General features: G+C 42.3%; 1 protein-coding gene across 1 annotated transcript; it reads right to left on the bottom strand.

The window, feature by feature from the left end:
* Positions 1-23028: 23028 nt before the first annotated feature.
* Positions 23029-235911, bottom strand: phf21b (PHD finger protein 21B). The gene is made up of 16 exons (XM_060839457.1): positions 235717-235911; positions 235401-235587; positions 234945-234977; positions 234654-234719; positions 145960-146217; positions 79756-79848; positions 60156-60500; positions 56673-56795; positions 53026-53077; positions 48964-49040; positions 45455-45509; positions 36233-36255; positions 34425-34580; positions 30657-30732; positions 27584-27687; positions 23029-23659 (listed from the first exon to the last, which is right to left on the bottom strand). Exons 2-16 carry the CDS (start codon positions 235452-235454, stop codon positions 23420-23422), a joined length of 1755 nt encoding a protein of 584 aa, XP_060695440.1. The 5' UTR covers positions 235455-235587; positions 235717-235911; the 3' UTR covers positions 23029-23419.
* Positions 235912-241490: the final 5579 nt, after the last annotated feature.

The raw sequence follows: 241490 nt of genomic DNA, 5'->3' as shown, positions 1-241490 counted from the left end.
ACTACTCGGTCTCCTGCTGCTCAACCAGTTCTTTATCCATTGGGCTAGAACACCCTGCACGCCATGTGACTTCACTTTCTCCATTAGTCTACAATGGGGAACACGGTGGCACAGTGGTTAGCACTGCTGCCTCACAGCACCTGAGACCCAGGTTCAATTCCCGACTCAGGCGACTGACTGTGTGGAGTTTGCACATTCTCCCCGAGTCTGCGTGGGTTTCCTCCGGGTGCTCCGGTTTCCTCCCACAGTTCAAAGATGTGCGGGTCAGGTGAATTGGCCATGCTAAATTGCCTGTAGTGTTAGGTAAGGGGTAAATGTAGGGGTATGGGTGGGTTGTGCTTCGGCGGGTTGGTGTGGACTTGTTGGGCCAAAGGGCCTGTTTCCACACTGTAAGTAATCTAATCTTATCAAACACCTTACTAAAGTCCATGTATATGACATCAACAGCTCTTCCTTCATCTAACAACTTGGTCACTTCCTCGAAGAATTCTCTTAAGTTGGTAAGGCACGATCTCCTCACACAACACTGTGCTGCCTATCACTGATAAGCTCATTCTTTTCTAAGTATCCCTCAGTACCCTCTCCAGCAACGTCCCCACCACCGACGTCAGGCTCACTGGTCTGTAGTTACCTGGAATATCCCTACTACCCTTCTTGTACAGGGGTCAACATGAGCAACCTTCTAGTCCTCCAGCACCTCACCTGTATTTAAGGATGCCACAAAGATATCTGTCAGGGCCCCAGCTATTTCCTATCTCGCCTCCCTCAGCAATCTGGGATAGATCCCATCCAGTCCTGGGGATTTGTCCACCTTAATAACCTCTAGCATACCCAACATATCTTCCCTACTTATGCCAACATGATCCAGACTAATCAAACTTCTATCTCTAATCTCAAGGTTCATCATGTTCTTCTCCGTGAACACTGAAGCAAAGTAATCATTCAGAATCTCACCCATTCTCTCAGATTCAGCACACAGCCTTCCTTCATTATCTTTTAGTAGACCAATCCTTTCTCTAGTTACCCACTTGCTTCTTACATATGAATAAAATGCTTTGGGATTTTCCTTAATTCTGCTTGCTAAAGCTATTTCACGACCCCTTTTTAGCCCACTTGATTCCTTGTTTAAGACTTGTCCTACTCTTCTGATATTCCTCCATGGCCCATTCTGTTCTCAGCTGCCTAGACCTTATGTACACTTCCCTTTTTCTCTTGGCTAGTTGTACAATTTCTCCTGTCATCCACAGGTCACAAATCTTGCCCTTCCTATCCTTTGCCTTCAACGGGACATGCCTATCATACACTGCCGTTAACCTATCTTTGAAAGCCTCCCACATCTCAAATGCGGACTTCCCTTCAAATAGCTGTGTCCAATCCACATTTCACACTTCCTGCCTAATTTTGATATAATGGCTTTGGCCCAGTTTAGTACTCTTCCCTGAGGACCACTCTCCTCTTTATCTATAAGTTTTAGAATACTCAGAGTTGTGGTCACTGTTCCCAAAGAAATCCCCCACCTCTAGCACCTGGCCTGGCTCATTCCCCAGTACCAGGTCCAATATGGCCCCTTCCCTCGTCGGTCTATTCCCATTTGCCAACACTTGGCGCATATCTCTCTATTCATATACCCATCCAGATGCCTTTTAAATGCTATAATTGTACCAGCCTCCACCACTTCTTCTGGCAGCTCATTCCATACATGCACCACACTCTGTATGAAAAAGATGTCTTGTAGGTCCCTTTTAAATTTTTCCCCCTCTCAGTTTAAACCTATGCCCTCTAATTCTCTACTCCCCAACCCCAGGGAAAAGACCTTGCTTATTTACCCTATCCAGACCCCTCGTGATTTTATAAACCTCTGACGTCACCCCTCAGCCTCCGACATTCCAGAGAAAATAGCCCCAACCTATTCAGCCCATTATAGCTCAAATCCTCCTATCCTAGCAACAGCCTTGTGAATGTTTCCTGAACTGTTTCAAGTTTCACAACATCCTTCCAACAGGCAGGAGACCAGAATTGCATGCAATATTCCAAAAGTGGCCTAACCAATGTCCTGTATAGTTGCAACGTGACCTCCCAACTCCTGTACTCACTACTCTGACCAAAAAAGGCAATCATACCAAACATCTCCTTCACTATCCTATCTACCAGTGACTACTTTCAAGAAACTATTGTGACAAAATTGATCTTTTATTGAATTTATGCAATCCTTGGCTTTTTTTCAGCGAGGTCATAAATGTCACAGACTCCGAAAAGCCTGGAGGTTAAAGGGTTTTAAGGTCAATTGATTAATAGCTAACAGATACTGCCTCAGGCAGAAGGCTTTCCAGTTTTAAATAAAACACTTGTACAATGACAGAGGAGTGGCCAGTTCTGTCGGCTCAGCTTTTCTCTGGTTTGGTTTGAGTAGGTAGTGTGAAGAAAGGCAGCTGGACAAACAGAAGCAAGTCCATGCTGGTACTCTCTCTCTGACTTCTATCCTGTCAGAGCTTGTGTTTGATTTTACCTTTTTGTGCCAAGGGGTGTTTATGGGGATTGTTGCAAGTATTTGGATCAGTATCATTAAGTTGGGATAGTCTGTTGGGTTTTCAGATTGGATAAGTTATTCAGTATTCTGTTTTCTGTTGTTAGTGTTTCATTCAGTAATCTTGTAAATAAATTGTTTTTTTTCCCACTAACTGGGTTGACCAGCTGATTCTCTCCTGGAATATCCACTGTATACCTGCTTAAAACAACGAGCAGGGACTGGGTTACCTCCTTGAAATGTTTTGAGGGAATCTGGCCTATGAACCTGCACTCCACTTTGTTCAGCAACATTCCCCACGACCTTACCATTAAGTGTATAAGTCCTGCCCTGATTTGCCTTTCCAAAATGGAACACCTCACATTTATCTAAATTGAACTCCATCTGATGCTCCTCAGCCCATTGGCCCATCTGGTCCAGATCCTGTTGTACTCTGAGGACCTTCGTCGCTGTCCATGACACCTCCAATTTTGGTGTCATCTGCAAACTTACTCACCATACCTCCTACGTTCATATCCAAATCATTTACATACATGACAAAGTAGTGGGCCCAGCACCATTCCTTGTGGCACTCCACTGGTCACAGGCCTCCAGTCTGAAAAACAACCCTCTACCACCACCTTTTGTCTTCTACCTTTGAGCCAGTTCTGTATCCAAATGGCTAGTTCTCCCTGTGTTCCATGAGATCTAACCTTGCTAACCAGTCTCCCATGGGGAACCTTGTCAAACATCTTACTGAAGTTCATTTGATCACATCTACTGCTCTGCCCTCCTCAATCATCTTTGTTACTTCAAAAAACTCTAATCAAATTTATGAGACATGATTTCCCACGCACAAAGCCATGTTGACTATCCCTAATCAGCCCATGCCTTTCCAAACACATGCACATCCTGTCCCTCAGGATTCCCTCCAACAACTTGCCCACCGCCTACGTCAGACTCATCGGTCTATAGTTCGCTGGCTTTTCCTTACCATCTTTCTTAAATAGTGGCACCACGTTAGCCAACTTCCAGTCTTCCAGCACCTCACCTGTGACTAATGATGATACAAATATCTCTGCAGAGGGCCCAGCAATCACTTCTATAGCTTTTGATGCAAAAGAACAAGATTAGGAGAGAAGCAAAAAAAAATTGGTAAGATAAGCTGTGAGATTAAATAATGGAATATGTAATAAAACAGTAAAGATTCCTATAGGCATATCAATATTAAAGCAACAGTTGTGATGGGGATAGGAATATTAATACAGACTGCATAATATACCACATTGAGAAATGGCAGAAATAGTAAATAATTATTACACATTTTGGTAGTGACCAACGCAGGTAGACATATTGAATAATGATATGAATAACGCGGTAACACATTTAAGATAAGCAGGATGTTTTAAACAAATAAAATAAATTCAAGTACGACAAAGTCCCTGCTCTGGATAGATGTCATCCATAAAGTTTCAAAGGATTTAAGAGAAGAGGTAATAGAAACATTGACTCCTATTCAATCATTTGTTAGAAAAATGCGTAGTGCCAGTGAACTTGTAGATAGTAATGTAATTCCCACATTTAAAAAGGGGGACCGAATATCCCTAGGAAATTATTGATCAGTCAGATTTACTATCAGTGATAGATTAGATTAGACTTACAGTGTGGAAACAGGCCCTTCGGCCCAACAAGTCCACACCGACCCGCAACCCACCCATACCCCTACATTTACCCCTTACCTAACACTACGGGCAATTTAGCATGGCCAATTCACCTGACCCGCACATCTTTGGACTGTGGGAGGAAACCCACGCAGACACGGGGAGAATGTGCAAACTCCACACAGTCTGTCGCCTGAGTCGGGAATTGAACCCGGGTCTCAGGTGCTGTGAGGCAGCAGTGCTAACCACTGTGCGACAACTGAATCATTAGCAAAGGAGTAAACAGAAAGTCAACACAGATTTCAGAGGGAAATTTTGCTTGACTAAATATTTAATCTTTTGAGGGGGTAACGAAGAATGCTGACAATTAATACAAATGATTTGGATTTTAAAGAGACTTTTGATAAAATTCCCTGTAATAAATGTGTATAATACCGCAGAATGTGAAGTTGAGCCAAATGACAATGGACTGTTAATTGGCTTCAAGGCAGAAAACAGAGTGCTGTAGCCATTGCTGGTCACAATTTATAATAAGGATTTGAATTTTAAAAATACAACACTCCTTAAAAGTAGTCATTGTGTGTATGCATGATAGTTCACATTCAGGACTACATGTGCTGTGTGTATACAATATTGTCAATTTTCCCAGCAGTGTGGCTTTTTTTGGATTTGCAACAAATCCGCTTGCTTGCTGCACAATCTACTTCATAATTTATAATGAGTTCTACCCACAGTGAATCAATCTGTTACAACAACAAGGGTGACATCAAATTTTGGGTGGGGGAGAACATAGTCAATACTAAGGAGGTCTCCAATCCATTAATTGCAGATTCTGGAAGTTTATTAGTTCACAATTGAAGTTCACAGGTAAGTGGGAGGCATATATTTTCTTTGGATAAAGCAGGAGATTAATTATTACTTGGAAGATGTGAAGCTAAGATAGAGGAATGAAGAGATCTGGGAATGTCAATAGATCAATAATTGAAAGTTGTGTCATAGGTTCTCAAGGCAATAAACAAAGCAAATCAAGTCCAGAGTTTTATTTCTAGAGCAATGTGCTTAACAAAAATTCGAAATTTCAGATAAACCAGTATTGAACCTCAGTTAGAGCACAATTATTGTTGCTTTGTTTAGATAAGCAGACAGAAGCACTTGAGAAGATAAAAGATTTACAAAGATGAGACTGGAAAGTTTGGGTCTGTTGCAAACGTCACTTCTTGGTGAGAGCAAGGGCATGTAGCACAGTAAGGACCTGACAGAGGGAAAACAGCAGCTGCTTTGAAAAATGGCACCGCTTCGAGTCTGCAAACTGAAGGAAAAGGAATCCAGCATTGGGACGCCTGAATCATCAGAGGGGTGGAGGGGAGTAGCTGCAGCAGCAGCAGCCTCGTCTCCCAGCTGCAGAAGGATTGCTCTCTCCCTGGGCAAGTTGACAGAAGTAGCTGGAAAAGGTGGAATGATTACAGCCCTCAAACACTTCCTGTGGCCTGAACTAGCAGCTGACAGCACGGGCTGCATGGAAATACTTCCCAGGACAGGGCTGTTAGGCTGCCTTCCTTTTCACTTAAAAAGGCTGAGGCTGAACTAATAGAAGTCTTTAAATTTATGAAGTTCTGATGGACACAACAGGGAGTATGTTGTGGAGTGGGTCACAACCTTAGAGACCATCAATCAAGAAATCCAAAATGAATTTCAAAGGACCTTCAGCCAAAAGATGGCGATAGGAGTCATTGACATGGCCTGATGCCTTCATGACGTTAGACAGGTTTTTGAGGAGAATGTTTACAACACGAATTTAGATAAAATATGAGAAGCAGCTTCAGTGAAGAATAAATTCCAGCAATGGGGCAAACGGACTTTCTGCTGTATATCCCATGTAATATTAAAAGCCAAAAACCTTTGAAAATTGGTGGCTTAAATCTAAGTTGCATAAGTATAAAGAAATACAATAGTTCACCCACACAAGCTACCTATGTTCAGAGTTTTGCTTTCTTTTTCTATACCATTTACATCTATCACTAATCATTAACTTCTATTTGATGAAACACATCGACACTATGATCCTACGTTTGTATCTGGGTTTGCTCTCACCTGTTCACATATGGCCCTGCCTTCAAAAACAAAAGCTAAATTCAACTTTGTCTCAGGACTTGCATCTTGCAGCACACATTGCATGTAATGATAAAGTGCCATATTGATGGAGGAACTGTAAAAGGGTGTAAGAGAAGAAGCAGAGGTGCGGGTAGACTATCTGACGTTAGGGCTACATCGTGGCTCAGTGGTTGGCACCACTGCCTCACAGCGCCAGGGGCCAAGATTTGATTCCAGCCTCAGGCAGCTGTCTGTGTGGAGTTTGCATGTTCTCCCCATGTCTGCATGGGTTTCCTCTGGATGCTCCAACTTCCTCCCACACTCAAAAGATATGTAGGTCCTGTGAACTGGCTATGCTAAATTGCCTGCTGTGTTCAGGGATGTGTTGGTTAGGTGTATTAGTCAGGGGTAAATGTTGAGTCATGGGGAATGGGTCTGAGTGGATTACTCTTTGGAGGGTTGGTGTGGACATGTTGGGTCAAATGGCCTCTTTCTACACTGTAGGGATTCAACAATTCTATCCACCAACTTAGCAAGCGGGACAGTGTGTGACTCTGAGCGGACTGAACATGTCAGAAACACCAGTGGAAAGTCAGTTAACATTTGATGTGTGAACTCTATCAGAACTGGTGGATATTACTAGTTGAACAGCATTTACAAATGAACAAAACAAAAAGGACACATTGCTGTAAAGTGATTAGTTAAACATGGATTGGTTAAATGGCTTAAATAACATTAATTAGAAAAAAACTGTGGCACGGAAGATGTAAATATCGGATAGAAAATGAAGGAAGAAACTTGTAAAAATAACCACAGTAGAGCAGATAGTAAGCATAATTAAAACAAAAAATGATGGAAACCAACTTAACAGGTTAAGCAGAATCAGTGGAGACAGAAACAGAGCTCACGTTTCATGTTGATGCCTTTAATCTTATATTCTTTCTATTCTGATAAAAGGGCATTGACTGGCCACATTAATCTGTTTCTCTCCACATATGCTGCCTAACCTGCAGAGTATTTTCAGCACTTTACTGTTTTTATGTCACATTTCAAGTAACTGCCATATTTTGCATTTTTAAATTACATTTCCAGTGACCAAGGGACCTAGGAACAAAATGCAAGTCAGCATCAATGATGCGCAGTTACCTCACAAGCAGCTATATTGATGCAGGTATCCACTCCAAACTGCCAATCAGAACTTGCGCATGAACAAGTGGGAACTAAAGTTATTAAAACTAATATTAACGTCAGAGGGTCATGAACTGCCTCTTTGATGATGTAGCTGTGTGAACTTCCAATAAGCTTCATTGGAACAGTGCCAAGTTCAAATCGAGGCTAGAATGAGATAGGGAATGAAATAACAGGGAGGAATTGACTGAAACATGTTCCACTGAAAAACTATGTAAACTCTCTTTGAGCTCTGATGAAAGGTTTACACATTAAACAGTAACTTGTCATTATACACATGATTTTCCATTCAAAGATTCATTCCTTTTCTCAACCACAAGACCTTCATTATATCACTGTGTAATTTCTTATGACCATGAAAACAAGATTGCAAAAGGGATAATAACACAACTTCGATAAAGCCCTAAATGAACTAGACAGGTGACACTATAGTTGCAAGCTCTGGTGTGACACTGACCTTGTTGATATGATCTTGATAGAAAATTAGAACTTTCTTAGAAAAAAAACTCAAAGTTTTAGTAGTGCACTGAATGAATGAAGCCATGAAATTCCACAGTTTAAAACAAAAGAATTTTGAACTTTTCAAGAGTCAAATCAAACACCTATCTTGACCTGAAGTAACTTCCTGAACTGTGGACCCAACTCCATAGCTAGAAAACTGCATTACAGCTACCCTGAGGAAACTACACAAAGCAGCGAAGTTCACAAGACAGACCTCCAAAGAATGTACCACACCCTGTCTCACTTCCCAGTCCATTTACAAACGGTGGCTACAAGCGCAGGCCAAAGGCTGGGAGTATTACAATGAGAAACTCACCTTCTGCCTTCCCAAAACCTGTTCAGCATCTATAAGGCACAAGTCGGGAGTGTGATGAAGTACTCCCCACTTTCCTGAATGGGTGCAGCTCCAACAACACTGAATAAGCGTGACACCATTCAAAAGAAAGCAGGCTATTTGACTGGTACCACATCCTCAAGCAACCACCCTCTTCACCACTGATGCTCAGTAGCAGCAGTATGTACCATCTACAATATGCATGGCAGAAATTTAAACCAGGGCCCTAAGACAGCACTTTCCAAATCCATGGCCATTTCAACAGGGACAAGCAATAAACACTGAATCAGCCAATGATGTCTAATCCCACGAGTTAATAAAAAGAAACTTAGTGCTGTAAAAGACAACCTAGTTTCTAAATTGATCCTCTTTCCTGTTGGTCATGAATATCGAATATTCTTTATTGTCACATGCATTTTATATAAAATACAGTGACAAGTGTGTGTTGTCATTCATACATAACTGCCATTCACAGAACAAAAAAGATGACTTAAAGACAGTCCAATACTTCCCTTCTCTGTTGCTACAACATACCCCTGACTGTCCCGCTCCAGGCTTAGGCCATGCTGCAGAGAGTATCCCACTCTGAACTTCCCAGCCTAGGCCATGTCACGGAGAGTATCCCACTCTGAACTTCCCACCTTAGGCCATGCTACAGAGAGTATCCCACTTCGATCTTCCCAGTTTAATCCAAGCCGCAGAGAATATCCCTCTCTGAACTTTCCACCAGCCCATGTTTAGATTCTTGGATGGGGAGACTCCTGTCTAGGGGTTTCCAATGGGGAATTCATCTAAATGTATATTTTCATTTTCTGCATAATCAGGGTTGGAAATATAGAGCAGAGTGTTTTCCTCCCTGATGTGGTGTGAGCAAATGTCGAGAAAAAAGGAGACAGTGAGAAAATTAGAAACATTAACCTTGAGAAAACTTTGTGTTTCTTCCTTCAAGCCTTAAAGGTGACTTCAGAATCTTACCAATGGGCTACAATACCTTATCTCCATGAAATTCATCTCATTAAACTCACCTTTAACCCCAATTCAAACTCTCCTCCCTTCTCCAAGAACTTTGACATGTAAATCAGAGTGTGTTCATTGAATACACTCCTCTGGTCATCAAAGGTATGTCTCAAACCTGCATGCTTCTGCCAGGTTAACTTGGGCATTAGGACACACAGACCTGTCATGTATCTGCATAAGATGCATCTTATGGCTCTTAGCTTGTCTTCTTAGCACTCACACTTTGTGTTCACTTGAATACTACCACCCTCTGTGTGGGTCACATTGCCTTCTTAACACATTGGCTCATTAGTGCTCAGTTACAGTTACAGTAACAAGCACAGAGGGAGAGACAGGGTGAGCAGCCTATATCACATGCCAAAATGAGCACGTGCCGGCAGTTTATAGAGCAATCACACTCCACATGCTTCAAGCAAGTGGCCACATATGCAATTCAAAAGGGAGTAATGCTTAGTAGGATGAAGAGGGACTTGGGGCTATCCTAACTCAGTACAGGGAGTTAGTCATGGAGATGTGCAGCATGGAAACAGACCCTTCAGTCCAACCCATCCATGCCGACCAGATATCCCAACACAATCAAGTCCCACCTGCCAGCACCCGGCCCATATTCCTGCAAACCCTTCCTATTCATATCCCATCCAAATGCCTCTTAAATATTGCAATTGTACCAGCCTCCACCACGTCCTCTGGCAGATCATTCCATACATGTACCACCCTCTGTGTGAAAAAGTTGCCCCTTAGGTCTCTTTTATATCTTTCCCCTCTCACCCTAAACCTATGCCCTCTAGTTCTGGACTCACCGATCCCAGGGAAAAGACTTTGCCTATTTACCCTATCCATGCCCCTCATAATTTTGTAAACCTCTATAAGGTCACTCCTCAGCCTCCAAAGCTCCATGGAAAACAGCCCCAGCCTGTTCAGATTCTCCCTATAGCTCAAATCCTCCAACCCTGGCAACATCCTTGTAAATCTTTTCTGAACCCCTTCAAGTTTCGCAACATCTTTCTGATAAGGAGACCAGAATTGCACACAATATTTCAACAGTGGCCTAACCAATGTCCTGTACAGCTGCAACATGACCTCCCAACTCCTGTACTCAATACTCTGACCAACAAAGAAAAGCATACCAAACGCCTTCTTCACTATCCTATCTACCTGTGACTCCACTTTCAAGGATCTATGAACCTGCACTCCAAGGTCTCTTTGTGCAGCAACACTCCCTAGGACCTTACTATTCAGTGTATAAGTCCTGCTAAGATTTGCTTTCCCAAAATGCAGCACCTCGCATTTATCTGAATTAAACTCCATCTGCCACTTCTCAGCCCATTGGCCCATCTGGTCAAGATCCTGTTGTAATCTGAGGTAACCCTCTTCGCTGTCCACTACACCTCCAATTTTGGTGTCATCTGCAAACTTACTAACTGTACCTCTTTTGCTCACATCCAAATCATTTATGTAAATGATAAGTACAGGACCCAGCACTGATCCTTGTGGCACTTCACTGGTCACAGGCCTCCAATCTGAAAAACAACCCTCCATCATCACACTCTGTCTTCTACCTTTGAGCCAGTTCTATATCCAAATAGCTGGTTCACCCTGCAGTCCGAGACTTGCTAATCAGTCTCCCATGGGGAACTTTGTCGAAGGCCTTACTGAAGTCCATATAGATCACATCTACTGCTCTGCCCTCATCAATCCTCTTTGTTACTTATTCAAAAATCTCAAGTTTGTGAGACAAGATTTCCCACGCGCAAAGCCATGTTGACTATCCCTAATCAGTCCTTGCCTTTCCAAATACATGTACATTCTGTCCCACAGGATTCCCTCCAAACAGCTTGCCCACCACTGACATCAGGCTCACTGGTCTATAGTTCCCTGGCTTGTCCTTACCACCCTTCTTAAACAGTGGCAACATTAGCCAACCTCCAGTCTTCCGGCACCTCACCTGTGACTATGGATGATACAAATATCTCAGCAAGAGGCCTAGCAATCTCTTCTCTAACTTCCCACAGAGTTCTTGCATGCACCTGATCAGGTCCTGGGGATTTATCTACCTTTACCCATTTCAAGACATCCAGCATTTCCTTCTCTGTAATCTGGACATTTTTCAAGATGTCACCATCTATATCTTCCATATCCTTTTCCACAGTAAATACTGATGCAAAATATTCATTTAGTTTCTCCCCCATTTTCTGCGGCTCCACACAAAGACCGCCTTGCTGATCTTTGAGGGGCCCCTCTTCTCTGCCTAGTTACCCTTTTGTCCTTAATGTATTTGTAAAAACTTTTTGGATTCTCCTTAATTCTATTTGCCAAAGCTATCTCATGTCCCCTTTTTGCCCTCCTGATGTCCCTCTTAAGTATACTCCTATTTCCTTTATACTCTTGTAAGGATTCACTCGATCTATCCTGTCTATACCTTTCATATGCTTCTTTCTTTTTCTTAACCAATTGGCCATGGTCAATCAGGCCATGACCCTGTGTTTGGGATTGAGCCAGTCAGCCCTTCAGATCAAGTGAAACTAATCCAGGTTACAGGGAGATCAGCTGGGATACTGTGGAGGCATCAATCAGTGGGGTAGGCCAATTTCTCCTACAATGAAACAAACAGAAGGTCTGAATTATGATGGAAGTGGATGTAAGAGTAGTTAGCAGTGTGGTATGAGCAGAAGAGGTGGTGAGGTGTCCCATAGTGAGTGCAGAGATAGGGAAGATGTGCAGTTTGGGAGGATATGGTGGGTAAGAGCTTATGAGTGGACATGATACATGAAATAGTGTAAGTTGAAATCTATAAGGCTTAGTGATAACTATGCAGTGGTAGAGTGATAGCTCCATGAGTGAGTTAGCTTGTAGAGGGCAGAAGCCATTGACATTCTTGCCAAATATTGTCTTATTTCATCTAGGACACAGCACTAAACCAGGATTCAATTACTGTTCAAGGTGTTTTGGTCTGGTGGTGTGGTTTCCTAGGTTATTCCCCAGTACACTCGTGCAGATAAGCTAATGGTATTGGGAGTGTTAGCCTCTGGAGCAAATTGAGTATCAAAGATGCCACAAATTTTATAGAATTGCCTATTTTCTACACTATTCAAGAAAATTTGGAATAAAATACATTTGAAGAGGTATGTACTCAATATTTGTTATCATGCTGCATTCCCATGTTGGTAGATTCATAACCTGAAGCAGCAGATAATTGACAAGGTTGGATTACTGCCAAAGCTAAAAATCACACAACACCAGGTTATAGTCCAATAGGTTTATTTGGAAGCACTAGCTTTTGGAGTACTGCTCCTTCATCTAGTGCTTCCAATTAAACCTGTTGGACTATAACCTGGTGTTGTGTGATTTTTAACTTTGTACACCCCAGTCCAACACCAGCACCTCCAAATCAGAATTACTGCCAGTTTACACCACATCTGATTCAATCTTCAATTCACCATGGGTAGGTTAATTTAAAACTTAACCCTTACACTTTGCATGTTATGAGACCTAACTCAGTGCTCAAATCCTCCCTTGGGGATAGCTAGTTACTGCATATCATAAGCCTCAAATAATTTATAGTTTTAGCTTGTCAACAGCCTCATTTACATCAATTGCATCCATGGATAATCATGTATGATTCTGCATAATGCATCTTTACTTCTGGTAAGCTGAAGCTAACAAGACAACTTCAATTAGAACAAACATAAGATTAATAAGGCTGCAGCTTGAGCATTCATGATGTGTTTAAAATCTTGATGACCAGGAACTGGGCTATTGAACATTTCTTGAGTTACTATACATTTCATGGACTGTAGTTCCATTTGTGGTTAGTGGATGCCTTCAACTACTTGGCATAAACTTCAACAAGAAATATCCAGTTCAAACATGAATCTGCTTTAAATGCAAGCCATGTGAGGATCAGATCCTTGAGCCTCCCAGTGGTGGTAAAATATAAGCTGTCTAACTGATCAGCAGTATCTTGTTCCTGTCAACAGCATCTCACCAATTGTTCTTGCTCACGAGCACTATAGTTCTCCTGGTGCACCCACTTCCTATTGTCCACATACAATATGTAAAGTAGATCTAAGCTGGTGTTTTCTCTATATTGTGTAACAAAGAGTGAAGTGCTACAGGATTTAGAGTTGTGATGACTATGCTTCTCCTTGAGGCTACTTATAGAAATAGAAAAAATGTTAGAATGGTGTCAGAAAGTATTTTACAGAACTTGTCATAGCATATTGTGCAAAGTAAGAAATAACAAGGTCTGGGGATACTCATCAGGTCCCAATACAGTCATGAACCTTAAAGCTCAGCATGGCCAGCTCATCATTACTGAGGAGGAAATGCAACAGTGCCCTATCTGATTAGTTATTCTCAAAAATCAAGTGTTCAATTGGAAGCTTGTAATGAACATGAGAGCCAAGTGGTATTCATTATACTTGTTTGTAAGCACATTCATTTGTAGACATGCTTCACGTATTCATTTATTTTTCAAATGGTTCTATCACAGTCAAGTGTTAAATGGGAGTCATGTTTATGGAAAAAAAAGGGCAAATTATTTTCAAAATATTTTGCAAATTGCCTCAGGGTGTATGATAAGGTAAGTTTATTAGTCAGCACTTGCTCTCCAGATGGTTCATAATTGTGTGGCCTGACCTTGGCTGTCTTGTCAAAGCTATGAGCTTTTAGTTATTTGGATTCAATCTAGTTACTATACTTTAAGATATAGTCTTGATGATTCTTCCAAAACAGGATGTCATGGGTTGCCAACAAGGCTGATATTCTTTTTATTCCCTGCTCAGTTTGAAAATGCAGGTGCTCTTGCTTAGTTGTGATTCTTTGCTCAGTGACAATGAAAGCACCTTCTTAAACAACAGCTTGCCACTGTGCATATTGTCACACTTAAAACCATGTTTTGTACTAGATCTTCTAAATCAGATCACAATTGCTAATTTCACAAAAAAAACTGCAAGTGTAAACTCACTACTCTGTGGTCTTGATATAAATTCCAACATTCATTTGCTGGAGTTTGCATGTAACTGTGGCAGATTGTCTGACTTCTTAACTTTTTAGAGAGAGTAGTCATTCCAGGTGGAAATTTCTGTTCCCTGAGGTAACAGGATTGGAGGTGGGAAGGACACTTAATTAGGGGCCTCTGGCAGAAGTAAGCTCTGGGTGGGAATGCTCAGAGCAACTTTTCTGCCCTGCTGCCAATTAATGAACATGTACAGCCCTCTTGTTCCACTGCTGGGATGAACTCAGGTGGACCTGTCACTATGCTGCAACCAGCAAGTAAACTTGCCATTGTGAGGCTGGTAAAGAGAACCCTTGGTCAAAAGCACCAAATGTTTGATTGGGTGACTGGAAATATTGAGTTTTTTTTTGGGGGGGGGAGGGAGGTGGTAGAAAGGTGCAGGAAATTTGCTGCCATTCTCTCTGGTTATCACCTCTTGCTCAACTGTACTTCTGCCCCAGGGTCTTAACATCAGGGAAAGACCCACTGCTTGATTGGCTTGGGATTCAGTTGGCTTTCCCCAGCAGAGTTGTCATCAGCTCTCCAACTTGCAGATGAGATACCATCACCTCAACAAGAGTCCACCCCTGGTTTGACACTCTAGACCATATTATTACTACTGCATCATGTTGGGAAGGAGACAGCCTCTGTTGTGTTAGATTCAAGACAATTCTAATTAAATTTGATTGAGCATTTCATTGTTGATTTACATGTTTGGGATAAGCCAAAAAGTGATGAGATCTAAAAAGTGACACAGAGCCAACAGGATCATTCTCACTGTCAGGATTAACTCAGGCAGGTGCGCAGGCAAATAGGGAACACGCATGGAGCTGTTCAGGAGTCATTAAATTAGGCCAAGAATTCAGGAATGAAACTAACATTCTGGTTTCATTGAAAGAGGCCTTCAGACAGTGATACAAAACTTACAACCTGGCTTAGGTGAAGGCTGCTATTCACAGCTCTTCTTCTGACAATATGCTATTATACTTCAAGCTGTGATCACTTGCTTTCTTCTAAGTTATGCAGTTCACCTGTTTTGGACATTACTCACATTTAACTGCACTTCCCTGCCATCAGTCTTCATTGTGACATTGGACTGCTGGCACAAACCAGGAATATGTATAATACTCTCCATCCCCTGAACAAGTAAAGTTCCAACAAGATTTAAGAAGCTTAACACCAACCAGTATGAGCATTAAATCCACAAAGTCGAGAATGTGGTGCTGGAAAAACACAGCAGGTCAGGCAGCATCCAAGGTTTCCTGATGAAGGGTTTATGCTCCTGCTCCTCAGATGCTGCCTGACCTGCTGTGCCACACTCTCGAATCTGACCTCCAGTACTACAGTCCTCACTTTCTCTTACTAAATCCTCAAATTTAGACACTCCTTCCAGTACTGACACTATCTCAGGAATGTGTACAATCCTTAAGATGCTGTTCAAAACACCAAGGCTCATTTGATAGCATCTCCCAAATTCATGAACTTTACCACTTACATGGACTTAAATCTTTGTTCTTTTGTCGCTGGGTCGCTGGAACTCCCTCTCCTACAACATAACAGCTTGCTGACCAAAATGAGGGTGCGAGGCTTTGATTTGCCCTGGTCAGAGGACATGGATAGAGAGCTTCAAGGTAACTACTGACATTTCACCACCTTGCCTTCATCTCCCAAGCTCTTGATCCCCCTTTCCCCAATCAAGGATCTATCTTATGAAATCACTTACCTTTTTGCTGATCCTGGTCCTCAGTACAGCTGTGCAACCAATGGCCTGAGGTGAGAAAGAACATTACTGTCCTGGGACCAGGGTGACGTCGATGCTTACTAAGTCATCAGTTAAGTACCTGATTGCCAGTTGAAGGCCTGGTGGCCTTTCTTGCTGGTGGTGACAGAGTAGAGAGTCTTGCTCTAAAAAATGCCTGTCCTCCCATAGTTAGAAGCTAAAAGGGAAATCAGAGGCAGTATTCTTGGATCTTCTTTCCTTTCTTATGGTTACAAAATTAGACACAGGAATAAGCCATTTGGTACCTTAAGCCTTCTCTGCTATTATAACATTTGGAGACAAAAAAACCCTGCAACTTCTGGAATCCAAAGTAGAAGGCAGGAGGCTGGAAGAAGACAGCAAGCCAGGCAGCATCAGTAAGTGGAGAAGTCAATGTTTTGAGTATAACCCTTCTTCATGAGTGGAGGTGGGGTAAGGTAGAGCTGCACAGAAAGAGAGGGAGGGAGGGTGGGTTATGGTTGAGGAAAGGGGCAGAATGGTGCAGTAGTGATAGGTGAACGCAGGTGGTGGGTACAACCTGGTTAGTTGATGGGAGGGATGAATCCATTTGATAGCAGGAAGGAGGAGTCGGTCAGAGGTATGGAAGGGGAGTTAGCTGGGCTGAAAAGGGAGTCAGGGAATGGGTGGGAAGGTTATTTGAAATTCGAGAGTTCAACGTTGAGTCCTCCAGGCTATAGGCTGCCTAGTCAGAAGATAAGGTGTTGTTCCTCCAATTTGCAGTCTGATTTTATGTTTCCTCAAACACTTCCATCAACTCCAACTAGACCCCACCACCAAGAACATCTTTCCCTCCCCACTCTTCTCTGCCTTCTGCAAGGACCGTTCCCTCCATCATTCCTTGGTTCGTGCCACCCTCCCTACCAACATACCCCCCACCCTGTACCTTCCCTTCTATCCATTAAAGATACAAAACCTGCCAGCACACCACCTCTCTCACCTCCAGACCAGGACCTCAAACAGTCCTTCCAGGTTAGACAGATATCCACCTGCATCTCCTCCAACCTAATTTACTTATGGTGCTCCGATGTGGTCTTCTCTACATCAGGGAGACCAAATGTAAATGAAGGGAATGTTTTGCCGAGCATCTCAGCCAGGTATGTAAGGGCCAGTCACCGTCCATTTTAATTCCCCTTCTAACTCCCTCTCCGACATGTCCATTCTCGGCCTCCTCCATTACCACAGTGAAACAGACTGCAAGTTGAAGGAACAGCACCCTATCTTCTGCCTGGGCAGCCTCCAGCTCGGAGGACTCAATATTGAGTTCTCCAATTTCAAATAACTTTCCCACCCATCCCCTGACCACCCCACCCCCCCCTTCCAGACCACCTCCTCCCTTCCATTCCACCTACCGACCCCTTCTTTCCAGCCAGATTCATCCCTCCCATCGAACAACCAGGTCATACCCATCACCTTTCACTACCCCTCCCCATGCAAAACTCTCCGCTCCCTCTTTATCTGCAGCTCTTCCATTCCCACCTCCATTCCTGAAGAAAGGTTATACATGGAATGCTGACTTCCCCATCTCCTGAAGCTACCTGACTTGCTATATTCTTCCAGCCTCTTTACATCAGAGTCATTGATACAGGTTGTGAACAGCTCAAGACCAAGCACCAATCCTTATGATAACTCACTTGTCACAGTCTGGCAACTTATGAATGGTCTATTTAATCCTACTGCTTTCTTTCCCTTAACTAGTCCAGTTGATGAAACCAGGGATTACTGCACAAATTCAGCAATTCTGTGGCCTGCCAGGGTTTCTATCACCAGATATTGTTACTTTGACAGATTTGGTGCATCATCCTGGCCACCCTCTCTGGTCAGGAAGATCAAAACCAGAGATACTAATGCCATGTGAAGAGGCAAGGCCAAGGTTCCAATAGCTCAGCTCTACTTTGATAAAATTCTGCCCTCATCTTTGATAAGTGATATATATATAAAACATCTATGTTAATTTCCCTTACCCAGGTGATTCCTTTGAGTTAGTTTGAAATATTGATTCAATAGAGGCACTCTTACTTAGGAAAGCAAAATCTTAGTAATTGTCAGTAACTGTCATCTCAGTACTCTTAATTGATTAACACACTGATAATAGTCATACCTGTACAAGTTAGAAAATAGCTGACAGTAAATAAACTATAATGAGTGAATAAATCATGCAAGCAGGGCCAAGGGGAGAATAAAAAACAATGTAAAAATGTGGAGGCTGTATTCTCTGGTACAGTGAGTTTGATCTTCAGCTACCAGAATCCACCTCTCAGTATTCTAATCTGAGATGGATCAGGTATGTAACAAACAAAATAACATTTTGGTGGGTGTATGTCTAAAACAAAACAGGAGGGGGAAAAAATACAATAAGCACCAAATGTCAACAAACAGCTTGATTTTCATTCAGAATATTTTTGCCATTACATGAAGAATCTGTAAATACATGGATTTTTTTTAAGAAAAATGTAACTCATTTACAAATCTGTCATCTGAACACTTTCTGCATCTTGTGGTAAGCTTTTTTTTAAAATGCTTTTTATGTTTTTTTTATTGCTACACTACCACACCTTAAAACAAATGCTCACAAATCCACTCAACATATCATTTGTACTTTGATCTTCCACATTCCATGGGCAGAGCCACACAGATATCAACAAAGTAGTAGAACAGTATAATACTGATGTGTTTTCTTACAAATGTGTAACAAAGAATATTCATTCAATAGTGATTACTTAGAATTATATATTTTAAACTTTTTGCTTTAAGTAGAGCACCCATCCAGTGGTTAGTGTGCATCTTTATCATATTTTAAGGAAAAAGGAAAGCACTAATGCCCATCTAAATATTTTGTTCCATGCACACAAGCAACAAGCAATGTCAGCAAAAACTTCAGATACAGCTGGACTTCTATTTTAGGTAAAGAATCAGAACAAATCAAATCTAATAACCAGGAACAGCATGCAATACTACAGAAAGGTGGCACAGATTGCATCTCTCTATTTATTGAATTTCTGAACTCAGATGTGACTTTAATAAAATAAATAAATGGAAGGTACTAGGAAGCAGTGGAAAGAAATACTGGCAATTCTCAACACAGGCTATTTGTACAAATGGAGGTTTGACAGCAGTTGTAATTTAGAAATTATCACATAAAACTAAGATGCAATGTGTAATCTGTATTTGAAAGTTCACGATACTAGAAGTAGACAATCATGGTAAACACATTTAACAGTGTGACAAAACTCAAAGTGAAAACAGAAAAAAAGACCATTTGTGTAATGATACAATGTTAATTTTTAATTTTTTTTCTCTTTTCTCTTTGTCCCAGTTTATTTAAGACATTTCTTTTACATAATAAACAACTGTGACAATGTTTCTTAGTTCCATTAATCTGCTTAGCACTGCTCCGCCAAGTGAACCTCTTTAAACTAGAAGAGCAGGCATCCTACTCTCTACTGTATTTTCTGTACATCGATTAACCTAGTAACCCAATCAATTGTAACGTGATCACAAGCACTACCATGTTTTCTCCCGCCTAACTGTATTTACAATGTTCTATGAGGTGGTGTGGCTGTGCTTTCCCGCCCTTCTTAAATTTCTGCCTTTAAAGGCACTGCATGCTTGTTGGCTTAGGGATTCTAAAAAAAGGCCCATCAGAAGAAAAAAAAAATCAAATATATCTACAGCACAAATTAAATACAATTTGTTATTTTGCATCTTTTAAAATTAATCTGCCGTCCATATATAGCAGTTTCTGCATCAGTTGTGAATTACTTATTCAGATAAATAAATAAAAACAAATTATATTCACTGAAATAATATTTTGTAGGTTTCTTGGAAGAAGCATGAAATCAGAATAAACAGATGATCAATACAAAATATTTCTTCTGGTGAAGTGGAATAATCTATAAAGTCTTTTCATTTTGCAACATAATAGAAGGCATGAATATAACAATGCTTCAGTGATATCCTTGACCATCATTCAGTTATACATGAATATGTAGTGGGATATTAAAATAATTGCAACAGAAATTTGTTACTTAAGGCTCTTACATGTATGGCACCTAAGGATAGTTAGTGCAAGATTATTCTGCTACTGTGGTAACAGATCACGCATTCAATACACTACTACACATTTGGAATGCTGTCAAAATCTTTGCACTGAACGCAGTGTGCTTTTGAGAAGCCTGAGTGTGTTTATGCATGCTTGCAGCATGTTGAAAATACTATGTAACTGATTTCTTTCAGATTCTTTCTAATTTATATTTGTAGCTGACTTTTGTTAGCAAATATTAAGGAACATTCCAGCAAAAAAGTAAAGGTTTTCAAACCTAAAACTACAATACTACTTTTAAATATTTCAATAAAGATTTACTCAACCACCCTGTAATAATGTAGAATCTGATATTACTTGTGTAACAAACTTTAGCACACAATTAAATCACATAATTCTCCTTTTCCCACCTAACTCCTCAATATTAGACTACCTACTCTTAAAAGTAAAAATTATGCATTAAAACTTTAGTAAAATTAAATAGTGGCACTTGCTAGAGAGCTACTATCAAATTACAAGAATTCTTTAGAGTACGATAAATGATTGCTCCTTTAAAGTTTAAAATGAGTTGTAATAAAAAGGAGTAAATAGTTTTTTTTTTAGAAAAGTACTACTCCACTTTAGCTATTGGGCCTAAAAATACCATGCACTCCAATCATCTATTTTGGTTCGTCTCTACCTGAGAAATGCTTCTGATTGGAAAATAGGAGTAAAAGGACAAGGCCTAACACAAAGAAGAAATCCAGACTTTTAGAATTGAGCGAGTTAATTTTTTTGGCTTCCTACTTTTGGAATTCCTTTCTTTTCACAAATTCCAACTTATAGTCAAGTATCCCAGGAGCAGTAGAGCATTAAAAAAAACTCACCCATAGCATGGGCACTGTATAACTCTTCAATGTATCTACAAACAGGAGCCCCACTATACTAGTACAATATATTGTATTTCACCCTGAAAACTATGAAGTGCAGATTTATTATCTATATTTTAAAATTATGTCTTTTCTTCTTCAGTAGAGCTTGAAAGAACCCTGTACAAGTAAAATACTAAAATTATTTCCCATTAGATAAATTAAAAACCACCAAAAATTTATACACATCACTTGCATGCACTGAACTTGGTACATTGTCAGAATGTAAAATTGAGAGATTTTTGAGGTGGTTAACATCAGAAATAAACAGTACACTTCTGTGACTGAAATTATCAATTTGTGGGTGGGCCTAAGCAAAAGAGAACTGCAGGGGACAACTTTCTCCAGCCATATGTATTTGCTTTTTATTTCATAAAGGAAGTGGGGTTGGGGGGGGGGGGGGGGGGGGGATGACTTTGCTGTGAATAGAGATGCCACATTGTATGTTTGATTTCAACAATCAAATTGAGGGGTCTAAGGAGCCAGCAGGACAAACATAATTTTTAGACTCTTTTATCAATATATATAGAGATAAAGAGAGAGGCTTGATAGTTGATATTATTTATACTCTTCTATGTTTTTTTGTAATGAAAATATGTAATGTAATGAAAATATTAGTTCAAATTGAATTCAGCAACTGGGGCACTCAAAAGGGAATGTTAAGTGGTTTGATTGTTCAAATATGCTAAAAAAAGTCAATGCATTTCTTTCATTGGAATATGGGATGAAGTTACCTGACAGTAGATGGTTTCATAAAAGCATGTACAAGCAGATTTCACAAATCAGTTTTAATTTTTTTTAAAAAAAAGAACTACATTGGCAGAATTAGGATGAATTCAGTTTCAATGCACACTATCCACTGGACAGCTCCTTTGAACATCTACGCTAACAGGGCAAGACTTCTCTTTTCGCCCTTCCCTCCCCAAAAACTCTCAACTGTTTAATATCTTATAACTGAACAAATTTGTTTTCTCTTTAGTCATCAAAAAACATTTAACCTGAAACATTTACATTGCAATCACATCAGAATGCATATTGGTATTAAACCAGTAGCATCTTATGGTTCTCTTTATTTTTGTTCACCAGTAAAAGAATATAAAATCTTGTTCATTGAAGTGTTGACTGTAATAAAATAGATTTGCATTGCACTGCACAGTTTTTCCCGGAATTGTGAAAATGGTTGAAGGGACAATGCACTGCCAGAGCAGACCTAAAGCTTCCCATGCCAAATAGCTGTGGCCTCCCAAGGTGCTGACCCTTTATTGTCAGGAAGACTAGCTAGTGGATCAAGTAGCAGTCCTAAATTAATCAAAGCCTACTAGAGTATAATTTATGAAATATGAAAGGAAAAAAGGTCCACAGAAAGCTGCAAACCCTTTACAAATTTGTGTCCCTTGACTCCAGCATTGACATTTTAAATGCCAATTATTTGTAATGATTCTGAGGCAGTTTCATGTACCATGTAGCAACATCCCCTCATCCTTGCACCCCTGCCCCCAACTCCCCAAATGTTATCACCATCCCAGGGTTTGCTAAACTGTCACGTTTACAAATACAGTGCTGGAGGAGGAAGAAACACATTTTTGGCATTTTTAAATATAAATCTGGCAAACCAACAAAATACTAAAAAAAAATGGCTTCCCTAAGATACCTACTATATAGATCTGCACAAAAAAATGTCAACAATAAGGAGTTGCAAAAAATGCTTTGCATTTGTATCCTTTAAATACTTGATAAAACATGTTCCATAGGCATCAGCAGGAAAATACTGTACTAAGTATCCCACCTTAAATACTAACCTCATACTTCATTTTAAATATGTTTCTTACCTATATTAATACTGAAAAATTAAACTTTGTTTGAATGCTCTGAAGACCCATACATACACAATAAAACAATTTTTTGCGCTTCACCTGAATAAATATGTCAGACATTGTCTTGCATGTTTGAACTTAGTTACAGTAATGTACAGTCCTAAAAAAAATTCCCATTTCAAAGGAAAATGCTTTATATATTACAGTTTTGTTGAGTTAATTGTCAATCTACTGCAGTATGTTCCATTGTTTTCTTCTCTCTCCCATGAGGCAAACTGATGTTCAAAACACCTGTTTGGGGGGATGTCAAAAACTCCTTTTCAGTGGCCATTTTCTGGTTCCAGAATCAGGAGATTAAGGCCAACATAAAAACAAAATTAAAAAAATTAAAATCTCTTCAGCTCTCAAAGTGGGAGCTTAAAGAATTGCAGTCACAGTACAAACTACCTATATGGTGCATTTCTTTGCTCCAACAGTCTCTGCATACTGTACTGCATCGATAAGTTATGAAACCCCACTTTTCCACACAAAAAATTGTGTAAATATTCCCAAACGATAGCAATTAAATATGGATTTGTCCAGTTTCTTTAGTTCTTTCCTTGTGATTGCTGCTTCAAGGTGGCTGGAGTGGTCCCTACGGCAGCGGAAGGCTTGATCCATGGGAGGGAAACCAACGGAGATGCTCGAGAGGTGGCTGTGGTTGTCATCATTGTAACCTGGATCACTTGCTCACTCTGCATCAGTCTAATCAAGGTTTTCACACGCTCCAGAGAGGCCTGAGTTCCTTTCTGTTTAGCTATGAGATTTGTTTTCAATTCTAAACATTTCTGTTAAGTAAATAAAAGTTAGACAACAGTTCTTCAGTTGGCATATTTCATTAATTAGGAAGTTACTCAACAAATCACTCTTCTAGCCTACATATAGACAATACAATTTGATTACATAACAGACTATACAGCCCATTAGCCCAGTAAGACTTTCAGCGAAGAGCACTGCTCAAATTCGTTTTGCCTTTACCTTCTTTTATTCTAAAAAAATCATTCATAGTTTCCTTTTAAATTACTGTATATGGTAACCTCTGTCTCAACAGCTACTTATTTCATGCTCTAATAGCCTTTGGTATAAATACAATTTTTGAAACTCACCTTTACTTTGTTTAATCTTGAGTTTATTTCCTCTCGTTACCAATTCTCAAAACAGTGGAAACAATTTTTAAGATTCATTTTTTTCACATCCTTGAAATATCATTTTTCAAACCTGCTTTGTTAAATATAACTTCTTATCACGGGTTATATACTAATGAATATTTGCTCTTTCTTTACTATGATAAACATCAAGAATGTGTTCCCATAGTGTTAGTTCACCCCTCGTAAACAAAAACATTAAAATCACGTTCTCCCTTGATGTTCCTTGCATTACCATCCCAGTGTTAAAATGCAGAATTCTGTTTGTATTAGGAAGACGACAAACATTGGGATGAAAATTTGTGCTGATACGGTAGCATGATTACTAGCTGCATCCAACACAATTAATTGTTTGAAGCTTGGTGTATAATAGAATTTGTATGGCCAACTGTAAGACTAATAGTGAAAATTAGACTTCCATTAGAATGGAAAACAGATCAGAAATAGTGAAATTAGGCATTTACAAATGACATGGTTGACAAATAAAGAATGATCAATATGACAGTCAGCTGTTAGATTTGTAAACAGCATTGTATACAGACACGACATTTCATATAACAACATTTATACAGTATTCATAAAATGAAAGCAAACAAACTTCTTGATACTCAATTCTTTTCTTTGTTCTTCACTAATGTCACTCAAACATTCTTCCAATTACTTCTTTAACACTCAAATCAATGCTGCTATTGTCATATTCTTCTATTACAATCTATCTTGGAATGTAGGCTGCACTCTTGATATGTGATTTCATCTTTGACATTTTATTGCAATTTTATGATCTAAAACAGCACAAATTAATGTTATTTAGAAAAAGAGCAATTGCTTTACTATTCACTGTGAGCATAACCACAGCATTTTTTAAAAATCAGTTGCTCCTCACCTACTTTTGATAACACCTCATTCCTTTGGAAAGCAAAGTATTGTGTCGTGTTTGATATCTGAAATCGTCATAGCGATGTACAGCACGGAAACAGACCCTTTGGTCCAATACGTCCAAGCTGTCCAGATATCCCAACCCAATCTAGTCCCACCTGCCAGCACCTGGCCTAGATCCCTCCAAACCCTTCCTATTCATATACCCATCCAGACGCCTCTTAAATGTTGCAATTGTATTAGCCACCACCACTTCCTCTGGCAGCCCATTCCATACATGCACCACCCTCTGCATGAAAAGGTTGCCCCTTAGGTCTCTTTTATATCTTTCCCCTCTCACTCTATACCTATGCCCTCTAGTTCTGGACTCCCCCGCCGAAGGGAAAAAGACTTTGTCTATTTACCTTATCCATGCTCATCATGATTTTGTAAACGTCCATAAGGTCACTCCGACGCTCCAGGGAAAACAGCCCAGCCTATTCAACCTCTCCCAATAGCTTAAATCCTCCAACCATGGCAACATCCTTGTAAATCTTTCCTGAACCCATTCAAGATTCGCAACATCATTCCAATAGGAAGGAGACCAGAATTGCATGCAATATTCCAAAAGTGGCCTAACCAATGTTCTGTACAGCCACACAATGACCTCCCAACTTATGTACTCAATACTCTGACCAATTAAGGAAAGCATACCAAACACCTTCTTCACTAACTTATCTACTGGTGACTCTCAAGGAGCTGTGAACCTGCACTCCAAGGTCTCTTTGTTCAGCAACACTCTCCAGAACCTTACTATTAAGTGTATAAGTCCTGCTAAGGTTTGCTTTCCCAAAATGCAGAATCTCACATTTATCTAAATTAAACTCTCATCTGCCACACCTCAGCCCATGGCTCATCTGATCAAGATCCTGTTGTAATCTGAGGTAACTTGCTTCGCTATCCACTACACCTCCAATTTTAGTGTCATCTGCAAACTTACTAACTGTACCTCTTAAGCTTGCATCCAAATCATTTATATAAATGACAAAAAGTAGAGGGCCAGCACTGATCCTTGTGGCACTCCACTGGTCACGGGCCTCCAGTCTGAAAAACAACCCTCCACCACCCTCTGTCTTCTATCTTTGAGCCAGTCCTGTACCCAAATAGCTAGTTCTCCATGTATTCCATAAGGTCTAACCTTGCTAACCAGCCTCCCATGGGGAACCTTATCGAACACCTTACTGATCACGTTCACCACTCTGTCCTCGTCAATCCTCTTTGTTACTTATTCAAAAAACTCAATCAAGTTTGTGAGACATGATTTCCCTTGCACAAAGCCATGTTGACTATCCCTAATCGGTCCTTGCCTTCCCAAATAAGTGTACATCCTGTTCCTCAGGATTTCCTCCAACAACTTGCCCAACACCGATGTCAGGCTCACTGGTCTATAGTTCCCCGGCTGGTCTTCACCACCTTTCTTTAATAGTGTTACCACGTTAGCCAACCTCCAGTGTTCCGGCACCTCACCTGTGACTATCGATGATACAAATATCTCAGCAAGAGGCCCAGCAATCACTTCGCTAGCTTCCCACAGACTTCTTGGGTACACCTGATCAGGTCCTGGGGACTTACTCACTTATATGCGTTTCAAGACATCTAGCACTTCCTATTCTGTAATACGGACATTTTGCAGGATGTCACCATGTATTTCCCTACATTCTATATCTTCCATGTCCTTTTCCACTGTAAATACTAATACAAAATACTCATTTAGTATCTCCCCTGTCTCCTGTGGCTCCACACAAAGGCCACCTTGCTGATCTTTGAGGGGTCCTATTCTCTCCCTTGTTTCCGTTTTGTCCTTGATCTATTTGCAAAGACCCTTCAGATTCGTCTTAACTATTTGCCAAAGCTATCTCATGTCCCCTCTTTGCCCTCCTAATTTCCCTCTTAAGTATACTCCTATTGCCTTTATACTCTATCTTTGCAAGTGGAACATAATCTTACAGAATTACTTGATTGTAGTTTTTAAATACTTAAATAATTAAACTACAATAAATTTCTTTTCAAATATGATTTTATCTCGTCTCTAGCTGTATGCATGAGATGTGTTGTGTCTTCAAGGAAGCCATATTTGCAAGAGGAGGGAGAATGTGATTTTTGTCCTATTACATTAACTGCTCAAAGATTGCCAGTCATAAATGAAAAAAAACTTTTAAGGTGAATACTACAATAAAATAAATTCAAGTGAATCAGTAAGTCTATTTTGAACGTCCAATTACATGGTTGCAAGCTTGATGAACTGTAATCATGGTGGTACTGGAACCTGTCTTCATTACCAAAGTTTAATTACTTTTTCAACAGACATATGAAGGGAAATGTTTCACAGGAACAGAGGTTTGTGGGAGGATAAGGTTGGGCAATGGAGAATAAATGAAAGATGTAATTAATAGGACTGATCTCGTTGTGCAAATGTATACATTCTGCTTTGTTACTCCAGGTTACAGTTAGAGAAGAGCTTGCGGCTTCACCTGTACTGCTTTATTAACTGTAATAGTAAATATGCAATACCATCCCTTATCACTAGATAGAAGGGAAGAGAAAAAAAAACAGGAAAGAGAAAGGAAAGGGATGGAACAAATACATAATGGATTCTTTGAACATTTCATTACAACCAGTACATAGGGGAGAGAAGTAGTGATGTAATCTCACCGTAACAGCATTATTGAGCAGCCTATCCTTCATCTCCAGTTGTTCATGTTCACTCTTTAATTCGCTCCCTCGTTTTAACAGCTTCCTCTTCTCCTCCTCTTTCACTGAGAATGCAACATTAAAATAAAACATACTCATTTTTCTAAACATAATCATTTAAATTTTAAAAAAGCTATTAGAACTATATATAAAATTACAAACATCTTTTATTTTACAGACAATTATAGAACAATCAGATAGGCACATATTCCATCTCCGTCATGTTTATATTTTTGATCTGCTGGCTATGAGGAGGATGGAATAGTGGGTGATATCACTGAACCAGTAATGTAGAGGCCCAGGCTAAAAGCTGTGGGGGCAGGGACTCAAATTTAAGCATGGCAACTAGTAGAATTTTAATTCAATTAAAAACCTGGATTATTAAGCTAGTCTGATCAATGAGAACAATGACAACCATCATCAATTATTTGTAGAAACCTATCTGGCTTACCAATGTCCTTTAGAGAAATACATCTATCATTCTTATATGTTCTGGACTCCAAGCGACTCATGTATCTGTCCTCTGATTCACCAAACAAACTACTCAGTTCAACTAGGGTAGGCAACAAATGTAGCTCGCATTGCTCACAGCTTTTTTAGAATAGATTAGATTCCCTACAGTGTGGAAACAGGCTCTTTGGCCCAACAAGTCCACAGTGACCCTCTGAAGGGTAACCCACCCAGATTCATTTCCCTCTGACCAATACACCTAACACAATGGGCAATTTAGCATAGCCAATTCACCTGACCTGCACATCTTTGGACTGTGGGAGGAAACTGGAGCACCCAGAGGAAACCCATGCAGTCACAGGGAGCATGTGCAAATTCCACACAGACAATTGCCTCAGGCTGGAATTGCACCCAGGTCCCTGGTGCTGAGAGGCAGCATTGCTAACCATTGAGCCATCATGCTGCCCTGCTGATGAGACAACTAAAATATCTCAATTATTTCATCATCACCAAGTGGTTAGCATTGCTGCCTCACAGTGCCAGGGACTTGGGTGCAATTCCAGCCTCAGGCAATTGTCTGTGTGGAATTTGCATGTTCCCCCCGTGACTGTGTGGGTTTCCTCCAGGGTGCTCAGGTTTCCTCCCACAGTCCAAAGATGTGCAGGTCAGGTGAATTGGCTATGCTAAATTTCCCATTGTGTTAGGTGTATTGGTCAGAGGGAAATGACGAGGACATGCCATGACCTAACTCACTTGCCATGCTACCTTACATAAAAACACCTCAGAACTGACAGCCAGACGTCTCTGATCACTGGGATTCATGACAGCCCATGAACCGACAGCCACACTCAGACAGCAACTCACCAGCACAAAAGACCTGATACTCATCATGTGCAAGATAAACATAATTTACAAGATTCCATGCAAAGACTGCACGAACACTATATAGGGTCAACAGGCAGACAACTAGCAATCCGCATCCACGAACACCAACTAGCTACCAAACGCCACAACTAAGTGCCTCTAGTAGGCACACACAGACGTCAAGGACCACAAATTCGACTGTGCCAACACAACAATCATTGGACAAGCCCAAACAGAGGACAGCCAGAGAATTTCTAGAAGCATGGCACTTATCTACAGACTCCATTAACAAGCACACAGACCGAGACCTAATAGACCAGCCACAACGAACAACCTGAACAGACAATCGGAAAAAGCAGGAACGGAATCAAATAAATTACAAGCGACACAGTACAGCAGCACTTCACAGGAGGCTCCAAAGCACTGAAGATGTCACTTAGTCAGAGGACGAAACATCTGCAAATCAACTTCTCAGCTTGATGACCATACTCACAACTACGACTGGTTCTGAACAAATATAGAACTTTTTTTTAAAATAAGAAAGTCACAAGAAATTTTTCATAATGATTGCATTGTAATTTAATTTATTTATGTTTATGTTTGGAGATATTTGCCCAAAATGTATTAATTACATTATTGAAGCATTGGCCTCAGTAATTTATTCATTCTTTACTGTTGAAGGGAATTATATCAATAAACACTAAGTTATTAAGCCAATTCTGTCTTGGTTTCAGCTGTGCATGCTAATTAAGCTCTCTTACACTTGCAGTCTTAGTAGCCATTCCAAGTTGGTACTGCTATCCAAATTCATCAGCCTTCTAATTATAAATTCAGCTTTCACATGTCATTCAAACATTTTTCTCTTTATTTGTTGGGCATATTTATTTTCTGAAAGAGAATATCATGGGGCAGTAACTTTTCAATTGTAATGTGGGACAATTGGAAAGAACTGTTGCCCTCCCTGCACACATCACTTTGATTAGTTCAAAATGAAATAACAGAGGCTAGGAAGGTAGATGTGGTCTAAATTGTTCAGCTTCTAGATTTTAAAAAATCATCCTGGTGACAGAAGGCAATAGTCGGAGATGTAAGAAGAATGAAGAATGCCCTGCTCACAGACCTAATGCCATTTTATCAGTAGTAACAATAATAAATTCAGCTCTTGTCTATCAAAGTGCTAATCCAAGGTATCGCAGATTTCATGCATTTCTTTTCTATTCCACACTCTCCAGATCAACAATGTGCCTCTGGGCATTAGGATGTTCAGCTTAGAGACATTTTGATGGCATAGCCAAACTACTAGATCGTTCAATTTGCTAAACATGATGGAATTCTGCACACTAGTTTTCCTCTATTGCAGTAGAGTGCCCTCTCATGAGTAGTAGAAACTCACAGGAGTAGACATTCAACTTACTGCCAGAACATAAAACTAACATTGAAGGTCAGTAATAGACAACGCCCAACCTTTTTGGTTAAATTTACTTCAATGGAAATGAAACTGGGCAATTTCTATAAAACGCAGCTGATCGAAAGTGCAAGCTTTACATTTTGGTGGTGAGTTTAAAATGTGGCTAGTTTTTCTGGAAAGATGGAAGTCAAATGTCATTCAGGTCTGGGATTTGAACACTGGTCACATTAGCAGTTTTCCAGTGCTCTAGTGTTATATCAGTCTGTAACTAACAAGCCATTCCTGGTATCAAACATGCACTCCATTTCATACCCGCTTTATGTGCAAGATAGGAATGGACGATAGCGAGGGTTCCAGGCCATGATACGTTATCTTCCTTCTTTAATACCTGTATGAGCAAGAGACACATATTTTCTGGACAGAAGTAAAACGATTTACTCTTAAAACTACCATAGACTGGCCTTGGGATTACTGATTATAAAAGGTAAAGTGGTCCAAAAATACAGCTCTCCATTCTGATTTGCCCCAAAACAAGGTTTCTATACATATGTTTCTTTTTTTAATAAAGATCTTTCAGGTATATGTCATAAACAATTATTTAATTCCAAGTAGTTATGGAAGAAACTACTTTAGCCATTTCAATGAAAATGAGAAGCTTCTTTGCCTTTTGGTATTAGTTGAAAGGTAAACATGGTATTCTCACCATGACACGATACCTTTCTCTTCTTTACTTCTTGAAATGAATCATTTGTAATGGGGACTTGGTTCTCTGATGCAATGTGCACGAGATGTGGGAAGTGTTTCATGCATATTGACAAGCAGCTGGTAGTTTATCAGGAAAAAACAGAATCACATTCAAAGACTTGTTCCTGATTCAACACACCATTTGGATTCTATTCCACTGTTCAACTTTCACTGACTAAGACAGAGAAGGGAGGTTGTTATTCCAGCTGATAACTGAGACAGTAAGTAATGATAGACTATTGCACAGAAAACATAGCAACATAGCTATAACAACATTTTGGGAAGAGAGCTCAGGAAACTTTGTGCCAGATCTTAAATTATTTGTATTTCCTATTACAACTTTTGATAATTAGGCTTCATCTTCTGACACAACCAGAAATTATGAAGCAGTAAATGCTGGAAATCAGACAGCACCTAAGAATAAAACAAATACGTTAATGCTTTAAATGCAATCCTTCATCAGAAACAAACAACAACATAGTATTATTTAAACAGAACCATTATTTAAACAGAATAAAGGCAACATGAGAATAAAATGCATTGATCAGTGAATAAACCTGTGATGTATTGAAAGGTATTTTAGATGGTTGAGATAATTTTTCCATTAGACTATGAGAAGAACTGTGGGACTGATGTGTTACAAATCACTCAAAATCTGAGTTACTTGTTGCAGATTGGAGTCATGGATAGTAGAGGTTCCAACTTTCTATTACAAGGATGGCCAATCCACTTCATACTCTTTCTCTCTGTTCCACATCTACACATTTGGTTTATGTATAAACCAGGCACAGCCAGAGGGCAGCAAATGCTACAGAGTCACTGACCGATTGCAGGGAAAACCAGCTGATCAAGCAGCTGAGTCAGGAGAACGTGTATTGGTCTCACATTTTGCTGTGTTTCTGCTCCTGTCTATCTATAGTACAGGCTCCCATATCTTAGGCTTGAAACCCAACTTCACAGGCACTAACAACTGCACCAGGTGTTGAGAGAAGGTGAGATGGGTTAGTGAGAACATGTGCAAGTACATGATGTCAGAGAAGAAAGTTGGAAAGGGGGTCTTCTGAGTGAGTGGTGGCGGCAGTGCGGGGGGGGGGAGAGAGGTTGGCTTAAGAAGGGCCACTGAGTGAAAGGCTGCGTGCATGTGTTATAGGAAAAGGAACTGGACTATGAGTGTGGATTAGGATGGATCGGAAAAGAAAAATTATGAAATACTTTAAAAACTTAGATTCCCAAATCTGTTTGATATTTTAGTTCATCGTTCAGAAACTTCAATATCTAGTGAATATTAGTATCTGTTTTTCTGCTTGTAGTCGGGGTCAACAGGATAGTACTGGAAACTTTTATGGGATGCACTGCACTAATCTGTTTGACTACTTCCATTGGAGAGACCATATAAACTTAAGTGACTGCCTCATTGAACAGTCTATCCCCATCACTTGCTATGACCCACAATCATAATGACATTTCTGATACCGTACTTGTACAACATACCAATGAAATTTCACTCAGCTTCAAGAACAACAGTGTATCTTTTTACCTTAAGGCCTTAATTAAGCTTCCAATTTCTTTACAATAGGGACTGGTGATGTGAAATTGATTAGTCTGCATTGAAAAGACAGGTTGGATGATATAGTAGAGAACCTGCTGCCAGAACACAAGGTGGGAATGAACCTGTTCTCTCGGTGACACATCTTGTTTTCTTATACACAAGTTTTTGATCTCTCTCTCACCCGCAAGTTTCCAAACTTATTTGTCTTCTGCTGTCTCAAATGGTCACATATTCAATACTCTTAATAACATTATATTCATCTAATCAACATTTAATTCAACTGATCTCAAGCCATTGTTTTGAATTTGTTTTAATATGAGTCATTTTTCTATTCTTGTTGAAGGATTACATTGGAAGCATGAAGTTACTTGTTCTCCAAAATGCTGACTGTCATACTCTCTGTTCTTAATGTACTCTGCTTTATTTTTTGACTTTTCATTATCTTCTGTGCCATTAATTTATTGATTTGGAATGATCCAGTGAATTGGAAACAAAATCCAAAAAATGTCATCAAACAGGGTGTGCTCCAAGTCTGTATGCTCTTGCAATAAGAATCTGAGAGTGATAAAGATGTTGTGAAGTGGTTGAAGTGGGCTTTTAACACATCAACTTGCATTTATAGAACACCATAAAATGTATAAAGCCCAGAAGCATAACAAAAGTTCAAAGATATAATAAAAGAAAATTCAATGCCAAAAATTAGGAGGGGTGACCAAAAGCCAAAGAAGCATTTTAAAGGTAAGTCTTAAAACCAAAAGGAGGTGGAAAGCTGAAGGATTTAATGGTGTAACCACAAGGAAATTTAAATGTAAGAATAGGATTTTAACTTTGAGGTATTAAAGGACTGCATGGAAAAAGTGAGGACTGCAGATGCTGGAGATCAGAGTTGAAAATTGTCCTGAAGAAGAGCTCATGCCCGAAACGTCGATTCTCCTGCTCCTTGGATGCTGCCTGACCTGCTCCGTTTTTCCAGCAACACACTAAAGGACTGCATGCCAATGTAGATTAACAAAGATAAATAGATAATTGTGGGCTAGGATAGAATAATGCCAATAGAATATGAAACAAGTCATATGTTTTCAAAAGGGATTATAAAATTACCTAAAGGGAAAAGATTGACAATGTCAGAAATAAAACAGCTAAGATAGGGCAGTCAGTATTGTCTGAAGCATCAGAAAGTTCACCCATTCTTTGTGTGCGAGCCTATGTCAGGCTATTCAACGATGTAGAACATTATGGATGAGCCCAATCCTATCCACATCTGACATGCACGAATAATTCCAGCAAGAGCAACTGAATTGCAATTGAAAGCAGAACTGTGGCGATTTTCCCCTCCTAAAGTACAAGTAATGTTGGTCACCATAGTGAAGGAAGGATGGAATTGCATTGGAGACAGTTCAAAGGTTTACTCAACTAATACTTGAAATAGATGGTTTGTCTTGTGAGGAAAAGTTGCACAGGCTAGGCTTGTACCTGTTGAGAGTTTTGAAGGGTAAGAGCCAGTGAATTGATTGAAACATAACATTAATATTTTTAAGGCAGGAGTAGACAGGCTCCTGTTAAGCTAGGGGTTAAAAGATTAACCAGGGGAGAAAGTTTGAGGTTACAATCAGATCTTTCTGAATGGTGGAGCAGATTCGAGGGGTTGACTGGCCTATTCTTTCCCCGATTCAAATGTTGCGGCGATGCTGAAACTTTCTAATCCATTTAGCTGAGAAATTCACTTTATTAACTAGCTTAAACATGATAAGCAAAATTATTTTAATGAACAGAAGTTGAGTCTGTACCTTTTCCTGGCACCTGGGGCAGACCCACACCCCCTTGGGAATGGTCTTGAGAGGAGGCTCTAAACATTCCAGATGATATACACGAGAGCAAGTGTCACACAGAAGAAGTTGACCACTACGTTTGCACACTGTACAGTAATCCTCATGAATATCATCCTGTAAAAAATGAAAAAGAAATGACTATATTAATTGAAATAAATTTCAGCATACTGCAGAATAGTATGCTGAATCAAGCTTGGAAATTTTGATTGAAGACTTAAATTTGAACACAACTCCACATCAACTTGCATCCAACATCATGATGCTATCATCAAAAGACATCTTCATCCCTTGCTCTCCTCTTGGCCTGCCCATTCAAGTACAAGCGAGGGAACAGTTGCCATTTTACTACTACTTCTTTTTAATTGAACAGTGAATTGTTCACATGCTATACACGCATCACCCTCTGTGTGAAAAAGTTGCTCCTTGGGTCCCTTTTATATCTTTCCCCTCTCACCCTAAACCTATGCCCTCTAGTTCTGGACTCCCCCATTCCAGGGAAAAGAGCTTAGTCTACTTATCATATCCATACCCCTCATGATATTATAAACCTCTATAAGATCATCCTTCAGCCTCTGACACTCCAGGGAAAACAGCCCCAGCTTATTCAACCTCTCTTTATAGCTCAATCCTCCAACCCTGGCAACATCCTTGTAAATCTTTTCTGAACTCTTTCAAGTTTCACAATATCCTTCATATCGGAAGGAGACTGGAATTGTATGCAATATTCAAAAAGTGGCCTAACCAAATGAAAAACTTGGAACTGCTCCCACTCTGCAGGAACTACCTTACATAACTATGCCAGTTACTTGCCTCTACTGAATATTCCAGCCATAACGTCTTTACCAACTAAGCCTCTGGAGAACTTCACTTAATCAAAACAGTAAACAAAATCAATTGTCATAACTTGTCACATTTGGCAACTAACCACCAGCTTCCCAAAGGTAATTGGGGACAGACAATAAATGGTGGCCTAGCTAATGACACACATACACATTCATGAGAGAAATAATGAAATGTTGGTAATTTTAACTGCAAGTCCCTTTAAGCCTCATTTATTTGTTTTTTTTTAAGATAATGACAAAATTATTTTGTTTTATGCTCAAACCAAAATTAGTAAATCTTGTTTGCCATATACAGTTCTATATATACTTGAAAAGCACATAATGAAAAATTACAAAAATTCATATGAATAAACAGAGCAGTTGCAGATGAGCTGAAGTGGATGTGCAAGAATAAAATAAGACGGAGCAGAGTGGCATACCATGACAGCAAATCTGGCAGTAGGTACAAACAGCAGCAGCAAATATTTGTTATAAGGATGGCATGGAAAATGAAAGCTTAGAGATCATGCCTTTTTATGTAATACAGCACCATAGACAGCAGATCTAGAAAGACAACTCATCATTTATATCTTGGTATCAAACCATGCTGATGCTAAATAAATACCTATTATAACCAACTATTGCACGATTTGCATGTCCAAACCGGTCTTCGAAATTCTGCTTTTCATAAATGTAATGCTTTCCTAATAATCCTTACTGATTCATTCAGTATAGCTGCAAATCTCTCCAATATGCTGCCCTAATGGATTGCCCTATTAATAAATGTGACATTTTAAAAGCAACAATACATTTTTCAAATACATCACAAACATGCTTCAACATAAAGCTAGAACTTGTACTGTACTGCTCATGTCTTGCAGTAATAAAAAATTTTGATTGCCAAGAGATTTACACAGTAAAAGTCACTGAGTGGATGAGACATACCTTCCAACAAAGATCCTCATTGGCTTGCGTGTTAAGGAGAAAGGTAGAAACATGTTAGTAAGAGCTGATTTGTAGAGCAGGCTGGGAATTAGGATAATATGGATTCCGCAAGTGGACCAAATACAAGTAATGATTGGAGCTACGTGGATCATCCAGATGATATCATACTATGAGGACACTGATAATTAGACAGTACACAGAACTGCCTTCAATAGGAATTCAGGAGAAGTTGTTGGGGACAGGTGTTTGTGGGAGATGTATCCTGCCCTATCATGTATTGTTTCTTCCATTTATACACCAGTTTCAAAGTAGATAAAAATTTGATAATTCTTGGTTTAAAAGTTATCTTTGGCTAAATATCTCAGTAAATATCTGAATTCAAAATATTCATGTCAGAAATGAAGTTCGCTCGTTTCCTTAGAAAGATAACATTTACACTGATACTTAATACTTGCACAAAAAATAGTTCACCTTGTAGCTTCTCAGTTACTTCTTTGCCCCTGTGCTTGTAAGCATTGTTCTGTGATGTCAAACAATTTAAAAAGAATTCAGTCACTGTAAGGTATTTATGGTTGCAATTACCCAAGTACATTGTCCAGGTTGCCAAGGAACTATTGCATGAGTTATCATCTTGACAAGATAGAATCTAACCAACTACCCTTGAAATTCAATTGCATTACCCATCACCGATTCCTTCACTACTGACAGAATATCTCATGAAAACTGAACGTTTCTGAAAACAGACATTCCTTTTGCCTGCACTCCAAGTGGTTTAGCTAACTTTCACCTCATCCAATCCAATCTGGAAAGGTTTGGGGAAGATGCTGCAAAACCTTTAAATCCCATGCACGCTGGTTGCCTTCTTGCAGCTTGTCCAACTCAGTTCAAAGAGATTGACTAAGAGTACTGTATAATCTTAGACTAATTAATAAAATGTTTTTTTAGGTACTACTACAACATGGTATTTTTAATATTATTTCAGCTTGATTGATCTTTTCTCAAAATAAGCAGGGTGTACTGATGTTAGGAAATGGGAGAGGCATGAGAGTTATGAAATCCAATATGAGAGAAGTGAATTAATATCAGCAACACATGAACATTTAATTAAAAGTGCTTTGCAATTATATCATTTGGTTTTTCTGTATGTCCTAATTATTGAGTTTGTAGGGGTACCAATATTTTTTCTGAAAACTGGCATATTGAAAATGACAAAACAGGTATGATCCCAAAGTTGCTAGATTTCAGGTACCTATGTCAACTTTTTCAGAAACTAACAGGACCAGTCACACAAATGCTATGGTTACAAGACCAGGTCAGAGGATGGAAATTCTGCTGCAAGTGATCTACCTTCTGATTCCTCAAAACCAGTCCACCAAGGCATGAGCTAGGAGCATTACAGAAGCTTAATATCACCCAGGAGAAAGCTGTCTGTTTGATGGGTATCTTATTCATAACCTTAACATGCAATCCCTCTACTACCAGTGCACAAGGACAGTATTTACCATCTAAAAAAATGTACTGCAGCAATTTGTCAAGCTTCCTTCAACATCAACTGCGAAAACCTGCAACTTCTATCACCGAGATCTGGCCTAGGCAAATGAAAGTGCAACCCATATTTGGTGCACAGCAACCTCTAATCCAGCCTCGAGGTAACCACTGGGAAAGCGCACACAGTGCACTGGTAAACTTCAGTGCATGCCAACAACTGCTCCTGGTGCGTGATAGGTGTGAGAAGCTGAAAGGATCTAAAATGCAGATTGGGGAGAGCTTCAAGGGAAGCACTTCATGGGAAGAAAAGTATTTGCAGGTAATTTGGAGATGACCAGTTATGGGAGTCTGGAGGTGGGTTTTTCTTGGATACTGCACCATCATGTTAAATCAGGAAGTACATGTGGGGCAGCAGAAGAACACAATGCATACTCACTTAAAATTATTACTCTTTGATTTACTTTCTGGATTTTATACACAATTTCAAAACTTCAATAAAGTATGAAGTGTATGAAAACTAAAGTCAATTCTTAAATACAAAGGAGGTCCATTCTAATGGGTTTCAATATACCATGAATTTGCTTATCGCTTGAGGTTTTATGGCAGCCAAAAGAAGCAAATGACTATTTAAATCTTCATTTTGTTAGTTAAAAAGGAGAAAGTAAAGAGGTTTCTTAATACGGTCCATACATTATTATGTTTTGGACCTCAACATTCACATTAAAATGGACTTCCACCATAGTTTTGATGTTCTATTTTTCTAATTTCCTCATTTCAAAGCGCTGATTCTTCACGTCCATTTTGGGATAGTAATACACAGGAGAGCTCCTTTATTCATTCAAAAGGGCGTAAGAACTGTAATCTAGTCAAAACATTTGCACCTGTATGCCTGTGAATGGCTTAATTTATAAATTCCCACAGACAGTTACAGTAGTGAGAGGGATGTAGAACTTTAGGTAAGTGGGCAGTTAAGAAAATATAGAATTGTTCTCCTTATAGCAGAATAAAATAAGGTCAGGTTTAACGGAAATGTTTAAAATTACGAAGCAGAAATAAGGAGAAATTGTTTCTAGTGCAGAAGGGTCAGTAAACAATATAGAGGTCACAGATTTATGCATAATAACAACAGAACCAGTGGGTAGTGAAACTGTAGACCTTGCAAAACCTTGATTTCCAATTCTGCTAGTGAACAAAGTATTGAAATATCAAAGCATAAACACTAACTGCAATGAATCACAACATATGCATGACTGAAGATCTCCAAAAGCATTCTTAGTTTAATATGGGCATCTCAATGATTAGTTGTTTATGCACATCCAAAAATTAAAGCTGTAAACATACTTTTTATTCTTGAAGAAGTGCAACTCATATTTATATTTTTACAAAAAAGATGGTAAGTGAAGAATGTTTAGTCTTAGCTAAGTTTTTCTGTATTTTGAGAAATTTGAAAATGAGGAACATGCGCCCTAATTGGTCTGGGACAGGTTACTGATGCTATTGGTAGCACACCTTCTAAAATGTGCTGAAAAGTTATTAATTCACAGTTCTGAACACGAGAAGTTGAGAGAGAGGTTGCAAATTATTGTACTCCCTACATGATGTGGTGGGTACTTCTGAAGTGCCTTTTGGCCCACCCACATTTTCCTTTTTTTTCTTAATTGTTGATTGCTTCTAACACTATATCATCAATTATAGCAAAGCAGTACTTGTATTGGTAAGTCTAAAAGGAAACATTGCAGTTAATGGAAATCTGAAATGAAAACAAAATACTGCAAGTACTCAGCAGATCAGATGGCATTTGTAAAAAAAATGAGTGGAATTTGATGCCACTCAGAAAAAAAAGGTGACAAATTGCATTGTTAACATTACGCCAGAAAGCGTGTAAAAGGAGAGTATGTTTGATTTCATTATTATACGTGATGCACTATTTAGTGGTAATAGTGCTCATCATAAATTGGAACCTCCTACTCAACACCTCTCCCTGGCTTCCTGTCCTTGCAAAGATCACTCCCCCACACATCCACAGTCTGACAAAAACTCAAGCTGGTTAAAACCATCTGTGCTGCACCTTACTTACCACTCCATAACGACACATTCAATACTGTCTGCCTTCCATCTCGGCTCCCTATATGGAGCAATCTTCCTAAGCAAGATCTACCAAGACACCCCTTAGATCAAGAAGTGGTGTGAATGCCTTATGCACTTGTGGACAGACATACACAAGGCTGCACCTTATCAAGGAGTGCCCCTTCTATAAATTAACTAGCAGACTAATCATCTTAAACTCAACAAATGAGGCTTGGCTCTGAGGATTTCCATTCATTAAATAAATAATCAGAAAAATGAAATCTTCCTTATAACTTCATTTTTTGAGGATTTATGGTCCGCTCTCTTGCATCTTCCCTCATCCAACTTCCATACCCAGATGTGGCCCACCAAATGTGAGGTAGGCCTGCTTAGAAGGAAAAGGGTGGCTGATGTTTGGGGGCACAATGTCCTGCAAGTTCACCTCCAAACTATTCTAGGAGTGCAATCATCTGTGTCGAGTGTGTCTGAAGGCAAAACAGTCTGAAAATTGTTGTGACAAGTAAATATAGCACAATACATCAAACTTGTTGCAGGATTAATGGTTGAAAAATTATAGCAATTTCTTATCAATTCTGGTGAAATGCAAATACTTCTGGGCAAATCCAGCCATGGTTGTATTGGTGAGGTAGACAAGTAGTCATCACATCCTCAAGGGAGGTAACGTCATGGAATCTGTGGACCAAATTTTCCACTCCCTTGAGCAGCCTGGGCAATGATGGAACAATTAAGAAAATAGAATGAAAATAGCAAAATCAGATTCTTAATGTTGAGAAAAAAAGTTCTGACTTTCTCCTTGGATTTAAATAACAGATTCTGAATCTCACTAATGAGTGATGATTACCTTATTTCCATGTATTTACACTCATTATTAGTTAAACATACCTCAGTTCTATGCAATTCTATTTTTCTTTACTTCCCAGAGAAACTACACAGTGCCAATTCCCAGCATGAAAGTCAAAGTGGTTACCTGGCAACAGAAACTCACCACTTGCACCTCCAGGCAAATAATTCTATCTTCACCAGAATAATCCTGCATACTTCATGAACATATTCTTTCTCTACCTCTCATCCACACAAGTAGACAGTGCCAAATCACCAACCTTACCACATCATCATGGCTGCTTCCATCTCTGTATGATTTTATTTTGGAGCTCAGGGATACTTATATGCCTTATAGGTCACTTTGGCCACGGAGGCATGCATGCAACCACACAGACTGCATTTTCGGAATCTTAGCTTACTTTCTTAGCAGTCACTCACTTTGTGCTCATTCGGAAGCTGCCAGCCTTCTCTTTAGTGATGAGATTAGATACCCTACAGTGTGGAAACAGGCCTTTCAGCCCAACAAGTCCACATCAACTCTCTGAAGAGCAACCCACCCAAACCCATTTCCCTCTGATTAATACACTAACACTATGGGCAATTTTAGCATGGCCAATTCCCCTGACGTGCACATCTTTGGACTGTGGGAGGAAACTGCAGCACCCAGAGGAAACCCAGAGAGACACAGGGAGAATGTGCAAACTCCACACAGACAGTTGCCCGAGGCTGGAATTGAACCCAGGTTCCTGACGCTGTGAGGCAGCCGTGCTAACCACTGAGCCACTATGCCACCCCAGTGTGCAGCTACAGGCTGTCAACCTCTTTGCACTTCTTTTCAGTACAGAAAGGAGATACAGGCAGCTGGTCATCGCTTTGAACAGTGAACAGTCAAAGGGATGGACATTTGCTGTAGAGCATGACTCTATGTCAATATCACACCAACAGTATGTATGAGCAATTTATGCAGCAAATGCACTGCATGTAATTCAAGCAAATGCCATGTCTAAAAGTCAAAGGGCCAGTCCTTAGTGGGCGGATAGCTATAAACTATTATCACACAGTGGCCTATAGCTAATGGGAAAGAAATATTTCACCAAGAGGTAGCTTTCGATCAAACCAACTTTTGAGGATGATATGGAAGACTCAGAAGGTGTACAAATCATACACCTTACTTTGCGAAAGGTTGGGAGATCCTTCTTATTTGGCATGGTTTACAATCTGGTGAGTACTTCATTGACACATTCCAGCAGCTGATAGAGACTGTAACAAGTAAAAGTTTCTGACAGTTGAAAAACTGAAAACTATTCTCCTGTTGAGCCCATGACAGTGACATGCCCATGTAAACAGCCATAAGAAATTTGACTGACGTGAATAATGAAGGCAGGAAAACATTTAGTATAGATGCCCAAGGCTATGAACCGACTTAGCTAAAAGGTGGAGACTCCTGTCCAAGTTCTGAGGGCTGTCATGGCTTAAGCATGCTAGTACTTTGCTCCCAATGGAAAAACTGGCAATGTCCATGGAAAGCCAGATGTAGCTGAACTATTGGATCTCCACTTAGACTTGCATTCCATCATTCCAGTTGAAGGATCAATGTACCAGTGATTAGATGAGAGGGGATGAGACACATATATCTCCTTTCAGATGCCCTTTCCCCTGAAGGACTCAGGAAGTGCTGAAACGAAGAAGGAGTGCATGCCAGCAATCCTGTGGGCCTTCTTCTCAGGACACACTTGGGTTGGTGAGCATGCACAACCCCTCCAGTACTGACTCTAGCAAGTGAAAATAAGGGGACTGCTCCTGTACACATTCATAATGAGCAAAATGCCTTAGGCTCAACTGCTGATCTTCCATCAATTCCAACTTAATTAGTTAACGCTAGTTCATTTCCATAAATTCATTCTGTTTATAAGAAACTGACTTTTGGCCATTTATACAATTAAGTTACTTCATCTACCTTACTACCAGCTTCGGGGAGCATCATAAGGTTCTGCCCTATTTTCCCCAAATGCCTTCCACTAGAACGCAGGAACATTAATTGGTTTGTAATGAAAGTCAATTCACTCAATAAATACAGATTAATAATTATAGCCCTATGTAGCTAAAACTTTTTGCACTTTTTAAAAATTACAATATACTAATTATACACGGATGAACAGTAACAAATATTCTGGATTTTAATTAAAGACTTAATACTATATGCAAGTTACAAGCGAGCTATATATCTAATAGGAAATCAACACAGCTCTTGCTTGAGACGTCACATGCCATATGACATCACTGACTGCAAAGATGTTGTACACTCATTCTTTACATTATTCATTCAAGTAATATCATAATCATGAGTGCATTACAAAAAAGGAAAATCCAAAAGGAATATTATTCTTTTTCAAAAGACACTGCTGAGAACTAATGATTATGGTACGTACTAAACTAAATTAACAAACTGTAGGTCAAGACCAAATTCTGATGAATAAAACCTTGAACCTGAGTTTTAAAATCCGATAATTTGCCACCAAAATCCAACTATACAATCATAGCCACCAAAATCCAACAATACAAATGGTGCCTATTTGGCCCATTGATTTAGTGCTGGTTTTAGATTAAATTAGATTAGATTACTTACAGTGTGGAAACAGGCCCTTCAGCCCAACAAGTCCACACCGACTCGCCGAAGCGCAACCCACCCATTTCCTCCTTACCTAACACTACGGGCAATTTAGCATGGCCAATTCACCTGACCCGCACATCTTTGGACTGTGGGAGGAAACTGGAGCACCCGGAGGAAACCCATGCAGACACGGGAAGAACGTGCAAACTCCACACAGTCAGTCGCCTGAGTTTTCCACAACAGCAATTTAGTTAGTCCCATGTCTGCCCTGTCCCCGTAGTCCAGAACATTTTCTCTCTTTAGATGCCTATCCAATTTCATTTTGAAAGTCAGAACTGACCATGCCTCCATCACCTTCTTGGGCACTGCATTCCAATTCCTAATCATTCGTTTTTTATGTTGCCTTTGATTCTTTTGCCATTCACCTTGAATCACATCCTATAGTTCCAATTTTCCAAGTCTTTCAAGATTGGGTAGGGTAAAAAGAAGCTTTAAAATATTTACATTTACAGAGGAAATGCTTCAATGACATGCTCACAATCTCAGTGAAAAAGTACAACTCCTCTAATGACTCAGAGAACACTAACCAGGACCACTGAAGTGGAGGGAAGCAATCCGGGATGGATTTGTGCACTTCAACTCACATTGTTGTTGCTAGCTGAAGTCAAGCATCAGCAAAGAAAGGAATGTGTGATAATATAGGTATACCATCCTGTCATTCCTCCAACTGTGCCCAACCAGTGATAGGTGCCGAAGGTTATGCACTAGATTCTGCCTAAGAGACTGTCTAAGAAAAGCATTTTTCTTTTCAAGACATATAAACTCCATAATTGCTCATTTAGACCAATTATGAATGCTGTGTCTACTTCAAACTGGTAGTTGACACATCTTGTCCCTGTGCAAAGTCTGCAATTTTGCTTCTCCTCCTATCCATATTTGGATGAAATATATATGTGGTGTGGTTTAATAACGTGATACAAAAGCAAACAAAGCACAGGGACTCTTTTCCATAGAATTGAAGAACCAGAAGCTGTATTAATTTTGTACAGAACCTTATTAGACCACACTTGTGAGTAATGTACACAGATCTGTTCTCCACAATATAAAAAGGATACAGAGGTAAAGTGAAATGCTAAACCTATCACGAAAAATTCAAGAGGCTGGGGGTCTTTCTTTCTAGAAGTGACTTGGAGGTATTTAAAATTGGGCTAAAGGTGGGCTAAAACTAGAAATGTTTTTGACTTTTGGGGGAGTCAAAAACCCAAGAGACATGAAGTTTGGTGGTAATTAGCAAATCCAATATGAAACTGTGAGAAACTTCTTTACCAAGAGAATCAACAGACTGCCTAGCCATCACAGTGGTGGTGACTAGCACAGATGCTTATATAAGTGGAATTTATATAAATACATATAGGAAAAAGGAAAATAGATGGAAAGTGTTGGGAGGATGCTCATATTGACTATTAGAAGCCAACATGGATATGGTGGGCATATGATCTGTTGCCATGCTGTATATAATGTGTAAGCATAAGTATTCTAAACTCTTGTGCTTTGGTACTCACTTATTAAGCTCCTACTCCTAACTTTATTACATCATAGTAGATCCAGAATTAATACTCAATTACTCTGCTAACAATTGGTCTTAAGCTGAATCTAAGAAGATCTCTGCTACTTAATTATACATTCTGCTAATAATATTCTTATATATGAACTTAAAAGGATAAGCTATATCAATTGCAGGAACAGCTAGAGTATGAATGAGTTAGGACAACACCACTCATCAAGTCTCTTGTTTTGGAACCTCCTACTGTCACAGTCATTCTCTTTCTGTAAAGGCATAATATCATACCATGCTGTATGACTAGTTTGATTTGTAGTAAGCAAGGTAGGTATTCCAGATTCAGATTTTAAAATAGAGTGACCTTCTCTTCCCAACAAACTGAGCAACTATAGTGAAAGAGAACAATTAAATTTGAATCCTGCCTTAATGCTTAAGAATACTACAATTCTGCGGCCATGCATTTCATAAAACTAATACTTAAGAATACTAGTTAATTGTATGAAATACATGGCCGCAGAATTGCCATATAATTCAAACCCACCAAATAAAATACAGACTTCATCGACCTAAAATTTAAATCTTGCCTGAGGATACCTTTTATGCTGTAGATGTACTTTTACATGCATTTTTAGAATGAAGGAATTGTACATACCTCTTGTTGAAACATATAAAGAACCATTCAGGTAGCTCGTTGCGATTCGCTTACGCTGGGAAAATTAAAATAAAGTCAATAAAAGCATTTTAAAATAGGCGCCAGAATATATTTTATAAACAATGTATTTATATGACAATTTGCCGATCAAAGTATTTCAAAGTGATGTGGTGTAACCAAAGGAAAAAATGCATTTTGGGATAAGAGTATCCTGGAGTTTTAAGGTCTGTTTTTAAAAGAAGTATAGCCTGCTGGGAAGAATGGTGGTCAAACACTGGGATTTCCACTGCTCACTGAAAAGTGCCATGGGAACTGACGGGGGTTCCTTGAAAGCTTTCTTGTTGGTAACCTCTCAGTAAGGTAATAGAACACCATCCTGCATTATCTGCTGAAACATTGGTATGGGGCATGAAATAAAGAGCAAGAATGAAAACTAATTGAACAAAGATGACACTTTCACTCATATGTCCCAATTTTAAACAATTGTGAAGTGCTTAAGAGGATTGCAAAAAGGAAATATGACTTATCCTTATATAGCACCTTTGACTACCAAACATCTCAAAGTTCTTTATAGTCAATAAAACACTTTTGAAGGTAATCACCATTCTAACGTAGGATATGCAGCCATTAAATTGTACACAGCAATTGTCACACTGTTGTCTGCAGGCAGTGGCCAGATCATTTGTTTTTGTAATGCTGATTGAATGAGAAATATTGGCCAGGATATACAAGATAATTCTCCTAATTTTATTCAGAATGGTGCCATAGAATCTTTAAGGTCACCCATTTAAATCCCTTCTGAAAGATTCTGAAAAGGTGGTCAACGGCAAATTTCACTTCCATTTATTGGGTATGGAAAGAGTAGGAATACTCCTCCAAGCTGCAAAAGCTCAATTCACTTTCACTCTTCAGGCATTTGAGATTTATCCAGCCCATGGTCTTACCTTCTCCAGCTTACAGCATGACTGGATTGCATGTTAGGACATCCTAAAACAGGTGAGCTAGCCCCAGGGCACTCAAGTTCTGGCTGAGCCTGCTATTTCTATGTAAATGAGGCACAGCCTTCAAAATGGACCATCCCTCCAGCCATAACAATACTTATCCAATCAAAGCATGTCACCTATATCCATTTGGAACAATGAAGATGGTTAAGAATTCAATACACTAATTTTATCCTTTGGAATGTTGGCAGCTGCACCTCATTAAGTCAAGGAGGTTGCTTAATGTGCTTAAGATTCATATGGAATTAAAAAAAATATGATACTTACTGGGAACTTGAATTATCACTGTGCCTTTAATGTCGAAATAAAAATCAGAAGCATTCTAGCAGTGCTGGAAATGGAAACCAAGCCAAATGAGGCAGAGATCAGATGAGACAAAAAATCTCTGCATTTGGCCTTTGATCTTTTTTTATATAAATGGTTGAGGGCTGAATAGACCAAAAGAGTGATTTTCCATATAGCATGAGTGAGGCAGATGAAGGTGCTGCCATCAGTGAACAGCTTCAGTGAAATGTGTATACAGAAGGCAGGGTTTCCCGATGTTGAGTTGGAAGATCTCATAAATTGCCCAGGATTAAAGAGCAAGTAAAAGGGTTTAATGATTATTTGGGTAAAAGAGAACAAATTTCTTGAGGAACATGTAATTATTATCCAAATATATCTTATAAACTACCTCCATTTCAAACTAACTGAATTTTAAAAAAATTAACTAGTTAGTCTCTATCAGCATTGCTCCCAGTCAAAATTAAATCTAAATTGCATTATGTTAAGGCAACTGCCTCTGTATTTGCAATGATGTTATATGTTTGAGTTTCTCTGCTTTTCTGTTTGTTTTCTATGGGCTCTCTCTTTATGTGCCTGTTTCAGCAAAATTTAATGTCTGTGTATGAGGGAAAGATCAGACACTGGTTTCTAATATCACCAAGTCCATGTGATATACATTAAAAAAATAAAAACGATAGGAGAAAGTTCTTTGTGTTTAGGGTTATCTGAATATGGAAGGCTTTTCTCTCAACAATTAGTGAATAAGAATGTAAAGGGAATGAGCAGCATAGTAAGATTACTTGTGAATTGTTCTAACAAAGAGCTAATTACATCCTTCAGTAAAATAAAGTTACTTGGGATACAGCAGAGTATGTGAAGAGACAAAATAGATACTGAAAGGACTATTTTTTAAATTCAGCTCTATTAAGAGCTCCTTTGTGTACATTACTTATTTTTCTTTATTTTCTCTCTGGAGATAATGGTCTGGCATTAAACAGGAGTTGAGGCTTGGGGCAGATCAGTCATGAGCTTGTTGAATGGCAGGGCAAGCTTGAGGGGCCTACTCCTTTTTATACTTCTTATGTTATTATAGAATTACTGAAAACGTTTTATTATGCACACACATATTACTGGCTCTAAACTACTTATATAATCACAAATGATTGGATGGATTATATAAGACAATAATTTTCACAATTAAATATCAAGATATCAGCATCCTGTTCACTGAGTCAAACAGCTGTTCTGGTGCTCTCACAGATTAATGTGTGCAACACTGAAGTATTGCATATATTTTCCCTACTTCCAAGGTTCAGTAATTAATATTTCATGATATAACCAAAGATACAAAGAACTACAGATGCTGGAAATGAGAAACAATCAGATGTTGCTGGAAAAAAATTCAGCATGGCTGGCAACGTAGTTCTGAGGAAGGATCACTCAATCCAAAAAGTTAACTCTGGTTTCTCTCCACAGATGCTGCTAGACCTGTTGAACTTTTCCAGTAATTTCTGTTCTGTCCCCAAGGTGATAATAATGAAAGAAATCTGAGGTTAAGACTCAATATTCACTTGCAATTACTGATAAACATTTAGGAAAAGAAAGAAAGCAGCAGATAATGTCTTGCCGGTGTAAATATTACATTTGCTGTTACTAGACTGATGTGATTATGACAACAACTTGGGAGAACACAAACGCAAATTTAATGAATGTTTGATCTAGTAATGCCTTACTTTATGATTGAATTCTATAACCAGGAATTAACATTATTAGTACTGGATCTGTAGTAGCAAAGACTATATTGAAAAAAAACCAATAGTTCATATTGAAATTGTCTTTGATAGTTTTCATATATAACGTGTTAAACTTACATGTAGACAAAAGCACAAAAGTTAACCTAATGATGAACAGTTTTCAACCAGTTAAAGCTGCAAAGATTTTTTTAACATGCACCTTGCTAACACCCAAATATAGCTAGAACATTTGTGAAATTCTTAGACATTTTACTTCATTTCAATTAATGGTACATAGTAAAGAATCAAAGTAGATGTTTTATCGAAAATGGCAATAGCTCATCATTTATGTGTATTTATACTATTTAATGTTTGTTAAGACTGTAGAAATGAATAACTTACTCAAGTCAATATTGACAATATGGAAGACTGGGTCATTGCTTGGCAAATGGAATTTAACTAACTCAGAAAAGTTTCACAATATCTAAACATACAGAGTAATGTCACTTACCTCTGGCTCAAACAATCCGCTGTATGTTGGATTGGCTGTGCTTCTTCTCTTTCTTTCCTGGCGTCTGCTTTGGATTTCTACAACCATCAAAATATTATTATTATAATCAAATAAATTCCAAATATTTTGAATAAACAAAAAGAGTTGAACTAAAATAAAATTGTTTTAAAACCGATATGTTCTCACATGATGCTAATTAATATTAGGACCAATACTGTGATAACTCAGATTTGTGGTAACCATACTTTGCATTCCAAAGCATAAAAAGCAAGAAACTATTTGATTATTCTCAAAAGTTAGTAATATGACCCAAAATATTGGCTCCTGTAACATACACAGAGAGCATTTCAAAAAAGAACTTTAACTCGTTCCATTTATAATCCTTCCACAATTTTCACAAAAAGAATTAAAGTAACACTGTTGAGATAAAAAACAAAGAAAAATACATCTGCATGAGAAAAATGCAAAAATACAGTAAATTGTCCAACTCACATTTTCAACACAACTGTAATGGTTTTTGATATAATACAGTCCACAGAAAGCTAAGCTTTTGGTTTAAATTATATGTTGCAACCATTATGTTACTTACTACTCACTGGAGTTTAAAAGACTGAGAAGTGATCTCATTGAAACATACAAGCTTCTTCAGAAAGCTTCGAGGAGAAAGTGAGGACTGCAGATGCTGGAGATCAGAGCTGAAAATGTGTTACTGGAAAAGCACAGCAGGTCAGGCAGCATCCAAGGAACAGGAGAATCGACGTTTCGGGCATAAGCCCTTCTTCAGGAATGAGGAAAGTGTGTCCAGCAGGCTAAGATAAAAGGTAGGGAGGAAGGACTTGGGGGCGGGGAAGGAGGTCAAGGTGAGGGTGATAGGCCGGAGTGGGGTGGGGGCGGAGAGGTCAGGAAGAAGACTGCAGGTTAGGAAGGCGGTGCTGAGTTTGAGGGATTTGACTGAGACAAGGTGGAGGGAAGGGAAATGAGGAAACTGGAGAAATCTGAGTTCATCCCTTGTGGTTGGAGGGTTCCTAGGCGGAAGATGAGGCGCTCTTCCTCCAACCGTCGTGTTGCTATGGTCTGGTGATGGAGGAGTCCAAGGATCTGCATGTCCTTGGTGGAGTGGGAGGGGGAGTTGAAGTGTTGAGCCACGGGGTGGTTGGGTGGTTGGTCCGGGTGTCCCAGTGGTGTTCTCTGAAACGTTCCGCAAGTAGGCGGCCTGTCTCCCCAATATAGAGGAGGCCACATCGGGTGCAGCGGATGCAATAGATGATGTGTGTGGAGGTGCAGGTGAATTTGTGGCGGATATGGAAGGATCCCTTGGGGACTTGGAGAGAAGTAAGGGAGGAGGTGTGGGTGCAAGTTTTGCATTTCTTGCGGTTGCAGGGTAAGGTGCAGGGAGTGGAGGTTGGGTTGGTGGGGAGTGTGGACTTTTCGAGGGAGTCACGGAGGGAGTGGTCTTTTCGGATCGCTGATAGGGGAGGGGAGGGAAATATATCCGTGTGGTGGGGTCCGTTTGGAGATGGCGGAAATGACGACGGATGATACGTTGTATATGGAGGTTGATGGGGTGGTAGGTGAGAACCAGTGGGGTTCTGTCCTGGTGGCGGTTGGAGGGGCGGGGCTCAAGAGCGGAGGAGCGGAAAGTGGATGCCCTCCACCACATCTCCTCCACTTCCCGTTCCTCCGCCCTTGAGCCGTGCCCCTCCAACCGTCACCAGGACAGAACCCCACAAACCTCCATATACAGCGTATCATCCGCCATCACTTCCACCACCTCCAAACAGACCCCACCACCAGGGATATATTTCCCTCCCCTCTCCTATCAACGTTCCGAAAAGACCACTCCCTCCGTGACTCCCTCGTCAGGTTCACACCCCCCCACCAACCCAACCTCCACTCCCGGCACCTTACCCCGCAACCGCAAGAAATGCAAAACTTGCGCCCACACCTCCTCCCTTACTTCTCTCCAAAGCCCCAAGGGATCCTTCCATATCCGCCACAAATTCACCTGCACCTCCACACACATCATCTATTGCATCCGCTGCACCCGATGTGGCCTCCTCTATTTTGGGGAGACGGGCCGCCCACTTGCGGAACGTTTCAGAGAACACCTCTGGGACACCCGGACCAACCAACCCAACCACCCCGTGGCTCAACACTTCAACTCCCCCTCCCACTTCACCAAGGACATGCAGGTCCTTGGACTCCTCCATCGCCAGACCATAGCAACACGACAGTTGGAGGAAGAGTGCCTCATCTTCCGCCTAGGAACCCTCCAACCACAAGGGATGAACTCGGATTTCTCCAGTTTCCTCATTTCCTCTCCCCCCACCTTGTCTCAGTCGAATCCCTTGAACTCAGCACCGCCTTCCTAACCTGCAATCTTCTTCCTGACCTCTCCGCCCCCACCCCACTCCGGCCTTTCACTCACCTTGACCTCCTTCTACCTATCGCATCTCCAACACCCCTCCCCCCTACCTTTTATCTTAGCCTGCTGGACACACTTTCCTCATTCCTGAAGAAGGGCTTATGCCCGAAACGTCGATTCTCCTGTTCCTTGGATGCTGCCTGACCTGCTGCGCTTTTCCAGCAACACATTTTCAGTTTCATCATAAGGCTGACAAGGTAAATGCTGAGAGGATGCTTCCCCTCATCGGAGACTGTAGGACCAGGAGGCTCAATTTCAGGATAAAGGGGTGCCAATGTAAGACTGAGATCAGGAAGAATTTCTTGCCACAGAGAACTGAGGGAAACAATCCTTGCATACATGTAAGGCTGGAATAGACAAATTTTTGACCAGTGGGGAAATCAAGGGCTATGGGAAAATGCAGGAAAGTGGATGTGAGGAATGTCAGGTCAGTCATATTGAATGGTATTGCAAGCTCAAGGGGCCAAAGTAGCCTTCTCCAGTTCCTCCTACTTATGGTTTTACTGATCATTCTCAAGACCCCTTCCCATCTATCTTCCACATATACATCACCTTTACCTAATTGCTATCAGTTCTGAAGAAGGGTCACTAGACCCAAAACATTAACACTGTTTACTCTCCATGGATGCTGTCAGACCTGCTAAATTTCGTTTTTATTTCAGACTCCTGGGGAAACTTCTCTCCAGCCAGAAAAACACCCATTCACTAAACTTTGCCTCCCATCCTTCCAGCATTTATACATCCAAATGATGTGTCCCCTGAAAATCACATAATTCTGCTTTCTGAATAATTCGGACATGATACTTTATTTAACATCTTTTGAAAGTCAATTTATGTATATTGAACCACTTTGATCAAATCTCCCTTCATCAAAAGGCCCAAATCAGGCTAGTCAGACATTTTAATATAATAAAGCTGTAATGGCGTTCCCTCATTAGTTCATTCTTTTTCAAATGAGAATGATTTATATTAGATTAGATTCCCTAGAGTGTGGAAACAGGCTCTTCGGCTCACCAAGTTCACACAGACCTTCCGAAGAGTTACTCACCTGGACCCATTTCCCTCTGATTAATGCACCTAACCTTATGGGCAATTTAGCATGGCTAATTCACTTGACCTGCACATCTTTGGACTGTGGGAGGAAACCGGAGTACCCGGAGGAAACCCACGCAGACACAGAGAGAATGTGCAAACTCCACACAGACAGTAGCCCGAGGCTGGAATCGAACCTGGGACCCTAGTGCTGTGATGCAGCAGTGCTAACCACTGAGCCACCCTTCAGAAATTAGCTTCAGCAGTCTCCTCAATTACGGGTGTTAGGCTGATTGGCCTGTAGTCGCCAGGTTTTATTTGTCCCTGATAAACTAAACCATTCTTTAATGATTTTTTCTCACATGTACATGTATAAACATTTGTAGGCTTCTTTCTGCTGGAAAAATTGGAACAGTGTATCCAAACTAGTCTTGCAGAACTACTTCCAGCTGCTATAGGAAAAACAGCAAACACTTATGAAAGCAAATGAATAATTAACTAACATTTCAGAGATGAAAGATGGCACCTATTGCAGAAATTAAACCAAGATACAGAGATTTCTTTTAAAACATTAACATTGCACTTGATGAAACAATTGGACATACCTTCCAGGTGTTCTGTTGTAACCAGGCCTAGTGAGACCATAAAGGCAAGTTTCTGCAAAATTAGAATGTATGCATGTTTATATAAGTAAAATGCATATGTATATATAGGGAGTCTCTATGAATCCAATCCTACAAAGGGTCAATGATCCTCAACAGCTTGCATTTATACAGCATTATTATACTTGTGAAACATTCCAAAGTATTTCCACAGGTATGTCGCCAAATACTATTTGACATCAAGCCATGTTAGGAGATATCAAACCAAACACTAAGGTTTACAGAAGTGCCTTAAATGAGTGGTAGAGAGGCCTAACAAGAAAATTCCACAGGAACCAGGAAACTGAAGGTAAGGCCAAACTGGTACTGTGATTATTAGTTTAGTTCATAAGGCCAGATTTGAAAGAATAAAGTGAATCCTAAAGTTTGTGGAGTTGGAAAAGATTAAGAGACAGACTGATTTAAGAATGAGGATATCTGCAAGGTTACTTCATTCTTCACTAGTCATAAGGCTCATTTTCAGAACACAGGGATAGGTAATTATACACCAAAACTTTACATTTTGATTCAGTCATCCTCTGCTGTTGCTGCTTATATACTAGAAGATAAATGTTTTTCAACTTTTCCTGAGTGTTATTTCAGTTAACCACACTCCATAAAATGTACACACTTTGGCTTCCCATATTGCATCCAATTAACCCTTAATTAATACATACATAACCTGTTCCCTCAATCCATTAGGTCAACCTTTCAGACCATACTAGATGATAACATCATTAATCAGAAACGGAACTGGACCAGCCATATAAATAGAAAGGATAAAGTGAGGATTGCAGATACTGGAGATCAGTCAAAAAATGCAGCGCTGGAAAAGCACAGTCAGTCAGGCAGCGTCTGAGGGGTAAGAGAGTCAGGAATGTGGGGTTGCCCAAAAAGACTGAGAGATAAATGGGTTGGGACTGGGGGGAAGGTAGCTAGGAATGTGATATGTGGATGATGGTGGTGTGGTGGGGATAGATTAGATTAGATTAGATTCCCTACAGTGTGGAAACAGGCTCTTCAGCCCAACAAGTCCACACTGACCCTCCGAAGAGTAACCCATCCAGATCCATTTCCCTCTGACTAATGCACCTCACACTATGGACAATTTAGCGTGGCCAATTCACCTGCCCACACATCTTTGGACTATGGGAGGAAACCAGAGGAAACCCACGCAGCCACAGGGAGAATGTGCAAACTCCACACAGACAGTCACCTGAGGCTGTAATTGAACCTGGGAACCATGGTGCTGTGAGGCAGCAGTGCTAACCACTGAGCCACCATGTCACCTATAGATGGGAATGAAATTGGACAAGTAGGACAGTGCTGACTTAGAGGGTTGGTTCTGGGATAAGACGGTTGTGGAGGGTGGGGGCGGAAAAGGGAAACTGGTGAATCTAAATAGAAAGAAGTGGTTAAAGGCTGGAAATTTAGTTAGCAGAATTCAATGATAGAGACAGAGACAGATGACAGTCTCTATTTTCCACTTCTTACCCAACAATAATTGTGTATGTGAACATATGAATTAGGAACAGGGTATAGGCCATTCATTACATTGAGCTCTATCAATGATAGAGACGTGCTGGGACATGAATTTTAAAAAAGGTTAGTATGCAATTCAGCAAGGATTATGGAGGTAAATGGAATGTTGTCAGTTATTATAATGGGAATGAACAGTAAACATAGGAGAGTTTTGCTACAATTATACAGAGCATTGGTGAGACCTCGTCTGGGGTACTGTGCACAGCTTTGGTCTCCTTATTTAAGAAAATGTATAATTGCACCAAAAGCAGTACAGAAAACATCCACTCAATTAATTTCTGGGATGATGGGATTGTCTTTTGAGAAAATGTTTGATCGGTTGGGCCTTATTCATTTAAGTTTAGAAGAATGAGGTGATCTTATTGAAAGATATAGGATCCTGAGGTAACTTTACAGTGCAATACTGAAAACATATTTCCTTGAATAGGAAAGACTAGAATAAAGGATATTCTATTTAAGCTGGGTTTTTTTTTTCTTTTTACTGTTTCCTCAGAAGATCATTCATCTATGGAATTCTCTTCTCCAAAAAGCAGTGGGGCAAGAGGCAGCATCATCGTACAATTTCAAGGCCAAGTTAAATGGAATCTTGATTGACAAGGAAATTAAATGGTAGGAGATGGAGTTGAGGCAACAATCAGATCAGCCATATATCATCAAATGGTAAAGTGAGCTCAATGTAATGAATGGCCTATACCCTGTTCCTAATTCATATGTTCACATACACAATTATTGTTGGGTAAGAAGTGGAAAATAGAAAGGACCTCATCTTGCATTATCCTGAAGCTGATTAAAAAAAAGTGAACAATATTGTAGTGAAACCAGTGAAAAGAATCATCAGGCCAACTGGATAGTGACGAAAGGTGTTGTAGGTTACAGAGAGACATAGATAAGCTGCAGAGCTGGGCTGAGAGGTGGCAAATGGAGTTTAATGCGGACAAGGGTGAGATGATTCACTTTGGTTGGAGTAACCGGAATGCAAAGTACTGGGCTAATGGTAAGATTCTTGGTAGTGTAGATGCGAGATCTCGGTGTCCAGGTACACAGATCCTTGAAAGTCGCCACCCAGGTTGACAGGGTTGTTAAGAAGGCACACAATGTTTTAGCTTTTATTAGTAGAGGGATCAAGTTCCGGAACCATGAGGTTATGCTACAGCTATACAAAACTCTAGTGCGGCCACACTTGGGAGTATTGTGTACAGTTCTGGTCACTGCATTATAAGAAGGATGTGGAAGCTTTGGAAAGGGTGCAGAGGAGATTTACTAGAATTTTGCCTGGTATGGAGGGAAGGTCTTACGAGGAAAGGCTGAAGGACTTGAGGTTGTTTTCGTTAGAAAGAAGATGGTTGAGAGGTGAATTAATAGAGACATATAAGATAATCAGAGGGTTAGATAGGGTGGACAGGGAGAGCCTTTTTCCAAGAATGGTGACGGTGAGCACGAGGGAGCATAGCTTTAAATTGAGGGGTGATAGATATAGGACATGTGTCAGATGTAGTTTCGTTACTCAGAGAGTAGGAAGGGTATGGAATGCTTTGCCTGCAACGGTAGTAGATTCGCCAATTTTAAGTACATTTAAGTCATCATTGGACAAGCATACAGACGTACATGGAATAGTGTAGGTTAGATGTGCTTCAGAATGGTATGACAGGTCGGCGCAACATCGAGGGCTGAAGGGCCTGTACTGCATTGTAATGTTCTATGTTCTATGAATTGAAACAGCTTCTTTGTCAGGTTAGGAAATGCAGCAGATCCACTGTGGGGTGAGGAGTTGGAGTTGCAACAGGCCTCACATTAAGTTCAGTGCAAAAACTAGAGAGTACCTCTTTAGGGTTCTAGACAGGGAACTGGTATGGGCACGTTTCATAGAAAGTTAAGGACTAAATTACTCAGTTAAAAGTTAACTGACATCTAAGGTCAACTTAACTATGGAAGATAATCGTGGAAAAATGAAAGTCCTTTGCTATTAAACCTTGCCCCTTTAAAATGCAGAAATGCTTTTAGAAGTTGTGCTAGTGCAAATTTGAAGGAAGGAAATGTAACCACTTCCAGTTAAATTAAGAAAAGTTTACCTCGGGATTTTCTTCTCTCTTTGATTTTGTGGAAAGATGACCCTGAGACTGTTCTCCTGAAGTTTTCCTTTTCTCAGTCAGATGCTCTGTTTGAGTCTGACTTTGTGGCTGAATGATTAATACCTACAAAAAAAAACAAATCAGTAACCATGCATCCATAAGATTCTATGACATAGGATTTAGGAGCACAAGTAGGCCATTTAGCACTTCCATATTTGATGTGATTATGGCCAATCTGATTGTGCTTTCAAGTCCTCTTTTCTGTCCAAACCCTTACATGCAACCCTTACTCACCCAAGCCCTACAGTCTTTCACTCTCGTAGTTTAAAGAGGATCAAACTCAAAACTAGGAATCGTTAAGTTACTGCTTTGTTAAAGAAATAAACAAGATAAACTAATTCCCAACTTGAACTAAGATATCAAGCAAACTAATAATGTCAACATTTTGATAAGTGTGCTGCAAAATGAGTGTGTTTCTGGGCAATATTATATTATCTGCAACTCAAGAAATTTTGTCTCAGAGTTGCTGAGCTACAATCTGTGCAGGCAAAGTTGTGAGGCAACAGAGACTGGAGTAGTTACCTGGACACTGTTTGAGAAGAAGCCACATTTTTAGTAATGCAGTACATTAAAGATGATCATTGGCCAAGGGTAGGAGGGTATGATTGAGAATCAGGCAGGTATGGAAATCGAGGATGTAGTCATTTAGGTGACTTGGTTTTTGTCCAATTGACATGTTGAACTTGCTGACTTTGTGAATGATAACCAGGTATGTAGGAAGATTGGTCAAACTGATCATGTTGCAGGAAGTCATTCTGTACAGACGGAGCCACAGGAGCAAAAAAGAACATAGAACTGATAGCAGATACAATAGTGAATGAAGTAGAAACTGTTCTCTACAGCTGAGGCTTAAAGTTCCAAAGGTCGTTTTGCTCACTTGATGCCAGGGTTCAGGATATCTCCTCACAGTAAGTCCAGAAACCGGACTGGAAAGGTAGGGCTTGCACAATTAATGGTAGGGCCTTGGGTAGTGTTATAGAACAGAGGGACCTGGGGGTGCAAGTACATAATTCTTTGAAGTTTGTATCACATATAGATAGGTAGTTAAAGATTCTCTTCATTGCTCAGTCCTTTGAGTATAGGAGTTGGGAAATCATGTTGAGTTTGTACAGGATATTGGTGAGGCCTCTTCTGGAATACTGTGTCCGGTTCTCTCACCCAGTTATAGGAAGGATATTATCAAGCTGGAGAGGGTTCAGAAGAAATTTGCCAGGAAGGTTTGAGTTATAACGAAAGGCTGGATGGGCTGGGACATTTTTCACTGGAGCTTTGAGAGATGATCTGAAAGGAGATTAGAACATAGAACATAGAAAAGTACAGCACAGAACAGGCCCTCTGGCCCACGATTATAAAATAATGAGAGGTATAGACAGAGTTAATGGTGGTTGTCTTTTCCCTTGGATGATGGCTTTCAAGACAACATGCACATTAAGGTGAGAGGAGAGAAATTTAAAAAAGACATGAGGGCTAAATCTTTTATACAAAGGGTAGTTTGCTTGTGCAATGAACTTCCTGCGGAAGTGGTGGATGTAGGTACAGTTACAGCATTTAAAAGCCATTTGGATAAGTACATGAATAGGAAAGGTTTGGAGGAATATGGACCAGGAGCAGGCAAGTGGGACTAGTTTAGTTTGTATTATGTTCAGCATGGACTGGTTGGACTGAAGGGTCTCTTTCTATGCTGTATGACTTTATGACTCTATGTTATGTTTCACTGAAATCTAAGATTAAGGTTCAGCTGAGGAGTTTGAGGAACTGGGTTTTAAATTAATAAGCAGAATCGCAAATATAATAATTTCTAAATTACTTCTTCAATTTGACATACCAATTGACACAGGGTCAAGTGCATTAGGAAATAATCATGTGATTCAGAGTGGTATTGGAAGAAGGGGTTTTGATTTTTAAGACACTAACACCAGCATTGGGGAAATGGGGAGTTATTCTGTTAGGATGGGCTACAATTCAACAGGTCTGGAATCAGTGCTCTGGCAAATTAAATGACTCAGTCTGTCAACATGGATTTAAACAAATTGGAAGGTGATAAGTTCCATGGCGAGTAATTTAGACTTCTAAAGAGAAATGAGTAGTGCAGCAATTCAGGCAAAGGCAAACAGGCAGGGATAGGAAGGGATAAAGAGATTAATAGTAACAGCATATCACCAAGTAAAGACCATGCAACAGAGAAAAGAAACAGAGAAATAGGGATTAAAAGCTGACAAATCCCAGGATGTGATACAAACATCAAACAAATCTAAAAGGGATACTTGCAGAGATTGTGGCTGCAATGCTTATGTTTTTCCAAAATTTACTACAATTCTATAATGGACTGTTTGAGCGAATTCTAAGTTAGAAAGCAACACTCTTTGAGAAATGACAGATGGAAATGAGGGAACGATAGGCAAGTCCATCTGTCATCAATTGTTGGGAAAAGGCTGGAAGCTATAATGGGCATCTTAACAATGCATTTAGAAAAATACAGCATGGTTGCTCAGTGTCAACATTGTTTTACAAAAGAGAAAGCATAGATGGCAAATTTTCAATGTACTTGAGTTTTTGAGAGGAACGTAACTGGTAGGGTTGGTAAGGTGGAGCCAGAGATGCCTCATTCATCTGATCTACACTCAAACTAAAATGTGCCATAAAAGTATCAGATAATTGCCACCTCCAACAACGGAGAATCTAACCATCTCCCCTTGACATTCCATGGCATTGCTATTGCTGAGTCTCCAACAGCAATATCCTGACAGGGTTATTAACTATAAATGAATTGGATTGGACCAACCATATAAATAATGTGGCTCCAAGAGCTAGTCAGAGGCTGGGAATCACAAAAGTAATGGAAAGGGTTATTCTTAGTGCTATCATGCAGCATTTTCAAAGGAATAACCGACTGACTAACATTCAGTTTCTGTTCCGTCAGAGCCATTCAGCTCCTGACTCCATGACTGTCTTCGTCCAATCATGAACAAAAGAACTAAGAGGTTGTGGCAAACTTATTTTGCCTGAATTCCACTCTACTCCTCATACTGGGGTATAATCAACATGCTGCCAAGTTAAACAAGAAGTTGGAATACTTTTTTCAATATATTCCCTTATTGCAAAATAAAAAATATACACCATAATTTCCATTCGAAATGTGAATTTTACTGCATCCACAGAAAGTCTCTTTTACAGTTCACACCAATGACATTACTGATAAGCACCATGAAGTTGCATTTGACATTGTTTCATGATTTATAACTGATCAAAGAGCCACTTGGGAAACAATGCTATTAACTAGGGATGCAGCAAGGAGAATATAATGAAGGAGAATAAACTAGTCTAATTTGTCTCTGCATTACATACAAATATCTTATAAAGCAGCCTGATGGTGTCAAAATAGCTTCCTCTTGTCAAATATTTTCTTCAAAAGTTGGTCCTTACCTTGTCTGTGCTGAGTAGAAGAGGTTGGACACTGATAGTGTCACTGGTCAGAGAGACTGTACTGCTGCTCACAGAACTGCCATTGTTTGGAGAAGCAGAAATGATTGCAAAAGCCACACCAGCACTGCTGATTGGTGTGGACACCAATGGTGAATCTGCAAAATGCTGTGTTTGGCCAGTTGGTGTCTGTACATGGTTGACAGTGTTGTTGGCAGTAGGAAGAGCAGGACTAGGGTTCTTGATGCTAACTACAGTGGCCTTCTGAAGAGACTGAGGCTGACTGGAGGTCTGGTCACGGCACAGGGTGACTGAGAGGCTGTCCGGAATCAGGGTCTTTGGCCTAACCTGTAAAAACAAGTAATCATAAAATCACATGTTTAAAAATAAATTCCTTAAATATTTGTCTACTCTCAATAACTAATACCATAAATATTTTTCTGGATCTGGGGCTGCCAAAAATAATGCTGAAAATGTGTTGCTAGAAAAGCGTAGCAGGTCAGGCAGCATCCAAGGAGCAGGAGAATTGGCGTTTCAGGCATGAGCCCTTCTTCAGGAATCCTAAAACGTGCAGTTGTTGAACTCGAAAACTAAAAATGCCTGAAGAGCAAGTGCAGAGTCTTCCATTTCCAGTTTCAGAATGTGAATGAGCTTTCACTAGAAATCCTAATAAGCAAGCTACCATAGAGAAATCATAATTGAAGATAATCATGTCACATTCACAGAATATATTCCAGTGAGAGAATGTGCACCCTAGAAAAGACATTCTAGTTTCACTGCAGCAATTTAACATAGGAGTCAGCAGTTATGAATGCTAAACCAACCTCAATGCCACAGAGAACAGGCACTTTGACCTTGGGAAGAACCACTGGTTAGCCAACTCTTACCTTAGGTCGGACAACCCTTGACTAGTATGTGCAGACCTTCCACAAACCACCTCATTCACTGAGTGCTTGGTGCTTTGAGTATCTACTCAACAAGTGTCCCAAATTCATTGCATCAGGCATATAAATAAAACAAATCAGAACAAAGAAACATAAATAAATTGCTCGAGAAACTCAACATGTCTGGCAGCTAGGGAACTCCGGGAAGTAAACACTGTGTCAAGAAAACAGCCCACGTTATAGAGGTGGTGGTGCTAGCGGTCTTAAAAAGCATAAAGGTAGATTAATCTCCTGGACCTGAACGACTGTATTCCAGGATATTGTGGCATGCTAGGTAAGAAATTATGGGGCCTTTACCAGATATTATTTGTATCACTTATAGCAATGGGTGAGGTGCTGGAAGATGGGAGGGTGGCTATTATTCTGCCTTTATTAAGAAAGGCTGCAAGGAGAAACCAATGAGTCTGACGTCAGAGTTTGGATGAGATTCTGAAAGATAGGATATACATGCATTTGGAGAGGCAAGGATTGATTAGGGATAGTCAGCATGGGTTTGTGCTTGGGAAATAGTGTCTCACAAACTTGATTGAGTTTTTTGAGAATATGACCAAGGAGAAAGGTGAGGGCAGAGTGTTAGATGTTGTCCACGTGGACTTTAGTAAGGCCTTTGACAAAGGTTCCACATAAGAGACTGATTAGTAAAGTTAGATCACATGGGATTCTTGGAGAGCTTGACAGTTGAATACAGAATTGGCTTGATGGTAGGAGACAGACAGTGGTTGTGGAGGGTTAGTTTTTGGACTGGCGGCCTGTGACCAGCGGTGTTCCGCAGGGATCCATGCTGGGTCCACTGCTGTTTATCATTTATATAAACGATTTGGAACAGAACATAGGAAGTATGGTAAGTAAGTTTGCAGATGACACCAAAATTGGTGGTATAGTAGAGTGTGAAGAAGGTAATCTAAGATTACAAAGGGATCTGGATCAATTGGGCCAATGGGTCAACGGGTGGCAGATGAAGTTTAATTTAGATAAATGGGAAGTGTTGCATTTTGGAAAAACAAACAAGGACAGGATATACACAAATAATGGTAGGGCCCTGGGGAATGTTGTCGAACAGAGACACCCTGGATTCAGGTACAAGTCCTTGGAAATGGTGTCACAGGGAGACAAGGTGGTAAAGGAGACATTTGGCACACTTGCCTTCATTGCTCAGACCACTGAGTGTAGGAGTTGGTACATCATGTTGAGGTTGGACAGGACATTGTTGAGGCCACGTTTGGAGTACTGTGTGCATTTCTGGTCACCTTGCTATAGGAAAGATATTACATTGGAAAAGGTTCAGAAAAACATTTACAAGGATGTTACCGGGACTGGAGGGTTTGAATTAAAAGGAGAGGCTGGATAGGCTGGGACTCTTTTCTCACTGGAACATAGGATGTTGAGGGGTGATGTTCAAAATGCTTATAAAATCTTGAGAGGCAAATGCCTTTTCGTTAAGTTAGGGGGGTCAAAACTAGAGAGCATAATTTTAAGATGAGAGGAGAAACATTTAAAAGGGACCTGAGTTATAACATTTTATACAAAGGGTAGTTTGTATGTGGTAGAATGAACTTCTAGAGGAGGTGGCAGATGTGGGTACACTTAGAACATTTAAAGGACATTTGGACAGGTACATGAATAGGAAATATTTAGAGAGATCTGGGCCATACAGAGACATGTAGGACTGGTTTAGTTTGGGAAACTTGATCAGCATGAACAAGGTGGATGAAAGAGTCAGTTTCTGTGCTTTATACTGAATCCAGAGAGCATATTTACTTACGTAACAGAGCTATCAGAAGGGTATTCACCATAACTACCAGATGTCCAAGACAAATCCATGTCAATCAGATCATTGCTGTATGCCAAGGACGTCAGACAAAAATCCCATTCTTGGCAACACTTCAGCAGCAAATAGATAAACTCTCATGCATCTAAATAGGTGGGCTGACCATAAGCGCCAGTGTGGTGCTGGAAAAGCACAACCGGTCAGGAGGCATCCGAGGAGCAGGAGAGTTGACATTTCCAGCATACGCTCTTCATTAGGAATGTAGGAGAATTCTTCAAGGTGGCATCCTCAGAAGAGGCTTCACGGTAAGTTTATTCCCTCCTGACCATAAGCACCCAGAAGGCAAATGAATCTAGAATTCTGCTAATCTATCATCAAGCTGCATTAACAATTTGATGGTCGTTGATAACTCCACCTATCTAGGCTCCAGAAATACAAGCAATCTGTCACTTGATGCTAAAATCAACTCATAGATCACAAACGTTGCAGCTATTATACCCAACCTGAGTAAGAAGATGTAGGAGAAAAGCAAATTGAGTTCAAGTTAAGGTTTCAAGTTTGCTTTCCCAAACACATCCTCAGCATTTCTTAGCAAGATAAAGTTGCCCATTCAATAGTTCTGCAGTATTATAATTACATCAGCATGCACTCGTTGGGACGCTTTGCATTTCTTTGGCCATGTTCAATGATGGCTCTACACCCAAAACATCATCTACATGGTGACCTGATCATTGATTCAGGATCCATTGAATGTCCACCATTCGGTTGCAAGGAAACCTACAAGTGATGGTGAAAACGGCAGACATTGACAGAGACAATTGGAAATCAGACACAAATGCCTGTCACATCTCAAAGTTGATTGTTTGGAAGGATAAAGGAAGAGATGAGGAGAAACTCAAAGTCAGCTTATTGGGAAGAAGATCCAAAGAAAACAGAGTGCAGGAAATCCTGCACCTTTCAGCAGACTGCCTTTACCAGCAGCAAATGTGGCAGAGACTACTATTCCAGAGTGGGGCACCAAAGCCACAGCAGGCTGTGTTTGACACAACAGCACAAATCATTTTCTTATGTGACAGATGGCTACCAAAGAACTTGTGAAGCATACATTCCATTGCAAGAACGAAAATCATCTTTTAATTACTTCATTCATCCATTATAATGGTTATGAAGATGCATTACTTGAAATGTTACATTTAGAATATCATTTATTGGACAAAAATACAAATCTTAGATTTTCTTTTACAAAAAACACACTGCAAATCAGAAGAGACTGGCATCAGCAAGGAAAATGTTGCATTTGCAAAGAACACAAGCTGATTGACAGAAAACACTAAGTCTGCAACACTTACAGAGAGAGTTCACATAACCCCATTTGTGGTCATAGTAAAGCTATTGGGTTCATTCATAGAATTAGAACTTGCCTGGACCATTTGCCACCTCTCTCTTTCCATCAACATTTGAGAGTTGAAAACACAATGAAAGACCGCATCATTCTAAGTGGAGGATTGCTAAAAGAAGAACTCTTCATTGCTGCAACTTGAGAGTTAAAGGGGCATCTAAATCTATCACACTGTCTCTAGATAGACAAATACAGCCAGCTATCACTGTACGAGGAACATGGACAATGCTGACTGCTTGTGTGCAAACTCACCAGCTACAGCCCAGTATTTGTGACAACCTAGGATTTATAAAAATAATTTAATTGCTATTTGCACCTAGTCTTAGATGACGTATATGTTAGTTTTCAAGGAGGATAGTTGTTTACATTTGCAAAGTTTAAACCTTTAATTAATAGTCTTTACATTTTTGTTTGAGTAATTTTTATTTAAAATAAACTAATTCTTTAATAATATGTTTAATTTTTAAAAATTCCTTTTTTACAGTCACTTTTGTTGTGTCCAGTGGAAAAGTCAGACAAGGAATCAATCCACCACTCGAAAATCAGTCATAACAGTAGGAAGTAATCAAAATAGTATTTATTGAGGGTTGGATACTGATGTTATAAATAAATTACTAAGAATTTGTTGCATTAACATGAGAAGAGTGGTATTTGGTAGTTCAGTTACAATTCCCTTCTTTGGAATCGCTCAACCTCAGCCTTCGACTAACTCTTTAATCTTTTTTCTGATTTGGAGATGCCGGTGTTGGACTGGGATGTACAAAGTTGAAAATCACACAACACCAGGTTATAGTCCCTCAGGTTTAGTTGGAAGCACTAGCTTTCAGAGTGCTGCTCCTTCATTCAGGAGCAGCGCTCCGAAAGCTAGTGCTTCCAGTTAAACCTGTTGGACTATAACTTGGTGTTGTGTGATTTTTAACTTTTATCTTTTTTCTGTACTTCATTACAGTACAAAATGAATGACTACTGTCTAATAGATTTTCCTTGATTCTTTTCAAATTACCAAATTACTTTCTGACTCTTTCTTAAAAGAAAAATATGACTTTCACAGCACTGAAAACCAAAATACCCATTCCACTTTGGAATCCAAGTTCTCAACTAATAACAAAATATTAGAAATCTTCATCAAAATATTAAAAACATAATTGGACAAGTCAGATAAATGTTGTGGCTACAACAGCAGACCAGATGCTAGGAATCTGGAGGCGAGTAATCACCTCCTGACTCCCGAAATCCTGGCCACCATCTACAAAGTATAAATCAAGAGTGAGACAGAATAATCTACGATTGCATGGATGCGTACAGCTTCAACCTTTCCTCATCAATGAAGCAAAAAGGCACAAGTGTTTATTGTCTACAAGATGTACTGCGACAATTCACAGGGCACCTTCAACAGCACATTCCAAACCCAGATTCTCTACCACCGAGAAATTCAAAGGCAGGAGGTGCATGGGAACACCACCACTTGTAGGTTGCGCTACTAGCCACAGGCCAACCAGAATTGAAACACATTGCTACTTCTTCACTGTCACTGGATTAAAATTCTGGAACTCCCTTACTAACTCTCTTCAAAACAGCATTTTGAATGCACTCCATGGCCTGCAATGGTTCAAGAAAGTGGCTCACCACTATCTCCTCAAAGGAAATTAGGGAAGGGTGATAAACACTCATTCAGCCAGTAACAGTTACATGTTTATCATTTCTTAAAAATCAATGTCGATGATATCTTCAAGGCACAGAATATAGAAGAGGAAGTGAATGGAGCCCAGGTCAAATATTCTGCGAGTACAGATGCAACAGTGTACAACTGGGAAGCAAACAATTGTGGTAACTATTCTGCGTACTCTCAGATACGAGTGGAACTTTGCCAGAGAAATTCCATGTAGCTTGTTGATGGAACAAAGATAGGATGGTGTAATGGTATAATCGACCATGTCATTTGCTGCAGAACAGTTGGGTAGGAAGGCAATAATGAATAATGTCTCATAGTTACAATTAGAGAGGCACAATGTGTGACTTTGAAGAGAGCAAGGTACAACTGGACAATAAAAATCCATGCTGCTACTGTGGCAACTTGGGAAAAGCCAGTATGGAAGTAGTAACTGAAGTCAGGAGGGGAGATTACTATAAGGGACATAGTTTTGCCATTTGTGGACCATTTCAGTGAAGTCCAAGGTGTCAATGAAATTATCCACAAGAAGATCATGAATGGCAAAGGCCTCGTTTGCAATTCAAAATCTGCAACCCAGCATTGCATTCTCACAGTAAATAGGCATAGAAATACAGCATATGCAACTGTGCCAGCCCATGTCCTGTGAACACATTTTAGAAATTTATATACCTCTTTGGTATTAAAACAAAGAACAGGTACAAAGGGAGCAAGCAACAGAGGCTCTGGAGGAGTATAAGAACTGGAGTGGTGGGAACTCATGAAAACAAATAGGAGAGCAGAGATGGAGCATGAAAAAACACTGGTGGGCAAAATTAGGGAGAATCCCAAGATAATGTACAAGTTTACAATTTATAATCAAGGAAAAGAGATTAACCAGAGAAAGAATAGGGCCAATTAGGGATCCCAAGGAGGCAACCTGTGCATGAATCTGCAGGACATTGGTGGAGTATACATGAGCACCACATATTTCCTTGGGAGAAGGAGAATACAAAAACAAAATTTGAGAAGATGGGCTGTGATGGTTCTTCAGCAAATTGATATAAGCAGCGAGGAGATAATTCAATCATAGAGATGTACAGCATGGAAGCAGACCAATCAGACCAACCCGTTCATGCCGACAAGATATCCTAAATTAACCTAGTCCCATTTGCCAACATTTGGCCCATATCCCTCTAAACCTAGGTCTAGATGAGTTATATCCCAGGCTACTATGGGAGATGAGGAAGAAAATAACAGGGCCGCGAACCAAATTTTAAATTGTCTCTGGCCACAGGGAAGGATCCAGAGAATTGCAGGATAGTGAATGTGGAACAACTTTCCAAAATGTGTGGTAGAGATAGACCAGGCAACTACAGACAAGTGAGTCTTAACATCAGTGGTTGGCATGATTTGGAGGAGCCAGTGTTGGACTAGGTTGGACAAAATTAAAAATCACACAACACCAAGTTATAGTCCAACAGGTTTATTTGGAGACACTAAATTTTGAAACACTGCTTTTTCATCAGGTGGTTGTGAAACAGGACCATAAGGCACAGAATTTATAGCAAAAGATTACAGTGCCATGTAGCTGAAATGACAAACCTAGATTAAATCTTTTATCTTTGAGAATGGGTTTGCTCGTTTTGGTTCTTTAGTATGTAAATCTCAGAACTTCTTTTAAGTCACATTCTCAAGATAACTTCACGATTTCTAACAAAAGGTGCCATCTCAGCTCAGAGAATGCATTAAAGGTATGAAGTAAAAGTTTGTCTCTGTCCCAATCTTCAGTCAGACTGTTTCTATTTCTAAAATTGGATTTATAGAATATTACATAGATTGACTGTAGGTTATGCATTTTTGAGCAAAATAGAATGTATCTGCAAATATAATTCTGCAGATACAAACCCACCCTATAAACTTATATGTGTGAACATGCAGGAGTGACAGAACGAGCGTGTGCACATGTGAGAAAATGTGTATATTTATGTGTGTAAGCTTGGTAAAGTATGTATGTGAGTATGATGGGGTATAAGCCTGAGAGTGTGTGTGTGTGTGTGTGTGTGTGTGTGTGTGTGTGTGTCCAACTTTGCCTTGTTGCCTGGAGTCCTGAAGTCTACCTCACATGATGGTCACCTGAAGGTCCGAGGCCAAATGTTGCTGACTGCTGAAGTGTTCCCCAACTGGGAAAGAACACCCCGGCCTGGTGATTGTTGTGTGGTATCCATTTATCCAATGTCGTAGCATCTGCTCAGTCTCACCAAGGTACTATGCCTCAGGCATCCTTGCCTGCAGCGTATGAGATAGACAACGTTGGCCAAGTCACATGATTACCTGCCACATACATGGTGGGTGGTGTCCCCATGGGTAATGGTGGTATCCATGTCAACACTCTGACAGGTCTTGCAGTGGTTGCCATAACAGTGTTGTATAGTGTAGTGGTCGATTTCGGTCCTGAAGGCTGGGAGGTTTGCTGCAAACAATGATCTGTTTAAGGTTTGGTGGTTGTTTAAAGGCGAGAAGAGGAGGCATAGGGAAGGTTTTGGCAAGGTGTTCATCCTCATCGATAATGTGTTGCAACAAATCGGAGGTAGGAAAATTATTGAAAGAATATAGCGAAGGTGAAAATTAATCTCCAATTCAAGAGCCAAGGTATAATCAGCATGGCTTTGTCAGAGGTAGGTCATGCCTAACCAATCTATTTATATTTCAAGGAGGAGACCAAATGTGTAGATGAGGGTAAGGCTGTTGATGGTTTATATGGATTTCAGCAAGGCCTTTGACAAGGTTCCACATGTGATAACGATAAAGAAGATAAAAGCTCATGGGATCCATGGTAACTTGGCATTTTGGATCTAAAATAGTGTTGTTGGCAGGAGCCCAGTGTGCAGTGGCAAACCACAAAGATCAGTGCAGGGTTGCTTACTGTTTGCAATATTCATACATTATGTAGATGAGAATGTGTGTGTGTGTGGCGGGGGGGGGGGGGGGGGGGGCGGAGAGGGAATGGTCAGTAAGTTTGCAGATGATTGGCAGCAAGGAGGGAAGCTTTAAGTTAAAGGTGGATATAAATGAATTGGTTAGATGGGCAAATGGAATTTAACCCTGAAAAAAGTGAGATGATGCACTTTGGAAGTAACAAGACAAGGGAGCAGTCAATGAATGGCAAGACAATAGAAAGATCAGGGGAACAGAGGGATCTTAGGACACTTGTCCTGAGATCCCTATAGATGGCAGGGCAGGTCAAGGCACAGATTATAAGAGGAGGGAGGTTATGTTGGAGCTGTGCATAACTTTGCTTAGGAAACAACTAGAGTACTGTGTGCAGTTCTGGTTACTACAAGTGGACCAGCTCTAGATGAGTTGTATCCTAGGCTACTGTGAGAGATAAGGGAGAAAATAACGGGCCCTGACCCAATTTTAAACCGCCTCTGGCCACAGGGGAAGTGCCAGAGGACTGGAAGACTGTGAGAAGTTATGGTCCAACAGGAAGGATGTAATTACACTGGAAGGGGTGAAGAGGAAATTCACCAGGATGTTCCCCGGATGGAGCATTTCAGCTATGAAGAGATGCTGTATAAGCTCAGGTTTTCTTTGGAGTAGAGAAGTTCAAAGGGGATCTCAAAGGGGATAGAGGTGAATAATATTATGAGGAACATGGACAGGGTAAATTGAAAATAGCTGTTCCCCTTAGTCAAAGGGTCAAGAAGGGGGCACACTTTTAAAGAGAAAGGCAGGTAATTTAGAGGGGATTTGAGAAAAAATGTTTTCATTCAGAGGATAGTGGGGGTCTGGAATGCATTGTCTCAGAAGGTAGCTGAGGCAGGAAACTCAGAATTTTTAAAAAGTACTTAGATGAACACTTGAAATGTCATAACATTCAAGGTTATGGACCAACTGCAGAAAAGTGGGGTCAGTGTATGCAGGTATATTTTTGACAACGTGGACTCAATAGTGTTACGACACTGCTAATTAAACACCCAGAAAAGCTCACCTCACCTGTTAAAGTATTAGTGACAGAGATCTCCCAAATTCCAACATTTAAAGAAAAATATCAATTTATTATTTAATTCTAAAAGTAAACATTAAACAACAATTATTCACAACTCTAAGCGTCCTTTCTCCTAACTGCCTGTTACCTGTCTCCAATTCTCTAACAACATACTAATCCAATAAAAGCCCCTACTAAAATTACATCAACTTAATTTTCAAAACCACCCAGCAGCTGTTGTCATCAGTGTCGGTCTTCTTTCAGCTGCAGATCTTCATGGGTCATCTTCGGTCTTTTGCTGCAAAGATGTTGCATATGAAAAGGGTACCTTTTATAGAGTGTTTTGAATAGCAGTCTCTCTCTAGCTAACTCTCCAAAATGCCAACTTCTTTTATACCCCAAACCTGGGATCGTCTCATTGATTCGATGTTGGCCAAACAGTGAAATTCAAATTCAATTGGATTTTAGTATCCTGGAGCATAATTTAAACTGATTGGTTAAATTCAAATAGTTGTCAACATAGCAACCAAAACTCAGGTGTATGTTTCACAGCCAAATGTTACATATTTCAATTTTCCAGTACACTCTGAGACTGCTAGTCAGTCAAATGACAGTTGCTTGCAAGCTCTCAGTGCAAAACAGCTTTCTCTCTCTCTTAAAGGTATAGTACATGCCTTCAACTTCATAACAATAAGCCAAAGAGCATCTTCTGTATTAAATGATTCTACGATATCAGCGTAATAGTTCAAATCCAGAAAGCAGCTATTTTTATCCAGGAAAAAGAGACCATGTTATCCTTCAACAGGAATGCCTGAGTTGATGATAGTCTGGAGTGGCAATAGGTTCCTCTCCAGACACTGAAATCAGTTCAGAATATTTTCCTGTGATCCCACCAGTAGAACTGGGTCATCATAGAAAGATTATGAATCAGTTCCTCCCAGTTTATAGATATTGAATATCATAGCATTTCCTTCAAATGCACATAGATTGCTGCAAACTAAATCTGAAACAGTTTCCAAGCATGCCACTGACCTCAAATCCAGACAGATATACCGTATGGACTATTGCAAGCCATTAAATTTCTATACTTAGCTATTGCTCATTTTTTTTGTACTTTTTTCCAAAAAATATTTCATGGAAATAATCTGAATGCATCTTTTTCCACTAAAAATTTGTTTATTTCCACTCCAAAGAATTTGTCTTTTGGCTGATGGTCTTTTTATGTTACTCTGACACCTCATATTTTTGCCCATAATCCTCAAAATTAATCATTTGCATTTGATCAAAATATTCATCATGCTACAATCACTGTCCCCAAAGTATTCTCTCAGTTTTAGAGAGAGTTTTGCGAGACTTAACTCATTGCACAAGATTCTATTGGTATGTGAACAGAAAAAGATCAGTGAAGCCAAATGTAGGTCCCTCACAGTCAGAAACAGGGAAGTTATAAATGGGGAAACTGATGGGAATAAGAGCCGGTAAACCCCTACGGTCCGACAAATCAGAATATTTAAAGGAAGTGGCCCTAGAACGAGTGGATGTATTGGTTATCATCTTTCAAGGTTCTAATGATTCTGGAACTGTTGTGATGGATCCAAGGGTAGCTAACGTAACCCCAATACTTTATAAAAAGGAAATAGAGAAAAAACACAGGGAATTTTAGACTGTTTAGCCTGACATTGATAGTGGTGAAACTGCTAGGGTTCATTACAAAATATTTAACAGCAGAGCACTTGTAAAACAGTACAGGATCACCACAGGATTAACTATTAGATTAAATAAAGAGATGCAGTGGATGCGGTTTAGTTAAACATTCAGGTGACTTTTGCCAAAATCCCATTTAAGAGATTTGCATGTAGTTGTGGTTCTGTTTGCTGAGCTGGGAATTTGTGTTGCAGACATTTTGTCCCCTGTCTAGGTGACATCCTCAGTGCTTGGGAGCCTCCTGTAAAGTGCTTCTGTGATCTTTGCTCCGGCATTTGTAGTGGTTCGAATCTGCCACTTCCGGTTGTCAGTTCCAGCTGTCCGTCGCAGTGGTCGGTATATTGGATCCAGGTCAATGTGCTTATTGATTTAATCTGTGGATGAGTGCCACGCCTCTAGGAATTCTCTGGCTGTTCTCTGTTTGGCTTGTCCTACAATAGTAATGTTGTCCCAGTCGAATTCATGTTGCTTGTCATTTGCATGTATGGCTACTAAGGATAACTGGTCGTGTCGTTTCGTGGCTAGTTGGTGTTCATGGATGCGGATCGTTAGCTGTCTTCCTGTTTGTCCTATGTAGTGTTTTGTGCAGTCCTTGCATGGGATTTTGTACACTACATTGGTTTTGCTCATGCTGGATATCGGATCCTTCGTTCTGGTGAGTTGTTGTCTGAGAGGGGCTGTTGGTTTGTGTGCTGTTATGAGTCCTAGTGGTCTCATAACAGCACAATAAAAGATTTGGAATGAACAGATTTTTCCCAAGTGGCAAACAGCAACTAGTAGGTAACATAGGGATCAGTGCTAGAATCTCATATTTATAATATGCACCTTAATAATTTAGATGAAGGAACTAAATATATTTCCAAGCAGATGTCACAAGGCTGATTAGGAAGGTCAGTTTTGAGGATGCAGAGATGTTTCACTGTGATTTGCACAAGTTGAGCGAGTGGACAAATGCATGGTAGATGAAGTATAATGTGAAGGCAAGGCTATCCACTTTAGTAGCAAAAACTGAAAGGCAGGTTATTATCTGAACAGTGCTACTTTGTGAATGAGGGAGATGCAATGAGACCTGCACACTCTAGTACACTCGTCACTAGAAATAAACTTGCAGGTACAGCAAGCAGTGAAGAAGGCAAATGGTATATTGGCCTTCATGGCAAGGGGATTTGAGTATAAGAGCAGGGATGTTTTCCTGCAATTGTATAGGCATGGGTAAGATACACCTAGAGTACTGTGTACACTTTTGCTCTCCTTATCTGAGGAAGCATGTTCTGGTTATGGCGGAATTGCAACAAAGGTTTACCAGACTGATCCCAGATACATCAGGACTGAAGTATAAAGATAGATTGGATTGGTTAGCACTCTATTCACCTGAATTTAGAAGAATGAGGGGGGAATCTCATAGAAACCTATAAAATTCTAATAGGACTACACAAGATAAACACAGGAACCCGATGACCAGAGATTCATGATTTGGGGTCATAGTCTTAGGATATAAAGTATGAGGAGAAACTTCTTCACTTAAATTTCTCTATCAAAGAAAGCAAATAAGGCCAAAACAATGAATGTTCTCAAGAAAGTATTAGGTATAGTTCTTACGTTCAAATGATATGGGGAGAAAGCAACAATAAGGCACTGTTTTGGATGATCAGCCATTACCGTAGTGAACAGCAGAGTAGGCACAAAGGGCTGAATGGTCTACTCCTGTACCTATGTTCTATGTTTCAGGTAGTTCAATTTTCCACACTAATTATCTCACAAGATTATGTCATACTGCATCTTCCTCCTTTGCATTTGTAATATATTAATTTAGAAAACACCCTTGAGTGTAATATGAAGTAACTGAAAACATTGATACTGATCCTGAGGCCGAAAAGCATGGGGAAGGGATTAGGATGTCGATTTGGTTGAAGGTGGTGGAATTTGGCTCAAATTTGGATGATATGTTAAGATTTTGCATGTGTGTAGAAGTTTTATTTGCAGAAGTTTTGGGAGTGCTCAAGCAGATATGAAAGTAAGGTTAACAGGTCTCATCTGTCTGACTCATAGTCGTATTTGTGTGGAAATCTTATTCACATTCCAGTCAAGACCACCAAATTAAAGGAATTGAAATTTGTGATCCCAGGTACTTGCCATGAGAACAGATGTTCAGGATTCCATGGTTTTGAACAAACAAACCAGACCTACAAGTATCTCTTTGAAAAAGACACAGATTGTCTAAGTTTTTCATCTTACACAAATACAAATTTACACTAATGCAAAAGGAAAAACTTTTTAATGTATTCACAGTATTTATTGCTTTTTTAAAAGATGGGTGGCACAGTGGCTCAGTGGTTAGCACTTCTCCCTCACAATGCCAGGGACCCGGATTTGATTCCACCCTAGGGCAGCTGTCTGTGTGGAGTTTGCATGTCTTCCCTATGTCTGCGTGGGTTTCCTCCAGGGGTCCAGTTCCCTCCTGCAATCTAAAGATGTGCAGTTTAGGTGGATTGGCCATGCTAAATTGCCCATATTGTCCAGAGATGCACAGGTTGGGCTGACTGTTAACTGGCAAGCTTTGATAAATTTAAACCAGGCAGATTAATTTTGATTAATTCTTGAGAGCAATGTCAGAACTATCCAGTGAATGGTTGTCACCTCGTTTGTGGACCTCAAAAAGGGATAATGTATCCACACATTCTTTCTGACTACAAAAAACTGGGTGCTGTGCAGTTTCCAGAACCAGTGCATGAACCACACTGCAAGCCAACTGAAAAAAATCAGTTTAGTTATCAGGATAATTCTTGGAACACGGTAGATTATTGCTGTCCAATTGCAGAACCACATTTAACATGGGACATTGTGTTTTGAGTTTTACAAGCAAGGACAGATTGGGTACAGTCAGTACCTTGTCTGTTGCAAAGAGTTGAAGAGACACATTTGTCACCAAAGTTGTATAAGTACTAAGTCATATTTGACACATCTGCCACCCAGTGACATATGAGAACTATGACACGTACACAAGCAATCCTTCCAAATACCAAATTCAATAACCTTCACATTACAATGATTTGGTTAATACCGGATTCAGTCTATTGAATTTTAAATTTTGCACTAAACTTACTCATTGTTTATTGCAGAAGACAACAATTATTTAGCAGAAAGGAACCTAATAGTTTATTCTCTTTTATTCATTTTTTCGCCATTTCTCCTCCTGCCCAAATATTATATCATTAAAGCATCAGTTTGCCACTACTTCTTTCACATCTTCCCCCTTCCTTGATCCAATAGGAGTCTGTCAGGATATGATTAGTTGGCTGTAACATTCCCTTTGGTACTTGATCATATGACAATATTATTCATTCTGCTCAGAACTGTGACATTGCCACTGCAGAAGAATACAAATGAAAACCATACAAGGCACGGAAATGAGTGTATTTCTTCTGTCATGCAGATTTAACCCAAGTGCAACCGGGTTATTGTTGTGACGCAATACCTTCTCCTCCCAACAAGACTTCTCTTCAGCAAGAGGACAATCTGACTAGTGCTGGTGAAATGCCAGAAATAAAGTTTGATCAGGACGTGTGTCAGGAAATCTCTAATTTTTCTTGCTTCAAGATTTTAAAAAGTAGGTGCATTATTTCCATGTATAAAAGATGGACATGATCATCACTCATGTTAGCAATGGTGATAGTAATGAACTATTTGTCAGTATGTGTAGACTTCATGCTTTACTTCGAAAAATCATCCATTCTACATGTTTTAATCACATTTCTGAGTAAATTAGAGGTGCTGACAAAGCTTATGTCTCTGAATAAGGACTTAATTCCTCCCACCTTCTATAAGACACAGTCTGCTCAAATCCCAGACTCTAACATGATTGGCAGCTTTCAAATGCCAGGAAATTGGAAGTTTGAATTCCTGGTAATTGCTACGTTGTCGCTGTATTCGGACCTCTAAGACTCTAACGATGTGGAAGATTTGGGTCACTATGTCCAAATCTTTCCTAGGATATCAATATCTGTACGCCATTAAATAACATTCACAAAATAATAATAGTAAAAATGTGCTATCTTGTTGCTGCTTTCGTTATAAGAGGCAAGACAAAAAGTGTTTTTTTGACCAATAATCGTTTGATTTATCAGCATTGTTACATAATTTAGTTTTATCCTATGTTTGGTGCAGTAAAAATGCTGGTACTCAAACTCTGCAGGCAGCGCCCGACGTTCTCCATCCCTCTATTTCCAGAGTCAATGTTTTGGGATACTGAAGGATCACTGGTCCCAAAACAACTCTGCATTCACTTCACAGATGAGTTTCTCCAGCTATTTCTGTTTTTGTTTCAGATTTTCAGCATTTGCAGTTTTTTTTGTTGTTTCATATTAGAATTTTATAGGTTTCTATAAGAAATTCCCCCCATTCTACTAAAAAACTCCAATTAATATAATCCTAACTGATTTAGTCTCTCTTTGTACGTCAGACCTACCATCTCAGGAATTAGTCTGGCAAACCTTTGTTGCACTTCCTCCATAGCCAGAAAATCCTTCTTCAGATAAGGAGACAACACAATACTCTAGATATGGTCTCATCAAGGCCCTGTACAATTTCAGCAAGACATTCCTGTTTTTCTACTCAAATCCTCTCACAATGAAGGCCAATATCCCACTTGGCTTCTTCCCTGCCTGCTGTACCTACATGCTTACTTTCAGTGACTAGTGTACTAGACACAAAGGTCTCGTTGCAACACCTTCGTTTCCAATCTATCACCTTTCAGATAATAATCTGCCTTTCTGCTTTTGCAATCAGAATAAATAAGCTCACACTTATCCAGATTGTATTTGATCGGTCATGCATTTGCCCACTCACTCAACTTGTGCAAATCAATGAAGCATGTCTCCTCACAGTTCATCCTCCCGAAAAGCTTTGTGTCATCTATAAACTTGGAAGTATTACATTTAGTTCCTTGTTCCTTTAGTTCGTAAATCAATTATTTATATTGTGAATAGCTAGGATCTTAGCACTGATCCCTGCAATACCTCAGTAGCTGCCACTCAGAAAAGGACTTATTTATTCCTACTTGTTGTTTCCTGTCTGCCAATGTGTTCTCTATCCACATCAGTACACTACCCCCAGATCCATGTGTGTTAATTTTACATGCTAATTTCTTATAGAATCACTACACCGTAGAGCTCATTAAGTTGACACCGATCCATTGAAGGGCATGCCAGCCAGACATACCCCTCTATCCTATCCCTGTATTTCCCATGGCTAGTCCACTTACACATCCCTGGACACTACAGGCAATTTAGCATGGCCAATTAGCTTACCTGCACATCTTTGAACTGTGGAAGGAAACTGAAGCATGCAGAGGAAACCCATACAGTGAAAATTTGCAAACTCCATACAGACAGTCCCCCAAGGGTAGAATCAAACCTGGGTCTCTGGCGCTGTGAGGGAGCAGTGCCACTGAGCCATTGTGACGTTAGGACTTTATTGTTAGGAACTTAGTAAACAATGAGACAGATATTAATGTCTTGTATGCTAAACAGTGCATGCTAATAGAAATAGGATAAATTTTCTCTTCATTATGGTTCCAGCTACCTATAGACCTTCATGGACTTTTGTATGGTTTGTTACTGTCATCAGATCTCTGCAAAAGCATGATGTCCTTTAAAAGGGAATTGTGACCGTTGTGAGCAGGTTCCTTCAATCAGTCATACAGTAGAATCTTAATAAAAGGTGGCAGAGTCTAAACTAAGAAGTGCAAAGTCAAACATTTAATTCAAGACAGATAGAGAAAAAAAAAGCAGAAAAGCTAAATGGGATGAGGAAAATTAGGCTAATATTCAAAAAATGAAGTTTTATAATTTTCTAGTGATAATATTTGAAGAAATGAGACTCAACACTTATATAAAGTAGTTTTTAGTCTCAGAATGGATAATTTGATGTGTAGTAAGACTCATTACCTTATTAAAAATTCAATTATATTTGAATGGACAAGCTCTAACCTGTCCTTACATGTTTAGTGAATATCTAGTTATTAAGTACAGCAACTTCTGTCTAAGGTATGAAATGGAGCCCATGGAGGAACAGGGCAACGTGAACAGAATCTCCCTGTCTGCCATGTTTAACTGCACATGTGTAGATTATAAAAGCTTCTGCCTGACCTACTCCATAGTAGGTCCACTGATAAGTCTCCATGTTAGCCTTTAAAAAAAAATCCAAGCAAGTAATAATTAAGAGGCAGAAGAATATCGGCTTGAAAAGAGTAATGTTCACCACCTACAACTAACTACTTTTTGGGAGATTTTTTGTGTCAGAAGCAAGTCAACATATTTGAAGTTGTTTTAGTACCAACACAGAAGGAATAATTGAGAATCAGTAAATCCATGGCTGTTCCAAGATGTTTCAGCAACTATTCACCATTCCTCCACCCACAAAGAAATGATCCATAGGTCTTATTCTATAGTTGTCACAGCTCTTGAAAAAATGCCCAACATGATGACTTGCTTGTAGGTTTTTAACCAAACCTGATCCTACACTAAACTATTGCCCACACACAGGCATTCCAAAAGAAATCACAGTGTAACACAATGACAGCCCTGGCTCATTCTCTATCATCCCCAAAGAAAGAATGCTGAGGCATAGTTAGGATGGATGTTGGAAAGATGTTTCCATTGTTAAAAGAGACTAGGACCAGGGGGCACAGCCTTAGAGTAAAGAAAACTTTAAGAACAGAGATAAGGAGAAACCTCTCCAGCCAGAGAGTGGTGAATCTATGGAATTCTCTGCCACAGAAGTCTGTGGAGGCCAGGTCATTGAGTATATTTAAGACAGAGATAGGTAGGTTCTTGATTGTCAAGGGGATCAAGGGTTATGAGGAGAAGGAGGGAAAATGGGGTTGAGAAACTTATCAGCCATGATTGAATGGCGGAACAGTCGCGGTGGCTGACCGACCTATGTCTTATGGTCTCTCCCTTAAGTTACTGCTAAAGATACAAAAATGTACATTAATTCATCTCAATTAACTGTGCAGCTGAAGAATCTCTTTAAAGTACCTTCTTAGTGGCTACTAAAAATGATTTTTTTTTTGCAAGACTGTTTGTGTATTGGGACAACAGCTGATAGTAGAGTCAATAACTAGTGACAAATAAGCATATTTTCTTTAATGTGAGTCACTTTCAGCTCATTTATTGGGAGATTATAACAAAGTTACAGGGTTTGAATCTATTTCAGTTCTACTCACTGTTAGGAAAATTAGTAAATATTAATACACAAAGCAATGATAATTTCATATTGGATTTGAACAAAAAGTCAATATTTTCTCTTCATTCATTACTCTTTAATTTAATGATAACTCATATCTAGTGCTAACTTCATAATTTCAATGCATTATTATCTATTAATTGAGAAGAGAAAGCAATATTAAAAGGAAAACTTCATTATATACACATATTACTTTGATATCCTCCATGATCAATTACTGATAATGTATTTGGTCTTCAAAATATCACTCACTGATCATAGCAACAAACCAACTGAACAGTGCAACAGGGAGATGGAAACCTCATGGTAATAAAACTGGACTGGTTCTCTAAAGAGCCAGGGTTTAAAACCTATCATGGCAATGGTGGAATTTAACTTTAATACAATAATTGAAAGGTAGCTTCAATCTCCATCAATTGTTAAAAAAAAAACCCAAATGTTTCACTAATGTCCTTTAGGGAAGGAAAGCTGCCACCTGTACTTGGCCTGATCTACAGTGGCTCCAGATCTATATCAATATGGTTGATTCTCAACTCAAGGCACTCAGTTCAAAGATTATTAAGGAGCAGCAACAAATGCTGGCCTTGCCATCGATACCCACATCCCAGAGGGAGAAAAGTTGTCAAAATATCAACAATGGAATTATCATTCATTCTTTTAACAGTATTTTCCAGCTGAAGAGGAATGAGGGCTGTATGGGAAAGTAGACGTCAGGCCACAGTCAGATGAACTGAAGTAGATTCAGAGCCTATAACTTCATTATAATATCTCAATAAGTGCACTGAAAGTGACTCATGTAAAGATATTATCATTATTTGTCACTAATTATCTCATGAATGGCAGAGCAGGCATTGGGCTAACTGGTTAAAATTCAAATGCTCACATGTAGTATTATCATCTTTACCTGAGGTAGCACTGCTGGTCCTTGGCCTGCCAACCTCTGCAATGAGCTGACCTGGGGGACCTTAATGGGCACTGCAGTAATAGTTCCCAGTGTCTGCACAAGTAAAAAGAATGACAACATAATTAGAGTCAGAATCTGTTTGTAAGTTAGTTTTGAAACAATGTTATTGAAATGATGGCTGAAATTATGGTTTCTATAGAATTTGTAATTCAAAACATGACAAGAACAACTGACCTTTAGCTTTTTAACATTAATGATCAAGAAATATTTTACTCAAGGAAATACTTAAAGGGAGCTAAGAAAAAAATAAATCCTGCACACAAATAAAATATTTCATTCCATGTGAGAATTTGGCCATTGAAAGAATTAAAATAATTTAATATTTCCAGTATATACCTTCATTATCTTCTTTGATTTTGGAGACCCAAACCCATTTAGTTCAAATGTAAATATTAAGTATGAAAGAGGAGCAATTAAGATACTTCAACTCCTCAGATACTTGTTATTCTACCATATTGTTACAGTAGCTTCATACTTAATAACTTGAGGACTTGTACTTGAAGGTTTGTGAAAACCTGTAATTTTTTCTCGCCCCCCCCCAAGAGAAAGGCTAGCAAACCTTTTTATAACAAGGCATTTTTTGAAAGTCATGTCATGTGGTAACTGCTTATTTACTGCAGATGCCTGCCAGGAGTTACGACAACCAAGTTGCAGCTTCTGTTTTGCAGGTGGCTTGGATTTTCACTTGGTGGACAGCCTGGGGAAGGAGAACAGCTTCTCAGCCCTGATCTCCTATTTCTGAAAAACCTCCCATTGTGCGTCTCGTGTTGCACCTGATTCACTGGTTCAGTCTTAACCCAGGTTATCCTCAAAAGCATCCAACACAGTATTAAATACTATATTTCTTCCTCAAGCTGTTTTGGCAAATATCCGACAAGACATCTGCTTGTGCTTGGTGACATCTGTCTTTACACATCTGAATGCCAGATTGACAGCTGTCTGAGCATTCCACAGCTTTTCCTTTTCTCTTACCTTCAAGGACTAAAAAGTGAATCGTTGCAGAGAGAAATTTCTTTTCCCTCTTTTCCTAGTATGACAGGACATGTCCATTTAGATGGGAAAGCAATTACATTTTTATATCTGTCATTAGAAAACACTTGTTAACGAGTATGAAATTCCAAATCACTGGAAATGGGTTTGGTAGGTTCTTGAATGGCTATTGAGCCCAATCCCAGAGCCACATCTCCAATGATACATCTAACAAGTCACTGGCCTTGAAATTGCTGGCATTCATTTCTCTGGTTCCTTTTCCATCCTTGCTCTTACAGGCAGGTGTTCTTGAAAGTTTCTTCAAGTTGGACACACTGACATTTCTGTCGCATCTCTTGAGTGAAGCCTTCAAGGAAATCTTTCAAACATTTCCTGTGTTGTCCTCTTGTTTGAGTGCCTTCTTTGAGCTGAGCAAAGATGATTTGCTTTGGCAGTCAGAACTCAAGCACCCTAAACGGAACCAACTCCAATGGAGTTGGTTCCAAATGTTCATGGCCTCGATGTTGTTGGCTCCTGCAAGGATGCTGATGTTTGTACACTGCCCTCTCAGTTGATGTGGAGAATCGCCTCAAACAGTGCTGACAGTATTTCCCCAAGGGCCTTGGGGTGGCATCTATATGTAGTTCAAATTCTGAAGCTACATAAAAGAATCGGAAGGTTTATTGCCTATTTTCATATTACAAATTGTGTTAACAAATTTTACATCTTCAGAGAATAAATATTTCAATAAACAAAAAACATTATCGAAGAAAATGACTAGGATGCAGGGGCAGAAATTACTTTAATCAAATTTATATATGAGACTAAAATAGATGAGAAAATAAACTGCAATGAAGAAATAAGAAATTTATAAATGGATATGGATAGGTGAGGTGAATGGAGGAAATTTGGTTGGAGTCTAACATGCATAGGTGTGAGATTATCCATTTTGGTCAGAGAAATGGAAAGGCAACATATTGTTCAAATGGAGAGAACTTTCAGAGTGCAGAGGGATCTGCGTCCTTGAGCACAAATCATAGAACATTAGTACGCAGGTACAGCAGGTTATAACAAAAGCGAGTGAAATTTTGGCATTTATAGCTAAAAGAACAGAATATGAAAGTAGGGAAATATGGTTGTATTGGAGACTATTCAAATGAGGAGTACTAAAGATTGAATCTACAGATGTGAGGTTTGTCTTATGAAGAGTGATTGAGCAGTTTAGGCCTATACTCTCGAGTTTAGAAGAATTGGAGATCTAATTGAGGTGCCAAAGAGGATTGAGAAAGTAATGTAAAAAGGATGTTTCCTCATGTAGGCAAACTAGAACAAGAGATCACAGTTTTAGGATAAAAACCAACATGAGGAGAAATTACTTCTTTCAAAGGGTCACAAATCTGTAGAATTCACTCCCCCAGAGTCTGGCTGATGTTGGGACACTAAGTAAATATAAGGAGGAGATAGGCAGACTAAGTCTGAGTCATGGGTTGAAGGCTTATGAAGAGAGGAAAGAAAAATGGAGTTGAGGCCGAGATGAAATCAGCTACGATTGGATCAAATGGCACAGCAGGCTCAAGGGGCTGAAATGTTTACTCCTGCTCCCAGTTATTATGTTCTGAAGTAGGGAACAAGATGGGAACAAGGGAAAGAATAGGAAACTGCAGGCCAGTCAGTATAACTTCAATGGTGTGGAAACTATTGGAAGCAATTCTGAGGGTCAGGCTTGATCTGCACTCGGAGGCAGGGATTAATCAAGAACAGTCAGCATTGTTTTGTTAAAGGTAGAGTATTTCTGACCAACTCAATTGAATTTTCCAAAAAGTAACCGTGTGTGTCAGTGAAAACAATACATTCACCATAGTCTGCTTGGATTTCAGCAAGGCTTTTGATTAGGTCTCACATTCTTTGTGAAGATAAGAACCCATGGGATGCAATGAAATTTGGCTAATTGAATCCAAAATTGGCTGAATGGCATGATGCAGACTGTTTGTGTGACTGGAAATCTGTGTCCAGTGGGTTCCATGGTGATCAGTGTTGGGACCCTTGCTGTTTGTGGTATATATAAGCTATTTCGAGTTGAACCTAGGAGGGTTGATCAGAAAAATTGTAGATATATGAAAATTAGTGGAGTGGTAAATTAGGAGGAAGATTGTTTTAGATTACTGAAAGATATAGATGGGGTGGTCAGAAGGGCTGATCAGTGACAAGTGGAACTCAATACAGATAGGTATGAGGTAATATTTGAGTGGTAGGAGTCTGGGAAGCACCAAGGTTCAGTGGGACCTTGGTGTGCATGTCCACTGGCCCTTTAAGTTAGCAGGTCAGACAGATAATGTAGCTAAGAAAACATATTTTGCCTTTATTAGCTGAGGCATAGAGTTTAAAATGGAAGTTATGCTGTCACTGTATAACATGTCTGTTAGGCTACAGCTAGAATATTCTGTGCAGTTGGGAAATCTGTATTATAGGAGAAATATGATTGTGCTGGAGAAAGTGCAGATGAGATTTATGAGGATGTTGCCTGGGCTGGAGACTTTCAATTGTGAAGAAAGATTGGATAGACTGGGGTTGTTTTCCTTAGAGCAAAGGGGGCTACGGGGGCACATGACTAGGATGTATAAAATTGAGAGGCATAGATAGTGTAGACAGGAAGGAACATTTCCCCACGGTGGAGGGATCAATGACCAAGAGGCAAAGTATTAAGCTTAGATCGGAGATTTAGAGGGGATGTGAGGAAATTATTTTTCACTCATAGGCTAGTGAGAATCTAGAACTACTGCCTGTAAGAGTGGAAGAGGCAGAACATTCAAGGTGTATTTAGATATGCATTTGTGATGTCAGGGCACAAAAGGATATGGGCGAAAGTGAGTACTGCAGATGTTGTAGATTAGAGTCAAGAGTGTGGTGCTGGAAAAGCATGTCAGGCAGAATTCAAGGAGCAGGAAAATCGATGTTTCGAGCAAAAGCCCTTCATCAGGTGGAAAATGGGATTAAAATGGTTAGTATTCTGAGGAAAGACACTCTGAGGAAAATGTTAACTCTGACTTCTCTCCACAGATGCTGCTAGACCTGCTGAGCTCTTCCAGCAATTTTTGCTTTTGCACAAGAATGGTTAGATGTGGTTATTTTCAAATGGCACAAACTCAATGCGCCAGATAGCCTCTTCTCTATGCTGTAGACCTTTATGATGGTTTTTTAAATTTGAAGTCTAATATTGAGAAAGTATAAAATTGACTAGATGAGAACAGCATAAAAACAATTACATTTACGTTGTAATAAAACAGAAATGCCAGAGAAACTCAGCAGCCTTGGCTTCATCAATTATGGGAGGAGTTAATGTCTGGGGCTGATATGACTCTCCCTCAGACTCAAATGTTTTTCTCACTGTAGATATTGCCAGTCCTACTGACTTTCCTTCAGCACTTTCTGCTGTTATTTCAGATTTCCAGTATTTGCTTAATTTTGTTTTATGACTTGTGGAGTACAGGACCAAAAAAAAAGACAACCAACTCTTCACATCTCAGTCAAAACATAAAGTGCCAAGAAGGCAAAAGCTTGACAATATACCTTCTATTGCATATTGAGATCACAAAAGTAATGCATCTTTTGGTGGCTTTGAAGATTCTTGCTTTAAGCATGGAGTAAAGTTGGAGGACACGAGAGAAAGAAAAATTGTGCAGGAGGTCAAGTTACAGCAAGCAATGCTGTAAAAGTATGGCATGAAGAAAACCCTGATTAGGGAAAAACGTGAAGTGAAGAAAGAAGAAGCCCAGAGAAAAAAATTAATACTGCTTTGAGAAAGTAATATGCAGCAAGCTATATTAAAGAGAAAGGAACTTGAGATTTTGCATTCATTTTCATAAGGGAGCTTCCTGATCTGTAAGTGAATGATTCTCTTGAAGTTGTACTTGTTTGCCATATGACTATCAACTGATGTTCCATTTTGGCCACTGTAGGTATTGGCATATGCTGTTTGAGTTTGTCAATTGTTTGTCCTATGCATGAGTACTGTTTAGAGTGTGCATGCAAGTATGAAGATTGTTGATTGCAATCATTTCAATCTAAGATTTTGAACTCAGAGTTGGGCAAAATTCTGGGTTTTATTTTAATTTAGAAAAGTGAATGTGTCTTGAGCTCTTTATGTTGGAATACTGAAATTTTACTTTTACTGTGAAAGCAAGCTCTTGTTCAGTTTTTACAGTAATTCAGAAAGGCATTGAAAAATGGAAAAAAATCACTAATAAAAGCAAAATATTGCAGATGCTGGAAAAATTAAAAGAAAATATATGAAAATATAAAGTGGAGGAGCAACTCAGCAGTTCTGGCAGCATCTGTGGACAGTCAAACAGAGTTAACATATGAAGCCCAATATTGCTCTTCTTTGGAGCTGAAGAGTGATATTAGACTTGAAACATTAACAATCTCTGACAATACATCTAAGATGTTAGTGTTTGGTTTGTAATTTTAAACCTAAATTACATTGGAAATTAGATTTTTTGTTTGATCCTTTTATGGAATATGGGTGCCACAGGAAATCCAATATTTGTTACCATTTCTTAGTTGTCCTAGAGAAGGTGCTAGTGAGTCATTTTCTTGAATTGCTGCAATCCATTTAGTGGAAGCACATGTAAACTGTAAATAAAGTTGTGAAAAATATGACTTTTATTGGGGCCACACTGAAATTCTCACTATGATAAATTATAAGTGAATTTCTACTTCTACATAAAATTAACTGGCTTTTCTGTTAACTTCCAAGAAGTCAGTGGCTTGAAATGACTGTTTAATTCTCTTGGTGATCCTAGAAAATGAAACAAGGAGGGATATTCTGCTGCTGTGATGCTAATGATCTGTTGACATCTTGCAGATAGATTGTAACAAAACATCAATATTGTGAAACAACTTAAGTTGAGGCTGCATGGACCTGAGACAATTGACATTGATTAATGAAGTCTGTTTTTGTCTCCTTTTGAAATGCAGAGACATTAACTTCACAAGCATCATTTTTGTGCTTTATATAAACACATTAATTGTTTTTAACTCACCAAGCAATAATTTCCATGTAGAAACTCATTTGAGGTTTAATGAGGTTGTTTGATTTTTTTTTTGAAATCCTTTGGTATCAGCATACATTTACTAAATTCAATGGTATGCAGTTTTGTTTTAAGTTTGCATATAAATTGAAACCTTTTCATGAATATGCTGCTACTAAATGATCTACATATAGATATAAAAATATGTACATCTAAATATTGCACCATAGTGTTCTAACTAATCACTTCTAATTCTAGAGTGTCGTTGTTTACAGTTCTACCAGTATAAAGTGACCACAGACTAACATACAAATGGCATCCTCAGGTTCTGAATTTGCTGCAATTCTACTTTGATCCTGATAGTGGCATTTGAAATTATGTCTATGATGTAGATGTTCCAAATAGCTTCAGTATTTGAATTAAACAATTTGTTGCAGACATTATTATTATTATATCGCTGAAAGTGAATGGACTATGTCCACAAAACACTGAAACAGACATGTTGTGTGAGCTCTTAAAGGGTCATTATTCAGGTGGAGCCCAATAATTACAGGTGATGTTTCAACCGTAGTTTCAAATTGATGCTTCAATTATGTTGGTAATATTACATTTATTTCAGATGGTATGTTCAAAAGCAAGGTGCACAATTGAAAAATGTTATTGATCAGTCTTAACTGACTGCACAAGTGATACCCAAATGGCTCCTGTTGGCAAAATACAAAAAGAAGAGGAGGATATTGTATTTGAATATACATTGCTGTTCATGGGATCACAAATGCTAAAACAATTTTCAGCATTAAGTGCTGAAAACTGGAAAATCACTCATCTGTTTCTTAAGAATTTGAGAACTTTTTATCATAATAAAGTGTTTGGGTAGGTCTACAATCATGAAAACAGAATGGTATGCAGTTTTCATGAACAACCAGTGTTTAGTGTTTACTCAATAGTATCTGAAGTCCAAGCAGTGGCTTTTAATGTATTAGAAATTACTGTTAATAGAAATGGAATGCAGGGATGAAAAGCTAGAATTTAGTGTTGAGTGAACCGTACTGTAATGCCAAGGCGAGGTATCTGAATTCATTGATGATCATATAAACAGAACAATGTTACATGAGTTGTTTAAGGTGTGAGGATCAAGTGGTCTGCTATGACCTGTATAGTTTCAAGCCTTCAGAGTGCTCTGGAGTTGTGCTTATTCTGGCAAGCGGACAGTATGCCATCACACTCTTGACTTGTGCTCTGTGGATGGTTGATAGACTTTGGGGAATCAACAGTTAAGGTGTTCCTTGTATAATTCCCACATGCTGACCTGCTATTGTAGCCACAGTATTTATGTGATTGATCCAATTCAGTTTCTGGTCAATGGTAACCCAATGGTAACAATCGTTGCTCCCAGTTTCAACCATTTGATAGAACAGAATAAGCTGCCAATTTGCATAAAATGGCCTTTATTTAAATGGGCAAGAATACCTCAGTCATGGCGCAGAAATAGCAACTTTGTTTCAACACCATTAAAGGTGATAGCCCAAAACCTACCTTAGAAAAAACTTAGACTGAAATTTTGGTAAAATGTCAGATATGATGTTAAATGGTATCCCTGACTATTCACTATATCATAGAATCCCCACAGTGTGGAAACAGGCCTTTCGGCCCAACAAGTCCACACTAATCCTCTGAAGAATATCCCACCCAAACCCATTCCCCATTACTCTACATTTACCCCTGACTAATGCACCTAATTTACACACCCCTGAACACATGGGCAATTTAGCATGGCCTATTCACCCAACTGCACACCTTTGGATTGTGGGAGGAAACCGGAGCAGCCGGAGGAAACCCATGCAGACACGAGGAGAATGTGCAAAGTCCACACAGACATTCGCCTGAGGCTGGAATCGAACCCAGGTCCCTGGTGCTGTGAGACAGCAGTGCTAACAACCACTGAGCCACCGTGCCACCCCTAAATGTCCACTATATGTGGACATTAAAAAAATTCCACAACATTATTTGAAGAGATGTGTGGAGTAACTGGGCAATAAGTATCCCTCAACCAATATCACTGAAAAAAAATCCAATTATAACCACATCAACGTTTGTAGGACCAAATTGGCTGCCCTGTTTTCTACACAACACCAATAACATTTGAAAAAAAACCTCATTGGCTATAAAGCTTTGGAATGTCATTAGATCATGAAAGGCAAATTTTTTCGTTATCTTTCAATATTATGCAAACCCTCGTTGTTAGTAACATGCTAACAAGGTTAGAAATAGTGTGATTTTCTACATTTGCATAGTATAAAACAACAAATTCTAAACATTCACAAAAGAAAAGTAGCAACCATGGAGGTTTGAGCATTTTCAATAAAGCACTTAATTAATTAGATATTTAATTATTTTATATATTCATTTACATCCTCTACCACCACATGTTCACTCTAAATGAAACACAATATTGTCTTCACAGAATTTCAATGTTGTTTAGTTTTCTCCTAATTGTCGACTTTTTCCTACAACGAAATGTCAGTGTGATTGGCACAATTATTTTGCCACATCATTGTACTACAAAATATGAGTGCAATAAATATAGATGCCTTACCAATATTTTAATAGCTGTGCATAATTTAGTTAAGTGGTAACCGCAGGGATGAGCCTTCTTCTCCCTTTCTTTCTCAATTGAATTGTCGAGATGCTAATACAAGCTGTTTTGCTATAACACGCGTTTCCACAATGCAAATTAGCTGTAACACGATTGATGAATTGGGAACACTACTTGTAAAGCGCAAACTTTTAAAATGTGTGTTGGCTGTAACATGATTACATTGCCAACATTTTAAGCGCGGCTTCTAAAGTGCAATTTTTATAACAAGGGGCTGTACAAGAACACAACCTTCGCATTATAGAAGAACTGACTGTGGTCAACTTTACAAACTTCACAAGAGAAGAACTGCAGCAAACTTTGTTTCAACTGGTATCTTGTAAACTAGCAGAAATTACATACCTCAAAAGCTGGAAGTTTACTACATTATTACAAACTCTGCATGGTCTGAGTGATCAGTTGAAGGCGCGAGTAAGAAGACTCTATGCCAGTAAGTTTTACTGAATGCAAAACTGCATTATTACTTAAGTGATTATTCTGTAAACAAAATATAACAGTGATGTGTATACCCTATTCTTTATATTTCTATGATTATGTGTTTTCACATTGATTATGTGAACCTCTTGATTAACCAGAATATTTGATCAACCTGTACACACTTGGTCCCATATGTGCCAGATAATAAAAGGTTTGCTGCATCCTATTTTCACGCTATGAATCAGACTATAAGTCTGATGCACATTGCAAAATTATATCAAAATATTTATTATTTTTATTCCAATAAATACAACAATGTAAAAATTATGCCATGTTTGCAGCAATTACTGATATAATCCACCATTATTAGTTAATAAAAGCCCAAGCAATTTACATCAAGGATGTAATGTGTGAATTGCCACCAATTGCTGAATGATGGTGTCTCTCCACAATTAGCCTTGCGAACATAGGAACTCATCGTCAATCTGTCCAAGCATGTCAAGAACTTGTTGGACTGGCACCATAAATACAAATTAAACTCCAGAAAATAATGGTTGCTACTTGTTAAATAAGGGTGTTGTTATTGGGATGATTAGGGGGCTTATCATCCCACTCAACCATGAAAACCTAGAAAGTAATATTTAAGACTGTGAACTTTCACTTCTGCAGTTTGTGAATTGTTCCTGGAGGATTTTTAAATTCAGTGTTTAAATTTCTTAATTTTCTCCATGTTTTTTTCCCTTTCCAAGCATTTAATTTAATTGTAATTTACCTCAATTCCTTCTCCTTTGTTTTATTCTCTATCAGTATATTTGTTCAGGAGTTAAGTATTAGCCCTGTCATTCACCAATGGTTCAGACACCTCATTGATCTTGCCATGCCACTTCAGCAATTTGTGGCACAAGAACAATTTGAGCTCATAAATGAAGAAAATTCACATCTATGCTATATGCTACAAAGATAACTGCTCAGTCCTGACAGAAGCAGGACATGTTTTGAAATTTACAGAAGTGTCTGTGGAATGAAAGCCACCTCCCAAAATAAATACATTCTTCCATGTGTCTTCTTTTTGGCACAAGAGAATGCGCGAAGTAACAGCGGGCTGGGTTTTATTGCCAGTGCTACAATATTGCCTATTGTAACTCCACACTTCTTTGATGTATCATATTAGTTTTCTCATATTACAATTCTCAGGCACATGCAGTTCAAAATGATGCTCTGATATTTTAAAACAAAACTCCCATTGAAAACAGTGCAACAAGACAAATTTTGCTGTTGTGTTAGATGCAATTGTTCTGGTGGAAACAGCTACTGTGAAGTCTTTATTCAAGTAACGTGTATTTCTCAATAAGAGTCATTGGACAGCAATAACAGTACAGGTGATTTAGTCCTCACTGATCTTACATAAAGTATTCTGAACTATCCTGGTGGTACAGTGGTTAGCACTGCTGCCTCACAGCGCCAGAGACCCGGGTTCAATTCTCGCCTCAGGCAACTGTCTGTGTGGAGCTTGCATATTCTCCCCATGTCTGTGTGGGATTCCTCTGGGTGCTCCGGTTTCCTCTCACAGTCCAAAAATGTGCAGGTTTGGTGAATTGACCATGCTCAATAGCCTGTAGTGTTAGGTGAAGGGGTAAATGTACGGAATGGATCTGGGTGGGTTGCTATTTGGAGGGTCGATTTGGACTTGTTGGGCCGATGGGCCTGTTTCCACACTGTAAGAAATCTAAACTAATCTTTTGTTCAAACCCAGAATAAGCTTTGATAACTATCAGGCATTGGCAAAGAGGACAAACAGTAAGGAGGCAGGGCTAAAGTAGTATTCTCTTCTTTGCCTTAATGTAAAGGGGTAGAGATGGCAGTTAGGGCAGTGGTGTACTCCTCCTGTCAGACATTTCCCTGCCGATTATGTCTGCAGGAAGGGTCCCCAGCTGCAGCTCCTCACAGATCATGTGGTTTGGTTGGAGAGGCAGTTGAACACACTGAGGACCATACCGGGGCAAAGAGTGTGATAGACACTAACTACAGTGATGTGGTCATACCAAAGGTTCAATCAGGTTGAGAGGTAACCACCTGGAGAGGTAGTGCAGGAATCTCCTATGGCTGTTCCCCTCTCTAACAGGTATAATGTTTTAGGTACTGTAGTGGTAGTGTTGGGGGGGGGGGGTGGAATAGCCTCTCAGGGAGTATGACAGCAGCAGTCATGCACTACAACTTGCTCTGTTGTACAGCAGGACAGGGCAAAGTCCAAGCAAATGTTAGTAGCAGGGCACTTACTAGTCAGAGGCACAGACAGGTGTTTCTGTGGCTGCAATTGAGACTCCACGCTGGTGTGTTGCCTTCTTAGTGCAAGGGTTAAGGATGTCTCTGAGCAATTGCATGAAATTCTGAAGGGAGAGGCTGAGCAGCAGGGGTATTTGTATATATTGGCACCAATAACATAAATAGGAAAAGGGATGAGGTGCTAAAGAGTGATTAGGGAGTTAGGCAGAAGGTTAAAATGCAGTAATTTCTGGACTAATTCTGATGCTATGTACCATCAAGAGTAGGAATAGGAGGATTTTGGCAGATGAATGCGTGGCTGGTGCAGGGAGCAGGGATCCAGATTCTTGTATCATTGGGATCTCTTCTGGGGTAGAAGTGACCTGTACGAGAGAGAAGGATTGCACCTGAACTAGAGGGTGACCAATACTCTGGTGGGGAGATTTGCGAGAGCCACTCGGGAGGATTTAAACTAATCTGGCAGGGGGGTGGGAGCCAAAGCAGTCGGGAAACAAAAGAGAAAGTTGAGGACAATACAGAGGTTAATGAGAGCAAGTTAAATAGTAAAGACAATGTTGGTAATCCCAGTACTATACAGGGTAGGCAAGAAAAGTCTGTGTTCAAGTGCATTTACTTCAATGCAAGAGGCCTGACATGTAGGGCAAATGAACTCAGGGCATGGATGTGGGATATTATAGCTTCAACAGAAACATGGTTGACAGAGGGACAGGACTGGCAGCTCAATGTTCTGGGGTACAGATGCTCCAGGAAGGTTAAAAAGGGAAGCAAGAGTGGAGGGGAGTTGCGTTTTTAATTGGGGAGAATATCATGACAGTACTGACAGAAGACATTCTTGAATGTTCTTTCACTGAGTCTATACGGGTAGAACTGAGAAATAAAAAGGGGGAGATTACTTTGATGGTATTTTACTAAAAGGCCCCTCAATAGTCAGTGCAGGATTGAGAAGCAAACACGTAAGGAGATAGTTGCAAAAATAATAGGGTTGTGATAGTAGGGGATTTTAACTTTTCTAACATCTAGTGGGACTGACATAGTGTTAAGAGTGAAAAAGTGTGGCACTGGAAAAACTCAACCGGTCAGGCACCATCAGAGGAGCAGGAGAGTCAATGTTTTGGGCATAAGCCCTTCATCAGAAATGTTAAGGGTTTGGACGGAGAGAAATTTGTTAAATGTGTTCAGGAAGAATTTTTCATGCAGTATGTAGATGGCCCTACTAGAGAAGGGGCAAAACTTGCCAACCTCTTGGGAAATAAGGCAGGGCAAGTAATGGAAGTATTAGTAGGGGAGCACTTTGGGACTAGTGACCATAATTCCATTAGTTTTAAAATAGCTATGGAAACGATCAGACCTGGTTCACAACTTAAAGTTCGAAATTGGGGCAAAGCCAATTTTGATGATCTTCGACAGTAACTTTCAAAAGTTGATTGCAGGTAAAGGGATGTCTGGTAAGTGGGAGCTTTTAAAAAGTGAGTTAACGAAGGTTCAGAGCCAGCATGTTTTTGTTAGAGTGAAGGGCAAGACTGGCAGAGCAGGGAAACCTGGATGACTAGAGTTGAGTCATTGATCTTGAAAAAGGAGACATATGACATGTTGAATTAGCTTTTATAGTCACAGGTACTCAGTTGCATGAGTAAAGTGAAAAGTTTACAAGTTGCCACTTTGATACAAATGTACCTTGGCACAGAATCTTGGTACAAAGCAGAAAAATAAAGAAAGCAAGTTAAGAAGTTAAACATTACAGTCCTTCTTACGAATGTAGAAAAACAAAGAAACACAACTAATAGTTCAACTTCACAATCCATAAGTCTCTAGCCATCTGGACTCATACTACTCCCAAGGGCTCGACCTCGCCCTCACCATCACCTTATGCTGCCTGCTCCCACTCCCATGTATAGACAGCTGGGATCAAATGAATCCCTTAAGGAGTATGGAGGGCTAAAAGAGACACAAGATGGCATTGGCAAAAAGGTAAAGGAGAATCCAAAGAGATTCTACAAGTACATGAAGAGTAAAAGATAAAACTAGGAAGATAATAGGGCCTCTTAAAGACAAACAAGGTCATCCACATGCGGAACCACAAGAGATGGGTAAGATACTAAATGAACATTTCTCGTCAGTATTTACCATCGAGAAAAGTATGGATGCTAGGGAACTTGGGGAAATAAATTGATGTCTTGAAAAGTGACCACATTATAACAGAAGAGGTGTTGAATGTCGCATTGAGGTAGATATATCCATAGCACCTGATCAGCTATATCACAGGACTTTGCGGGAGACCAGGGAGGAAATTGCAAGGTCCCTAGCCGAGGTATTTGTATCATCAACAGCCAAGGATGAAGTGCCCCAAAGATTGGAGGGCGGCTAATGTTGCACCATTATTTATGAAAGGCTGCAGGTTAACAGAGCCTGGGAACTACAGACCAGTGAGCAAAACATCCATGGTGGGTAAGTTGTTAGAGGTAACTCTGAGGGACAGGATCCTCAGGAATTTGGAGAGGCAAGGTCTCATTTGGGATACTGGGCATGTCTTTGTGTGAGCGAAGATCAAATGAGACATGATTTAAGTTTATTGAGGGAGTGACCAAAGAAGCAGATAAGGGCAGTGCAGCAGACGTTGTTACATGAACTTTAGCAAGACCTTTGACAAGGTAGCGCATGGTAGGTTGCTGAGTAAAGTTAAATCTTACGGGATTCAGGGAGAGCTTGCCAATTGGATACAAAATTGGTCTGATGGTAAAATATAGAGTGTGGTGGAGGAGGGTTGCTTTTCAGACTGGAGGCCTATGACCTGCGGTGTGCCACAAAGATAGGTACTGGGCCCATTGTTATTTATTATTTATATCCAAGATTTGGATGAGAATTTAGGAGGTACACTTAATAAGTTTGTGGATGACACCAAGATTGTCGTGCAATGGACAGTGAGGGGGTTACCTGAGAATGCAGCAAGATCTTATCTTGGGCCAGCGGGCTGAGGTATGCCAGATGGAATTTAATTTAGATAAATGCTTGTTGTGTAGGGCAAACCTGTGCAAGCTGTATAAGACATTGGTGAGGCCACATTTGGAATACTGCATGCAGTTCTGGTTACCCTACTCAGAAAGGATACTAGAAAGATTGCAGAAAAGATTTATTACAATGCTACTTGAGCTGGAAGGTTTGAATTATGAGGAGAGGTTGGATAGAGTGGGACTTTTTTCCCCCGGAGCATAGGAGATGCAAGGGGGCGGGGTGGGGGGGGGGGGGGGGGGGAGGGTGGTGGAGGGTGGTGGGTTGATCTTATAGAGTTACATGAAATCATGGTACACAGTGGACAGATTTTGCTCCATTGCAGGGGAGTCTATGACTAGAAGGCACAGGTTTAAGATGAGAGGAGAGAGATACAAAAGGGTGTAGGGAATCCTGGATTCTCACTCAAATTTGGCCTGATTAAAATGGTAAGGATGTCAAGAATACTAATTTAACAAAATCTCCAAAAGCTTTATGCCAAGTAATTTAATAAATTAATGCTAATGTTTTTCAATACTGATATTTGTCATTTTTATATCTCAAAGTCCATCATTAACTCAAAGTCAAATATGAACATGCAAATGCAGAAGCTAGATTTCATCTTCATTCACAAAGCTGATGTTCTCTTAACAGCATATACAAATAAAATTATCCATTTAAAGGAAATCAAAACTTTGATCAGTACTTTTCACTTTAGACAAAAGCATCAGAGACTCAGAAACAGGTGAATTTCCAAAATTTATTGCACTTATTACTCCTCCAAATAAAGTCAAAAGTCACAGGACACCTAGTTATCTGAAATCACAAGCTTTCACAGTGAAAGGTGAAGTGAAGAGAGCACCCAGGCACTGACTTTATAATCAGAGAGATCAAACGATCATAGAAATGGTGTAAGTGGAGTCTCAACAGGCCAAATAATAGGACTCTGTAGGTGATCAAGAGTGGAGACAACGAGGACTGCAGATGCTAGAGATCAGAGTCTAAAAGTGTGGCACTGGAAAAGTACAGCTGGTTAGGCAGCATCCGAGGAGCAGGAGAGTGGACACTGAGTATAAGCTCTTCATCAAGAGTGTCAGACAGTGTGAATGAAGTGTCATCAGCTAAAAAACAAGTTAAGGGATTCCTATAATCCGATAAATTGAGGCAGAAAGGTTTAGCTTAGATTACTTACAGTGTGGAAACAGGCCCTTCGGCCCAACAAGTCCTCACCGACCCGCCGAAGCGCAGCCCACCCATACCCCTACATTTACCCCTGACCTAACACTACGGGCAATTTAGCACGGCCAATTCACCTGAGCCGCACATCTTTGGACTGTGGGAGGAAACTGGAGCACCCGGAGGAAACCCACGCAGACATGGGGAGAACGTGCAAACTCCATACAGTCAGTCGCCTGAGTCGGGAAGGTAATTACAAAAAAATTTAAAAATAAGATTGTGCTGGAGACAATGATTGGAATAACATGCCAAGTATAGGAGTCGCATGCCGAGGGTCTAACCAAAGTTGTGAGGCAGAGAACTTCAACTTCATCTGATTTAAGAATATGGTCAGACGAGTTCATAGAATCATAGAGAGGTACATCACAGAAACAGGCCCTTCAGTCCAATTCTTCCATGCCGACCAGATATCCTAACATAAACTAGTCCAATTTGCCAACGCTTTGGCCCATATCTCTCTAAATCCTTGCTGTTCATATACCCAACCAGATGCCTTTTAAATGCTGTAATTGAACCACCCTCCACCATTTCCTCTGGCATCTCATTCCAAAAACGCCCACCCTTTGCGTGGAAAAGTTGCCCCACAGGTCTCCTTTAAATCTTTCCCCTCTCACCCTAAACCACTGCCCTCTCGTTCTGGATTCCCCCACCCCAGAGAAAAAACCTCATCTCTTTACCCTATCCATGACCCTCGTGATTTTATAAACCTGAGGTAATCCCTCAACCTCTGACGATTCACTGAAAACAGCCCTAGCCTATTCAGCCTCTCCCTATTGCTCAAACCCATCCTTGTAAAGCTTTTCTGAACCCTTTCAAGTTTCACAGCGGATTTGAAAACCACTATTGAATCAACTTCCAGTATACTTTCAGGTGGTGCAGTCTAGATCATCATAACTACACATACAAAAGTGAGTTAATTCCCCTCGAAAGGGATAACTTCTTTAATACACATCTTCTCAGCTTCTGTGAAATAAAATGGAGACAGCAGGGGGAAAAACAAGTTCATTTGAAAAGATCCTTTAGTAGGATTAGTTTGTCATTCTCAAACCTGAAGTTCGTCTGCAACCATGAAAGAAAAGAAAAATGAGGACTGAAAATATTTTCAGCTTTATGAAGGGTTCATAATATCAGACTCCATATATTTTTGCTGACAGCAACTTTGCTATGAATCTATTACCCGGCAAAAATGAACAAATCACTCCTGCAAATCAGTACAAATACACCAAAACAACATTTGTTATGGATTGTTTTTCTTTTTGGTATTACATAATTATATCAAACTGTTGACTTGCAAATAAAACAATTACAACAAGAATAAAAATCAAAGATTCCAAGCAAATTGTACACTGTAAAATTTGAACTGAACCCTGCACACCAAGTACTGTTCATCTAATATTCTGGCTCGCTAACTGTGGACTCCCAGTTCAGCAATGCATTTCCTTTATGCTCTTAGTTCACTTTTAGGACCTGTAAGTTGATGATGGACTTCCTTGTGGCAGTACCAGTTTTAACCATGGTACCTGGGAGAGGCTTGATTGCAGCTGGTGGTGATGCCAAGTTCATCCAGTTTCCTGTTCTCTGTGCATATAGGTGTAGTAGTTCCGTTGCCTTGTCTGCTTGGCAATGTATAACAGATGGTCTGCTGTATCCTAAGCTCAGTTGAGAATATGGACTCTCGATTTCAAAGTTCTGGTGTCTGCTGTAGAGTTGGTGTACAAGATGATCGAGGGGTGTGCAAGAGGTCCAACGGCAGGGTCTCTCTGCATAGTCAATGTTGTAGGTCCACACATATGCGGTCATGGTCTGTAGCCCTTTTGGGATCTTCTCTGCTTTCTTGCATCTCTGCAGAAACTTGATGTTTGCGTCGATATGCACGATCTTCTTGGTCCTCCAATTAAAAGCAGCATAAACGGCATTAATGTAATCACTGATGCTCAGTTGGGATTCCACTACGGCCACTCAACCTCTTAGCTCATTATGGCTTTGGTCCAGAGCTAAACTCTTGCGATAAAGTGAGAATGACTGCCCTCGATAGCAAGGAAACATCTGACTGAGCATAGAATCAAGAAGCATGACAGAACTAAAGTTAATGGGAATTGTGGAGTAATGTTTGGAGATTTGAAACTTCTCTTGATCTGGTGATCATATACTCATCCAGAGAGGTGTTATTCTCAGTGCACTTGGCTGACACCTTAATTGCCTTGCTGCTGTTGCTCAGCATCATTGCAGAGTCATGACTTGAGATGTCTTCCTCATTTTCTGCATGCATGGTGGGCATACTGTACATTTGTCTGGCTTGTCTCTTCACCACGTAGCCCCACGTTGGCAATGACTTCATATGGTCTGGGCTGACTACATATCTTTAGAAACCTTTACTGATTTTCAGATATTTGTGGTTGGAGTTCTGGCTTGCACTCTCTATCCGGTGTGTAGCTGTGGTTGATTTTCTATCTGCTTGCCAGTGAAGAACAACATCTTGTGTCTCAAAGTAACTATACAACCATAGTGTCATAGAGTCATACAGCTTGGAAACAGACCCTTTGGTCCAACCCATCCTTGCCAACTAGATATCCTAAACTGATCTAGTCCCATTTGGCCCATATCTCTCTCAATCCTTCCTATTTATGTAGCCATCCAGATGCCTTTTAAAGTTGTAATTGTACCTGCCTCCACCATCACCTTTGACAATACATTTCATATACACAACACCCTGTGTGTGAAAAAGTTGCCGCTCAGGTCCCTTTTAAATATTTTCTCTCTCACACTAAACCTATGGTCCCTAGTTTTGGCCTCCCCCACCCTTGGAAGATGATCTTGCTATTCACCCTATTCAGAACCTTCATGATTTTATAAACCTTTAAGGTCACCAGCTGCTGAGCAAGGCTCTTTGCATTTACCTTGCAAGCATAAAAGTGTATTGAGTATGGTCGACCCTTGGACTTGAATGAACTTTATTGTCACATATACTTGAGTGTTATGAAGTTGAAGGTGCATACCGCACCTTTAAGAGAGACAGAGTGCCATTCTGCACTTGAGAGCTTACAAGCCCCTGCGTTATATAGTGGCAGTCCCAGAGTGTGCAAGAAGATTTAAAATATGTAACATTTGGCTATGAAATGGATACCTGAGTTTTGATTGGTTAAATTCGAATTGTTGTCAAAACAGCAATTTAAATTATGCCCCAGGATATGAAAACCCAATCGGGTTTGAATTTATTGTTTTGTCAACATTGAACCAACGAGACTAGATTTCCTACAGTGTGAAAACAGGCTCTTCGGCCCAACAAGTCCACAACAACCCTCCTAAGAGTAACCCACCCAGACCCATTTCCTTCTGATTAATGCACTTAACACTATGGGCAATTTAGCATGGCCAATTGACCTAACCTGCACATCTTTGGACTGTGGGAAGAAACTGGAGCACCTGGAGGAAACACACGCAGACATGGAGAGAAGATGTAAACTCCACACAGACAGTTGCCAGAGGCTGGAATTGAACCTGGGTCCCTGGCGCTGTGAGGCAGTAGTGCTAACCACTGAGCCACCTTGCTGCCCCGATTGATCAGATGTTGGGGGTATAAAAATGCAGATATTTGAAAATTGGCCAGAGAGCAACTGCTGTGGAGGGAGATAGCTAACTGCCAATATAACATCTTGGTCTTCAAGATATTTGATACCTTTTCACGTGAAACATACTCAAAGCAAAAAGAAAGATGACGATACAGGGAATTCAACAGCCAGAAGAGAGAAGACATGGAAGACAACGGAGACTGTGTAGTTTTGAAATTAAGTTGATTTAATTTTAATAAGTGTCTTATTGGAACTGCACATTGTTATGGAGTTGGAGGCAGATAGTAAACGTTAAGAGAAAGGGGGTGGCTTAGATTTGTTTTTGTTTAATGTCCACTTTTAGAGTTAGACAATAAATTGATGTTATTTTCTTTAAATAGTGGAATTTGGGAGTTCTTTGTCTTTCATTTTTTAATAGATTATGAGGCAAGGTGAGCTTTTTTGAGTGTTTGCTTTAATTAACAGAGGAGTTCACTTCTCTGTCGTAACACGAGTATAGTGAAAAGTTTACAAGTTGCCATTTATGATGCTACCTTAGGTACAAAGGCACCTAGGTACAGACTCTTGGAAAAAAATAGAAAAATAAAGAAATTAAAAAGTCCAGCTAGATACAAAATCATAGTAATAAATTAGAAAAATAAATAAAATGTTCAGAATAACGGTCCTTCCACGATAACACAATGAAGAAATTTTAAAAAGAGAGAATTTAAGACAAAGTCCACTTAGTCCATTTCATGGCTATGGGCTCGAGGACTTGCACTGTTACTCACTTAGCAGTTGCCAACTGTACCTGTTCACATGGTGTAACAGATCTATCCTGAAAACATATTCAATTTCGTAGTTTACAGTCTTCACCTGTCCAGAAAAGGGAACATCTAAGGTCTGTGTGCGATTTGGATAACTTGCTCAATGCATCAGACATCATCACCCTGGTACTTAGATAGTATTTAACTTTAAAATTATATCCTTGCACTTTGACAAGTAAACACTGCAAACATGGCAATGCACCACTTAACAGTCTATGGCAGACTACTTCTTGTGACTTATGGTCCGTTTCACCTATAAATTTCTTGACAAATAGGTGTGAAGTCACATGATGCTAAACACGAGAGCTAATATCTCACACACAATAGTGGAATATTTGTTTGATGCAGAGCTTTTAAACCAAAACCAATCAATGTTTCATCTTGCAAAAGTCATTGGTGAGGTTCACACAAAATAAGGCAAGAATACATCACACCAGCTTCAGCACAGAGCTGAAGGAAACAAAACGGCAGAAACAAACAACCAAGGCATACAGATACGCTTCTCTAGGTTAGAAAAATCACTTTTAGTACTTAAAATGTTATTGTTTCAAACAGGGAAGGCTGTGTTGTTTAATCGACAGCATCCTTTGGTGTTAACTTTAAGTTTACAGGAATCCAGTTAGCTACAGATTTTTCTTCCTCGCATTTAATGGAGGAAAATGTGAGGTTAGACAGAGGCAGTGCCTACTAATGTGCTGTCACAAGTCACTTTATTATTGAATTGAATGAACCTTTATTACAACACCAGGTATCTATATATACAGTACATTCACAGACATCTGTCCTCAAACTAAGAAATTCAGATGGACTGCAGCACACCCCCCTCAGCGTGTCATGCTGCAATAGAACAGAGCTCAGTATACTTCCCTGTCTCTATCTTACAAAGTTACATGCCATGACATGACATCATGACGACATTATGAGTATATCCCTTAAAAGGCATATCTGCTGTGGGACATATCATAAAAGTTGTTTTGGAGGTCAATCACTTTAGCTTTAGTACAGTAGAGTTCCTCAGGCTAGTATGTCATGTTAAGAGATCTTCAGCTTCTTCCAGCTGAAGATAACCTTCTCTTCCAGCAAAAAGCCAAAAGTGGGGATCTTCACTGATCATTGCGCTATATTCAACACTATGTATGACTTCTTAGATTTTGAATCAGTTCATGCACATTTGGAACAAGATCAGGACAACAAGTTACATGTACGCCACAATGAGCAGCAGAAAACATGACCATCTTTAAAAGACAGAAGCTAACCATCTCCATTTGAAATTCAAGGACATTACCATCATTAAATCTTCCCCCCACACCTTGCTATCAATATCCTAACGATTACCATTGACCAGAAACTGAACAGGACCAGCAATATAAATTCTGTGGTTACAAAGAAATCTCAAGAGATTAGGAATTCTGTGGAGGATAATTCACCTTCTGTCTCCCCAGTACCTGTCCACCATCCATAAGTCTTAGGTCAGAGAGTTCCAAAATTGCACAACACATAAAAAATTATCCTCATCTCAGTCCTGAAAGGGCAACACCTAATTTTAGTGTCCCATAATTCTAGACTGGCTCGCAACAGGAAACAACTTTTTCACATGTCCTTGTAAAGATTATTCAGGATCTTATACACTTCAATCAAATTACTCCTCACTCTTCGACATTATGATAGATAGGGCAAGCCCAACTTACCCTATCTCCTAAAATGTTTATGATTTTAATTTCTGTCTTAATTCCATGTGTATTTCCCAATCGTTTATTTCATGAATTCTAAAATTTAAAATTTAAGTAAAAGGGAGATTTTTTTTATTTTTCAGTTTGCTGTCTGCAGGAACATATCAAAGAAATTTCCTATTTAGCCTTTTTGGTAACAACTTTTTCTGAAGCTTTGGAGATTGTCATGGTTCAGTAGAAAATCTGGATACGTTCGAGAGACCACCCACACCCTCCACCTCCTCCAAGACTTCCGTTTCCCTGGCCCCCAACACCTCATCTTCACCATGGATATCCAATCCCTCTACACCTCCATCCGTCATGACCAGGGCCTCCAAGCCCTCCGTCTCTTCCTCTCCCGACGTCCCCAACAGTACCCTTCCACCGACACTCTCACTCGTTTGGCCGGACTGGTCCTCACCCTCAACAATTTCTCTTTCGAATCCTCCCACTTCCTCCAGACCAAAGGGGTAGCCATGGGCACCAGCTATGCCTGTCTCTTTGTTGGCTACACAGAACAGTACATCTTCTGTAATTACACCGGCACCACTCCCCACCTCTTCTTCTGCTACATTGATGACTGCATTGGCGCCACCTTGTGCTTCCGCGAGGAGGTTGAGCAATTCATCAACTTCACCAACACATTCTACCCTGACCTTAAATTTACCTGGACCATCTCTGACACCTCCCTCCCCTTCCTGGACCTCCCCATCTCCATTAACGACGACTGACTTGACACCGACATTTTTTACAAAGCCACCGACTCCCACAGCTACTTGGATTACACCTCTTCCCACCCTACTAAAAATGCCATCCTGTATTCCCAATTCCTCCACCTCTGCTGGATCTGCTCCCAGGAGAACCAGTTCCACCACAGAACACACCAGATGAGCTCCTTCTTTAGAGACCACAATTTCCCTTCCCACGTGGTTAAAGATGCCCTCCAACGCATCTTATCCACATCCTGCACTTCCGCTTTCAAACCCCACCCCTCCAACCATAACAAGGACAGAACCCCCCCGGTGCTCACCTTCCACCCTACCAACCTTCGCATAAACCAAATCATCCGCCGACATTTCTGCCACCTCCAAATGGACCCCACCACCAGGGATATATTTCCCACCCCAACCCTTTCCATCTTCCGCAAAGACCGTTCCCTCCGTGACTACCTGGTCAAGTCCACGCCCCCCAACAACCCACCTTCCTGTCCCGGCACCTTCCCATGCCACTGCAGAAATTGCAAAACCTGCGCCCACACCTCCTGCCCCACCTCCATCCAAGGTCCTAAAGGAGCCTTCTACATTGATCAAAGTTTTACCTGCACGTCCACCAATATCATTTATTATATCCATTGCTCCCTATGCGGTTTCCTCAACATTGGGGACGCCTCCTAGCAGATCACTTTAGGGAACATTTCTGGGACACCCGCACTAATCAACCACATGGCCCTCTGGCCCAACATTTCAACTCCCCCTCCTACTTAGCCGAGGACATGGAGGTCCTGGGCCTCCTTCACCCCTGCTCCCTCACCACCAGATGCCTGGAGAAAGAACACTTCAACCTCAGGGCATCAATGTGGACTTCACCAGTTTCCTCATTTCTCCTTCCCCCACCTCACCCTAGTTCCAAACTTCCAGCTCAGCACTGTCCCCATGACTTGTCCTACCTGCCTATCTTCCTTTCCACCTATCCACTCCACCCTCCTCCCTGACCTATCACATTCATCCCCACCTCCATTCACCTATTGTACTCTATGCTACTTTCTTCCCACCCCCACCTTCCTCTCATTTATCTCTCCACCCTTCAGGCACTCTGCCTGTATTTCTGATGAAGGGCTTTTGCCTGAAACATTGATTTTCCTGCTCCTTGGATGCTGTCTGAACTGCTGTGCTTTTCTAGCACCACTCTAATTCAGAATCTGGTTTCCAGCATCTGCAGTCATTGTTTTTAACCTAGAAAATCTGGATGCCTGGAAATTGAAAGTTGCACCACAAAAATTACCGGAATTTTATATCTTTCTTAAAGGGAAATGTAGTTGCTTTACCAGTGAAATACCTAGTACTATCTCTGTACATTATCTCAGTCCACCCACTGCCCCTTACTGTCAGAGCCTGTTCAACTGAATCCCAGGATTGAATGAGCCACAATATATATCCAGTTAACTGTTTTGTGGAAGGCCATCATTACACAACATCATCCTTTCCTACCTCTACATCTTCTTTTAGTCCTGCAACTATTCTATCTCTCAATTTGCACAAAATGTCCACTGTCCATTTCCTCATATCAGCAGCTGTCTAGACAGATGTAGAATTCAAATGCTAGAATTCACTGTTATCCATCAGCCTCTCCATTTCTCTCTCTTCCTTCAGCTACTTTAAATGCACTTCTTTGATCAGGTTTTCACCCAATTACTCTTCGTACTAAGTATTTTGCTCTTTGTTTCAGTTCATTTTTACAATTGATGCCTCTGTAAAGTTCATTAGGAAACTTTGCTATGCTAAAAACACAATGAATTTACATTATAAATTTACTGTTGGTATACTACAATACAAACAGAAAACGTTGGAAATATTCAAGCAGGATCTGGAGATGAAAAGGCAAGTCAATGTTTTAAGGATGATAATGACCCTTTGTCAGTACGGGGAACAGTTGAAAGATATTAAAATTGAAAACAGCAAAATTAATTGTAGAATGCAAAAACAGCCAGAGCATTAGACAATAAAAGAGATAACACTGCAAGTTAAAGGAGCTAGTAAAAGGATAAGAAATGAAACAAGTTATTTGTCTATGGGAAATACACATGAAAATAGCAAAATCATTAAAAGCTGCCACTTGAAAAACAGTGCACAGATTATGATCTGAAGTAGCTGAACTCTATGTTTGACTTGGGAAGCTGTTAAGTGCTCAACTGAAGTTTGAGGTGCTGACCGTCAAAACAATACTATAGGAAGCGGAGGACACACATCAGAATGGAAACTAGGTAGAGAATTAAAACACTTGACCAAAACGTCAGAGTCATGCTTGTGAAATGAGTCCGACAGGAGACTGAACTGTGAACTGTGAATACAATGATAAAGTGGAAGAAGTGCAAGTAAATCATTGTTACATTTAGCAGGAGCATCTGGGATTCTAAAAGGTGAGAGGTAGGAGGTAAAAGAACAGGAGTAACAACTCTTCCAGTTCTTTCAGAAAAGGAGGAGGAATTGTTCAGGGTGTAGTGGATGGAACAGTCCCTTTGGAATGCCAGAAAGACGAAGATCAGGAGAAATGTATCTGCTGGTGTTACTGGAAATAGACAGTAGGAGGCTGGAAGAATACAGCAAACCAAGCAGCATCAGGGGTAGAGAAGTCGATGTTTTGGGTGTAACCCTTCTTTAGGGCTGGAGGGTGGGTGTGGGGGGAGCTGCAGGTAAAGGGGGTGATGGGGACAGGATGGTGAAGTGGGGATGGATGATGACAGGTAGAGGGTACGACCTGGTTTGGTCAATGGGAGGAATGAATCCGGTTGGTGGCAGGGAGCAGTGGAAGGGATGGGGAGGGATTGGGAAGGGAGTCGGGGGACGCGGAGAGAGGTTATTTGAAATTGAGAGAATTCAATGTTGAGTGCTCTGGGCTGTAGGCTGCCCAGGCAGGTGAGGTGTGGTTTCTCCAATTTTCGTTGGGGTTCATTTTGGCAATGGAGGAGGCCAAGGATGGTCATGTCTGAAAGGGAGTGGTTGGGGTAACTGAAATGGCTGGCGACTGAGAGGTCCAGTTGGCCCTGCGGACCTGGCTGCGGGAGCACCTGATGCAGTAAACTAGGTTGGAAGAGAACTTCTGTATCACTTGGAAGGACTGTTTAGAGCTCTGGATGGAGGTCAGGGGGGTAATGTACCTGCCGGTTTTTGCATCTTTTCCTGTTGTCCGGGAATGTCCTGAGAGTTTGAGGGTGGGGTAGTGGTGTTTGGTGGGGAGAGTGGCACAGTCCAAGGACTGTCGAAGTGATCGGTCCTTGCAGAAGGCAGAGAGGGGTAGGAAGAGAAAGATGTTCTTGGTGTGGGGTCTAGTTAGAGTTGGCGGGGGTGTTTGAGGATGATGATTTGGATGCGGAGACTGATGGGGTGGTAGGTGAGAACCAGGGAGACTTTGTCTTTATTGCATTGTAGGCTGTGGGGATGAATGGGTTTAGAGCAATGGAACAGGGAATGGAGGTGGTATGGTGGAGGGCTGTCTGGAATACGGAGGGAGGAAAAGCATAGTGTCAATGGGAATGGCAGAGTATAATTCAATGCATGAGGAGTATGGAATGAGTAGGAAAATGGGTTGTAGTTCTGACAGGGAGAAGAAGGGATGAGTAAAACTGTGGGAAATGAAATAGACATAGTTGGAAACTGGGTGGAGGGAATCTTCAATTGAGGAAAAAAATTAGATACTAAGCCTAATTCTTTTGTGCTCAAGACTATTTTTCACTCACCACCTGCCAATTGAAGATCTTTACATGCAATACGGTTAGTTTCAGCAGTAGTTCAGTTGGCAGCACTAGCACCTTGAAGTCAGAATTATAAGACTGCAACAGAAAAATCAAAGCTGACACTCCAGTGCAGTAATGCTCCACTATCAGAAATGCTGCCTTTTGGAGAGCCTGCCTCTCAGATCAACACTAATATCCATTGCACTATTTTGAAGAATAGCAACAGTTATCCCAATATTTGGGACTACATTTATCCCTGTCCGTCAGATTATTTAGTCATTCCTGAATTTCTGTTTATGGAACATTATTCACAGCCCTATTTCCGAGACTGCAATAGTGACTACACTTCAAAAGTATTTTTTTGACTGTAAAACACATACATACAGTGGTTAAAGCAAAAATGCTTTCTTGCTTATAAGAAAATAAAATCTACAATAGAAATGCAATACACTAAATATACAAACTTTTATTTTGCATTCACTATACATACACATACGCACATTACCTTATGTAATTAAAATACATATCATGAATTGAGTTTTACATACATTCGCTGAGAGTCTTTCTAGCTAGACGTGCGTGTAAAATAAGCCCACCTTCTTTACACCTACCTAAAGTTCACCCCTGTCATACAGTAGAGAAATGGGTACCAAAATTTTTTAAATGTAGTCGGCCAGCTCTCAATGAGGGGTCAGCTGAGCTGGTTATCAATACAACTGACCCCAATAACACACTGCACAAATCATGATGGTCTGGTGCAGACAGGAGTCAAGACTGTGGTGCTGGAAAAGCACAGCAGGTCAGGCAGCATCTGAGGAGCAGGAAAAATCGATAGTTCAGGCAAAAGCCCTTCATCAGGAATGAGGATAGGGTTAATAACCAAGTTCTTGGAGGGCTCTTGAACAGCAGATGAGCGGAAATGAAGTGGGCTCCAATCTTTGGTTGGGTGCAACTCCAACCTTTGGTGAAGTGTGGGCGTTCACCAATCAATTTGGGACTATCAGTTTTCCAAAGATAGTACTCTGTCTTCCCACTCACCAGTTTTCTAAAACCCAGATCTCCCTCCATTACCATGTCCTCCCTAAAGTGACCAAACCCTTCCTTTGCCCAATAACCTCAACTTAACTCAGTCTAGGATCCATTGGGACTTCATTATAGGATTGGTTGCAGTTACAACAGCTCCCACTTCCAAGCTCTTAACATTGATTGGAGCACTGATTGGCCATCTGTTGGAAAATGGGACTTCATCGCCCCTAAGGGTGGAAATTTCTCTCCTCCATTTAAGCACCCTCCCCCTTTTTTTTCTTTTTGAATACATGTAGAGAATGTCCTCCTAAGGTTGCATGGCCATGTGGTCACACAGTTGTCTACAGGTCCACGCACACGGATTGGCATACAGATACATTACGTTCCAATTCCAGAAGTCACTACCACATACTCAGAAATCTGAACATCAGCAAGAAAAATTAATGGGATTTGAGCCCAGAAAAAGTCTTGTTCTTCACTTTTTACATTCCTAGTTAGCTTCCTCTTCCACTACAATTTCTTTCTTTCTATTAATATTTAGTCAGTCTCTGCCATTCTTTATATTCTGTCCATATATCTGATCTGTCACTCACCTTGTGCAACTATACGCTTTTCCTTAAAGTTTGAAGTTTTCCTTAGCATTAGTTAAGCATGGACAGTTGGACCTCCCTTTATTATTTTTCCTTATAGTTGTAATATACTTATTCTGAGACTTTCCCTCGTAGCTTTACGATGGCTTATAAACAAGGTCATTACACTGTCAGCATACATGAGTACTTAATTTTCTTTAAGCAGCAAAATATGGCACATAAATTTATGTACAAAAACAGTAATATAGAAACATCACAATAATTTTTTCATTTAGCAACTAATATTTGTATAAAAACATTTTAAAAAATTCTAAAAAAGGATCATGTGCCAGCAAAATAATCCAGGAAGAAACCCTAGATTCATATCTACAGCCTTTTTAAAAAACTTTTAATGACAAAAATGTTTCTTCCTATTCTGCATTCCTCATCTCTAGCAGCAAGAATAGCAGAAGGGGACCTGTTTGCTCAAAGCCAGAAATATAAACCAATACACCTCAACAAACTGAAAATTCTGTATAATTAAAAAGTACATATTTTACAAAATGACAGGCACATAAACAAAAGAAAATTCTTGTCAATTTATGATGACTAGTTATTTTCTTGCCTAACACAGTATCAATAATAATTTTCCATACTGCAAATGGTACCAGTTATTATGTACTGGAAAATGTTGCTTAGCAACAGCTGAACAAACTTAACTCAATTCCTGAATTATTGTTTTCTAAATAATTGTAGATTTTCAGAATTATGTTTATTCTGGGCTTTTTAGTATAGGCTAACCTTGAGTGAGCACTTTTCTTAAAGATAAGGATATTTGAATCCAACAGATTCTCTTAAATATTTTATCTGACCTTGGCAATGATCCAGCTTATAAGCATTTTCAATCTATTATATTGATTGGTTCAGGATTTGAAAACTCAGGCAACCATAACACATGTAGGATTTCACTAATTATGATTTGGAGAAGCCGGTGTTGGATTGGAGTGTACAAAGTTAAAAATCACAACATCAGGTTATAGTCCAGCAAGTTTATTTGGAAGCACTAGTTTTTGGAACACTGCTCCTTCATCAGGTGGATGTGGAGTATAAGATCGTAAATCAGAATTTATAGCAAAGGTTTACAGTGTGATGTAAATGAAATTATATATTGAAAAAGACCTGGATCTTTTAGAGTGATCATGTTGGTTTCAGTTCATTCATATGTAAATCCCAGACCTTTTCGAATTAAATATTTTTATTAAAAACTTTTTCAAATATTTTGCAAAGCAACTATATATAAAAATCAATACCAAAATACAAAAAGATAGAGTTAGTACAACAATGCCTATCACAATACTTAATAATAAACTACTTACTATTCTAACAGAACAAACTTACCTACTTAAACTAAACTACAAGCAAATTAAATAAAACTTAAATTAAACTGAATTCAAATTAACTTAAATTAAATTATATCACATTACTTTATTCTATTTCACTCACCACACCTCCAGCTTTCCTCCTAAGGCCCCACAGGTGCCCAAACTGATTTCCATGGCTATATCGCAGCCCTAATTAATATTGCCGATAAGTCTGCATCAATATAATTTAGAAAGGGCTGCCATGTCTTATAAAGCTGCTCCGTTTTGTGGTGCACCATATTTGTGAGGTAATCTTGGGAGTGATGCTCCATCACTAGCCTGTGCCACCCCATAAGACCTGGGAGTTTTCCAACATTCGATTCATTAAAATGTTCTTCCTCACACAGTGAGGAAGAATGTTACACAGTCTCTTCTTATGTTCCCCCAGAGAGGGCAAATTTGGCAACCCCAGAAGAAGAAATACCAGGTTCACTTTGACTTCATTCCCACGATTTCCTTCAGCTCCTTTACTATGGCACTCCAGTATCTCCGGATCTTGCAACATGACCAAAAGCAGTGTGTAAGAATGCCTATACTAATTTCACATTTGGGACACCCTGATGATACTTCTCTCTTGAACTTAGCTAGCCCCTCTGGTGCAATATGAGCCCTGTGTAAAATCTTCAAGTGTATAGCCTGCGCTTTATTACACATTGAGATTTTCTTTATGTTTTCCCAATTCCAATGAAATATCTCGCTTAGTTCCCGATTCCAAGTCCTACAGAGTCTCTCCACATCTCCTAAGGTACATCCTTTCTGTAAATGATACAAGGTACTAACTGAAAGAGCGCCCGTGCACCGGAGCACTCTCTTCTCCACTTTTGACTTGTAAGGCTGAGCAAGGAGCATGGTCTTCTTCAGTATATAATACCTTATCTGAAAGTATTAGCAAAGGTCCCTATTAGACTATCCAAATTTCTGACTTTGTTGCTGAAATGACATCAAGACCTCCCCATTGAATAAATCTCCCAAACAAGAGATTCCCTTACTCTCCCATAGCTTAAAGCCAGAGTCCATTGCCCCAGGTTTAAATCCTTGGGCTCCTGCCAATGGGGTAAATGGCAAGGTCTTAAGCCAACTGCCCTAGTCTTGCCTCATTATCCTCCGAGCTTTCACCATATTTAAAATGATTGAGCAGTATAAGAGCCCAATCATGGATTTCATCTTATCCATGAATAATAGATTAACTAGGACATCCCGACTGTGAAGCTTCAGCGTCAAGCCAAATCGAGTCTAAATCCTCCCGTACCCAGTCACCAACATATGTCAACAGGGCACTTATTTGAAATCTTTTCAAGTCTGGAAGGTCCACCCCACAACTTCACCCTGCGGGAACATCAATTTAGTAAGTTTAATTAGGGGGCGCCTGCAACACCAAATGAAGGAGTCTAGCCAACCACTGAGCCTCTCGAATACTCGTCTGGGTAGCAACAACGGGAGCATTCTCTTGGGGTACAAGCAAGGAAGAACATTCATTTTAATCCAAGCTATTCAGCCTAACCATGGTAATGGTAATCCCTTCCACCATTGCAAATATTGTGCATAGCCAGCTTTATACAGCTGGTGGAAGGCAGGGGTAATAAAAATTCCTAAATACAAAAACATTTTGACGACAATCTGAACAGGAACTGCATTCCATCCTTCAGATCAGGCACCTCCACTAATCCCCCCACTGGCACAATTTCTGATTTTGTGAAGTTGATTCTGTATCCTGAAAAACTGCCAAATAAATTAATTTTTTGAATCAATCGAGGAACGTACTCCACCCAATTGGTCAAGAACAACAGGACATCATCAGCATACAGGGTGATCTTATGCTCCCCCATTCCTACCCCTGGCGCCACTATTTCAGGATCTCTCCTAATAGCCTCAGCTAACCGCTCAATTGCCAAGGTAAATAACAGCAGGAAAGAGGACGCCCCTGTCGACTACCTCTCCCAATACTAAAGTTATCTGACTTGGTATCGTTTGCAATTACTGCCACCTTAGGATCATTATACAACACTGCCATCCACATAGCAAAGGCTCCCCCCAGACCAAAGAGCTCTAGGAACCCAAACAGCTATGGTCATGCTATCAAGTCAAGTGCCTTTTCCGCATATAAGGAGACCACCAAACCTGGGATCAATCTTTGCTGGCATAACTACACAATGTTCAGTGCCCTCCTGATATTGTTGGAGGAGCTACAGCCCTTGATAAAACCCATCTGATCTTCTTTTATAATATAGGGCAATATCTGTTCCAACTTCAGGGCCAGCACCTATGACAGAATTTTAAAGTCTACATTCAACAACAAAATTGGCCTGTACGAAACACATTCTTTGGGGTCTTTCTCCTTTAAAATGAGGGAGATATTAGCCTCCCTGAGAGAGGGCAGAAGACAATCCTGTGTATATGAATAGCTATATCTCCCCAAAAGTGGCTTCACCAACACCATTAATGAATTCCTTACAAAACTCACTCAGGAATCCATCTTGCCCCGGTGCTTTGCCACCCTGGAGCTGCTTCATTGCTTCCTGCACCTCTTGCATCATCATAGGCGCATTTAACAGGGAAAGCTGTTCTCCATTTATACTGGCTAGAACCAGGTTCTCAAAAAGGACTTCATTCTCACTGCACCATTTTCACGGCCCTCTGACCGGTATAACTCTGCAAAGTATTCCCTAAATTTAACAATGATCATCTTCAACTCATGGGTAACTGTGCCAGCCTTCTATCTAACAGACATAATGGATTGGGAAGCATTTTTCTTTCTAGCCAGATATTTACCCTGGCTTAGCTCCAAATTCGTGCAGTTATGATGTAATAAAATGTAAATATACAAGTACAAATTCACTCCACAAACATATATGTGCGTGTGCTTGTATGCATGTGCTTGGGTGTATGGGGGGGCATGAGAGTCTGTGAGAGAGTATGTGTGTGAGAATGTGAGTGCAAAGGGGTATAAAGTCTGTGAGAAGGTGTGTATGTATGAGCATATGAAAGATGGTCATTTTCTCGATGCCAGTTGCAGTGGGAGGGCGACAGCAAGGACCAGAGGCCTGACAAAGTTTTCAGTAGGCTCGTTGGGAATGGAGGTTGGGGCAGTTGGATGTTCCTGCAGAACGAGGGAGGAAGGGTCACCACCAGTATCCCTGCTAATTGCACCTGTGGGAAGTGCACCCAACTTCAGCTCCTCGAAACCTGCATTAGGGAACTGGAGGTGGATGAACTTCTGATCATTCGAGGGGTGAAGGGGGTTATTGAGAGGAGTTACAGGGAGGTGGCCACACCTGGGGTACAAGGAGGAGGTTGATGGGTTACCGTCAGAGGACAGAAAGGGAACCAGCAGGCAGGGCACGGATTCCCTGTGACTGTTCCCCTCAACAATAAGTATACTGATTTGGATACTGTGGGGGGACGAATTACAGGGCTAAGCAATGGGGCAAGGTCTCCTGCACAGAGTCTGTCCCTGTTGCTCAGAAGGGAAGGGGGAAGAGGAGAAGAGCATTAATCACTGGGGACTCCATAGACAGGGGGACAGACAGGATGTTCTGTGGGAATGAGAGAGGCTCACGGTTGGTATGTTGCCTCCGATTGTATTTTCGGGATCCTTGCAGGGAGGGGGAGCTGCCAGAGTCCTGATCCACAAAGGTACCAACAACATGGGTAGGCAGCGAGATAGAGTTTTAAGACAGACATTCTGGGAGCTAGGGTGGAAGCTTAGAGTGTTGCCAGTGCCATGTGCTAGCCAGGCAAGAAATAGGGAGAGAGGAGTTGAACACATGGCTACAGGGATGGTGGAGGCAGGATTTTGGATTCCTGGATAATTGGAGCTCTTCCTCGGGAAGGTGGGGCCTCTACAAACAGATGGTCTTCACCTGAACCAGAGGGGTACCAACTAATTCAGTGAGAGGATGCGAACCTAAGTTGGAGTTCCACTATACAGGAGGTTGAGAGTAGTGAGCTTAAAAATGTGTTGCTGGAAAAGCGCAGCAGGTCAGGCAGCATCAAAGGAACAGAAGAATCGACATTTCGGGGATAAGCTCTTCCTCAGGAATGAAGAAGGGCTTATGCCCAAAACATCGATTCTTCTGTTCCTTTGATGCTGCCTGACCTGCTGCGCTTTTCCAACAACACATTTTTAAGCTTTGATCTCCAGCATCTGCAGTCCTCACTTTCTCCTAGTTGAGAGTAGTGAAGTCTGAAATAAGGTTTCAAGATCGCAAAAGGACATCAGCAAGCAAGAAGTTGATTTAAAGTGTGTCTATTTCAATGCCAGGTGGATGAACTTGCAGCATGGGTCGTGCCTAGGATTTCCATATTGTGGCCATTTCAGAGACATAGGTACAGCAGGAACAGGAATGGTTGTTGTATGTTCCAGGATTTACATGTTTCAGTAAGAACAGAAAAGATGGTAAAAGAGGTGGGGCTGTGGCATTGTTAGTCAAGGACAGCATTATGGCTGCAGAAAAGATGTTTGAGGGCTTGTCAACGGAGGTAGTATGGGCTGACATTAGAAACAGGAAAGGAGAGGTCACCCTGTTGGGAGTTTTCTATAGGCCGCCAAATAGTTCCAGAGATTTAGAGGAAAGGATAGCAAAGATGATTCTCACTAGGAGCAAGAGTGACAGGGAAGTTGTTATGGGGGACTTCAACTTTCCAAATATTGACTGGGAATATTAAAGTTCAAGAACTTTAGATGGGTCAGTTTTTGTCCATTGTGTGTAGGAGGGTTTTCTGACACAGTATATCGACCTCCAAATCTAACACCTGGCTGAGTTCATTACCCAGTACCAAATCTAATATGGCCTCGCCCCTTGTTGGCCTGTAGATATACTGTGTCAGAAAACCCTCCTACACACAATGGACAAAAACTGACCCACCTAAAGTACTTGAACTATAGTATTCCCAATCAATATTTGGAAAGTTGAAATCCCCCATAACAACTACCTCGCTCCTATCGAGAATCATCTTTGCTATCCTTTCCTTTAAATCTCTGGAACTATTTGGAGGCCTATAGAAAACTCCCAACATGTTGACCTCTCCCTTCCTGCAGGGCATGGGCACAATAGAAACGTGAAGCTTATTCAAGGAACAGCTACTGCATGTCCTTGATAAGTATGTACCTGTCCGACAGGGAGGAAGTTGTTGAGTGCAGGAGCCATGGTTTACGAAGGAAGTTGAATCTTGTCATGAGGAAGAAGGTGGCTTATGTTAGGATGGGATGTAAGAGCTCAGTTAGGGCGATTGAGAGTTACAAGGTAGCCAGGAAAGATCTAAAGAGAGAACTAAGATGAGCGAGTTGGGGACATGAGGAGCTTTGGCGGTTAGGATAAGGGAAAACCCTAAAGCTTTCTTTAGGTATATAAGGGATAAAAGAATGACTAGAGTAAGATTAGGGCCAATGAAGGACAGTAGCAGGACGTTGTATGTGAAGTTAGAGGAGATGGGAAAGCATTAAATAAATATATTTTGTCAGTATTCACACTAGAAAAAGACAATGTCGTCAAGCAGAGTACTGAGAAGCAGGCTACTAGACTAGATAGAATTGAGGCTCACAAGGAGAAGATGTTAGAAATTCTGGCAAGTGTGAAAATAGATAAATCCCCTGGGCCAGGTGGGATTTATCCTAGGATTCTCTGGGAAGTCAGATAGAAGATTGTCGAGCCTCTGGCTTTGATCTTTACGTCATCATTTTCTACAGGAATTGTGCCAGAAGACTAGAGGACAGCATATGTTGTTCCCTTATTCAAGAAGGAGAGTAGACATAACAGTGATTAAAATATTGGAAAAGGTTATAAGAGATAGGATTTATAATCATCTTGATAGGAATAAGTTGATTAGGGATAATCAGCATGTTTTTCTGAAGGGTAGGTCATGCCTCACAAACCTTATTGAGTTCTTTGAAAAGGTGACCAAACAGGTGGATGAAGGTAAAGTCATTAGTGTGGTGCATATGGATTTCAATAAGACGTCTGATAAGGTTCCCCATGGTAGGCTACTGCACAAAATAAGGAGGCATGGGATTGAGGGCAATTTAGCGGTTTGGATCAGAAATTGACTAGCTGAAAGAAGACAGAGGGTGGTGGTTGATGGAAAGTGTTCATCCTGGAGTTCAGTTACTAGTGGATCCGCAAGGATCTGTTTTGGGTCCACTGCTGTTTGTCATTTCTTAGCCTGGATGAGGATGTAGAAGGATGGGTTAGTAAATTTGCGGATGACACTAAAGTCGGTACAGTTGTGATTGTGACGAAGGATGTTGTAGGTTACAGAGGGACGTAGATAAGCTGCAGAGCTGGGTTGAGAGATGGCAAATGGAGACTAATACAAAAAGGTGTAAGGTGATTCACCTTGGAAGGAGTAACAGGAATGCGGAGTACTGGGCAAATGGCAAGATTCTTGATAGTGTAGATGAGCAGAAAGATTTCTGTGTCCATGTACATAGATCCCTCAAAGTTGCCATCCAGGTTGATAGGGCTGTTAAGAAGGCATACAGTGTGTTAGCTATTATTAGTGCAGGGATTGACTTTCAGAACCACAAGATCATGCTACAGCTGCACAAAACTTTGGTGTGGCTGTACTTGGAGTATTGTGTGCAGTTCTGGTCACTGCATTACAGGAAGGATGTGGAAGCTTTGGAAAGGGTTCAGAGGAAATTTTCTACGAAGTTGCCTGGTGTGGAGGGAAGGTTTTACAAGTAAAGGTTGAGGGATTTGAGGCTGTTTTCGTGAGAGAAAAGAAGGTTGAGAAGTGACTTAATTGAGACATATAAGATAATCAGAGAGTTAGATGGGCTGGACAGTGAGTATCTTTTTCCTGAGATGGTGATGGTTAGCACAAGGGGACACAGCTTTAAGTTGAGGGATGATAGATATAGGACAGATGTTAGAGGTAGTTTCTTTACTCAGAGTAGTAGGCGTGTGGTACACACCGCCAGCAACAGTTGTAGAGACACCAACTGTACAGGGATTTAAATGGTCATTAGATAGGCATATGGACGAGAATGGAATAGTGTAGGTTAGATGGGCTCCAGATTGGTTTGACATGGCGGTGTAACATCAGGGTGTGTGTGTGTGTGTGTGTGTGTGTGTGTGTGTGTGTGTGTGTGTGTGTGTGTGTGTGTGTGTGTGTGTGTGTTTGTGAGAGAGAGTGTGAGAGCGCAAGAGAGAGACTGTGAGAGTGTGTGTGAGAGAGAGAGTTTGTGAGAGAGAGAGCGCGAGAGAGAGAGTGTGCGGGAGAGAGTGTGCGGGAGAGAGTGTGAGAGAGAGAGAGAGTGTGCGGGAGAGAGTGTGAGAGAGAGAGAGAGTGTGTGAGAGAGAGTGTGTCTGAGAGAGTGTGTGAGAGAGAGTGTGTCTGAGAGAGTGTGAGAGAGAGAGTGAGAGAGTGAGAGAGTGTGAGAGTGTGAGAGTGTGAGAGTGAGAGAGTGAGAGAGTGAGAGAGTGAGAGAGTGTGAGAGTGTGAGAGTGAGAGAGTGTGAGAGTGAGAGAGTGAGAGAGTGTGAGAGTGAGAGAGTGAGAGAGTGAGAGAGTGAGAGAGAGTGAGAGTGAGAGAGAGCGTGTGAGAGAGAGCGTGTGAGAGAGAGCGTGTGAGAGAGAGCGTGTGAGAGCGTGTGTGAGAGAGAGCGTGTGAGAGAGAGAGCGTGTGAGAGAGAGCGTGTGAGAGAGAGAGCGTGAGAGAGAGAGCGTGAGAGAGAGAGAGCGTGTGTGAGAGTGCGTGTGTGAGAGTGCGTGTGTGAGAGTGCGAGAGAGAGCGTGTGAGAGAGAGCGTGTGAGAGCGTGTGAGAGAGAGCGTGTGAGAGAGAGCGTGTGAGAGAGAGAGCGTGTGAGAGAGAGAGCGTGTGAGAGAGAGTGCGTGTGTGAGAGTGCGTGTGTGAGAGTGCGTGTGTGAGAGTGCGAGAGAGAGCGTGTGAGAGAGAGCGTGTGAGAGCGTGTGAGAGAGAGCGTGTGAGAGAGAGCGTGTGAGAGAGAGAGCGTGAGAGAGAGAGCGTGTGAGAGAGAGAGCGTGTGTGAGAGTGCGAGAGAGAGCGTGTGAGAGAGAGCGTGTGAGAGAGAGCGTGTGAGAGAGAGCGTGAGAGTGCGTGAGAGAGAGTGCGTGAGAGAGAGTGCGTGTGAGAGAGAGTGCGAGAGAGAGTGCGTGAGAGCCTGTGCGTGAGAGCGAGTGCGAGAGAGAGAGTGCGTGTGAGAGAGAGTGCGAGAGAGAGAGTGCGTGAGAGCGTGTGCGAGAGAGAGAGTGCGAGAGAGAGAGTGCGAGAGTGAGAGTGTGAGTGTGTGCGCGAGAGAGAGCGCGAGAGAGAGCGCGCGAGAGAGAGCGCGCGAGAGAGAGAGAGAGAGCGCGAGAGAGAGAGCGCGAGAGAGAGAGCGCGAGAGAGAGAGCGCGAGAGAGAGAGCGCGAGAGAGTGAGAGTGTGTATGAGTGTGAGAGAGAGAGAGTGTGAGAGCGTGTGCGTGAGAGCGTGTGCGTGAGAGCGAGTGCGTGAGAGAGAGTGCGTGAGAGAGAGTGCGTGTGAGAGAGAGTGCGTGTGAGAGAGAGTGCGTGTGAGAGAGAGTGCGTGTGAGAGAGAGTGCGTGTGAGAGAGAGTGCGTGTGAGAGAGAGTGCGTGTGAGAGAGAGTGCGTGTGAGAGAGAGTGCGTGAGAGAGAGAGTGCGTGAGAGAGAGAGTGCGTGTGAGAGAGAGTGCGTGTGAGAGAGAGTGCGTGTGAGAGAGAGTGCATGTGAGAGAGTGCGTGAGAGCGTGTGCGTGAGAGAGAGTGCGAGAGAGAGAGTGCGAGAGAGAGAGTGCGAGAGAGAGAGTGTGAGTGTGTGCGCGAGAGAGAGCGCGCGAGAGAGAGCGCGCGAGAGAGAGCGCGAGAGAGAGAGCGCGAGAGAGAGAGCGCGAGAGAGAGCGCGCGAGAGAGAGCGCGCGAGAGAGAGCACGAGAGCGAGCACGAGAGCGAGTGAGAGTGTGTATGAGTGTGTGAGAGAGAGAGTGTGAGAGAGAGTGAGAGAGAGAGTGAGAGAGAGAGTGAGAGAGAGAGTGCATGCGAGAGACCGAGAGAGCGAGGGAGAGAGCGAGGGAGAGAGAGTGGGAGAGAGAGTGAGAGCGAGTGCGTGAGAGCGAGTGCGTGAGAGCGAGTGCGTGAGAGCGAGTGCGAGAGAGCGTGTGCGAGAGAGCGTGTGCGAGAGAGCGTGTGCGAGAGTGAGAGTGTGAGAGTGTGTGTGCGAGAGTGTGCGAGAAAGAGAGCGCAAGAGAGAGCGCGCGAGAGAGAGAGCGCGAGAGAGAGAGCGCGAGAGAGAGAGCGCGAGAGAGAGAGCGCGAGAGCGAGCGCGAGAGCGAGAGCGAGTGAGAGTGTGTATGAGTGTGTGAGAGAGAGAGTGTGAGAGAGAGTGTGAGAGAGAGTGTGAGAGAGAGTGTGAGAGAGAGTGAGAGAGAGTGAGAGAGAGATTGAGAGAGAGAGTGCATGCGAGAGACCGAGAGAGTGAGAGAGAGAGCGAGGGAGAGAGTGTGGGAGAGAGAGTGGGAGAGAGTGCGTGAGAGCGAGTGCGTGAGAGCGAGTGCGTGAGAGCGAGTGCGTGAGAGCGAGTGCGTGAGAGCGAGTGCGAGAGAGCGTGTGCGAGAGAGCGTGTGCGAGAGAGCGTGTGCGAGAGAGCGTGTGCGAGAGTGCGTGAGAGAGTGCGTGAGAGAGTGAGAGTGTGAGAGTGTGTGTGCGAGAGTGTGCGAGAAAGAGAGCGCGAGAGAGAGAGCGCGAGAGAGAGCGCGAGAGAAAGAGCGCGAGAGAAAGAGCGCGAGAGAAAGAGCGCGAGAGAAAGAGCGCGAGAGAAAGAGCGCGAGAGAAAGAGCGCGAGAGAAAGAGCGCGAGAGAGAGCACGAAAGCGAGAGCGAGTGAGAGTGTGTGAGAGAGAGAGTTTGTGAGAGAGAGTGCGAGAGAGAGTGAGAGAGTGTGTGTGCGAGAGTGTGCGCGAGAGAGAGAGCGCGAGAGAGAGAGAGCGCGAGAGAGAGAGAGCGCGAGAGAGAGAGCGCGAGAGAGAGAGCGCGAGAGAGAGAGCGCGAGAGAGAGAGCGCGAGAGAGAGAGAGCGCGAGAGAGAGAGAGCGCGAGAGAGCACGAGAGCGAGAGCGAGTGAGTGTGTATGAGTGTGTGAGAGAGAGTTTGTGAGAGAGAGAGAGAGTGAGAGAGAGAGTGAGAGAGAGAGTGAGAGAGAGAGTGTGAGAGAGAGTGTGAGAGAGAGAGTGCGTGCGAGAGAGTGAGAGAGAGTGGGAGAGAGAGTGCGTGAGAGAGAGTGCGTGAGAGAGAGTGCGAGAGAGAGTGCGTGAGAGCGTGTGCGTGAGAGCGTGTGCGTGAGAGAGAGTGCGTGAGTGAGAGTGCGTGAGTGAGAGTGCGTGAGTGAGAGTGCGTGAGTGAGAGAGTGTGCGTGAGAGAGTGCGTGAGAGAGTGTGAGTGTGTGCGAGTGAGAGTGTGCAAGAAAGAGAGAGAGCGCGAGAGAGAGAGCGCGAGAGAGCGCGCGAGAGAGAGCGCGAGAGAGCGCGCGAGAGAGAGCGCGAGAGAGACCGCGAGAGAGAGCGCGAGAGAGACCGCGTGAGAGAGCGAGTGAGAGAGCGAGTGAGAGAGCGAGTGAGAGAGCGAGAGTGAGAGCGAGAGTGAGAGAGAGAGAGTGTGTGTGTGCGAGAGAGTGTGAGAGAGAGAGTGAGAGAGAGAGCGTGAGAGAGTGCCTGTGAGAGTGCTTGTGAGTGCATGAGCGAGAGAGAGAGAGTGTGTGAGAGAGAGAGTGAGAGATTGAGAGAGAGAGTGAGAGTTTGAGAGAGTGCGTGAGAGAGAGTGCATGAGAGAGTGCGTGAGAGAGTGCGTGAGAGAGAGAGTGCGAGTGTGTGTGCGAGAGAGAGTGTGCGAGAGAGAGAGTGCGAGAGAGAGAGTGCAAGAGAGTGCGAGAGAGAGAGTGCGAGAGAGTGCGAGAGAGAGAGTGCGAGAGAGAGAGTGCGAGAGAGTGCGAGAGAGAGAGTGCGAGAGAGAGTGTGTGAGTGTGTGTGTGAGAGAGAGAGTGAGAGAGAGAGAGTGAGTGAGAGAGAGTGGGAGACAGAGAGAGTGAGAGAGAGAGTGAGAGAGACAGAGTGAGAGAGAGTGAGAGAGAGTGAGAGAGAGAGAGAGAGTGAGAGAGAGAGGGTGAGTGTGTGCGTGAGTGTGTGCGTGAGCGTGTGCGAGAGAGTGTGTAAGAGAGTGTGCAAGAGAGAGAGTGAGAGTGTGTGTGTGTGAGTGTGTGCGTGAGTGTGTGAGAGAGAGTTTGAGAGAGAGAGTGTGCGAGAGAGTGTGTGAGAGCGCGAGCGAGAGAGTGTGCAAGAGAGAGAGTGAGAGTGTGTGTGTGTGAGTGTGTGCGTGAGTGTGTGAGAGAGAGTTTGAGAGAGAGAGAGCGTGCGAGAGAGCATGCGAGAGAGTGTGAGTGTGTGCGTGAGTGCGTGCGTGAGAGAGAGTTTGAGAGAGAGAGTTTGTGAGAGAGTGAGAGAGAGAGTCTGAGAGAGAGAGTTTGTGTGAGAGAGTGAGAGAGTGAGAGAGAGTGAGAGAGAGAGTCTGAGAGAGAGAGTTTGAGAGAGAGTGAGAGAGAGAGAGAGAGAGAGAGAGTTTGAGAGAGTTTGTGAGAGAGTGAGAGAGAGTGAGTGAGAGAGAGAGTGCGAGAGAGAGAGAGTGAGAGAGAGTGAGAGAGAGTGAGAGAGAGTGAGAGAGAGTGAGAGAGAGTGAAAGAGAGTGAGAGCGAGCGAGAGAGACCTATGGGGATGGCCTCAACCTTGACTTCAAGTCACACTACAGGTGACCCCACTACACCAGACACCCTGCCACATACACATACCTACAAACGCATGCACTCACGCAGATCCTCTCTCATATACAAGCTCTCTTTCATATGCTCACACATACACACCCACACCCTCTCACAGACATATTCCCTGTTTCACTCACACACACTCTCAGACACCCACACCACCATCACACCCCCACCCACCCACATGTGCGCACACACACAAGTTTGTGGAGTGAATTTGTTTTTGTAGAATTACATTTTATTTTGTTCAAAAACTGCATGAATCCATGTAGGAATCTGTAAATCAATTTTTTAAGAAATGGAATCAGTCTGAACATTGGGGCACAGACAGCCTCACACAGGACACCTCACACCTTTAATGCATTATCTGGGCCAACATGGCACCTATTGTTAAAGTTCACTTTAGAATGTAACTTTAAAAAAAGGTCTGGGATTTACCAAGAACTGAAACCAACTTGGTCATTCTAAAAGATGAGAGACTTAACAAACAACCCAGGTCTTTTCCAATATTGTTTTCAATTGCATCACACTGTAAACTCTTGCCATAAATTCTGTGTCTTATGATTTTATATTCCATAACCACCTGATGAAGGAGCGGCGTTCTGAAAGCTCGTGCTTCCAAATAAACCTGTTGGACTATAACCTGGTGATTTTTAACTTTATTCATTAATTATCACTATCTGAATTGCATTTTTAAAAATTTAATAAGTAGCATAAATCGTAAATCAAATCATGATTTTCACTGGAACTATTTCAGTCTTCCTCCATGCTAATGCTGACAGAGCTTACTTTAGAAAAGCATAAGGTCCTCAAAAAATCTGAAAACTCAAGGTGGATCATCATGGAATGCACCACAGGAAAGTTGTAGCACAGACTTTATCTTGGAACACCACAGTAGTCAAGAGGATTGATGAAAATAAACTAGATTTATTAATTGCAATGCATTTGCTAATCAAAACCCATGTGAATTTGTCAGGCAAGTCACGTTTACCATGTTTAATACGAATTTTTTAAAGAAAATCTGTTTGGACAGAGAGAAAGATGATGTAATAAAGACACAGTGAGGTGTTTTTTTCAGAAAAGCTTTGAGTGAAAAGTTGAGCAACCTTCACAGAAAATTTGTTTGTGTCAAGTAAAATGGGCATTCTCTATTTAGGGTATTGCTTGAAAGTCAAGGGATTTTTCTCGTACTCAACTATGATTTGGACTTCATTATAGGAAAATATTCACAAAATTTGTCGATGGTATTAAAAATAAAGGATAATTGCCATATAGTAAAGAACAAAGGCTTCAATAAGACAAATTGTAAAATACCACATTACTTTCCTTTTTTGGCGCATATATTGAAATGAAAGTTGGTCTTGTTATATAGCTGAAATACCAGCACAGTTTTGCAACTTGGAAGTCAGATGCTGCACATTTTTAGTTGTTCAAAGCAATGTTGTTTTTCAAAGCAGTGAAGGAGAAACTTTTAAAGACTGAGTGGCACAGACAGCCTTTGAGTTAATGAAATTCAGCCATAATCCTCTGATTGTAACAAACTACAGCCCAGCCAAACCAGCAGAGACATCCACACCTTGCAAACTGAACACCCCGTCAATCCAATTTAGTATTGGTAAGCGATTACTAGAAGAAATGTTTGAAAAGGAGCAGGACAGTACGTTCAAGGGAAGTGTACTAAATGGAGAGAACCGGGAATTCAAACACACGATTCCTTAAAAGAGCAAACAAGAGTAGATAAAGCCCTGAAAAAATATAACTTTCACAATCTCGGAACTGTCTAAGTGCTTTAGAGCCAGTAAGGTATTACAAAGTATCTGCATTGTTGTAGTGTTCTCTCTCCAGAAAATCAGCAACCAATTTGTGCAGAGCAAACTCACAAGCAACAATGGAATAAACGGCATTCTCTGTATATGCAATTCATTATCTTGTCCAGAATCAATTTTTTTCTTTACTCCATATTACTGTTGACATCTAAATGCAATTGCCATATCTATGAAGTATGAAATTATTTTCTAGATTGCATTCTATTCGATCCACTCTACACATTGTGAATGTTCTTTCACTACTCAATATAGCACAATTGAATGCATCTGCAGCCAGAACATTCATCATTAGCAGAGGCTTCTTGTGACCAATGCAATTCCTTTTGCCTCATCATATTGCCTTCTTCTTCTTCTGATTTTTCTGTGTTATATGTCATTTCAAAAGACCTTGTTCCATTTTTGACAACTCATTACATAAATGAAACAATTACAGAAAAAAAAAGGAGTAACTCAACAGGTCTGGTACCATCTCTGGAGAGGAACAGAGACAGAGACAATGTTGAGTCCAATATGACATCTTTGTCTGGTCATCAACATTCTCCGCATGTCTCCAATAATAACAGGATCATTCATACCCCACCTAATCTGGTCAACAGAAAAAGCTGCAACATAACAGGATCTGAGAGGAACAATACAGCATCCACATCAGAATTTCAGTAAAGAAACCTCTTAGTTCATTAGTGTTAAGTACAAATGTCAGCACTGGTCAAAAAAAGTTAAAATCATTACATAAATGTGCCTTTCTGAAATCCTAGAAGTGCTGTCCTGTTCAACAGCTTTTTATATAAAAAAAATCCTTTTCATTTTATTCATGCTCAAATTGTCAAATCTGTTTATTGAGACTATGATTAGGCAATTTTATCATCTTATTAACATGTAAATCCTGCAAGTCTCAAGCATTCCAAATAAGAATGAAGCCTCAACTTCCAGTACACAAGCACTGTAATAAGAATTAATGGAACTTTGAAAAACAAAATACAATGCTTTTTCATTTTTCGATTCTATATCGCTGCTATTGTTGTCTAAGTCTTTCAAAAACAGCCACAATCAGATCGAAATTAGGAAAATGGTCAAAGCCTGAGCCATGGACAGACAGCAAGGTAACTGATAAAGAGCCATCTCAAGTCGAAATGTTAGCTTGTTCTTTCTCCATGGATGCTGTCTGACCTGCTGCGGTCTCTAGCAGATGTTGTTTTCAGTACAGATTCCAGCAGCTGCAGTATTTTGTTCCTAAAGACTGAGTCATGTCAGTTCCATTTTGCAACCACCATTAGAATGCAATGCAACTTCATTGACATATTTAAATTCCTCTCTCTACAGAAACATTTTGGCTCTTTATTAATGCTCTCAGATCTAAGTTACAAAAAAGAATTTTTGTTGAAAATTTGGGATCGATTAAACCGTTATATATACTGCATCCATATAAATATTTGAAAACAGAATACTCATGCTCTCAATGGGACCACACGATACTATATCTAGAGGACCAACAATTGCTGATGGCACTTAACATCCATATCATCCACTATAAATAAATTAATTTGATTAAGATCTCATTTCTAAACTGATTATCACTTAATATTTGTTTACTGCAGTGTTTAGTATAAAGAATGAATACTTCAATTGCTAGAATCCCATATGTACTGAAATTATTCCAGCACACAACAATGGATCAATACTTTAACTATTCACAATATAAACAAACTAACAACTGAAACTGCAGAGTAAAAGCCTTAGCAAATGAGCGCACACACACACACACACCCTTTTTAGTTAAAACTCCTCATGCAAGAATTAATTTTAAAATTACTTGCTACTTCCAGTCAGGGCTCAAGGCAAAGATGCATAAAAATTCTCACAGAGCAGAAATGTAGAGAATTCAATCAGAATTCAGAAGATTTCTTTTGGCACTGCACAATTCATTGCAAAACAAAAAATCAAGAAATTGCAGTGAATGAAACCTCTGAAGAGCAGGTGTGCATGCTGGAATGGATAGAGATAGAGGAAGCTAATGTGCTGAAAATTTTGTCAAACATTAAGATTGACAAGTCGCCAGGCCCGGACCAGATTTGTCCTCGGCTGCTTTAGGAAACGAGAAATGCAATTGCTTTGCCACTTGCGAAGATCTTTGCATCCTCGCTCTCCACTGGAGTCGTACCTAAGGACTGGAGGGGGGCAAATGTAATTCCTCTCTTCAAGAAAGGAAATAGGGAAATCCCCAACAATTACAGACCAGTCAGTCTCACGTCTGTCGTCTGCAAGGTGTTTGAAAGGATTCTGAGGGATAGGATTTATGACCATCTGGAAGAGCATGGCTTGATTAAATGCAGTCAACATGGCTTTGTGAGGGGCAAGTCATGCCTCACAAACCTTATCGAGTTCTTTGAGGATGTGACTAGAAAAGTTGATGAGGGTCGAGTTGTGGATGTGGTGTATATGGACTTCAGTAAGGCATTTGATAAGCCTACCAATGGCCATGGTAGGCTCATTCAGAAGGTCAGGAGGAATGGGATACAGGGGAACTTAGCTGTCTGGATACAGAATTGGCTGGCCAACAGAAGACAGTGAGTGGTAGTAAAAGGAAAATATTCTGCCTGGAAGTCTATGGTGATTGGTGTTCCACAGGGCTCTGTCCTTTGGCCTCTACTGTTTGTAATTTTTATTAGTGACTTGAATGAGGGGATTGAAGGATGGGTCAGCAAGTTTGCTGACGACACAAAGGTTGGAGGTGTAGTTGACAGTATAGAGGGCTGTTGTAGGCTGCAGCGGGACATTGACAGGATGCAGAGATGGGCTGAGAGGTGGCAGATGGAGTTCAACCTGGATAAATGTGAGATGATGCATTTTGGAAGGTTGACTTTGAAAGCTGAGTACAGGATTAAGGATAGGATTCTTGGCAGCGTGGAGGAACAGCGGGATCTAGGTGTGCAGGTACATAGATCCCTTAAAATGGCCACCCAAGTGGACAGGGTTGTTAAGAAAGCACATGGTGTTTTGGCTTTCATTAACAGGGGGATTGAGTTTAAGAGCCGTGAGATCTTGTTGCATCTCTATAAAACTTTGGTTAGACTGCACTTGGAATACTGCGTCCAGTTCTGGTCACCCTATTATAGGAAAATGTGGATGCTTTGGAGAGGGTTCAGAGGAGGTTTACCAGGATGCTGCCTGGACTGGAGGGCTTATCATATGAAGAGAGGTTGACTGAGCTCGGACGTTTTTCATTGGAGAAAAGGAGGAGGAGAGGTGACCAGTTGAGGTATTCAAGATAATGAGAGGCATAGATAGAGTCGATAGCCAGAGACTATTTCCCAGGGCAGAAACTGTTAACACGAGGGATCATAGTTTTAAGCTGGTTGGAGGAAAGTATAGAGTGGATGTCAGAGGCGGGCTCTTTTCACAGAGTTGTGAGAGCATGGAATGCATTGCCAGCAGCAGTTGTGGAAGCAAGGTCATTGGGGACATTTAAGAGACTGCTGGACATGCATATGGTCACAGAAATTTGAGGGTGCATACATGACGATCAGTGGTCGGCACAACATCGTGGGCTGAAGGGCCTGTTCTGTGCTGTACTGTTCTATGTTCTATATTCTATGTTCTAAATCAATTTTAATATGTTGGAGTCACAGATAGTTTCACAAAAAAATCACTCCCAGCATTTCAGGTAGGAATAAATAATCTGAAATGCTGTGGACTCTTGCAATTTGGTGGGAAAAAAAGGTGAATTCAAAACAAAACCAAATCACACCCAATTCCCTCATATGTATTTGAGACATAAGGGCAGATATTTCCCTGCCTCACTTAGCCATCAAAAATGTCCAAATTTTTGGAGGAACAATGAAGCTTTACCAGGTTTTCTTTCAACCTTGAGATGGTAGTAGTTCTAATAAGGTAAAATACATATTCTGTACATAGCCTGATTGGGAAAAGTTCATGTAAATTCAGTTTCACAATGCAGCTCATCAATAAGACAACTTTGGGACTGAAAGAAAAACTCAGCAGAAAGCAAGGTTCACCAACAGGCTGTCCAAAGTAATTGGTAGTAAAGCATGTGTTCAACATTACAGGCCACAAATATCAGTTCTTGAATTATTTGTTACAACATCTAAACTATACTTAACATTAATCAAAAGGAAATCAAGTCAACCTACCAGTGTGAGCATTACACTTTTTTTTAAAATCAGAGACAAACGTAGCTTAAAAATAATTGAAATAAGTAACTGAATTTCTGATCAAGCTCTATTATTCTAGACAATTCATAATACACACCAAACTCTTTCCCAGCAAAAATCAAATAATAATAATTAGGGTGGCATGGTAGCTCAGTGGTTAGCATCGCTGCCTCACAGCACCAGGGAGTTGGGTTTGATCTCAGCCTCAGGCGAATGTCTGTGTGGTATTTGCACATTCTCCCTGTATCTGCTTGGGTTTCCTCTGGGTACTCCGGTTTTATCTCTACAATCCAAAGATGTGCAGGTCAGGTGGATTGGCCACTTTAAGTTGCCCCATATTGTTCAGGGATGTGTAGGTGAGGTGCATTAGTCAGGGGTAAATATAGAGTAATAAGGTTAGGGAGTGGGTTTGGATGGGTTATTCCTCGGAGGGTCAGTGTGGACTTGTTGGACTGAAGGGCCTGTTTCCACACTGTTGGGGTTCTATTCTAATAATCTCCTTTCTATTCACCTTAAAAACTCTTCCAAAGGAATCTCAAAGCAAAATACACAACATTGATAAATAAAAGCCTTAGAATAGTTGAATGGATTTAAAACAAATACATCCTGATAATTGTTTCATATCATGTATTAGCTACACGTTGCTGCTGCTTGTAGCTATCCCTATCAGGAAATCTACTGTAATGATATTTACACAAGTTTGCCTTACGCGATTCTTACCTACCTATGCTAGTTCATCTGCAACTGTTCTACAACGCAACATCCAACTACGCTTATGTCAACCCGCTTTCTGCTACTCTACATTTTGGTTTCTAGAAAATATCATTGTAGCTTTTCAGCTCTGATCAAATGGCTGGACTGGCATTTTCTTTTCTGGATGTCAATTTTGAAAGTTTTTCTTTGCTCTTGAAATTTCAGGCACCTCTTCAATTATCTTATGAGTTGTATGTAGAATTGTAATCATGCATCTTTGCAACCACATTTCAAAGGCTTTCATCTTCCTTTCACAGATCCAAGTTTCTGAAGCAAAACAGGAAAGCAGATAAAATTTACCAATTTATGAGCTACTTTCTCTCAGAGAGCTCGAGTTTTCTTGGTGTTAACAGTCATTCACCTTCATGAAATTGCTTCTATCTCTAGATTTCTTCTAGTATGCATCTACCACACTGTTATCATTTGTCCTGAATAGACACACTTTTCCAATGTGACATCATCCAGATTAATATTCACTTTTTTTCCTAACATATTTCTTCCACTCCTTTTTTGTTTTATCTTTTTGACATTTGTTCTCAATCCACATTCTAAATGATGCATTTTACCTAATTCATGATATTTTGTAGGGCCTGTTCTGATTCTGCAAGTAGCACTAGGTCATCAGTATACAATAGTTTATAGTGTTCTTGCATCCATTTTTTACCCCAAGTAGTGCAGCTAATTCTCTGAATGCTAATTCTGTTTGCTAATTTAATAGCTTTCGCAACAGTACACAGCCTTGGCGTACTCTTCTCCATACCTGAAGCATACTAGCTTTTCCAGCCTCTAGTCTGATGCTCTCTATTCAGAGCAAATACAGGCTCTTGATAATCTTTACTATCCATGTCACATTTCATCAAACATATGAACTTTCGGTGATAAATGCAATCAATTGGTTTTTCATTGTTATTATTTGTCCTGAATACATATTTTCCCATGCAACACCATCCACATCAATCTTAGCTAGCTTAGTCTAACATGTTCCTTCCAGCCATATTTTTGACCTTTTTGGTATTTATTCCACATTGTAAACTGCTGAACTTTATTTCAGCCACGATGTTTTGCAGGCCCTCTTCTGATTCTGCAAGTGGTGCTATGTCATCAGCGTACATTAGTTTGTACTCATCTTACATCCACTTTTTACCCCTCAAAATGTACCTAGCTCGGTGAATATTTATTATGTGTACAAATTCGTGCTCCTTTCCAGATATTTGTCCTTAGGTTAAATATTCCATCTCTTGTTCCTATTCCAAGTCTAAATCCAGACCAAGTTTCATTAATTTCATCATGTGTTATTTCTTTCTACTACAATTTTCAAAATCATTTGAATGAAGTGACTTGTTAAACCTTATAGTTCTAAATTTATTAGACTCGATTGCTTTTGTTTCTTCTGTAGTTTAATGAATAAATGCCTCAAGCAACTTGCATTGTATCCTTTGGTGTAAATTTGAACAGGAATTTCTATTTTTTACTCATTCACAGGATGTGGACATTGCTGGGCCAGCATTTACTACCCATCCCTAATTCTCCATATGACAGTTAAAAGTCACTTTTTGTGGGTCTGGAGTCAAATATAGGCCAGACCAGATAAGGACAACATTAGTGAAGCAGGTGGATTTTTTTCAGCAATCAACAATAGTTTCACGATCATTAGATTCTTAATTCCAGATTTTTACTGAATTCAAATTTAAGATTCGTACCCAAGTCCCCAGAACATTACTTCGGCCATCCGATTGACAGTCCAACGATTACACCACTGGGCCACTGCCACCTTGTTATAACTTCTAATGCTCTTTCTCCTAATGTTTTAGATGTTTTGTTCTACTTCATGTGTTCCTGGAACTGCTTCCGTGCTCTATAATTTCAAAGCATTCATTATTGCGTAATAATGTCTTGAGCTTCATTTGCCTCTGTACCTTGAGCACTTCCTCCATTTTGATCAATGTACTATTCACTTCAACCTGCTGTCCATCATTTTTGCTACTGCAACCCTGTCAGACAATATTTTGCCACCATAGCCTTTTATGCACCCACAATTTATTATTATTGCTATCCTTCTATCAGTCAAAGATATCAACTTCTGACGCATAACTCCCATTTTGTAAAGTTTTTTTTATAGCTTAAGTACTTTATCACACATCAATCATCACTTTGCTTAAACTTACCTTTGTTTGTTTTCTTTCCAGTTTCATCATACTTCGGTGTGTTCTTTTTAGTTCTTATTTTTTAATCATTATTGCTAGTATCATGTCTGCCATCAACTCATCTGTCTTTTCCATTTTGGCAATATTTCCTTTGTATCATCTATTACTTTAGATTTATTGGCTTTCTATTTCTTGCTCTGAATGTCGGTTTGTTCTGTTTCCTCAATTTTAGTACATTCTGATGTTTTCCATGATCAGATTTTTTTAAAACACTGTATCAACCTCTGATCTTTCTTTTCTCAATCCAAGGTAAAAACTGCCCTGATGCCCATTCACAGACTTGAGAACTTAATCGCCCATTATACCAATTTGATTTCAGGATGTCACTATAAAATGTCTCTAATTCCTGCTCACTGTGATCTTGTGCTAAGGGATATACTCATATGATTGTCAAATCCTTTGATCTTATTCACAGTCATTCCAAGATTGGGTAGTAACCTCAAACTGATCTCTTGCATTTCTCACTTATTATGATTTCTACACTTTTCACCTCCTGAGAAGTGAAGCACACAATTCTCATTCATTTGACCAGATTCTAATCATCTGTAACAAATTTGATATCTGTAAAGTCTTCACTTAAACATTTGCAAGTTTCCTTCAAAGTTACAGGTCAACCTGACATTGAATTATATCGCCATTCCTTTACTGTGTCAAAATCTTCAAGTCCCTTCCTATGAGCACATCAACACAGCTACACAATATGGACTGGAGTGATTCAAGGTACTTCATGACCTACCTTCACTTCGTGGCTTTGGAGTGGGGACCCCTCCAAATCTCATGAAAATTTAATTTTGAAAAACACAGTCATGTTGATACCTAGCTAAATTCACCATGTTTGATCTGCACTGTAGCCAAAGTCCTTGTCTTTCTTCTGTGATGCCTGAATATAGGATATTAAACAATGGTTTCAGACATTCTGAAAGAAGAAAGGGAACAGGCAGAAATAACAGCCCATGTTGTAATTAACTGAATAGAAAGGAACAATGTTGATAAACTGGCAGACTTTCACAAACTAGGAAAAATGTTATAATGACAAAGGAGGAAGGTCTCGACAGGAGAGATCGAGTGAATCCTTGGAAGAGTATAAAGGCAGTAGGAGTATACTTATGAGGGAAATCAGGAGGGCAAAAAAGGGACATGAGATAGCTTTGGCAAAAAGCGTTAAGAAGAATCCAAAGGATTTTTATAAATACATTAAGGACAAAACAGTAGCTAGGGAGAGAATAAGGCTACCTTGCTGGTCTTTGAGGGGTCTTTGTGTGGAGCCACAGGAGATGGGGGTGATACTAAATGAAGTATTTTGCATCAGTGTGCACTGTGGAGAAGGACATCGAAGATACAGAATGTGGGGAAATAGATGGCAATATCTTGAAATATGTCCATATTACAGAGGTGGTAGTGCTGGATGTCTTGAAAAATCACCAGGACATGATCAGGCATACCTAGAACTCTGGGGAAAGCTAGGGAAATGATTACTGTGCCCCTTGCTGAGATATTTGTATCATCGAAAGTCACAGGTGAGGTGTCAGAAGACTGGAGGTTGGCTAATGTGGTGCCACTGTTTAAGAAAGGTGGTAAGGAAAAACTAGGTAACTATAGACTGGTGAGCCTGACATCAATGGTGGGGAAGTTGGAGGGAATCCTGAGGGACAGGATTTACATGTATTTGGAAAGGCAAAGACTGATTAGGGATAGTCAACATGGCTTTGTGCATGGGAAATCATGTCTCACAAACTTGATTGAGTTTTTTGAAGAAGTAACAAAGAGGATTGATGAGGGCAGAGCAGTGGACTTTAGTCAGGCATTCAACAAGGTTCCTCATGGGAGACTGGTTAGCAAGGTTAGATCTCATGGAATATACTGAGAACTAACCATGAGGATACAGACTGGCTGGAAGGTATAAGACAGAGGATGATGGTGGAGGGTTGCTTTTCAGACTGGAGGTCTGTGACCAGTGGGGTGCCACAAGGATCGGTGCTGGGTCCACTGCTTTTTGTCATTTATATAAATGATTTGGAAGTGAACATAGGAGGCATAGTTAGTAAGTTTGCAGATGACACCAAAATTGGAGGAGCAGTGGACAGCAGAGAACGTTACCTCAGACTACAACAGGATCTTGACCAGATTGGCCATTGGGCTGAAGAGTGGCAGATGGGAGTTTAATTTAGATAAATGCGGGATTCTGCATTTTGGGAAAGCAAATCACAGCAGGATTTATACACTTAATGGTAAGGTCCTGGAGAATGTTGCTGAACAAAGAGACCTTGGCGTGCAGGTTCATAGTTTCTTGAAAGTAGAATCATAGGCAGATAGGATAGTCAAGGCAGTTTTTGGTATGCTTTCCTTTATTGGTCAGAGCATTGCATATAAGAGTGGGGAGGTCATGTTGTGGCTGTACAGGACATTGGTTATGCCACTTTTGGAATATTGCGTGCAATTCTGGACTCCTTCCTATCAAAAGGATGTTGTGAAACTTGAAAGGGTTCAGAAAAGATTTACAAGGATGTTGCCAGGGTTGGAGGGTTTGAGCTATAGGGAGACGCTGAATAAGCTGGGGCTATTTTCCCTGGAGCGGAGGCTGAGGGGTGACCTTATAGTGGTTTATAAACTCATAAGGAGCATGGATAGGATAAATAGACAAGGTCTTTTCCCTGGGGTGGGGGAGCCCAGAACTAGAGCGACTAGGTTTAGGATGAGGGGAAAGATATAAAAGGGACATAAGGCGCAACTTTTTCACACAGCGGGTGGTGCGTGTATGGAATGAGCTGCCAGAGGGAGTTGTGGAAGTTGGTACAATTACAGCATTTAAAAGGCATCTGGATGGGTATATGAATAGTAAGGGTTTAGAGGGATATGGGCTAAGAGCTAGCAAATGGGACTGGATTAGGTTTGGATATTGGGTCGGTATGGACATGTTGGACCGAAGGGTCTGTTTCTGTGCTGTCCATATTCATTAGTCTATGACAAGACTGTAAAAGGGAGTCATCACTAAATTAATTTTCAATAGAAAAATAAGAACATGGTGCATGTGAACATGTGGCTGCAGAAATTATGGAGGATAGAACATTTCAGATTTTCAAATTAGTACAAGTTGGATGAGCTGCTCTAAGTCCAATGCTGTCCAGGATAGTTCATCTGGTTGTGAAGTTGTAGCAACAGAGAGGGGCAAGGGGCATAGAAAACTAGAAGGAACAGGACAACAAATAATTAGGAAAAGAGAATGCATTAGACTACAGAAAATGCAAAGTCAATTGGAATGCTGTTGTGAGAAAGATTTACAAGGAGGTCTGCGTGGCACTGGCAATGAAGAGGGTGACAATTCAACCTGGACAGACATCAATATACTTGAAACAGGCTAATTAAATTCTGTGTTCAAAATGGGCAAATTAAAAGTATCATGAGGCGGTGAACCTTGCTAAATATCAATCCCATCAACTTTATTTATGCATTAGATATACATGATGTGGAGATGTTAGAGTTGGACTGGAAGGACAAGGTCAAAGATCAAATGACACCAAGTTATAGTCCACCAGGTTAATTTGAAATTGCAAGCTTTCAAAGTTCAGCTCCCTCCATGCCAGAGGAAGGAACTGAGCTCTGAAAGCTTGCAATTTCAAGAAAACCTGTTGGACTATAAGCTGATGACTTTTGATTTTTGACCTTAGATATACATAGTATCCAAGTTCTGATATAACTCAATAGCTCCGTTCTCATGCGATTCCGTGTTCTAAGGAAATCACATAACAGCAGTACCATTTAAACCAATGGGACCAGAATCACATTATAGTCAATACAGGAAAGGAAAGTTCACATTCTACAAATAATGATCTAAATTCTTCAATCGCATTATAGCCAATTCACGTCGAAGGAACGCGTATTATAGCAGGAGTTACTGTAAGCAATTTAGACTAAATTGATTGTTATAAATTTCAAGAATATGTATTTTGGGAAGGATTTATTTGTATTGTATTTTGTACACTCATCCCTTTGCTCTTCTATCACTTTGATTCTTTTTATTTATTCCGTCAAGGCCTAGGTAGCAGAAAACATGGCTGTTAAAGTCGGAGCAATTAATAGAAATGATATGGAACAAGTCAAAATTGGAATAGTCAAGATTTTAGAAAAGATTATGATGATAAGAAGGGCAAGCACATGGAGGAATCTGAAAATAAGAGGCTTCAGCTGTACTGGAGTTGTTATAGATCAATGAGTACACTTCTTCCTCCAAGCTCATGACCCCAAACACTCAGCCCACTTGAGGTCATAGAGTCATACAACAAGGAACAGACCCTTAAGTTCGTTTCCCAAACTAAACTAGTCCCACTTGCCTCCTTTTGATCCATATCCCTCTAAACCTTTCCTATTCATGTACCTGTCTAAATGTCTTTGAAATGTTGTAACCATACCTGCATCTACCACTTCCTCTGGCAGTTCATTCCACCTATTAACCATCCTCTTTGAAAATGTTGCCCCTCGAGTTCCTTTTAAGTCTTTCCTCCCACCTTAAAAATATGCCTTCTATTTTAAAATTACCCCACCCGAGGGAAAACACCTTTGCGGATCACCGTATCTATGCCCCTCATGATTTTATTAACCTCCATAAAGGCCAACTCTCAACCAGCTAAGCTCCAGTGAAAGAAGTCCCAGCCTCACAGCCTTTCCTTCTAATTCAAACCCTTCAGTCCCAACAACATCCTGGTAAAGCTATTGAGCTCTCTCCAATTTAGAATATAGAATGAGCTTTATTTGTCACATGCACTCAAATCAGTACAGTGAAAATTTTACAAGTCGTCACGTATGATGCCATCTTGGGTGAAGAAATAAAATGTCCAGAATAATTTAATAATATCCTTCCTACAGCAGGACAACTAGAACTGGACACAGCAGTCGAAAAGTGGTCTCACGATGACCCATACAACCTCGATCTGGCGTCCCAACTCCTAAACTCAGTGCTCTGAGCAATGATGGTAAACATGCTAAAGGCTTCTTAACCATCCTGTCTACCTGAGACGCAATTTTCAAAGAATTACGTACCTGAGCTCCTAGGTCTCTGTTCTACACACTACTCAAGGTCCTACTTTTAATTGTATAAGTACTGCCCTTGTTCATTTTATCAAAATGCAATACCTCACATTTAGCCAAATTAAACTCTATCTGCCACACCTCAGCCCACTGGCCCAATTGATCAAGGTCCCCTTGTAATATTAAATCACCTTCTTCACTGGGCTAAATTCCGTCAAATCTCAGCTAATTTCACTAATTGTAAAGTTTTTACTTTTACAAAGCTTACCAGTTGCAGTGAAGCTTATTAGGAGTAGTAAACTTCATTAATCCTAAGTTAAGCAAAAAATAAATTAATCATCACATAAGAAGAATGGCAAGGAAGGTCATGTGTTCCAATGGCAAGATGTTGATATCATCAGGGAAAACACATCCGCTGTATGAGTCTGAGGCTGCAAGAACTTCAGCTCAGAGTTTGAGTTAGAAGCCAAGCAGTTAGACACACAGAATGGGGATGGAAAACCATTGTCTGGACACTATCCAGGGGTCACTGCGTAGCTTAGAAAGGTCAGTAGTCAGAAATAGATAAGTGTGGCTGCAGCTGAGGGTGATCAGAGAACCCAGGGGGCAGGAGTTTCAGCCCTTGTAATTGTCCAATAGGTGCAAAAGTCTTTCATCGTGTTTGGATGAGATTGGGACTGCAGAACATATGAGCCAACTGACCAAAGCACCACAGCATAAGTGTTTCAAATAGGGGAACCAAAAAGCATCGTAGTTATAGTAAGGGATGTCATTGTTATCAGCAATCACTCATTAGTGAGTGTGATTGTCGACATAGGAAATTCTGTGTCATTGATCATGGGTTCTGTGAGTCCTTGTCTGGCTGACGAATCCAATCTTACAGCTACATCTCCAATCAAAAGGTTTTCTTCAGGTTTGGTTCTTGGTCTTGTGGTTGCCGGCTTTCCTTTGTCTATTCTTCCTCTTGCTAACAGGTTTTCTCAAAAAAAAAATCATATCCCTATATATGGACATGCTCCAACAGCCTCCAAATTCTTGTTTTCCACACATTGACATTTACGTTGCATTTCTTGAGGGAAGCCTTCAAGGAGTCTTTGAACATTTCCTTTATCCTCTTGTTTGTCTGGCTTCCTTGATCTGGGCAAAGATGATTTGCTTTGGTAGTTGGAACTCAAACATCCTAAGCATGTGGCTAACCCAGCGGTGTAGGTTTTGGATGACCAAGGCCTCGATGTTGGTGGTTACTTCAAGGATTCCGATGTTAATGTGCGTGTCCTTTCAGCTGACGGAGAATCCTTCTCAAATAAGGTTGATGCAATTTCTTGAGGTGGTGTCCATACGTAATCCAAATTTCACAGCCGTATAGAGGAGTCAGAAAATGTCTGCCTTATACAGAAGAATCTTGCCTACCAGTACGGATGTCACAGGTGTCGAATAGTCTCAGTCTTAGGTGTCCAAAGGCAGTGCCTACAGATTGATGTAGAGGTTCAATACCGCATCCAATGTACGGGAAATGCTTCACATTGGGAGGATTTCTCCATTGATCCTAATGGAGGGAGAGACAAGAACTTGTCCTGGCATGGATGAGCCTTTTTGAGTTGAAGTCAAGACCAATTCTTCAGTATTCTTCCATGAAGGCATTAAGCAAGGCAATGAGGAGATTAACACTGTTCTCTGCAGCAAAGATCAAAGTCCATATTGCATACCCAGTGCAAGGGTTCAGGATATCTGCTGGAGAGGAACTTACAGTGGGAAGGGAAGGATCTAGTCGGCATGGGCCATGTCAGTACCAACTGCATAAAGACAAGGAAAGAGGCTCTGTTTATTCAGAATGAGGAGCTGCGCACCCAATTAAGCAGCAGAAACCTCAAGTGGTTTCCCAAATTATGACCTGAGCCACAAGCAAATACAATTACAGAAATCAATGTGCAATTTGAAATCTGCAGTTAGAGAAGTGGGTTCTGGTTTGTGATCCACTGGCATCAGCACGAGGAAATAAGGGGGATAAGAGGATGCTGCAGGCTGTACTATTAGGATGGCTTACACCTACACCAACACTGTACAAGGACCATTATTTCAATCAGTTGCATACAATAGAAATAGAAAGGGTTTGAAACTAAAGAGTCATGGTAAGGGATCAAACTTAGGAAGATATGGTAAAGCTAAGATGTAAATAAGGCAAGAGAGAACAGCATTAATATGAGAAATGATACACATACGACAGCAAGGGAGAGAATACAAATTTAAGGGTCTATCAGTAGATAAGACTGGAAGTTAGAAAAATAATTAAAGGGCAAAACTAAAGACCCCAAACGTGGCCACATGTAGCATTCAAAACAAATCAGACTCTGCTGCTGACCCTGCCTATAATAATCTTTTTTGCTGTAATTAGGTGGGGTACTATATTTGTAGGTGTTATACTGAACCAGGTCTGTTTTGGACAGTCCCCATCTTCTCCCAACTGGTGCAATCCATTCAACTGCCACTTTGGCAGGGTAAAAATTCATTTGCTGACACACCCAGTTGCCTCTGTCATAATGTCCTGTAGGTACTTTTGACCAGTTCACGATCACTTCTTCATTGGTTTAGGAACACGCTCAGGGAATACTGATGGGAGCCATCCAACTTAGTGATACATTTGCTTCTCTTCCATATCTCACTGACATAGACTACAGTTAATACTATTATAGGCGTATTATAGCATTGCAGCACCATAGAGTAATAACTTGGTGCATATTGACTCAGAAGAGTTCGATGTTGCTTAATCGACTTCAACATCTTTCATGAAACGCCAACTCAAAGCTCAGAAGGTTCAAAACGCATTTGGCAAAGTGCTGCACAAAAGGCTAGGAATTGGTTTGTAGAAATGTAGTTACATTATAGGGTTATATCAAGGAATAGGAGTGAAGAAAGGTGTACTAAACAGAACTGCTTCAACCAAAGATGAGTAGAACAACAAAGGATGAAATGGAATGAAAAACAAGCAACAAACCATTATTTATTCAAAAAAAAGACATACAAATTCAATGAATTAAAAGTTGAAAACAAATTTGCCAAATCCGTGGATGACATGGAAAAGTAGGTGCAACATATTAAACAATACAATGTTACTTTCTACTCAAAATTACAGAACATGAATCAGAGGAATTCAGGACGAAAATTCAAATGTCCTAAGCATACGACACAAAGTTTATGATGGTCACTGAGGGGCCTGAAAGCATCCAAATACTCAATGTAGAACCAAGCAATGACGTTGTTCACAGTGTCAAAAATATGAGTTGCGAGGAAACACTGCAGAAACTTATACATCTAAGTCTCAAATGAAGGGCATTTGCGAGTAAAAGGTGTACATATAATTAATGAATTAGAATATGTGTAGCTGAAATCATATTTTAACTTAAGTCATAAAAATCCAAATTGAAACAGTCAATTTTGTATGGAAGAATCAAGTTTTTTTGTACTGCTTCATTATTATCTTATGATCTCTTTCACTTCAGATTGTGTGTAGGCTGAAACCAACAATGTTCAACCTCAGTAGCTCATATCGTTCCCTCTGCAAGAACAAATTTGCAGAATTTCACTTCCGCAGTACAAACATCTTTGCTTTTTCTCCCATTCCTCCAATATGACAAACAATGCTACGAAGATATTTACCTTCTTCCTGAGGTAATCCTTGCCTCATTGCAATTGCCCTGAGGCCTGAAAAACCTGGACAGCTACAATTACATGTGCAAAACAGATTAAAGTACAGGCTTCTAACCTCATTAACATATTTAATATGCCAAATATCATCTCATTGCAGGTTGGCTGTCTGCCTTTAGTCCCACCAACATGCAATCCTTTTTTTTTGCCTATTTATTCCCATCCCTGATCCATAAATAATCCACCTGCTCCCGCATGATAAAATACTCTCCAACAAGTTGGTAATCTCAATTGCCTTATTGTAAGATGTTGCAAAGTGGAAGCTGAAAGTCTGAAAGGAAGTGCAAATGGACTGGAAATTATTGCATATTTTTTCTGAGATAAAGAAACTGGTCATAGCTATAGATGAAATTTCTTGGATCAGAACATCAAAGCTGGAGAAATGTAGTATTTGTTTCAACATGGAGCAGTTGAAGTGATTCACATGGATACGTTAACAGGAAGGCATAATAGATATGCATGAAGGAAAATATAATAATAGGATACACTGAGAGTGAGAGAGGAAGTAGGTTGGGAGCAGACTCATGAGGAGCATAAATACTGCCAAGAGAATTATTTCCATGCTTAAATTCAATGTAAAATGAAGTTCATTATAAATAAAAGCCTTGTACATACCATAATTTTAAGCTTTACTTTGTCTGCTCTCGTCTCCTGTGCTTACCGATGATGCCTACATTCACTGAGCTTTTTTGACTCCACGTTTAAAAATCCTTCCATGGCTTTATTCATCAATTTTCTATTAGTTCCTCCAGCCACATGTTCCATGTATACAATCTAATAAGCCCATGTCAGCTCTCTTATATTCTTTGGCTATCACTGGAAAAATCTTCAATTTCTCTTAAACTTTCTCCTATACCTGGTGACTCCTTTCTCCAGTTTCAAGACCTCTTCTGAACCATTTTACACTTTGACATATTTAGATTTGGGGAAAAAATATACTGGTCTTAGCTTGATTTAGAAAAATGTTTGGCCCAGTTTCAAATGGAAAAATTTCTTCTTTAGGAATGTTGGCCTTCGAATTCAAAATACTGCCTATATGCCAGAAACAGGCAATACAAAAAATGTCCAGGCTTCAAATGTGAAATGTAATCTATGCCCATCAAAATTGCATGCATTAAATATGTAGACAGTTGACCTCCATGTATATCACAAAACAAAAATAACAGAACACATTCCCTCATTAAAAATGTTGGAAGTTCTCTCATTAATGATTCATAACTGACGTGTAATTTGCTAATCTTTTATGGCTGTATTTCCCACACTTTTTCATTTCCAGGTGTCCTTATCATTATCCTATTCAAGTTGAGAACTTGAATGCCAACAGATTATTTGCTTCATTCATCAAAAAATATTTTACAAGGGACAACAATAATGATAGATGGTTACAGCACGGAGAGTGGTCATTCAACTCATCAAGCCCATGTCAGTCCTCTGCAAACACAGTTTAGCTTATCCTGCTTCTCGGTCCTTTTTCTGGTACCGTACCACTAATCTTCCCACCCGGTGTTTATCAAATTCTCCTCTGATGCTAAATTGCCCTGCAGTGTTCAAGGATGCACAAATTAGATGGATTAGCCATGGTAAATGTGTGGTTACAAAAACGTGTTGGGGAGCTGGGTCTCAGTAGGTTGCTCTTTGGAGGGTCAGTGTGGATCACTGGACTGAATGGCCTCTTTCCACATTGTAGTGATTCAATGATATCCTAAAAATCCATCGGTGCACTTTTCCAAAATTTATTTCTTATAGAAGCATACGTGCATTAATCTAGATCACCAATTTAAACTAATATTGACAGAAATACAGATGCCTTCATATGGTAAATATCTTGAATCGAATTTAATTTATTTTCATGTTTACTGAGGTACAGTGAAAAGCTTTGTCTTGCGAGCAATTCAGGCAAATCACAGAGTTAATTAGCATAGATAAGTAAATAATAGGTAAACGGTAGCAAAATCAAAAACAAAAACAAAGGTACAAGCGAAAATGCACATCCAGTCGAGACCAGATATCGTGGAGACAGTCTTGCAAAACAGCTTTGAGTGAACAGAACATTGAGTATTCTTTTTCAAAAGTTAAACAAGATAGTATCAAAGTAAACAGATGTGTGGTCCAATTGCTATAGCTATACAAGTTGTGCTGTCCTTCAAACTGTTTTTGCCATTTTTGTTGCTTTTCTTCAAACTGTATTAAAAGACAACTTAAAATCAGTTTAAATTAATAGATGTAAATGAGTTTATTTCTTGTCATGTTTTTTAAAAAAAATTCTGCCCTCCCTATAATCAAATGGTTTTTGTACCAAACACCAGTGTTTCCAACATCAATCCTGCACTGCAGCATCATCTGAACCTTCTGTTCGATTTTTCCCCACTCACTTTAAATTCAGATTTTACTCTGCCAACATTTAACTTCAACTTTTCTATCCTGAAAATCTGTTTTCCAGACTCATTCAAGAAATAGTCAGAGAGTGAGAAAGTGGGAGTGAGAAAAGTGAGGGGGAGAGAGAGAGAAAAAGAAAAAGAGAGAGAGAAACACCCATAAGGAAATGCAAGTTGAAGAGGGATAAACAGGGAGACAGAAAGTGCGTTGAATCGTCAGAAATGTATCTTTAAAAAGTTATTTAATGGTGTGAGGTAAAGAATTCAGTAAATTGCTCATGCAAACAACTTCTGGTCCATTTAACCTGATTTTTAAGGAAGTTGCACTAAAGTTAACATTCCAATCTTGTTGTTAGCCAACCATCCCAGGATGTTATTCTGCAGCTCATGGAATCAACCTAATATGGCCTATACCCTTCCCTATTACTCTTGCATTCAACCTTTCTTTCCCATTGTTAATTCACTGCGCTGCTCTTTTCTTCATTATTGCTCCTGAACTAGTCATAGTCTATGAATCTCAGCACCTTCCTATTTCTCCTGTTCTGTATTATACTCAACTTCTTGCAGCACAGATTACTCCACAATTTTCACTGCTTTCTTTTTTATTAGCTGGAAAATTTCACTTTATAAGTGCTTTCCAAAATACTTTTGATTGAACTATCCTATTATGTTTCAATAATAGCTATGATATTTCCTGCTCATTCTTATGATTTGAATAACAATTCACCCTATTATGTGTCCAAGAAGTTACTTTAACAACTTTACAGTCAGCCATCGTCCATCTATAAAACCTTGCTGGCTTCTTTAATGGCAAATCCCTGTAGCAATTTTAAAATAAATGCAGCAACTAAAATTTTGGACAAAGTTGACATAAAAAAAACAATATTTTCAAAGCAAACAACTTCAATTTCTCAACTAGTTCTACATTTCTTCTCGATAAAAAACTGCAATGCATCAAGGTACCCATGTATTAAAACAAAAATGCCTTACATCTCTTTCAAAATTTCAGGATGCCCCAAAACACTATGTAACGAAAGAAGCACTTTCTTTTGAAGTGTAGTCTTCATAGAAAAACAGTACCAACTTGTAGACAAACACATTGACTATTGATTATTATGACAGTCTCTGATGTTAGTTGAGATACATATTGATAGGGTAAAGGGTGACTTCGCATGACCAGCTAAGGAGCTTGGTTTGAAATATATCTGAAAGACTGCATTTTTAGCAGCACAGGATTCCTTCAGTATGACATTAGAGTTTCGGCCTTGGTTATGCGTTCAGGTCAGTACTCCAAAATTTATATTTTTCTTCGAATCAACAAATCTTTAACACGTAACATTTTAGTATAGCTTCTAGAATTAGCATTTTTTTAATATTGCGTAATTACTTGAAGGCTGAATTTTCTAAGTAGAAAGAAGGTAGTGAGATAACATAGGACACAAACATTTTTTTAATATATATTCTGGGACTATGGTAATCCTGGTAAGGACAGTATTTACTCCTGATCCTTTAAGATCATGATGATGGGTCACTTTTTGAACAACTTCATATGGTTAATTCATTTCCACAAATCTAATTGGTAGGTGGCAGGAAGGGGGTAGGTGTATGACCAAATCAGGATGATGAACAACCTTAAGGTCAAGGTTCTCCTATAAACCTGATGCCTTTGTCCTTTAAAGTGGAGAGATTGCAAGTTTGGGAAGTGCTCGCAAAGTATCCTATGGTGATTTACCATAATGTACCATGTTTGGAATATCAGTGTTTAACAGATGCAAGAAATAATTAAGTTCATGGATGAGAGGTTGGGTGATTAAATAAACTGCTCTGTCCTTGGGGTCAAGCTCCTAGGACTGTTGGTACAATTTTGCTTATTCAGCTAAGTGAAGGGCACTCCATTACATTCATACCTTGTGTGTTTTAGATAGTAGAGAGAGTTGAGAGTGTCAGGTGAGTTGGGAGGTGAGTCACTTAGTATCTGGCCTGCTCCAGTAGTCACAGTATTTACGTGGCTCTTCTACTGAGTTCCTTAACGTTGGTGACATCCTGGATTCTGACTGTGCGCAATTCAAAGATTAAAAAAGGTTAAGCTCCCAATCATTAGAGGTGGTCTTTGCCTGGAACTTAGTGTGCATATTAGTTGTCATTTATCATTCAAGCTTGGACATTGTCCAGATATTGCTGCATGTAACCATGGATTCCTTCTTCATTTAGAGAATTGCAAACAATCTAGAATCAATGCAATTGCTGGTAAATAGGTTATACATCTGAACTAATGGAGAAAAGTAATTGAAAATGAAGAACTGAAGATGGATTTAGGATGTAGTCCTGAAGTATCCTGCAGCAATGATTGAATTTCCCTCTCATTTATGTTTAGGTCAAAGCTGTAATGAGTTCTAGAGCCAAGGAGCTCTGCAGGATCCAAAATGAGCAACAGTGAACAGGGTATTGGAGAATATGTGCTCTTAGATGGAATATATCATCAGCAATTCTGTCACTTTGCTGACACAAAGAATAAAGAGAAATTGGCTGTATTGGACTGGACCTAATTTTTGTGAAGAGGATATACATGAGCAATCTTCTACATTTGTTGACAAACTTCAGTATTACAGCTGTGCTGAAATAGTTTAGGTTTTCATTCTTTCCAGTCCAGGTTCCCTATCCTTGCTCATTCTACTGCTTCTTCTATTAGAAAGTGATCAATGACATCTTTCTATTTGTGAGGGGTGTTCTATGAATATGGTTGCTGTGATATTTCTCAGGTAATTTGTTGTAATATTTTAAATTTATGTTAAAAAAATTAGCATTGGGCACTTCTTCCCAAATCATTCTTTACACTCTCGTTTCAGATGATTTTCAAGTCTTTAGAACGATGTGAAAAGTTTTGTTCTGCTGGATGCTAAGGTAAGTAATTAGGTTGTCTGCAGCTTCTGCCACAATTTTTTCCTAATATTCAAAGGTGCACCACTATACCATCATTTTTATCAGTTTATACCCTCTCATAGAATTCTAGTATAATGCGTTTATGGATGTCATTTCCTAAAAGCAAATGCAACAGAAGAAAAGCTTCTTTCATGCTCCACCACTATTGCACAATTAGGACAACATGAAAAGGAATGGTACAACATACATGACAATTTTCATTTTGCTCCTCATCACTTTCATGATAGTGAATTTTAGATGTGAATAAATAACTTCATTAAAATGCATTTAGAATACTTTTGAAAGAAATGTTAAATTATTTAATTATCCATCCAGTTGAAATTTGAAAGGCTGAAGAACTGATTTGCCAATAGATAATTAACAAAGGCTTAGTGTCATGCCTATCATATTTACAAGAATTTTTTGACAAGGTAAAAGGTAGAATAAACAAAGCATAAATGAATAAAATATATTTAGATTTTCAGAAGATATTTGATAACGTACCGCAGATTAGACTATTCAATAGGATATAGGCCCATGATGTTGGGAGGTTATATCGTAGGATGGATTGAGGATTGATTAACTAATGGCAGAGAATTAGAATAACGGGAACATTTTCAAGATAGCAAACTAATTAGAATGCAACAGGGATCAACACTGGGGCTACAATATTTGACAATTTGCATTTATCATTCAACAATGTATATGTTCTACAAACATGTTCACGGATGATTCAAAAATAGATGGGAAGGCAAGTGGTAGCAAGGGTCAAACAGTATACAGAGGGATAAACACAGATTAAACCAGTGGCTAAAATTTGGCAGGTGGAATATAATGTGGGAAAATGTGAGATCATGCACTTTAGCAGGAAGAATAGAATTGCCGAACATTATTTAAATAGAGAATACTGTCAACAGTTTTGGGCCATTATTTAAGTAAAAATATCTGGCATTGGAAGCAGTCCGGAGGAGGTATGGAGGGACTGTCTTATAAAAGAAATTGAGTAAATTCAGTCTGTGTTTATTGGAATTCAGAAGAAGAAATGACCTTATTAAAACAAAGAAGATTCGTGGGGAACTTGATAGGGTAGATGCTGAGCAGTTGCTTCCCTTTATTGGTGAGCCCAGGACCAGAGGGCATAATCTCCAAATAAGGGGTCACATATCTGAGACAAAGGTGAGGAGGAATTGCTCCACTCGGAGTCTGGAATTCTTTACAGCAACGGGCTAGAGAGGCTGGATCATTAAGTATATTCAAGGTCAAGACAGACAAGATTTTCAATCAGTAAGGGAAACTAGGGTTTTAGGGAAAAACTGGAAAGTGGAATTGAGGAATCTCAGATCAACAGTGATCTCACTAAATGGCAGAACAGACTTGAAGGGCTGAATGGACTCCTACACCTAATTCTAAATCTTATGGTCTTTGCTATCATAAGATACTTTTTAAAATGATGCCCTCTTAGTAAACAACAGATTTTTTTACATCAATGCTGCAACCCATTTGCCCAGCTCAAGAACTAATTGCTTGCTTTATAGTATGTTTACTAATGTTTGTTGGAAATTGGGGTTCTTTTAAAACTGGATTGCTCTGGCTTCTGTAACATGAGATCTCATTGAACTATCACAGCAGTTACTTGCTTTCTCCAAACCAAACAACTTCTAATTAACAAGATAAAAGGAAAGTGACCAAAAGAGCACCAACGCCAGTATACTCCACAAACTGACATTAAAGAACTGCACAGCACTATATTTATCCTATTATTAACCCAGTATTTAGGGAAAAACCTGTTACAAAAATAAATTAAAATTAACCTTCAAATGAAATTGGGCATGAGCAGTTGTCCCTTGTCCACAGGATTGAAAAATTCAAATGGGCGATTGACACAGTGTAAATCACCAGCCACTAAGAAGTGCACACCAGTGCTCAAGGACAGAAGGCAGGTCTTCATCAGGGAGCAATCAACTTCAGAATGAGAACCAGAACAAAACCCAGGAAAACGTTCCCGATGCATTGGCTAAACTATAGCATGCTGTCTTTACAATTTCAATGAGATCGACACATTCCATGGCAACTGTCACATCCCCGGGTGTACGTGAACAATAGTCAACTGTTACATGTTGCATACTTTAGTTATGGCTAATTAACTGACCTGTCATATCTAAACTTCTGTTTCTTCTTTAATAAAATTTCTGAAAATTCTGCAAAATGATCAACTTCCTATATTACCCAACTGCAGTCATGAACCTCCAAAATCTAAAGAATTTGTTCCCTGATTGAATCTACCTGTGAATTTGATGTTTCCGGTACTCTCCTTCCAGTGGAGTTCAAATTGCTCCCAGCTAGCTTGTTTGTTGTTTGGAGGTTAACTGGGGCCATCTGTGGAGGATCCGTGCTTGCCATCTTCTGTCCGTTAATATGTGCAGTTACCATGGTGATCGGATTCTTAGATGGCACCACTGAAATTGCTATGCTCTGGCTAGGTGCCTTGATGAGTGGAATAGGTTTGGTACTTCCAACAGGACAACTTCTTACAGCAAGCTTCTGAAAGAGAGAGAAAAAAAATAATTTATTGTTCAATGCAAACAATGTACATTAAATGGAAGAAAATGTAGAGAGAAAAAGTTGATTAATATAAATTTAATACTGAAAACATACACACACTGGTTTAATAATGAGATTTTCTGTAAACCAATAACAACACATTGCATATGCTTGACCCAAAATAAGAGAACCTCACAAATATTACAGAGGAGGAAGCGCTGGATGTCTTGAAATGCATAAAAATAGATAAAGCCCCAGGACCTGATCAGGTGTACCCTAGAACACTGTGGGAAGCTAGGGAAGTGATTGCTGGGCCTTTTAGTGAAATATTTATGCCATCAATAGTTACAGGTGAGGTGTCAGAAGACTGGAGGTTGGCTAACATGGTGCCACTGTTTAAGAAAGGTGGTAAGGACAAGCCAAGGAAGTATAGACCAGTGAGCCTGACGTCAGAGATGGGCAAATTGTTGGAAGAAATCGGAGGGACAGGATGTACATGTATTTGGAAAGGCAAGAACTGATTAGGGATAGTCAATATGGCTTTGTGCGTGGGAAATCATATCTCTCAAACATGATTGAGTTTTTTGAAGAAGTAACAAAGAGGATTGATGAGGGCAGAGCAGTAGATGTGATCTATATGGACTTCAGTAAGGCATTCGACAAGGTTTCCCATGGGAGTGGTGAGCAAGGTTAGATCTCATGGAATACAGGGAGAACTCGCCAATTGGATACAGAACTGGCTCAAAGGTAGATGACAGAGGGTAGTGGTGGAGGGTAGTTTTTCAGACTGGAGGCCTGTGACCAGTGGAGTGCCACAAGGATCGGTGTTGGGTCCACTACTTTTCGTCATTTACATAAATGATTTGGATGTGAGCTGAAGAGGTACAGTTGGTAAGTTTGCAGATGACACCAAAATTGGAGGTGTAATGAACAGCAAAAAAGGTTATCTCAGATTACAACAGGATCTTGACCAGATGGGCCAGTGGGCTGAGAAGTGGCAGATGGAGTTTATTTCAGATAAATGCGAGGTGCTGCATTTTGGGAAAGCAAATCTTTAGCAGGATTTATACACTTAATGGTAAGATCCCAGGGAGTGTTGCTGAACAAAGCTCCTTGAAAGTGGAGTCGCAGGTCGATAGGATAGTGAAGAACTCATTTGGTATGCTTTCCTTTATTGGTCAGAGTATTGAGTACAGGAATTGGGAGGTCATGTTGCGGCTGTACAGGACATTTCTTAAAGGCCACTGTTGGAATATTGCATGCAATTCTGGTCTCCTCCCTATCAGAAAGATGTTGCAAAACTTGAAAGGGTTCAGAAAAGATTTACAAGCATGTTGGAGGATTTGTGCTACAGGGAAATGCTAGACCAGGGAAATCTTTGCCCACTCTCCCAGCCTATTAACGTCCTTCTGCAGCCTCCCTGCTCCCTCAATACTACCTCCCCTCCACCTATCTTTATGTCATTTGCAAACCTCACAAAAATGCCGTCAGTTCCTTTATCCAGTTCATTAATGTGGAATGTGAATAGTTGCGGTTCCAACATGGACCCTTGCAGAACTCCACCAGTCACTGGCTTCCATCTGAAAAAGATCCCCGATCCCTCCTCACTGCCTTTTGCCAGTCAGCCAATCCTCCATCCATCCCAATATTTTGCCCCTAACACCATTGTTTTTTTACCTTGTGGCCTCCTGTGTGGCACCTTGTCAAAGGCCTTTTGGAAGTCCAAATAGATCCCATCCTTTGGCTGTTGTTTGTCTATCTTACTGTTACCTCTTCAAAAGAATTCTAACAGATTTATCAGGCACAACATCCCTTTGACAAAGCCATGCTGAGTCAGCCCTGTTTTACCATGCACTTCCAAGTACTCCCCACTCTCACCTTTAATAACACACTCTAAACTCTTACCCATGTCTGAGGCCAGGCTAACCAGCCTATAGTTTCCGGTCTTTTGCCTTCCTTCCTTCTTAAATAGTGCCATTACAGTAGCCATCTTCCAATCCTCTGGGACCCTCCCTGACTCCAGTGATTCCGGAAAGAGTACCAATGTCTCCACAATCTCTTCAGCCATTTCCTTCAGAACTCTGGGATGTAGCCCATCTGGTTCAAATGATTTATCCACCTTCAGACCTTGCAGCTTCCCTAGCACTTTCTCCTTAGCAATGGCCACTAATCTCACTTCTGTCCCCTGACTCTGGAAGTTCTGGGATGCTACTGCTCTTCCAATGTGAAAACTAATGCAAAGTTCCTATTCAGTTCCCCAATTTCATTGTTCTCCAGCCTCACTTTACAATGGTCTAATGTCCATTCTTGCCTCTCTACTTTTTGAGAAATCTAAACAAAACTCTTGCAATTTTCTTTTATATTACTAGCTAGCTAATTCATATATTTCATCATCTCACCTTTATTGCTTTTCAGGTACTCTTTTCTGGTTTTTGAAGGCTTCCCAATCACTCACTAATTTATGCCACGTTGCATGCTTTTTCCTGCCATTGTTCCTTAACTGTTTTCCCGGCTTGGTTTCCCTTCCAATTAATTCTGTTCAGTTCTACCCTCATACCTTTGTCATTTTACTGTTAATTAATGTAATTTTGTTTCATGCGGTTCCAGCTTCTCCCTATCAAACTCCAGGGATCACTGCCCCCTAACGGTCCATCACCTTCAATTTACCTTGGGCCATGCCTCACTCTGAGTATGATCCCTCCTTCCTGACCACGCAAAGCTTACTGATCTTAAAAACATATTTCTAAATTTTCAATCTTTCTTAACATACTTGTTTGGGATGCAAAACAAAAGTAGCATTACAGTGGAGTTCCCTTGAGATTTAGGGGCTTATGTACTATAGAGCAATGAATAAAGTAAAAAAGAAACTTGAAAATGCTCTTTAAATTTATAGTTCTAAGTTATGCTGCAGCAAAACAAATCCTTGATTAGAGAACTGCCCAGAGTTTTGGCAACCATACCACAGAAAGGATATATTTGGCCTTGGAAAACATTGCAATGCAGATTTTCCAGAACATCTATAGCTCTCCAAGGGAGAGTTTGTGAGGAAAGATTGCATAAACTAGGTTTATAATCCATGAAATGCAAATTTTAAGAGGTGACTTGATCAAAGCCAAGCCATTTCAAAAGCGAAATTAAACATTTATTTCTTTAACACTAAATGTGGAACTCTTCCATAAAAAGCCGTAGATACTAATTAATTTCACAATTTTAAATGAAGGACCGGCAGATTTGCTAGGCAAGTGTAGAAAGGATATGAAATCAAGGTAGATAGATGGACTTCAGATATGGATTAGGTAGCATCTCATTGAATGGAAGAACAAGCATGATTAACAATGAGCATTAAAGGTTGGTGTTAGTAACAGAAATTAGGTCCACTGGCATAAGGCGCACGCAACCAAGGCATGACAGACTCGGTTGGGGTGGGAGATCAAAATGGAGAAGAGTTTTAATGATCTGAAGTTGATAAACTCAATGGTAGGTTCTATAGGTAGGATGCATGCACGTGCTCAAGGGAGGGAGGGCGAGCGTGCGTGAGGGGGAGTCCTGGAGAGGAATCTGGGAGTGGGAGCGCGTGTGAGAGGGAGAAGGAGTTGGGGAAGTCCGGGAGAGGAGTCTGGCAGTGGGAGAGCGTGCAAGATGGAGAGGAAGAGGAAGTGCGGAAGCAGGAGTGGGAGACCAGGAGCGGGAGTGCGCAAGAGGGAGGGAGGGGACGTCCATGACTGGGAGTGCATGCAAGGGAGAGGGAGTCCGGGGGTAGGAAGGCACAGGCGCGCAAGAGGGACAGGATGTCCAGGAGCGACAGCGCACGCAGATGCAAGAGAGAGGGAGAGCCTGGGTGCGAGAGAGACAGGGAGTCTGACAGCAGAAGCGTGTACGCGAGAGAGGGAGACAGGGTCTGGGAGCGTGAGTGAGAGGAGGGGGGGGGGAAAGGGAGTCCAGGAGCGGGGGTGCGAGAGCGCACGCATGAGAGACAGCAAGCGTGCTCATGAGAGAGTGCGTGCATGAGAGAGCGCAAGAGCGAGTGAGCACAAGAGAGAGCGACAGAGCACAAGAGAGCAAGCACAGGAGCGAGAGAACGCGTGAAACAGCACAAGAGAGCACACAGCGAGAGAGAGAGAGCGAGAACCCGCGCATGAGAAGGAGATGGGAGCACGAGAGACAAAGAGAGAGAGGGAGAGAGACAGCACAAAGGAGAGACAGAAGAAAGAGTGAGGGCGAGAGAGAGGGCACGCAGGAGAGAGAGCGAGAGAGCGCAAGCACGAGAGAGAGCAGAGAGCACACGAGAGAGAGAGCAAGAGAGAGCGAGCAAGATAGGGGCACGAGAGAGAGAGCACGCGCGCACGAGAGAGAGAGAGCACGAGAGAGAGAGCACGAGAGAGGGGGCGAGGGCGAGCGGGGGTGCGGGGGGGGGGGGGGGTGAGGGGGGCAAGGGGGGGCGAGCGAGAGCGCGAGCAAGCGAGCCAGCGAGAGCTAGTGACCGCGAGAGAGAGGGCGAGAGAGAGAGAGCGCGAGCACGAGAAGGAGCGAGAGAGGGAGCACGAGAGAGGGAGCGAGAGCACGGGAGAGCGAGAGGGAGCACGAGAGAGCGCGCGAGAGCACGAGATAGAGAGAGAGTGCACGAGAGAGAGAGCGCGCGAGAGAGGGCGAGAGAGGGAGCGAGAGGGCAAGAGAGGGAGCACGAGAGAGAGAGCGAGCGAGCGCACGAGAGGGCGAGCAAAAGGGCGCGAGAGGGCGAGCACGAGAGAGCGCACGAGAGAGAGAGCGAGCGAGAGCGCACGAGAGAGAGAGCGAGCGAGAGCGCACGAGAGAGAGAGAACACGAGAGAGAGAGAGAACACGAGAGAGAGAGAGAGAACACGAGAGAGAGAGAGCTTACGAGAGCACGCGCGCATGAGAGAGCGAGCACGAGAGAGCGAGCACATGAGAGAGAGAGAGAGCACGAGAGAGAGAGAGAGAGCACGAGAGGGAGAGAGAGCACGAGAGGGAGAGCGCACGAGAGGGAGAGAGCGAGCCCGAGAGAGAGCGCACGAGAGAGAGAGAGGGAGCGCACGAGAGAGAGAGGGAGCGCACGAGAGAGAGAGAGGGAGCGCACGAGAGCGAGAGCGCCCGAGAGAGAGAGAGCACGAGAGAGAGAGAGCACGAGAGAGAGAGAGCACGAGAGAGAGAGAGAGCGCACACGAGAGAGAGAGAGCGCGCGCGAGAGAGAGGGAGCGAGCACGAGAGAGAGGGAGCGAGCACGAGAGAGAGGAAGCGAGCACGAGAGAGAGGGAGCGAGCACGAGAGAGAGGGAGTGAGAGAGCGGGCAAAAGCGGGTGCACGCACACACGAGAGAGCACGAGAGAGAGAGAGCATGAGTGCATGAGACAGAGAGAGAGCGCACGAGAGAGCACGAGAGAGAGAGAGCAGGAGGAGAGAGAGAGAGAACACGCGCGCACGAGAGAGAGCACGCGCGCACGAGAGACAGAGCACGAGAGAGAGAGCACACATGCACGAGAGAGAGAGAGCGCATGCGCGCACGAGAGGGAGAGCACGAGAGGGAGAGAGAGAGCGAGCACGAGAGAGAGGGAGAGGGCACGAGAGAGAGGGAGAGGGCACGAGAGAGCGCTAGCACGAGAGAGTGAGAGAGCACGAGAGAGAGCGCGAGTGAGAGAGCGGGCGAGAGCGGGCGCACGCACACACGAGAGCACGAGAGAGAGAGCATGAGTGCATGAGAGAGAGAGAGAGAGCGAGCGCACGAGAGAGAGAGCACGAGAGAGCGAGAGAGAGAACACGCGCGCACGAGAGAGAGAACGAGAGAGAGAGCACACACGCACGAGAGAGAGAGCGAGAGAGAGCGCATGCGCGCACGAGAGAGAGAGAGAGAGAGAGAGCACGAGAGGGAGGGCACAAGAGAGAGCGCTAGCACGAGAGAGAGAGCACGAGAGAGAGAGAGAGCCCGAGAGAGAGGGAGCGAGCACGAGAGAGAGCGAGTGAGAGAGCGGGCGAGAGCAGGCGCATGCACACATAGAGAGCACGAGAGAGAGCACGAGAGAGAGAGAGCACGAGAGAGAGAGAGAGAGAGCACGTGAGAAAGAGAGAGCACGGGAGAGAGAGAGCACGGGGGGGAGAGAGAGAGAGAGAGAGAGAGCACGGGAGAGAGAGAGAGAGCACGAGAGAGAGAGCACGAGAGAGAGAGCACGAGCGCACGAGAGGGAGAGCACAAGAGAGAGAGCACACACGCACGAGAGACAGCACGAGAGGGAGAAAGAGAGCGAGCACGAGAGAGGGGGAGAGGGCACGAGAGAGAGCGCTAGCATGAGAGAGAGAGCGCGCACGAGAGAGAGAGAGGGAGCGCACGAGAGTGAGAGCACCCGAGAGAGAGAGCGCGAGAGAGAGAGCACGAGAGAGAGAGAGCACGAGAGAGAGAGAGAGCACGAGAGAGAGAGAGAGAGCACGAGAGAGAGCGCGCGCGCGCGAGAGAGAGGGAGCGAGCACGAGAGAGAGGGAGCGAGAACGAGAGAGAGCGAGTGAGAGAGCGGGCGAGAGCGGGTGCACGCACACACAAGAGAGAGAGAGAGCGCATGAGTGCATGAGAGAGAGAGAGAGAGAGAGAGAGAGCGCGCACAAGAGGGAGAGAGAGAGCGCACAAGAGAGAGCACGAGGAGAGAGAGAGAACACGTGCGCACGAGAGAGAGAACACGTGCGCACGAGAGAGAGAACACGTGCGCACGAGAGAGCACACATGCACGAGAGAGAGAGAGCGCATGCGCACACGAGAGGGAGAGCACGAGAGGGAGAGAGAGAGCGAGCACAAGAGAGGGGGAGAGGGCACGAGAGAGAGGGAGAGGGCACGAGAGAGCGCTAGCACGAGCGAGAGCACGAGAGAGTGAGAGAGCACGAGAGAGAGCGCACGAGAAAGAGAGCGAGCACGAGAGAGAGCGAGCACGAGAAAGAGCGAGCGAGCACGAGAGAGCGAGTGAGAGAGCGGGCGCACGCACACATGAGAGCACGAGAGAGAGAGCATGAGTGCATGAGAGAGAGAGAGAGAATGCGAGCGCACGAGAGAGCACGAGAGAGAGAGAGAGCGAGAGAGAGCGCATACGCGCACGAGAGAGAGGGAGAGAGGGGGAGAGGGCACAAGAGAGAGCGCTAGCACGAGAGAGAGAGTGCGCACGAGAGAGAGCGCGCACAAGAGAGAGAGAGCACGAGAGAGAGAGAGCACGAGAGAGAGAGAGCACGAGAGAGAGAGAGCACGAGAGAGAGCGCGAGCCCGAGAGAGAGCGCGAGCCCGAGAGAGAGGGAGCGAGCACGAGAGAGAGGGAGCGAGCACGAGAGAGAGCGAGTGAGAGAGCGGGCGAGAGCAGGCGCACGCACACAGAGAGCACGAGAGAGAGAGAGAGAGCGCGCACAGGAGAGAGAGAGAGAGAGCACGGGAGAAAGAGAGAGCACGGGAGAGAGAGAGAGAGCACGGGAGAGAGAGAGAGAGCACGAGAGAGAGAGAGAGAGAGCGGGCGAGAGCAGGCGCACGCACACAGAGAGCACGAGAGAAGAGAGAGAGAGAGCGCACGGGAGAGAGAGAGAGCACGGGAGAGAGAGAGAGAGAGCGCACGGGAGAGAGAGAGAGAGCACGGGAGAGAGAGAGAGAGAGAGCACGAGAGAGAGAGAGAGAGAGAGCACGAGAGAGAGAACACGTGCGCACGAGAGAGAGAGCACACACGCACGAGAGAGAGCGCTAGCATGAGAGAGAGAGCGCGCACGAGAGAGAGAGCGCGCGCGAGAGAGAGGGAGCGCGCGCGAGAGAGAGGGAGAGGGAGCGAGAGAGAGGGAGAGGGAGCGAGAGAGAGGGAGCGCGCGCGAGAGAGAGGGAGCGCGCGCGAGAGAGAGGGAGCGAGCACGAGAGAGAGCGAGTGAGAGAGCGGGCGCACGCACGCACGAGAGAGCACAAGAGAGAGAGAGCATGAGTGCATGAGAGAGAGAGCACGAGAGGGAGAGAGCACGAGAGAGACAGAGAGAGAGAGAGCGCGCACGAGAGAGAAAGAGAGAGCGCACGAGAGAGAGAGCGCACGAGAGAGAGAGAGAGAGAACACGCGCGCACGAGAGAGCGAGCGAGATAGATAGCACGAGAGAGAGAGCACACACGCACGAGAGAGAGAGAGAGCGCGCATGCGTGCACGAGAGAGAAAGAGCACGAGAGGGAGAGGGCACGAGAGAGAGAGCGAGCCCGAGAGTGAGAGCGCACGAGAGAGAGAGTGAGAGTGCCCGAGAGAGAGAGAGTGCACGAGAGAGAGAGAGAGCGCGCGCATGCGTGCACGAGAGAGAAAGAGCACGAGAGGGAGAGGGCACGAGAGAGAGAGCGAGCCCGAGAGTGAGAGCGCACGAGAGAGAGAGAGTGAGAGCGCCCGAGAGAGAGAGAGTGCACGAGAGAGAGAGAGAGAGAGCACACGAGAGAGAGAGAGAGCGCACGAGAGAGAGAGAGAGCGCACGAGAGAGAGAGAGAGAGAGCGCGCGCGAGAGAGAGGGAGCGCACGAGAGAGAGAGGGAGCGCACGAGAGAGAGAGGGAGCGCACGAGAGAGAGAGGGAGCGCACGAGAGAGAGAGGGAGCGCACGAGAGAGAGAGGGTGCGCACACGAGAGAGAGAGGGAGCGCACACGAGAGAGAGAGGGAGCGCGCGCGAGAGAGAGGGAGCGCGCGCGAGAGAGAGGGAGCGCGCGCGAGAGAGAGGGAGCGCGCGCGAGAGAGAGGGAGCGCGCGCGAGAGAGAGGGAGCGCGCGCGAGAGAGAGGGAGCGCGCGCGAGAGAGAGGGAGCGCGCGCGAGAGAGAGGGAGCGAGCACGAGAGAGAGGGAGCGAGCACGAGAGAGAGCGAGTGAGAGAGTGGGCGAGAGCGGGTGCACGCACACACGAGAGAGAGAGAGAGCATGAGTGCATGAGAGACAGAGAGAGAGAGAGCACGAGAGAGAGAGAGAGAGCGCTCAAGAGAGAGCACGCGCGCACGAGAGAGAGAGCACGCACGCACGAGAGAGAGAGCACGCGCGCACGAGAGAGAGAGAGCGCATGCGCGCACGAGAGGGAGAGAGAGAGCGAGCACGAGGGAGAGGGCACGAGAGAGCGCTAGCACGAGAGAGAGCACGAGAGAGAGAGAGCACGAGAGAGTGAGAGCGCACGAGAGTGAGAGCGCACGAGAGAGAGAGCGAGCACGAGAAAGAGTGAGCGAGCACGAGAGAGCGGGCGAGAGCGGGCGCACACACACGAGAGCACGAGAGAGAGAGAGAGCATGAGTGCATGAGAGAGAGAGCGAGCGCACGAGAGAGAGAAGACGCGCGCACGAGAGAGAGAGAACGAGAGAGAGAGCACATACGCACGAGAGAGAGAGAGCACGAGAGAGAGAGCACGAGAGGGAGAGAGAGGGAGAGGGCACGAGGGAGAGGGCACAAGAGAGAGCGCTAGCACGAGAGAGAGAGAAAGCACGAGAGAGAGAGAGCGCGCACGAGAGAGAGAGCACGAGAGAGAGAGAGAGCACGAGAGAGAGAGCACGAGAGAGAGAGAGAGCACGAGAGAAAGAGAGAGCACGAGAGAAAGAGAGAGCACGGGAGAAAGAGAGAGCACGGGAGAAAGAGAGAGAGAGAGCACGAGAGAGAGCACGAGAGAGAGAGCATGCGTGCACGAGAGAGAGAGCACAAGAGAGAGCACGAGAGAGAGAGCATGCGTGCACGAGAGAGAGAGCACAAGAGAGAGAGCACGAGAGGGAGAGCACGAGAGGGAGAAAGAGAGCGAGCACGAGAGAGAGGGAGAGGGCACGAGAGAGAGCGCTAGCATGAGAGAGCGCGCACGAGAGAGCGCGCGCACGAGAGAGAGAGCGAGAGCGCCCGAGAGAGAGAGAGCGCGAGAGAGAGAGAGAGAGCGCACGACAGAGAGGGAGAGCACGAGAGAGAGAGAGCGCGCGCAAGAGAGAGAGAGCGCGCGCAAGAGAGAGGGAGCGAGCACGAGAGAGAGGGAGCGAGCACGAGAGAGAGGGAGCGAGCACGAGAGAGAGGGAGCGAGCACGAGAGAGAGGGAGCGAGCACGAGAGAGAGCGAGTGAGAGAGCGGGCGAGAGCAGACGCACGCACACATAGAGAGCACGAGAGAGAGAGAAAGCACGAGAGAGAGAGAGAGCGCACGAGAGAGAGCACGAGAGAGAGAGAGCACGAGAGAGAGAGAGAGCACGAGAGAGAGAGAGAGCACGAGAGAAAGAGCGAGCACGGGAGAAAGAGAGAGCACGGGAGAAAGAGAGAGAGAGAGCACGAGAGAGAGCACGAGAGAGAGAGCATGTGTGCACGAGAGAGAGAGCACAAGAGAGAGAGCACACACGCACGAGAGAGAGCACGAGAGGGAGAGCACGAGAGGGAGAAAGAGAGCGAGCACGAGAGAGAGGGAGAGGGCACGAGAGAGCGCGAGCGCACGAGAGAGAGAGAGCACGAGAGAGAGAGAGAGAGAGAGCGCACGACAGAGAGCGCGCGCAAGAGAGAGAGAGCGCGCGCGAGAGAGTGAGAGCGCGCGCGAGAGAGTGAGAGCGCGCGCGAGAGAGTGAGAGCGCGCGCGAGAGAGAGAGAGCGAGCGCGAGAGAGAGAGAGCGAGCGCGAGAGAGAGAGAGAGAGCGAGCGCGAGAGAGAGAGAGCGAGCGCGAGAGAGAGGGAGCGAGCGCGAGAGAGAGGGAGCGAGCACGAGAGAGAGGGAGCGAGCACGAGAGAGCGGGCGAGAGCGGGTGCACGCACGCACGTGAGAGCACAAGAGAGAGAGAGAGCATGAGTGCATGAGAGAGAGAGAGAGAGAGCACGAGAGAGAGAGAGAGAGAGAGAGAGCGCGCATGAGAGAGAAAGAGAGCGCACGAGAGAGAGAGAGCGCACGAGAGAGAGGGAGAGGGCACGAGAGAGAGCGCTAGCATGAGAGAGCGCACGAGAGAGAGAGAGAGCACGAGAGAGAGAACACGCGCGCACGAGAGAGAGAGAGAGAGAGAGCGCGCATGCGTGCACGAGAGAGAGAGAGCACACGAGAGAGAGGGAGAGGGCACGAGAGAGAGAGCGAGCGAGCACGAGAGAGCGAGTGAGAGAGCGGGCGCACGCACACACGAGAGAGCACGAGAGAGAAAGAGAGCATGAGTGCATGAGAGAGAGAGAGAGAGAGAGAGCACGAGAGGGAGAGAGCACGAGAGAGAGAGAGCGAGCGCACGCGCGCACGAGAGGGAGAGAGAGAGGGAGAGGGCACAAGAGAGAGCGCTAGCACGAGAGAGAGAGAGAGCATGAGAGAGAGAGAGCGAGCGAGCCCGAGAGAGAGGGAGCTAGCACGAGAGAGAGGGAGTGAGAGCGCGGGCGAGAGCGGGCGCACGCATACATAGAGAGCACAAGAGAGAGAGAGCATGAGAGAGCGAGAGCGCCCGAGAGAGAGAGCACGAGAGAGAGAGAGAGAGAGCGCACGAGAGAGAGAGAGAGAGCGCGCACGCAAGAGAGAGAGAGCACGCACGCAAGAGAGAGGGAGCGAGCACGAGAGAGAGGGAGCGAGAGCGGGCGCACGCACGCACGAGAGAGAGAGAGCATGAGTGCATGAGAGAGAGAGAGAACACAAAAGGGAGAGAGCACGAGAGAGAAAGAGAGCGCGCACGAGAGAGAAAGAGCGCACGAGAGAGAGCACGAGAGAGAGAGAGAGCGCCCGAGAGAGAGAGAGAGCGCCCGAGAGAGAGAGAGCACGAGAGAGAGAGAGCACGAGAGAGAGAGAGCACGAGAGAGAGAGAGAGAGAGAGCACGAGAGAGAGAGCGCGCGCGCAAGAGAGAGGGAGCGAGCACGAGAGAGAGGGAGCGAGCACGAGAGAGAGGGGGCGAGCACGAGAGAGAGGGGGCGAGCACGAGAGAGAGGGAGCGAGAGCAGGCGCATGCACGCACGAGAGAGAGAGAGCATGAGTGCATGAGAGAGAGAGAGAGAGCACGAAAGGGAGAGAGCACGAGAGAGAGAGCGCGCGCACGAGAGAGAAAGAGAGCACGAGAGAGAGCACGAGAGAGAGAACACGCGCGCACGAGAGAGAGAGCGAGATAGAGAGCACGAGAGAGAGAGCACACACGCACGAGAGAGAGAGAGAGAGCACGAGAGGGAGAGGGCACGAGAGAGAGAGCGCACGAGAGAGAGAGAGAGCTTACGAGAGCACGCGCGCATGAGAGAGAGAGAGCACGAGAGAGAGAGCGCGTACGAGAGGGAGAGCGAGCACGAGGGAGAGAGCGAGCACGAAGGAGAGAGAGCGAGCATGAGGGAGAGAGAGCGCACGAGAGAGAGAGCTTACGAGAGAGAGAGCTTACGAGAGAGAGCACGAGAGCACGCGTGCATGAGAGCGAGAGAGAGCACGAGAGAGAGAGCACACGAGAGCGCGAGCGAGAGAGCGAGCACAAGAGAGTGCGGGAGGGCGAGAGAGTGAGAGCAGGTGAGAGAGAGCAGGCGAGTGGCAGGCGAGTGACAGCAGGTGTGTGCGTGAGAGAGAGAAAGCAGGTGAGAGCGAGAGTGAGCAGGCGAGAGAGTGAGAGAGAGAGAACGAGCAGGCGAGAAGGGGGGGGGAAAGAGAGAGTGTGTGAGAGAGAGAAAGAGAAAGCAGGCGAGAGAGAGCGAGCGAGCGAGAGCGCAGGCAAGAGAGAGCAGGCGAGTGACAGCAGGTATGTGTGTGTGAGAGAGAGAGAGAAGGCGAGAGAGAGAGAGAGAGAAAGGCGAGAGAGAGAGAAGGCGAGAGAGAGAGAGAGGGAGAGGGCGAGGGGGAGAGGGGGAGAGGGAGAGGGGGAGAGAAGGCGAGAGAGAGCAAGCGAGAGAGACAGCACGACAAGAGCGAGAGCGCTGGCAGGAGAGAGAGCAAGAGCAGCGAGAGAGTAAGAGAGAGAGCGAGATAGAGCAGGTGAGTGACAGCAGGTGTGTGCGAGAGAGACAGCAGGCGAGAGCACGAGAGAGCAGGCGAGAGCCAGCAGGTGTGTGTGAGAGAGAGAGAGGGCGAGAGAGAGAGAGAGAGAGAGAGAGAAGGCGAGAGAGAGGGCAGGAGGGGGCGAGAGAGAGGGCGGGAGGGGGAGAGAGAGAGAGAGGGCGGAGAGAGAGAGAGAGAGGGTGAGAGATCGCAGGCGAGAGAGATCGCAGGTGAGAGAGTGAGCAGACGAGTGACAACAGGTGTGTGTGAGAGAGAGAGAGAGCAGGTGAGAGCGAGAGTGAGCAGGTGAGAGAGCGCGCAGGTGAGAAAGAGAGAACACGCAGGCGAGTGGGAGAGAGCTAGAGCGCAGGCGAGAAAGAGAGAACGAGCAGGCGAGAGGGAGAGAGTGAGAGAGCAGGCGAGAGAAAGAGAGTGAGCAGGCGAGAAAGAGGGAGAGAGGTGAGAGAGCAGGCGAGAGAGAGAGAGAACAAGCAAGCGAGAGACAGAGAGAGCAAGAAAGCACACAGGCGAGAGAGAGAGAGCAGGCGAGAGAGAGAACAGGCAGGAGAGAGAACAGGCAGGAGAGAGACAGCGCGAGTGAGAAAGCAGGCGAGAGAGAGAGAGAAGCAGGCGAGAAAGAGGGAGAGAGGTGAGAGAGAGAGAGAGAGAGAGAGAGAGAGAGAGAGAGCAGGCAAGAGACAGAGAGAAAGAACGAGCAGGCGAGAGAGAGAGAGCAGGCGAGAGAGAGAGAACAAGCAAGCGAGAGACAGAGAGAAGCAGGCGAGTGAGAGAGAAGGTGAGAGAGAGCGAGCAGATGAGCGAGAGCAAGAGCAGGCGAGAGAGAGCAGGCGAGAGACAGAAAGCGAGAGAGAGAGCGCGCGTGCAGGCGAGAGCGCGCGCAGGCGAGAGAGAGAGCAGGCAAGAGCGTAAGAGAGAGAGAGAGAGCAGGTGAGTGACAACAGGTGTGAGCGAGAGAGAGAGCAGGTGAGAGCGAGAGTGAGCAGGCGAGAGAGTGTGAGAGAGAGAGAGAACGAGCAGGCGGGGGGGGGGAAGAGAGAGAGAGAAGGCGAGAGAAAGAGAGTGAGCAGGCGAGAAAGAGGGAGAGAGGTGAGAGAGCAGGCGAGAGAGAGAGAGAACAAGCAAGCGAGAGACAGAGAGAGCGAGAAAGCACGCAGGCGAGAGAGAGAGAGCAGGCGAGAGAGAGAGAGCAGGCGAGAGAGAGAACAGGCAGGAGAGAGAGAGCGCGAGTGAGAAAGCAGGCGAGAGAGTGAGAGAGAAGCAGGCAAGAGACAGAGAGAAAGAACGAGCAGGCGAGAGAGAGAGAAGCAGGCGAGAGAGAGAGAAGCAGGCGAGAGAGAGAGAAGCAGGCGAGAGAGAGAGAGAGCAGGCGAGAGAGAGAGAGAGCAGGCGAGAGAGAGAGAACAAGCAAGCGAGACACAGAGAGAAGCAGGCGAGTGAGAGAGAAGGTGAGAGAGAGCGAGCAGATGAGCGAGAGCAGGCGAGAGAGAGCAGGCGAGAGACAGAAAGCGAGAGAGAGAGCGCGCGTGCAGGCGAGAGAGAGAGAGAGAGCAGGCAAGAGCGTAAGAGAGAGAGAGCAGGTGAGTGACAACAGGTGTGAGCGAGAGAGAGCGAGCAGGTGAGAGCGAGAGTGAGCAGGCGAGAGAGTGTGAGAGAGAGAGAGAACGAGCAGGCGGGGGGGGGGAAAGAGAGAGAGAAGGCGAGAGAGAGAGAGGAGGCGAGAGAGAGAGAGAGAGGGAGAGGAGGCGAGAGAGAGAGCGAGAGAGAGAGAAAGAGCAGGCGAGAGGGAGAGAGTGAGAGAGCAGGCGAGAGAAAGAGAGTGAGCAGGAGAGAAAGAGGGAGAGAGGTGAGAGAGCAGGCAAGAGAGAGAGAGAACAAGCAAGCGAGAGACAGAGAGAGCGAGAAAGCACGCAGGCGAGAGAGAGAGAGAGCAGGCGAGAGAGAGAGAGAGCAGGCGAGAGAGAGAGAGAGCAGGCGAGAGAGAGCAGGCGAGAGAGAGAGAGCAGGCGAGAGAGAGAGAGAGCAGGCGAGAGAGAGAGAGAGCAGGCGAGAGAGAGAGAGAGCAAGCAAGCGAGAGACAGAGAGAAGCAGGCGAGTGAGACAGAAGGTGAGAGAGAGCGAGCAGATGAGCGAGAGACAGAAAGCGAGAGAGAGCGCGCGCAGGCGAGAGAGAGAGAGAGCAGGCAAGAGCGTAAGAGAGAGAGAGAGAGAGCAGGTGAGTGACAACAGGTGTGAGCGAGAGAGAGAGAGCAGGTGAGAGCGAGAGTGAGCAGGCGAGAGAGTGTGAGAGAGAGAGAGAGAACGAGCAGGCGAGGGGGGGGGAAAGAGAGAGAGAGAGAGAGAGAGAGGAGGCGAGAGAGAGAGAGGAGGCGAGAGAGAGAGAGGAGGCGAGAGAGAGAGAGAGAGAGAAAGCGAGAGAGAGAGAGAGAGAGGAGGCGAGAGAGAGAGGAGGCGAGAGAGAGAGCGAGAGAGAGAGCGAGAGAGAGAGAGAGAGAGAGAAAGAGCAGGCGTGAGAGAGAGAGAAGGCGAGAGAGAGAGAAAAAGCAGGAGAGCGAGCGAGAGAGTGAGAGAGAGAGCAGGCGAGTAACAACAGGTGTGTGCGAGAGAGAGCAGGTGAGAGCGAGAGTGAGCAGGCGAGAGAGCGTGCAGGTGAGAAATAGAGAGAACGTGCAGGCGAGAAATAGAGAGAACGTGCAGGCGAGAAAGGGAGAGAACGAGCGGGCGAGAGAGAGAGTGAGAGCGCAGACGAGAAAGAGAGAGAATGAGCAGGCGAGAGGGAGAGAGCGAGAGAGAGAGAGCGCGCAGGCGAGAGAGTAAGAGAGAGCAGGCGAGTGACAGCAGGTGTGTGAGACAGAGATAGAGAGCGAGAGAGAGCAGGTGAGAGCGAGAGTGAACAGGTGAGAGAGTGAGAGAGAGAGAGAGAACGAGCAGGCGGGGGGGGGGAAGAGAGAGAGAGAAAGAGAGAGAGAGAACAAGCAAGCGAGCGACAGAGAGAAGCAGGCGAGAGAGAGAGAAGGTGAGAGAGAGGGAGCAGATGAGAGAGAGCAGGCGAGAGAGAGAGCAGACGAGAGACAGAAAGCGAGAGAGAGAGCGCGCGCGCGAGAGAGAGAGAAGCAGGCAAGAGAGAGAAGCAGGCGAGAGACAAAGCGAGAGAGAGCGCGCGCAGGCAAGAGAGCGCGCAAGCGAGAGAGAGAGCGAGAGAGAGGGAAAGCGAAAGAGACAGAGAGAGAGAGAGCGCAAGCAGGCGAGAGAGAGAGAGCGCGCGGGCGCGCAGGCGAGAGACAGAGAGAGCGCGCAAGCAGGCGAGAGACAGAGAGAGAGAGAGAGAGCGAGCGAGAGCGCGCAGGCGAGAGAGCGCGCGAGCAGGCGAGAGAGCGCGCGAGCAGGCGAGACTGAGAGCGGAGGAGAGAGAGAGAGAAGCAGGCGAGAGAGAGAGAGAGAGAGAGAACAAGCAAGCGAGAGACAGAGAGAAGCAGGCGAGAGAGAGAAGGTGAGAGAGAGGGAGCAGATGAGAGAGAGCAGGCGAGAGAGAGAGCAGACGAGAGACAGAAAGCGAGAGAGAGCGCGCGCGCGCAGGCGAGAGAGAGAGAAGCAGGCGAGAGACAAAGCGAGAGAGAGAGAGCGCGCACAGGCAAGAGAGCGCGCAAGCGAGAGAGAGAGCGAGAGAGAGGGAAAGCGAAAGAGAGAGAGAGAGCGCGAGCAGGTGAGAGCAAGAGAGCGCGAGCAGGTGAGAGCAAGAGAGCGCGCGCAGGTGAGAGAGAGCGCGCGCGCAGGCGAGAGAGAGAGAGATAGAGCGCAAGCAGGCGAGAGACAGAGAGAGAGAGAGCGAGAGCGCGCGCAGGCGAGAGAGCGCGCGCAGGCGAGAGAGAGCGCGCAGGCGAGAGAGAGAGCGAGCAGGCGAGAGAGAGAAGGTGAGAGAGAGCGAGCAGGCGAGAGACAGAAAGCGAGAGAGAGAGAGAGAGCGCGCGCGCGCAGGCAAGAGAGTGCGCAAGCGCGAGAGAGAGGGAAAGCGAGAGAGAGAGCGAGCGCAAGCAGGCGAGAGAGAGAGAGCTGGCGAGAGCAAGAGAGAGCAGGCGAGAGAGCGCGCAGGCGAGAGAGTGAGAGAGAGAGAGAGAAAAAGAGAGAGCAGGCGAGAGACAGAGAGAGAGCGCAAGTAAGCGAGAGAGTGAGAGAGAGAGAAAAAGAGAGAGAGAGCAGGCGAGAGACAGAGAGAGCGCGCGCAGGCGAGAGACAGAGAGAGAGAGAGACAGAGCGAGAGAGAGAGAGAGAGGGAGAGAGAGAGAGAAGGCGAGAGCGAGAGAGAGCAGGCAAGAGAGAGAGCGAGCGAGAGAGCGCAGGCCAGAGAGAGCGCAGGCGAGAGAGTGAGAGAGAGCAAGAGCACGCGCAGGCGAGAGAGTGAGAGAGAGCAAGAGCACGCGCAGGCGAGAGAGAGCGCAGGCGAGAGAGAGTGCGCGCGCAGGCGAGAGAGCGCGCACAAGAGCAGGCGAGCGACAACAGGTGTGAGTGTGAGAGAGAGCGCGAGAGAGGGGGAGGGAGGGAGAGAGAGAGAAGGCGAGAGACAGGTGTGAGAGAGAGAGAGAGAGAGAGTGAGAGCAGGCGAGAGAGAGAGAAGCAGGCGAGAGAGAGAGAGAGAGCAGGTGAGAGAGAGAACGAGCAGGCGAGAGAGAGAGACAGACAGACACAGAGAGAAGCAGGCGAGAGAGAGAGATAGCAGGCGAGAAAGAGGGAGAGAGGTGAGAGAGCAGGCGTGAGAGAGAGAGAGAGAGCACGCGCAGGCGAGAGACAGCAGGTGTGTGAGAGAGAGCGAGAAAGTAAGCGAGAGCGAGAGAGAGCAGGCGAGAACAAGAGAGAGAGCAGGCGAGAGAGAGAGCGCAGGTGAGACAGAGAGAGAGAGAGAATGAGCAAGCGAAAGACAGATAGAAGCAGGCGAGAGAGAGAGAGAGCGAGAGCGCGCGCAAGCGAGAGAGAGCAGGGGAGAGAGTGAGCGCATGTGAGAGAGAGAGCAGGCGAGCGGGCAAGAGAGAGAGGGAGGGAGAGGGAGAGAGAGTGGGTGTGAGAGAGAGAGAGTGAGAGAGAGAGAGTGAGAGTGAGAGAGTGAGAGTGAGAGAGCACGCACGTGCGAGAGAGAGAGAGAGCAGGCGAGAAAGAGGGAGAGAGGTGAGAGAGCAGAGCAGGCGCGAGAGAGAGAGTGAAAGAGAGAGAGTAGGCGAGAGAGAGAGAGAACAAGCGAGAGAGAGAGAGAGCGAGAGAGGGCGCGCGAGAGCGAGAGAGAGAGAACGAGAGCGCGAGAGAGAGAGAGAACGAGAGAGAGGGAGAGAGAGAACGAGAGAGCGAGAGCGCAGGCAAGAGAGCGCGCAGGCGAGAGAGAAAGAGCGAGAGCAAGAGAGCAGGTGAGAGAGAGAAAGAGCGAGAGCAGGCGAGGGCGAGAGAGAGAGTCAGAGAGCAGGCGAGAGAGTCAGAGAGCAGGTGAGAGAGACAGAGACAGAGAGCAGGCGAGAGCGCGAGCGCGAGAGAGCAGGTGAGAGAGAGAGAGCAAGAGCGAGAGAGCGAGCGAGGGCGGAAGAGAGAGCGAGGGCGCAGACAAGAGAGCAGGCGAGAGAGACAGAGAGCAGGCGAGAGACTGCAAGTGTGAGACAGAGAGAGCAGGCGAGAGAGAGAGCAAACTAGAGAGAGAGAGAGAGAAAGAGAGAGCGCGCGCAAGTGAGGGAGCAGGCGAGAGAGAGGGCAGGTGAGAGAGTGAGAGCGAGAGAGCAGGCGACAGAGAGAGACCAGGTGAGAGACAGCAGGTATGAGAGAGAGAGAGAGAGAGAGAGAGAGAGAGAGAGAGAGAGAGAGAGAGAGAGCAGGCGAGAGCAAGAGAGAGAGCAGGCGAGAGCGAGAGCACAAGCGCGCAGGCAAGAGACAGAGAGACCAGGCGAGAGAGAGCAGGGGAGAGAGAGAGAGCAGGCGAGAGAGAAAGAGCGAGCGAGCCTGAGTGAGCAAGCGCGAGTGAGAGCGCAGGCGAGAGAGAGAGAAAACTGGCAAGAGAGCACGCAATCGAGAGAGAGGGAAAGCGAGAGAGAGAGAGAGAGGAGGCGAGAGAGAGAGCGCGTGCGCGAGCAGGCGAGAGCGAGAGAGAGAGCAGGCGAGAGAGAGCAGGCGAGAGAGAGAGCGCAAGCAGGCGAGAGACAGAGAGAGAGACAGAGAAGGCGAGAGCAAGAGAGAGCAGGCAAGAGAGAGAGCGAGCGAGAGAGAGCGCGCAGGCGAGAGAGAGAGAGAAGGCGAGTGACAACAGGTGAGTGAGTGAGTGAGTCAGTGCGTGTGTGAGAGAGAGAGAGAGAGAGAGAGCGCGCAGGCGAGAGCGCAGGCGAGAGTGTCAGAGAGAGAGGAGAGCAGGCGAGAGAGAGAGAGAGAAGCAGGCGAGAGAGCAGGCGAGAAAGAGGGAGAGAGGTGAGAGAGCAGGCGTGAGAGTGAGAGAGAGAGCAGGCGAGAGACAGCAGGTGCGTGAGAGAGACCGAGAGAGATAGAGAGAGAGAATGAGCAGGCAAGAGAGAGAGAGAAGCTGGCGAGCAAGAGAGAGAGCAGGCGAGAAAGAGGGAGGGAGGTGAGAGAGCAGGCGTGTGAGAGAGAGAGAGCGAGAGCGCAGGCGAGAGACAGCAGGTGTGTGAGAGAGAGCGAGAAAGCAAGCGAGAGCAAGAGAGAGCAGGCGAGAGAGAGAGAGAGAAACTGGCGAGAGAGAGCGGGCGAGCGCGAGCGGGAGAGAGGTGGGAGAGAGGTGAGAGAGCAGGCGAGAGAGAGAGAGCAGGCGAGTGAGAGAGCAGGCTTGAGAGAGAGAGAGAGAGCGTGCGCGCAGGCGAGAGACAGCAGGTGTGTGAGAGAGAGAGCGAGAAAGCAAGCGAGAGCGAGAGAGCAGGCGAGAGCAAGAGAGCGAGAGAGCAGGCGAGAGACAGAGAGAGAGCAGGCGAGAGAGAGAGAGAAACTGGCGAGAGAGAGCGAGCAAGCGAGCGCGAGAGCAGGCGAACGAGAGCGCGAGCAGGCGAGAAAGAGGGAGAGAGGTGGGAGAGAGGTGAGAGAGCAGGCGAGAGAGAGAGAGCAGGCGAGAGAGAGAGCAGGCATGAGAGAGAGAGAGAGAGAGAGGGGGAGAGAGAGAGAGAGAGAGGAGGAGAGAGAGAGGGAGAGAGAGAGCAGGCGAGAGACAGCAGGTGTGTGAGAGAGAGCGAGAAAGCAGGCGAGAGCGAGAGAGAGCAGGCGAGAGCGAGAGAGAGAGCAGGCAAGAGAGAGAGAGAGTGAAAGAGAGAGGGCAGGCGAGAGAGAGAGAACAAGCGAGAGAGAGAGCGCGAGCGAGACAGCAGGCGAGAGAGAGCGCGCGAGAGAGAGAGCGCGAGAGCGAGAGAGCAGGCGAGAGAGTGAGAGAGCAGGCGAGAGAAGGCAAGAAAGAGGGAGAGAGGTGAGAGAGCAGGCGAGAGAGAGAGGGAGAGCAGGCGAGAGACAGAGAGCGAGAGAGAAGGCAAGAAAGAGGGAGAGAGGTGAGAGAGCAGGCGAGAGACAGCAGGTGTGTGAGAGAGAGAGAGAGAGCGAGAGCAAGAGAGAGAGAGAGAGCAGGCAAGAGAGAGAGAGAAGCTGGCGAGAGAGAGAGCGCGCGCGCGAGAGAGCAGGCGAGCAAGAGAGCGAGCAGGCGCGAAAGAGGGAGAGAGGTGAGAGAGCAGGCGAGAGAGAGAGAGAGAACGAGCAAGCGAGAGACAGAGAGAAGCAGGCGAGAGGGAGAGAGAGCGTGAGAGAGCGCGCAGGCAAGAGGGAGGGAGAGGGAGAGAGAGAGCAGGCGAGAGAGAGAGAGACAGAAGGCGAGAGACAGCAGGAGAAAGAGAGACAGTAGGCGAGAGCGAGTGAGAGCGCGCAGACGAGAGAGCAAGAGAGAGAAGGGGAGAGAGAGAGAGCAGGTGAGAGAGAACGAGCAGGCGAGAGACAGCAGGTGTGAGAAAGAGAGCAGGCGAGAGCGAAAGAAAGAGCAGGCGAGAGAGAAAGCAAGCTAGCGAGAAAGAGCGCGAGTGAGAGAGCAGGCGAGAGAGAGAGAATGAGCGCGAGTGAGAGAGCAGGCGAGAGAGAGAGAATGAGCGCGAGTGAGAGAGCAGGCGAGAGAGAGCGCAGGCGAGAGAGAGAGAGCAGGCGAGAAAGAGGGAGAGAGGTGAGTGAGCAGGCGTGTGAGAGAGAGAGAGAGAGAGAGAGAGAGAGCAGGCGAGAGACAGCAGGTGTGTGAGAGAGAGAGAGCAAGCGAGAAAGCAGGCGAGAGAGAGAGAGCAGGCGAGAGAGAGGGAGGGGGGGAGAGAGCAGGCGAGAGAGAGAGAGAGAAAAAGAAAGAGAGAGCAGGCGAGAAAGAGAGAGAGAGAACAAGCGAGAGAGAGCGAGCGAGCGAGACAGCAGACGAGAGAGCGTGCGAGAAAGAGAGCGCGCGAGAGAGAGAGCGAGAGCGCGGGCGAGAGCGCGGGCGAGAGCGCGGGCAGGCGAGAAAGTGAGAGAGAGAGAGAGCACGTGAGAGCGAGAGAGAGCAGGTGTGAGAGACAGAGAGCAGGCGAAAGCGAGAGAAAGAGCAGGTGAGAGAGAGAGAAAAAGAGTGAGCGCGAGTGAGGGAGCAGGCGAGAGAGAGCGCAGGTGAGAGAGAGAGAGACAGAGAGAGCGAGAGAGCAGGTGACAGCGAGAGAGAGAGCGCAGGCGAGAGAGAGAGCAGGCGAGAGAGAGCGAGCAGGCGAGAGAGAGCGAGCAGGCGAGAGAGAGAGAGAAAGCAGGTGAGAGAGAGAGAGCGAGCGAGAGTGCAGGTGAGAGAGAGAGCGAGAGCAGACGAGAGCGAGAGCAGACGAGAGCGGGAGAGAGAGGGAGGGCGCAGACGAGAGAGGGCGGGAGAGAGAGAGCGTGAGCAGGCGTGAGTGTGAGAGCAGGCGAGAGAGCGAGCAGGCGAGAGAGCGAGCAGGCGAGAGAGAGAGCAGGCGAGAGAGAGAGCAGGCGAGAGAGAGAGCGAGCGAGAGTGCAGGCGAGAGAGAGAGCGAGAGCAGACGAGAGCGAGAGCAGACGAGAGCGGGAGAGAGAGGGAGGGCGCAGACGAGAGAGGGCGGGAGAGAGAGAGCGTGAGCAGGCGTGAGTGTGAGAGCAGGCGAGAGAGACAGAGAGCAGGTGAGAGATAGCACAGGCAAGAGAGAGTGAGAAAGAGCGAGCGAGAGAGCAGGCGAGAGAGAGGGAGCAAGCGAGACAGCAGGCGAGAGAGAGAGAGAGCGCAAGAACGAGAGCGAGGGTGGGAGAGAGAGAGAGGGCGGGAGAGAGAGAGAGAGGGAGAGAGAGAGCGTGTGCAAGAGAGAGAGCAGGCGAGAAAGGGGGAGAGAGGTGAGAGAGCAGAGCAGGCGAGAGAGAGAGCGCGTGCGCGAGCAGGCAAGAGAGAGAGAGAGAGAAAACAATCGAGAGAGAGAGAGCGAGCGAGACAGCGGGCGAGAGAGCGCACGAGAGCGAGGGCGAGAGAGCGAGAGAGAGAGAAAACGCAGGCGTGAGAGCAGGCGAAAGCGAGAGTAAGAGCAGCTGAGAGAGAGAGAGAGAGAAAAAGAGTGAGCGCGAGTGAGGGAGCAGGTGAGAGAGAGCAGATGAGAGAGAGAGAGACCGAGAGAGCAAGCGAGAGCGAGAGAGCGCGCAGGCGAGAGAGAGCACAGGCAAGAGAGAGCACAGGCAAGAGAGAGCACAGGCAAGAGAGAGCACAGGCAAGAGAGAGCACAGGCAAGAGAGAGCACAGGCAAGAGAGAGCACAGGCAAGAGAGAGAGAGAGAGAGAGCAAGAATGAGAGCGCGGGCGGGAGAGAGCGCGGGCGGGAGAGAGCGCGGGCGGGAGAGAGCGCGGGCGGGAGAGAGCGCGGGCGGGAGAGAGCGCGGGCGGGAGAGAGCGCGGGCGGGAGAGAGCGCGGGCGGGAGAGAGACAGAGAGCAGGCGAGAGACAGCAGGTGTGAGACAGAGAGAGAACAGGCGAGAGAGTGAGCGCGAGCGAGGGAGCAGGCGAGAGAGAATGAGCAGGCAAGAGACAGAGAGAGCGAGCGAGAGCGCGCGCAGGCGAGAGGGAGGGAGGGCGAGGGGGAGGGGGGAGAGAGAGAGAGAGAGAGCGTGCGAGTGAGGGAGCAGGCGAAAGAGTGAGAGCGAGAGAGCAGGCGAGAGAGAGAGAGAGAGCAGGCGAGAGAGAGAGAGCAGGCGAGAGTGAGAGAGCAGGCGAGAGTGAGAGAGCAGGCGAGAGTGAGAGAGCAGGCGAGAGTGCAGGCGAGAGAGAGAGCGAGAGCAGACGAGAGCGAGAGCAGACGAGAGCGAGAGCGGGAGAGAGAGAGAGGGCGGGAGAGAGAGTGTGAGGGCGGGAGAGAGAGACAGAGAGCAGGTGAGAGATAGCACAGGCAAGAGAGAGTGAGAAAGAGCGAGCGAGAGAGCAGGCGAGAGAGAGAGAGAGCAAGAACGAGAGCGAGCGAGAGCGAGAGCGAGGGCTGGAGAGAGAGCGAGGGCGGGAGAGAGAGACAGAGAGCAGGCGAGAGAGACAGAGAGCAGGCGAGAGAGACAGAGAGCAGGCGAGAGAGAGCGCGCAGGCGAGAGAGGGGGAGGGGGAGAGAGAGAAAGCGCGAATGAGGGAGCAGGCAAGAGAGCGCGCAGGTGAAAGAGTGAGAGCGAGAGAGCAGGCGAGAGAGAGAGCAGGTGAGAGAGAACGAGCAGGCGAGAGACAGCAGGTGAGAGAGAGAGCAGGCGAGAGCGAAAGAAAGAGCAGGCGAGAGAGAGAGCATGAGCGCGAGTGAGAGAACAGGCGAGAGAGAGCGCAAGAGCAGGTGAGAGAGAACAAGCGAGAGAGAGAGCGCGCAGGTGAGAGAGAGGGAGGGAGAGGGTGAGGGTGAGGGGGAGGGAGAGCAAGCGAGAGAGAGAGCAGGCGAGAGAGTGAGAGAGAGCAGGCGAGAGAGAGAGAGAGCAAGCGAAAGACAGACAGAAGCAGGCGAGAGAGAGAGAGCGCGAGAGCACGCGCAGGCGAGAGAGAGAGCAGGCGAGAGAGTGAGCGCATGTGAGAGAGAGAGAGCAGGCGAGAGGGCAAGAGAGAGAGGGAGGGAGAGGGAGAGAGAGTGTGTGTGTGAGAGAGAGGGAGAGAGCAGGCAAGAAAGAGGGAGACAGGTGAGAGAGCAGAGCAGGCAAGAGAGAGAGAGACAGAGAGAGGGAGAGGGAGCGTGCGCGAGAGAGCAGGCGAGAAAGGGGGAGAGAGGTGAGAGAGCAGAGCAGGCGAGAGAGAGAGCGGGCACGCGCGAGCAGCCAAGAGAGAGAGAGAGCGCGTGCGCGCGAGCAGGCGAGAGAGAGGGAGAGAGAGAGCGTGCGCAAGAGAGAGAGCAGGCGAGAAAGGGGGAGAGAGGTGAGAGAGCAGAGCAGGCGAGAGAGAGAGCGCGTGCGCGAGCAGGCAAGAGAGAGAGAGAGCAGGCGAGAGAGAGAGAGAGAGAGAACAATCGAGAGAGAGAGAGAGAGAGCGAGCGAGACAGCAGGCGAGAGAGAGTGCGCGAGAGAGAGAGAAAACGCAGGCATGAGAGACAGAGCAGGCGAAAGCGAGAGTAAGAGCAGCTGAGAGAGAGAGAGAAAAAAAAGAGTGAGCGCGAGTGAGGGAGCAGGCGAGAGAGAGCAGATGAGAGAGAGAGAGACAGAGAGAGCGAGAGAGCAGGCGAGAGCGAGAGAGCAAGCGAGAGAGAGCACAGGCAAGAGAGAGCACAGGCAAGAGAGAGCACAGGCAAGAGAGAGCACAGGCAAGAGAGAGAGAGAGAGCGCGAGAGAGCAGGTGAGAGAGAGAGAGAGCAAGAACGAGAGAGAGAGAGCGAGGGCGGGAGAGAGACAGAGAACAGGCAAGAGAGACAGAGAGCAGGCGAGAGACAGCAGGTGTGAGACAGAGAGAGAACAGGCGAGAGAGAGAGTGAGCGCGAGCGAGGGAGCAGGCGAGAGAGAATGAGCAGGCAAGAGACAGAGAGAAGCATGCGAGAGAGAGAGAGCGAGCGAGTGAGGGAGCAGGCGAAAGAGTGAGAGCGAGAGAGCAGGTGAGAGAGAGAGAGAGAGAGAGAGACAGAGACAGAGAGAAGGCGAGAGGGAGGGAGGGCGAGGGGGAGAGCGAGAGAGCAGGCGAGAGAGAGAGAGAGAGCGTGCGAGTGAGGGAGCAGGCGAAAGAGTGAGAGCGAGAGAGCAGGTGAGAGAGAGAGAGAGACAGAGACAGAGAGAAGGCGAGAGACAGCAGCAGAAAGAGAGATAGTAGTCGAGAACAAGAGAGACCGAGCGAGAGCGCGCAGACGAGAGAGAGCGCAGACGAGAGAGCGAGAGGTGAGAGAACACGAGCAGGCGAGAGACAGCAGGTGTGAGAGAGAGAGCGCGCGGGAGAGAGCGAAAGAAAGAGCAGGCGAGAGAGCGAGCGAGCTAGCGAGAGAGAGAGAATGAGCGCGAGTGAGAGAGCAGGCGAGAGAGCGCGCAGGAGAGAGAGTGAGAGCGAGAGAGCAGGTGAGAGAGAACGAGCAGGCGAGAAAGAGAGGGAGGGAGGGAGAGGGGGAGGGAGAGGGGGAGAGAGAGAGCAGGCGAGAGAGAGAGAGCAGGCGAGAGAGTGAGAGAGAGCAGGCGAGAGAGAGAGAGAGCAGGCGAGAGAGAGAGCAAGCGAAAGACAGACAGAAGCAGGTGAGAGAGAGAGAAAGAGAGCGAGAGTGCGCGTAGGCGAGAGAGTGAGCGCATGTGAGAGAGAGAGCAGGCGAGACGGCAAGAGAGAGAGGGAGGGAGAGGGAGAGAGAGTGTGAGAGAGACAGAGAGAGAGAGCACGAGAGAGCGTGCGCAAGAGAGAGCAGGCGAGAAAGAGGGAGAGAGGTGAGAGCGCAGAGCAGGCAAGAGAGAGAGCGAGAGAGCAGGCGAGAGAGAGAGAGCGCAGGCGAGAAAGTGAGAGAGAGAGCACGTGAGAGTGAGAGAGAGCAGGCGTGAGAGACAGAGGGCAGGCGAAAGCGAGAGAAAGAGCAGGTGAGAGAGAGAGCGAGAGCGTGCGTAGGCGAGAGAGTGAGCGCATGTGAGAGAGAGAGAGCAGGCGAGACGGCAAGAGAGAGGGGGAGGGAGAGGGAGAGAGAGTGTGAGAGAGACAGAGAGCGCCAGAGAGAGCGAGAGAGCGTGCGCGAGAGAGAGAGCAGGCGAGAAAGAGGGAGAGGGGTGAGCGAGCAGAGCAGGCAAGAGAGAGCAGGCGAGACAGAGAGAGCGCGTGCGCGCGAACAGGCAAGAGAGAGAGAACAAGCGAGAGAGAGAGAGCAAGCGAGACAGCAGGCGAGAGAGAGCGTGCGCGAGAGCGAGCGCGCAGGCAAGAGAGAGCGCAGGCAAGAGAGAGCGCAGGCAAGAGAGTGAGAGAGAGAGAGAGAGCACGTGAGAGCGAGAGAGAGCAGGCGTGAGATAGCAGGTGTGAGAGACAGAGAGCAGGCGAAAGCGAGAGAAAGAGCAGGTGAGAGAGCAGGTGAGAGAGAGAGAAGGCGAGAGAGAGAGAGAGAAAGAGAGCGAGAGCGCGCGTAGGAGAGAGAGAGCAGGCGAGACGGCAAGAGAGAGAGGGAGGGAGAGGGAGAGAGAGTGTGAGAGAGACAGAGAGAGAGAGCGAGAGAGCATGCGCGAGAGAGAGAGCAGGCGAGAAAGAGGGAGAGAGGTGAGAGAGCAGAGCAGGCAAGAGAGAGAGAGCAGGCGAGAGAGAGAGAGAGAGAACAAGCGAGAGAGAGAGAGAGCGAGCGAGACAGCAGGCGAGAGCGCAGGCGAGAGAGCGCGCAGGCGAAAAAGTGAGAGAGAGAGAGCACGTGAGAGCGAGAAGCAGGCGTGAGAGAGAGCAGGCGAAAGCGAGAGAAAGAGCAGGTGAGAGAGAAAAAAGAGTGAGCGCGAGTGAGGGCAGAGCATGCGCGAGAGAGAGCGCAGGTGAGAGACAGAGCGAGAGAGCAGGTGAGAGCGAGAGAGGGCGAGAGAGAGCACAGGCGAGAGAGAGCAGGTGTGTGAGAGAAAGAGAGAGAGAGAGAGGAGGCGAGAGAGAGGGCGAGAGAGAGAGAGCACGAACGAGAGAGAGAGAGCGAGAGCAGACGAGAGCAAGCGAGGGCGGGAGAGAGAGAGGGGGCGGGAGAGCCCGCAGACGAGAGAGACAGAGAGTAGGTGAGAGAGACAGAGAGCAGGCGAGAGACAGAGAGAGAGAGCAGGCAAGAGAGAGAGAGAGAGAGCGCGAGAGAGCATGCAGGCGAGAGAGAGGGTGGGAGAGGGGGAGAGAGAGAGCGCGCGAGTGAGGGAGCAGACGAGAGAGAGCGCAGGCGAAAGAGTGAGAGTGAGAGAGCAGGCGAGAGAGAGAGAGAGCGCAAGAGAGGGAGGGGTAGGAAGAGGGGGAGAGAGAGAGAAGGCGAGAGAGAGAGAGAGAGAGAGAGAATGAGCAAGCGAAAGACAGACAGAAGTAGGCGGGAGGGCAAGAGAGAGAGAGGGAGGGAGAGGGGGAGAGAGAGAGAGGTGAGAGCAGGCGAGAGAGAGAGAGAGAGAGCGCATGCGCGCGAGCAGGCAAGAAAGAGAGAGCAGGCGAGAGAGCGCAAGAACGAGAGAGCGAGAGAGCGCGCACAGGCAAGAGAGCGCGCAGGCGAGAGAGAGAGCAGGCGAGAGAGAGAGCAGGAGCACACGAGAACCAGAGAGAAAGAGAGGGAGAAAGCACGAGAGCCCGTGCGAGAGAGCGCGCACGAGAGAGAGAGAGCGCACACGAGGCAGTGTGCATGAGAACCAGAGAGAAAGAGAGGGAGAAAGCGCGAGAGACAGTGCGAGTGCCCGCGCGAGAGAGCCAGAGAGATAGAGAAAGCGCACAAGAACCATAGAGTGCGTGCACGAGAGAGAGCTCACAAGAGAGAGCGTGAGCAAAAGAGGGAGAGCGTGCGAAAGGGAGGGACCGCAAGGCCACGAGAAAGAGGGAAGGAGGGAAACGCATGAGACAGAGACAGCAGGCAAGAGAGAGACAGAGAGGGAGGGGGGGGGGGGGGGGGGGGGGGGGGGGGAGAGCGGGGGAGAGAGGGCGTGCAGGCAGGAGAGACAGAGAGAGAGCACACCAGACAGAGACAGCAAGCGACAGAGAGCGTGCACGAGTGAGAGTGAGCAGAAGTGTCCACAAGAGCGAGAGAGAAAGCACAACAGCGAGAGACATAGAGCACATGAGAGAGCGCGCACGAGAACCAGAGAGAGGAAGAAAGAAGAGAGAGAACGCGCAACAGCGGGAGAACGCACGAGCGGGAGGGACAGCACATGAGTGAACAATTGACCATGAAAGAGAGCGCAAATGTGCACAGGAGAGAAAGAGAGAGGGAGAGCAAGTGCGCATGGTGTGTGTGTGGGGGCGGTGGGAGTGGGGGAAGAGAGAGAGAGCGCGAGAGAGAGAGCATTTGAGAGCCAGAGAGAGACAGCACGACAGAGCTCGCACGCCTTCTCTCTCATGCGCGCGAGAGACAACATGAGAGACAGCGCGCAAGGGCACAAGAGGGGAGGGAGGGAGGGAGTACGAGATAGGGAGAGCTCGAGGGAGGGAGGTAGGGAGAGCAGGAGCAAGAGTGTGAGGGAGGGAGGGTGGGAGCAAGAGTGCGATAGAGGGAGGGAGAGAGTGAGAGAGACAGAGAGAGAGGGAGACAGAGGGAGAGCACAACAGCAGAGAGAGAGACAGAACAAAAGAGAGAGCAAGAAAGTGCGAGAGGCCGCGCACATGAGAAAGGGAAAGAGTAAAGACGAGGGAGGGAGTGACAAAGAGCAGAAGTGAAAGCATGAAAAAGAGAATGAGAGAATGTGAGAATGTGCAAAAGACAGAGAGAGAGAGAAAGAGAGAGACACACACACACACACACACACACACACACACACACACACACACACACACACACACACACACAGAGCTAACCTGTCAGAAACAGCACGGAGGAGAAAAGATGCACACATGCAAGGGAGGGAGAAACAGGGTGCGTTCATATGAGGTGGGGGCGCAGGTATGAGCACCAGCAAGAGGGCAAGCGTCAGCAAGAGAGAGTGAGGACGCGAAAGGTTCCTGACACATGCGAGAGACAGCATGACAGAGAAAGGGAGGGCGTGTGAGAAAGGGGAGCACCACAGAGAAGGGGAGCATGCATTAGAGAGAGCTGGAGCACGGGTGGGAGGCAGAGGGGAAGCATGCATGAGCAAGATGGAGGAGAGGGTGTAGAGGGAGCACAGGCACAGAAGGGAGGAACAAGTGAATTACGTGCACAGGAGGAAAAGAGATGGAGGCAGGGAGTAGGAGCGGGGGTACAGGGAAGAAGGTAAAGGGGGAGTGAGAAGGATGGAGAGGGAGGGAGGAAGTAGGGGCATGGGAGGATCACAGGCGTGGGTAGGAAGGGGAGGATATAGTAGGGACAGGATATGCAGGCATGGGAGAGAGAGTGTGGGTGGGCATGCGAGGAAGGGAGGGAGGAATGGGTAGCACAAGAGGGGGAATGGTAGTGGAGTGGGCAGCGTGAGGGAGGGAAAGATGGAGAGGGAGGTTGAGCAAATAAGGAAAACAGGAGCAAGAGGCAGGGGGGAGAGCAAGCAAGTGAGGCGGAGGACATGTGAGCAACTGGGGGGGGTAGAGGGAGGATAGAAGGTGGCTGAATGAAGGATAGTGTGTTAATGAGTAATAGAATGAGTGAGGAACAGACAGTGAGATTGTGTGCACCCATGTCAGCATGAGAGTGGCTGTTGGTGGCTTTGGGTGGTGGAGTGGGGATGCATAAGAAATAGAGAGTGTGTGGACCATGATGCTGAGTGTTTTCAGAGTGACTATTTCCAGCTATGAAGCATCTCTCCTGCCTGTATAGCTTCTACCTCCACTGTTTGAAGTGTGCTTAAAATGGTATGTACTCGTCTGCCCTCACCAGTCATTATCCATTTCAGCTAAAGAGCTTCCAACATTCAACACACTTGCACTTTGCTATTTTACAGCAAACTATGTTTTCACTGGCACCATATGAACTGGTACTCTCTACAAACTGGCAAAAAGTACGTACCTCAAATACCAGAAGTTTACTGTGTTATCGCAATCTCCTCTGTTTCTATTACTTACAATGTGTTTTGACATTGATTATGTAGATCTCTTATTCAATTGGAATATTTGATCGACCTGTACACTCCTGGTCCCTTAGGTGTCGATTAATAAAAAGTTTGCAATACTAATACTCATCATTTAATTCCTATTAAATTTTAAAATAATTAACATGCATTGAAAAACAAAACATTTAACAATTCTTAATATTCAAACAGACCCTTAAAGAGAAATTTCTGATCCTGAAAAGATTTGTGATCTTTTGTGACCACAAATCTTTTTAGTTTCAGAAATTTACTCTCAAAATCATCTGATGGGACTCAAGTACAAAGTAGGAGTATAAGAATTGAAAGAGGAGATTTTCCAATTAATGATGAAACTGCCGTACCTGTCATTCATGAAACTCTAATTGAGTTTATAGCAAACTTCAGAATAAAAAACAGCAAATATGTCAAAAGGCATTGCAGAAAAATCTAAACTCATCTTCCCTTGTGTAAATTTTAAAGTGCAATGAAAAAGTAAAATGATTATTTTTATTCTCTATGCCATTTGTTGCATTAATCTTATTTACAATCATTCTAAAAGCATGTTTCAAAAATATTGAAGTACTAAAACTATGCCATGTCCATCCACTAAATCATTTCAATTGTTTCTCCAAATGGGATGAAAGAGAACAATGGAAATGTAAACTCGATTCAATATGTCTTTGTAAAGTATGTTTTAGGACTGTCTCTCCCAATTCCTTCTCCCTAACCATTTAATTCAATCCTAAGTGAGAACATTTGAAAGATCAGCATAGTTGTGAATGAGTTCCTCCGGTCTTTGATATTAACACTACTTTCGAGACAAATGTTCAAAGTAGTATCAAATTTACCTCTTTCAATAACCTATGATAAACCCATTCACCTATAAAACAAGTGGAGCTCTCGGTAATGACTTGATGTTTCCTCTTTCCACACACAATGTCAGTAACAAAAACCAAGGTTTCTTCATCCATACTTTTACTGTTCGATATTAAACCCATTGGTTCAATATATTGCAGTCACATAACTAATTTATACTACTACAAAATGATTTATTTCCAACCAAACCAAAAACTAGCCTACTGTCTCAGGTAAATACAAAAGATTCCACAGCACAATTTTCAATAGCAGTTAATTTATCCAAGTATCGTGACCAATAATTATTCTTCAAGTAACATTTCTAGAAAACAGATGATCAGACTTCTATATGTGGCAACTTGCAAATTTTCTACCACATTCCATGCAGTGCAAAGGTGACTACATTTGAAAAGAACCTAATTGCTTGTAAAACTCTTTGGAATGCTTAAAGATCATCTAGAGTGCTGTATAAACACAAGTCCTTTTCTCATATGCTGTTTGAAATACATTGAGCCCCAGTTGGCAAATGGTGTCTCATTCTAGATACATCACTCTCAGAAGGACATGAAAGTTCTCGAGATGAAAGAGAGGAGATTTCCTACAATGATTCTAGAGATAAGGCATTACAGTGATACTGTTACATTGGAAAAATTTAGTTTGTTTTCTTCCAAGCAGAGTAGGCTAAAAGGAGATTTGATAAATCTGTTTAAAGTCTAAGAAAGAGTTTAATTAAAGTAGGTGTACAGTAAGTTGCAAGTGATTATAATTCCATGGGCAATGAGCAGAGAGTTGAAATACGATTCAACAGAAGCTTTAAAAAAAAGGAATTAGAGAAAAATTGGAAGAATATGGAGAAAGAGTCAGAAGATGGGACTAACTGGATTGCTCTTCAAAAGCATTGTCAGTGCAGACACAATGGTGGAATGGCTTCCTTTTGTAACGTTATATGACAGTCAACATAGCTTTGTGCATGGGAAGTCATGTCTCACAAACTTGATTGAGTTTTCTGAGAGCTGAAAATGTGTTGCTGGTTAAAGCACAGCAGGTCAGGCAGCATCCAAGGAACAGGGAATTCGGCGTTTCGGGCAAAAGCCCTTCATCAGGAATGAGGAAAGTGTGTTCAGCAGGCTAAGATAAAAGGTAGGGAGGAGGGACTTGGGGGAGGGGTGATGGAAATGTGATAGGTGGAAGGAGGTCAAGGTGAGGGTGATAGGCCGGAGTGGGGTGGGGGAGGAGAGGTCAGGAAGAAAATTGCAGGTTAGGAGGGCGGTGCTGAGTTCGAAGAAATCGACTGAGACAAGGTGGGGGGAGAGGAAATGAGGAAACTGGAGAAATTGGAGTTCATCCCTTGTGGTTGGAGGGTTCCCAGGCGGAAGATGAGGCACTCTTCCTCCAACCTTCGTGTTGTTATGTTCTGGCGATGGAGGAGTCCAAGGACCTGCATGTGGGAGGGAGAGTTAAAGTGTTGAGCCACGGGGTGGTTGGGTTGGTTGGTCCGGACATCCCAGAGGTGTTCCCTGAAGCGTTCCGCAAGTAGGCGGCCCGTCTCCCCAATATAGAGGAGGCCACATCGGGTGCAGCGGATGCAATAGATGATGTGTGTGGAGGTACAGGTGAACTTGTGGCGGATATGGAAGGATCCCTTGGGGCCTTGGAGAGAAGTAAGGGAGGAGGTGTGGGCGCAAGTTTTGCATTTCCTGCGGTTGCAGGGGAAGGTGCCGGGAGTGGAGGTTGGGTTGGTGGGGGGTGTGGACCTGACGAGGGAGTTACGAAGGGAGTGGTCTTTGCGGAACGCTGATAGGGGAGGGGAGGGAAATATATCCCTGGTGGTGGGGTCCGTTTGGAGGTGGCGGAAATGACGGCGGATGATACGCTGTATACGGAGGTTGGTGGGGTGGTAGGTGAGAACCAGTGGGGCATCTGCTCCCAGGAGGACCAGTTCCAATACCGAAAAAAATCAGCAGAGGCCTCACTTTCATTCCCCTACGCCCTCGGATTAATGAGTTCAACACGCGGCGAGATATTGAACAATTCTTCCGCCGCCTTCGCCTCCGTGCCTACTTTTACAACCAAGACTCCCGACCACCAACACACCCCATCCACCTGGACACCCCGTGCTGGCCTCTTACCCGCCCTCGATCTATTTATAGCCAACTGCCGCCGCAACATTAACCGACTCAATCTGTCCACCCCTCTTACCCACTCCAACCTCTCACCCACAGAACGTGCAGCCCTCCACTCCCTCCGCTCCAACCCCAAACTCACCATCAAACCAGCGGACAAGGGAGGCGCGGTAGTAGTTTGGCGCACCGACCTTTATACCGCTGAGGCCAAACGCCAGCTCGCGGACGCCTCCTCCTATTGCCCCCTTGACCATGACCCCACCTCCCACCACCAAACCATCATCTCCGAGACCATCCATAACCTCATCACCTCAGGGGATCTCCCATCCACCGCCTCCAACCTCATAGTCCCACAACCCCGCACCGCCCATTTCTACCTCCTGCCCAAAATCCACAAACCTGACTGCCCCACCGAACTCATCTCCGCGTACCTTGACACGGTTCTGTCCCCCTTAGTCCAAGAACTCCCCACCTATGTTCGGGACACCACCCACGCCCTCCACCTCCTTCATGATTTTCACTTCCCCAGTCCCCAACGCCTTATCTTCACGATGGACATCCAGTCTCTGTACACCTCCATCCCCCATCACGAAGGACTCACAGCCCTCTGCTTCTTCCTTTCCCGCCGCACCAACCAGTACCCTTCCACTGACACCCTCCTCCGACTAACTGAACTGGTCCTCACCCTGAACAACTTCTCTTTCCAATCCTCCCACTTTCTCCAAACTAAAGGAGTAGCCATGGGCACCCGCATGGGCCCCAGCTATGCCTGTCTCTTCGCAGGATATGTGGAACAGTCCATCTTCCACAACTACACTAGCACCACCCCCCACCTTTTCCTCCGCTACATCGATGACTGTATCGGCGCTGCCTCGTGCTCCCACGAGGCGGTTGAACAGTTCATCAACTTTACCAACACCTTCCATCCCGACCTCAAATTCACCTGGACTGTCTCAGACTCCTCCCTCCCCTTCCTAGACCTTTCCATTTCTATCTCAGGCGACCGAATCAACACAGACATCTACTATAAACTGACTGACTCCCACAGCTACCTGGACTACACCTCCTCCCACCCTGCCCCCTGTAAAAACGCCATCCCATATTCCCAATTCCTTCGTCTCCACCGCATCTGCTCCCAGGAGGACCAGTTCCAATACCGAACAACCCAGATGGCCTCCTTCATCAAAGACCGCAGATTCCCCCCAGACGTGATCGACGATGCCCTCCACCGCATCTCCTCCGCCTCTGAGCCCCCCCCCCCAACCGCCACCAGGACAGAACCCCACTGGTTCTCACCTACCACCCCACCAACCTCCGTATACAGCGTATCATCCGCCGTCATTTCCGCCATCTCCAAACAGACCCCACCACCAGAGATATATTTCCCTCCCCTCCCCTATCAGCGTTCCGCAAAGGCCACTCCCTTCGTGACTCCCTCGTCAGGTCCACACCCCCCACCAACCCAACCTCCACTCCCGGCACCTTCCCCTGCAACCGCAGGAAATGCAAAACTTGCGCCCACACCTCCTCCCTTACTTCTCTCCAAGGCCCCAAGGGATCCTTCCATATCCGCCACAAATTCACCTGCACCTCCACACACATCATCTATTGCATCCGCTGCACCCGATGTGGCCTCCTCTATATTGGGGAGACGGGCCGCCTACTTGCAGAACTCTTCAGGGAACACCTCTGGGACGCCCGGACCAACCAACCCAACCACCCCGTGGCTCAACACTTTAACTCTCCCTCCCACTCCACCAAAGACATGCAGGTCCTTGGACTCCTCCATCGCCAGAACATAACAACACGAAGGTTGGAGGAAGAGCGCCTCATCTTCCGCCTGGGAACCCTCCAACCACAAGGGATGAACTCAGATTTCTCCAGTTTCCTCATTTCCCCTCCCCCCGCCTTGTCTCAGTCGATTTCTTCGAACTCAGCACCGCCTTCCTAACCTGCAATTTTCTTCCTGACCTCTCCGCCCCCACCCCACTCCAGCCTATCACCCTCACCTTGACCTCCTACCTATCACATCTCCATCGTCCCTCCTCCCTACCTTTTATCTTAGCCTGCTAACACATTTTCCTCATTCCTGATGAAGGGCTTTTGCCCGAAACGTCAAATTCCCTGTTCCTTGGATGCTGCCTGACCTGCTGTGCTTTAACCAGCAACGCATTTTCAGCTCTGATCTCCAGCCATCTGCAGACCTTACTTTTTACTCGTGAGTTTTCTGAGAAGTAACAAAAAGGATTAATGAGGGCAGAGGGTAGACATGATCTATATGGATTTCAGTAACGTGTTCAACAAGGTTCCCATGGGAGACTGGTTAGCAAGGTTAGATCTCTCGGATTACAGGGAGAACTAACCATTTGGATACAGAACTGGCTCGAAGGTAGAAGACAAGAGGGTGGTGACGGAGGGTTGTTTCTCAGACTGAAGGCCTGTGACCAGTGGAGTGCCACAAGGATGGGGCGGCACGGTGGCACAGTGGTTAGCACTGCTGCCTCACAGCGCCTGAGACCCGGGTTCAATTCCCGACTCAGGCGACAGACTGTGTGGAGTTTGCACGTTCTCCCCGTGTCTGCGTGGGTTTCCTCCGGGTGCTCCAGTTTCCTCCCACAGTCCAAAGATGTGCGGGTCAGGTGAATTGGCCATGCTAAATTGCCTGTAGTGTTAGGTAAGGGGTAAATGTAGGGGTATGGGTGGGTTGCGCTTCGGCGGGTCGGTGTGGACTTGTTGGGCCGAAGGGCCTGTTTCCACACTAAGTCTAATCTAAAAAGGATTGGTGCTGGGTCCACTACTTTTCATCATTTATATAAATGATTTGGATGTAAGCATAAGAGGTACAGTTAATAAGTTTGCAGATGACATCAAAATTGGAGGTGTAGTGGACAGCAAAAAAGGTTACCTCGGATTACGACAGGATCTTGATCAGATGGGCCAATGGGCTGAGGAGTGGCAGATGGAATTTAATTTAGATAAATGAGAGGTGCTGCATTTTGGGAAAGCAAGTCTTAGCAGGACTTAGACACTTAATGGTAAGATCCTAGGGAGTGTTGCTGAACAAAGAGACCTTAGAGTGCAGGCTCATAACTCCTTGAAAATGGAGTCGAAGGTAGACAGGACAAAGGTGGTGGTGTTTGGTATGCTTTCCTTCATTGGTCAGAGTATTGAGTACATGACTTGGGAGGTCATGTTGCAGCTTTACAGGACAGTGGTTAGGTCACTTGTGGAATATTGTGTGCATTTCTGGTCTCCTTTCTATTGGAAGGACTTAGCTATAGGGAGAGGTTGAATAGGCTAGGGATGTTTTCCCTGGAGCAGCGGAGGCTGAGGGGTGACCTTAGAGAGGTTTATGAAATCATGATGGGCACAGATAGGGTAAATAGACAAGGTCTTTTCCCTGGGGTGGGGGAGTCCAGAACTAGAGGGCTTGGTTTAGGGTGAGGGGGGAAAGATATCAAAGAGACCTAAGGGGCAATTTTTTCACACAGAGGCTGGTGCATGTGTGAAATAGGCTGCCAGAGGAAGTGGTGGAGGCTGGTACAATTGCTACATTTAAAAAGGCATCTGGATGGGTATATGAATAAGAAGGTTTGGGAGGGATATGGGCTGGGGTGCTGACAAGTAGGATGAGATTTGGTTGGGATATCTGGTCAGCATGGATGAGTTGGACCAAAAGGTCAGTTTCTGTGCTGTATGTCTCTATGACTCTATGAAATGGGACTTTTCAGATTTGTTACAACTCTTGCTGATTTTCATTATTTTTATTCCTTTATCAAGTTTAGTTTGGAGCTGCAATCCGGGAATTGACAGCTGAAGATGACTTTTGGATGCTGGAAAATATTTTATGGTAAAAAGATAAAAACAGATCAAACCAGCAAGAAGATTTTGAAAGCTCCCTCCTTAACCTCCTTTCTCAGCTTTTGGAAGCCCAGAGAGTAAAAAGTTGGGTTAGAAGTATTATTACGTTTACCTGAGTGAACTGAAATGGTAATCCTGATCGACATCTTCAGAAAAACAACCGAGGACTTCACATCTAACCTTGTGAAAAATCGCATCATGACAACCACTTAAGTAATTTGGCCAATTTTATTAAATCCTTAACTGTGCTTGTAGATCTTATGTGTGAATGGAAGTTGAAAACAAATGTTTCAGATTTAAAGCATAGATACTAGATTAATTTATTGTTTTTTTTTCACTGCTAAAGTTATTGCATATTTAATAGACAAGTCTTATTATTAAGATTCAAAATTGGCGTCTGGAATTAATTATTCACAAAGGCTAAGATTAGTTATTAGAAGTCTGGTTAGGAGTAATTATTGAGGAGCTTTGAAGGTTTTAATTTTTGCATATTCTAAGGACAGGGGTAGAAAGACTTATACGGTTCAGCTTTTTGACTCCACATCATAATAGGTTCCTCACCTTCCTATTTCTTAAGTTCAGAGCGCAACTCAAACTGCGACAAAACTCAACATGTCGAGAGAAATCCACATAAAAAACAACTGACATAGCCAATGAGACCAATAGGCCAAAATAAATCTTCAGTTTTAAATAACACTGCATGTGTTCTATAATTTTCAGCAGAATACAGTGGTCAAAACAGAAAAACATGCTGGCCCTAAATATTAGCAGTGATTTTTCAAATCCATAGCCCAGCTTAACTTGCCCATCTCTAACAGAAATCTCATTTTCAACTGCACAACATCATGTCACAGCTCACAGTACAATGTTAAATGTCAGTCACATATCTTGTATCAAAATTAAAGCTGAAAAACTATTGCTAAGAATGCTTTTCTAATCAACAGTTTAAGTTTGCCCACTAAATGCAAGAGAAAAAAAATTCACTGAATTTCCATTTACCAAATACTACATAAATTTATCATAAGGAATCTTCAGAATGACTTCATTTGAAAAATAAATCAACAAATGGTTTTACTTCTGATTTTCTTCCTTCCCTCAGTTTAACCTGGTCCATTGCTGACTCTTCCCTTCCCCCTTTCTTGACATCTATTTCCATTTCTGGGGATAGCTGGTCACTAATATTCATTAAAAATCCATCGACCCTATATGTATCTCTACTATGCATCACCACATTGCTTCCTGTGAGGGTGCCATTCCACTATCCAAGGTTCAGCATCTCAGTTTCATCTGTCCTGGTGATGCCACCTTCTGCAGCGGGGCCTCACAAAAATCCATCTTTTTCCCCAATCATGGGTTCTCTGTTTCCATGGTTGACAGGGTCCCTAATTGTGTCTGATCTATTTCCCACACCTCTGTTCTCACCCCTCCTCTTCCTTCCCATAACAATACAGTTCCACCCACACCAGTCCTTAATATCCACTCCACCAGCTTTTCCATCTAAAAGATCAGTCGCCGTATTCTCCACCACGAGCAGGATGCCACCAAATATATTCCCGTTCCCTCCCTTGTTAACATTCCACAGGGTCACTGGTCCACTCCACTTCCTTTTTCAACACCTTGCCACACCCCCACAGCACCTTCCTTTGCAAATGGTTGAATTTGAATGAAGAATATAGGATTAAAGACTGGATTCTCGGCAGTGTGGAGTAACAGAGGGATCTTGGGATCCATGTCCATAGATCCCTCAAAGTTGCCACCCATATTGATAAGGTTGTTAAGAAGGTTGGTGTGTTGGCTTTCATTAGCTGGGGGATTGAGTTTAAGAACTGTGAGGTTATGTAGCAACCTTATAGAGCCCTAGTTAGGCCACATGTGGAATATTGTGTTCACTACTGGTTGCCTCATTATAGGAAAGATATGGAAGCTTTGTAGAGGGTGCAGAGAAGATTTACCAGGATGCTGCCTGGACTGGAGGGAAATGTTATGAAGAAAGGTTGAGGGAGCTAGGGCTTTTCTCATTGGAGCAAAGAAGGATGAGAGGTGACTTTGATAGAGGTGTACATGATGTTGCGACATATGGAGAGAGTGGATAGACAGAGACATTTTCCCATGGCCGAAATGTCTGTCATGAGGAGGCATAATTTTCAGCTGATTGGAGTAAGGAGGTTTAGGGGAGATGTCAGAGGTAGGTTCTTTACACAATGTGGTGGGTGCGTGGAATGCACTGCCAGCAGTGGTATTAGAATTAGATACATTAGGAATATTTCAGTGACTCTTGGATAGGCACATGGAAGATAGTACAATGAAGGGTATGTAGGTTAGTCTGATCTTTGAGTAGGGTTGAAGGCCGGCAAAACATCGAGGGCCAAAGGGCCTGCACTGTGCTGTACAGTTCTATGTTCTAATTGCAGAAGGTGTAACACTTGGTCCTTTACTTCCTCCCTATCCAAGGCCCCTGATGTACTTTCCAGGTGAAGCAGCAATTTCCCTGCACTTCATTTTATCTAGTATTCAGTGCTCATGATGTAGTTTCTTCTTCACTGGGGAGACAAAATGCACACTGAGTGACTGCCTTGAGGAACACCTATGGTTAGTCCATAAGAATGACTTAGACCTTCCAAGTGCTTGCCACTTTAAAGGATGGCTTTGTTCCCACGCTGGCATTTTTGGTTCAGGTCCACTCAAGTGCTCCGATGAGGATCAATGCAAGCTGATCAGACTGCATCCCATCTTCTGCTTGGAGACTGTACAGCCTTTAGAACTCAACAGAGTTTAACAATTTGAGCATGAACACCTCCTTCCATGTCCATTGCCACAACACTAGCCTCCAAAGCCCAAGTCCTGTCATGAAATGGGCTGCTTTCAGTACAGTCAATCCATTTTCAACTACTCCTCGTCTCCATTATTACTTAATTAACTTTTCTTCTTTCCTGGCTAACTTATAAACAAGTCCTTAATCTGCCTAAACTCTTCTCGCTGTTTGAGATTCTGTCCACCTATCCACTTACTGCTTTTTCCTCAACTGCAGTCTTTAGCATATATACCACCTAGCTGGCATCACTATGGCTGATTTGAAGAAGGGTCACTGAACTTGAAAAATTAAGTGATCTCTCTTCACAGATGCTGAGTTTATCCAGCATGATGCGACTGTTTCAGTTTTCCAGCATCCACAGTTCTTTGTTTTATTTAACTAATAATAGCTTAGCTTTCAAACAGTCAAGAGTTAAGTTTTTAATTTTAATTTTGTAACATCTTAAAATTTACCCTTTTACTGTAGAGCAACTCTTGTGACAGGAACCCACACCTTCACCAAAAGAAAACTAATCACAGAAACATACAGATTGGAATCAATCTTTTTATTAGAATTTGCTGAGGTTGTTGTTATCAATTTCACTAAGGCTTGCTCAAAATAGGAATTGTACTAGAGAAAAATGTGGGCAATGATTGCAAGTGTGTCTTCAATAGAAATTACTGATATATGTGCTGAATAATAAAGCCATTGTTTGCACTGATGTCATTTAAATTAATCAATCAATCATAGGAACACTGAATCAAAAGCAATAAGCCATTCAGTCCTCAAACCTATTCCACCATTCAACAGCAGGCTCTAAATCCAACTCTCAGACCATTCTGACTCCAAAATATTTAAATTATTCTTTTGTTGCCACTGAGTCAAAATCCTGAAACTCCTGACTTATAGCACCATCATTGTACCTGGGACTGTGGCAGTTCAAGGCAACAGCCTATCACGACCCTCAACGGTAATTATGATTAGGAAACAAACACGGAAATAGGAGAGAATCAAAGTTACTATTTCAAATCCAATTTGATTCTTCTTTCTCTCTCTGGAGAAGCTGCCAGACCTGTTGAGTTTCTCCAGAACTTACTGCTTTAATTCCAAGTTTTCAGCATCCAGAGTGTTTTGTTTTTGTTTGAGGGAATGAATGCTGCTATAACTAATTAAACAACATTCCATCAACTAATTTAAACTTTTCATGACTGAGTTCCAAAGAAGAGGCATTTACAATGTTAACTCAGTTTCTTTCCATAGATGCTGCCAAATCTGATTTTCTTCAGTACTTTGTTTTTAACATTTTTCTCATTGCCACAGGTAAGAGGGCAACATAAGGTATTTGAGAGTTCAGATTACACAAGTTACATGTGATCAATGGAGAGAAAAGGCTACTCAACTATGTAACACATGTGGTAGTGAGATGATCTCGAGTCAAGGAAGCAGACCCCACAACCTTCTTTAAATTCAGGGAAGTTGATTCCTGTATGGTCACAGGTAAGACAAATCATTAAAACTGTCCTTGAAACAGCTGGTGGCAGATTTAGCAACCTTTCCAAAAAGTGAGGAAAGCACTTGTTGCAATGGCAATACTGAATCCATTGGAAGATGGAAGTAACTGTGAGCTGTTTGCTATAAAGACTAATGCAATAAAGGTTGTAATGTATAATGCATGTCAAGTAAACAGAAAGAATGTCATATCCTGTAGATTCAAGCTCAACTTACCTCCAAAACTAATAGTTAGTGGATTGTAGGTATTTTTTTTAACAGAAATATTAAAACATGAAATCTTGGCCCAGATTTTCCAATGTAAAAAGTGAGGTCTGCAGATGCTGGAGATCAGAACTGAAAAAGTGTGTTGCTGGTTAAAGCGCAGCAGGTCAGGCAGCATCCAAGGAACAGGAAATTCGACGTTTCGGGCGCAAGCCCTTCATCAGGAAGCAACACATTTTCAGCCCAGATTTTCCAATGGCCAGCTTTTATGCCAGGGTGGATAGAGTTGTGCATGGGAACCCCACAGACTCCCCCATCATAGCATATCCAAAAGAATTGCCTGGGAAATTTACTCTTCCACTGGACAATTCCTCTAACATCAACTGTGGGGTGGGGAGGGAAGGGGTTAGGTGCAAAGAATGTCGAGTGCCTGCTGAATCGGGAAGGAGTAGGTTCCAAGCTGGCACATTAAGTGATGAAGGATTGACTGAAACCTGTGCCTCCAGATCAACCTTTATCTTCTCTCCTATCAGATATCTAAAACACCCAACCTCCCCAAAAAACAATGCTTCTCCCACTCATTCCCACCTACTGTAACCATTTATCATGCCACCTTGTGTCCTATCTCCTTCCTATGGCACCCCAAATGGCACCTTTATCAACCCTGGCATTCTACCCTCCTGGCATCTTACCTTCTCTCAAGCTGGCACACTACTTAACTAGCATCCTACACTCTTCCCAACTGGCCCACTACTCAGCTCTGGCACTACCTACCTGGCATGATATTCCATGCCCAGTTGGCACTAGCCCCACTCACCTGGCATCCTACCACTGGCACCCCACCCATCACTGTGAATTATGCACTTACTATTTGACAGCAGCCAAAAATGATTGTCTGGAGCTTTAAAGGGTGTGCTTTGCCTTCCTCTGACAGTTCTGCACTATCACAGAACTGTCTGAATGGAAGCATAGCTCTGCACGTCTGATGGAGCTCTGATCAGAATCTCCACTCAGAAATGTGGCAATCCCTTCTTTCATTAAAAAAAATAGTAGTGATGGAGTTGCAACCTGCGTGAGACTGCCATTCATTGGAAACTCCATCGCTCTCTGGTGTCATTTTTCAGCTGATAACTAGGATTTTAAATCGTTTGAAATATTCTTGCTCTCTAAAGACATTATAAGATTAGCATATATTGCAACAACTTTTAAACAAAGAAGAAAAATGATTCTACCACCTTTATTAAAGAACTTATTTAAGCATCATTTACCTCGAGTATCCTGACACAGTTAATGGACTAGATTGATAATGAATTACATTAGATTTGGGGACCTGGGACTTTTTAAGCATCGAAGGTCATTACAGGACTTTAGAGTTGTATTGCAACGTTTTATTGAAACCATACATGGCACTAATCAGACCATAGCTGGAATACTGTGAACAGTTTCAGACCTTTATCCAGAGAAAGATATACTAGCATTCAAGATTGCCTAGGCTGATACCAAGAATGGAGAGACTGTTTTATGAGGCAAGATTGAGTAGATTTGGTCTGTTCACATTGGAGTTTATAAAAAAAATGAAATGCAAACTTACTGAAGCATTGAAGATTCTTCGGGGACTTGTGGAGGGTAGCTCCCCCTTGTGGGAGGGTGTTTCGCCAGAGGATATAATTTCAGAATAAGGGGTTGCCAATTTAATACAATGACGAGGAGGAATTTCTTCTGAGTGTAGTGAATCTATGGAATTCTTTTCCACAAAAGATTGTCAAAGTTGGGCTATTAAATAGATTCAAACCTGAGATAGACAAGATTTTTAATTAGTAAGGGAATCAAGAGAAAAGACAGGAAATTTGAATTAAGGATTATCAAATCAGCCATGATCTCACTGAATGGCTGAGCAGATTCAATGGGCTGAATTGCCTGCTTCTGCTTCTCAGTTTTATTGTGGTCTAAGAGAAAAGCATAATTTGGTCCAAATGGATTTGTGTTAGGTGAGCATTTATGATTGATTATGATCGCTAATGTCATAAGAATCGAACTAGGCTCTAAGTTAGGATTTTCTTTTCTTTTCAGAGTTATAAATCAATAAAAAGAGTTTCTGACGTGCAGAGTAAGGATTTGATTCAAACATTCAACAAAGCCTGACATGGCTGGTTGGAGCAGGATGGTTTGAGATACGCAAGTTTATATTTTGACTTCTTAAGGTTCTTAACTTGTCTTGCTATAATTACATTCATTCCTCTTGCACAGCAATTCCTCCACTAGTGGGAAAGTGCAAATACTCTGAGAGGATTATAAAACAGTTCCATTTTAAAGGTGAATATGAAAAATTTACAATGGAAAACTGACAGCAAATGAATGTAAAAGGTGATTTTTTTTTCTCAGGACTAGAGGGGGCAAAGAAACGTCAACATTTGTTTTAAAACATCATGCATTTGGTCCTCCATTCTAAGTCTGTAATTTTTTTTAAAAATTCCATCCAGGCACACGTCTTGTAATTATAAACTCCTAAGTCTACCCCTTGAAAGAAAATTGTCTATATTATCACATCATGTTGTAATTGTACTCCCCCACCAAAAGGGAGCACTGCAACACCAGTACTGGCAAGTAAAGAGAAATTGTAAAGTGTCCATAGACACTGATGAGTCTAAATATGGACATAGTAATTCATAATGGAAACGTTAATGAGAAACACTTGCAAACATTACACACATGGTAGTTATGATGGAAACACTTATTTTTAAAAGCATTAGAAAGCCTGTAAAGATATTTGCTCGCTCCTTAACAATAGCTGCTGCAGATGAAGGAGGCTTTTGTGGGAAATGAAGAACTATACTCACGGTGTCAGTTATTCTTGTGCTGGAAATCATCCAATGTACTCTTGATAATTCTACTATTTTGTGTGATTAAATATTATATGGAAGGAGGTTTTCATGAACTAATGGAGATTCTGCAGAGTTTAAAAAAAAATGGTGGATAAGTTCCAGATACACAAGTCATCTACTGATTCCTAACAGATTCCATTGTTGTACATGCATGGAAAATGAATCGTACTCAAAACAAAAAGCAGTTGGCTGGTGTCATCACCAACTTAAAAAAAAGACATTTAAACTCAGTTTGCTTACATTTCCCTTAGGGATGTTCATGAATGTTTGGCTGATTTCCAAAAGCTAAACTTATTTCAGTATTCAAGTTCACAGTTTGATTGACAGTTCAATGAGGCTATTAAACGATTATCTGTACTTGATATAGGGTTATGAATAGAAGTTTGATCATTTTACAGGAGTTCAACTGCTTGAGATTTAAAAGGACAGAATGGGCTAAGTTACATTTTTAGAACTTTATCTCTCCTTTCAGCAATAGAAACAGTGCCAATTATTTTGCCTTGCATTTGCCAGAGGCTGGACTTCAAATAATTAAATCAATTTATAATTCAAGAAATCAAGTGTAATGGTTGGCTTGCATGCCTACTCAGATTGGCCTATTAATTACCACTGAGTACTAAAGGCTTCCCTTGGTGCTGGGCAATTTAAAAAAGGCACGTGTCTTGAAGATAATACTTGTTTTTTATCAAATTTAATAAGCATGACATCTCAGCCAAATCAATCAATTTTCCAAACAATATGCCCACTTTCCTCCCTTACAATATATTTATTGTTTGAAACTTGCATTCTTGGGTTTCTCCTAATGAACGCAAGTGGTCTCCCTGCTATAGAAAGATGTTATGAAACTTGGAAGGGGTCAGAAAATATTTACAAACATATTGCCAGGTTTGGAGAATTTGAGCGGTAAGGAGAGACTGAATAGGCTTAGGCTATTTTCCCTGAAGCATTGGAGGCTGAGGGGTGACCTTATAGAGGTTCATAAAATCATGAGGGGCATGGATAGGGTAAGTAGACAAGGTATTTTCTCTAGATTGGGGCATTCATAGCAAGTATAGGTTTACGGTGAGAGGGGAAAGAATTACAAGGGACCTAAGGGGCAACTTGTTCATGCAGAAAGTGCTGCATGTTTGCAATGAGCTGCCAGAAGTAGTGGTGGAGGCTGGTACAATTGTAACATTTAAAAGGCACCTGGATGCGTATATGAACAGGAAGGGTTTAAAGGGATATGGGCCAAATATTGGCAAATAGATATGTTTGGGATATCTGATTGGCATGGATCGAGTTGGACCAAAGGGTTAGTTTCTATTGTTGGTTTTAACATCCTGCTTCCCTTTTTAGCAATATTCACGCTCTGTACCACCAAATGTTATTTTCTTTCATCATAATATGCCTCCTGAAGTTTGCCCACATTAGATAATAGGATGAATTGAGATGCTGAGTATAAGGGACAAGGATGCTGGGTAGTTTGACAAGAAGGAGATAAGACACCACAAAGTAGGATGAGAACATGAAAGTGGTTTGGGAATGGGTGAGATCGCTGCGATATGAGTCAAAACTAGAACATAAAAACATAAGATCTAGAAGCAGGGTTAGGCTGTCCAGCCCTTTGAGCTGACTCTGCCATTCAATAAGATCATAGCTGATTTTTTTCATGGACTCGCATCCACTTATCCACAATCTCACTGTATCCTTTAATTCTTTTATTGTTCAAAAAAAAATCTACCTTTGCTTTAAAAACATTTATTGAAGTTGCTTCAACTACTTCACTGGGCAAGGAATTCCATAGATTAACAACCCTCTGGGTGATGAAGTTCCTTCTCAATTCAGTCCTAAATCTGCTCCCTCTAATCTTGAAGACATGCCCTCTTGTCCTAGCTTCGCCTGCCAGTGAAAACATCCTCTCTATTTTCATCTTATCTACTCCCTTCATAATTTTATAATGTTTCAATAAGATCCCCCAATTCTTCTGAATTCCAATGAATATAATCCCAGTCGACTCAGTCTCTCCTCATAAGCAAACCCCTCAACTCCGGAATCAACCCTAGTGAACCTCCTCCACACTGCTTCAAGTGCCAGTACATCCTTTCTTAAGTCAAGTGCCCAAAACCCCAGTAATCCAGGTGTGGCCTCACCAGTACCTTGTACAGCTGCAACATAACCTCTTTGCTTTCAATCCCTTTAGCAATGAAGGACAAAATCCATTTGCCTTCCTAATTGCTCGTTGCACCTGCAGGCCAACCTTCTGTGATTCATGCACAGAGACACCTCTCCATGGCAGCATGCTGCAACTTTTTACCAATGAAGTAATAATCCTTTTTACTGCTACTCCTACCAAAATGTATGACTTCACATTTATCAACATTGTATTCCATCTGCCAGACCTTTGCCCACTCACTCAATGCATCTATGTTCCTCTGCATAGTTTGACAGCCCTCTGCACACTTTGCTCTGCCACTCATCTTAGTGTCATCTGCAAATTTGACACCCTACACATGGTCCCCTCCAAATCATCTTTATAAGTTGTCAATAATTGTGGTCCCAACACCGATTCCTGAGGCATGCCACGAGTCACTGATTGCCAGGCAGAATAGCACTCATTTATCCCCACCTTTTGCTTCCTGTTAGTCAACAAATCCTCTATCCACACTAATATTCTACCCCCAAAAACTTGCATCCTTATCTTATGCAGCAGCCTCTTCTGTGGCCTTTTGGAAATTGAGGTACACCACATCCACTGGGTCCCCATTCTCCATCTTGCTCGTAATGTCTTCATAGAATTCTAAAAGATTTGTTAAGCATGACCTGCCCAATGGAATAATTTCTATTGAGATGTCCTGCTATTTCTTCCTTGATAATAGATTCAAGCATCTTCCCCATTACAGAGTTACGCTCACTGGTCTATAATTCCCCATCTTTTGTCTACTTCCCTTTTTAAACAGTGGTGTCACATTTGCTGTTTCCTAATCTGCTGGGACTGCCCCAGAGTCCCGCGAATGTTGGAAAATTACCACCAGTGCACTTGTTATTTCTTCCGCCATCTCCACAATGGATGCATTCCACCAAGGCCAGGAGATGTATCTATCCTTTGCTCCATTAGCTTGCCCAATACTACCTCTTCCCTAATAATGACATTTTTCAGGTCCTCACCTACCTTCGTCTCTTTGTCAATTCCTAGCATGTTATTAGTGTCCTCCGCTATGAAGACCAAAACAAAACACCTGTTCAATGCCTCGGCTACTTCTTCATACCCCATAACTAAATGCCCCTTCTCCTCCTCTGGATGAGGACCAATGTTTACTTTAGCCAGTCTTCTTAGTTTTATATATATTATAGAAACTTTAGCTATCTGTCTTTACATTCTGTGCTAGTTTTTTTTCAAGATCTATCTTACTTTTCTTTAGAGCTCTTTTTGTGGCTCTCTGTTGGCCTTGAAAGTTTTTCCAATCTCTAGTTTCATGCTGTTTTTGACTCCTTTGAATGCCTTCTCTTCCAATTTGATAGCCTCCCTTATTTCCTTCAATACCCATGGCAGATTACCCCTTTTCTTACAGTCCTTCATTTTCACTGGAATATACTTCTGCTGAGCACTTTGAAAAATTGCTTTGAAAATCCCACCATAAAATCTTTGAAATTATTTTTAAAAACTGGGGCCAAACCCAACGAACTGAGGTGGTCCTTTCAAACAGGTGACTTGACAGGTGACACTGCCCTCGTGGCTGTGTCGAAAGTGCTTCTGGATGTGACAAAACAGACTGGGAGAAAGTGAGGACTGCAAATGCTGGAGATCAGAGTCAAGACAATAGTGCTGGAAAAACACAGATCAGGTAGCATCTGAAGAGCAGGAAAGTCGATGTTTTGGGCATAAACCCTTCATCAGGAATGAAGATGAAGGGCTTATGCCGGAAACATCGATTCGCCTGCTCCTCGGCTCCTGCCTGACCTGCTGTGCTTTTCCAGCACTACACTCTTGACCATGACAAACACACCATCTGACTCAGGAGAAAAATTCTACTTTGGTGTGGAATAAAAATAGCTTCTAATTCATTTCTAATTCTTGTTCAAGGGCAACATATTTGGGGTAAAAAAAGTTTACTTTTTACGCTGTGACACACAACTGCATCACTTTGGCAGCAATCTCCTTTGACAATAATCGGGTACAAAGTCAGTGTGGAATCAGAAAACTCAACCAATTCTTTCACATTTTAAAAGGAAATGTTGTCGAGCGTTTTGCAGAACCAACACAGTATATGTCAAATTTCAAAAGTTCCATATGAAGTTTAATTAAGTTCAAGGTTTTAAGAAGTCAGAGGAGTCTTGAGAATGAACAAAAGATTTGCTGGAATTAAGTTTTTCCACAAGTATACCTGTTGCTTATGTTTGGTTTCAGGCCAAAAGCAATAATTTATAATTTACTTTCAATGGATTGGATTTTGTAATTGAAATGTGAGTTATTTACATTTTCAGATGAAGACAGAGGCATTCAAAATAGGTGCAACAACAAAATACTGCAGATGCTGAGAATGTGAAATGACTGAATAAATCATGTCAGACTTGAAAGATTAACTCTGTTTCTCTCTCCACAGATATTGGCAGAACTGAATTTCTCCAGCACATTCTGTTCTTGTAATAAAATCAGAGATGCTGGCATAAAAATAAATGAACAAAAGGAGTAGAAAGCAGACAGCTTCTCATGGAACAAAAAAATGTGAAACATAATATTAATAGTACTAATATATCACATGTAGCACAGAGGGATCCAGGAATCTTTGCAGATTTAATCCCTAATATATCAAATGAATCCAAACAGCAAAACAACAAAATGTCCAATTATACAAGCAATAAATAGTACAAGGTAGATAGAGTCATGAATAAACTGCATTGTGATCAAGTCAAACAATACTTTGGGCAGTATTTTCAATTCTGATCGAGAGAAAAGATGATCTAGCAGAATTGAGCTGAGAACTGATCCCTTTGTATTAGATTTAAGTTATGAGTAAGATCCAGGGGAAAATTAACTTGAGTATTTTTTTTTTAAAAGTCAAATTACATAAGTAGAAAATATAAACTTCAAATAGTATTTTGGTTACATTTTAAATTCAGCTGAAATAATCAGAAGTACTTAATGCGATTGCCATGGTTTAGGTCTGTTGATAGAATTTTCCAATTTGCAGTCGAGAGATGATAATGAATGAGTTTCATGATATCCAGTCTGCTATGACTTTGAATGAATTTTCTCAAACAATTTACTACTCTTCAACTCATTAACTATATAACTGGGCTGTTGGGCACATTTCTCACGGAGCCCCTTGCCAGAGTCTACAGGGTGCAAAATGCTCGAGCTTTCAAAAGAGTTGGGAAGCAACGTTAGTGGTCTTAGGAAAAGGTGCTAAGGAAGCAGAAATGTCTGAAGATGGATAAACCACTACATCCCAGGGTTCTGAAGGAGATAGCTGAGGTGATTGTGGAAAAATTGGCGGTAATCTTACAGGAATTACTGGGGCCATGGAGGATCTCAGAGGTCTGGAAAAAGGCTAACATAACAGCCCTGTTTAAGCAAGGAAAAAGGCGGTGAAGATAGGATACTGTAACCCAGTTAGCCTGATCTCAGACACTGGTAGGATTTTTAAAGTTCATTATTAAAAGGGTGAGATTGCCGAGTACATGGAAGTTCATGGTAAAAAAGAGCTGATTCAGCACAGCTTCATCAAGTGGGCATAATGTCTGACAAGTCTGTTTGAAGTCTTTGAGGAGAAAACAAGCAAGTTAGACAAATGAGAGTCAGTGGAAGTGATCCATTTGGCTTTCCTGAAGGTCTTTGACAAGATGTCCCACAATAGGCTGCTAAAAAGGTAAGATCCCATGGTGTGAAGGGCAAGGTACTGGACAGCGGATGGGCTGACTGACCAAAGATAGAGTATGAGGATAAAGAGGTCCTTTTCAGGATTGCAGCCTGTGACAAGTAGAGCTCTGCAGGGGTTCAGTTTTGGGACCTCAACTATTCAGGTTATGCATTAACAACCTGGACAGAGGAACGGAGGGCATTGATGTTAAGTATGCAGATGACACAACGGTGGAGAGACAGGTAGTGCTGAGAAAGCAGGAAGGCTGCAGAAGGACTTAGGCAGGCTAGGAGAGTGAGCAACAAAGTGGCAGAAGGAATACAATGTAGGAAAATGTAAGGGTTATGCACCTTGGTAGGAAGAATGGAGACATAGACTATTTCCTACATTGAAGCTTACAGAATACTAAATAGAGTGGACATGGAGAAGATGCTTCCACTGGTAGACAAGACTAGAACTCATGGACAGTTTCAGACTGAGGGCACAACCCTGTAGAACTGAGATGAGGAAGATTTTCTTTAGCCGGGGGTGGTGAATCTGTGGAACTCATCGTCACAAATGGCTGTGAAGACCACATAATTGAGTGTCTTTACAACAGAGATAGATAAGTTCTTGATTAGTAAGGGGATCAAGGGTGATGGGATGAAGGCAGAAGAACATACCAGCTATGATCAAATGGCCGAACAGGCCAGATGGGTTAAGTGGCTTAATTCTGCTCCTATATCTTATGAAGGCACAAATTGCTTAGCACGATTAAAATCTGTGGTGTACATGTTTCTCGTACCATACTTAAAGCAAAACTTTGGATATAAATGATGAGTCATGATAGGGGGAAATGGTAGGAGATTGCCACTAGGTAATAGACCTAATGCAGGCATAATGATTTCCTTCTGTACTGTAACAATTCTGTTACTTCAGACACTGCAAGCCAGGAACTGGGTTTCAAACTGTTGATCAAGCCTTAATATTTAAGACAGGGTTCTGAAGACAGACAAGCTAGCTCACATTACAGAAAGGAATCTGGATGTTTTGGTGGAATAGGTGGTGGAGAGTAAAGGTAACCCTCTTCCCAGCAGACCACACAAGTAGAGCAAGCCACCTTGGATACAGATTACGACATGGTTCAGTGCTGCATTTGAGTGAAGCACGATGCCAGCAGAACAATAAAGCCAATAGTATTTGGTGTTCTGAAAGGGCAAATGTAACGATCTTCTCTCTGCTATCTCAGACTCTGCATCAGCACTGACTAATTCTGCCACTGAAGACACCTTTTAAGGCAAATTGACTAATTCCTCACTGAGGAGCTTTATCACCTCTTCTGCTAATGTATTACCACTGACTACTCTAGTGTTTACCTACATCATACTATCAGGACTCATTACCTCAATGTCCTGGAAAGTAAAGCCCACTACTTCTAGAGGTGTCACAAAAGAAACACAGATTGTTATCAGACTGTTTTAAACTAATGGCAAGAAAGAAATAAGAACTGTTAATATAATTCTACAACTTAAAATATTCTATACATATACAAATACAGAAACAAGAACAAAAGGGAAAAATAAAAATCAGAGAGGTAGTCTGAATCACAGATATCAATGAGTTTTTGTTTTGACTTATGATTTTTTTGCTAATGATGTGAGGTTATGGATACACCGATACTTAGTCTTCCACTCACTGGTTGAGGAATCAGTCTTTCAGCATCTCTAAAGGTATTTTCCCCCCGTATTTCCTTTCAACAAGGGAATTTGCAGTTAGAGCAGCTTACAGGAAAATGGGAGTGAAAATAACTACCAGAAGACTGTTACTTCTTGAAATAATTGGAGAGAAGCTGCTATCCATCACCAAGTCATCCTTTATTTAAACAGAACAACCTCGATTATCCGAGTATGACAGGCAAGGGAGTATTTTGTCAGGATAACAGATTGTTCGGATAATGGACAGCATTTTTACTGGACCTCGAGATCTTGTTCTGATAACTGATGTTCAGATAATCGAGGTTGTTCTGTATACGCTTAGTACCAGCCAACTCAAAGTCAGACCTTAGATTGAGGGGATCTCCTGAATCGCCTGCTTATCTGTCAGCTAGGGCTCCCTTATTGGTGTTGCTGACCTGGGCCAATCAATGATCTCATGGTCAGAGAGATCCACCTGCCCTGGTTCTAATCATGACATCCCACTTCCCTTCCCACTCCCTGAAGTTGGAGTATGCCAGCCTGGTCTCTCTCTCTCTCTCTCTCTCTCTCTAGTAGCTTCTCCTGGGACGTTTCAAGTTCAGGTCCAATTCCTCTGACTTGGCAGCATGTAACAGACCATAGTCCATCTCTTGAGCCTGGAGCACCTTGGGAGAGAGTTTCCTCCTCTTCTTCTAGCAGTAACATTAAGGCTGGATTCATCTTGGACTGAGGTTTCCTCAACACTAGATGGAAGGGGAGAACCTACAATTTTGGACAGTCTTTCTGGATTTGAGGGGCCAGGTATGTTTTGCTTCTGCCCTACTTGCACAGTAACAGCTTTGTGATCCACATATTTGGTCAGGACTGCATCACCTATCTGAACTTTATACAGCACAGGACCTGACCTCACAACAACCTCACCTCGTACCCATGCCGGACCATTTCCATGGTTCTGGCACCAGATTTCATCCCCTGAAGTAAATTGTTTCTCTCATCTAGAGGCAGCACGTGGCTGGCACTGGCGTTCCTGCTGCCATTTCACCATCTCACAGATCCAGGAAAATCAGGTTTAACCTGGTCCGGAGTCACCTCCACATCAACTCTGGAACTTTTCCTGTCATTGTGTGAGTCCTTTAATTGAACAGGAACCTGAACAATTTAGCATCAAGCAAAGCTGAAGGCTGTTTCTTTAAGCCTGCCTTCAATATTTGGACTGCTCTTTCTACCAGACGATTGGATGGCAGATGGTATGGGGCTGTCTGAACATGCCAAATGCCATTCGACTTTAGGAAATACTCAAATTTCCTGCTGGTAGGATGATGTCACATTGTTCGTGACCAATATTTTCATGAGTCCATGTATCGCAAAAGATGCTCGCAGCTTTTCAATTGTTATCCCAGAGTTTCCCAAATGATCTCTATGCTCATCCAAGTACTCGGAATCAGCAACCACAATGACCAGGCATACTGAGCCAATGGAAGGACTAGCAAAGTGAACTGAGTCCAAGGTTTACTGGCCCTGCCTATGAATGGGAGGGTGCTGCCAGCAGTAATTTTTGTCCTTGTTGGCACTCTGAACACTGTCCCACCAACACTGTTAGCATCAAACCCCGGCCACCAGACTTAATTTCTTGCTCAAAGCTCCATCTTGGAAAGCCGTAGATGACACTAGTGGGGTTCAGCCAGTATCTGGCAGTGACTTTTACTCGAAACAATCATCCTTGCTGCCCATAATACGCCATCCTCTACAGTGATCTGGTATTGCCAGGTCCAGAAAGGTTTCAGGTCTACTCGCGATGATGGCCCTTTTATTTTCCCCATTACCACTAGGTGTTTTAGTTTTGCCAGAATGAGATCCTTGTGTATCCAGTCAGATATTATCAGCAGCGACCTGAAGGGTGTCCAGAAAGTTTACAACCACAATAGACTTTTCCAGGTGAGGCATCGAGGCACATTTGCATTCAGCATCAGACAAAGTCTGGGCATTCCTCTCCACTGGGCTACTAGTGAGCCGACACTACCCAGATACCAAATGGGGAGATAGTGGGCGGCACGGTGGCACAGTGGTTAGCACTGCTGCCTCACAGCGCCTGAGACCCGGGTTCAATTCCCGACTCAGGCGACCAACTGTGTGGAGTTTGCACATTCTCCCCGTGTCTGCGTGGGTTTCCTCCGGGTGCTCCGGTTTCCTCCCACAGTCCAAAGATGTGCGGGGTCAGGTGAATTGGCCATGCTAAATTGCCCATAGTGTTAGGTAAGGGGCAAATGTAGGGGTATGGGTGGGTTGCGCTTCGGCGGGTCGGTGTGGACTTGTTGGGCCGAAGGGCCTGTTTCTACACTGTAAGTAATCTAATCTAATCTAATCTAACATCACAAGTCAGCACTACTCTCACTTAGAATCGTAGTGGGCCATCAGCTTAGATGACAATAGCTGCTTTCTCACGTCACTGAAGGCTGTTGCTTGGCTATACAACCATTTCCAATGCTGATCCTTCTTCAATAATAAGTATAAGAATGCCAAGGTGGAGGTCAGGTTACACAAGAATTTCCCAAAATAATTCTCCAATCCAAAGAATGAAGCTCCAATATAGACGTAGGAGCCAGGGCACATTTGATCACCCTCACTTTATTTTCCAACAGGTCCAACCAAGTTTTACCAATTCTGTAGCCCAAGTAGGTCACATGGGGTACACGGAACATATATTTTCACCTTCTAAGGTGTATGCCTGCCTGGGAGAAACATTTAACCACTATGTCCAAGTTCTCCAAATGTTCATTATTGATATGCCCAGTCATCAACAGATAAATGACAACCTGGGTTAGCCCTTGTAATATGTTCTCCATCGTCTACTGGAAAAGGGTGCAGGCTAATGATAGCCCAAATTTCAGTGTTGTATACTGGCACAAACCCTTATTAGTTTTTAATTCTGGTGAACTCCTGCGACTCATCTAGATTCAGAGATATACAGCATAGAAACAGACCCTTCGGTCAAACCTGTCCATGCCAACCAGACGTCCCAACCTAATCTAGTCCCACCTGCCAGCACCCGGCCCATGTCCCTCCAAACCCTTCCTATTCATATACCCATCCAAATGCCTCTTAAATGTTGCAAATGTACCAGCCTCCACCACATCCTCTGGCAGCTCATTCCATACACGTACCATCCTTTGTGTGAAAAAGTTGCCCCTTAGGTTTCTTTTACATCTTTCCTCTCTCACCCTAAGCTTTTGCCCTCTAGCTCTGGACTCCCTAACCCCAGGGAAAAGACTTTGTCTATTTATCCTATCCATGCCCCCTCAATTTTGTAAACCTCTATAGAGTCACCTCTCAACCTCCAAAGCTCCAGGGAAAACAGCCTCAGCCTGTTCAGCCTCTCCCTATAGCTCAAATCCTCCAATCCTGGCAACATCCTTGTAGATCCTTTCTGAACCCTTTCAAGTTTCACAACATCCTTCCAATAGGAAGGAAACCAGAATTGCACAAAATATTCCTACAGTGGCCTAACCAATGTCCTGTACAGCCGCAACATGACTTCCCAACTCCTGTACTCAATACTGTGACCAATAAAGGAAAGCATACCAAACGCCTTCTTCACTATCCTATCTACCTGCGACTCCACTTTCAAGGAGCTATGAACCTGCACTCCCAGGCATCTTTGTTCAGCAACACTCCCTAGGACCTTACCATTAAGTGTATAAGTCCTGCTAAGATTTGCTTTCCCAAAATGCAGCACCTCTCATTTATTTGAATTAAACTCCATCTGGTCCAGATCTTGTTGTAATCGGAGGTAACCCTCTTCGCTGTCCACTACACCTCCAATTTTGGTGTCATCTGCAAACTTACTAACTGTACCTCCTCTGCCCGCATCCAAATCATTTATGTAAATGACAAAAAGTAGAGGACCCAGCACCGATCCTTGTGGCACTCCACTGGTCACAGGCCTCCAGTCTGAAAAAAAACCCTCCACCACCACCCTCTGTCTTTTACCTTTGAGCCAATTCTATATCCAAACGGCTAGTTCTCCCTGTATTCCATGAGATCTAACATTGCTAAACAGTCTCCCATGGGAAACCTTGTCGAACGCCTTACTGAAGTCCATATAGATCACACCTACTGCTCTGCCCTCATCAATCCTCTTTGTTACTTCTTCAAAAAACTCAATCAAGTTTGAGAGACATGATTTCCCACGCACAAAACCATGCTGACTATCCCCAATCAGTCCTTGCCTTTCCAAATACATGTACATCTGTCCCTCAGGATTCCTCCAACAACTTGCCCACCACTGAGGTCAGGCTCACCAGTCTATAGTTCCCTGGCTTGTCTTTACAACCTCTAGTCTTCCAGCACCTCACCTGTGACTATCGATGATACAAACATCTCAGCAAGAGACCCAGCAATCACTTTTCTAGCTTCCCACAGAGTTCTCAGGTACATCTGATCAGGTCCTGAGGATTTATCTACCTTTAACCGTTTCAAGGCACCCAGCACTTCCTCTTCTGTAATCTGGACATTTTTGCAAGATGTCACCATCTATTTCCCTACAGTCTATATCTTCCATATCCTTTTCCACAGTAAATACTGATGCAAAATATTCATTTCGTATCTCCCCCATTTTCTGTGGCTCCACACAAAGGCCGCCTTGCTGATATTTGAGGGGCCCTATTCTCTCCCTAGTTACCCTTTTGTCCTTAATATATTTGTAAAAACCCGTTTTTCCTTAATTCTAGTTGCCAAAGCTATCTCATGTCCCCATTTTGCCCTCCTGATTTCCCTCTTAAGTATACTCCTACTTCCTTTGTACTCCTCTAAGGACTCACTCAATCTATCCTGTCTATACCTGACATATGCTTCCTTCTTTTTCTTAACCAAACCCTCAATTTCTTTAGTCATCAAGCATTCCCTATACCTACCAGCCTTCTCTTTCACCTTGATAGGAATATACTTTCTCTGGATTCTTGTTATCTTTTTTCTGAAGGCTTCCCATTTTCCAGCCGTCCCTTTACCTGCGAACATCTGCCTCCAATCAACTTTTGAAAGTTCTTGCCTAATACCGTCAAAATTGGCCTTTCTCCAATTTAGAACTTCAGCTTTTAGATCTGGTCTATCCTTTTCCATCACTATTTTAAAACGCATAGAATTATGGTCACTAGCCCCAAAGTGTTCCCCCACTGACACCTCAGTCACCTGCCCTGCCTTATTTCCCAAGAGTAGGTCAAGTTTTGCACCTTCTCTAGTAGGTACATCCACGTACTGAATCAGAAAATTGTTTTGTACGCAGTTAAATTCCTCTCCACCTAAACCCTTAATATTATGGCAGTCCCAGTCGATGGTTGGAAAGTTAAAATCTCCTACCATAATTACCGTATTATTCTTACAGATAGCTGAGATCTCCTTACAAGTTTGTTTCTCAATTTCCCTCTGACTATTAGGGGGTTTATAATACAACCCTAATAAGGTGATCATCCCTTTATTTCTCAGTTCCACCCAAATAACTTCCCTGGATGTATTTCCAGGAATACCCTCCTTCAGCACAGCTGTAATGCTATCCCTTATCAAAAATGCCACTCTCCCTCCTCTCTTGCCTCCCTTTCTGACATTCCTGTAGCATTTGTATCCTGGAATATTAAGCTGCCAGTCCTGCCCATCCCTGAGCCATGTTTCTGTAATTGCTATGATATCCCAGTCCCATGTTCCTAACCATGCCCTGAGTTCATCTGCTTTCCTTGATAGACACGTTGCATTGAAATAAATGCAGTTTAATTTATTAGTCCTACCTTGTCCCTGCCTGCCCTGGCTGTTTGATTCACTTGTTCTCAACCGTACCAGTCTCAGATTGATCTCTTTCCTCACTATCTCCCTGGATCCCAACCCTCCCCCCACCCCCCACCCCCACCTTACTAGTTTAAATCCTCCCAAGCAAATTTCCCTGCCAGTATATTAGTCCTTCTTGTACACTACCCCAAAAGAGATTCCAATGATCCAAAAATGTGAATCCTTCTCCCATACACTCATCTGCTCTATCCTCCTATTCCTGCCCTCACTAGCTCGTAGTACTGGGAGTAATCCAAAATTGTAATTGCAGCTGGCATGGCTCATGTCCAGCCTTGAGAAAGACAGAACCCTACCAGTTTTGAGGGGGATTGGGTATTTATCCAATTGCAAGAAGCAGTTTCCTGTTTGCTTAAAATTTCTAAAGGCAAATCAAGCTGTCAGGTTTCATAATTGATTCAAGTGGTGCTGCCCATTCCACAAACTGCATAGGTTTATTTATTCCTTCGCTTTCCAGCCTCCTGATTTCAGCCTCTACTTTTGCCCGAAGGCAAATGACACTGAGAAGGCCTTGCAAATTCACGGAATTGCTTCCATGTCAACACGTAAAGTTGTTCTGGCCCCTTTGATAGGCCCCAGTCCTTCCTGAAAAACTTCTGCATACTTAATCAGGCATCCATTTTCTAATCGAAAAAATGTTGAGCCCATCAAGGTGAATCTTTCTCAACCAATTCCAGCCCAATTGGCTTGGGTTTGGGCCTGTGCCTCTTACTATAATCAGCAGTAAAGACTGGAACCAAAGTCGTACTCTTAATCTGTAACAGCTGCCCAGTGTATGTTCTCAGTCTGATCTAGGTCTTACATAAACTTAAGGGTTGGAGTCCAGAGCAAATCTTGTTAAAGACTGGTTCTGCAAACAATGATACAGCTGTGCCAGTATCAACCTCCATGAGAAGCGGGTGGCCTTTTAACCAGACATTTATTTTAATTGGTTCTGATTTGGATGTTGCTAAGCAATTTAACTATTCCAACCCACATGCAGGTGGGCTTTCCAGTGTTTGCATTCTCCCGAATACTGGTCTACAAGTTATTTTACTCAGATCAGGCCTTTTAGGATTCCTGTGTTGTCGCAAGTCTGCATACCAGCAGCAACTACAATGGTTTGCTGACCCAGATCCTGAAGAACCTTTTAGCCATTTGGCCAAAGCTTGGTTTTGCTGTGGAGTTTTGCTGTTTGTTGATCTCGGGTCCCTCTGCTCAGGATATGCTTTGTGAGGCTCTGCGATTGCCAACATTCAAGTGGTGCTCCCCATGCACAAACAGGTGAGGGTGTCCACTTCCATTGGGATGCCCTGTAGCTCCCTTGCTCTAGTTGCCGCATTTTCTAATGACTAAGCCAGTTGCAGTGCCTGTTTGGAGTCCAGTTGGGCTTCAGCAAGTAGGTGCTTTTGCATGGTTGTTATTAATCCCACATTCCAAACAAACAGTCTCTCAGCATCTCATTCAGGGTTAACCCAAAATCACTTAACTCTGCCAAACATCTTAACCTCGCCTAAAATTCCGAAACGTATTCCCTTGGTTCTCAAGCAGCTAAATAAAACCAATGGAGTCTCAGTATTAGAGGTAGTTTGGGGTCATAATATTCCTTAACTACATCATTCAACTCTTGACAGATTTTTATTATCTGGTGCCTCAGGGAAAGTTAAGCTCCTAATAACTAAAATTGTTGTCAGTCCACAAGCAGAAGGACTACTCATTACTTCTCATTTGCCCCAATGTCATTTGCCCAGAAATGTATTGCATTCTTTCCACATACTGGGCCATGTCTTTGACAGCAGGATCAAAGTCGTCAAACTTCCCAAATAATGCAGGATGCCAGAAATGCTTCCAACTCAAAAACAATAGTTGCAAGTGAAACTTCATCAGGCACATACCATTTTCTCTCGTTGCCAATGAAATAACTGCAGAAGCTGGTATCCCATCATTAAATCACCCTTCATTTACATGTGCATAGTACATGGGCTCTGAGCAGGCAGCTCAAAGCTAGTCCCTTGACTGAGGAGACTTTCTGAAACTCCTGTTTATTTTTAAAAATTTTTTCTTCTGACACTCACGTTTTTTTTTTCTTTTTTTTAGCCCCACACTACCGCCATACCGCCTAACTGCAGTAGTGCTCATTTCTTTTCCCCAACATGTGTGCAGGTGTGAGACACAGTGAAAGAGGGGGGAAAAGAGCCCTCCCCCCTCCGTACTGGGTGAATCTCCTGTTTATATCTATCAGCCAGGCCCCCCGATTGAGAGATTCTTTGTTGTTCACTTGGGATAATGAAATCCACCTGACCCTGGTTCCAATCAGTATATTTAAAAGCTTCTGAGTATTGACCATACACAAACTATGATCATTTACCCAGCAATCAATCTGATAGCCTTAATGACGTGTCTCCACAACTGGCCCCAACTGAAAAATCAAAGGATTGTCTGTGTAGAATGCTTTATTTCCCCCCAACGCCATTTTGATTTAGTCCTTCCCCCTCAATTTTGATGATTTGCATTGCCATTAACAGGTTTTGCATCTAAATATTTAATTGGCTACAGTGTTTTATTGGCGATGGTGGTTCATGTTTAAAAAGGAAAAACAAACAAAGTCACAGTGATTTTGGGAAAGTCGTTCAGCTGTGTGGTAGCACTTCATGCATACATATCAAAAAAAACTGTCACTAGACAAAACTGCCCTGCACACACACAGGCAGTGCCATTCCATCTAGAATTCTTCTTCTAGTAAGGTAACATCATAGTTACAACTTAACATGCTTCAGTAACTTGGGTTTTTCTTCTGCCGCTGTTTCCTTGGTTTAAAGCAGTAACTTGTTTTATGGCTAAAAAAATGAGGCATGAAAGTTGTCTTTATAATACTCAAGCCTCCATCTGTCTCATTATAAGGAAAAGCACAGAGGTCCAAGTCCAGTGCAAGATTTGGATGATGTTATAGATTGGTCGGATAAGATCAAAACTGCTCACATGTGGTGAGGGGTAAGACTGTACGGAGCAACCAACTACAGGTGGACAACCCTTTATCCAAAATCCAAAATGCTCCAAAGTCTGAAGGTTTATTTGTAAAGTTTTTTTTCTCATTAACAAGGTTGTTTGACGTGCAAACAGTTAACTCAAGATGACACCCACTCCACGCATGTTACTCAGATGCGATGTGGGGTGGGGCGCGTGGCCCAGCACTGGCAGGCTTCAATTCTGTTTCAGGGCCTGTTTTACTCAGTGAGTCCCCTCCTACGGTAAAAATTTGACCAAACTGTCACTTATTCTGAAATTTAAAAAATTCCAAAAACCAGCTGGTCCCGAGCATTTCGGGTCAAGGATTGTGCACCTGTACATAAATTTCATTATATTGTGCTGCTCTCCTACTGCCGCCACTGCATTTTCAACAAATATTTTTCCTTCTAGTCGTGCAGACACTAGCAGCTCTCAGGGAACCTCCACAAAGAAAATCAGCACTGGAGATCTTCAGCTCCACGTCTATGCCGGACAAGAATGGCATTGAGCCCTCAGAGTACGTATCAGCAAGACAATGACTTGCACTCACCACCAGCTCAAAGATATTCACCCATGGATCCAATTTGGGAGCATAATCTGATGGGCACATCAATAAATGTCTACACAGCAAAATAAATAACATCCCTAGATCTATGGCTCTGCTAAAAACCAGACATCTGCTCAACCCCTGACAAAAGTCAAGTCCTGTGCTCAGCCATTAATGTCAATCAAAACTGCAGGTAAGCACAGGGAAGTCAGTTAGACTTGCCAGATGGGCTCAGTAATTGAATCAAAGGATGGAAGTGTCCAGCAAGTTCCATGTTGACTCCAGCATACTTGTACAGCCATGTCCAGCACACCCAAGCAAAAATACCATAAGTCTCTGAAGCAGAAATAAGCCAATTAGCTCATTGGATTTGCGCAGCCATTTAAATGAGATTCAGAGAGTTGATTTGCTGCTTAACTTCACTTTGCTACTTTGTTCCCCCACCCCCACCATCATGATCCTCGATATTCTTTTTCATTAGAAAATGTGTCTACCTCAGTCTTGAATACATCCAATGATCCAATCACGACAGCACTCGGTGGTAAACAATTCCACAGATTCACGACTCAATTAACCTTGTGAATCTTGTCTAGACTGTCTCCAATGCCAGTGTATCTTTTCTGAGACAAGGGGACCAAAACTGTTCACAGCAATCCAGAAGGTCCTATTAGTGCTTGCATTGTTAAAGTAAGACTTCGTAATTTATACATTCCATTCCATTCCTTTTGAAGAAAAGAGAGCATTACATTCATCTTCCCTGTTACCTACTGAACTTAACTGTTAACTTTTTTATGAGTTATGCACTAGGACTCCTGCAATTTTCTGCTGTCTTTCTCCATTTGAAAGAGCTCCACTTTTCTTCCTGAAAAATATGTTCAAATCTTATGCAACATACAACCATCACTCCACACTTTCAAACAAACAGTAACATGTTTCGGCAGCCTTGGTGGGGCACTACAATGAAAAATCAAGAGATTATCAGAGATGTCCAATAAACACAAAATACTATCACCAGGGCAGTGATGATGCATCTTGCCATTGAATCTGTGGAGCGAGAAATAGTGTTAATGTTAAGTCCAATGTAACTTCTTCGGAACTAAAAAGGGCTGATATAAAAGGGAAAAGAGAACTCAGAGATCATAGGTCCTTTACAGAATTAAGCTGGGGAAATAAAAATAGAGAACCAAGAAATGACAGAGGAGTTGGATAAATACTTTCCGTCTGACTTCACAGTGGAAGACATTATTGCTAAATAGTGGAATGATATTAATCCCAAGAGGCAAAAAGAGGGGAGGAAATAATTACAATAGCTGTCACAAGGGGAAAAGTGCTAGGGAATTTGATAGGATTAAAGACCAAAAGGTTTCCTGGACCTGATGGGATGCATCATAGGTTATTGAAGAAGTAGCTATAGACATAGTAGATGCACTAGGAGTAATCTTCCAGGAATCTGGAAGATTCAAACAATTGGAAAAGTGCTAATGTCAGGGCCGTTCTTTAAAAATAGAAAGAGACAAAAAAAGGTAACTACAGATTAGTTGGCTTAACATTTGTTCCCAACATTTTAGAGTCGATTATAAAGTACGTAATAGCAGAGCATTTAGAAATACACTTAATCCAGCAGATTCAGCATAGCTTTATGAATGCCAACAAATTACTAGAATTGTTTGAGAAGATAAGCAGAATAAAGGGCAATTTGTTGATGCAACATATTTGGATTTTCAGAAAGTGCTTGATTAGGTGCCAGAGACTTGACATAAGGGGAACATTTTCAAGATGGCAAATGGTAACTAGTGAAGTGCAAAAGGGACCAGTTCTGGAGCCACAATTATTCATAATAGCAAATGACTTGGAAGAGTCAATTGAATGTACTCTAGCCAAATTTGAGGAAGACAAAAATAGATGGGAGGGCAAGTGGTGAGGATGGCACAGTCTGCAAAGGGATATAGACAGGCGAAATGACTGGGCAAAAACTTGGCATACAGAATATAATGATGGAAAATGAAAGGTTATGCAGGAAGAGGAGAGGAGCTAATTATTATTTAAATAAAAAGCTATGAAACAGGGATTTGGGAGTTCTCGTCCACAAATCACACAAGACTACCACCCAAATTCAGCAGCAAATAAAACAGTGGCCTTTATTTTCAAAACCGATGGAGTCAACAGGGACAGTTTGCTAAACTATAGAAGGCACTAGTCAGCTGACAGCTGGAAAACTGAAGAGAGTTTCAGGTCCCTTATCTAAAGGAAGGCAGAATGACATTAAAGTCAATCTAGAGAAGGTTCATTAGGCTCATATCAAGTATGGAGGGAAGTCTTACGAGGAAAGGATCAGTACGTTCGGTCCTTACTTATTAGAATCCAGAAGAATTAGAGATGACCTTATCGAAACATACAAGATTCTAAGGGTACTTGACACAGTCCATGTAAAATAGTTGTTCCCCCTTGTGAGGAGAGTCGACAAGAGGTCACAATCTCAGAATAAGGAGCTGCCCATTTAAGACAGCAATAAGAAGGAATTTCGTCCGAGGGTAAGTAAATCGGTGGAACTTTTTGTTTAAACCACAAAGGACTGTAGAGACTCAGTCAATGAGTATATTCCAGACTAAGACAGGCAGATTTTTAATCAATAAAGGAATCAAAAGGTTAAAAGGGAAAAGGCAGGAAGGAGGAGTTGAAGATTCTCAGATTAACCACAATCTCATTGAAAGGCAGATCAGATTCCATGGGTTGAATAGCCTACTACCATTTCTCTTTCTTATGACCTCTTGCGTTATAGATACCACCTTGAGAGAGAGACTGGAACCAGTGTAGCTTCACATATCTTACTATGGAGAGGTTTATTCTATAGATCAGCTTTTCAAGGGAGCACATTCCCATTCAACACAGAGCCATACAATCAGGGTCTGCCTCTTGCAGGTTCAATGCAATTCCTGGATTTACTCGAACATTTCAGGAAATTTTGGCAATCTACCTACATCCTGAAATGTTGAAGGACATATAATGACAGAAGGGTCAAAAAGGTATTCTTCTGGATTCCTCTAAACATGTTTGTAATGATGAGAAACTTCACTATACAACAGTTGGATATGATATCCTGACAGATGCCTTCAGTGCACTAACTGCTACTTTTTCTTTAACAGTAATATAAAATATGTTAGATGCAGATCCTGAGAAGTAGGATCACCCAAAGATACCAGGTGTATAATCACTTAAAAATGAGAAATTTATTCAGCAACACAAAAGGTCAAGGATTGCAAAATTAGAAGGTCACATGTAATTTGCACTAAACAGAGCTGCTTGCCAAATTGGCAATTGAATTTGAACCATTTGAACAAAGTCCAAAACTAGCCCATGCATCCTGGTCCCAGATTTTAATTACATTCTCTTTACCCTCTTGGATTCAGTGATGTAGTGTTTTATCTTGTTTTCTTGGACATCTTATTTCAGAAGGAAGGATCTTGATCGTCAGCCTCATACCATCCTCAGAATAGACCTCGGAATGACGCCAACGATGGTGTTCTCCAAGTGAGCTCTGTAGCAGGTAATATGCAGGCAATGTCAAAATGAAAATACTATTTTATTGAAGGAATTCCTGAGTTCCCCATATTGTACCAATAAAGTGCATGCTATGCTCTCTCAAAAGTATGATGAAAGCTGCCCATGAAGGTCACTGCCATGCCAACATAAGGAGTTCTGAGGTATGTGACCTTATCCAATTTTACATTGCACAACCAAAGCAGTCATGCAATATTGTGATTAGAAACGCTGTCAGTACACCATGATAGCATTATCCTCATTCCCATTACAAACCTAGGTTTTTGTACATTTTACATGAGAGAATTTGACTAATGCCTGCGTTGACTTCCAATGTTTGCTTCTGAATGTAGCTGTGCAATGAGAACTTCACAATTCACTTTTACATGCCAAAGCTAACTTCATGGATCTGTGTCTATACACATTATGATCAATCTGATCTTCAGCACATTCCAATGTCCGACCATTCATAGCATAATCATTTGCCATGTTAGTCTTCCTCAAGTATATTACCTCTCACTTTTCTGGGTTTAACAACATTTGCTACTTTATTATTGTTGTTGCTTGAGGGATAGATTGGAGCAGTTGGGGCTATTTTCCTTGGATGGAAGAAAGCTTTGAGGATTTGAAAGGAGGTTTCAAAATCATGAGTTTGAACAGAGTAGGTAAGGAGAAACTGCTGCTATACAAAAAAGGAGACAGAACGAGGAGGCACATATTGAAAGTAATTTGCAAAGAAACAAATGTGATACAAGATAAAACAGTAACAACATTAAACTGTCTCGAAGTGTGGTGGAGGAAGGTTCACTCTAGGAATTCAAGACAACATTAAATGTTTCTATGGAAATAAGCAATCCATAGGATTACAGGGAAAAAGCAGAAGAATGGCACAATCATAATAGTCATTTGGAGAGATGATACAGACTTTATGGGTTAAATGACCTCTTTCTACACCATAACAATTGTGAGATTTAATTTTCACACAACCTCAAGTTATTAAAGTAACACAACAACATGTAGTTTCACCCCTTACTAAAATTTGTGGTCAGCAGCAGAAGAAGAAAGTGTCCCACAAAAGATCTAGCGATCTTATTTCTTACAGAAAATATGAAAACTTATTCAAATGGAATAACTTGACATTAAGAAATATAAAATTACTTGTTCTGGGGCTAAGATGTTTTCAGCAGTAATTATAAACTAGTAATCAGTTTTTAAAAAACAGTTACTCATGCTTCATTAAACAACAGCTTTTTCAAGCGTTTTACAACAAGACTAATTCCATGAAAGAGAAGTTCCCATCAGATTATGGGGTGCTTCAACAGTGCACGCTAGAGAAAAGTCAAGGATCACTACCACAATTTCCAAATTTGCATATTAAACAGCCCATTTCTGAACTCCCAAAGTGGCTATTAATGTCAGGGGCATAATTATCAAGAGGCTGAAGTTTCTGGAGTTCCATGGTAATTAATAGCACTAAATCATAACCAACCAAAAAAGTTGAAGACAATCAATTTAAAGCAGATAACAACGACTTCATTCCCAATCCTAATTCCTTGTCCAATAGTTATAATCTTTCAAACGGTATATTCATCTTTGATATTATAATCAACAAACTAATTATAAATTGGAAATATGCACTCACAAATTGCAAATTGGTAGATGACCTGCAATGATGTCTCTGAAAACAATAAGCTACAAATTTTCTGGTCTTGATGCGATTAGAAGAGTAACGGAATGTGTTTTTGCAGTATTATAAACATGCACACTTTAAAATCAGGCTTCCAACAACCAAATTGGCACACAATTTAAGGAAACCTCAAATAAAAACAATCATGGGTCAGCAGTTTATTTCTTTATATTTTTCACTGTGTAAGTAAAACAAATTCTACACAAAAGCATTGAGCGTTTAGTTACTTTTGCATATTGACAACAAGTTTTATGCTCCAACATTTTGGTGGAAGCAGAACTTTATCGTAAATGTATCCAGAAACTTAATTATAAATGAGCCACTGAGATAATTCTAATGTAAGCCACGAGAAAATTGTCGCAGTAAGAAAGATCAGAACATTGAATGTATTGTTCAAAGACTGGCGTGGCATAAATAATTTCAACTCAGAGTATTAGTCAGAGATGTGGCGAGCCAAAGACGTTTGACAGATGATTAAGGGAGAGGGTTATATTCTCTCTTATTCAGGTTGGTCACTGCTTGGCACTTGTGTAGTACTACATTACTTGTCATTTATCAGTTCAAGCCCAAATGTTGTTTGTGGAGGGCATGGACTTCAACATAAGGAGTAGTGAATGGTATTCAATGTTGTGCAATCAAAGGCAAACATGGGCACTTCTAGTCTTAAGATGGAGAGGAGTTCATTGATGAAGTAATTGGAGATGTTGAACTGTGACACTACCCTGAAGGACTCCTGCTGCAATGGCATGGGACTGAAGGTTGGCCTCCAACAATCATTTTTCTTTGCACCGAGTACGACTCAAATCAGAGAAGAGTTTTACTTCCCTATCTTGATACCCACTGACTACAATTTTGTCAAAAGTTCTTTAATGCTAGTCAGTGAAATGCCACCGGAATGATAAGTGGGTTATTCTCACTTCATCTCTGGAACTCAGCTATTTGCCTCAGATTTAGACCAAGGCTGTTACGGAGTCTTGTTTTGAATGAAGAACAGCAAACAGGTTAATGTTGAGAACACACCTCTTGATAGCATGAATGAAAACACATTAATCACTGATGTCTGATAATTAGCTGGATTGGATTTCTCCAGCTTTTTGTGAACAAGGCATACTTGAGTAATTTTTCACACTGTTGAGTAAATGCCAGTGTTATAACTGTACCAGAACAGTTTGGCTGGAGGCACAGCTAACTTTAGAGCACAGACTTCAGTATTACCTCTTGAATGTCGTCAGATCCCACAGCCTTTAATATACAGTATTAAACTATTTCCTAATACCAAAGAATGATTTGCATTGGTGAAACCTGGCAACCACAATGATCAATTTTGAAAAGTTTGATCAAAGAGGTAAGTTTTAATGAGTATTCTTAGGAAGAAGGAAAAGTAGGAAATTGAATATATTGATTGCCAGAATTGTAAAGTCTTCAGCCTCAACTGCTGAAATCTAGACATCAATGGATGAAATAAGTAAAATCAAAGAGGCTCAAGAGACCAAAAACATGAACACATTTCTCATTGTGTTATGGGGACTAGAAGAGATTTCAGAGATAGGAAAGATAAAGATCACTAAGAAATTTGAAAATACAAATGCAAATTTTAGATTCAAGACCCTGCTCAACAAGCAGCCAATCTCAATCAGAAAGCACAGAGGTAACAGATGAATGATACTTGATGTAAGCAAGTAAACTGGCAGCAGAGTTTTAGAGTACCTCAAGTTTATAGGATACAATGTGGGAAGCCATTCAGAAGTGTATGAGAATGTTAGAGGCAACAAGTCATAAATAAGGATTTCAATAATACATCAAATGAGGCAGGAGCCAAATTACAGAAATGAAAATAGACACTAGTACCAGCCTTGCTGACAATGCGGATATGTTGTCAGAGCTTAGCTAAGAGTTAAATATAATATCAAGATGAACAATGATCTGATTTTGTCTCAGACACTTAGTGCATGTTCGGAGAGGAATAGAGTTAGTTGCTAAGGATCAGAGTTTGGAATGAAATCTGAGGATAATGGTTTCTGTCTTCCCATTACTTACAGTTAAAAAAAAAAATCAGCAATAGGGAGTGCAATCCTACCAAAATATAAATTGCATCAAAAGGCTGGGCAAGAAGGACATTATTCTCAAAGCAGTCGCATTATTATAGAAAAGAGCATAAAGGGAGAGGTCCACACCTAGGTGGGGAATCTGAATGGGTCTAGCTCCTAGAAAAAGGAGATTATCCACTGTCCTCTAGTACAGATTATGTGGCTAGGTGGGGAACTTTCAACTGTTGATGATCCAAGTAATCTGCTGCACTTGTTCTTATATGGGTGCTGTTGAAGGAGGCTTATAAGTTACGTAGTTGGCTAGGTGCTTTAGTACAGCTTGTAGATGGTACATGCTGCTGCTACTGCCTACCAGTGGTATGAGTAAACATGCATGTAATAACAGGGATATGCCATTTATGGTCTTCTTAGTACTATGGTCATGCTGCTTCTGTGCAGATATAACAAGCCTGCCATTAATAAAACTTTAATTCTAAAGTAACATGCAATCATGTCTAATCCAATAGTTTCAACTGTAACTATATTTTAAGATATGATACAGTATTCAGTTAATGATCTGATTTCTCTTCACTAGCCCCAAGGAGTAACAAGTCAAATTACAGTGTCCCATTTTAATGCTAGTTTAGTTCAGTTCAGATATTCTAAAACAGCATGGTGCACTTGCCTCAGCTACTTGCTATCTTATTCAGTGAAGCAGTCTGCACTAGTTACTACTTATAAGTGCATACACATGCATGTACTTTTTTTCTAGAAATGTGAGCAGTTGGAACTTCTGATTATGGATATTTAAACTGACCTGACACCTTGGTAGTCATGTACAGAACTTCAAAACATATTTCGACACATAAAAGATGCCAGATGTTAGAAAATTATTTGCATATTTACAAGAAAATAAAAATAGGTTAACCTATTGGGCAACAATTTAGGCACTGAAACACTTGCTAAATCACCCATTTGAAAAGCATGCACTTTTTTTTCTAATAAAGGAAAGCAAAAATGAATTTGGTGGAAATTGAATTGAACATTTTCAATTGGCTGACATATCAAATGGCACTCAAAAACAGGCAAATCCAGACAACACAGGTTTCCTCCATCTACTCAGAAACAGTGACCATTTAAAACCAGTATCATGCATTGCTAACTTAATTTACATCCAGCATCTTAACATGCTCAACTATTCGTAGCACTAACACATTAAAAGAGAGCAGAGATTTTCAATCAGTAAAGACAGTACTGTATGTTTTTAAGCAATCACCAGTATTATTTAAAAATGCTGGTTGCAGATCATGGCCATGTAAAAAGATAGAACTCAGATTTCTCCAGTTTCCTCATTTCCCCTCCCTCCACCTTGTCTCAGTCCATTCCCTCGAACTCAGCACCGCCCTCCTAACCTGCAATCTTCTTCTTGACCTCTCCGTCCCCACCCCACTCCAGCCTATCACCCTCACCTTGACTTCCTTCCACCTATCACATCTCCATCGTCCCTCCTCCCTACTTTTTATCTTAGCCTGCCTGTCACACTCTCCTCATTCCTGATGAAGGGCTCTGGCCCGAAACATCGAATTTCCTGTTCCTTGGATGCTGCCTGACCTGCTGTGCTTTAACCAGCAACACATTTTCAGCATGTAAAAAGATAATCAAGTTGCAATAGCATCTCAATGTACAAATGTTTCAGAAAAAGATTCATTTAATAATTTTATGCTTTAATATATAGTGCTATGAAACTAAATTTCTCACATCCTAGGGAGAACAAGTAAACAAACATATCTCTAATGTTGATAAGTATCAAAAAGTGACCTTACTTTCTAGTTAACTGCCACTTAACTACAGACCTGAAAATAATCTCCCAACGTCATTTCTTCATGTAACATCTGATACTAGAGGTCAATAGTGTAAAGTTTCTTTTAAGACCAATGGTTACATTTATTTCATAAGAAAACATTTTAAAACAATCACATTTGATTTCTTCAATGTAAACCTATGTACAAACATTGACATCTACTGGCATTTCCTGGTAAAACATTTACATGCAGTGCACTTTGTTTTCACTGTTACAGTAACGCAGTAATAGTTCACTCTAGCTGCACTGTCTTTATTCCACAGGCTCTACAAAATACATCAATGATGTGGAGGTGCCAGTGTTGGACTGGATAGGCAGCACTGACATTGATCTCATCACTTGACTTCCTGTGGCTCTGTTGCACTGGGAGAAGTACAAGACCAGCAATCTCACTGTGGAGTGGTCACACTGCACTATGCAATTAACAAAATTTCAGGAATGTTTTTGTCAGCCGTAAATTTCACACCAGCTTTCTAAAAAGGCAGTCAAGCTTGCATTTTATAGTAAGAACCATTCTACTGTAATTTGAATTAACAACAGTTTTACAGTTAACTTCACAATTTGCTTAATTTTATTAGTTAGCTGAACAGTTAAAACATCTTAACAGAATAAAGTTAACCTGTATCTGTTTGATACAAACTCTTATACCACAGCAGCATAGCAGTGAGAAACTTTGTTGAATAAAGAAACCTAATGATTTGAGTCCAATTACCTCACTTTAATTGGCACTACTCAAAATACACTCCTTTTAAAGAAAGAAATCCCTCTTATTTATCAAATTAGACTTCAATTTCCTCTCTCATTTACTCATATATAGCAACATAAGTGAGTGAGTTGACCATTCCATCTCTTCCGCAGGTTCAGTTATTCAATTTTCTTTATTCACTCACAGGATGAGGGTGTCGCTGGCTAAGCAGCACTTACTGCCCCTCCCTAATTGCCCCAAGTGCAGTTAAGAGTCAACCAAATTGCCGCGTGTCTGGAGTCACATGTAGGCCAGACCAGGTAAGGACAGCGTTTTCCTTCCCTAAACGACATTAGTGAACCAGATGGGTTTTTAATTTTCTAAATAAATTAAGTGTTCTAACTCAAGCAAACAAAAATTCGAACTAAAATTGATCGTTTTCAAACTTAAAACGTTTTACCACATATACTTGTGTAAAAGTCAACCCCTTATTTTTGGCCAAACAATCTTTTATTTTCCACATATCTCATGTAAACGTCGACCCTACTATATCACATTATGAACATCTTACAAAGGAAACTGTATGTTCCCATTAACCCACTTAAACAAAATCGCATTCATTCATATCAGTAACTCTACTCATCGCTCTTTGTTTACTAAATTGAATCTCTATTCATTCATTACTCTACTTACTCCCCTTGGTTTACTATAGCACGTTTTGGTTCATTCATTCATACCAGTACTAAGTCTGAGTCTGAGTCTAAGTCTATCCGTACTTATTGCAATTTGTTCACTAAATATCCAAACGTTAATATTGTTAAAAAAAATCATTTTAATTGTGCCATTATATCTGAATAAAAGATGAGATATATTAGCTAAATCTTTAACTTTTGACAAATTTGTTCATATTGCTGAGGTTCATAACATACAAGAGTAAATGGGAGGGAAACGGAAGAATTTGGCAGGAAAACTCACGATACTTGCACATTCAGAATTTAATAAATGTTTCATCAGGCCATGATGATGTTGAACAGTGTAATTCTGCAGGATTTCAATGATTCTTTGACGTGTTAAATTTTCGTATAAATAAAAAAAAACTTACTGTAATTCATTTTTGTTTCTCTAGCTTTTATCTGGTAATCACCTTTACAATAATTCATTGTGATTTTCTTCTTTACCTGGGGTTAGTTGAACAATCAAATCAACTTCTGCTAATAATACGCTATCTCGAACTGCAGCATGAAGTTCAGCCCCTCAAAACTAATTCCATGTATTAGTCGACCCTATAAATGATTTAGCGGTATGGATCAGAAATTGGCTAGCTGAAGAAAAGACAGAGGGTGGCGGTTGATGGGAAATGTTCATCCTAGAGTTCAGATCTGATTTGGGTCCACTGCTATTTGTCCTTTTTATAAATGACCTGGATGAGGGTATAGAAGGATGGGTTAGTAAATTTGTGGATGACTCCAAGTTCAGTACAGTTGTGAATAGTGCCTAGGATATTGCAAGTCACAAAGGGACATAGACAAACTGCAGAGCTGGACTGAGAGGTGGCAAATGGAGTTTAATGCAGAAAAATGTAAGGTGATTCACTTTGGAAGGAGCAACAGGAATAAACAGTACTGGGCTAATGGTAAGATTCTTGGCAGTGTAGATGAGCAGAGCGATCTCGGTGTCCATGTACATAGATTCCTCAAAGTTGCCACCCAGATTGATAAGGTTGTTAAGAAGGCATACTGTGTGTTAGCTTTTATTGGTAGAGGGATTGCGTTTCAGAGCCACGGGGTCATGCTGCAGCCGTACAAAACTTTGGTACAGCTTCACTTGGGGTAGTGCATACAGTTCTGGTCACTGCGCTGTAGGAAGGATGTGGAGGCTTTGGAGATTTTCTAGGATGTTGCCTGGTATGGAAGGAAAGTCTTATGAGGAAAGGCTGAGGGAATTGAGGCTGTTTTTATTAGAGAAAAAAAGTTTCAGAGGTGACTTTATTGAGAAATAAGTTAATCATAGATTTAGGACATTGAGAACCTTTTTCCTTGGATAATGATCGCTAGCACAAGGGGATATAGCTTTAAATTGAGTGGTGATAGATATAGGACAGATGTCACAGCTAGTTTCTTTACTCAGAGTAGTAGGGGCATGGAACGCACTGCCTGTGACAGTAGTAGACTCGCCAAAGTTAATGGCATTTAAATGGTTTTGGATAAACGTTTGGATGAAAATGGAATGGGTAGGATAGATTGGTTCCACAGGACAGTGCAATATTGAGGACCAAAGGGCCTGCACTGCAATGTAATGTTCTATGTTCTATGTCTTATGAATTGAAGCTTTAAAAATAGTCTAAAAAATTTGACTTTCACACGAGTCCATACGGTAATTGACGGAGCATCTTTTGAAAGAAAAGAATGGCAGAGATACCAATTGAAGATTTTGCATCAGTATTTGAAGAAGGACATGGAAGCAAACGAACTTGGGGGAAAAAAAAGTTGATGTTTTGAAAAAAAGTTCATACTACAGAAGATGAAGTGCTGCAGGTCTTAAAATGCATAAAAGGTAGATAGATCCCCAGAATCTGATCAGGTGTGTCCCAGAACTTTGTGGGAAATTAGGAAAAAATACTGTTGGTTCTGTTGCTGAGATATTGGTATCATTGACAGCCACAGTGGAGGTGCTGGAAGATTGGAGGTTGGCTAATGTGGTGCCACTATTTAAGAAAACTAATAACAAAAAGCCAAGGAGCTATAGACCAGTGAGTCAGTTGTTGGAGGGGATTCAGAGGGACAGGACTTACACGCATTTGGAAAGGCAAGGATTGATTAAGGATAATCAATATGGCTTTAAACATGGGAAACCATGTCTCACTAACTTGATAGAGTTATTTTAAAAATAAGTGACAAAGAAGTTTAATGAAGGAATAGCAATCAACATTGTACATATGGACTTCAGCAAAGCGATCGACAAGATTCCGCATGCTTGACTGTCTAGCAAGGTTAGATTACATGGGATCCAGGGGAGCTAGCCCAATTGGATATAAAAACGGCTTGAAGATAGGATTGGTGCTGGGTCCATTGCTTCTCATTATTTATGTAAATGATTTGGATTTGAACATAGAATATATGGTTAGTAAGTTTGCAGATGACACCAATAGAGCAGATTAGTGGACAGTGAAGATTATCTCAGAGTACAACAGGACCTTGATCATTGGATCAAATTAATTTAGTTAAATGTGAGGTGTTGCATTTTAGCAAGGCAAACCAGGGCAGTTAATTGTACGTCCCTGGGGAGTGTTGCCGAACAAACAGGTCTAAGGGTACAGGTGTATAGTTCCTTGAAAGTGGAGTCACAGGTAGACAGGGTGATGAAAGCTAGGCAAAAGTGGGGACTGCAGATACTGGAAATCAGAGTCTTTTCCAACACCACTCTAATCTAGGACGGCTTGTGGCACGCTTTCCTTTATTGTCAGTGCATTGAGCACTTGGGTCGACATGATGTGGCCATACAGGACATGTTTAAGGCTCGAGAGGATGCAGCAAAGATTCACAAGGATACTACTGGAAGTGGAGGGTTTGATTTATTGGGAGGCACTGATTAGGCTGATACATATTTCCCTAGTGCACCAGAGGCTGAGGGGTGACCTTACAGTGAGTTATAAAATCATGAGGGGTATGGATAGGGTGACTAGCCAATATCTTTTTCCTAGGGTAGGGGAGTCCAAAACTAGAAGGCATAGGTTTAAGATGAGAGGGGAAAGATTTAAAAAAGACCAGAGAGGTAACATTTTCATGCAAAGGGTGGTGAGTGTATGAAACAAGCTGCCAGAGAAAGTGGTGGAGGCGGATATAATTATAGCATTTAAAAGCCATCTGGATGGATATATGAATAGGAAGGGTTTAGATGGTTTTGGACCAAATGCTGATAAATGGGACTAGGTCAGAGTGGGATGTCTAGTCAGCGTGGACAAGTTGGGCCAGAGGGTCTATTTCGATGACTCTGACTCTCATTCTACATTCTCACCCTTTGTGTGGCTAAAATGCTTCCTGCTTTAAGGATGTAGATCTTAGATTAGATTACTTACAGTGTGGAAACAGGCCCTTCGGCCCAACAAGTCCACTTCGACCCGCCGAAGCACAACCCACCCGGACACATTCCCCTGCATTTACCCCTTCACCTAACGCTACAGACAATTTAGCATGGCCAATTCACCTAACCCGCACATTTTTGGACTGTGGGAGGAAACTGGAGCACCCGAAGGAAAACCTCGCAGACACGGGGAGAATATGCAAACTCCACACTGTCAGTCGCCTGAGGCCGCCCTCAAGGACTTTGAGTGTAAAAGCAAAATAACACTGACATTACGAAAAGTTCCATTGCTAAGACAAAAGCAGAATTATAAATTAACTATATATTCAACAAATGCCTCCAACCTTGTTCAGCTATCTTGACTAAATTCAGCATGAAATTTGCATGTTCTTTCCTTTGTTAGAACCATATGTAAACAAACTCACAATATTCCAGTTAGTTAATCAGAAGGGAGATATAGCTGCCTGAAACCTGGTAGATTGAAAGATCGCACCCCGGATTTCTTAATTAACGTATCAGGCATCAAGCAGCAATGAGGGATCCACTATTTTCTCAGTTAAGAGGAGTGAATTGAAGAAAAGTAAGGAAGTTTTTATGCACCACAAATAGTGAATCAGAAGCAGCATTGACATAACCTGGGAGCAAGTCACCTGAAATAGTATGGAACTCATGCAATAAAGCCTACTCTTAGAATGGTACAACACAAAAAACAAATAATTTGCTCACTATGGATCCACTAATATGTTTCTTCAGTGTAGCCATAAAAGTCTAATCTTACACCATGACTAATTCCATCTGACCTATTAATATTTATCCATTATAAGCAACTATCAATTCCTTGTCAAATATGAGCAGTTTCAAAAATAGTCTATAGGAAACAGTTCCACATTCCAATTTTTTTTTAATTCCATCACTAAATTCGGATTTGAGTTTATAATTTTCTCTGAATACTCACAGATTGCAAAAACTATTCTGCTTTCCTTAAAGTGGGTGTTGTTTCAGGATGTGTTAACATCTGCACTTGCTTCTATTCAGACTTGAATTAAAAATGTTTGGGAAAAAAATTTGGAAACTGTCTTTAGTCAAGTTCAGAAACAGTTATGTATTTATAATGAATGTCATTATAACATTGTTGGATTGAGAATTCATTGCAATATTCAGTAGTTTACTGAATATTTACCTGTCCAACCACTGAGACGTACTAACCAGCAAGATGCCAGGTTCGTTTTGCAAACTCCACCATCTTCTGTGGCAGGAAACCAAGGATAAAAATGATCAGTCCCACCTTCAGGTTTCAAACACTCCATCACAAAGGTTAGAGAAGGTCAACCATGTTTACCTTTATGATTACCGTACTGATGACTGCAAACCAAGAATAATTGCTTAGTCAAATGTGTCTGTGCATTTTTAGCCAAACACCAACTATTATCATAAAATTCCTAGTGTGGAAACAGGGCATTCGGCCCATCGGGTCCACAGTGATCTTCTGAGGAGCATCCCACCCACAACTCCCCACCCTTACCTATCCTGTCGGAATGTACTTCCCATGGACAATGCACAAACCTACACATCTTTGGACTGTGGAAGGAAATCCATGCGGACATGGGGGAGAATATGGAAACGCCACACAGCTGTCTGAGGCCGGAATCAAACCCAGGTCCCTGGCGCTGTGAGGCCTCAGTGATAACCATGAGCCACCATGCCACCCTTATCATCTTTAAGAGAGTAACAGAAAGCATGTTAGGTAGCACTTAATAACATACCTGCATTATCCACCATTCTTACAAAATGGTGTGAAACTTCAATCTTTGCTGAACTACAGAACTTGCTTTGGAATGAGACAATTGCTTGGAGTTACTTTTGCCTCAGCTGTATGTGTACAGTGGAGTTAGTGAGAACTCCAAATCACTCACACAGTGGATTTTAATTATGAGTACACAGTCTGAAATCAAATAAGCAGTCTTTAAAAGGAATCAAGTCTGGCAGCTTTGTTTAACGGCCTTTAATGAACTTCTTTAGCAGCTTGTATCATAGCAACACATTTTATTACACAGCGTTCAGGAGAACCAGTTTTCAGAGCTCTGCGGTATCATTTATTTTCTCATCTTTGCACATTATTCTTAGCATCTTACCTCAGGAACATACAACTGCTTTGACAATTTTGACAATGAATCCTGATTATGTTCAAGTGTAACCTTTTGTTCTATGACGTAACGATCAACTAATTTACCATTAATTTCCTAAGCTATTTTATAATTTAGTTTCTTGAATAGCTTCTCCTATCAGACCTGCAACAGGAATTCATCGGTTTGATTTTTAATATTATGAAGTCAAATACTGTTGCATATTTTCAAGCTTAAAATGCCTCTGGGTTTTGTAAAATGTTTTATCCTACAATGTGTATTGCTTTTACGTAAAATTGGTTGCTTTGTTGAAAAGGATACAGTGATTCCTTGTATTTAAAATGAAAACACTGCCTTTCTTATTTTGAACAATGGTATGTTTGTGAACAGGTACACAGTTTTCTTTTTACTCCACTGTATTCTGCTGTACATCAGATCTGAGAATATTTGATATTGATACTAATTTCAGAAATTGGGTCGGCCCTCCAGTTCCAACTCTTGTCCTGAGTTACACACTGGTGTGCAAAAGCACTTAAATAAAAGACTTTCAATTTTAAAAAATGGTCTTCAGTTTCTGTCTTTCATGCATTCTGCACCCCTGCCATCCTCACCCCATCCATGCATTCATTCACACTTTGACACCCAATGAAAATTTGCTCAAGTTTGGGAGTGTAACTTAAATAGGATGCTCTAACATTCTTTATCACCACGATTTCAGTGATTTGTTTTATGTTTGTCTACGTTACCATTTGTGGCAGTTCAATTTCCCATAAGTGGGTTACTAGAGAATGGGCTTCAGAATCAGTTATAGTTGAACTCTCTCAGATTCAAGTTCAAGACAAACTATAGAATTGATATTTTATCTCTAAGCATCTATTTATAAATCTCCTTGTATTCTAGTCATTCTATACTCGCCTTTTGTAACTTGTTCAGTTCTTTCAAGCTCTTAGATGGCCAGCTCACCAAGGAAAGTGGAAAATGACATCTGTTTTACAGTAGTTGGTTTTGGATTAAGCATTTACACTTCTGCGAATTGAACATTTACTGTAAAGTTACTCAACCAGTAAAAGCAGCTTTATTGATATAACTTATACTTGAATTTTAATTGAAGAGTATATTTTCAAGTTTATAATGTCTGCTTACTCTCTCATCCCTTCTCCTTTAAGAATTTTTCTTTTTACTTCTACTTCACCTGTGATTTTTATTATCTCTTTAATACAACACTAAATTGCATTTTCTTTTTACTTGTATCTATTCTAGATTCTATATTTATGCTCTACTGTTCACTTTGGAGGTGAAAGCTATCTGTAAAAACTCCTGGTCAATTAAAGAAATAGACTTTCAAACATTTTTTTTAAACCCTGTCAAAAAGTTTATGATAGTGATGTTTAAAATTGTTCCATTACTGGTTCTGTATGTGCATATCGATCTTTGAGGCATAAAAGATGTTTAAAAAAAGGGCTTCTCACAAACTAACTATTCTCAGGTGGAAAATAGTACATGTCTATGCAGTTTGTGAATTCACTGTGTTAGATCCCTTGAAAATTATGGGCATTAGTTCCATTAAAAGTTGAGAGTTCTTGCTTTCTCAACCATCTATTTGTGAGGTCCCTCCTCAATTCCTAGTTCTTTGATTATTCAGACTAAGTGCAAAGTATTTACCTAGAATTCTCTCTTTGTGTCAAGCCCACAAATAACTCAAAGATTCAAAGATTACTTCTGCAGCAACTCCTTCTTGGAGTTGTCCACCAATACTAAATACCAGAAGCCCAATGTCATCTGAACACCCTTTATATATAATTCCAATATTGTATTAACTTGGTCTTCTCTTGGCATTCCGTTATTGTTACTAGGCCAATATTCTGGAATTTCCTATCAGACAGTTGTGCAGTGACACTGTTCCTATTAGGTGTGGAATTTAGTAAAGAGAGCACAGTTCTGACAAGCCACAAACACGCCACTGAGTTAATTCCTGTACCTCAACCTGTGAAATCAAAATGTTGGCTCCTACCTCACTTAAAAATCAATTATCAAATGAACACAAGTTGACAAAGATAAAGATTTAAAAACCCCTATTAGGTACTCACTCTTTTGGTTCACGCATGAAGAATGACCACTTTTAAAAAGGAACTGAAAGACAGTCAGCACACTCCCAGAACAACAGCCCATCCCAAGGGAACTAAGAGTGTTTTATTAATAATGGACAGTTTCACATGTCTAGTGAGGAGGCAGGGGAATGGCATTATGTAAAGTATAGAGAGCTGGTACAGACAATGGCCTCTTTCCACACTAACATTTCTGCAATTCTGTGAATATGGAGTTCATCGTTAAATTGTTTCTTAATCTCTGAGAACCAAGATTATTTTCTCAAATTAGTTATCTGCTACCCCAAACTACTGCAATATAAGGAAAAATTAAAAAGATAGTCCTGGTGATAACAATTTGTGAAGTGAGACTAGAATAAAGTAGTAAGAATTAATTTGCAATTCTATTCTTCACATCTGGCTATGTATCATGTGGTCCAAGAGAATGCTGAATTGAGACATAGTGGATAACTGTCTTCTCAAAGCCAAAATCCGAGCGTGCAAAGAAGGCTGCACTGATGACACCCGGCAATATTTGAAAACTCAGTTATGTTGCATATTTTTCTACTTCACATGAAAAATAAGTAATGTGTTCAACAAGCAATTTAAGGCATGGCAAGATAACAAATATAAGCACCATGTCAACAAAAATGATACAAGTGCCCACCTGGTAGAATAAGTCATGTATTTTCAAACGAATTAGCAGTTGGGCTCCTAGGACAAACATATGGTCGACATTGTTCAGAAGTTGAAAAACTAAATTTTAATCTCAACATAGATTCAAACTTTATAATTTAATTGACCATGTCATTGAATTGAACCAATTCAGACTTGCCATCCCAACAATGTGATTTATAAAGGACTCCTGTCCCACACCAATACAGCAACTCTCAATTACTCTTTAAAGTAGCCTAACAATGACTCAGTTAGGCATGTTCAATGCCTGACACTATTAGCTACCATTAGTCAGCCCATGTCTGAATGGTGCCCATACCTTGAAGCATGCAGGCACTGACTTCCATATTTGTTCAATACTATTCACTACTTCTCAATGTCACTAGCAACAAATATTTAATGGTGGAAAGCTGGTCAGTTATAAACCAGTTGACAACAGCTTGAACTCCTGTAACAATTCATGAAATCATTGAAATCACAACAAACACAATCAAGCATGAATAATGGTTCAGATCAACCACTGGAAAGTTAACCTCCATTCCCATTAACTTCAATTGTACCAGCAGTCTTTGATGCCCAGGTAATCATTCCCATTTCACTTCAAACCTTTATAACATTTGAACTAAAGCTACAATGAGGTTGGAGAGTTGTTGTCCTGGCGCAACCTCACTGTATAAAGTTGTGCAGATTATTCATCACTCGTTATTCACGATAGCACTTTCGACAACACTTCCAAAGATTAGGCTATACAGCTGTAATTAGCAGGATGAGATTTGTTTTGCCTTGCATGGTCAGAATGGATCTGGGCAATTTTTCACTTTGTTGGGCAAATGCCAGTGTTGCAGCTATACTGGAACAACAGTCCATAAGTGCAAGACTTCAGCACTGCAGCCAGAGTGTTGTCAGGATCTTTAGCTTTTGCTATAACAAACTTGTCCAACCATTTCTCAATATCAAGGAGAAAGAACAAAATTTACAGAGTGCAGGCTGTTATGCTGGAAGCCTCAGGAGGAGCAGCAGCTGGATTATTTGGTACTTTCTTTTAAAAGATGTTTGCAGACTCTTCAACTTTGCCTTTTACATTCACTGGCTGAATTATGTATTTGAGGATGGGAATATTCATGGCATCTCTTCCTTCCACTGGTTGTTCCATTGACAAGAACTATTCATGATTGAAACATGGCAGACTTCAGAGTCTGAATCTAATCAGCTGGTTGAAGGACAACTAAACTGTCCTAAGCATGCTTATTGTGTTTTAAGCATTCATATGCTGTACCTCCAAAAGGTTGGCACTCTCTTTTTAGGTGTGCCTAACCCATGTTCTTACATGGTCTTCTACACTCCTCATTAAACCAAGGTCCAACAGTTTAATAGTAGTCTAAAATCTGATTTAGTATTGTTGCAATGGTTCACAGCATGATGAAATGCCCTCAGTATGAAGACAAAGGTCACCTCTTCACAGACTATCCAGTGCTCACTCGAACAAATGCAACCAGTGAGAAATGTTTCAGTAGGTATATCAGCAAATATGGGAGTTGCTTTTCTCCCCCATTTGTATTGTTGCTCTCACCATCTGCTGCAAGTCTAGATTGGCAGTTACATTCTTCAGAATTCAGCTAGCTCAGTTGGCAGTGCTGCTGCCAAGCCACTTTTTTTGATGGGCATTGAAACCTCATACACAGAGTAAATTCTATGCATTTGATATCTTCACTGCTTCTTCCAAGTCATGCTCAACATGGAGGACTTCTATTCATCAACAATAAGAGGTACATTACTTGCCCATGTTTGGCCAGATGTCATTAAACATCATGGAGTTCAGTGTGGAGGAATCCTTGATCCACCCTCTCCAAAATGTGCGAGTGTGTCTATTGTACCATGATCAAGAAGAGGTGAATAAGCAGCTTGCAATCACTGCATGTCCAAAAACTGGTGCTGCCTGCTTCACCTCGGAGGGAAATGCACACAGAGGAAATCTGGATATGAGACAGGTCAGTGGGAAGAGTTAAGGGCAAGGTGATCTCAGCTGTGCTAAAACAGGGGAATACTTTAACAAAGATTTTCAAAACTTAACACAAAGAAAACGCAACAATACTTATGTTTGTTGAGGGAGCCGTTTTGACAAAGACAGAGGAAAAAATGCATGTTACATATGTGAATAGAGAATAGTTCACAAATATTATCACTAAACACAAGAGGTGGGAGATACTACAGGTGAGAAGCCAGTGGACCCAATAATGCATCAACATCTACAAAGATTCGTTTTCTTGAAAACCTTATCCAAACACATTTCATATTACCTCTCACATTACCAGTACAATCTGATATTATAACTTTGATTGCTTAGTATTCATTGACACCTTCTTCCTAAACTGTAAACAGACCCTTCAATCAAGAAAGTTTCAAAATCAGTCATCTAGGATACATTAACACACCAAACTTATTCAACAGCACTATCCAAATCAGCAAGATACATCACCTAGAATGGTAGTAGGCACTTGGGAACAGAACCAACTTCAAGTTCCTCTCCATCTCATGCACCAACCTGACTTGTAAATATTGTGTTCCTCCACTGAAGTCAAAATCCTGGAATGCTTTTCCCCAACTAGCATTTTGAGAAAGGTCTTCATCATAGAGCGCAGCAGTTCCCACACATTTTCAAGGATAATAAATATTAGCCTTGTACTCTCACTCTATTTTAACAAGATGAAACTATGATAGTTCAGATATACTTTGGAAGGCCACAATTTTTTTTAAATCAACTTGCATTTTGCAAATGGAAATGGCTTTTTCTATGACGTGGTACCAACCAGGAGGGGAGTTTAGATGGGGGAGGGGTAGAGCTGTCTAGAACTTCAGTATGAACATTTGCCCTATTACTCACATTTTTCCTGGTAAAGATGAAGTCAACAATAGATTTAGAACTTAATTTTCATCATTATGCCAACTTAACATGTGCAAATGCCAAAAACCAATGTTAAAATAGGAACTGCTGTTATAAACTCTTGAAGATGGGATTTTTAAAATGATGTTTTGCACACAAAAAACAAATTTAACCCTATTCTGAAAACAATTATACGGAATAAATGCATTCATAAAAGTACTGACAAGTATTTTAACTCAACTAAAGTGGCAATTGCAAAACACAAACCAAGAAATTTGATTATAAAGCATATTATGAATAATGGTCATCTTTAGCTTAGCTGTGATGAATTCAAAGCAGCATTCTGAACCAACTCACACTAGATACACATGGAGTTTAAGAATGCATGTTAATAGATAGCAATTTTATCCAAAATGCTTACTTAAAACCTAGAAGCAAAATTAAATCAAATTCTACATCACTTCAAGTATATTGGTCAGAAATTTAAACCATTTCACATTGTGGAAACCTGGCCATTTTCCCACTTCCACTTATTTCACCTAAGCTGGTATAAAATAAACTAAACTAGCCATATTAAATTGCTAAATTAGATCAGTCTTCCACTAATTGAGAAACAATGAGTAATATAAATTGATTTTCTCTAATCAATCACATAAAACAAATGTATTTCCATAACTATATTATTAATTAAAATCTATTTTAATATAATTGCCCACTGTTTAGACAGCACCCCTTTGCAGTTCATGATGTTTTTTTCCAACTACAATAAAGGTTTGCTTTACATGTTTCCACATTGCTGTTGTCAAAGGTTACAGCCAGAACTATGCTGCTTCAGCAGATCTATATGACATACAAGTATAATTACAACTTCACAAAAAAAATAAGCAGCTTAATCAGAAATGGCTAAGGAGGCTCAGATCACATCATCTCGATCAGAACATTTCCAACGGTACGGAGAAATTTTTTTAAACAGATTTTTGCTTTTTTTTAAAGCACCTTTTTCAGAATTAACAAATAACAAAATATCAAAGTAACAGTAACAAAGATTCAAAAGTTATGCAAAAACCAAGTTGAAGACTTTGTATGTAAAATCTTGAAAAAAGTTCTAGACTGTAATAGTGATCATTACTGGACTACTGTTTGCTAGCATTGTATCCTTTCCTGAGACAAACACAAAAACCATATAGCTTGTTCAATTGCTGATCTATGCAGTTAGCTGGTTACAAGCAGATGGCTTTAACCATATCAAAACTGCCCTCAATGCCTCCAAGCTTAAAAAATAAAGAATCAGATAATTCAGAATTACAATTCAAACTACAATCCACAACCCCTTGTCGGCGTCAGGTAAGGATGGTTTCAAAGTTGATTATCATGCATAGGGTGGCATGGTGGCTCAGTGGTTAGCACTGTTGCCTCACCGTGCCAGGGACCCAGGTTCAATTCCAGCCCAGGCAACTGTCCATGTGGAGTTTGCACATTCTCCCCATGTCTGCATGGGTTTCCTCTGGATGCTCTGGTTTCTTCCCACAATCCAAAGATGTGCAGGTCAGCTGAACTGGCCATGCTAAATTGCCCATTGTGTTAGGTGCATTAGTCAGGGGTAAATCCAGGGTAAGGGAATGGGTCTGGGTGCATTCCCCTTCGGAGGGTCGGTGTGGACCTTTTGGGTCCAAGGGACTGTTTCCACACTGTAGGGATTCTATGATTCTATCTACCAATAAAATCCTCCAATTTTGGATAACATCCAAGCAAGAGCCAAATAATGGTCAACGAAGTGGGCAAGGTATTCAGATACTTGTGAGACATCTGTTTAAAAGTTTTTACATAGTGAAAGAAGAGTAAAAACTAAAAAAAAGTACTTGCCATGTACTTTTGATCTTGTTTTCAAGGTATAACAAAACATTTGAGCTAGATTAACTATTTTATTCCTGTCATACAATCAATTCACCTAATAAGATACCCAAAAGGACAAAGCATTAAAGTTACATCCATTTTGGCAGTTTGGTAATGAATTCCAAGTCAATCAATATTTACATGCCTTTTTAAAAAACAGGATAAATATTAAGAGATGTACTGCGTATAAAAAAAACTATTTTAAAATAAGGGAGAAATTAGAAAGTGTCATACAGAATAGAAACAAAACAGCCTTATTTTAGCCAGTTTGAGTGGGGGTGGGGTGGGGAGAAACAGAAAAAGTAAATGCCATATGCAAAAGAAAAGCTCATCACAGCCTGCTAGTTATTGGTAAACACTGTCAGTACTTCACTTAAATTTGAAATGTAATATTTATAAAGGAGAAATAATATGCCCTTAAATATGTTTTCCAAACATTAGTACAACGCAAGTCAACATTGCTGCTACACACACAAACACACAATTGTTCATGGCACATAATGTACTGAACCAGCAAATGGGCTCTTTGTATATTATATCATGTTATGTGAAGGATAATGCTCTGCTCAAACAACAGTCAAGTGACACTAAGAAGCATTATTACTGTGCTTCATTACATTAAATTATATTAAACAACCTCATACAGGCAAAGGATTTGCTATCAGCATTCGGTCACTGAAAGCACGTAGTGAATAATTTCAAACCCATCAGTTGCCCAAGTAACAAATCACAGAAAGAGAGACTGCATTATCACTGATTCACTGGCAAGGCAGCAAAGTACTATCAAATCAGCTTCATCATAATCTATTTGTATTAAAATGCATACTGGTTTTGTAAAGAGACTTCTTTCTACTGTATAATTACTTATTAGTTTGACTTTGCACCAAAAATACTTATTGTTGTTTACACATTAGCAGAGGTAATGTCCAGTCCTAACTGTAACAATTTGACCAGTTATTCATGGACTCGTTTTTGACCATTTCAAATCTCTTTGTTTTGTGGTCCCTTAATTTAAATTTTGTTCAATTTTACACATCATTGATTTTCATGGTTTTAGGCTGTTTCATGTGTAAGCATTCCCAGTGAGTACGAAATCTTTATCTTTCAACAAAATTAAAATTTAGCAGCTTATTTTGAAGAACAAACGTGAAAAGAGGATGATCTAGATTATCAGATTGTTTTTTGTAAGCAATATAATGCAAATTAGCGTTTTGCAAAGTACCTTTAATTGGAACTAATTTGCACAAAGTTACCTTTTAAGTGAAATACTTTGATATTATCGCAATACTTAATTCAGTATGCTGTTGCTAACCCAGCAATTAAAGAAACGAAATAGAACATTCACATTTAAATCAGAACAAAAACTCTTAACCTCCCCATTTATTAGAGCGGAAGGAAATAAATCATTTTTCCAAAGATTATTTTTTCAGAAAATGATTAATATTAGAAGTTGCAGTTGATTTCAAATATAAATTACATTAAAACAAAGTAAGTAACGGAGAACGAAGTGATCAAGTAGTTCTCAACAGATCTACAACATTCTAAATAAAAGGTAAACCTTTCCTCAGCACTTCAAAAGATGCAAGAAACAATTAACAAATTAATTGACATCAAGAGATCAAATTTTATTGAAACATCCAGAATCTCAAATGCGCAACATTTTGTTAAAATTCAGCACAAATGTTTGTTCTGCCATTTCATTACAGGCTGACTTTCCCCGAGCACGGTGCAAATTCCAAAAAAAGTTGTTTCTAAAACGTGACCAAACCAAAGATATCAATACAAGGTGTTCCAATTGTTTGTTGTTCACTTGGGAATCAGGCTCCTAGATTCCCTGATAACTCTGAGTAAATAATACTCTGACTCAGTGTCAATTGTGTAAGAAACTTCCAGCTTCAGTTGAGTTCAATCACCTATTTGAGCTCAGTAAGTGATCTCAATGGTGGAGGGAACATCCATCCCAAATGTCAAATACTACAGAAACAAAGTACTGAACTGAAACCCTTTTCTTGTGATCAAACTGCCCACTAATACTTGTTTCATTTAACTTGTGAACAAATGTCCATTTGGACAATGTACTGGGAAGCTATTAGCCTGCATAAACACATATTCCAGTTCAGATAAGCACTCTGAGAAATTTACATCCATTTTTTATAAGAAAGTTTAGTTCAATTGAACTTTACAGTTCAGTATGATATGAAACATTACTGTATACAGCACTTTAAAATAGTTGTCTTTGGTTTCTTCCTACTAGTAGTTGGCGAAAAAACATCCATGCTATTTCCACCTAAATAAAGTCTGATAAAGTGATTATAAAGCAGGAGTAACTCAAGAGATTTTGGTACACTTTTTTTAAAAAAAATTGTAACTACAATACAAAAATGCTGAGTGATCAAAAGACAAAAATACCTTCTTCCATAATGGGGGTGGGGGAAGTAGGCAAGAAACAGTTTTTTTGATAAATCAAAAACTGATTTGTTAAACACACAGTGATTATAAGCAGCAGTTTATATGCTCCCTCACCTCCTGCCCCTCCCCCTCACAAAATATCAATGCGATCAAAATGGTAATGCTAAGCATGAATGATGCCCATCCCCCTCCACACTTCAAATGTGATTTCTTCATTCCATAGTTTTCTCCATGTTAGAAAAAAAAACACAACACCCCTTACAAAATGGAAGCTTCCACTACTAAATTGAATGTACTAGCAAAATAAATAAATAACAACATATACACAATTACTTCATCCCAGAAACAAAGTGACACTTTCCATCATTAGCTTCAAAAACAGTGATCAAGATCACTGATTATCCTTGCAGAATTTACCATTTCGATCTCTAACAAAATTAAGATGCAGTGCTAACTTGGTGCTGCAAGCTGCATTCCAACAGAAACAAGATCAATGGAGTTAAGAAAAACTCAATATACTGAGCGTTTGGATTTTAAATTCTCATGAAGCATTTTAAGAGATTATGATAACCTTTATTGGAAATTAAGGGGAGGTCAAAAATGTGATCGTTTTGCAAAAATACACCAAATTGCTGAGGGGCTGAGTGCTGGACAGAGCCAAAAGCAAGCTGTGCGTTCAATGGCATCTGTTCGTGGTGCTGAATTTTTTTTCCATTGTAATAATCAGAGCTCTCCGCTAGAAGCCAAGCTCCATCAACTGCTCCAAGTATGCAAAGTCGGCCTTCGGAGTTCTCAGCAGCAATATTCACGCACTTCGATATTTTCATATATTCCCCAAAACAAATCGCGTCCCGATCAATACCCCGCTGACTAAATTCACACAACAGAAGAAAAAGGAAAGTGGTCCTAAGCCCGAATCAATCGTTCATACGTCAAACCAGGACAAGGAGACGATAAGTAAGAGCATTATAACTCAAATAAACCACAAATAAACTAGTTAAGCATTCCAGCAGGAACTGGGTGGGGAGCTTGAGGATATAAATCGGTATTATAAACTTAACGTACAAATTAGTTGCCAGATTTTCCCCTTCTCTTTTCATACTTGGAAAATATGTCGACCTATCCAAAATGGACGCCTCAGAATTTGTCAACTTAAACGCACGCACAACTTCGCTTCATTTGGAAGCAAACTCATCTCAACATATACACCAACATTTTAACTTTAGTAATTCATCTAGATGCATATAGCCTTCGCCACACATTATGCAACCTTTAGAAGGTTGCACATTCATTGTTAACAACTCCCCCTCCTTCCTCCCTTCCCCCACAGTTACTTTTAGTGAAAGTCATCGCAAACGCTAAATCGCTATTACACACATCGATACCTGACCAGAAACTAAACTAATTTCTTACTTGTTTCTCGCTAAGGGATGTTATTCGGGTTTGTCTTTCATGGAGCTGTTTCTTAAGTTCTCCGTTCTGTTAAAAAAAATGTATTTTTAAAATTACATCTGCAATGTGACATGGGCGGAAAATAAATATTTGTCGATTTCAATTCAGTAAAGTGTTAACAATTACTGTTTGGCATGCACACTCTACAGCTATGCTGACTACCAAATGAGATCTGTGCTGATAAAGTTTCTGATCGTCTGTCTTCACGAACACACTGGATAAAGAAAAGACTTAAAGAATCAGCTATTTTACCTGTGGATCTTGCTTCATCTGTGCAACTAGTTTCTAAAAACAACAAAAACAGGAATAGGATATTGATATGAATTTAATATAAAAGGTCAAAGAGCAATATAAGTTATCATGACTGGGAGGAACAAAGAGGCACGCAAACACTGAGTCAGTTTGGAGCATCTCATAAATATTCAAGTCTCGTACTAATCTCCTCACCACACACACACACACACACACATACACAAGCCAACCGCAATAATACTCCAAATCCTTGTTGCTCAACTCGAACACCAGTAAAAACTAGTCTCAAAGTTAAAGACCTTGGATGCAAACAACCTCACCAGCAGGTTATTACTCTTAATTGATCCTTAAATCCCAAACGTCGCTAAGAGATGCCCAGCTTATTATAGGTTTGATTCGCTCTCCCTCTTTCATTCTCTCTTTAGACCATAAAGAGGAAATGGGTTCTTTTTTTACCTGATGACACTGGATTTCTACTTTCAGCGCCTCTTGAAGGCTTTGCATCTCCATGGCTGGACTTCAAAAGCACTTTTTCAGACACTTTGAATCCAAACGATTTGAAGTTAGTTGTTTGTGCGCGTGCGATTGCTGGCGTGGATGCTTTTTACAAGCGCGTCTGCGAGAATCGAAGAAACTTAAACAGCTTTGAAATAAATAAATAATTAAATAAATAAATAACCCGGCATAAACAATCGAAAGAACAAGTAGACACAGTCTGCAAAGCAAGTTCTTGCCTCTCTTTGCTAGTACGGACACAGGACTCATCACTCACTTTACGCCATTTTTCACAAAACTCTCCCGAAAACAAGTCGGGCAAGGGGTCGGCCGGCTCGGAGCCTCAGCGTTGCCGCCACACCGACGCCTTCGAGCCGCGGGGCCGCCGGGCTCCGGCCGCTACTTTTCCGTTAACGGTTCGAGCGGCTGAATCTAGGGACTATATTCCGCGGGTGCGAGCGCGCCGGGATTTCACTTTGCCTCGAGGAAAAGTTGTGCCTCGGCTGCCAATGCTAATGCAGAGGACCCGGATGGAGCAATGGAACCCTGCCGGAGCAGCCTAGTGCGCAGGCGTCCTCCCAACACAGCTCCATCACTAGCCCCCGAGACAAAGTGATACAGCTGCACATATTTAATAACTAACTTTAGCAGTTACATGTCATGTTTGGCTTTCTATTTGAATCAAAATATGCGTCGTCTTATACAGTATGTAGTTGTTTAATACATTTGGAAACTTCTCGTTTTAAGTTCATTGTTATAAAACATTAAAAAAACTGACATTTATAGTTTATTTTTATTCATGGAAGGATATCAGGCAGATGGAATCCGTTTAGAATGGCACCGTGGTCTGCGTAGACAAGGTGGGCCGAAGGGCCTGTTCCTGCGCTGTACTGTTCTATAGCAATAGCAGAAATTGCTGGAAAAGCTCAGCAGTTCTGGCAGCATCTGTGGAGAGAAATCAGAGTTAAGGTTTCGGGTCGAGTGATCCTTCCTCAGAACCCAAATTAAACAATTTATGATTTTGTTTCTGATTTACACCATTCACAGTTTTTTCGATTTTCAGTCTTGACTGTTCCAAGTTCTGTAATACAGCTTGTTCCAAAGTATACTTCCTAATCCAAATGCAATAAATATTTTGTAGTGGAAATTTACTCTTAATTTAAATGTTTTAAAGTTGTATTCAGTTGCAAAGTTTGGAGGGGGTAAAAGGAGATTGAGGACAGGTTGTTTATCAGATGTACTTTTCATTCTTGATATGGTAAAAGCAATCTTATTGGGGCAATAGATTTTCAGATATAATGGTGGTGAATTTTCGTGTACTGGAGCTGATGGAAAATGAGTTTTGTGTATTTTAGGGAGGAAAAAAGGTGACAAATTAAACGTGTTTCATCCAAGATTTGTTTCCAGTAATTTTTTTCGCAAGTCTAAATTTATAGAGCAGAGCACGCGAATTTGCATAAAAACAACTTAATTAACACTTCAGATTTTAATCTCAGCCTATAGTTTGATGGACGGATTGTCTGTTCAATCAGAAGGCGCCAGCAATTTCTTGTAGGCGGGGAATCTGCTCCTTTTGGCTGATAGCATTGCCAACCTACGCATGCTCCTGCCTTTTTAATTACATTGTTACGCACCCTTATTCCTCTCTGAATATAGAAATAAAGAACAAGTTGCAGTATTCCCAACATTTGGGCTGCAAACTGAGAGATTCGGCTTCGGTCGACGATGCTTTCTATAGTTTTAAGAGGTCTCTTTTTTTCTTTTATTCCCTTAGTCGGCGGTCAAGTTTGATTCGTTAGTTGCAGTTTAACCAAAACAGGATGGTTGCAGTTAAAGAACAAAAAAATTAGAATGACAGAGTGTGAGCGAGGGCTGTGCAAGGGCACGGCGCTCAGCCAATCGCAAGTTGCGCCGCATCCAGGGAACGTTCTGAAATGGAATGCTGCGTGACGTCAGCGCACCAATCAGCGCGGGGCGTGGGCGGGGCTTGACGTGGAGTAAAGTCGAGAGTTGAAAGGAACAGATGAGGAATCGTAGTCTGAGTTCTAGCGGCTCTGATTCTGGAAGGAAATTAGCCCACGTACACTGGCCTAAAAGAAACTTGCATTTCCTCAAAAATGTATCCCCTGTCTCAACATCTCCGGTTGCTGGAGGGTGGGATGGGGAGGTGTGACTTTTTAAACAACGAATCTTCCTCTCCAACATCCTGCAGTTTGATTTTACATCACCCCACCCCCGCCCCCCAAGAGTGCTGAGTGCTAAAGCAGTCTAACTACAGTCCAAGGTGCAACAGCTCAAGTCAGTGGAACAACATAAGGTGTTATACAAGTAAAGATAGGTCTTTGAAAATAGCCGAGAAAATCGGTTCTCCTGATGAAACGCCCAGAGTTGATGAGGTTACTGTTCGCATAAATTTTGTTTAGCAATTTTTGGTCGCTGCTGGACCTCTAAATGGAGGGCATAATAATGTGGAAAGAGGGCGTGGAGAGGAACATTCGGAATATGTATGCATTTAGCATCTATGTGAAATCTGTTAAATGACGTTATGATTACCTTGCAAATAACATGCCGCAGATCCTTTTGTTGAAATGTTTAAACGTTCTGTTTCCTTTTGAAGGTTTACGGAATTATTCATGACATATGAAAATTAATGTGATTTCAGCCCCATCCCCCTCCTAAGCTTGGATCTACAGTACGTTCAGTTATATTACTTTTTATTCTATGTTAGATAGTGGAACTCTAGAGCTCTTTCCTAAACGCCCATTTTGCTGTTACCTTTGAACTTCATCGACTTTCAACACATTTATACAGCAAAGTCAATATTGCAGCCTTTTTATTGAGTCTGCGTAAATAAACGCTATTGCATGTACGTAGACTAAGAACTATCAAAGCCAAATTGAAGAGTAAAGGCCATTTTCTTCCCCTCCCCCGTTAAAATAGCATTGTGGTAAGGATTCATACTGTATAAGAATTTAATGGAAAATTATCCAGTTTTGAACACAACATACAATTTCTAACCCAAAATTGTTCTATGGAATACTAAAAAAAACTCTTTTAAAGACTTAAGTTTTGGTTCCTTAAAATATTAATATTTAGTTTACATTTCACCTCTGCAGTTATGTGATCTGACTTGGGGGGGGGGGGGAAGACCAGGTGATTTTATTTTTTTGGAGTGTTTTCACTGGGAGTTTAAATTGCAATTTCACACAATTGTGGTAGTGCAGACTGAAGCCATTCAGCCCATTCTGTCTCTGACAGTTCTTTGAGGAAATTCACGCAGTGCTACCTGGCCATTTCTCTGTGATCCTGCATGCTCTTCCTTTTCTGATAATAATCCAATTCCTGCTTCAATTGATTTGAAATCCTCGCCACACTGTGAAGGAATGTATTCCAGATTTTATTCAGTCTTTTAATGAAAACATTTTTCCTTGTGCCTCCAAGACATTTTTTGTCAATTACCTTAAATCTTTGATGCCTCTTTCTCCATCCTTTTGTCAGTTTGAATAGATTTCCACTATCTTTTCAAACCCTTCATGCTTTTTGAATATTTTATCAACTCTCCTTCAACCTCCTGATCTCAAAGGAAAATAGTCCTAACTTATAAAATCTGTGAAATTAAAGTTCCACAGCTCCTAACCCATTCTCATAACCTTTTTGGCACTCTCCCCAATGGCCTCACATCTTTCCAGAGCAAAGCAACTATGACTGTACCCAGTATACCAGCTGCGACTGAACTAGTTTAGCTTCTTTTTGTACTCTTGGCTGAAAAATGAGTCTCTGCTATACTTTTGCTTGTCCAATTTTCACATTTTTTAGTGCGCTATGGTGCTAAAATCGACTTGGGAACAAATATTAAATATTTTATCTATAACATACTAAATTTATTGAGATAAAATTTAACTTGAGTGAATACGACATAAAACATCTCTAAAAATGTAATTGAAAACTTTACAAATGATCATTCAATTCATATATGCACAATCGTAAATGTTAAAAAACTTATTTTTAGCATATATGTTGAATTTCAATATCTAAAATGCAGAGTACTTTTGAGCAGTGACCTGTAACTGATGGGAAAAGTTCGCCTTTATGTGGTGCTTTTTGTTTGTACATTTACTACTTTCCTTTTCTCACTGCCTTTTTTGTTCCTTTCTTATGAGCAAGGTGCTGCAAAAGTAATCATCATTTTCATCCCTTTATACTCTAGCCACCTTGAGATAAAGACCAATATTCTTAATATGATTTTATTTTAATAACAGTGTAGCTGGATTTCTGAATTCCCTTGCTATTCCGTAGTTCTTAGTCTCATTGATATTAACATTTTTCTGCTTGTCTTTATTGGATCAAGTTTCCACATATTGATTTTTCTGCCAGTTTTACCTGTTTTTTTCATCTATCCTTGTAACTTCTGAGTTCAAACTGCACAACGTAATGTTCCTCCTAACTTGGCATCAACAGTAAACATGAATCTAAAGCTCTATATTCCTCGATGAATGTAATTTTTGAATAATGGGAGGTTGGAAGTGAATTTATGTAAGCAAATACTTTAATTTCTACGAAATGCTCTCTACCTTAATTAAATCCAAACTAACTCTGTGGTAAACATATTACACTTCTGCATAGTAATATTCTTCAACTATTCTCTATTTCCACTCAACAATAATATGTATATTCAAGTGGGTAAAAAAAGCCTTTCTCGGCATCTGACACAAATCACATACAGAATTGAAGTAATGCCTCAAATTTAATTTTTTGAATTCCAACTTCTGATGAAGCAGTGAATATAAAAGCATTTTTGACATAATTTTAAGTTAAATGAAAATTCAAATAATGGAATAATGTAAACCCCTGATATGCTTTTTGTTGTTTAGATGAACAAGTTATTGTATAGTATTTTTGGCATTATTATGCCAATCCTATCAATGATGCTAGGCTTGGGATACTGAACTATCACACACATTTTGTAATGTTTGTTTTACAAGCACTAGTAAAACCAAAGAAGTTCTTATATCCTTTCCATATTCAGTATTTCTAAACTTTAACAACTGTGTACAATGTAAAAATTAATTTGCAGAAATAATGGTTTTTTAATCTATTCTTTCTCTCAGTTAATGATTCTAGTGTTGGTTAATTAGACAGAAAGAAAGAAAATGCACTTACATCATGTCTTTCACCAGCTCAGGATATCCAAAAGTCCTTGACAGTAAATGGAGTGTAGTTACTGCTGAAAATGCAGCAACCAGTTTATGCTCAACAAGTTTCCATGTAAAATAGTGAGCAGATAATCTACATTTTAATGATTTGGGTTGTGGATAAATGTTAGCCAGGCCACTGGGGAAAATTCCTCTATTTTCAAGGTGTGCCTTGGGATCCTTTATGTGTACGTAAGAGAGGAAACCAGAGATGCTTTAACATCTCATTCAACAGATGGCAATTCTGACAACACAGCACCCCCTCAAAACCATACTAGTATATTAGACTAGAATATGTATTTAAGCTTCTGCAGCAGGATTTCAAACATAAAATTCTGACTCATACGCAACTGTGCTACTGCTAAAGTAAGGACAGACACTTAAAATTGAATTGTTTGGAATTATTCACCTAATGAATTATTTACCCTCATTGCTAAAAGAAAATCCAAACAACCAATATGTTCCCTTTACAGTTAAAGTTGCTGAAGTGGAGCCACAGAAAATGGGGGAGATACGAAATGAATATTTTGCATCAGTATTTACTGTGGAAAAGGATATGGAAGATATAGACTGTAGGGAAATAGATGGTGACATCTTGCAAAATGTCCAGATTACAGAGGAGGAAGTGCTGGATGTCTTGAAACGGTTAAAGGTGGATAAATCCCCAGGACCTGATCAGGTGTACCCAAGAACTCTGTGGAATGCTAGAGAAGTGATTGCTGGGCTTTTTGTTGAGATATTTGTATCATCGATAGTCACAGCTGAGGTGCCGGAAGACTGGAGGTTGGCAAACGTGGTGCCACTGTGGTAAGGACAAGCCAGGGAACTATAGACCAGTGAGCCTGATGTTGGTGGTGGG

Source organism: Hemiscyllium ocellatum, chromosome 19, assembly GCF_020745735.1.
Source record: "Hemiscyllium ocellatum isolate sHemOce1 chromosome 19, sHemOce1.pat.X.cur, whole genome shotgun sequence".
Classification (NCBI taxonomy): Eukaryota; Metazoa; Chordata; class Chondrichthyes; order Orectolobiformes; family Hemiscylliidae; genus Hemiscyllium; species Hemiscyllium ocellatum.
The sequence above is the reverse complement of the archived record's forward strand: the minus strand, read 5'-3'. Positions and strand labels throughout refer to the sequence as shown.

Excerpts from the sequence above, each read along its gene's own strand:
- phf21b (XM_060839457.1), bottom strand. The coding sequence starts at position 235,454 with ATGGAGATGCAAAGCCTTCAAGAGGCGCTGAAAGTAGAAATCCAGTGT. Across the intron at positions 79,849-145,959 it reads CGGAAACATCAAATTCACAG|ACACTGGGAACTATTACTGC; the intron begins GTAGATTCAATC and ends TTACTTGTGCAG. Across the intron at positions 34,581-36,232 it reads ATGAGGATCTTTGTTGGAAG|GATGATATTCATGAGGATTA; the intron begins GTATGTCTCATC and ends CATTTTTTACAG.